Source organism: Lepidochelys olivacea, assembly GCF_965140295.1.
Source record: "Lepidochelys olivacea isolate rLepOli2 genome assembly, chromosome: 8".
Lineage (NCBI taxonomy): Eukaryota > Metazoa > Chordata > Testudines > Cheloniidae > Lepidochelys > Lepidochelys olivacea.
In genome coordinates, this window is record NC_140418.1 from 55,595,872 (window position 1) to 55,838,846 (window position 242,975).

At 41.2% G+C, this 242,975-nt stretch overlaps 1 protein-coding gene and 1 pseudogene across 5 annotated transcripts; one reads left to right on the forward strand and one right to left on the reverse strand.

Moving 5' to 3' along the window:
- Positions 1-10,877: 10,877 nt before the first annotated feature.
- On the reverse strand, positions 10,878-11,287 carry LOC311525621 (large ribosomal subunit protein eL28 pseudogene; annotated as a pseudogene). The gene has a single exon. The product of its transcript is annotated as a large ribosomal subunit protein eL28 pseudogene (transcript).
- A 1,782-nt stretch (positions 11,288-13,069) lies between these two features.
- LOC311525290 (uncharacterized protein C1orf21) lies at positions 13,070-208,503 on the forward strand. Of its 4 annotated transcripts, none has more exons than XM_084637317.1 (7): positions 13,070-13,253; positions 17,670-17,794; positions 84,884-85,088; positions 126,217-126,311; positions 187,091-187,167; positions 195,840-195,900; positions 207,745-208,503. In XM_084637317.1, exons 3-7 carry the CDS (start codon positions 84,995-84,997, stop codon positions 207,781-207,783), a joined length of 366 nt encoding a protein of 121 aa, XP_084493443.1. In that variant the 5' UTR covers positions 13,070-13,253; positions 17,670-17,794; positions 84,884-84,994; the 3' UTR covers positions 207,784-208,503. The 4 variants fall into 4 exon arrangements, with proteins under 4 accessions (XP_084493443.1, XP_084493442.1, XP_084493441.1 ...); XM_084637316.1 differs by lacking the exon at positions 17,670-17,794 and adding an exon at positions 81,527-81,671; XM_084637315.1 differs by lacking the exon at positions 17,670-17,794.
- Positions 208,504-242,975: the final 34,472 nt, after the last annotated feature.

Below are 242,975 nucleotides of genomic sequence, written 5' to 3' on the forward strand. Positions count from 1 at the left end.
GAGCCACTGCCATAGAACAGTGTGTTTCAACCTGTGGTCCATAGACCCCTGGGGAGTCTACAGACTATGTCTAAGATTTCCAAAAGGGTCCATACCTTCATTTGAAATTTTTTAGGGGTCTACCTATGGAAAAAGGTTGAAAACCATTGGATTAGATCTTTAAACTGTGCCTGCCTGTAATCTGTGTGGTATTTTAATATTTCATAGCTATTAATTAGTGCTTTGGGGAAAATGTACAGTCAATTATTCTGTTAATCAAAGCAAATTGATCTATGACTTCTCTCATTCCTCTTGTTTCTGAAATGTGGGCATACATGAGAAAGCAAAGGAAACTGCCAGTATCCCTCACAATATGTATACACTATACATTTGTAGTGGGCCTTTAGGTCTGATCTACACATATATTTTGTTCTGGTATAACTATGTTATAGGGGATTGATTTTTTAAAAAAAACAAATACTGTGACGGGGCAAGGCCAGATGGCTATAGAAAGGTAGTGGGAGATAGATATATTAGCTCCAGGCTAAACAAATCCCTGGTACCAGGTTAAGTGAAATGGAAGCTGCTCCAGGTCAATTAAGACACCTGGGGCCAATTAAGAACTTTCCAGAAGGCAGGGAGAATGCTAGGTTGATTGGGACACCTGAAGCCAATCAGGGGCTGGCTGAAACTAGTTAAAAGCCTCCCAGTCAGTCAGGTGACTGTGGATGTCAGGAGCTGTGGAAGGAAGTTGTGCTGTTGGAGAGGCTAAGTAGTACACACCATATCAGGCACAAGGAAGGAGGCCCTGAGGTAAGGGTGAAGTGGAGTTTGAGGAAGTGAGGGCTGCTGTGGGGGAAGTAGCCCAGGGAATTGTACATGTCATGTTTCTAAAAGGTCAGCTACCATAGCTGATACTATTAGGGTCCCTGGGCTGGAGCCCAGAGTAGAAGGTGGGCCTGGGCTCCCCCCCACCCCACACCTTTGCCCCCTGATTAATCACTGAGACTGGAAGACAACAGAGACTGTGCAAGGAAGGATAACTTCTCCTGACCTCCCTTGCTAGCTTATGATGAAAGTGGCTCAGTAGACTGTGACCCTTGTCCCTAGAGAAAGAAGGGTTACGTGGAGGGTCACAGTGAGCCTCTGAGGCTAGCGAAATCCGCCAGGAAACGCGGGACCCACGGAGGCAAGGACAGAGCTTTGTCACAATACTTATAGTGATAGGGTTGCCAACCTTCTAATTGCAGAAAACCAAACACCCTTGCCCTGCCCAATGCCCCACCCCTTCTCTGAAGCCCCGCTCCCACTCACTGCACACCCCCTACTCCATTGCTCGCTCTTCCTCACCCTTGCTCATTTTCACTGGGCTGGGGCAGGGGGTTGTAGTATGGGAGAGGTGAGGGCTCTGGCTGAGGATGTGGGCTCTGGGGTGGGGCCGGGGATGAGGGGTTTGGAGTGCAGGAGGGGGATCCAGGCTAGGGGGTGGGACCAAGGGGTTTGGATTGTGGTAGGGGGCTTTGGGCTGAGGCAGGGAGTTGGGTGTGGGAGGGGGTACAGGATCTGGGTGGGGGTGGGGCCCCTGGGGTGGGGCCAGAAATGAGTGGTTCAGGATTCAGGAGGGGGCTCAGGGCTGGGGCAGAGGGTTGGGGTGCAGGGGGGGGTGAGGGCTTGGGCTGGGGATGTGGGCTCTGGGGTGGGGCTGAAGCTTGGGGTGTGGGAAAGGGTACAGGCTCTGGCCTGGAGGTGTGGGCTCCGGGGTGGGGCCAGAAATGCTGGAGGGGGCTCAGGGCTGGGGTAGGGGGTTGGGGCATGGGCTCTGGGCAGCACTTACCTCAGGTGGCTCCCAGAAGCAGATGGCATGTCCCTCCGGCTCCTAGGTGAAGAGGTGGCCACATGGCTGTGCATGCTGCCCCTGGCTGCAGGTGCCGTCCCCGCAGCTCCCATTGGATGTGGTTCCCGGCCAATGGGAGCTGCAAAGGTGGTGCTTGGGGCAGAAGCAGCACGCAGAACCCTTGTGGCTGTCCCTCTGCCTAGGAGCTGCAGAAACATGCCAACCTCTTCTGGGAGCTGCATGGAGCTGGGCACAGAGCCTGCCAGTGCTGCCAAGTGGACTTTTAACAGCCTGGTCAGCGAGCCACCAGGGTCCCTTTTCGACCAGATGTTCCTCTATAGTGGTACAAATCTTAGTTTGGATGCAGTTATATCGTTATAAAGGTGCTTTATAGCAGTATAGCTCATTCCTCTTCCTTACAGGAATAAGCTACATCAGAATAAACACCTTTATTCTTATCATTCACACTAAGGATTGTAACAGTATAGCTATATCTGTAAAAATCACACCCCTAATTAAAATAGCTATGCTGGTACACAAACTGTGTTTAGACCAGGCCTAACAATAACTCAAAGCACGATTCCATGGTCCATAAGGTACCAAGTCAGGAAAGCACTTACGTTTAAGCATGTGTTAAGTTTCCTTGAAGTTTAGTCCATACTTCAGTGTTGTGCTGCCTCTGGGCCTAAATGAGCTGAACTCCCACTGATTTCAAGAGGAGTTTTGTTTGATGAGGGCCTCTTGGTCCTGCACCATTAAGAACAATGGCAGATTTCTTCCCATTCACCTCACAAGAGGTAAGATATCACTCTTGCAGCACTTAGAGCCCCTGCAGCTTTACATGGGAGAAATTAAGTCTGGCATTCAACCTAGTCTACTTCCTACAGTACAAGACAGTAGGAAATTGCTTCTCTGCAGTTCCTGGAACAGCCATGCCATAGGTCTCTGTTTAATTATTCTGACCCAGGTCTATTAGCTAAGACTGTAGCGTGATCAGGATAGCGTGTAGCGTGGATAGGATACAGAAGGACCTAGACCAATTGGAAGATTGGGCCAAAAGGAATCTGATGAGGTTCAATAAGGATAAGTGCAGGGTCCTGCACTTAGGACAGAAGAACCCAATGCACAGCTACAGACTAGGGACCGAATGGCTAGGCAGCAGTTCTGCAGAAAAGGACCTAGGGGTGACAGTGGACGAGAAGCTGGATATGAGTCAGCAGTGTGCCCTTGTTGCCAAGAAGGCCAATGGCATTTTGGGATGTATAAGTAGGGGCATAGCGAGCAGATCGAGGGACGTGATCGTTCCCCTCTATTCGACATTGGTGAGGCCTCATCTGGAGTACTGTGTCCAGTTTTGGGCCCCACACTTCAAGAAGGATGTGGATAAATTGGAGAGAGTCCAGCGAAGGGCAACAAAAATGATTAGGGGACTGGAACACATGAGTTATGAGGAGAGGCTGAGGGAGCTGGGATTGTTTAGCCTGCAGAAGAGAAGAATGAGGGGGGATTTGATAGCTGCTTTCAACTACCTGAAAGGGGGTTCCAAAGAGGATGGCTCTAGACTGTTCTCAATGGTAGCAGATGACAGAACGAGGAGTAATGGTCTCAAGTTGCAGTGGGGGAGGTTTAGATTGGATATTAGGAAAAACTTTTTCACTAAGAGGGTGGTGAAACACTGGAATGCGTTACCTAGGGAGGTGGTAGAATCTCCTTCCTTAGAGGTTTTTAAGGTCAGGCTTGACAAAGCCCTGGCTGGGATTATTTAACTGGGAATTGGTCCTGCTTTGAGCAGGGGGTTGGACTAGATGACCTTCTGGGGTCCCTTCCAACCCTGATATTCTATGATTCTATGATTCTATGATCATGTGGCTTACCACTGTTGGAGGACAGAGCATCGCAGTGAATGGCTGGGGGGTAATGTTAGTGTTAAATATGTACATAACGCCATAACTTTGATCCACATTTTATCATTTTCCAATTTCCTCTAAAAGATGCACCAGATTCAGTACCTCAGCTCAGAAGTGACTACGAAAAGCCACCAAAATAGAGGATTAATTCCTTTCTGCTTTTAGAAAGGACAGTGAAGTGGTAATTGTACTAGTCCAGTCAACAAGCATTAAAAAACAAGCATGTGTGGGTGAGAACACTGATTTACATGTACATAATTTGTAGAAAGATTAGCTAGCTGCTCCAATAGCATCAGGATTTAAAAAAAAAGCAGAAGTTTGGTCTCGGAGACTAAACAAAATATGTTCAGTTTATGCTGCTCTTATATGGTCAGTAATATCTGAAACTATGTATAGCTATGTAGCAATCATATCTTATCCACCCTGCAAGTGCAAAATACCATTTAAAAAGGGTTAGTAATATGCACAAGACAGTGTAATCATCACCTTTTTGTAAAATGGAGCCCCCTTGGCTTTAGATTTGTCACTGCAGAGCAGAGAACGTTTGTTCTCTTGGAGTAGCTTCCCTGTTTTTATGTCTGTCCTTCTGAAACAAAGGACTTGTCTACACTTAAAATGCTGCACCGCTGCAGCTGCGCCACTGTAGCACTTCAGCTAAACCACTACCTACTACGCTGATGGGAGGGCTTCTCCTGTCGGCATAGATAATCCATCTCCCTGAGAGGCTGTAGCTATGTTGACCAGAAAATTCTCTGGGCAACCTAGTGCAATCTACATTAGGGGTTAGGTCAGTTGAACTGTGTCATGCAGGGGTGTAGTGACCTAATTTCCTAGTGTAGATCAAGCCTTATTTCCAAAGCAGAGAAAAATAAGGAGGTTGCCAGAAAAAGGAATGAAGAAATAATCTTTAACGGGAAGCTATTAAGGAGCTGAGTCCTAAAATTTTACTTGCCTAAACATTTTTTATAGTTTCATAGGAAAAACTCTGGGGTTTAAGTTTGTGCTTTTGTTATTACAGCAGAGAAATAAGACACAAGCTAACTACTGGCCTGGTCTACACTAGAAAGTTTGGTCAAGCCAGCTACATTGTTCAGGGGTGTGAAAAATTCATACCCCTGAAAGACTTAGTTAACCCGTTGTAAACTCCAGCATAAATAGTGCTAGGTCAATGGAAGAATTCTTCTGTCAACCTAGTTAACACCTTTCAGAGAGGTGGACTTACTACAGCAATGGAAGAACCTCTTCTGTTGCTGTAGTAAGTTTCCACACAAAAACAGTGCAGCTGCAACTGTGCCATTATAGCATTTCTAGTGTAGACATACCCATTGTGTTTCTACAGCCTAAGGTGGCACTGTGGCTTGTATTTATTTTCCTAGCTCTGCAATAGCAGTTCACTAAAGTACTATAGCTAAATTTTTCAAAGGAACCTCAACCCAGCCTCCAAAGTGCTGTGCGAATACCAGCATTTGTACTTGAAGATGACACCCAAGGACGCTTGCCCTGGTGAGAGTGTGCCCTGTGTACATTAAAATGTTTTTCTATGCAGATTTGAAGCATGTCATCAGTTCCACTCAACACCATAGTTCCCCTGGGCATCACGTCATGGCATTGCAGGGGTCTTTGCCTCTAGTGCCCCCTATTGATTATCTCTTTGGCCCTGCACTGGCCTGTTTCTGACCACAACTAAGCCATCTGACTAAGCCATGTCTAGTCCAACAGACCCCCTTTCAGAGTAAAAAAAAGTCCAAATGTCCTAATAAGAGCTCTTTTTCACCCCTCCAAGGCTACTCTTCATCCCTTTTTCTAGGCTCCTCAGCTCCACCCTGGGCTCAACAATCATTGTATTGAGTCTTATGCCTCTTTCTTGGTGCTAGTAGAGGAACTTTAGCCTCACTCTCTGCTCTGGATTTGAGCCCAGGGACCCTGTGTTATGCAGCTAGATTTGCTCCTTCAAACATACTGCTGTTTCCTTGGGTCACTTCCTACCTCCAAGCTCCTTGCGCTGTTTTCTGGTAGCCTATGGTTAATACAGCCTCTCCTTTGGTTCCCAGGCTTCTCCCTTAGTCCTCCCAGCTCCCTGTTCCTCCCCTGGAATACTAGCCCATAGGGCTGGCTGCCTCACCGGGCCAGAGTCTTGCCCTTCCAAGGCCCATCACAGGGACTAACTCTAGCCGTACAGCCTTTCCCAGAGAGAGGGAACTCTATTTCTCCTCTCTTCTAAGTCTCCTTTGTTTGACTGAGTTCACCTGTCTCTCTATGTAGTCCACCCTGAACCTTTCACAGCTGGGGTCCTATTGTAATTAAATCTCCAGATCAAGATCAGCGGGGGGCAGGAGGGGGGATAGCTCCTATGTCACAGGCAAGTCTGAGCCCAACTCCCATTAAAGGGCCAGATAGTCTATGACAGGGCCCTTCTGCAGTAAAACTCGCAGATAGTCTCATGGAGAGTTTTTTCCCTAAGAACTCACCATCTTCACAGAGATCCCCTTTCCCCTCACATTGCCCTGTTGCGTGGGAGTAGGGTTTGCCACCCTTCTGCATAAAAGGCCATGAGGCCTGCCCCCTAATTGCCTGATCAGAATGCAAGGCCATCCACAAGGAAGCTCTGTGCCTCTGTCCAGGTTCTGGCCCCTGGCAGTTCAGTGCCACTGGCTTTGGCTTTCGCTGGGGGATTCTAGAGAAAGATAATACAGCTTGGGCCATGTTTGTCATCTGTTCTGACTAAACTCCATGGGTCTGGAGAAGGAAGAAAGTGCATCCGCATTGGCTCTGTTCACAGGGCTGTCCCCAGGAGAGTGTGGGGCCCAGGACAAATCAGATCCCGACGGCTTGGGGGCCCTGCTCTGCATCGGCAGCTGGGCCAGCAGGGCGGATCTGACTTGGTGCTGAGCTGCCTGCTGCTGCTGGCAGTTGCCGGCGCCTATCGCGGGGCTATTGTTGGCCATAGTGCCATGGCGGCTCAGGGCTCTGGCCGGGGCAGGGGACTCACCACACTGAAATGCAAGTGTCAGAGCCCTGGTTGCGTGGGACAGCAGCCCGGACCCTGGTCGCAGGGAGACAGCAGAGCCCTGGTCATGCAGGACGGCAGCTGGGATCCTGGGCACGAGGCAGCAGCTGGGACCCTGAGCACGGGGCTGTCAGCCGGAAGCCCAGGAGTGCTGCAGCACCCCCCGCACCTCTAGTTCCCGTGCCTATGTCTTCCAGGAACAACCGCACTGGCCAATCGCACCAGCCCGCGGGGCCCCCCAAAGCATGGGGCCTGGAGCAGTCACCCCAATTTGCCCTATCAAGGGATGGCTCTGTCTATCCAGGCCAGCCCACCCCTCACTCCAGCACATTCAGTCCTCCCACCATTCACACACTGTGGACCCTGGATACAGAGAACACCCTCTGCAGGGTCCAGGACTCTGGAGATGGCACTGTAGAAGTGGCTGAGCTTCCTTTCTTCATGGGGGGGGGGGCGGGGGGGAGATCTGCATGTGAAGGGGTTCCGTGAAGTCACAGATCTTGGTGGGACAATCTGGGCCTCTATCTTTTGTGCACAGAATTGCCTTGTAAGTGAGCAAACAGCACACACAGATGCTGGTGCATGCAAAATCAGAGACCAGAGGCCGATGTGATCCCACTGTGGAGCTGCTTTTATCACGAATGCACAAACCTAGCTGCCTTGGCACACTGTAAGACACAGTATGAATGAAGTAGTTAAAAACCAAAGTGCCAATGTTAATTTCAATTTCATTTTAAAAAGTCAAGAGAAGAGGACAAATCAATTAGTGGGAACATATTTTCAGAAGATACTATAAAAACTGCACAATTATTTTACATGATCCTTTTAAATTACTTTGCATGGAACAAAAAAGTAGGAAGGGTGTGTTTTTAGAATCAACTTTACTACTGTTTAATGGATGGTTATTGAGGCTTTTCATTTTTAATTAAGGATCCACTCTTAATTAAATCATCTCTTTCAGCATCCTGTGATGTGACTATTTCAAGATTTCAGTATCTTATAAGCAGAATATACTGTGTAGTCAGTCTGCAGCATTCAGATGCCTCTGGGTTAGAGGTTTCAGAGTGGTAGCCATGTTAGTCTGTATCAGCAAAAAAAACCAAGGAGTACTTGTGACACCTTAGAAACGAACAAATTTATTTGGGCATAAGCTTTCGTGGGCTAAAACTCACTTCATTGGATGCATGCAGTGGAAAATACAGTAGGAAGATATATATACACAGAGAACATGAAAAAATGGGTGTTGCCATACACACTGTAAAGAGACCAATTAATTGAGATGGGCTATTATCAGCAGGAGAAAAAAAAACCTTTTGTAGTGATAATCAGGATGACCCATTTCAAACAGTTGACAGGAAGGTGTGAGTAACGGTGGGGGTGGGGAAATTAGCATGGGGAAATAGTTTTTACTTTGTGTAATGACCTATCCACTGCCAGTCTTTATTCAAGCCTAATTTAATGGTGTCCAGTTTGCAAATTAATTCCAATTCTGCAGTTTCTCATTGGAGTCTGTATTTGAAGTTTTTGTTGGAGAATTGTGACTTTTAGGTCTGAAATTGAGTGACCAGGGAGGTTGAAGTGTTCTCCGACTGGTTTTTGAATGTTATAATTCTTGATGTCTGATTTGTGTCCATTTATTTTTTTGCGTAGAGATTGTCCAGTTTGGCCAATGTACATGGCAGAGGGGCATTGTTGGCACATGATGGCATCAATCACATTGGTAGATGTGCAGGTGAACGAGCCTCTTATGGTGTGGCTGATGTGATTAGGTAAGTAAAAATATATTATTATGCCATCTAACTATTACCTATCACCAGTGATTTATTTGTGAAATTCCTAGAGGGAGGAAGCCGCATAAAAATGTCTCAAAGCTGTGGACCGAGGTAAATAATGTGTCATAATAAATGTAGCAAACAATAATGCAAAGCACAAAATATATGCAGAAAGAAGTGGAGGAAATACAGTCCTCTTGTGGGCTAGAAAGTTACTCAACACCTAGAGCCATGGGATAGATAGTTTAGAGGGGTGGGAGCCTGGAGGAGGATTTTTTTTTTGGCTTCCCCCTCTTACAACTAAAGCACTACCTGTCCCTGTCAAGATGACTCCTTTTCAACACAAGCTTCTCTATGCATAAATGTGGGGATGCATTTATTCCTCAAATAGCAGCCCTGTGCCTCCCTTGCCAATCCTGTCTCAGAAGGAGACAATCTCTCTCTCTCCCTCCCTTCTGGATGATTCATTCACCGTGCAGACAGTGCTGATAGAGAGGAGACAGGCTTGTTTGTAATGCCTGAACTGGGTAGTAGCCAGAGGCAGTTCCATCAGCACAGCTGTGCCTTTGCTGCCTGTTATCCAGGTCAGGCTGCGTGTGCCAGTCAGTCACTCAGTCTGTCTTGTCTCTCCCACCACAAGCAGTGACTAAGCAGAGAAAGGTTCTCTCCCCAGCCCTTTTAGTGTGTGAGTGATTGAGAAACCAATCAGTCTCTTTCCATGACATCCTGAGTGTCTGGCTGAGCAGAGTGATATCCCCTTCCTGTTCTCAGCTGTTCTTCCATTCTAACCCAGGGATGGAAGTGAGCAGGATCAGGTCACGTTGCTGTTCCAGTGCTTCTCTGGTGGTCCCCAGCAGTTTCTGTAGAATTTGTTGTAATTTAAAAATCACTGAATCCGTAGCCCTTCTTGCTGCAAAGAAAACCCTCCAAGTGTGAATCAATGCCATTTAGTCTTGTTGGGCCTGTTTACATTAGGCAAGTGCACCACTGCAGGGACAGTAATTACATTAAATTGCTGGTTGTACTGCTTGTATGTGCAGCAACTCAGGTTTTGGAAAACCCATATTGGCATGTCTGTGCTCAGTGCACTCTATACACCATTATTCTATCAGGGAGTGCAGCACTCTGGAAGGAACCTGGGAGGATTGGTTGTATAGGTGCAACTACAATGCCTGTGACTTCCTGTCCACACTGCAGGGGAAAAACAATACACTGTCGCGGCTGAATATGAGCTAATGATTTTCTCTGTGGTGATGCAACTAATCAATGGTTCTAACATATTTACTGCTCTGTGAGGTATGTTGAAGGTATTACACCCTACATTTGATAGCAATTACTTTTTGCCTATTATAGATGGGCCTATATGTCTATAAAAGTTCTGTTTAAATCTGAGCGTCATGAATTGCCCCTTTCATCTCAATAGAACCTTGATTCTGAAACATAACAGTGCCATTTCCCCATCTAAGCTATTTACAGAGAACCAATCACTGTAGTATATAAGCGCTGAACATAGTCAACTAAGAGAGGGTAAGAACTCTGATTTCCCTTTTCTGACAGGTTTCAGAGTAACAGCCGTGTTAGTCTGTATTCGCAAAAAGAAAAGGAGTACTTGTGGCACCTTAGAGACTAACCAATTTATTAGAGCATAAGCTTTCGTGAGCTACAGCTCACTTCATCAGATGCATATCGTGGAAACTGCAGCAGACTTTATATATACACAGAGAATATGAACCAATACCTCCTCCCACCCCACTGTCCTGCTGGTAATAGCTTATCTAAAGTGATCATCAGGTGGGCCATTTCCAGCACAAATCCAGGTTTTCTCACCCTCCACCCCCCCACACAAATTCACTCTCCTCTATCACCAGCAGGAGAGTGAATTTGTGTGGGGGGGTGGAGGGTGAGAAAACCTGGATTTGTGCTGGAAATGGCCCACCTGATGATCACTTTAGATAAGCTATTACCAGCAGGACAGTGGGGTGGGAGGAGGTATTGGTTCATATTCTCTGTGTATATATAAAGTCTGCTGCAGTTTCCACGATATGCATCTGATGAAGTGAGCTGTAGCTCACGAAAGCTTATGCTCTAATAAATTGGTTAGTCTCTAAGGTGCCACAAGTACTCCTTTCCCTTTTCTGGAGATTCATCATTTGGATTTTGCTTGATGTTTCATGTGTTGTTTTTTTTAATGTAATCTCTATCACCCCTCCTATTGCTGGCTGGCTTTTGCAAATGTAAAAAAGTGGGTTTTGCATTGGACTGTAAAAATGGTTAAATCAGAGTGCACTCGCCAAAAGAGCATTCCACTATGTAGGACCTCCCACCAGATATGCATTGCTTCTAGCTCCTGACAGCCTCCCCCGGTTTGAATCCTTTATTGGGACATGCTAGCCATTCACGCTGTCTTGGTAGCCCAGGTTCTCTTCTTCTTCACCACCACCGGCTTCTGGCTCTGCAGGGCGCTCATGCACAGATGCTTGCGGAAGCTGTTCTTGTGGATGATGTGACGCAGGCTGTTGAGCATAGCCTGGGCGTTCTTGTTAATGGCCGTCTTCTCATAGGACGTGGCTGGCTTGCGCTGGACTGCCCGTTTCTTCAGCTCCACCACAATCCCCTTCCCGTCTGCCATGAGCTTCACGCCGACCGTCTTGCGATGGATCAGCCTGTTGTAGTGGAAGGAGTTTCTGGCCTTCAGGTTGTTCGGCTCGGTGCTGTAGGTTGCTTTGTTCTGCTTGAGGAGGAAGTTGGAGCTGTTGCGAATGATCATCCACTGCAGATGGGCCAACATCGTCCTGCTCTCGCGGCCGCTGCCGGAAATGGATAGTGGGCAAATGGAGTATCTCTGTCCCTGATGATCACAGTTGTCTCAGGGAGGAAAGGTTGCAAATGACAAGGCAGTCATTGAAGTAACCTGGTTCAGGCCCATTATAAGAGCTTTAAAGACTATGACAAGGACTGTGAATTGGTCCTGGTATCTGATGGGGTAGAGGGCACAGCACACTCATGTGTTCCTTAAAGTTTACCCCACTCAGGAAGAGGACAACTGCATGTAGAAATTTCATCACTTTCAGAGAGTTTTGACATCTGAAGATTAAAAGCACTGAGAATTATTAATAGTAATTCACTGCTGATCATTTTAGTAGCAATGTCCAGCTGACATGTTCTCCTTCCTCTAATTTCGTTATTATCCAGTTACAAAGGCGAAGAAGCATTATTTGTCCATTACTGCAATGTTTATATTTCATGATCACCAAAACACCTGCCACAGAGATCAAGGCCTCAGTGTGCTAGGCCAGTGGTTCTCAACCAGGGATACGTGTAGCCCTGAGGGCAAGCAGATGTCTTCCATGAGGTACATCAACTCATCTAGATATTTGCCTAGTTTTACAACAGGCTATAGAAAAAGCACTAGCCAACTCAGTACAAACTACAATTTCATACAGACAATGACTTGTTTATACTGCTCTATATACTATGTATATAATATACATGTAAGTATGATATTTATATCCCAATCAATTTATTTTATAATTATATGGTAAAAATGAGAAAGTAAGCAATTTTTCAATCGTAGTGTTCTGTGACATTTTTGTATTTTTATGTCTGATTTTGTAAGCAAGTCATTTTAAAGTGAGTTGAAACTTCAGGTATGCAAGACAAATCAGACTCCTGAAAGGGGTACAGTAGTCTGGAAAGCTGGAAAGCCACTGTGTTAGGCACTGTACATATATATATATAATAAGAGAGGCCCTCCCTTGAAAAGTTTACAGTTGAAGGAGACAAAACAGACAAAGGGTGAGAAGGAAATCACAGGCACAGAGAGATGAAGTGACTTGCCCAAGGTCACCCAACAGAGCAGGGAATAAATCCCCAGTCTCAGCAGCATTGGAACAATTTTTATAGTGGGGGTACTGAAAGCCATTGAACAAAACTGTAAACCCCATATATGATAGAAACCACTTAAAGTCAGGGGCTGCTACTGCACTCCCAGTGCCCCTCATTCCAGCACCCCATCTCTTGAGTCCTAATTCAGTGCCCTAGTCACTGGACCACACTGCCTTTCAGGTCGTTTAATCTCTTTGCAGCTAGCGTTAAGATTGGTGCTCACTGTATGCTTTCCAGAGTCCCCTCTAGTTTGAAGCATCCCAGACACTGGGGCTCCTTCCATTCCCCTTGGGAGATCATGCCACAGCCTCGTCCATCTGCCCCCGTCGGGACGTTCTTCTGGAACGTTCTCGGCCTTTGTTCCTAGTTCACCCCATTCCCCCTTGGGCTGCCTCAGGGCACAGCCAGGGTCGGAGGCATGAGGAGATACTGGGCGGGAACGGAGGGAGCCAGGGAGAGGGGAAGGAGGCAAAAGGGCAGCAAGCAAGAGAAGAAGGGGGGAGCCAGCACATTTCCCCCCGTTTCGCTCTCCCACTCTGCCCTCCACCTCCCCATCCTCCCTTCTCCTTCAGCCAGGCCTCTGCCTGCCCCTTCCCTCTCCCTCCATCCCTATATCTTAATTCCCTCTCTCTGCCCGCCCCTGCCTGGCCGGGCGGAGCTCGCCCCCTCTATCCCGCCCCTTCCCCGCTCGGTCCCTCCCCCTGCTGCCCGGAGAGGCCGCTCCGCTGCCGCCTCCGGGAGCGCCCCACGGAGCCGTCTCCCGGAGTTGGAGCCGCTCGTCTCCCGGCCCGGCCCTCCCGCTGCCCTGGGACTGGGGGACCTGCTTGAGCCGACCCGGCAGGAGGCGGAGGGGCTTGGCGGCCCCTGAGGTGAGTGTTGCCCCGTCTCCCCATTCCCCTGCGTCGGGAGCTAGTTGCGGCGAAGCCTCCCTCGGGAGCCTGGCGGGGAGGCCCGCCGGGTGGGGAGCGGGAAGGCGCTGGAGCGGCCGCCGGGTGCCGAGCGGTTGGGGAAGGGGGCAGAGATGCTGCCTCCGCCGCCTCCTGCAGCCCCTCGGAGGCCTGGCCATCGCATTTGCCGCTGCCCTTTGCGAGCTGAAGCGGTGGAACCCGCCCACTTCCCCAAGCCGAGTTTCCAGGACAAATCCGCTCCCTGCAGCTGCCTGTGGGTGCGGGAGCTGGGGGATCCCCCTTTGCCTCATCCTCCCCCCAAAGGCTGACCTATTCATGTGCTTATTTGTGTGCCTCAGATTCCTCTTCCTCCCATGTATTATTCATGTCCTTGCTAGGTAGGCTGGCTGGTTATTGTACGTGGAATAGATTTCATTCCTCCTCTGCAGTTCGCAAAGTGCCCCTGCTCCAGAGAGAGGATTCAGGGGTTTGGGTGTTCCCATCCTCTGCATTTTCCTGGTTTTGTGTTCGTTTTTAACCTAGATTGCTTTACAACCCATTCTTAAAGGAGCTAGCTGGCCATAACATATGCAGCAGAAGTGGACATTAATATCTAAAGTAAGACACTAATGTTGTGTGGATTTTTCTCAGATTACAGGAGTTAGACAATATAAATAACTGGCTGGAGATTTCTTATCCTCATAAGGAATGGATGTCCAGGGAGAGGCCCTACATAAAATATCATTTTTAGTGTTTAACAGAATATGCATTGCAATATCCAACGGCTGTAACGTAGCCAGCACTTACACCATCACTGACTTAACTGTAGATGTCAGACTGTGCTTACCCTGATGTGATGTCAGACTCCTAATAATAATATACATTGCAATGGTGAGTTTAGCGCTGGCTAATGATTTTGGAGACAGTTTTCTGTTCATTTGTAGAGTGGGATCAACATGGACAGAAGTAGTGCAGCCTCTCCCTTATTCCCCCCATAGAGTTGGTTCTGCTAGAGAGGCAGAGAAGGCAGTTCCCTTGGGGCAACAAAATATTAGGGGCAGCAGAGTAATCGGTAACTATCTGCATGGGTGACTGCAGGCTGGTAGGAGTGAATATTTGTCAGTTTGCCTGGGGCAGAGCTACAGGTAGCTACCTTTCCTTTGGAGCCCCAACAATAGTTAAACGGATCACCTATACAGGTTAGAGCAGTGGTTCTCAACCCATGGGCTGCTTGTGGCCCAATCAGCATATAGCTGCAGCCTGTGTGACATCCTCTGGGCCACACAGGTAGTATATATATTACGTGGATGCAGCCCACATAACACATAGAGAGCTGCATATGTTGTCCATGATGGTAAATAGGTTGAGAACCACTGGGTTAGAGGGTAGTTTGCTTATGTCTGTCCAGTGCTTTGCTTCTCTGCTGAGGCAGCCAATAAGGGTGTCAGTCATGATGATGGCTTTTGTTATGTGAATGTTTGTGCATTAGAAAGTAGACTGAGTCAAACAGCTGGATTTTTGCGTAGAGACTGTCCAGTTTGGCCAATGTACATGGCAGAGGGGCATTGCTGGAACATGATGGCATATATCACATTGCTAGATGTGCAGGTGAACGAGCCCCTGATGGCGTGGCTAATGTGATTAGGTCCTATGATGGTGTCACTTGAATAAATATGTGGACAGAGTTGGCATCGTGCTTTATTGCAAGGATAGGTTCCTGGGTTGGTGTGAAAAAATAGATTGACAGAGCCAGAAGAGTACCCAGAAGTCACCTACTACAGGACAGGCCCAACAAAGAAAATAACAGAATGCCACTAGCTCTCACCTTCAGCCCCCAACTAAAACCTCTCCAGCGCATCATCAAAGATTTACAACTTATCCTGAAAAATGATCCCTCACTCTCACAGTTCTTGGGAGACAGACCAGTCCTCGCTTACAGACAGCCCCCCAACCTGAAGCAAACCAGCAACCACACAACAAAAACACTAACCCAGGAACCTATCCTTGCAAAAGAATAAATAGACACAAATCTGACATCAGGAATCATAACATTCAAAAACCGGTAGGAGAACACTTCAACCTCTCTGGCCACTCAGTAAAAGACTTAAGGGTGGCAATTTTGCAACAGAAAAGCTTCAAAAACAGACTCCAATGAGCAACTGCTGAGCTTGAATTAATATGCAAACTAGATACCACAAACTTGGGTTTGAATAGAGACTGGGAGTGGCTGGGTTATTACACATATTGAATCTATTTCCCCATATTAAGTATCCTCACACCTTCTTGTCAACTGTCTAAATGGGCCATCTTGATTATCACTACAAAAGTTTTTTTCTCCTGCTGATAATAGCTCATCTTAATTAATTAGCCTCTTATAGTTTGTATGGCAACTTCCACCTTCTCTGTATGTGTATATATATCTTCTTACTATATGTTCCATTCTATGCATCCGATGAAGCGGGCTGTAGCCCACGAAAGCTTATGCTCTAATAAATTTGTTAGTCTCTAAGGTGCCACAAGTACTCCTGTTCTTTTTTGGGGTAACGAGAAGCCCAGAGCACTATAGCCTTGCTATTGCACTTTCTTGTGTTAGGGGACCCCAAATTATGTTTGTTGCTTTCGGTTTTGGTGTTTGTTTTAATTAATACTTCATTATGATATTAAAAAAAACAAAACACCTTTCCACTGCTGTGCCACTGATGGAACAGCATTTAAACATAGAGTATATCTTGGGAGGTATTTACTGTGTCTGTTTATTTCCAAAAGGCACAGACATGGATGAAAAGTGTCAGAAATGGCAGTCATGCTCATTCTGGGGTGAGAAAGCCAAAGGAATTTTGCATTGGTATGGTTAAAGCTGTAATTTACAGCTGTGATGTCAAACACATGAATGATACATTTTTAGCTGACATGATGTGTAAATTATGGATTTTGTTTTTATATGTGCAATCATTTATTTTGAAAATCATTGTTGTATAGTTGACTTCATATTATAGTTGGAACAAGATACAACAGGATGTGCTTTTATTGTGCAATAATGTTCAGTGGTTGAAAACATTCTGCTTTATCTTGTGCCTTACAGTGTATACTGGGTGTGAGGTTATTACACAGGATCTGCACACCGTGTCATATTTTGTACACTACATAGTTATGAAAGCATTTACGTGGTGCTAAGATTTTGCTTTTGTTCTTTGTAATATCACTATGTGTTGCATACTGAATTTAAAATAATGGTGTTACTAAAAGTGAGCAACTTCTATATATCTTTCCTAAAGAGAGAGAGAGAGAGAGCGAGCAGCTTAGTTGTTCAAGTCTAATGTAGTTTGTTGTGCAATCACACTAACAAAGGTTGATGCGATTGTTCAACTTTAGGTAAACAAATTCAGTACAACACAATAGATTAGAATTAATATTAATACACTTGAGGCGTGTGCTGTACTTTATCTTATTGTTGAAAATACTTTACAAAAACATGTTTAAAAGGACATTGTTGCATATTCAAGATCATATTTAGAACAAACTTCTATGCCTTTATCATTCTGTAGTATTACTGATTATATATATTTCAGTAGCACTGAATGTGTTGGCACTGTCCACGCTCCCAGGTAGAGTTAGTGCCCGCTCCAAAGGCCCCAACCGTGTAAGCTATTGCATGTGAGCAGATCCCTGAAATTGTGTAGAGTCTGATTGACTTGAGTGGGGCTCCATGTGGGCACATACTGATCACAGTGCAGGATCAGGGCCTAAGAAGACAAGCATCATACAATCAAAGGTGTGGTTTTGTTTAAAATTAATATACATCAGCTGTATCTGGCAACCCCTCAACATTATGAATTGGCCAGTTTCTTGTAGTTGTTGCAGAAGCAGTGGGGTTGGAGAAGCTATTTGAAGGAGTGGTCTTATGGAACAGTTTAGGGAGGAAGGTCCATACCTGGGAGCAGGGTGAAAGAAGATGTGAAGATGGCTGTGGGAGAAGTGGACAGTCAAACCTGGCATCATTGGTGGAGCAGAGTTTGGGAATTGATAAGAGATAAGAACAGATAAGAAGGGAAGAACAGAAATGTGAAAGGTGGGGCCAAGAAGCTTGAACTTAATGTAATGGAAAAGAGGGGTGCTATAATCATTATTTAGTATGAATTATCTTACGGGCATTGCAGTAGTTTGGAGGAGTGAATGTCTTTTTTTTCCCTTGTGTTTGTACAGTGTCTAGCACAGTGGAGTCATGATCCATGACTGTGGTTTCTAGATGCTAAGTAACATTCAGTTGGGTTTGGGGACCCTGTTGTGTTAAGTGCTGGACAAATTAAAAGGTAAACGTAGTCCTTGTTCCAAAGATCTTATAATCTAAGAATACAAGAACTCTTATTATCCTATGTGATGGTGTCATTTCTTTTTCAGGGAGAATGGGATGATTTTATTGTTGCCAATGCAAGTCATAGTTTCATTTTGATTTTCATCTTGACCTGGGGCCCAGTCTGCTCCCATTGAAGTTAATGGGAGTTTGGCCGTCGACTTCAGTGGAGGTAGGATAGAGCCCATGTTGTCACTGTCTCCATGCCCCTGAACATCCTTTATCATAAGTTAATGGAACAGCATTACATTTTGGACATAAACGCACCAAAGCAACTATGCACTCAAACAAGGCTGACCCCTCATTCTTCCCTGGTTGTGTCTCATCTATGCAACATGTGTGGTCCTACATAAATGAGTGCCACAATATTCATGCAAATATATTATAGCATTATTGGGTCGTCGTGTGTGCAGTTAAGGTTATGTGGTGTACCAGGTGCCCTTTAGAAATAGATTGCAATATAGATGAGGACTGTCTGGATTGGGTGATATTGTCCCGTGATGTGGGGCCCTCTGAGAGGGGACAATGTGTAGTGCAATACCAAAGCCCCATAATACAGATGTAATTTTAAAAGCAAATTTTCTTGCAGGTGTGGATCTGTGTCAACTGTATTATGCTAACGTATTTTTCTTGTTTTGCTGTCTTAAAAATATGTGGTACAACCCCATCTGGAATGCAAAACTCCGTCTTTCTAGTTTAAGTGCCTGTCACTGTGGTATCCGAGGGCTGGGAGAATACTTTCCCTCTTATTTCTATACAGAACAGTAGCATGATCGGTAATACAATACTTAGTGATATATCTCAGACAGAAAATTACAAGCCTTAGCGTTTATGTAAAAAAGCTAACTTAGTCACTTTGATATACAGTACTTGTATTACAGTATTTTCTTCACCACACTTAGTCAAATACCAAAGAAACACTCAATTATGAGCTTTGTACATGGCTTATTTTATTCAGTGAAAATGTACAAATGCTAAAAATAAAGGAGTGCATTTTCTGTAGCAACATGTTTCTCCTGTACATAGATTTCAGTGGGTTTTTACCCAAAACCAGAATATGCAAGAACTGCTGTATGCCAAAGAGGGACTTGTCCAGTTTTTGTTTGAAGTTTCTGCCAAGGTATGTTTTAGTAAGATATCTGGTGTAACATCTTGAGGGATGTATGTGTGAGGAGGGTGGGGAATGGAATTGAAAAGTTGCATTAAGGAGCTTTGTGTTAAGAACCATAGAATCAAATAAGGAGAGCATCCTTCAAATAAAACCAACAGCATGGTGCCTGGAATTATTCTTTGTCTTAGGTTTCAACTTAATGTTCAAATCATACTGAGAAGATGTGTATCTTACCAAGTTTCATTTTACATTCCACATTCCTCTGAAAACAATTCCTTGGAATTGTGGTTTGAAGAATTTCCACTGAAGAGGTTTCCTGTTGATGATCCAGGAGTACTGTGCGAGTCTTAGTGGTCACTTGGGTGACAGAGATCGTTTAAATTAGTCTTTGGAATTGGTGGCAACCGCAGTAGTTGTATAGGGTGACTTAACACCCCTTCTCCTGAAACTTCTGAATGACTGTGGTTTAAAGTACTGCTGCTTCCCAAATGTGTGTGGCAATTCCTTAAAATTACATTTAAAGTGAGAGGCATTTTCCAGGCTTGGGCAAGCATATTCTACTTTGTTATTAAAGCAGGGAAGCTTAATTAATGATGCTAGATGAGACAGTGATACATAAATATTAAAATCTAATGGATTCCAGTAAAACAGAATAATAATCCAACAGCATCTGTTATCATCTCATGTGTGCCTAGTGTAGTTCTTAAGGAAGAGTAATTTTGGAATAAAGATAAGATGCTACAAAATAGTTTCACCTGAATATTGATGGCCTGATGGCCTGACAAGGAGGCAGCATGGTCCAGTGTATGGGACAATGGAGTAGAAGTAAGGAGATGTGAGTTCTAATCCCATTTTGGCTACTGATCTGCTATGTGACCTTGGACAAGTCACTGCACTCTTCTGTGCCTCTTTCCCCTCCCACCCTTGTCTCCCTTCTCTATTTCAATTGTAAGATCTTTGTGGCAGGGATTATCTCCTATTATGTGTTCTCTACAGTACCTAGCACAATGGGGCCCTGTTCTGTAAAACAAATAATATATTTGAAAAAGTCCTCAGAGCGTAGAAGACATCAGGACCTCTGCGTAAGCTTACTTTGAGCAGTCTTAGGTTTGGCTGTCGCTTATCATTTATTCCACCAGTTATAAGAAGTTGTAGATTGAGGTGTAGAGTGCTGAGGCTTATGAAGTATATATTTAATAGGCAAAATGTTGCAGGGTCTGTACATACGAGTGGGCACTTTCCCAAAAGAGTGTGTTAGGAGCCAGAACCACTTTGGTACTAACCAGAATTTTAGCCCTTTAACATATCTGTAAACATGACATAAATGCCATAGCCTCATTCACTTGATTCCAGTAAATAAAGCATAACTATATTCCAACTATGTATCAGAATATAAAAAAATTCTAGACAGCTTATGTGATATAAATAAACGGGGGGAAATTTACCCAAATTTTCCAGATTTATGCACTGAAAATCAATGGAGAGGGCCTTAACTCATGGACTTTTGTTCTTGGGTTTCTACCCTGGCCTCCTCCCAAGTCCCTTATAATAAAATGAAAACAATTTTTGAATTCTTAGTAGTGATGGATGTTTGGCAAACAGGCCTCTGAATTTTAGACTTACTCACTAATCAGGATTTTGGGGGTACGCACAATTAAGGACACTGGGTAGTGCAATTGTTTTAGCAAAGAAGAGGTAGAGCCTGGCTGCCTTTCTCATGGGAGCAACAGCCTTTGCAGTGACTGCAGTGCTTCTAGATGATATGTGAAAGTTGATGTGTAGCCAGTGGGCATTTGGGCCTGTCATGGTTCACTCTTCTATGAGAATTCCTTTTAACTGCTATGAACAGCTAGAAAAAGTTCTAAATATCAGATACTGACTTTTAGGATACCTCTACCTATAAAAGTAATGGAGAAAAGTGCAGATGCGTGAAACTTGGGTAAAATAAGATGAATATAAATGTCCTGAAGGTTTGCTGAACAACCACTCCATCCTTGATATCCATTAGGGGAACAAGCTAGTAAGATCTGGTGTTCACCTGCCTGTTAGAGTAAATACAGGTTCTGTGCAGCATTGATGTGCCAGCAAAGTTTGCCATGACTCAGTCTTATGTTGAAAGTAGATTTGGGTGTATCTACTTCACTTGCTGGACAGCTTCAATTCCATGGAGTCCTGTGAAGTAGGAATGGACAGCGACCCTTAGTTTATGTGTTGTGGTGTTGAGCAGAGGCAAATGGCTCAGGAGTGCTCTCGGTGCTGTTCTTGAGGATGGTGTTCTTTCTCTTCCATTGACACTGCTCTTGGTAGATAGGCACAACTCAGTAGCTGAGGTCTGGTGGATATTGGAGATTTGGCAGAGTCTGGCATCCATAGCAGCAGCTGGGACCAGCTTTCTCTTATGTGATTCTTTATTTTTGTGGCAGTCTAAAATGGCAAATTGGAGCTACTGTGTTTTCCAAAAGAGATCGTGTTGAGAAGATGAAGTGCAGGGCCTTCCTTGTTCAGGCATGAAGCTATGACATTCTCACCCCCTCAGTTATCACGAAAGTACATTAAGGTGCATTCTTTACTGGTAGGCTCAGGACTAGTCTCAGTTTTAGGGGGATTTTTTGTATTATCTGCATTATATTTTTCCTTCAGGCTTTGTTTCCATTCTGGGATCTAACTGTGCATGTTGCCTGTTTCTTATAACATATATTTTTAGTTTATTGCACACTCTGGGTGTGGGTATCTATAAATCAAAGTTGACTCTAGTGATACTGAAACCAACCTGAAAATCCCCTAATGAACAAGCAGTTCAACAGCATTGTTTTTTCAGTATTCAAAAAACCTAACAGCTCAAACTGCATCCCCTCTGTCTCAGTTGTGTAGGAAGAGAGACATCTTCAAGATGAAAAGCTCTTCCTGATTTTTGGATGCTTCCCATCTTTCTTTTGTGTTTCAAATTCTTTAGGGGATAAACTAAGTAACCCTCAAATTGATGTTTGGGGAGCTTTCCTTTCTCACCCTAATTAAAGTGGTTTACTTGGAATGATGTTCATGATAGTCCTTCCCTATTCCCCCACCCCATCCCGCAAGCTGCAGATCCTTGTCTCAAATCGTCATGTTTCAGTCTGCAGAAATATCCTCAGAAAGCTTTTAAAAGCGAAACAGCCAGTCTGAGTGTTCTGGAACAGCTTTCTCTAGCAGAGGACCATGGTACAGCACTGGGCGAAGGTGTCAGCAACAGGGAATGAATCTGTTGCAAATAACGCAAACAGTCATACTCTGTCAGTGTCACAGAGCAATGAAGACTGACGCATGACTGATGGGCAGATTATGATTTTTTTTCTCGATGATAGAAGCTGACTTTTGTGTGTACTTCCTGGAACTGTAACATTTTACATACTCAAAACACTGTCACAAAGGTGTGTGCTGCCCATAGAGGGTAACATTCCTCAAGTTTAAAAACAGCAAGAACTTTAATCCACAGTTAAGGTTGAGAATGTATTCCTCTCCTGTGAAGTTAAATTCACTTGCATGCACATCTGTGAATTTAGGCGAGGTTTTCAAAATTGCCTCAGGGAATTAAGCACCCAATCTCAATTGACTTGCAGTGGGATTTGGGTGCCTAGCTTTCCTAAGCCCCTTTGGAAATCCCAGCCTTCATCACTTAAATGTAAGGAAATTCTCAATTATGGTTCCAAAACCAGTCTTGAGGATCAGCAGGGGCACGGGGTCTATATCAACAGGTGCTCAGATACCCCAGATTAATTTAAATACCTAGATAGAACATATAGGCTATGGACTTGTGCGTGTGTGTGTGTGTGGCTAGTGGGAAGAAGGGGAGTTGTAACTATAAAGGGGGTTGGGAGGCAAGGAGCTTGTCACTCGGTACAGGGAGTGGGTGAAGACAAGTTTGGCACCAAGGCAGACAGACTTAGATATTTGTCGCTAGTGTGATAAAGGGTTGAAGGGCAGATGACTGGGGAAGTGGGCTGCACATCTTATTCTGTGGATGGTTTCACAAAGCAGGAAACTGCGTATTCAGCAGTAGTCCAGGGTGAGGTTGACTTTCCAAGGTTTACATCTTGCCTAGCCTTATTCCATAGAATGTGGCTGGTTATCAATACTCTTTCACTTTGCTTATGGGTAACTGTTGGGAGTATTGTGGACTCGCTCCTTACAACAATGGATGAGGTTCACAGTTTTCAGGAGGTGGCTTGTGATGTTAAATTTCTACTATGTGTAAAGGGTCTTGAGTTTAAGGTAACACAAATAACAGTGCTTTCCAATTATTAATTGACATAATGTGTGTTGTGGTCCATTAAGATTGGGTGTCAGTGCACAGTGATTCTGCTAGTTGCAAATTACTAGCTTCTGTAGAAGTCAGAAAACATTGCATAGGCTATGTAACTCTTGTAGTTAAATAGACTCATCAGTTAATCAAATAATTCAAAGGACAGTTACACTTAGCATAGTTCAGGAACATATACAAACTCTTGTTCAGAGTAAATAAAATACTTCAACCATGAATGACACTGTAGGATTTGGCTCAGACCTTATTGTAGATCTTAGGCATAGCTCTGGGCAAGAAATAGAACGTGCACTGTACCATCCAGGAATAGCGTCAGGAGGCATGATGATTCAGAGACACTCCTCCAATTTCCTCTTTGCTTCTGGGAGCTAGTAATTTACTGCTGGTCTGTAGTAGCAATAAATTATTACCTATGCCATGCTGGCTCATCTGCTCTGACCAGAGTAGCTAAAGGAGTGGAACTAAGGTTTTGCCCATTCTCTGCCCCTCCTAGATGACTCCTCACCCACCTGCTCTATGAAGGGAGTAAACCGGTGAGTAGCCTGGCTCACTTGTGTGTGCCTTGACCTAAAACGAGGTGGTCCATGAAAGGCTATAGGAGAGGATCCTCAGTTCTTTGTACAGGCCAAGGCACACTATAGTCCTCAGGCAAAGCTCTTGTTGAGTCAGTGGGAGTTTTGCCTTAGCAAGGTTTGCAGGATTTGGCCCTTACTGTCTAAAGTAGCCTTGGATCATTTTGGGAGATCCTCAAGACTGGTTTTGGAACCATAATTGAGAATTTCCTTACATTTAAGTGATGAAGGCTGGGATTTCCAAAGGGGCTTAGGAAAGCTAGGTGCCCAAATCCCACTGCAAGTCAATTGAGATTGGGTGCCTAATTCCCTGAGGCAATTTTGAAAACCTCGCCTAAATTCACAGATGTGCATGTAAGTGAATTTAACTTCACAGGAGAGGAATACATTCTCAACCTTAACTGTGGATTAAAGTTCTTGCTGTTTTTAAACTTGAGGAATGTTACCCTCTATGGGCAGCATACACCTTTGTGACAGTGTTTTGAGTATGTAAAATGTTACAGTTCCAGGAAGTACACACAAAAGTCAACATCTATCATAAATTCATGGATTGATAATCTAGAGAAGTGATTGATTACAGTCTATTTGTTCAGCTTGGAGGCTAGGGAGAAGGAACTCTGGGCTCCCCATGATTATTGAAGGTAAATTGGAGAATGATAGATATTTGTTGTACAAATGTGTTATCTCCTCTCCTTCTCTTCCCCCTCTATAAAAAGGTATAGGTATATTATAGGGCACAAATGGGAATTAGCAGTCTGTCTTGACCCTGCAAACACATGTGCTACTCCTGAGGGTATTCTGTGCCAAAAAATAAAAAATTCTGCAAATTTTATTTGTCAAATAAATGTGGAGACTCCAGTATGGCATTGGGGAGCATAGGCCACTGGCTGCACAGAGTTGGGAGATCATTCTGCAGCTCCCCCCAGGACACAGACTCAGCGGTGAGGCTGCACCCAACCCTGACACAGTGCAAGGACTGGTCTTGCCTGAGAAACACCCCAGGGTCCTGCCCTTCTGTGCCAGGTGCACCAGGTGTGGGCAGGCAGGCTCAGCCCAGCAGGATCCAAGTATGGAGGGGCTTAGTGTGGGGGGATCCAGGTATGGGTTCAGAGGATTCGGTGTGGGTTCAGAGGATTCTGTGTGGGGCAATCTGGGTGCGGGCAGCTCAGTGGGGAATCCAGGTGTGAGGGGATCTGGATGCACAAGGGTCCTGATGTTGGTGGAGTGGGGCGCAGTGGGGTGGGGATCCAGGTGAAGCTGGTTGGATCTCAGTGGGGTGGGGAACTGGCTGTGAGTGACTTGTCAGGGTGGTCCAGGTGCAGGGGAGTGGGACTTGGAAGGGGTGGTGGTTCTGGATGCAGGGGGGGGTGAGGCTCAGTGAGAGGGTCTGGGTATGAGGGTGTCTGGATGCACGGGGGTTGGGCGGATGGGGGAGCACCTCCCTGTACAGTGATCCCTCCCCCTGCAGCTGAGGAGCAATGGGTGCGGGGGCAAGGGGGTGGAGTGTGCAGATCTTCCTGAAGCTTTGGGAGAAATCTGGGAGTAGGTCTGTCCTGGCCCTGGATGCTGTGCAGGGGAAGAGGAAGATCCATCCTCCCCAGCCCAGCTGGGACTAGAATCTAAGCCTGGCACAGAGCAGGAGCCACCACCTGGGTCTTCCTCAGTCCTTCCCACTGCCCCACAGTGATTTACCTCTCTGCCAACTGACTTAGGCTCCCAAAACATACTGCTGGGGAGGGTCTCATGACCGCTTTTGTTGCTTCCCTTCGCTTCCCTATCAGAAAATCATTTTTCTGCGGGGAAGCAAAGAAATCTGCAGGGGACATAAATTCTGTGCATGTGCAGTGGCGCAGAATTCCCCCAGGAGTAACAGTGTGCTTAAAATTAAGCATATGTATGTTTACAAAATTGGAGCCCTAACAGGTGCAGTTTTCCTTCCATTTTATCACCGTATTCAATGATGCCAGTCACTGCTGTGATAGAGGAGAATAATTTCTTCCTTTGTTGCTGTAGAATTCTATTACAGTAATGTTAATGGGAGTTATATGAGTGGGTTACAGTGGAGAATAACCCCCACCCAGAGCTGCTGTTAAGACTGACCTAGAATAGTGATATATTTGTGCAAAAAAGGATATATTTGTGTTCCCATATTTATTCCTTAATCTAAATGGAGCAGAAATAGAGGAGGTTTTTTTGGGAGGGGCAGAGGTGCTTCCCTCCCCTAGTGGTGTTTTGATTGAAACAGCCAAAGGAAAGTTTTTATTGGCAATGATCAAACTGTATCCCAGTTCCTGCGAGAAGAGGGAGACGCACAATATGGTCACTTACCAAAAAAAAAAAAAAAAAAAGGATTAGCTCCAGGGTAGTTCCTTTCCCATGCACAAAAGCTTAGGGGGAGGATAAATCAGGGCTGGAGATTGCAGGCAAATCAGGTTCACCAGGAGGAATACAAGACTATCAAAGTAGCTGCTTGGGAGACAGAAGAATGTTTTGTAACGAGGAGGACCAGGCTAGGGATTTCTGGCAATGTAAGGCCAGTTCTATTTTGGTTTCAGTAGAATAGAACACAGAAGACCTGAAAGACTTGGTTTTCTTTTGATGGTTCTACCTAATGAATTACTCTGCCCTGCTTATGTTTGTTTACTAATTCTCTTAGAGTTGATTACCAACCTATTAGCTTTTTCACCTGTGCAGCTGCTTATCCTTTTCCACACTTGCTCTGTAATCTCTCAGTTCCTCCTCTTTCTCTCTTCAGCCACCACTAGACTCTCATGAAGTTGCCTAAAGAAAGTTTTGTATTGCTTGAAAAGCCTGAGGGTAGTTTGTTAAAGTGGGTGTGAGCGTGCTGCTTGGCGCAAACAGAGTCAAAGGCTAGAAGTTACAATTGGTGTCGATAACATATCATGAAGCTGCAAACAGAGCTGGGATGGGAGTGAATGCTTCTTGCATTCTCTCTGGGGGACTATAGTCTCAGAGTCAAGGAAAAAAGTGCAGTAGTTTCTGGAAGGGGCACGTGGGCCTTTGTGATCATAAGGATGTGCCACTGATTTTGTGCCTCTAAATGCGTGCTAAGTAAGAGTGGATGGAAAACAGAGAAGGGGAATTACTTTCATCCTTGAAGTAGTATAAAGTGTTAGGGCTCCTTCAGGTCACATGCCAGGTTACTGACAGAAATTTAGACCTTCCTTGCGGTTGGCCAGTAAGTTCAGTAAATTTGACTGGTGAGGTGCTCAGCAAAGACAAACTAGGTCAAAGTTGGGGGAAAAAAGGAATATGGTGGGCGTCTGGGGTTCTACATTTTCTGTCTCTTCCCTTACTGTTACTTAATCTCCAGTTATGCTGCATGCAGCTATCTTTAACAGTCCTCCTGCTGTTTATCCTGTACACTAACTGACATTGTGTTAGATCTATAACAGAAATACTTAGGAGGAATACAATTTTACAGTTAATTTGGAGGGGAAGGGAGGAGAAAGTAGAGGAGGAAGAGCAAGTGAAAAAGGAAATGAGGCAAGACTGAAACAGCCTAGAAGCATATGGTAGGGAGGGAAATAATAGAAGGAAAAACATGATACTTACAAATATAGCAGAAATCTTTTGGAAAACAATAAGAAAGCTATTGTAAAAATCATTCTACTGTAAAAACATTGTTCTGGTCATCCGTTTAAAAATAACTTTTACAGAGCAGTGTGACTGGTTGCTGAACATAGAAGAGCAAATCTTGAACGGTCTCTAGTGGTACAGCTTGTTGAAAGTTTTTGAATGGAAAATTGGAAAATGGCCTCTTTAAAGTTTTTGCAAAAAATGTAGACTCTTTTAATAGAATTCTTTATGTAATTGGATATAGAAACTTCTTGTCACTCCAAAAACAGTATTTTGGTAAGTAAAGAAGTTTAGTTTACCAAAACTGGGTTTTGAATAAAGAGCCTATCACAGGGATTTACCATACCTTTAAAAGCCTTTTTTAAAAAAACAGTTCTATAACAATATCTTAGAAGGGGGAAAATTATGTTTCTTTACCAAAAATACTTCCCCCTCAGTCTTGTGGGCATGCTGTTCAGGTGGTGTAGGTGTTCACATGGTCCCAGGTGGGCTGTGGCACCTGACATAATGGCTCCAGACCTGCTCTCATACCCCTACCTCATTCCACAGTATGGGCAAGAGCCCACACCACCTGGATTAGGGAGGGAGGGGAGTTTATATGTTTCTCTGCTGCTCCAAGGGAAAAGGGATTCAGAGCAGTGGTTGGGGATGGTAAACCAGCAGGGTGCTCAGCAGAACAAAACATTGTGGACATCAGGCCTCCTGAGAGGCATTCTCCCAGCACTGTCATGTGGACCAGAACAGCTAACTAACTATTCCTCCACCCTTGAGCAAGGATTGACGGAGCAGCAGCTATAGCCACCCCATCTCTACCACAGTAGCCCCAGGGGTTGGCAATGTGCAAAGGAATTTGACAGGTTTCAGAGTAACAGCCATGTTAGTCTGTATTCGCAAAAAGAAAAGGAGTACTTGTGGCACCTTAGAGACTAACCAATTTATTTGCGCATAAGCTTTCGTGAGCTACAGCTCACTTCATCGGATGCATACTGTGGAAACTGCATCCGATGAAGTGAGCTGTAGCTCACGAAAGCTTATGCGCAAATAAATTGGTTAGTCTCTAAGGTGCCACAAGTACTCCTTTTCTTTTAAAGGAATTTGAGAGGCAGGTTGCAGTGTAGTAAGGCAGAGGGTGGGCGTAGCTGGTTGTGAGCTTATTAAATGAGAAGAAAGGAAGGTATCGGGTTAGCTGTTAGTCAGAAATGGACAGTAAAGGGTTAAACAGTTGATAGGTAAGGGGTGCTATGAGGTGGTGAACGAAAGAGAAAATGTGGTGTCAAAAAACAAAACTAGAAAATACTGATAACAAAAATGAAAGGATAAGGTTTGTATATCAGCAGACAGGTGTGGCTTACATGGATATCACAAGACTTAGTCAAGAGTTAATTTAAAGGTGGGGGAGGAAAGGCAGAGATTTAAAATAATAAAGATAAAATGCTTCCTTCTTTTCCTGGAGCTCTCTGGGTCAGGAACTTGTTTTACTCTGTCTGTAAAGCACTTAGCATATTTTTGGTGCTATATAAATACTACTAACAATACTAATTAAATTCGTGCTATCCACTGGCCTTTGCCCTTTTTTTTTTTCTTTCCAAAAGAGAGCATCAAAGTAGCGATCTGCCCAGGAAGTAATGAGGGCAGATCTTATACTCAATTAATGGGCAATATGATTGACTTTGAACCAGGAAGAAGAAAAGGAAAATAGAAAAGTCAGTGTAGGACAGGGGTTTTCCACAATCCCTATATGTTAAGAATCAAAATTAAAAAGATTGTAAATGTTCCAACCGTGAACTGCAATGTTTTTGTTCAACATGTTAGCCTATTGATTCTTGTTCTATCTACTTTTCAAGTCTCTGAAACATTTATATCATGCTGAAGCTGTGTTTCCTCTCTGTTCTCTTGTCTTCATTTGTTCCCCAGTGTTGGTTTTCTCTCTTTCTTCTTCTGTCCGGTATTCATCCCTTAGATGCTCAGAATATTGTTATTTTACAATAGTGCCTGCCTGCTATGTGTGGGTAGCCACTTTCCAAATGCTCATGGAAGATGATTTCCTGCTCCAAGACGGTTGCAATCTAAAGACAGGCAAGTAGACAGGGATTAGAAGGAATGGAACAGGAACAAGAGGCAAATTGTATGCAATGCAAATACAAATCAACTTTATACACTATAAGCAGTTTGGCAGAAATGAGTCTTTAAGAGGGACTTAAATGTGGAGAGGGTAAAGGCTTTTGTGGATCAGCTTAGAAATGTTGAACTATGCTTAGAGGGCTGTGTGAAAGAAGGCCTGCAGGTGATGCAACAGTGATGAATGTGATATAAGAACTTGAGACCTGATCCTGTGAACACTTTACATGTGGGTAATTTTACTGTCATGGCTTCAGTGAGCTACTTGTGAAAAAAGTTACTGATGTGCATGTTAGCAGTATTGCTATCTTGCAGCCTGTCTTGGCACATTTGACTGGAGCAGTGTCTGAACTACTGTCATGGCACCAAAGAACAGGAGCTGTCTTGCAGGCCAGGCAGCTGTGGTGCAGGCAAGTTATTGTGCCTGCTGTAATAGGGCTAGGTACCCTAGACTGTTGTTGAAGCACTTAGGAATTTTTTTTTGAAAGGGGTATATGTGTCTGTGTGAAGTATACATACAGAAGTAGCCAATGCAAGAGGGGGAAAAAAATGTAACATTTTGGATCTGTGAACTTGAGAGTGTAATTTTTAAAGTACTGTTAAATCTAAAGTGCAACAAAATGCAAGAAAACAGTTTTTTTCATGATGTATCCATATGGCACACCATGCTGAATATTAAACTAAGATTGTTGTGTATTTATAAAAACCTTCTTAGATTATCCTTCTTATGACTCAGAATCGCAACTTTCTATATGATAAAACTTGTTATCCCTTTGCCTTGCTTTCCCTGGATTCTCGCCTTTCCCCCCATCCCTCTCTGTATTATTAATTGATATTACAGTAGTGCATGGAAACCCTAACAAAGATCAGAACTCCATTGTGATTGGCTCTCTACCAGTGCCTAGTAAGAAACAATTCCTGCTCTAAAGAGTTTACAATCTAAATAGACAACACAAACAAAGTGTGTGAGGGGAGAGAGGCCCAGAGATGTTTTCTATTGTCTAATTTAAGGCCAAATCCTAATGACCATACTCATGCAAGTGGGCCCATTGATTAAAATAGTATTACTCACATGAGCAAAGTACTTAGTCCATAATTCTGCAAGTTGTTCTGCATGGTTGGGCACCCATTAAAGTCAATGTGATGCGGTTGAGAAAAAAGTCAGTGCAATCCTAGGATGCATCAGATGAGGTATTTCCAGTAAAGATAGGGAAGTGTTATTACCATTATACAAGTCACTGGGAGACCAGTGGACACAGGATCTGCCTTCATGGAACAAATTAAAGGATGAGGACCTCAGACTGCAAACTCTTTGAGATGGGATCTTCTCTTCATTTATCCATCCATTTCCATGTGTTTTAATTATTATTACGAAAATAAATAATACTGACAAAGGAAAATAAGTTAAAAATTACATTTAAAAAAAAAATTTTTTTTTCTTCCCAGCAGAGAACAACACATAATTGGGAATCAAAAGACCCAGGCACCATTCTCAGCTCTACCATTGACATGCTGTGTCACTTAACTTCTCTGCACTTGATTTCCCAGTCTGTGAAATTGCATTAATAATGCATATCCACCTCATAGACTTGCAGACTTTAAGCCCAAAAGGGACTGTCTTCTAGACTGAACTCCTGCACATTGAAGGCCACAGAACCTCACCCACCTACACACCTTAGTAGGCCTATAACCTCTGGATGAGTTACTGAAGTTGATTTGAGGACTTCAAATGGCAGAGAATCCACCATTTACTCTAGTTCAAAGCAGCAAGTGATCAAACAAAGGAATTTTCCTCAGGTCAGATTGGCAGAGCCCCCCTCCCCTCAGGCCTCTGCCAATCTGACCTGGGGAAAATTCTTTTCCAACCCCAAATGTGGCAGTCAGTAAGACCCTGAGCATGTGGATGAGACCCACTAGTCAGACAGTTGGGAAATATTCTCTATAGTAACTCAGAGCCCTCCCCCTCCAGTGTCCCATCTGTGACAGTTGGATATATTTGTTCATAGCAGTTGTGGATGGGCCATATGGCATTGTAGGAGTCTCATCATACCACCCGCTCCATAAACTTATCAAGCTCAGCCTAAAACAAGTTTTTAAGTTATGTTTTTTGCCTCCACTACTTCCCATGGAAGGCTGTTCCAGAACTTCACTCCTCTGAGGGTTAGTAACCTTTGTCTAAGTTCAAGCCTTAACTTATTGATGGCCAATTTATATCCATTTGTTTTGTGCCAACATTGGCCCTTAATTTAAATAACTTCTCTCCTTCTTGGTGTTTATCCATCTGATGTATTTATAGAGAGCAATCATCTCTCTCCTCCTCCTTTTGTTAGACTAAACAAGCCAAGCTCCTTAACTCTCCTCTCATAGGGTAGATTCTCCATTCCTCTGATCATCCTAGTAGCTGTTCTTTCCACACTTTCCAATTTGAATTCATCTTCCTTAAACATGGGAGACCAGAATTGCACACAGTATTCCAGATGAGATCTCACCAGTGCCTTTTATAATGGTAATAACACTTTCCTATCTCTACTGGAAATACCTCGCCTGATGCGTCCTAGGATTGCATTAGTCTTTTTTCTTGACTGCATCACCTTGGCGGTTCAAAGTCATTCTGAGATTTACCAATGTGCCCAGGTCTTGAACCTTCTCTGTTGCTTCCACTGATACTTCTCCAGCTTAGAGCAAAAATTCTTGTTAGTCCCTAGATGCATGACCTTGCACTATTAGATTTCATCCAGTTTCTATTACTCTTCTATTTAAGGTTGTCCAAATCTTCTTGTATGATATTCTGGTCCTCCTTTGTGTGGATCTCCCAACTTCGTGTCATCTGCAGGTTTTATTAGTGCACTCCCACTTTATGTCCCAACGTCATTAATGAAAAAAAATTGTAACATGCTTTGAGATCTACAGGAGATAAAGTGAAGTGTTATTATTTTCTGTTTAATTGTTATATATATTCTAGAATGCTGCATAGGTTTTACCTCTCTTTTGAAACTTCTTGTATTTTTCAGTGTGCCAGTTTCGTAAATGTGAAGGGTGTGTTTATATACTTGCAGTCTCTCAAAAGGACAGGCAAATTTTAATCCTCAGGATGTTGACTGTATCCCTTTTAAAATGTGTCTTGGGCTGTGTGTGTGTTTGTCTGCTCCTTGGATGTTAGTATTCAACTAACATGGCACATGAATGCTCACTAGAGTGAAATGTCATTGTCATGTTTATCCATTTAACACTTAGTTTTTACTGTAAGCCTGAGGAAAAGTTACGAACTTTCCAGATAAATAAATAAATGTTGACTAAAACAATGTGTAAAATAAGGTTATACATTATTTCCTGAAGATTGCAAATAACTTTTTTTAGATTTCCTGCCCCTGTACCCTTCCCCACAAAATGCAGACAGGTGCTCTCCCGCCCTCCCCCCCAAAATTTCATTTTCATGCCAGAAGGATACTTTATTCTTCTCTTTTAATCATCTCAGTACTGTACAGTATACATTTAAAGCCTTTTAAACATAAACGGCTGGTAACATGGGAAACCAGCTAATCCTGCTGAAATGGACTGGAGTGAGCATGTTTATCATTGCCTTCTACTGGATAGAACAGTTACACACCTGCTTATTGTACGTGAATGTCACCCTCTTATAACTTTCACTAAGTTTTAATACTATCACAGCCACTGCAGCTTCCCTTTCAGCTTATGTGACAGAGGCATGTTTTGGAGCTGAAGGTTTTGGGTTCTGTTCCTTATGCTCATGTGTGTCTGAGTGGGCATTACTATAGTGTTTGAATAGAATTGTAGATTTGTAATGAATCTGCCGTTTTATATGCACTTTCCAGATAGTTTCATTTTGACTACATGTTCCATAATTTAAGGAAACTGACTTTGGGGATTTGAATTAAATCTTTCTATTGATTTTTATGATGAATGTAGTCCAAAAATACATAATAAAAGATAAATACAAATATAAGATATGTTGGGGTGATCAAAATTGACACAGAGGAAAGATACAATTTTCCAAATATGGTCATTGTTAAAATATAAGGGAAATATACAGTAATTTTTATGAACATGCAAAAAGACAGTATCACATGTATCTTAAGTATTGATATGCAGTATGTAAACCAAAAAAGTAATACAGTCATATAAAAATGAGTGGTATACCACCATCTTTCCACTCCCCTGAATATCAGACCACCTTTATTTAGGTGCCTACCCGTGGATACACAAGTGTCAATTTTTTGGCTTGTATTCCTGTTGAGATGTCAGTAAATATTTGACACATCCTCTACTGACTGCTGCTGTAGTTAGTTTTGCAGCTATTATTTACAAAGCTGCATCACTTTTAATCATGATGCTGTTGCACAAAGATATACTTTGGCTTTAAATAAAAATGAAACTAATTGAAAGCATCCACTAGAGTTTTTGGGACCAGCAACCCAGATTTCCTCTGCCCTTCCACATGCCTCTTGCTACAAATTCTGAATAGCTTTCAATCGAAATAAATGCGGCAAAGGGTGGAAGGAAGAAAAAGTAATAGTATTTAGCCCTTTTTACAGTTCAGGAAATGAAGATTGAGTGATCTGCCCTAGATCACATGGTCAAAGCCAGAAATTGAACGCAAAGTCTGCTGAGTTCCAATGTAGTGTCTTAACCACAATGCCATCCTTCCTTTCTAGAGTTATCCTCTTCTTTCACTGAGGAGATAACCTGCATGTGGATTGACCTCCTAAACCAGGGATCGGCAACCTTTGGCACGCGGCCCGTCAGGGAAATCCACTGGCAGGCCAGGACGGTTTGTTTTCCTGCAGCGTCCACAGGTTCGGCCGATTGCAGCTCCCACTGGCCGCGGTTCGCTGTTCCAGGCCAATGGAGGCTGCGGGAAGCGGAGGGGGCCAAGGGATGTGCTGGCCACCATTTCCCGCAGCCCCCATTGGCCTGGAACGGTAAACCATGGCCAGTGGGAGCTGCGATCGGCCAAACCCTGCGGACACTGCAGATAAACAAACCGTCCTGGCCCGCCAGCGTATTTCCCTGATGGGCTGCATGCCAAAGATTGCCGATCACTGTTCTAAACCAACAATCTGAGAGAGAGCTCAGATAATGCAACATCCTCTTTCCAAGAATTCAGCCCATTCACACTACTAGTAGTAGTCATTGAAGCATCAGTGGCAGTCAGGGCTACTAACTCTAACCCCTCCTTTTAAAAGGCATCTTTTTAAAAAGTTGAATTCAGATCCTAGTGAGGTAAATAGAAAGGAGCCTGAACACTACCAAATTAAAGGTAAAAATATAATAAGAAAAGCCAAAAAGGAGTTTGAAGAACAGCTAACCAAAAACTCAAAAGGTGATAACAATATGTTTTTTAAGTACATCAGAAGCAGGAAGCCTGCTAAACAAGCAGTGGGGCCCCTGGACGATCCAGATACAAAAGGAGCACTTAAAGACGATAAAGTCATCACAGAGAAACTAAATTAATTCTTTGCTTCAGTCTTCACAGCTGAGGATGTTAGGGAGATTCCCAAACCTGAGCCATCTTTTGTAGGTGACAAATCTGAGGAATTGTCACAGATTGAAGTATCACTAGAGGAGGTTTTGGAATTAATTGAGTAACAAGTCACCGGGACCAGATGGCATTCACCCAAGAGTTCTGAAAGAACTCAAATGTGAAACCTGCGGAACTATTAATTATGGTTTGTAACCTGTCCTTTAAATCAGCTACTGTACCCAGTGACTGGAAGATAGCTAATGTAACGCCAGTATTTAAGAAGGGCTCTGGAGGTGATCCTGGCAATTACAGACCGGTAAGTCTAACGTCAGTACCGGGCAAATTAGTTCGAACAATAGTAAAGAATAAAATTGTCAGACATGTAGAAGAACATAAATTGTTGCGCAAAAGTCAACATGGTTTCTGTAAAGGGAGATCATGTCTTACTAATCTATTAGAGTTCTTTGAGGGGGTCAACAAACATGTGGACAAGGGGGATCCAGTGGACATAGTGTACTTAGATTTCCAGAAAGCTTTTGACAAGGTCCCTCACCAAAGACTCTTATGTAAATGAAGTTGTCATGGGATAAGAGGGAAGATCCTTTCATGGATTGAGAACTGGTTAAAAGACAAAGGACAAAGGGTAAGAATAAATGGTAAATTTTCAGAATGGAGAGGGGTAACTAGTGGTGTTCCCCAAGGGTCAGTCCTAGGATCAATTCTATTCAGCTTATTCATAAATGATCTGGAGAAAGAGGTAAACAGTGAGGTGGCAAAGTTTGCAGATGATACTAAACTGCTCAAGATAGTTAAGACCAAAGCAGACTGTGAAAAACTTCAAAAAGATCTCCCAAAACTGTGATTGGGCAACAAAATGGCAAATGAAATTTAATGGGGATAAATGTAAAGTAATGCATATTGGAAAAAGTAACCCCAACTATACATACAATATGATGGAGGGCTAATTTAGCTTCAGTTAATCAGGAGAAAGATCTTGGAGTCATCGTGGATAGTTCTCTGAAGACGTCCACGCAATGTGCAGCGGCAGTCAAAAAAGCAAATGGGATGTTAGGAATCATTAAAGAAGGGATAGAGAATAAGATGGAGAATATCTTTTTGCCCTTATATAAATCCATGGTATGCCCACATCTTGAACGCTGCGTACAGATGTGGTCCCCTCATCTCAAAAAAGATATACTGGTATTAGAAAAGGTTCAGAAAAGGGAAACTAAAATGATTAGGGGTTTGGAACGTTTTCCATACGAGGAGAGATTAAAGAGGACTTTTCAGCTTGGAAAAGAAGAGACTAAGGGGGGATATGATAGAGGTATATAAAATCATGAGTAGTGTGGAGAAAGTGAATAAGGAAAAGTTATTTACTTATTCCCATAATATAAGAACTAGGGGCTCTTATTAAATGAAAATAATCATAATCAAATGAAATTAATGGGTAGCAGGTTTAAAACAAATGAAAGGAAGTTCTTCTTCACTCAGCGCACAGACGTGTGGAACTCCTTGCCTGAAGAGGTTGTGAAGGCTAGGACTATAACAGGGTTTAAAAAACAACTGGATAAATTCATGGAGGCTAAGTCCATTAATGGCTATTAGCCAGGATGGGTAAGGAGTGGTGTCCCTAGCCTCTGTTTGTCAGAGGGTGGAGATGGATGGCAGGAGAGAGATCACTAGATCATTACCTGTTAGGTTCTCTCCCTCTGGGGCACCTGGCATTGGCCACTGTTGGTAGACAGGATACTGGGCTGGATGGACCTTTGGTCTGACCCAGTATGGCCATTCTTATGTTCTTATGTTGTGTTCTTTTCTGGATGACAGAAGAAAATAGAGAACATTGACACCTCATGGTACCTTCGGCTTTTATCATTTTGATTTAGTAACAGGTTCATATGCAAATTAAATTGGATTTAACTGGTTACTGGAGCATCTTTAAAAAAACAAAAGCAAAAATGTGTAGCACATAAACTACTCCAAAAGAATGTGAGAGAAGCAGATGGACAAGGTACGTGTCGGATCACGACCATTCTGGGCACAAGGCTTTGTCTTTATTTCTATTGGCTTCTTTATATTTGGAATGGGTACTAAACATCTGCTTCTTGCTCACTTAAAAACAAAAAGGAGGGCAGAGGTTCTAAGCGTTATAATTGGCTTTGTGAATTTAGTGAAATCAAAGCAACAGAGGAAAGACTGCTGCCAAGCATTTTAAAATTGGAAACCACTCTAAACTTAGGAACCTGTATCTAGTTAGACAGCATTTTATTTAGGGTCTGGGGTGATCTGTGGAAATGAATAATAGTATTGTCAACATTTCCATCTGTGCGCTCCCCCTTTCTCATGTAATCTGAATGTCTGAAGGTCTCTTTGGTTGTGTTTTAGTGGCAGTAATTGTCTCATTTTAGTCGGTATCCATTTCTGTTTCTCATGTTTGTCTGCGTCGGTGTGAAGGGGGTAGAGGGTTGGAGACTTGAGACAGAATGAAAGGGTAAACTTTGGTTAAACCATAAGTACTTTAATATTTTATGATTTATTTCCTTGTCTAAGAAAATAGCTACTTAATTTATATGGGATTAGGATTTGCTGTGTCTAGCAAGATACCAGAAAAAGGAACCAAAGAATTTTAAGCACTACATTGCATTTTATGAGAGTTTATTTTGTTGTTTCAACACTGAGTCATCTCCATTACGATTATCCATCTGTCTCCTGACTCTGTATCTGTACATAGAAAAAATCTGATCAGATAGGCTGAGACTTCAAAGCCATTTAGGAGATTTGTGTGCCCAATTCCCATGAATGTAAATGGGAATTGGGCACCTAAATCCCTTAGATAGCTTTGAAACTCTCAATTGTAGCACTTGGAGAGTTTTTTAAACTCTTCTATTGTTTATGGCAAAAGTTTGATCCTTTTCTTTTCCAATTCCACATTGCATGTCTTATTTAAAGAGGACAAAACCAGCTTGTTGATGACCCCCCCCCCCCCGTGTCATTCTGTCATCCATTTCACCAAAGACTGTTGACAGGGTCATTAATGCAGAACTTAGGAGTAGTTGTTGTTAAACTTCAGCTTTTGCTTTTCGATGTATCTAGATTTAATGGCTGCCTGACTTGAAATTTAAAGGTCAAACTTTTAGTACATCTGTTAAATATTTTGCTTTCTGAAATAAGCATTCTGAAATGACTCCATCTTCCTTTTCCCCTCACCACAACCCTTCATCCTCAGAAGATAGTGACAAGTACAAAATCAAGGAATGGGAATAACCAAAGCGTGTTTGTAACTTAGAAGTGGTGGGTGGGTGATGATAGAAAAGAAACATTTCTCTGATTGAAGTATTGCTTGCTGTAAATAAGTCAGAGGTGAATGAGACTGAAACCAGTAGTGACGTACTTTTGCTTTAGGTAGTCTCTCTGTTTATGATTTCTGTCTAGAACCTGTTTTCAGAGCCCATAAACCATAATACATTAGACTAGAAAGAGCAGTAGGACTGATGAGTTTGCAAATTGTATAGGCATGATGAGATCAATGAAATTATTAAATAGACTTCTCTAGGAAATGGAGGATGGCAACTCCTTTAAGTTATAAGTATTGCAAAAGACTGGGCAAAACAGTGGCAAATGTGCTCTACAGAACCATTCTGCATTTCATGGTATAGGCTAATGATCTAATAGAGTGTGAAAATATCTGAATTGTATTAAAAAAGATGATGATCAGGATTATCAAAGCTTCCCAAAAGTTTCATGGAAGGAATAATTTCATACAAGATATACTTCTTCAGATGAAAGTTCCTTTCTCTTTCTCCACAAACATTTTTCTGGATATTTCACAGGTTGATGGAGCAATCTTTCTGCATAGTTTTTATAATCAGTATTGCTGGAAAAATGTAGCTGTGTACAGAAATATGGAAAAAGATTAGCCAAATGTGGATTTGGGGGAAAAATGGCATTGAATTACTACCTTCTTGATTTTACAAGCCTCAGCATGGGTTTTATATCATATGTTACCTAATTCATCAACATACTAATGCCCTTCTTCACTGTGTGTGCACTGTAGCCAACACAGCTCTATTTCATGACACTGTAGCATAGCATTGACTCAACACGGTCTGTAACTCCTTCTGCAGTATATTATTTGCAGTTGATACAGTGCTTGTTCTTAAAAGATGGGTTAAAGGGCAGCCTCTGGCTCTTCGTGCTCAGAGAAAACCCAGTTTAAATTCTTCAAGTGACTAAACTACTTGGGCATCTGTTCACTCACCACCACCATACTGTGTGGGTTCATTAAAGGGGGAGTCGGCCAAAGAAGGCAGATGAGGAAGATGCTGCATATTATCAGTGCCTCTTGGGTAACTGAAACAATGGATGGCTTTATAATCTGGCTTCACATTTCCATTAAAAGAAAATGTGGGCAGGGAAAAAGTCAGTTGTGAAGGTGTCTGAGTGTGTTGGTTTGTGCTCCTCATGGGAAGAGAGTGCAATAAGGGAATCCCTCCATGTAAAGGAAATTTCCCAGTAATGCTGCCAAGGTAAGCTGACAGCTATGGGCCTGTTCAGTGTTTGAGAATTAGCATCACTAATGTGGTTAGCCTCTTTGGTTTGTTTCCAGCACAGGAGAGCCCCATGAAAACATGAGTACCTGTGTAGTGGAAGCCTGGGAATTCAGAAATCATTTAGGGAATAATAGGCTATGGTGCTCCCTTGGCTTGTGTGCCAAAAAGCATAGCGACTTACTACAATGCCTCAGAATTGTGTGCTCAAGCTCAGCTGGTTACAAACCTTCAAAATTCTACTCATAAACTGAAACCACTGCTTGGTATGTTTCCGTTCTAACTTGCAACAGGAGACTGGTACTGATCTGCTGAACATCTACAAACTGATACATAGAGTGTTGTCTGAAGCAACATAGGAAGATTCAGGGTAAAGCACAAATTCTGCGCATATTGCCTTGGAAAAAACAATATAGGTGCCCAATCCTGCAAACACTTTTGGCTGTCGGGCTTGCTAAAGAGTGTAGTTTCATTGAAGTAAACGGGAGTATTCGGATTAGTAAGTCCGTTCGCTATCTGGTAAAGCTTGCAGGTCTGAGCCCTAGGTTTCAACAGCAAACTGATTCTTCTCAGAAATTTACACCATAGTTTGAAAAAGTATAACTATTTCATTGGATAGCTAAGCATATATAGGGTCCATGTGAAAATGGAGTGAGTACATGCATTCTAGGAGGAAAGCCAAAGAGTTCAGAAAAGCCTTTTGCACATTTCTGTGGTCCAGAGAGGTAATTATGGTATGGGGATAGGAGACCCACTCTCCCTCACCACCCTGTCCCTTTCAGCCTGAGGGAACAGTAATGCCTTTATTCCTACACCTTCATTTCTTCTTTCCCCCTGCAACTTTCATCATGTTGTGGAGAGGAGGTATGAGGGGCAGTAGAGAGGGGTTAGAGAAAAGTGAGTGCTGTAGGTTCAAGGCAGCTGCAACACATCCTCTTATCACTAAGGATGTCCTGCTGCTGGGCTGGAAGCAGCTGATGCCCTTCTCTTTACCTCCCCCACCACTGTGTCTACAGGTTTGTGTGAAAGAATCTCTTGGGGACCAATCCTTCTCCCACGGAAGACAATGGGAGTCATGCTGTGACCTCAGTGGATATCTGGTTATTTCTAACCATGTCCACTGCTAGTTGTTATGAGCAGTTTTTCTCATGACGGATGTCACAATACATAATAGTTTTTGCAGCATATTTTTGTAGTAGATGTTTAGCTCTTCCTTCACTGCTTTTCTTATTAAAGGAATCCTGTGGCCTAGTGGCAAACACATTTTTTCATGTAGCTTTCACAATAAGTTAAGCTAGTGCTGGGTTAAAACCACTCAAAAAGAAAATACTTCTTAAAAAATTGATTTATGGTATGGAACATGTAAATTTCCCAGAAAAGTATAGTGATGTTTGATTTTGTTTGTTTTTTTTGGCTTCAAAATCAGTCCTGAAAAATGCCTGCCAAATGTAATTATTTTACTGGAAAACTGAAGGTCTAATCATAATTGCCTGGAAAAAACTGTAAGTCTAGAATATGGCATATTATGTTAAATGATGATGATGCCAAACATATTTGAAGGTGACCTGACTTGCTTTTTAATTAAATGAACACACACAACTTCAGTCCTAAATTGTGAGCTGACTACATGGATATGCAGCTGGTGAGCCTGTAGTTTAGGCTGTCTTGGGTTGTCAGTTTGGCCAAATGCAGCAAAGCACTTAACCACATGCTTAACTTTAAGCATTGAAGTCAGTGGGACTTAAGCACATGTTTACGTGCTTTGCTGAATAAGGATGGGCTGCTGAATTGAAGCCTAAGTGATTAAGAGACTGAAAATATTAAAATTGTCTTAAAGTATGATGATCCTTAATGGGATTTAAAAAAAATTCTTTTTTCATTGATGGGAACTGTCAGTAGCATGCAGACGCTTTGCTATCAAAAAATACTCTGCAGTGATTCTAGAATTTTGAAACTGATGTGTTCTATTAGTGTCTTTTTTATCAGCAGAGAAAGGAAAGAGAGGGAGTTTGGAGAGGGGGAAATGGGGTCAAGTATAATAAACCCAAATTCTGAACTCTCCCCACTTTCAAGTGCTGCAAATGAGAAAGTATCCAGTTTCTGTCCAATTCCTGACAATACCTCCCATGATCAGAGCTGCAAACAGTTTGTTTTAACATGGGAGTTTAATTTGATCAGTTAAGCTCGAACCAAAAAGTGTTTGTTTATCTCTGTACCTAATGGGAATGATCTGAGAGGAAGTGTGTCCTAATCCTAGAATTTCAGTTCTATGTATGTATGTGGATAGTGATCAGTACTCTGAAGTTTTTCTGACTATGTTTAGTACAAATTGCATCAGTTTTCAAGGTAATTCAACCAACGGAAGACTGAAACCCTGAATTTCACACCCAGAAGTCTTAGACGTTTTCCCTAGATGCTTTCTACATAACACAAGCTTTCTTGTTTGTTCAGTACATTATTACCCCAAAGGCATGTACACAAATGGACTAATATTGAGGTTATTGATATTTTCCAAGTGTTATTGCAAATAAGGATCAGAGTATACTGAGGTTTCAGACATGCTTTCAGGAGGTGTGTTTACAAAGCGGAGAAATGAAAGACGGTAGCAGAAAATCATGTGTTTTCCTATTTAAGTAAAAATATTTTGAAACTATTAAGGAGGTGTCTTAAATATAAAGGGAAGGATAACCACCTTTCTGTATACAGTGCTGCAAAATCCCCCCTGGCCAGAGGCAAGACCCTTTCACCTGTAAAAGGTTAAGAAGCTAAAGTAACCTTGCTGGCACCTGACCCAAAATGACCAATGAGGGGACAAGATATTTTCAAATCTGGAGTGTGGGGGAACAAAGGGTTCTGTCTGTGTGATGCTTTTGCCGGGAACAGATCAGAAATGCAAGCCTTCCAACTCCTGTTAAGTTAGTAAGTAATCTAGCTAGAAAATGTGTTATATTTTCTTTTGTTTAATGGCTGGTAAAATAAGCTGTGCTGGAGGGAATGTATATTCCTGTTTTTGTGTCTTTTTGTAACTTAAGGTTTTGCCTAGAGGGATTCTCTATGTTTTGAATCTGATTACCCTGTTAGGTATTTACCATCCTGATTTTACAGAGGTGATTCTTTTACGTTTTCTTTAATTAAAATTCTTATTTTAAGAACCTGATTGATTTTTCATTGTTCTTAAGATCCAAGGGTTTGGGTCTGTGTTCACCTGTACCAATTGGTGAGGATGATTATCAAGCCTTCCCCAGGAAAGGGGGTGTATAGGGCTTGGGGGGAAATTTTGGGGGAAAACGTCTCCAAGTGGTCTCTTTCCCTGTTCTTTGTTTAAAACGCTTGGTGGTGGCAGCATACTGTTCAAGGACAAGGCAAAGTTTTACCTTGAGGAAGTTTTTAACCTAAGCTGGTAAGAATAAGCTTAGGGGGGTCTTTCATGCAGGTCCCCACATCTGTACCCTAGAATTCAGAGTGGGGAAGGAACCTGGACAGGAGGGAAACAGTATTTTCACTTAGTTCTTGAAAAATATGTGGAGTTTGTTGATACTATAGTACAGGGTTTCATTTGTGCAGTTTGAAATCAGCGTGTATATGAAGTGAAGTTGTTGTGGGGGTTAACTACTCTCCTCCCTCAAGTATTTTTAGCCATTTAAAATATTCTTGTAAAGGCAAAACGTGTTCTGCAGAAACTTTTTTTATGACCCACAGAGATAAGTCCTTTCTTTCAGGGGTGCTTCAGCTGTATCTATATGGGCAGGTACCATCAGAGGCAGGGAAGTCATTCCAACCTGTCCTTCAATTCTGTGGCAGAATTTTTAATAAGTGGCTCCTGCAAGTCCCCTCTAGAACATTTCACATCATCATATGGTTCACGTTTACCTACAGAAAGCTTGTCTAGATTCTGTTACTAATTCTGTTTATTATATGTGATATCAGTCACTGTGCGTCTCCCCTTGTCGATAAATGTCTGGCATTGCTTTGTGTGCAGTCACTTCTCCTTCCCTTGCCTCCCTGAACTTCTTGCCCTATGCACCTGCATTTACCAGAATTGTGCTCTTGAAGCTGCTCATTTAGTGCGCAAGATTCGTGAGGAGACTATGGTTGTATTTTTGGCTTTGCCACAGATTAGCTTCCTTTTTAATTTTGCGTGCTTCAGTTTGAGATGCCCATGCCAAATTGTTTTCAGAGGTACTGAATGCTCACAACATTTGCTGACTTCACAGAGCTGTTTAAATTATATTTGGTGATGTTTGTAATATAGAAGTGCAAATAGTTATTAAATTGCATAGAACTAACTTCTCCCCTCCCCTCTCCTCCCCTCCCTCACCTCTGACATACACTCTGGTCTACTCTTACGTCTATCTGCTTTTGAGACCCTGTGAATTGTGCTTGGCATTTTTCTTAGCTAATTCGAACTCTTACTGCGGCCTATTTTTTAACAGAGGTGTTACCTTTACTTATATATTGTAAACCAAAACACTTCTGTACATTAAGCAGAAACACCCCTGCACACACAATCTAGAGACTCCAAAAACACATGAATGACAAACAAATATTTTCCCTTTTCAAAATATTACAATACTTATTTTTGGTCTTTAATCTGCCAGAAACATTCTTAGCAGAGCACACATATGGGAAAAAGATACAAATACAAAGTGTTTAGCTAGTGCGGGGGTCGGCAACCTGCGGCATGTGTGCCAAAGGCAGCATGTGAGCTGATTTTTGGCAGCACTCTGCTGCCAGCCGGGGTCCTGGCCGCTGGCCCCGCTCAGCCTGCTGTCTGTCTGGATGAATGGAACCCTGGGCAGGCAGCGGGCTGTTTTCCCCCCATTCCATTGTCTCTCTCGTAGTTTGCCTGCATTCATTACCCAAAGTCTTGTCTACACTAATTGTCCCAGCCATGGCTGTCTTGTACATTTGGTCAGTGTTAGCAGTTTTCTGTTTATACTATAGACAGGACAACATGGGCATAGAACCATGACCCTGGGTTTGAGTGGCAGAATAGAATTTGGATTACCTAGCCTGTGTCACGATTCTCTGCATGGTTCTATAATTGTCTGTGTGTGTTCTGTTCATACATGAAACACAAAAGCCAGTTGTTTTAATAGGGAGGCCCTAACTGTGCCAGACAGCCCTGTGGTGGTTCAAGTGCAGACAAGATTTAATTTTCCCAATGCTACTCTGTTTTATGAGCTACCTATTGCAAGTGAAACTTCCCTGCAGCTAACACAGAACTGATGGATAAGGAATAATCAACCAAGGAATGATAGGGAGCCTAAAGGGACTGGCATGGGAGAGCTCCACAAAGGTAGATAGGAAAAGGAGGCTAAAGATAGTTACAGCTGAGTTAGCTGTCCAGTGGAAGGCAACTTCTCAAAAACTAATGATACACTGTGTGACAGATGTGGAGCTGATATGTTATAATGTAATGAATACTGAGATATAACGATTTTATGAACACTGCATGTGATCTGGTCAGCAAGGGGAAGTTATGGTGTATTAGACTATTAGAATTTCCTGCATGCCTATATTCAGCTAACTTAATAGAGGGGGGTCTATAGGAAGAGCAAACAGGAACGTAACACAATAACTCTATATATGGACATCCCAGCACACACTTGGAAGACAATGGGGCAACCTGTTAGCTTCAGGAATCCTATCTTTCACGCGTTTGTAGCCATATTTTGCCAGAGCTAGGAACCTGGAGATCAAAATACTAAAGAACTAAAAAGTGCTTCTTAGGCCTGGACTACACTAGGGGCGGGGTTTGAACTAAGATACGCTATTCACGTAGCTGAAGTTGAAGTATCTTAGTTCGACTTACCTGGCTGTCCTCACGGCGGCAAGTCGACCACGGTGGCTCCTCCGTCAACTCCACTTATTCCTCCTGCCGAGGTGGAGTACAGGTGTCGATTTGGGGATCAATTTATAGCATCTAGATGCGACATGATAAATCGATATGCAATAAATCGATCCCCAATAGATTGATCACTACCCGCCGATTCGACAGGTAGTGAAGACATACCCTAAGAGGGAGAAGGGGAGGGTCAATTGTCAGAAGCTTTCTCCATCTGTGTCAGGCTGTCTCCCTAGAGACACTGCAGAGGGAGTCTAAGAAGTTGGGCTTTATCAGAGCCAGGGAATGTAAGTGTAGGGAGAAGCTAGCTATGAGTATTGCATGTGTTATTGCTTTTACGGTATGTTTTCTGTGAAATGCTGCTTTTCTTAATAAATGCTTTGCCTTAAGGAGGCTGTTTGGGCACCATGTATCCCTGTAATGGCCCTGAAAGGAGCAGAATTGTAAGGTCTGGACATAGATCAGGCCTGCTGAGGTAAATCACAGCTAATAGACAGGGGACTTCAACCCTGGGCGCAGTCTGAGAGTGGGAGAATCAAGTGATGCCACTCCGAGAGACAGGTGGTGACTTGAGGCCTGAGACCTAAAGGGGTGCACTCAGAGACCAGGAGGGGTCAGAGATGCAGTTAGTCGGTAACTGTGACACCCTGTAAAGTGTGTACTTGCCCAGAGAGGCACCTAGCTATTTGGAATTTCAGGCCTGATGTGATTTTTGTTTTTAAATAGTTTTTCAAAACAGTAAAGTGTGTTTTTACTCTGGAAAGTGACCGTGAGACTAGTACTATAGGTATTCCATGTTTTATTGCATTTCAGTGCCTCCCAGATCAACTATGACTTGTAAACTATTTTGGGATCTGAAAGACAAACTGTTATTTTGGCCATGTGCATCATCACCAATATTGAAGATTCCACAGGTAAATTCTGTCCCTGGTTCTAGCTGTGCAAGCCTATTCACCTCATACTTGGGCTTGTCCAGGTGTAACTGAGGGCAGATTTTGGGCTGGTTAGTGAAACATTATTAGCAACTTTGTGTGATCAAATAGAATCCAGCTGCCTCCCTTGGTTCTGGGGACCTGCAAAGGAAAACAAGGATGTGTTTTTCCCCCTTTTTTTTTATAATAGTAATTCAGGTGGTGTCTGTCCTGTGGCGCTTTTTTTTTTTTTTTTTTTTTTTTTTAAGACTTTACGGGTAACTGGAGACCTATTTTGAATATGACATCATAAGTATCAAGGAAGTGAAACCTGAGCAGTTGGGAAAGTGAAAAGGTTTTTGGTCAGAATATTATTGTGTAGCGTCCCCTCTCCACCCGGTTACCTTCTTTAATGCCAATCTGTTTACAGGTTTTGATGGACAGGTCTGGGTTCTTCCGGATCCCGCCACCCACTCAGCGGGGTGTATCTTCTTTATTTTTTCCTATGAATTTATTTGGCAGTGCCTCCACCCTTCTCGCTCCTTCCTGGCAGGGTCACCAGGGCAGCTTGAGAGGAAAATTCTAACCGCAGGGTAATCCCCACTTACTTGCCAGATAGTTGGAGACTTCCAAGAAATAACACACGCATACAATATATTCAACACAATAATTGTATTAAACAGGAGACAAATATAACATAACAGGGTAAAACACTATTTTTAGGTTCACCGGTGCCCATGCTGCTAATACCTGTGACTTTCCCCAGTCACGTGACTTGACGTAGCAAATGTAAGATTAGTGTCCCATTGGTACGTGTACTTTGTTGCGTCCCTTGATGACCTATGACCACAAAATTCTTCTCTGCAGTGGTTTAGCAGACTGGGTTCAATACAGCCCAAAGGACTCACAAGTGGCAGAAGGTGGTAAATCGCTCCACAGGTCAAAACAAATTCTCTGACTGACTAACTAAAAGATGGTGCACTCACAAACTCCATGAATGATCCTCAGGTCCAGAGATGACTCTGGACTCCTCAGTCACTGCGGAGGGGCTGATCTCTGCTGGCAGGGATCGTCTTCAGGCAGGAATCAGGCTGCTTCGGTCCCAGGATTTCCCCTCACCACAAAGGGGTGCACGGCTCAAGGTGCAGATTACACAACTGTACTAAAATCCAAACTGTAGTCTCCTAGCCCAGCGTCCAGACACACACACAGCAGACAGTAGCCCTGAACTAGCAGACAGAGCAGAGCTGACCATGTGGTGACTGGTCTCACCTAGGGAGCTGGAGGGGTAACTCAGCCTGGCTGGGGAAGTTTCCCAGCAAAACTCTACAAACTGGGAATCATCAGTGGAGAAGGAAGAGCCCAGCTGAGGGATCCTGCTTTCAGATCCCTAGAGGCCAGTTCTCAGGGGGAACCCTGCATGTGGGCCTGGGACTCACCAGCTCCCCATACATCCAGTCCTGCGTTTACCCTAGCTGGTTCCAGACTGACTCAAAAATGGCTTCTCCCCTTTCCTGAATTTCCTGGGAAGGTCATCTCACTCCCTGTCATAAATATAAAGGAAAGGGTAACCACCTTTCTGTATACAGTGCTATAAAATCCCTCCTGGCCAGAGGCAACATCCTGTTACCTGTAAAGCGTTAAGAAGCTCAGCTAACCTGGCTGGCACCTGAACCAAAGGACCAATAAGGGGACAAGATACTTTCAAATCTTGCGGGGTGGAAAGCTTTTGTTTGTGCTCTTTGTTTACGTGTTGTTCTCTCTTGGGACTGAGAGAGGCCAGACAGAAATCCATCTTCTCCAACCCATCCTAATCCAAGTCTCCAACATTGCAACCAATACAGGTAAGCCAGGCAAGGCAGATTAGTTTATCTTTTGTTATATGTGAATTTTCCCTGTGTTAAGAGGGAGGTTTATTCCTGTTTTCTGTAACTTTAAGGTTTTGCCCAGAGGGGGATCCTCTGTGTTTTAAATCTGAAAATTGTATACCTGAATTGAAAACCTGTAAAGTATTTTCCATCCTGATTTTACAGAGATGATTTTTACCTTTTTTTTTTTTTTTTTTAAATAAAATCCTTCTTTTAATAACCGGACTGATTTTTCCATTGTTCCAAGATTTAGGGGTTTGGGTCTTTGATAATTTTGTAACAAATTGGTTAGGATATTATTCTCAAGCCTCCTTAGGAAAGGGGGTGTGTAGGGCATGGGGGGGATATTTTAGGGGAAGATGTCTCCAAGTGATCTTTCCCTGTTCTTTGTTTAAAATGCTTGGTGGTGGCAGCATACTGTTAAAGGACAAAGCAAAGTTTGTACCTTGGGGAAGTTTTTAACCTAAACTGGTAAGAATAAGCTTAGGGGGTCTTTCATGCAGGTCCCCACATCTGTACCCTAGAGTTCAGAGTGGGGAAGGAACCCTGACACTACCTATTGATTGCCTGGCAGACTCTGAGGTTTGCCTTGGCTCCCCCTCCCTACCAGGCACAGTGTGCCTCTCCCTGAGCTGCCAGCAGACAGAGCCCCAGGAATCTAGGTAATCTCCTTGGGGGTTACAATTGTTTTTTGGTTTGTTCATTTTTGTTAACACCTATGTATGGTATGACCTAGTGGATTGAAGACTGAACCCGGGACTCCGGGGACATGGGTTCTATTCCTAGCTCTGCCACTGACCACGGACAAGTCACCTTGCCTCTCTATGCCTCAGTTTTTCATCTGTAAAATGGGGATAATTGTACCCATCTCCTTTGTAAAGTGCTTTGAGATCTACAGATTAAAAGTGTTATATGAAAGGTAGGTGGTACTATCTCAAATCCCTGATAAATAGCTGAGATGAAAGACTGTATAAATTTCAACATCACAACTCCTCTAACTGAAAGTTATTCTGTTCTATACACACTATTCTCTTCTGTGCTGTATAGATTCTTATACAGAGCTCATCACCATAGTATTTGTGCACCTTCCAGTAGTGCACTAAGCAACAGGACTAATATCTGTCATGTGTGGTTTGTTCTTTCTCTCATCCTCTCTGCAGAGAGAGCATCCTCAGTTCCGTGTTTTTTTCCAAAGAGTTGTCCAACCAAAAAAGGAAGATAAGACTTATTACTCCAGATATTTCTAAGATAAGCCAACAAACGGGAGAAAGATCCAGTAGGCCTTCATTAAATATTGTAAATAAAAAAATGTCTTTTTGAGGTTACCATTTCTAACAGGAGTACAATTTAGTAAAACCTGTGTTTTGTTCTTTGTAAATTTTACAGGAAGCAGATTGTTGAATAAGGATGTGTCTTTCCCCCCAGGTACTTTCTACAGTCAAATCATGTTTTAATGATGCTATGTGATAAAGGTGTGGATTTTTAAACATAAACTTTTAGCTTCTTTTCATTAGTGGAACTCTATAGCTGGAGGATATTTGTAAATGTAACATAATTCTTACTGGTATCTTGAGTCTCTTCATTTGCAGTTTTAGTTTATAGAAGTGGTTAGACTTTGTTTTAGAATGCTACTGTTTCTCTGTACCAGCAACGTAATTTGCGTGTATTAGAACATGTGCTCTATAAATATTGAATTATGCCCTGTGTTTTGTAAAAGAAACAAGGTCACGTTAAACAATTGCAGGAGGGTTTTTCTGTTGAGAATAGGTCATTTGACTGTTTTCCTGTGGGAGTGCCATTTCACTGAGCTGATTGTGTGACTTGTAAGAATTAAACACTTCATCTGTTAAAACTAAAGTCCTGATCTCTAGGGGATAATTTTGGAGGATGGTAGGGAAAACGCATACATATCCTAGGATTCTTCCAAATATGATTATGCTACTTCAATAATGTTGCACATGGCAGAAAACCAAGATTATCCTTTGATCAGTTAAATAGAAGTATTTATAGATCTTGTGCAACAATTTTTGAGTTGTTTGTAAACATAAAAGTAATTTTTTCACTTTGTATTTCTCAGTGTTTCCTGTGTTGCAAAATAAACATTTAAGAGACCAATAAAGTGTAGACTAAGAATTTCCAGTTTCTTATCCTACTCTTCTGTTTCCCATAACCTTTGGCATTTCTAAGCAAATCTGGTACATTTCTGAGTAATATTAAGACTGACATTTTGTTGTGAGCACTTTGTTGTGAGCACGTCCAACCAAAAGTGTTGTAGTTGTAGTAATACAAGGCTAGCAAGTCACTTTCTCTTTACTACTTTTAATCTCTTTGCCACCAACCTGTATTGGTGCTTTTGGTAAGCAGCCTCTTTCTTGTGCTAAAAGAAAAGGAGTACTTGTGGCACCTTAGAGACTAACCAATTTATTTGAGCATGAGCTTTCGTGCTCAAATAAATTGGTTAGTCTCTAAAGGGCCACAAGTACTCCTTTTCTTTTTGCGAATACAGACTAACACGGCTGTTACTCTGAAACCTTTCTTGTGCTAAGAATTCTAATTTAATTGTCTCAGTGACTTGTGCATTAGAATTTGAGGACACTTCAGGAATTTGGGGAAGCTCTTGGTTTTATTTTAGGCACTCACCCGTTTTGATTTACAAACTGTTCTTAGCATTCACTCAGAGCTTCTACTGCTTGGTCTGTCTCTGTATATATATCTTTATTTTTCAAAGCTCTTGAATCTTATGGCTATACTATTGGTAATGTGGTTATTTTGTAGTTTAATTGTGTTCAGTGTTTTCTTTAAATACATAACCTATGTATCAGAATAACAGCCGTATTAGTCTGTATTCGCAAAAAGAAAAGGAGTACTTGTGGCACCTTAGAGACTAACTAATTAATTTGAGCATAAGCTTTCGTGAGCTACAGCTCACTTCATCGGATGCATACTGTGGAAAATACAGAAGATGTTTTTATACACACAGACCATGGAAAAAATGGGTGTTTATCACTACAAAAGGTTTTCTCTCCCCCCACCCTACTCTCCTGCTGGTAATAGCTTATCTAAAGTGATCACTCTCCTTACAATGTGTATGATAATCAAGGTGGGCCATTTCCAGCACAAATCCAGGTTTTCTCCCCCCTCCCCCCTCCCCCCTGCAAAACAAACCCACTCTCCTGTTGGTAATAGCTTATCTAAAGTGATCACTTTCCTTACATTGGCCATTTCCAGCACAAATCCAGGGTTTAACAAGAACGTCTGAGGAACAGTTGGGGGGTGAAATCTATAATACATTTATTTAAAAAGTTCTTTTATGCAATTAGAGAATGAGGCTGCTTCTTATATCAGATTTAAAACCATAGCTATTATTTCCTGGGAAAACATTGTTTGACTACATCAAACTGTAATTTGGTGTATAGGTTAGCAGCAGAAACTGGAGTTGTGTACATGGTAACTGTTGATCATATGATCTTACATTTTTGTCTCACACGATGTAATTTATAGAGCACAAAGATATGCTGTGTTATCGTGACACTTATTATGAGAGTAGATATCTTTTTAGCTGATGTTTAAAGGATATGTTTAGGACAATCAGTTAACCTCCATTTTAATTATGATTTAATATTTATGTGACAGTAGAATCCAGAGGTCCTATTTGAGCCCCCTCAGTGCTAGGAGTTTTATAAATACATTTGAAAGACATGATGCCTTCCTAAAAGAGTTCCTACTCCATTGGAGTTTCTGCTACTTGGCAGAAACTCCAGCTGTTACTGGAAAAAATTAAACATCCAAGGTTTTAAAATTTTAGGTTTTTTTTTCTTTGTACAAATACACAATGGGTGAGTGTATTTGTATCATCTAAATGAGTTTCAGATATTAAACAACACAGTATGTTACAAATTTTAATAAAGAATGTAATGTACATTTTGAGGTAAAGTTAGAATTATCAAAGGACAATATCTAAGCATGGTTGAAACTGTCTAATTTACATAGGATACTATAAGGAACTCACTCAAAAGGTGGCCTCATCTCCTAATCCTCTTAAGTCGCTTCCTGATCTAAGGGATTAGTGGAGATTTCAATTTTTGCATGGTTAATTTTTTGGCTGTTAGCGATGCCTGGAGAAATCATGTTTCTGCAGAAGTAGTATTATACACAAGAAATATACAGTAGCTTCTAATCCTGACCTAATCCCCACCAGCACAAGAGACTGTATTGGTCTGTGTTAGAGGATCCCTGTACAGGACCTTTAGTTTAAACTAGGGCTGTCAATCACAGTTAACTCTCATGATTAACGCAAAAAAATTAATCATGATTAAAAAAATTAATCACAGTTTTAATCGCATTGTTAAACAATAGAATACCAATTGAAATGTATTAAATATTTTTGGATGTTCTACATTTTCAAATATATTGAATTCAATTACAACACAGAATACAAAGTTTACACTGCTCACTTTATATAATTATTTTTAATGATAAATATTTGCACTGTAAAAATGATAAAAGAAACTATTTTTCAATTCACCTCATACAAATACTGTAGTGCAATCCCTTTATTGTGAAAGTGCAATTTAAAAAGGTAGATTTTTTTTTGTTTCATAATTGCACTCAAAATCAAAACAGTGCAAAACTTTAGAGCCTACAAGTCCACTCAGTCCTACTTCTCATTCAGCCAATTGTAAGACAAACAAGTTTCTTTACATTTACGGGAGATAATGCTGCCCACTTGTTATTTACAATATCACCAGAAAGTAAGAACAGGCATTCTTATGGGATTTTTGTAGCTGATATTGCAAGGTATTTATGTGCCAGATATGCCAAACATTCATATGGCCCTTCATGCTTCAGCAGTTGTTCCAGAGAACATGCTTCCATGCTGATAATGATCGTTAAAAAAAAATGCATTAATTAAATTTGTGACTGAACTCCTTGTGGGAGAATTGTATGTCTCTGGCTCTATTTTACCTGCATTCTGTCATATATTTCATGTTATAATGGTCTCGGATGATGCCTCAGCACATGTTCGTTTTAAGGACACTTTCACTGCAGATTTGACAAAACACAAAGAAGGTAAACAATGTGAGATTTCTAAAGATAGCTACAGCACTCGACCCAAGGTTTAAGAATCTGAAATGCCTTCCCAAATCTAAGAAGGACAAGGTGTGGAGAATGCTTTCAGATGTCTTAAAAGAGCAACACTCCAATGTGGAAAATACAGAACCCGAGCCACCAAAAAAGAAAATCAACCTTCTGCTGGTGGCATCTGACTCAGATAATTAAAATGAACATGCGTTTGTCTGCACTGATTTGGATTGTTATCAAGCAGAACCCATCATCGGCATGGATGCATGTCCTCTGGAATGGAGGTTGAAGCATGAAGGGACATATGAATCTTTAGCACATCTGGCATGTAAATATCTAGCAACGCTGGCAGCAACAGTGCTATATGAGAATATCTGTTCTCACTTTCAGGTGACTTAAGAAGCTGGAAGTATTATTATCTCCTGCAAATGTAAACGTTTGTCTGAGCAATTGACTGAACAAGAAGTAGGACTGATTGGACTTGTAGGCTCTAAAGATTTATATTTTTTTTTGAGTGCAGTTATTTTTGTACCTATTTCTACATTTGTAAGTTCAACGTTCATGATAAAGATAATTGCACTACAGTACTTGTATTAGGTGAATTGAAAAATACTAGTTCTTTTGTTTTTTACAGGGCAAATATTTGTAATAAAAATAATTATATAAAGTGAGCACTGTGCACTTTGTATTGTGTTATAATTGAAATCAATATATCTGAAAATGTAGAAAACATCAAAAATATTTAAATAAATGGTATCCTATTATTAACAGTGATTAATCACAATTAATTTTTTTTAATCGCTTGACAGCCCTAGTCTAAACATCAGTCCCACTTTATAAATTTACAGAAGGGGTTCTGAGAACATCATCTTTATTTAGTTGATATAGAAGCCAGAAAAAAGCCACTCCCACTTTATCTCAGTCTGATCATTCTCAGTCCAAACTAACAGTTGGAACAAAAAACTTTATTAATGTAGATGACTTATAATACAGCCACATATTGGGGTCTATGCTAATAAAATGGACATTTGTGGGGATATGTCCTTGGTTTGCACAAACAAAAAATTACATATCATATGGCATAGGGTTTAGATTGCAAACTCTCTGAGGAAAGGACTGTTCCTCTCCATCTTCTGTGAAGCACGTAGGACACTTCAGGTAGGGTTTCCAACCCTCCAGGTTTTGCCGGTAGTCTCCCAGTATTGGGCTCTATCTCCTGAAGGCTATTGAAGCCAAACCGGGAGACTTTAGGCTGTTAAAGTCCAGCGGAACAGAGGGGCTAAGACAGGCTCCCTGCTTGCCCTGACTCCGCACTGCTTCCAGAAGCAGCTGGCATGTCCTTGCGGCCCCTGGGGGAGGAGTCTAGGAGGGTTTACACGCACTGCCCCCACCCCAAGAGCTGACTCTGCAGCTTCCATTGGCTGGGAACTGTGGCCAAAGGGAGCTGTGGGGGTGGTGCCTACAGCAGCCGCCTGAGGTAAGCGCATCCCGGCCAGAGCCTATACCCCTTACTCCCTCCTGCACTAGCCCTGAACCACCTCCTGCACCCAAATTCCCTCCCAGAGCCCGCACCCCCTCCTGCACTCCTTCCCCAGCCCAGAGCCACCTCCTGCACCCAGGTTTCAGAGTAACAGCTGTGTTAGTCTGTATTTGCAAAAAGAAAAGGAGTACTTGTGGCACCTTAGAGACTAACCAATTTATTTGAGCATAAGCTTTTGTGAGCTACAGCTCACTTTATCGGATGCATACTGTGGAAAGTGTAGAAGATCTTTTTATACACACAAAGCATGAAAAAATACCTCCCCGCACCCCACTCTCCTGCTGGTAATAGCTTATCTAAAGTGATCACTCTCCTTACAATGTGTATGATAATCAAGTTGGGCCATTTCCAGCACAAATCCAGGTTTTCTCACCCCCCCACCGCCCCCCCCCACACAAACCCACTCTCCTGCTGGTAATAGCTTATCTAAAGTGACCACTCTCCTTACACCCAAACTCCCTCTCGGAGTCTGCACCCCACACCTCCTCCTGCACCCCAGCCCCCTGCCCCAGGCTCAGTCTGGAGCCCCCTCCCACACTCCAAACCTCTTGGCTCCAGCCCAAAGCCTGGACCCCCTCCCGCATCCCCTGCTGCAGCCCAGTGAAAGTTAGTGAGGGTGAGGGAGAGGGGATGGAATGAACGGGGCGGGGCCTCGGAGAAGGGGCAGGGACAGGGACGGTGGGCAGGGCAAGAATGTTTGGGTTTGTGTGATTAGATAGTTGGCAACCCTACCCCCTAGGGTGACACAGAGGAATGTTTGGGGTGGGGGTGGGGTGTGCAGCAGAACCTGGGCCAGCCTCTATAGGGGTTGGGGAGGGAGCGTCCTCCAGCCCCACTCTGCCCCTAGCCACAGCTTCACTCTGCCCTTAGCCACAGCTCGACTGTCATTCCCTCTCCATCCCTAGACCAGCTCCTTTTCATAGACCCAGCTCCTTTCCCATCCCCAGTTCAGCCCCCAGCTCTGCCTTCAGTCCAAGCTCTGTTGAGCCAACCGTACAGTAATGGAGTGGGACACAGATTCAATTACAGGTAAGGGGGGGTACAACAGGTAACGTTTGAGCACCACTGGTTTAGAGGGGCAAGGACATACGGGATGACTGGCAGGTCTCTGACCAATTTTCTGTGGGAGAAGCCATTATAAATAATTGCAGGCTGAATCTCGTGATGAAGTTTGTACTCCCCTACCTGTGATGTTACTGCAAAGGGGAGAAAGGAATTTTAATAGAGGTCTACTTTGTAAGCAAATGTAGAACTGGATTTTATCAAGGTCCTGTTCCCCCTCAATTAATCCCAAAAGAATATGGGGTGATTTTTATACAGTATAATGTTTCACAGAAAAACTGTACCTTTTTTTAATCCTCTTTACCTATAGTATGGAAACTTTGTTGGTTTCTGATGCTGGGCTGTTCCATAATAACAATTTTTAGTTATAATCAAAATATTAATATAAAGGTTCAGGCAAGGGAAGGCATATAAAGTAACAGTGAGAAGGGAACATTCTTTCGTAATGGGAAAAACCTAATGCTAGATGAAAAGGGGAATAATGTCGGTGGTATTTAGAGGGGTGAAAGGTTGACTCTTTCTAAACCAATGACATTTTAGGTCTGCATTTAAGCACAGGATCTATTCATATCATCAGTTTAAGTTAACAATTTAAATTCATATTAGCCAACATAAATATTGTGCTTTTACTGTCTCTTCTGGTAATAATCACAAGAAGCTCAAAAATCAAATTAAACAGAATCACGAATCAGCTGTATGGTGAATCCCTAGAGGGATTCCAAAAAGATTACGCTCAAGCAGGAACTATTTTTAATTTAAAAGAAATAATATCTAGCAAAAGCAAATAGCCAAATAAAGAGAGAAACTGGCAGAGCAGCATGGCATGTCACAAATATCTCAGGCTATTTCTAAGCATCCCTCAAGAGTTTTAGAGCTAGGAATAGCATGGATATAATCTGCAGGAGCTAAGGTAGGTATCCCTAGAACCACCCTAAAAAATTACATCACTTTAATTTGAAATAATTCAATGCAGTAAAATAAATATTTTCCATATCGTTCAGATTTCTGAATATACAGTAAGATTGATTAGAATAATTGAATGTTGTGCACCAATAGCCAGATTGCTGTCACCTAAGCTAAGTGGCTGCAGCATCATGCCCACAGGTAAGGATCAGGGCAGTCCTTGATCAGTACCTCTTCTGTTAGTTAAATGTCTGTGGAAAGAACATCGCTGATAGAAAAGATGATGGGTCAATGCAAAGGAGAGGGGTCCAGAATTGTAAAATACATTTAAAAAAGCCAAGTATTTTAAAGAATATATATGAAGAGAGTACACAAGAACTTCCTATTAAATGCCATTAGTCTTGTGCTGCAAAGAGCAGGAGACGCATTAAAGAGCCACAAGCTTCAGTGTGAGTATCACTGGTCTAAAATAACATGGGAGTCATTCTGTTAAGCAGACATGGGCAACCTTAAAGCAATATTTAAAAATTATTTTTCTTTCTTTTTTTTCTTTTTTTTTTTTTTTACCAGGAACACTTTATGAATTATTTCCAAACATAATTACTCTCACTATTTTCCACATGCAGTTTAATGTTTTGTTTTTTGTGAAGAGCATGGTGGGTAATATTTGTGAAATAGCAAGGGGATTTGTTTGTACTGATGGATCATAAGGTTTTTTTATTTCTTTAATAAGTATAAATCTAAAAAAGCAAAAAAACGCCACCCTATTACAATAAAAATTCTCTAAAGCGATTCCTTGCTTTGGGTTTCCCAGTGTGTTTTCTTTCTACATCTGCCTCCATGCTGTAAGCTCTTTATGGTATGGAATGTGCGAAAGTTTTATACAGCGCAAACATATTGTTATTGAATAACAAATAAATGTTTAACTTGTACTTAGAAAATATTTCCAAGTAGTAATGTTCTAGATATCAAAACAGCAATGTAACCAGCTCCAAGAAAGCAGCATGCTTATTAGCTCTCAAGTTGAGGTTCCTTAAAACCCTAATTTAACTAATTGAAACACATGTGCTGGTTAGATCTTTAGTTGCAACATTGTCGTCTTGGTCCATTTCCAAGAATGTCTTGCCTCTTGAATTTTATGTTGAGTAAGCTATGTGCAGTAGACTGACAACATTTTAGCTGCTGCATGAAAATGGTGTGGAGAGTGCACCCCTGATTATATGAAACCACTCTTTGGTTTGAGGTCCTGAATTTTGCTCTGAGTTTTTTGGGTTTTCATTTACCCAAAATTTAAAACCAAAACTCAGCTGAAGTCAGTGGTTGTCGTCTGGGTCAGGTAGAAACTATGCAAGTCTACTAAATTTTTCATAATTTTAATCAGAAAGCAAATTATACAGATTCACCTAAGTTTAGCTTGGGTTCCCTAAAGTTTCAGCTGCTTTTTCGTTTTGATTTGAAAATTTTCCACAGTTCTAACTGGGATCTTTTTCATGCTCTTTTATGGAACTGCAAACTTTTGTGCACTCTTTCTTCAATGGAAAATTCTAATTACTAACTTTAATTTCAAAACACAGTACATCATTATTAAAAACTGAAAAGATCTTTGCTTGGTCTTAAAAACCAGGTCTTAACTTGATAAAAGATTGATCAAACATACTCACCACCTTAAGAGTCTGACATAGGTTGGGATGTAAGAAATTCTAGCTATTTGAATGCACATGGAATTATTTTCAAAGTCATTTTTAATATATTTTTTTTGTTTTAGTGATAAATTAACAAAAAAAGTTTTTGAAATAATTTGCCGTACAATAACTTTGAAAATCAAGGCCTTTGTTTCCAGTTAGTGAAATGCAGCGCCTGTACCTTAATTTGTCAGCAGAAGTTCTTGTTTGGAGGATCATTAAAATCTGAACCAAGAGAGACTAGCATCATCCAGTTCCAGAAGTAGTGAAGATGGGACAGGTATTTTGAAAAACTGTTTTGGAAAGACAGTGTTCATTTGTGCTAGTAAACATTTTGTTTAGCCATCTGAGGCATTTATATTCACTGCAGTTTACCCTTAAGGGAAAGAGCAAGTATGTATGAAGAAGAACTGTTATATATTCCGAGATGTGTGAAAATGCACTGTACTACCGACAGTGTTACAACCATGCTAGCAGAAAAAGTGCTACAGAGAGGGGTAATCTCTGTAGCATGGCTCCTGTAGTGATTCTTTAAAAAATAAACTTGCCACAGTGCATTCTGAAAGGGTACTAGCTACAACCCTGTTTGGAATACTGCTGCAGCTAGCTAGTTATGCTCCTGTGTTGGCAGAGTGGAGAACCCATTCAGGGAAACCCTGGGTCTGTTCCTTTTCCCACAGCAGGTGACTGTAGGAGGAGGAACTGAGGTTCTGCCTTATCCACCCACAATCAGTGGAAGCAAGATTTGTGGGGGAACCCCAGGGTCCCTCAACACTGGCAGATGCAGCTACTGGATGACAGCTACATCATGTTCGTGGTGGCTCTTGCCCCTCTTCAGGTAGAGCAGGAAGTGGTGGTACTTGAATATGCTTAGATATGTTCCGCACTTGTGGCTGGGTCACATTTGGCGATGCTTACTGGTAAAATTACTGAAGTTTAAAGGTGACCTGCCAAGTTAAAATAAAGATAATGGGGACAATGGTTAGAATCTGTACAGTGGAGTTAATTGTGGTAAATCTTTTTAGGGAGGGATGTGGGAGAACCTGCATAGGCTCATGGGAAGTCTGCACTACAATATGCTGCTCCCTGCAGAGAGTAATTTTAATAAAACTCCATTTTCAGCAAACACTGCTGTGTGGATCGATTTCTCTTGTGTCAGAAATACCAAAATTGGCACCTACCATTACATGACTTATGGAAACCCTGTATGGTAACGCTAGGTATCATAGGTTGTCCTAATTTTGAAAAGTAAAGAGCTTGGAGATGATAAAGGTTTACAATGTGTGTATCCAGGAAACTGAAAGATTGCCTTTTGGTATTTTGCATCAAGAGTCTGGTAGAGTCTGTACCTTCCCCTAGCTGCAGATATATCCCAAAGTAGGGTGGGTTGTTCTGGAACTGAAACCTGAGTTGAATGCATTGGTTTTAAAGCTTTTAAACCTTTCCCTTCCCCCTCCCCCACCCCTAAGTCCTGATGCTACTGAAAAGTTTAATTTTTGATGCTATTCTTTTAGTACAATGGAAATTATTTTCTCTGACACCTTGTCACATTCAGGCTATTTTAAAGCACTCCGCAATAATGAGTTAGTTACTAATAGCACAGCAACTGTGTAGGCAAACGCAGCAACTATTCGTCATTCAGCAATAGGATCACTGTAGTTGGAAATAGGAAAGACCAATTAGAGTATGCTCTCTCATAAGTATGGGACATTAGAGTCTGTTTATGTATTAAGAAGGAATTTAAGCCAAGATGATGAAGTTATCAAGGATTCCAAGCATCAGGATCTGCCTTTACTTGCTGTGTTACTTTGGGCAAGCTACTTTACCAAAAAGTGCCATGATTTCCCTATATGTAAAATGGGGATAAGTTGCTATTTACAGGTGACTTGAGACTTAATCAGTGAATGTTTTTGAAGTGCTCTGTGGTAATGTGAGCTGATTAGGTTCTTTTTGGAAAATATAGAAACCAAATTGTTAACTTTTCTATCAAGTTTTAAGAAATGAATTGGTAAGTGCAGATGGAGTCTGCCATGCCTGGCAGGTCTGGTAGATTGGATACCTTAACATAAACCTGAGACGCTCCAGTTCTTGGAAGATCGATTCGGTAGATACAATTCTTGGCCTTTAATAGTGTACCAAAGCAGCAGTCCTTTGGTAGTAACAAAATTTGAGATGATGGCGTTTTGAAGAACTACCTCATCTTATTGGTATGCCTCAATATATCAGCCCTTCCCAGTGTTGTAGTTAGACTTAAATTGTGCTGTAAAATGATGCTAATCTTTGAAGAGGATCTTTTTGAGAAATAGTTACTCTAGAGAGCAAAATCTGTTTGTAAGATATCTACTCAATAATCACAGAATATCTGGGTCTGAAGCTCTCTGGTAGTAAGGATTTCAGTGGGATTACTCATGTATGTAAGTTAAACGTGTATAAATATTTACAGGAGAGAGTCTTTAGTTACTGTTATGTTTTATGGCAGTAAGTTTCACTAGTTAAATATGCCCTTTAATTATAAAACGGATGCTTTTCATTTCATTGCATTGAGGTTCAGTCTCCTATCTCCTTGGGGGGGGGGGGTGAAAGGACAATGCCATCTTGATTAAAAGTGTCCCATGGTGTGTTCCATCATCATGCTTCCTGCTGCAGTTTTACAATGTAAACCTTTTCTTCCTGCAACCTCCAAATTCATTCCTACAAATGAATAGCCCACTGAATTTGGCTACCCCTGGTTTGAGGTGTTGTCCTCTTTCCTTTGTCTGGAGAAAACCTGTTTATCAGCTCCCCCTGTCATGCCTGGTTTAAACACCTTTAAGTCACAGACTTTAAAGCGTAATATCAGTGAGAATGTATAATTCCACAGAGAGCATTGTCACAATACATTTCACAATGATATTATTGACCAATAATAATTGAGTCACAATAATTGAGTCACATTGTGCCATCTGATTTCATCTGTATTCTGTATATGCTCTTAGCAGCACACAGTGAAAGCAGCAAGAAATGTACTAACTCTAAAGTCCCAAGGGCTCAGAGCTCTGCTGCAGTTAGCTCATCAGGCTGGACTTGTGTTTTACTAAGGGCTCCATTTAAACCACTGAGAAGGCTAATGAGTATTCTAACCAGGAACTTTCACAGTTGCTTCTAGAACTTTTCTGTTTTGTACAGGCTTATGAGTTGTCATTAGCCTTTGATGGTATCTCTTTGATGGTATCTCTCTGTCTGGTGATGATGATAATATTGTTCACCAAAGAATATCGAAACATGTTAAAAGCATTCATTCATTATGTTTCATCAGTCCTGTGGTGTAGCTGTTGTTCCTCTTTTACAGGTACATAAAAGGAGACACATAGCGGTAAAGAGTAACACAGTGAGTCAGTGGTAAACCCAGAGTAGAACCTATAGTGCTGACTTCTATCCAGTAGACACCATGGTTCTTCATATTTGGTTTTGTTTTAATCTTAGCTGCTGTGTCTTTAATTCAAAACTGTCTCCTCCTCTTATGTCATTTAAGATTTTTATTCCTTTAAAACGATGTGCCCTTTGTTGGATAAAGTTCTTCACCACACTGAGTTAAATCCATGTATAAAAAGTGAATTATTTTAGACTGTATGCACATGGACTTCAGGAGGAGTCCATGTCAGTTGTCTTTCTGTTGCCAAAAAGTCTCTTGGAGCCAAGATGATGTATTGCTGCAGCTCATGTTCTAGCTGGCACCTAGGAGAGAGAAGGGAGGTGTTTTGGCATTTAGTTAGTAAAATTCAAATGGGTGCTTTTGTGGCTTCTTTTCCCATTTTCTTTGCTGCTTCATGTCATCACTATCTAACCTATCAGTCCCTGTAGGTTTTAGTCTAGATCCTCAGCTGGCATAGGCTGACCTAACTCCATCAAAGTCACTTGAGCTATGCTGATTTACATCAGCTGAGGGTCTGGCTCTCAATCCCCTCCTCACTGCTCATAAACAAAATGTTTTTCAGTTGAATCCCTCCTCCCCTTCAGTTTTATTTCTCTCTCCCCAACTCAGCTGTCAGAACCATCTAGTTGCTTAGCAACATCTTCCCCCTCTTTTCCTTGCTGCTGTGGTAATTCTTTTTCCATGTTTTGGTACTGATGGAGAGATCCTTCTCCTTGCATGAACTCCTTGCCAGTTAATACTTTATAGAACCTCACTATGTATAGTCATTGTTGTTTGGTGAGATGTGACCATGTTAATTGGATCTGAATGCACGTGGATCTTTCTACCAATACTTAGCAGACTTGCTGTTCAGATTTCTATATTTCTCTAATGAATAGACCTTGCAGATTGTTCCTGGGAAACAAAAAGTGGAATTTCTTTCGTTAGTGTCCATAGTTAAAGTCAGACTAACATTTTTTGGGGTTTCAAACCCCAGAATAGATCTGTAATAAAAACTTCCTTGTGTCTTTCAATTTTTTGCTTAGTTACTGGCAGAAGAAAGCATGCAGGAATAACATAGCCAGGAGGGTTATACTTTGGATATCTGTAAGTTTATTAGTAGAGTTACTTGGCTGAAGAATAGATATAATCATTGTGAATAAGCTTACATTTCAGAAATTAATGGATTCAAGTTTATCCATGAATTTAATACAGTTCTAACTAGTTATACTTGTGCTGTCTGGAGAGCATTCTGTTTTTATAGAGGTAAAATTCAAGGTAAAATCAAATCCCTTATGACAAATCAAAAGGGAAATTACCTTGCAAATGACATGTGCATGATTTCACCTCCTGGTAGTTAGAGAGATTTGAGCTGATCTTCAATATTTTCAGAATGCCCAGCTTGCATGTATAGGACCCTAGTCCTGCCAAGAGCTTTGAATGGGTGAATCCGTGAGTTTGCAGGATCATTGTGACTGAAGCTATTCAATACTTCAGAAGTTAGTCTGTAAAAACTGTGGTGGTTATTTCTTACATAGAAAAGTTTCTACATATGGAAGAATAGACTAATGTAATAAAGGCTATTTATTACAATAGCAGGTACTATATTTTCAGGTAGAAGTATAACTTTAAAAAAAAAAAAAGTATGGTGTCCCTTTGAAGCCTCAACCTGAAGACTTGTTTCTCTTGTGACATCTGGAAAAATTAGCTTACCATCCCAGTAGTTAAACTTCTTTCTAACACTTTGAGAAAATTTTGTCTCAATCACCGAAGAAGTTAAACTTAATTAATGGGATTCTATAAAGTTCTGTCCTTGATGTCCCTTCTTGTCATACTATAGTATGAGAAGGGGGCAGTTGAAAAGCCTGTTGAGGGTTTAAATGTGTTCAGTATTGAATTTTCCCCACATTGTTCCCCAGTCAGCCCTGACAGAGAAATAGAAAGATCATCTCCTTCCTTGCCCTCCTTTTATCCTAAAGTATTAATGTTGGAGGCCCTAGATTTACCCTCCAAAGTTTCTAACATCCCGTAATGAAGTGTTTGATTTATGAGCACAAAAAGTGTGTATTGAACTACTGTATATGGTGAAACAATATTTGTATATTTTGGCTATGTTCATATACATACAACATTTTAACTTTGAAAAATGTGGTTCAAGACATAAGTAGGAAGACACATATCCATGCAGAAAATACCTGTTAGTTTATCTCCTGCATGGTGGTGTTTGCCTAGTTCCAGCCCTGATTACATTTTAATAGTGAAATATACACCTGCGTAACAAGGTGACTAAAATATAAACTCTCTGCTGCTTTACAAGTAATTCAAATGCACAAAATTTATATCGAGTATGTAGTTGAAAAATACAGAATATTGACAACAATATTGACTGAAGAATTAATTGTTGGGGTGGTTTTTTTGTTCTTTAGAGTATACGGATTTCCATTATGCTATATTTATCAGTTGTCTGGAGTTGTGCAATTTATAGCAACTATAAACGATGCCATCCGTTGCAGTTATATTGTTCTGCAGAAACTGACGGAAGTTAAATACCATTGCTGTAAATTGGGCTCAGTTTGTATGTTACTGCTTTATAAATAAAACAGAATTAGCTCACAGGTTATGCTATCCTTATTCAGTCGTAACCATCATCATTTGGCCATTTGTGATGAAGAACACACAATCTTTGTAAGCTATTGTACAGCACTAATTTATACTTGGAGGATTATAGCTGCCCTGTTTAGAAGCCATTTTGTGTTGTGCACTTGCATTTAAAAAAAAAAGTGGTCTTTTTATAGATAAGTAGTCAGTAGCGTGAGCAATTTTTACAAGCAGGAAGGCAGAGAAGCACTTTAGAAGGGCACAAGGTTGCTGATTTAATTGCTTTGCTTCAGTTTTTAGTCAAAAACTATCAAATCATTTTTGTCTGCAGGGAGGATTGCTGTATATCAAGGACAGGTGGGTTGTGTTTTGCTTTGGCAGTTCTTCTCTTGTAAACAAGCAGTCAGGCAGATGGGTGCTTCAGCCTTTTTCTGAGCAGCCTAGTGAAATGTTCCTAACTGCTGAGAAGCACAGGTATCATCTTCTTGAAGAGAGGCTAGAAAAATGGGCTTGAGATCTAGGACCCGAGTTGGTGAAACGTGCTGATTGTGAACTCCACAGCTGGGAGATCCCGGGTGATTGTGAAAATCACTCTAAAAAGGGAACTGAGCTTCTGGTAAAGTACAAATCTTTCTCCTTTTCTAGATTGCACTTAGTGTCAGCCACAAACATACCTTGGAAAAGAGAGATTCATTGTATGTTTCACTTATTGCAGTTTTGTCATCCTGGAAATGTTTTGCTTCTTGTGAGCTTTCTAAGGACTCTTCATTGTTAATGTTTAGAAAAGTGCTGGGGTTAGCAGTTCTCTAACTTCTTTATTTAAACTCTCAGATCTGATTTATTTTAAATCAAGAGTTGGTATTGCTTTACTAATACAATAAAATCTTATCTAAGAGAGACTGTTGCTTAAATTCATAAATTATGTTTTCTGTAACCTTAAAAAAAATCCTTCTCAATCTTGAAATTTAAAGGGGGAGAGAAGTTATAAATACATTGCAGGGCTTGCTCTCAAGAAAACAGCTGCTCTTTTTCACATGTGAAAAGCTAACTGCAGGAGTAAAGGGCCAATATGTCTGACATTTTACAGCTGTTTGCTGGCTACGTTTTAAGGTTGGATGCAGCTGCTTTGAGGTTTCATTGTCACAGAGAATATCAGCCTCCTAGACCCCCATTCCTGCAAGATGTTTCATGTGGCCTGAGCCCATGCAGAGCCCCATTATTAAGGTCAGTGGGACTCCCAGTGGGCACAGGGAACTTGCAGGATTGGGGCCATAGACTATTCAGTCAGAAAAGCTTCAGTAATTAATTCTTGTAGGACATAGCCAGGGAGATCAGCAATAATAATGCACATTGAATTAATGAACAAGGATCAAAGTTTAAATGAAAATCTACCATTTCTGAAAAACCTATCAACATGCCAGGAAATGTACATTTTGAGGTAGACCCCATAAGGAAGATATTGGTGTGACATATAGCACTGTGTAGAGCTTATATTACAATACACACAGCACTGCTGAAGCAACCACTTCTGTGTTGTTTCAGCTACCAATCTGAACAATACTAGTAAAAAGAAAATATTTTGATTTTAGTACCAAAACCAGGTCAGATAATTTTAGTGATTTATTATTGTTTTTACTTCTGTTATGGATAACATGTAGGGGGGGGCCTCATTGTACTTCAGTGCTGTGCAAATATATTAGACATAGATCCTCCCCTGAAGAGCTTACACAGTGGTGGTGGTATTGGAAGAGGGAGAATATTTCAGTATTTGTTGTAATAAAATCATTCTAAGAAAAATTTTTATTACTGGCGGAACGGAACCTGAGGCAAAATAGCTAATATCGGGCCAGATTCACCAGTTTCAACCAGTTAGGATGGGTGATTTGTGTTGCTGGAGTGATACAAAGCAGCTGGAGTACACTAGTGAATCCAGCCCGTTGTTTGGTAGTAAACAGATTTAATTGAAATTTCCACATCCTCACTTTGCAAATATCCCCAGAATTGTTGTGCTGCCTTTCCACTCCTTGCATATATGTGTTCGTTTCATAATATTCTGAGTCTGACAAAGGCAGAAGACTGTCACAGATGATGTATTCAGGGACAGGACAGTTAGGTACCCAGCTGTCATTGAAAGCCAATGGGAGTTGTATATCTTACTTTCATTTGTACCTTTGAAAATCTTCTCAAACTTTTCTTACTCATCTTTTCCCTGGGTTTCAGGGCAGAGGTAGAATTAAGAATTCAGAGCTTGGATATAGATCCAGCATGAAGGTTTTCTCTTCAGTTGACCACAGTATTCTGTTCTTGTGAATTAAACAGTCACACAAATTTTAATGTGCGTCAGTTCTGTCTTTTCTGCCTAGCTGGGGGAATAGTGTTGCATGCAACATACAGTGTATAGGGTTGTTCTCCATCTCCGCATTTAAAATGTTGGAAAACTAGCTGGCTGCAAAGGTTATGTCAGCCAGTCACTCCCAGTCAGGAGGTTCTAGCAGCACTTTTGGTTCTCCGGAAGTTCCCATCTTATTTCAACTGCTTCTTATTGTATTAGCAGTTTGAACATGTTGCAATTATTTAGTACAAATTTCCTGTCTTAGCTGGTGTTTTAGTGGAGTTCATGTGTTTTTTCTGCTTCATATGTCTTTCTGTGCTTTGGTCTCAAATGAATCTGTAGAATTTTTAGATAGTCCATACGTTCTGTTTGTGTTTTTCCTTGTGGCTTCTTGCCAGGGGTGTGCTGATGCAGAGGGCAAACAAAACATGTAAGATTTCAGCTGGGTGCCCCATTAGATTCATGACTTCCTCACAACTGTGGGATCTAAAACTGACAACTCTTGTCTCTGATTTTGGAATTCCTGCATGACATATCCATCCTGGCTGACATTAGCCCACTTCTCTTGTACTACTACACCTCCCCTTAGAGGAGCTGTGCTTGATATTCCTTGATGACACATAGGAACGTTATAACAGGAATATATAGCTCACTAAAAGTTTCTGAACATTTCTTGGCCTTGGGACCCTGTCATTTTCAATTTCATTTTGAATAGTGAACAGCACTGGTTAATAATTTGCCATTCTGAAAGTTGCAGAAGAGTAATTAACAGATTCATTAGAATGCCCACACTCACCCTCTCAGAGGAGAACTTAAATTACCTGAGCTTTTGCACTCACAACATGAGCTATCTGCATGACATCTGGTAGCATATGTACTTAACTAATGAGTTGTCCAAAGGGAGAATTGTGCCAGTTTAACAAAAGAAGTGATTTTAAAATATTTGTGTTTAAACTGGTACAAAAGGCTCTGTGGACCTTCATATATTGGTTTAAGAGTAACTTTCATTGTAGGTTAAGTTGAGCGGGATCAGGTTTGAGCTAAATCAGCATAAGCCACTTCAAAACTGAAAATAAGTTTCCGCACAGGGGTTTGCCCTGATTTAACTAAACCTGTGCAGGTTTGTGAGTAGACAAGACCTAAACAGTGATTTAAAGTGAACTAGTGCTTTGTCAAAGAGACATTGTGAGGTTGTTTAGACTCCAAAATTAAAAAGGTTTCTAAAAATATTTTCACCAAACTTTCTGAATAGAAATTTTCCCACATTTTTTTCTAAAGTCAATGAAAATATATTTCTGGGTTTGAATACATCCCTGCAGTATTATGAGTCAAAGCACAACATTGCTGTGTTAGTGTGTGAGAAGCTGAAAATGAAATTGACTCTATTGTGAACCTGCAGGTTCCTTCTGGAGAGGGAAATTAGACTGAAATGTATAGAATATTATTCTGTTCAGGTCTACATAGGTTTTTGAACTGTGCTTATCACTGTAGTGTATAAGCGCCTTGCAGTAGTGCAACATGATTACACATCTGTTATGTATTGTTTGTTTTCTCATCCTCTACCAAGATGGTGAACTGTGTGCTGTGGAGTTTTCTTGTTCTGGTAAGTGTCTTTTTTTTTTTTTAATATGTATATTCTCTCTCACACACACTCTCACTCTCGCGCACACACAAACAAGTGTTGCGTGCTCTCTCTCACACACACAAAAATGCGTTGCGTGCTCTCACTCTCATTGCTATGTCTTTATATTCGAAATGGCAAGATCAAAAAAATGCCTTGCACTTGGAGTACAAAGTGGTGAGGTTAGTGAGGGTCTTAGTACCTGGGGAAGTTCATTCCACAGTCTAGGACCAGTCCAGTAGAAGGTTCTGTCTCCCACACGGACAAGCTTTACTCTTAGGTTGAGAGTTCTGCTGTGCCAGAGAAGCATAGTTGTCAGCTATGCTCTTTGTCCTGGAGCTTTAGATGATCTTTTAGATATTCTGGGCCCAGCTCGTAGAGTGAAGACAAGGACTTGAGACCTCAAACTTGATTCAGAATTCTGCAGGGAGCCCATGTAGAGAGCAGAGGACAGGTCTGATATGTTCGCAGTAGCCTGTGTTGCGGAAGAGACATACTGCAGTGTTTGGAACTAGTTAAAGTTTCCCAAGTGCTGAAAGCTTCATGCCCAGGTACATTGCATTGCTGTAATCCAGCCAAGTGGTGACAAAGACATGAATAACCAAGGCAAGATGAAGTCCACCAGGATGGAACAGTGTCTCCTAGCCAACCGGATCTGGTAGAAAGCATTACTTGTGACTGTTGTGAAGCGAGAGCTCGGCACCAGTGAGGAATCCAAGAATACTTCTAAACTATGGACTGAACTGTGGCTGTAAACTCCTCAAAATACTTTCCTCTACCCACCAGCATCACCTCTGTTTTGCTCTGGTTCAGCTTCAGCCAGCTGTTCTTCATCTATAAGCTGATCTCATCTAAACAAAGGGCCATCTTTGTGGTAGTGGGGAAGGATAGGTAGAACTTTGTATCATCTGCATATTGCTGGCACGTGAATCCATGTCATCTGGCCATTTCACCTTGTGGTTGCATGTAGATGTTGAAAAGGACCAGAGTGAAAATTGACCCTGGTCAATTGGTCAAGTGGTTGCATGTATATCAGGGGTGGCCAACTGAGTGAGAAGGAGCCAGAATTTACCAACGTACATTGCCAAAGAGCCACAGTAATACGTCAGCAGCCCCCATCAGCTGCCTGCTCCCAGCATGTTCCACCCACTGGCAGCCATACCAATCAGTGCTTCCCCCTCCCTCCCCGCACCTCCTGATCAGCTGTTTCGTGGCATGCAGGAGGCTCTGGGGGCAGAGGGGGAGCGAGGGCATGGCAAGCTGAAGGGAGGGGGTCGGGGTGGGGGCAGGGCCTGTGGCAGAGCTAGGGGTTGAGCAGTGCGTACCCCTCGGCACATTGGAAAGTTGGCGCCTGTAGCACCAGCCCTGGAGTCGGTGCCTATTCAAGGAGCCGCGTCTTAACTTCTGAAGAGCCGCATGTGGCTCTGGAGCCACAGGTTAGCCACCCCTGATGTAGATGTTGAAAAGGACCCTGGTGAAAATTGAACCCCACAAATGAGGGGGCTAGTGGTAGAGATGCAGTTTCCAGCAGTACTCTTTGCGTGCATCCCTCCAGGAAGGACTCAACCATGTTGGTGCATTAACCTGGACTCCTGCCACCCCTCTCAGGTGAGGCAGCAGTATCTCATGGTCAGCAGTGTTGAATGCTGTGGAGACGTTCAGGAGGATGAGAATAGATGTCTGTCCTCTATCCATTGACAGTAGATCATCCATCAGTGCCACTGAAGTGGTTTCCATTCCGTGTCCTGAGTCTAGATTGAGGCAAATCTAGAATTTTAGCTTCTGTTATAAGAGCTTATAGGTTGGCCTTTTGCTAGCTTCTCTATGAGCTTGCTCAGGAGTGGGAGGTTTGTCACTGGTGGTAGTTGGCTTGGACTGAAGTATCCAGGGTTGGTTTTGTCAGGGTTTGTCAGACTATTGCACGTTTGAAGGAGGAAAGGGAGATTCTTTCTCTGAATGACATATTGGCTATTTCAGTCAGGAGTGGTGCCAGCTGTTCATAACTCTCTTTCACACTCCAGGAAGAGCATGGGTCAGATTCACAAGTCTTGGCTCAAAACTCCTTTAGAATGCGTGATGAGTGAGTGTACTGACTGCAGGCAGGCTGTTGCTTGATTGATATAGGCAGAGTGGATCCATGCCGTTTGAGAAGCATTCCCAAATGTGAATGATTGTTCCAACTAAGTAGGATGATAGCTCTTCACAGAGGTTGGTGATATAGGCATTCAGGATGAATGAAGTGGGCAGCCACCCGGGATAACTGCTCATAGAGGTATTTGGCAACCTCAGTAGAGGTGGACAGGAAGGCCCTCTTGGCCTGTAATACAGACTCAGCATAGGCTTTGAGGAATTTATTTTATCCTGTCTGAATCAGCCATTGTTTTCCACTATCAGTGTTCAAGTTTCCATTCCTCTCTATTAATCCAACCTAGGGTATCAGAAAACCGAGGAGATCTGTGTTGGCAGTGGGGAGGAAGGGGCCATTTGGGGGCCAGTGTGTCAATGGGCAAGGCTGGTGTAGAATAATGATGATTCACCAGGTCCTCAACTCCTCATCCTGTGGGTGGATTGCTGTTGTCAGTCATTTAGCAGACTTTGGAACTTGTTGGAGTCCTCGAGGGAGCTGTAGCAAGAGCAGATCTCCTCACAAACTAGGACGAGCCAACATACAATTTTCTGAGTGTCAGCCAGATCCTGTCTCTATAGTCTTAATTTTGTCAGTCCAGAGAGAAGGGTTTTCCGGGTCCCCAGATATTGCACCAAGAAGAGAGCCCCATTAAATTGCTGTCTGCTTGTACCCAGTAGAGCAGCATCGGGGGGGAATATGGCAGGAAAGTGTTGCCTCGCTGAGACATTTACAGCAGGTCGCCTGGTATCCTGCCCCCACTCATCTCTCCTGACTGCTTATGCACGGCTGAATTGTTTTGTTTTAGTTTTAACATTAAGGAGAGCATTATAGCAGTTCTTAGTGTAGCTCTTATTATCACAGATGCATAGGAGGCAGCCTTGGGGCGACTTGCAACTCAATATTGCTGCTCAGCATTGCTGTAGAGAGGTTCAACGCTCCATTTCTATTTGCAGCTGCCACCCCATTCCCATGTTCTGACTGGTTGGTATCTTACATTGTATTGTGACACTCATTAGGGAGCATGAAGCTGTTCCCAGGTGAGTCCTGAAAACAGTTTAACTAAAGAACAGATATACAGGGGCTTGGGTTGCAAAGCCAATGAGAGGGACTGAAGGCCATTCCCAAGACAAGGTGGAATGATGCTGAACAAAGGATGGTGGTGGGGATTCTGTGGGGAGGTTACTTAGTTTTTGTTCTGTTTCTGTAGTCGCTGGGTAAATTGAATATTGGGGTAGCTGGCAAGTCTGTTTCAGTATTCGCTTACTTTGAAAGATTTTTGGGGCACCCAAAGGGCTACATGGGGGTGGGGAGGTGGTGCTGTTTTGTTGTAGAGTAGTAAAAGTCCAAATGGGTAATTGGGGCCAGAGGAAGAAGAGAAACCTGATCCTGGAAATCTGTAATAAAAATAATTCTATTTAGAAACTGTTAAATTTACATTTGAATGCCATTATTTGTCTTTTAAAAAGTCCATAGGAACTATTTTACATGGCACAAGGGTGTTTGGAAACTATTTTAAACTTGCTATAATTTGGTAATGAAAAGGCTCATATTGTGATCACAATGAGATCTTTCAGATGGTGCTGCAGTGTTGATTAATACACACCTTGGGTGCCTTGGAGGCACTCTACTAGAGCCCATGCATCACTACGAACCTGAGGTATTCATTAATCAGTGCTACTGCCCAGCCTGCCATGTCTCAGTGATTGATTAACATATGGGGTATGTTCAGACTGTTGTGGTTAGGAGACATTTAATTTTTCATGGCACCTGAAATCATAGATCAGCTGGTATATATGAGCTATGCAAGTCTGTCTGGCAATTTTTATTTCATTTTATTGATTTGATTTGTTCTGTACACATAGTATCATTGCCAGCAGATCAAGGGATGTGATCGTTCCCCTCTATTCCCCTCTATGAGGTGAGGCCTCATCTGGAGTACTGTGTCCAGTTTTGGGCCCCACACTACAAGAAGGATGTGGAAAAATTGGAAGGAGTCCAGCGGAGGGCAACAAAAATAATTAGGGGACTGGAACACATGAGTTATGAGGAGAGGCTGTGGGAACTGGGATTGTTTAGTCTACGGAAGAGAAGAATGAGGGGGGATTTGATAGCTGCTTTCAACTACCTGAAAGGGGGTTCCAAAGAGGATGGCTCTAGACTGTTCTCAGTGGTAGCAGATGACAGAACAAGGAGTAATGGTCTCAAGTTGCAGTGGGGGAGATTTAGGTTGGATATTAGGAAAAACTTTTTCACTAGGAGGGTGGTAAAACACTGGAATGCGTTACCTAGGGAGGTGGTGGAATCTCCTTCCTTAGAAGTTTTTAAGGTCAGGCTTGACAAAGCCCTGGCCTGGATGATTTAATTGGGGATCGGTCCTGCTTTGAGCAGGGGGTTGGACTAGATGACCTCCTGAGGTCCCTTCCAACCCTGATATTTTATGATTCTATCTAGATGAATGACATAGATTAAATGCAAACAGTTGTTAAATGGAACGATCTGCAATAGGTGCATAAACAACCTTCTTCCTTATACTGCCTGCATCTAACCCTAAGGAGCCCTCTTATGGTCTGTAGTTAAGAAATGGCTGGCCAAAAATATTTCTTGCATTGCTCTTTGATGGTCAATAAAGTCAAACTCTGTCTGTCATCCAGAAGGAAGGTGCCGCCATGGCAAAAAACTCTCCATAGAGCGTGCCCTGCATCTGAGTGCACATCTAAGAACTGTTAGAAAAAGCAATTCATATGGTGATCTCAGCCATCATTGTGGTACATGGAAAAGAGGGTGACCAACTGCATTTCAAGGAAATAAAAAAAACTGTATGGGGGGCAAAATACAGTATAACGATTATTTAAAAAGAACAGACCCCGGTGTCACCGTGTAAAATTGTACCACGTGTATTGGTGTATATGGTGCTTTGCATGATTACTGATGAAATGTATGGAAAAGTGTGCCCTGTTTTGATTTGACAGGGACATGTGATGGTTGGTTTGTCACCCTAATGAAGAGAGAAACAATCCCTCAAGAAATTAGGTCCAAGGCAAAGCAGGGCTTCAGAGGTTAGAACCAACACCTTGAATTGAGTTTGGAAGCAGATGAAAATCTAGCGTGCAGTTTGTAGAGCACAGTTATAATGGAGCCAGATGAGAGAGAAGAGTTGTTCTGTCGCAACCTTGATGTTAATCTTCCCCCCAAATTTGTTTCTATAGTTAATGGACTACTCTTGGTGACGCTGTTGAGGTTACCGCACAGTTCAGTCTTGTTTTAGGGTTAAGCCAACTGAATGACAGACAATGTGATTGGGCATAACACTATTTCTTTTCCTGAATACGCTAATCATTTAGTCTCAAAATAATAATCCACATTATGACTTCACTAAAAAAATCTGAAAGGCTCTGTTTAAGCATTGAGCTGAATTTACACCTTTTTTTCCCTGCTATAGGGTGGAAAGGTTTCTTGTAACTTTGAAATAATGTGAGGAGACACTACATAATGTTTACACAGATAAGCTAAGTACCAGGTAGCAGAGTGATAGCTTAGGAAAATAAGTTCCTCTGAAATGTTGATTTGCATAAAGATGAGTGACCTTCAGAAACATGCCTTAGAAAAAAGTTATCAGCTATAAATGGCTCATGCCCCCTATCTGCTATTAGTATTAGCAAGAGCTTTTTGTGTAACATAATATGTGTGTGTTTTGCTTTATCTTGCTGGCCTAAGCAGGTTACACAAGCTAGTAGCTACTGTAGATACTGCATAATGACAGGTTTCAGAGTAACAGCCGTGTTAGTCTGTATTCGCAAAAAGAAAAGGAGTACTTGTGGCACCTTAGAGACTAACCAATTTATTAGAGCATAAGCTTTCGTGAGCTACAGCTCACTTCATCAGATGCATATCGTGGAAACTGCAGCAGACTTTATATATACACAGAGAATATGAACCAATACCTAGCTAGGACAGTGGGGTGGGAGGAGGTATTGGTTCATATTCTCTGTGTATATATAAAGTCTGCTGCAGTTTCCACGATATGCATCTGATGAAGTGAGCTGTAGCTCACGAAAGCTTATGCTCTAATAAATTGGTTAGTCTCTAAGGTGCCACAAGTACTCCTTTTCTTTTTGTAGATACTGCGTGCTTCCAAAAATCCTTTGGAGTCAAGTAACAAAACAAGAATCTTTCTTTCATGAAACTCTTCTGTGGTGGGGTAGAAGGTGTCTTGGTGTAACCTACTACCTCTGACACAGAAGTTCTCAAATGTTTTTTTCATAGCAGGTGGAGATGTCCCCAAGAGTTTCATGATTCCATAACATCCTGTGATAGCTACAGCAATTGCTTATGTGGACAAGAACTGATAGGAAGGTATTTAATGTACTTTAGCTTCTTTTCATGCAATTTAGATTGACAAAGGTGCCAAATACCCTGATTGAAAGAGAAAAAAAAAGATAGGATAAATGTCCAATCCTTTTGAAAGTCTGGAAGTATAAACACCTCTTACATGATACAGATATACCATACCAAATGCAATAATTGTAAGGAGGAATGGGAAGTACAGATGAAATATACTGTTGTCATATTCTGGTTTCTCTCTGGGTACTGCCAAAGCATCATATTTCCAGTTTGCATAGACCAAACTAAATTTACTGTGTTATCACCAATTCATCATCCTGTAAGATCTTCACCACCTTCCAATTCCTTGATGTATTAATTTTCTGGGAATTAAAAAAAAAAAAAAAAAACTTCCAAGAGAGAATGTGTTGTAAAAGCCATGTCACTTTAAAAAAAAATCTGCTCTGACTTTAGGTAAGCGATTGACTGACTTTCTTGTTGATGATGATCAATTATTTTGTAACATCTCAACACCACCCAGCACTTGGGATATTGTATAAATAGATAAAATAAAACAATAGTAGCTTTTTTTATTCAGTGGTTTTTTTGCAAACTGCCACAGTCATTGGTTTTATAATCTATTTTTCGTGCTCATGAATTTTGAGTTTTTTTGCTTGTGAGTTTTCATTTTCAAATAGTGGGATTATCGTGACATAAGTAGAGGAAGATACTCCTTTCAGTCATATCTCATCATGGACATAATGAAATCTTTATGGAGGGACTCATTAGTACATATGGCATTTAGTGGACTAAATAAGGAAAAAATGTTCCCTTGACATAACATCATAGTTGCAGCCAACATACTTTATATTCAGAAATGATTATTTGCAGCTTAATGGATCAAAAATATGTACTGAGGAAATGTTTATTGTGAAACAAGGATATGAGACGAAACAATGGGACAAATCATTTTGCTCATAAAGACAGTATGATGGGCCTCCATGGCGCAATGGTACTAACTGCATCAAGTAATATAACAAACAACACAGAGGTACTAATTAGAGGCACTAAATCAAGCCAGTTCACTCCCAGCTAGCAAAATCTAGCCAACCTGCTTGTGTATTTTGTTTCTTTTTTCTCCTTAACTTTAAGATCACAATGTTCTTGAGATGTGTTTTGCACTGAGCATAGTTTCGCTGATGGGGTAAATGCAAAGTGTCTTTCCAACAATCTCCCACCATACTGGGGATGATTTTTAATACAATTTTAGCAAAATCCTATTAAACTGTGCTGTACCTCTCCCTGTATTTTCCTTTCACATTATTACTGATAGTATTTGTATAGTAAAGTTTTCTCCTTGTATAATTGGCTAGATCATCCTTCAGGATTCATCTAGCAGGGCTCAATATGGTGTTTGCAATAGGGTAGTGAAATGTGGCAATAAACATGGGAACATAGCATCATGGAAGCAACCAGATTTCATAGAGGAAGAAGATGCTGCATTTCGTGGCTATTAACATAAACGAGTCAAGGCGAGCGTATCATGATTCTGCATTCAAAGGAAAGGAACACCATTATTCACTTTGACTAGTCTTTGTCCCCTTGTGTTGCTGCTTATGTCATAGAATGGATTTTCTTTAAATATATTGCACAGAATACTTGTTTAATGGTTTATTTTAAGAGACTAATTTAAATGCACAACAGATCATAGTGTGTTTTTAAGACACGATGTAGGAAATGGAATAAAGGCCTGCCATCTACGTGATTACATTGTAACATTTTTTCCTGCTTATTTATGTTGCCTGCTAACAGTGTGAGTTTGACTGTTTGCAAAGGGAAGCAGGGAATAAAGTCCAGGTGTTACCCGCCCACCCTAGGGACACCCATCTGTACCCAGTTCCTAGCGCTCAAGGCATAACCCAATTAATTTAGGCACTCTTACCCCATTCCTAGGGCTCAGGGCATAACCTCACACTCTAGGGCACCCACCTTTACCCTGTTCCTCAGGCTCAAGGCATAATCCTGTGAATTTAGGCACCCGCCCTTACCCTTCTGTGAGCTTAAGGCGTAACCTTACACTCTTTGGGTTTGCAGGGTCTTTTACCAGTGAAAGAGCTTTACACAATAATATTCTTAACCTCTATTTATTAACAATCACCAAAATAGAATTGACATGCTAAGCATACAATGCTCCCCACTCTCAATAAGGCAGACAAACTTTTCACTGCTGGCTAGTCAGGATCAGGTCATCCAGAGGCTCCAACTTCTGCACCATAACCAATCATTTTACTAAAGTATCCCAGCCAATGGGAGCTGTGAAGCCAGCGCTCTGGGTACGCCTCCACCTAGCAGCTGAGTGAGGGGGATGTTGCTGCTTCCAGGGAGCCCCCAGGTAAGCACGACCCAGAGCCTGCCTCACCCCATCCCATGCCCCAGCCCCTGCCTCCTCCCACACCCAGACTCTGCTGCAGGGGGGCACAGTGGTCCAATACTGTGACAAACTCACAGCCTTATTGATAAGTGATTCCTTGCCAGACAGAATGCAATCAAAGAAAGTTTTCTTTAAACATCTGAAGATCTGTTTCTTTATCTGGTGGCAGCGGGTACTATTAGCACAGGATCGCCTTCTTAACAAACTGATATTACATTGTTTTAATGTCATTTAGATGGAGAGTGAGGATGTGACTTTCTGTTTCTTGGCTCATGGCTGTTGCTCTCCTAATATGGCTGCAGAAAAAGGCCTCAGACTTTACACAGGTTTTTTTTTTTTTAAAGGCAACATAGGCCATTTGGTGCATTCCAAAGACAAAAATTATGGTTGTCTGCCTCCGACAGAACTTTTAGTCAATTAAAAAAATCTTTCCTGGCACAGACAGTCTAGGGCAATTTAGGAAGGGGGATAGACTTTGATCAAGGATAGGAAAATGGGGCAGATCCCTCATTGTGACTCCCAAGGTCCTTCCTTCATTCAGTGCAAACACAGATATATGTGTTGCTTTATAGTTCTAAAAATATTTTCTTCAAAATTAAAATCAAACTGGTCTGTGTATTGCAGTGAACAAATCTAATTAACAGCAGCAAATGCTTGGGTTTTTCACTGGCTGAACTGTTACAAGAAGCTAATGTGGTCTCTCGTTTTTAAACTTGTTTTTTTCTCCTTGTAAACTTGTTCAGCACTTACTGCTATGTGATCTCTAAAGCGTTGTGAAATTATCACCTGGTTTCCTGAGTGGTCAATATGGGAGGAAACTTAGTGTGTTTGCAACCCCCATAAAATGTAGATCTGTCTATCTCAGTGCAGTAAACAAAGACTAAAACAAATACAGAAGCACTTGCAAATTCTTCTGTTAAGCATTTTCTATTCAGTTTTAGAGTTGCTCCATGAGACCCTAACCCTTATCTAAGTTATGGGAAACAAGATATACCTTGCAAAGTTTTCAACTTTTGGTACAGAATTATGGGAATCTAGTTTACTTGTGGGACTCACCATGGTATTTAAAAAAACTACTCTGCAAGAGAATTCATTGAGGTAGGATAGTGCCTTTTGCTCCCATGCTGCCCTAGTGTTTGCTCAGAAGCTCCAGCAGGAAAAGCAGAATCAAACTGATGATCATGTCAGTTTCATTCTGCTCCTTCCAGCATCTCTGGGATTAGTTGAGTGCTATCATAGGTACTGGTATTAGGAAGAGTCAAATAAATGGAGAGGGAAGGAGAAGAGAGACCGACAAAAGAAGGGGAGGAAAGTAGCAGAGACTAAATATGTTCTAAAATATGTACTACAGTAAAAGCTTTGTTTTTCGGCATGTTGGGGACATGGGGTGTGGGGGGGAATTCCAGTTAACTAAGTTATATTCACCAATGGAATACCAATTTTCAAAGAATTAGAATACAATAAAATGAATAAAGGATAAAATAGCATACAGGTACTCACAAATCCAGTAGCAGTACTGCACTGCAGAGTGGTTGGTTTCTTGAAGCACTTAGGTATATACAGGTGAAGTTTTTTATACAGTAGGTTATCTTATGACACTACATATCACTATGGACAGTGCCCGGCATACACCTAGATCACTAAAAATACACTTAACACTAAAACTATACTGAACATAATTTAATATTTTTTTGATTCAGAAGATACTTCAGGATCTTGCAGTGCCTCAGGGTCATCCTTATCAACATCAATTATCATTGTAGATGTAGAAGGTGTAGGAGATTGGGCTGAATCTGTAATGACCCTATGACTCATCCTAGAAGCTGCTTTTTTGAATAAATCCCTGAGATCAGCTTGCTTACTTGTCTTCTGCCTCTTTTGCATAAAAGTAGAGTGCAGATTGTGCAATTGCATAACCTCCTGGGCAGTATACTAGTCCCGGTTACTAGATTGAAGATTTGTATTGGGAGATATCAGAAATGTCAGTTAATAGAGCTTTCCAGTTGATAAAGTGCCAGATGATACAGCTTTTACTTTATTTCACTCCTTCCCTTTCCTGGGCCACCAGGAACTTGGAGTCTATGGTGATAAGCACTATAGAGAAACCAAAGAAAGATCACTAGAAAAGTCATTTAAGAACATTGTGAAAACAGTCTATCCTCCCCCCCACACCCTTACCCCCACCCCCCGGGAGGGAAGGAATGCCTTGCATTGCTCATCAATGATTCCCTTTGACCAACTGAAGGAGCAGCATTGTGGGCTACAAAGAGAAGTTTGTCCAGCCTTCCTTGACCAGAGGGAAGATCATTTTTATATGCAGGGCTTTTGAGAGGTACTAAAAGAGGAAATCAATTAGAGGAATCCCAGGACACAGACAGAAAAAGACTGAGAAGAAAGATTGCGTTGGGGGGCGAGAAAAGAGAGAAACGCAGGGCCATCCTTAGGCATATGCAGCTGCGTATGGCACCACATAATTTGGGGCACGAAATTTCATGGTGCCCTAAGTAGCCGCATGCTGCATATGCGGCACTGGCTCCAGCCCCCCCGCTCGGCCCCCGCCCCCATTCCACCCCTTCCCTCAAGTGACGCGGCCTGTGGGATTACCGGGGGTACTGGAGCGGGCAGAAGGGTTCGGGCCCGCCCCTGCACTCACCAGCAGCGGCGGCGGCTGGAAGCAGAGTGACCTGGCCCCAGCCAGCTCCGTTCCGCCCCGCCAGCTCCTAGCTGCGTTGCTCCGCTTCCCGCTGCTGCTGCTGGTGAGTGCGGGGGCAGGCCTGACCCCTTCCTCCAAGCCCCCTCCCCCAAGCAACGGGGCTGGGAGCTGGGGGAGCAGAGCGGGCTGGGGCTGGGTCACTTTCCTTCCCGCTGTCACCAGTGATAATGGAGGCAGTATCAAGAAAGCTTGATCATTGCAAGGTGTCATGTATCATGGATTATGTATGTTCTGCAAAATTAATGCTTGGAACAATGCTTGCTATCCTTGTGTTTTCCATACTGCCTCAGTGTCATAGTAGGTATCTGTTTCTCTGAGCCCTTTTACCACTTTGTAATCATGTTAACAGTCCAAGGTTACTAAGGATTTAGGAAATATTCAGTCCTAATAGCAAACTTTTCTTAGGGTACTTATTTATTAACTCACTTTATTGCTTACCAGAGCAGATGGACAGGCAGACCAATGATCATCTATTTGTATTTTTATTTATAGGTACCATTACATTTATTGTCCTTTCCTCTAATCTTAAAAAAAAAAAATGCCGTGTTCTAGTTACTCTGTTTAACTATTGTGTGCTTTGGTTCACAGCCCTTCTCGTTGTTAAGGTTGGTGTATGCTACCTGAGTGTAAAAAGAATAAAACTCTGTTGTGGTTCTCTTCTCCCACGGAAACACTGTGGATATTTCCTGAGATTCTGGGGTTTTCATTGTTTCATCCTAGTCACCCTTGAGGTAGCGGGTTACGTTCACCAACATTCTGGTCATGGATGATAAGACCATTTTCCAGAACTCATGGGAGCTGGCCCTGGACCAGCCAGAGCTATTGTTGCTGATTGACACAGGATATTTTCGGGTGAAGAGCTTTGCCATTTTTCTTATTCCCATAACGTACCAATGCCCAGGGTTGTCAAAAATATTTCCCTGCCTGTGTGTGGGTTACCCCAACCCTGACTTTCATCAACAGTTCATCTAACTCAGACCCTTTAGGGAGTCCATCAGCCCTACTACTGGATCATTACTATTGCCAATTACACCAACCACCTACCTTCATGATTCCTTGATACAGGTCATGCCAGGAAGAAATAGTCAGAGGAAACATCAGTCGGTGCCTATAAAGATGAACCCTTGGTAGCTGCCACATGTCCTCTGCAGTCAGCCACATGGGCCCACGAGAAGCGCCACGACCGTAGCTTCCTACTGATAACATGTTATTTATAGTCAATGAGCCCTTCACTATCCATGATCTTATTGCTGACGAGGCACTTCACCTGATCCGCCTTGCAGCAACTTGGCTGACTAACATCACAGGCCTGGTTCTCCACTTCTCTTTCCCCCCAGGATACTCTAGTAACCACAGGTCCAGAACTAGGGAATCCAGATTTGGAGGCAGGATAGCCATTCTGTTCTCTTACAGGGTCAACTATTGGAAATTCTCACCCTTTGACTCCGTCATAAGAGGGGGGAAAAGGACGTATCCTTTGAGTATGTATCAGTGTGGATCCCACAGTAGATGCATGGGCACTCGTGCGTGAGATTAGTCTTTTGAATAGCTGTGCATCCTCAAGAGACGCATGTGCCCTGTACTGCCTCATGCTTCTGTATGAGGGCATAAAGGATGGGATGGCTACAACTCTCCCTCAATTCCCTCTTATTGCCCATGGCAGTGACATGGGACCCAGTGAGTATCCAGCCCTCTAGCCTTTAGCTCTTGCTAAACTCTTCAGCACTCTTTCTGTTTGCCATAGGAAAATACAACTAACTCAACCCATCTGGACTGATTTCTGACAGTCAGAATGCCTGTACAGGGCAGCTCAACTATTCCTGCCTCATGACAGACTCTAAGACCAAGCCGTTAAAAGTCCTGTCAGCGGTGCTGCCCGGCTATGGCAGGTTAGTTCTATCTGTTCTGACACCACGCTGCGTCCCGGAAGCAGCCAACAGCAGGTCTGGTTCCTAGGCGGGGGGCCCATGGGGCTCCACGCGCTGCCCCCGCCCCGAGCACCGGCTCCGCACTCCCATTGGCCGGGAACCACACAGAGAGCTTGCTCTGCCGAGGCGCAGCACGGTCCACGTTGCCAGGACAGGCAGTAAACCTGCCTTAGCACCCGTGCTGCGCCACTGACCTGGAGCCACCTGAGGTAACCCTGCGCCCCAATCCCCTGCTCCAGCCCTGAGTGCCCCCCAAACCCAGAGCCCCTTCCTGCACCCCAAACCCATCATTCCCAGCCCCAACCCAGAGCCTGCACCCCCAGCCCAACCCCATGTCTTACCCCAGCCCTGAGTCACCCCAAACCTGGAGCCCCTTCCATCCCCCCCCCCCAACTCATCCCCAGTTTCGTTGGGTGGTGGGCATCCAACAATTTTCTTTAACTGGGTTGTCAGAAAAAAAGTTTGAAAACCACTGCTCTAAGTCATCAGACCTGGCAGAGGCTCTGATGCTGTAGATCCTTGACTATGTACTGTACTCGAGCATGCTGGCATGGCATTCAGCTCTCTCAAGGTCCATCTCACAAGAAGATTAGCATTTCACATTCTGGTTCATTCATGCTTGTTTGTCTCACGTCAGCCTTATGCCCTAATGGAGGGGTTTGAAGCTATTCATCTAAAATAACATTCTGACACTTAAGTTATTAGGGCACACTAATGCAGATACACATTGTTATAAGCAATGATTCTCACTCTGTTACAGGAATGTAAGATCAGTTAAGATGATTTAAATAAAATTGCTACATCTTCATTTCTGTGATTGTTCTTATTTAAATACTTACAATGTATATGAATGGAATTAACATGGTGCTTTTTTGCATGCTTACTGGTAATATCTAAATGTTGTGAACACCAGAAAGGACTTCCACCTTAGCCTCGATGCAGTGTTTAATGAGCTGACTGATAAAATCAGGGCTTGAAAAGTTGCCTCAGGCACTTGCCTGAGTAGGAAGCTTTTCCAGGCAATAGCCATCATCTATTACAAAACCTAAACTTTCTTTTAAAAATTAGTAAGTTTCCAGTCCTCATGGGGGCAAAGAATACATTTTGCATAAGGAAGGTTAACTGGGGATGTGCTGTCTTCCTTATTCCACAGACTGACAACTCCAGTGACTCTGCTGCTCAAAGCTTGCCTAGGATACTGCAGAGTGAAAACTTGAATAGTCTTGTCATTTTCACGGCCACTATTTAGCATGGGGATTGGGTTCATTTCATTCTACTGCTGCTTGGGAAAGCTATGAGCTATAGCAAACTTATTAGAGCTTTACTGGAGAGGGAACCCAAAACTGAAAGCTAGGTGATATTGTACAGTAGTGGAAATGATCTTCCTTGTAGCAACTGGAAAATGAGGGAAGGTTAGAGTTGCATTTCTTCTGAACAATTTCTGTCTATAGCTAGTACATTAGTTCTCTGGCTACTAAGAGTCTGGTAAAATTTCCTATCCTATGAGGGGGTGGATGGGAGTAATAGGAGAACAAATTGACTGAGTAAGTTAGAAATCTGTGTGTGGTGGGGGGTATATTGGGGAGGGAGGAGAAAGAATGCAAAAAATATATGGGATTAGGTAGAGGATACCATGAACAGAAAGTGTGTATACGGAGGGGTGGGAAACAGACATTGTTTGGGATGGGATTTCAGTATGTATTTAGATGCTTTGCTGAATCAAGGCCCTTAGTCATTAAATTAGGAGAGAGGGTTGCCTTTGTGTGGGGTTTGATGGCAGAGCTATTTTTCCACCCTGGAAAGTAGGCTCAGTCGTTGGGCATGAAACTAATCTGTTTAGTGGAAAGAGGAGAGTTTTGAATTCAGAATCTTGGCATAGTACTTGTAGATCAGAAAAGTGTCAGTAAAAGTATCAGAATGGTAGCCATTTTAGTCTGTATCAGCAAAAAAAAAAAACCAAGGCGTCTCTAAGGTGCCACAAGTACTCCTCGTTTTTTTTCAGTAAAAGTATTGTGTCAGTAAATTTTTCAAGATGTGGATGAAATTATATAGTTCAGTTTTTGGTGACAAATTATGAACAGTCAAGTGTCAGAAGGAGGCTGGCCAATGCACAGTGTCTAGGTTTTGAACTGTAATGGGATTTGCAGTCTCATTTTGTATTTATATTGGCCCTATCTTTATAGATGAACTTTATCATGATGTATGTGAAATAAACAGGGCTGCAACTATTAACATAAATAGCTGAGAAATACTGGATTGAAAACATAATCCACTAAGTGACATTGAATTGTATAAATAAAATAAAATAAATGAAAATGAAAATGAAATAAATGAAATAATTTTAAATGAAATAAAAGTAATTGGGATGTGTCTACACAGCAATTAAACACCCACAGCTGTCCTGAATCATGAACATCTACACCACAATTTTACATCCATGCAGCCTGAGCCCCAGTCAGCTGATACAGGCCACCCGCCAGTGTTTAATTGCTGTGTAGACATACCCAGAATGTCTGTCCCCCACATTTGGATACTCATATAGGCATTTAAGTGCATATGAGCATTTCTGTGTCTGTATGCAGAGTTGTACTGGTTTAACTAAAGGTGTGATTTTTACATCAATTTAGTTAAATGAGTGCAGCTTTGTGTGTGGACTCTCTTTTATATTGGTTCAAACTTTTTTTTAATTGGTTTAGTTTGAAGAGTACCCATGCAGCAGTTTGTATTGTTTTTTTAAACAGATTTAGGTTTAAATCAGTACAATTCCTGTGTGTATACAAATCCTAAACTTGGGATTTAGACATTCCCTGAACATGCTCCCTACAACTGCTGTCAACCATACAGGGACATAAGATCTTGATGGACTTTTCTTTTTGTCTGACCCAGTGTTTGACACTTGAAAGTATTAGTTCCCAAGCACTAATAAGCTTTCTGAGAAAATTAGCTTGATGGACAGATCGTGAAAAACAGCAAGAGAAGCAAATGTCTCTGATTTCTCATATGTGTTCCAGGGAAAAAAACCCTGTGTGTATATTCTTTCAGATGGTGTTTTTTCCTGCACTCCTCTCCTTGAAATACCATTGTCATATTTTCCTGATCGCCAAAAAGCGGAAACTTCTTAATGATGGCTTTCTGTCAATATGCTTAGAAATATTTTTCTTTTGTATCTGCAGGTAGAAGTGTCTTGACAACCAAGCAAGAAGTGGATTATTTTTCAAACAATGCTTAGGCATCTGTAGAGATGATTTGTGGTTCAGTCCAGCTGGAGCTGACTGAATGAAGCTATGGGCTGTGCGTCAGCCAAGCATGTTTCTACTGTTCAAAATGAAGAGGAAGCTCAGAAGGGGAAGAACTACCAGAACGGAGATGTGTTTGGCGGTGAGTGTTGTGGGATCTTATCTTGCTTACGCATCATTAATGTTTTTGAAATTCTGATTGGGAGTCTCTTCTTACGAACTAAGAATTAAAAAGAAAGTTGAAATGAATCATGACAATACTAGTGGAGTTATCACATCCAAGGGATAGTATCGGAAGAGTGTTGAAATTATGTTGTTGTTGGTATCAGATATGAAATCAGAGAGCTTATTGCAGATCTGTGGAACATTCTGCTTCCGGCGATCTGAAGTATGGTACCGTCTTCAACTCCACACAGTTAAGGGCAACCATTCACTTTGAATTCCCAAATTATACATTTTAATATTTCTGCTATCAGGTGCCAAATGTAAAATTTGCTTTAAAAACCCTACTATGTAAGCAAAATAAATCCCCCAATCCCTTCCATCCTGCTATAATAGGAAAAAAAGGCAACCCCTAAGTCTTCTAGAGAGCAGAATATGAAAGTACTGTAAAACTAGAAATGGGAAGTTATCAACAATATTGAAATTAACCTTCTGTGAAGATTGGGGTGGTAGAGGAAGATTTTGAACATGGCATGGTAACATGAAGCTAATCTGTTTAGTTGGAAAGAAGATTGTTTTGAAATCAGAGTTTTGCCATGGTACTTAAATGCTAAGTATGGTAATGTCAATATTGTGATTTTTTTTTCAAATTCTATTAACATATGTTTAACCATTTTTGTAAATTGATGAGGAGTAGATTATGAAATGTGTGAAGAATGATTACAGAAAAATGTACACAATGTGAGGTTTTCAGGCCTGTCCAGACATTATAAGGAAACTATTTCCTACTAACGAGGTGATCTGATATTGCTTATAAACCCCTTGGATTCAATATTCTTAAAATAGGTGCACTGCTATTTAGAATGCCAAGCTTCTCTTCTGTGGTGGTTGTTATAGCAATTATTTGTGCAGAATTAAGAATGCCATGCTGCAGCAGCAAAGCTATCACTGCTATTGAAGTAAGTAAGGAGAAGGAGCTTCACTTCAGCCTGTCTGTTAAGGGTATGTTTATTCCCAGCAGTAGACACAAAGTAAAACTACTTCAAATTATATCTGTAATCTGAATTGAGGGTCTTCAAAAATTTGAACCGCAGTGATGAGGGTGTTCTGTTTTTTTCTTATTCATGCTCTCCTTTACTATCTTGTAAGATGATGCCTTCGGAATTCTGATTTGAGTATTTGAATTTTTATATAATACAGACTTTATGGACTATCTGAGCAAAATTTTCTCTTTTGTTATGAAAGGAATATTAAGATAGATTTTAACTGATATTTAAGCAGTAAGACTAGTCAGACAGTGCATTTCTGGGAGATTCTTTTCATTGCATGCCTTTACTACAGAGTAACACAAGGCCAAAGACCATAATTTCAGTCACATGAGAACCTGAATTATGTTTAAAAGGTAACAGAAATTTGAGGACACAAGGGATTGTAATGGAATGTAGAATCTTGCCCCTTTATGTTGACCCTTTGCCACCCTGTGCTAGATATGAAGCGACTGAAAGTTATCACCATCAGATATTCAGGGGACTGTTTCAAATTTGTTTCCTTTTCCATCTTCTTATAAAGGGTTTCCCATACCATCCTTGTTGTCAGTCTAGGCAGGCAGTCTATGGTTTGGGGGCCCAATTCAGCAATCCATCCCTTCTCTCCAAAGCACTTCAAATACATACTTAGGTCCCACTGAATTCAGTGGCACTTAAGCATAGGCATAAATGCTTTGCTGGATTGGGGCTGGAATGCACCTAGAAACCAAGCTATCCTCTTACTTTTAGAAGAGGGCCCACCAAATTAGGTTTGAGACATTTTAAATGGCAATATGGGGGGAGCCTTGCCTTGGTGCTGTCCTTGTTGCATCTGTTCTGTGGATCAATGGAACACATTGGTCTCCAGGTCTGGGAATGTGCTGCACTTTCATGTGCAAGGTATATGAACTATGTCCTGCACAGTTTTTAATATAAAAAAGAGAGGGAGAAGTTTACATCTGAGCATAGGGTTTGTACAACCTCATCAACAGCCAATCAGAATTTCCTAGATTTCTAAGTCTGTTTCATAATAGACCAAACCCCTTGCTTCACTCCTCCTTTCGTGGTTTTAAATTATACTGGGCAGTTGCATTGTGTAAGATGAATTGGATCTGACATTGCAAGGTTTTTTTTAATTTCCTATTAAATATTTATGTTGTTAATCCAAAACAAAATTCCATCTGACACATTTGTAGAGTTATTCTTTCAGTAAAGGCAAAAAGAAATACAGTAAGCACTGTATCAGAGAGCAGGCACAACCAATCCACTACAAGCAGAGAGATTAGTAATGCTAGATTTTACTGTAGGATGTCACCTAGGACAATGAATCTTAAACTAAGCTTCAAGGGATGTTGGTGGTCCGTGGTGCCACAGCCACCACTGATTTCCAAAGGTGCTTCATAGCACTCAAGGGAGCCACAGGATTGGTAGTGCTCAGCCTCTCCCTCCTTCTGCCAGCTGCCGAAAAACTGCTCTGTGTTCCCCTGTCAACAGCTAGGAGCGATAAAAGCAGCAATACATCTGATCCAACCAATGACTATGGGCAGGGCATTTCTGCAGACCATTGGGAGCTAAGCTTATCTTCAGGACAAACTAGGCAAAGCAAGACCGGGTTTGGGTGGAGCAGAGAGACTGGGGAGCACATATCTGAAGTGGAATGAGACTCTGAGGGAGAATATTTTAGGTGCAGTTACATGAAGAAGAGTGAGGTGAAAGAGAAACAGAGATAATGAATAGCAGGAAGGAGGGTTGATGCGATGGTGGTAGCATTGATTCTATACGAAGAGAAACCACAGAGATGCAAATGTATTTATAATTAGTGATATCCAAATCTGTGGTCATAATATTGGAGACTAATCTGTCACAAAAGGATCTATTCAAAAACAGGCAGTGGGCTTTGTAGTTGCAAGAAGTCCACATGTACCTTGTTTAATTCTAACTTTGTGTTAATCAGGTCTTATAGAAAAATGCTCTGGCCAGATTTATGAAAGGCCAGGATACTTTTATGACCGGTAATAGCATTTGTAGCTATGCAAGATAAATTAAGGTAATCAAATCTCCTATGTCAGGGGAGATTTGGTTATGTACAGCATTGCACAGTTGCTTCTAAGTGCATTGTTGTTGTTTCACTTTCTTCCAAAAGCATCAGGTTTTGGCTATTGCCAAAGCTGAAGTGTGAAACTGAATAGACAAACAGTCAGATCTGGTTTAATGAATCCTATAGTATGTTTTTGAGTAAGAGTTCCCATCTGCTCTGTTCCCAAATGCAAATTTAGGGAAATACATCATAAATTAAAGCAGAGGTGGGCAAACTACCCTACTTCCCAGCCCCTGAGCTCCTGGCCCGGGAGGCTAGCCACCGGCCCCTCCCCTGCTGTTCCCTCCTCCTCACTGCGCAGCCAGTGCAATGCTCTGGGCGGCGGGGCTGCAGAGCCGCGGCCTGACCCGGTGCTCTGTGCTGTGCAGTGCCATGGCTGGCTCCAGCCAGGTGGCGCGGCTGCCTGTCCTGGTGCTCTGGGTGGCGTGGCTGTAGCGCCATCAGCCACCGGTGCTCCAGGCAGCGCGGTAAGGGAGCAGGGGGCGTTGAACAGAGGGCAAGGGAGTTTGGGGGCTGGTGGTCAGGGGGCGGAGGTGTGGATAGGGGTCGGGGCGGTCAGAGAGTGGGGAACGGGGGGGTTGAATGGGGGCAGGGATCCTGGGGGGGCAGTCAGGTAGGAGAGCGGGGGTCGGATGGAGCAGTGGGGGGGAGTCAGGGGCGGGGCTCCGGGGGTGGTCAGGAATGAGAGGAGGGGTTGGATGTGGTGGCGGGGGGCAGTCAGTGGCAGGGGGTCTGGGGGTAGTCAGGGGACAGGGAGAAAGGGGGGGTTTGGATGGGGCAGGAGTCCGGGGGGTAGGGAGGTGTCAGGGGGCAAGAAGTGGGGAGGCCACACCTGGCTGTTTGGGGAGGCACAGCCTCCCCTAACCAGACCTCCATATAATTTCAGAAACCTGATGTGGCCCTCAGGCCAAAAAGTTTTGCCTGCCCCTGAATTAAAGGGTGAGATGAAGAATAATAAAAATTGCACCCTTTAATTAGACAGCTTTTTTCCTTTACTCAATGCACAGCTTTTGTCTATTAAAGTTCAAATTACTTCTTGAAGCCAGGATTTTGTGTGTTTGTGCCTACACACATCATTAATGCAAATTTAGGGAAATGCTGTATCTTTTGGTGCTGAGATGTCTCAGGAATATCCTCTGGGGAGAGGGGATTTTGAATTTCATTCTGCCGGATGTTCCAAAAAGCTATTCTAGGATACACTTACCTACATCACAGAGGGGTTCTGAGAATCAGATTTTTCAGCACTGGTACAGTGCCTTGAAGATGTAAAAAGCTATATATAAGCTCTAAATACAAAGTTCCCTAGTTTTAAAAAGTTTACTTGCTCAGATCCCTCAGTCATTCTCCTTCCTTTTAGATGCCTTCTGTTTTATTATTATTTGTATGTTCAGTTCCTTCCTCAGACAGGTGAGAGGAGGAAAAATTTGAGAAATCTGTCCCAGATAATGAGCTGTGCTTGATTTCCATTTCAGCTTCTCTGATAGATGCTCCTGAGAGAACTTGAATGGCCATGTTAGGTGGTGATGAGGAAGACAGGCCTAACTCATTGTTAGTGCTATTTTTCTCTTGGTGTTAAGTCTAATTTGAATTCATGTGACATGCAATATTTTGCCCCTTGTTGCTCAGCTGGAGTCTGGAAAGCAGGTGACTTCCCCCTCACACTTTCTTCATAGAGTAGAGTCCCCTGACTGGGGCCCAGTAGTAAGTGGCTTCAATGTTGAGAGCTTGTAGGGTACAACCAGTATGACTGTTTTTACAAAGAATTGTGATGCTGAGTGACCAAGGAGAGGCAGTACAATTTTTCACTTGGCTGTAGCCTACTCAGCTTTACTCAACTCAGCCTGCTTGGTTTAGCCTTAGAGAATTTTTAGAGGGGTTCTGAGCCTTGTCTACATTGGAGCAATTTGGTGATATAAACCCATCACACACCTGTAATGCAATGCCCATCCACAAATGAAAATGATGGCAAAAGTGCACAACATTTCCATGGCTGTTATGGTTGCTCTTGCTCTGAGCTCTGTCTGCACTGAGAATTTTTAGCAATTCTGCCACCTTCAGACTAGCACTAGTACAGCCCCACCAATCGCAACCAGGGAAACACTAGAATAAACTGGGAAGAGCTGTTACCCCCACTATGCCATCTAACCCATAATGCTGTGGTAAAAAAGTATATGCCAGTCTAGACTGGTACCTAAACTATTGCTAGCATTAAGCACTTTGAGATCTACAGATGGAAAACATCATATCAGAGCGAAGTATTCTTGTTATTGTAACTAAAACTGGGCAGGTATCTGTGGTTGGAGTGCTAATGTAAACAAGGTGTCGTTCGTTGCTAGTGTGCTAACAACAAGTCATCTAGACTTGCTGAGAGCAGGTTTAGATAACAGTGGTGGTTTAAAACCATGTGGATGCTCTGCACTAGCTCTATTATCAGTGGTAATTAGGGTGTTGATTAATTGTAGTTAACTCATGTGATTAACTCAAAAATATTAATCGTGATTAATCACAGTTTTAATCGCACTGTTAAACAATAGAATACCAATTGAAATTTATTAAATATTTTGGGATGTTTTTCTACATTTTCAAATATATTGATTTAAATTACAACACAGAATACAAAGTGTACAGTGCTCACTTTACATTATTTTTATTACAAATATTTGCACTGTAAATGATATACTAAAGAAATAGTAATTTTTCAGTTCACCTCATACAAGTACCATAATGCAATCTCTTTATCGTGAAAAATGCAACTTACAAATGTAGATTAATTTTTTTTGTGTTATATAACTGCACTCAAAGCCAAAATAATGTGAAACTTTAGAGCCTACAAGTCCACTCAGTCCTACATCTTGTTCAGCGAAACGCTAAGACAAGGAAGTTTGTTTACATTTATGAGAGATAATGCTTCTGGCTTCTTATTTACAGTGTCACCTGAAAGTGAGAACAGGTGTTCACATGGCACTTCTGAAGCTGACATTGCAAGGTATTTACGTGCCAGATATGCTAAAAATTTGTATGCCCCTTCATGCTTCGGCCACCATTCCAGAAGACATGCTTCCTTGCTGAAGATGCTTGTTAAAAGAAATAATGCATTCATTTTTGACTGAATGCCTTGGAGGAGAATAATATGTCTCCTGCTCTGTTTTACCCACATAGCCATCTCGGATGATGACCCAGCACATGTTGTTCATTTTAAGAACACTTTCGCTGCAGATTTGACAAACCACAAAGAAGGTACCTATGTGAGATTTCTAAAGATAGCTACAGCACTCAGCCAAAGGTTTAAGAATCTGAAGTGCCTTCCAAAATCTGAGAGGGACGAGGTGTGGAGCACGCTTTCAAAAGTCTTAAAAGAGCAACACGCTGATGCAGAAACTAGAGAACCCTAACCACCAAAAAAGAAAATCAACCTTCTGCTGGTGGCATCCAGGGTGGATAAAAATCAATGAATTTTTTTATTTAAATCGGATTTTTTTGATAAAATGCTTTTTGGGGAAAAAACCTATCTAAAGATAGTTTTAATTAAGATACATTATAGCTCAAAGATATCTCATCATGGAATAGGGATTATAAATTCTAATTCTATAGTATGAGACAATATATTCATGTAATGTTTAAGAAAAGTTTTGTAAATGAATTCCAATAATTCATGGATTAGGGACCCAATTTTATGGTGTTCCAGGGGCTTCTGTATAGATTATTTAGGTTAATCTTTCTATCTACCCAGTGGGACTCAGTGTTCAGTCTAGAAGATACCATCAGAGTTGCTTAGTTTTGCAGTTCTCAGTCTGTGGATTTGTGTCTCCAGAGATAACATGCTTGTTAACAGCAAAAACGCTTTAAAATAAATAAATAAAATAAAATATAGAGGTGAGAAATAGCAGACCTCAACCCTGTTGTCCCTCTGCAAATTTGCGTACACAGAGTCAGTCCCTTACCTCTCTCTAAAAGTGCAAAGTTTCAAAAAGTTCAATGAATAGACGATTGTTGGGGGCGGAATAGATCTGGACAAGGAGAAGAAGTCTGGAGATAAATGTGAGAAGGGAGGGACAGACAGTAGAAACAAAAGTGAAACTGTTTGAGCAGCATATTCCAGAAGTCTTGAGGTCTTTCTAGTGTAGCCTTCATTGATTTGAGATCTACCATTCTCTCACTAGAAGGGAAAACCTATAATGGCAGAAGGCCATAAAAGAGATCCAGTTTGGGAATATTTTAATGAAGTTCCTCTACTTGTGGGTAAGAGAGGCATGCATGCAAAATGCAAACAGTGCAACACAGTAATACTTGAATGTTTTAACTAAATTCAAAAATTCATATGCTTGTTTTGTTTAAATATATGTTTGCTGTTGAAGAAGAAAATCCAGAATACATAATCATAGAACATCAGGGTTGGAAGGGACCTCAGAAGGTCATCTAGTCCAACCCCCTGCTCAAAGCAGGACCAATCTCCAAGTAAATTATCGCCCCTCATTCTTCTCTTCTGCAGACTAAACAATCCCAGTTCCCTCAGCCTCTCCTCATAAGTCATGTGTTCCAGTCCCCTAATCATTTTTTATGCCTTCTGCTGGACGCTTCCCAATTTTTCCACATCCTTCTTGTAGTGTGGGGCCCAAAACTGGACACAGTTCTCCAGATGTCGAATAGAGGGGAATGATCACTTCCCGCGATCTGCTGGCAATGCTCCTACTTATAGAGCCCAAAATGCAGTTAATGTTCTTGGCAACAAGGGCACGCTGTTGACTCATATCCAGCTTCTCGTCCACTGTAACCCCTAGATCCTTCTCTGCAGAATTGCTGCCTAGCCATTTGGTCCCTAGTCTGTACCAGTGCATGGGATTCTTCTGTCGTAAGTACAGGACTCTGCACTTGAATTTGTTGAACCTCATCAGATTTCTTTTGGCCCAATCCTCTAATTTGTCTAGGCCCCTCTGTATCCTGTCCCTACCCTCCACCGTATCTACCACTCCTCCCAGTTTAGTGTCATCTGCAAACTTGCTGAGGGTGCAGTCCACACCATCCTGCAGATCATTAATGATCATAATGTTGTTGTTTTAGTTAAATAAAACAATTTAGTTAAATAAAACAAAACCTGTGTGGTGGTGGTCTCCTCCAAATACAGTATGGCAAGAAAATCCTCCAAATATTAATGATTAACCTGTTGAATTGGAGATAGTTCACCTCCTAGTGAGTTCATAAATATCTGCTTCAATTACCTTTGGTAAATGAACTAACCAAACAATCATTCATTTTCTGATATAGCTGTAAAACTAATCTGAAAAGTTTTCAAAATAAATCACTTAAAAATGTCTAGTGTGTACCTTCTAAAAATGAAACCTGCATCTATCTGTGAGTTGTGAAGAATATGTATTAAGGTTATAACAACCAATAAGAATGCACTTTTATGTAGAAATCCATGATTAAATCGAGTCTTCCTGACTAGTGATTTAAATCAATTTAAATCTGATTCAGATGATGAAAGTGAACATGCGTCAGTCTGCACTGCTTTGGATCGTTATCAAGCAGAACCCATCATCAGCATGGACACATGTCCTCTGCAATGGTGATTGAAGAAGAAGGGACATATGAATCTTTAGCACATCTGGCACATAATTATCTTGCTATGCCAGCTACACCGGTGCCATGCGAACGCCTGTTCTCACTTTTAGGTGATGTAAACCAGAAGCGGGCAGCATTATCTTCTGTGAATGTAAAGAAACTTATTTGTCTGAGTGACTGGCTCAACGAGAAGTAGGACTGAGTGGACTTGTAGGCTCTAAAGTTTTATGTTGTTTTATTTTTGAATGCAAGTTTTTTTTTTGTACATAATTCTACATTTGTAAATTCAACTTTCATGATAAAGAGTTTGGACTAGAGTTCTTGTATGAGGTAAATTGAAAAATACTATTTCTTTTGTTTTTTACAGCATAAATCTTTGTAATCAAAAATAAATATAAAGTGAGCATTGTACTCTGTGTTCTGTTTTGTAATTGAAATCAATATATTTGAAAATGTAGAAAACATCAAAAATATTTAAATAAATGGTATTCTATTATTGTTTAACAGTATGATTAATTGCCATTAATTTTTTTAGTTGCTTGACAGCCCTAGTGGTGGTGATAGTGGGAAATTTTAAGGTGTGGTGGGAGTGCAATATAGGCACAGCGCAGGGTAATAAGGTTTCAGATAGAAAAGAGCGGTAACTGGAATGAGTTCAAACAACACACCCACCCTGCCTGGATACAATTAAAAATAGATGCTTGCTGGGGTGGAGGACTTCTCTCCATGAAGCAGAGGAGCTGCATGCAGATTTCTGGGTTGAAGAAGCAGGAGATACCTAAATTTTGCTGGTCCCAGAACTGTAAATGGAGATCTGCCTTCAAGTTTTTGTTTTGGGATGAGTTTAAACCCATGGCACAAGGCTTAATTAATGCATAAAGAGAAAGTAATAAAACTAATTCAAACTGTTTACACTCAGGGCATCAGGAAAATAATTCTGTTCCCCGGCATAACTTCTGTTGGCATGAATAGGTGTTTTCCTGTACTCTGTACAATCAGGATTCAGGAATTTCCATGTCAGGCTCCACCCCCTGCTGAGCTCTGTGCAGGCAGAATCCCCAGTTTCCTCTTACCTCCCATGAGCACACAGCTGCTCCCTAAGGCTGAGATGCCTTTTTGCTCTTTAGGCTGGAGAAGCAGGCAAAGAAGCCATCCAGAAACGACAAGCTTTAGCCCTTTGTTGTGTACCTGTATGCATACAGTGCACCATGTTCCCATCTGTACAGATCCCCTCTTCACCCTCAGCAGGTGACTGTGGATTGATCAGGAGCAGAGGGAAATCAGACCTCTCTGAGGGAGTAGGAAGAAGAAGAAAAGGAAAACAGTTTCCAGGAGTAAGATGTCTGGATGTTTTTGCTTCTCACCCGGTGTAGATCAAGCCCCATTTCTAGGAGAGACATTATGTCTACAGGCCATTGCCTGGATCATCCAGAATTACCCAGCTTTCCTCTGTCCCCCTTCATCACAATTTTCCAATAATTTCCCACACTTACCTTTTGGTAGATGGTCATTTCTCAAGGTAATGTGGTCACTAGTGAGGCCCACCACCTTCCTATGACTTTTAAAATGTTCCAGACATCTTGATGTGTATGTAAGGTTTGCTGGACTTTTAAAATCATTGCAAGTTAATATTCCTCTTAAGTGCCTTATTATTTTAAGCATCTTATCCTCCAGCATATATCTGCAGTCCAAGTTTGATACAAATCTGTTTGACTAAGCTGGCTTCTGGAAGGGTTGAAATACACGTGACTGAGTCCTAACTGTCTCAGCATATATAGAAAACAGGTTTCAACAGAACTTGAAGACAGGAGCTGTTTTCTTGGACGTGACAGCAGCCTACGATACAGTATGGCACACTGGACTTCTGGTAAAACTGTCGATAGCTTTCCCAGCATGGGTGGTGGACATTGTTGAATTTCTACTTCATGACAGGTGTTTTCGCATATATATGGGAAAAAGAACAAGCTAATGGAGGAGACAATCCAGCGGCTTGCATGAGACTTTGTGCTTGTGCCCACCCTGTTCAATCTGTACACAAACGACCTGCCACTGACTCAGTCATGCAAGTTTATCTATGTAGATGACAACTGCTGTGGTACCCAGTCATGCTCTTTCACCAAATTGGAGAACATCTTGAATGTCGACCTGGCCAAGATGGCAGCCTAGTGTAGCAGTTGGTGCCTCCAACCAAGTGTGACTAAGACAGTTTTGAGCACGAAATGTAAGTTAGGTGTCCTCATCGGCATTGCCTTGTGTTTCAGTCATTTTCCATTGGTCTACCTTGGTGTCACGCTGGACCACTCTTTGACTTTCCATGACCATTTTAAAAAGGCTGCTGCCAAAGTCAGGACGAGGAATAATCTAATCAGCAAATTAGCCGGTTCGACATGGGGCACAGGTGCACAGACACTGCACATTGAATCTGGCACTGTGCTACTCTTCAGCAGAATACTGTGCCCCTGTGTGGTGTCGTTCGCCTCACACTAAATTGGTCGAAGTCGAATTGAACTTGACTATTGTATAATCACAGCCACCCTGCACGCCACTCCTATCCCATGGCTACCAGTTCTGAGCAGCATAGCCCCTCCACACATTCATCGCAGAGAGTCTGCAGCCAGACTGGTGGAAAAGCTGTGTGCCAGTCAAGGTGTCCCACTGTACATGGGCATTTTCAGTCACCCCAGAGGATGACTTACATCGAGGTATCCATTGTGGTTTCAACTGCCAGATCAGAATCTGTCAGCAGCAAGCTTGTGGCGCAGTGAGCGGTTGGCTAAAGATGTTCAGAATGGTTTCCTCATCGCTGATCCAACCATTTGACCTCCGGGGTTTGACCTGCCATATTTGGGCTCCACTGAACAGGTTTCCACAGGCCAACGACTATGTGCAGCCAACCTCTACACATGGGGTCTGCGCGATGACCCACTTTGTCAATCTGGCCTCCATCAGTCAATGGCTCATGTTGTTAAGTGTCAACTGGCTAGATTTCATGGTAGCCTTAGGGCCCTTCATTCTGCTGATGAAGCTGCTGTCAGGTGGCTCCGGAATCACTGCAAACACTAGAAGAAGTACCTTGTTAAACCCCATGCTCTTCAGCTTTTGAAGCTGTTTTAAATTATGCAGAGAAACTGAACTGCAAGGTTTACTGTGTACTTGCATCACCGGTTTTCTAAGGATTAGATGAAACCAAGAAAGCAAACCAAAACCTTTGAGTCTGTTTTAGAGAAACTTCAGTGCACAGAATTAGGGAATCCATTCCCTTTAAGCTAAGCTTTTTTCTTAGGTCTCATTGATTTCTACAAACAAGCTGGATTTAACCAATAGAATCATAGAATATCAGGGTTGGAAGGGACCTCAGGAGGTCATCTAGTCCAACCCCCTGCTCAAAGCAGGACCAATCCCCAATTAAATCATCCCAGCCAGGGCTTTGTCAAGCCTGACCTTAAAAACTTCTAAGGAAGGAGATTCTACCACCTCCCTAGGTAATGCATTCCAGTGTTTCACCACCCTCCTAGTGAAGAAATTTTTCCTAATATCCAACCTAAACCTCCCCCACTGCAACTTGAGACCATTACTCCTTGTCCTGTCCTCTTCTACCACTGAGAATAGTCTAGAAACATCCTCTCTGGAACAACCTCTCAGGTAGTTGAAAGCAGCTATCAAATCCCCTCTCATTCTTCTCTTCCGCAGACTAAACAATCCCAGTTCCCTCAACCTCTCCTCATAAGTCGTGTTCCAGACCCCTAATCATTTTTGTTGCCCTTCGCTGGACTCTCTCCAATTTATCCCCATCCTTCTTGTAATGTGGGGCCCAAAACTGGACACAGTACTCCAGATGAGGCCTCACCAATGTCGAATAGAGGGGAACGATCACGTTCCTTGATCTGCTCGCTATGCCCCTACTTATACATCCCAAAATGCCATTGGCCTTCTTGGCAACAAGGGCACACTGTTGACTCATATCCAGCTTCTCGTCCACTGTCACCCCTAGGTCCTTTTCCGCAGAACTGCTGCCTAGCCATTCGGTCCCTAGTCTGTAGCTGTGCATTGGGTTCTTCCGTCCTAAGTGCAGGACCCTGCACTTATTCTTATTGAACCTCATCAGATTTCTTTTGGCCCAATCCTCCAATTTGTCTAGGTCCCTCTGTATCCTATCCCTGCCCTCCAGCGTATCAACCACTCCTCCCAGTTTAGTATCATCCGCAAATTTGCTGAGAGTGCAATCCACACCATCCTCCAGATCATTTATGAAGATATTGAACAAAACTGGCCCCAGGACCGACCCCTGGGGCACTCCACTTGACACCGGCTGCCAACTAGACATGGAGCTGTGTGCGCAAAATTTCTGATAGGAACATCTATTTAAGGTTTTATTGTAGTGCCCATTGCTGTATTATTTAAGCATTAAAATTTAAGGACATGTAAGACAATCATACACAGAACTCAAACATCTGATGGATTTTTCTTAAAATATAAACATGAATAAATAAAGATGTCTCTAGGCAGAGAGTAATCATACAGAGTTCAGCCCATAATTTTGCTTGAGAAATTTATGATAAACTGAAAGAGGGTCATTATGGAATTTACATCTTATCCTTAACTACAGCAGTTCTTCCTGCTCGTGCTGCAATATATATAATTGAAATAATTGAGTTAACAAGCTAATCAAACGGATGTTCTAGACAAGACTGAGTATAATATGATTATGCCTTACTGGACTCTAAAGATTTTAAAATCCCTCTGTTAAGGATAGTAACAAATCTTCCTTTATTCAACATTTTAATTTCCAAGCTTATTGTCATTGCCATACATAAGACCTATAATAATGTAAATAGCGACAAAGAGCAAAATGCTATAGTGGAGACATGAATGTTGTCATGTTCAACATATTGTTTCATTGTGTAACATCTGCCATAAGTGTTGTTTTTTCATACAAGAAATTATGTTCTTCACCTTTGGGGGCATATTGACCTATTAGAGTTATCAAGCCATTTAGTGTGTGTAATAAATAATCATGATTATTACAGAAAGAACAAAGTTAGGAAATGGTCTTAGTGTCTGTTAATCTGTCTAATTTAGGTGTTTATATCAAGCTCTTCTCTGTGCTACCTAGGCACCTAAAATATTAATATTTTTCCATCAAATATGAAAATTTGTGCTATAACATATATGATGTAATTTCTTTGTAAATATCAACTCCAGTTACTAAACCAGTCTCAGTAAAATCAAGCACAAAGCTAATTTCTTAACAAAGTTCTCTCATTTAGAACACTTGAGAGAGTACTAGAACTGGAAATCTTTATAATTATGCTTATAGCTTGTATTTCTGTCAATCTTATATCATCCTCATTAACACAGTATCCTAGTGCCTCACAGTCTCTGGCGTATTCATTTTCACAACACCCCTGAGAGATAGGATAGCATTTATTTTACAGAGGACAACTGAGGCCCAGTGACGATAAGTGACTTGCCCAAGGTAACACACAAAGTCTTTAGCAGAGCAGGGAGTTGAATGTGGATCTCCCATGTTCCACACTAGCACCCTAACCAGTGGCCTATTCTTCCTCTCTTCAGCATTTTTCTCTGTGTTCATCATCTTTACCCTGAACCTTTGTAATGCTGTCTGCGACTCCTGCAGAAAAAACTAGTATTTCCCTCCTCAAATATTGACCTGATTCCATGGTTCCAAACAGTTTGGTACAAATCTGATTGATTTTTATTAACATAATTACCAAACATCTCCCCACAGGGAGGGGCTCACTTTAGCCACCAAATGAAGTCAGTTCAGATTTACCACCAAAAACAAGTCTGCTGATTTGAGACTTTGGTTCAACTAGCGCAGCCACAAAGAAATATTTCTTTGGATCTTGCTCAGCCAAGACATAGAAATGAAAATAAATAAATCTTTTGGATGCAAGTAATTAGCCTTCTCATGGGACTTTCAAAACCAGGATTTCAACCTTCTTCCTTCACGCTCCATTTGTTGAAGGTCATCTGTAAACCAAGCTGTTTGCTCTCCTATCCACCTCAAATGTAGCACCAGGAGCACATGGGTATTTCATTTTGGAGTCTTCTCTGCATCCAGAGATGACTTCATTTCCTCTTATCTCTAGCCAGTATAGTAGAACCACAGAGTTAAGAACACCAGAGTTATGAACTAACCAGTCAACCACACACCTCATTTGGAACCGGAAGTATGCAATCAGGCAGCAGCAGAGACAAAAAGTTCTAAACAAGTATAGTACAGTACTGCGTTAAACATAAACTACTTAAAAAATAAAGGGAAAGCAGCATTTTTCTTCTGTATAGTAAAGTTTCAAAGTTGTATTAAGTCAATGTTCAGTTGTAAACGTTTGAAAGAACAACCATAATGTTTTGTTCAGCGTTATGAACAACCCCCATTCCTGAGGTGTTCTTAACTCTGAGGTTCTACTGTATTTAGCAGAGCACTTAAATTTACCCCATACTTAGGGCCCATTGGAGAGGTTGAGAGGCTCTTTGCAGAGGAGGCAAGTGTGTTGCTGGACGGGACTAAAATATATTGGTAACAGTATGTGGAAGGAGATTGTACAGCACTTTCCAACATTAATGCCAGGCTTTAAAATCCCTCACTTTTCATGAGCACTAAATCATAAAATTTTATGATCACGCAATAAAATGGGGGGAGGGAAACCACAAGAGTCAAAGCAGCGAAAATCTAGAAGAATGATACGGCACTGTGCTCTTATTAAAACAAAATGAGATGTATCAGCCAAACAATTTATACCCTTCTTTTCTCTTTTTGATTAGATTTTCCCTTATTTTCCTCTCAACAAACACAGTTTGATACTGAAGACACATTGTCCAGGAAGAGGAACCTCTCCCCCATATCAATATTGTAATAAAATGGCAGTTGTTATCAAAGTTTATGGTTTATTTGTTTAACCAGGAGAATGCCTTTGACAAATCATTTGTTTACTATGAAGATCTAACAAGGAAGTTCCTGAACTTTAATTAATTTGAAAAAATCAAAACCAATTTAGATATTTACTGGTGATTATTGTAGGCCAAGTAAACACCTTCCTTGTGAATTCAGACGACTTGGCATTTTCCAAATTTTTTTTCTGAAAAATGGCCCAATATAATGCTTCTTTTCAAGTTTAAAACACTCCCAGAATATGTATATATTTCAGTGGATTATTAAATATAAAAAGGTACTTACAGAATAGCAACAAAATGGACTGTTCATGCTACTACAGCAAGTAAATATATAGTAGGAAACAGAGTCAATAAGATCCTTTCATACCAGACATAACAGGCTGATTTCTTTACATTAATCATGACTTTTATATAGTGATAGTAGTAAAACTGGCCTTTCTCTTCCCCTCCGCATTTCTTTTTTCTGCTTACTTCCAAGTAGAGCAGTTTTGAGCTGGTAGTCACTAAAGGCCTGATCCAAAACCCAGTGAAGTCAGTGGAAAGGATCCTGTTGACTTCAGTGGGTTTTGGATTAGACTCCAGAAGACAATAAACATAAGATGCTCCGCCACTTTAACAGCGTCACTTTTCAGTGTGTGGCTTCACTGATACCCCTATGAAGGAAAATTAGTTCCAAGTTAGTGGTAGAATGGTTCTTTACTAGATGGGTTATTGGAATATCAGATGATCTTATTTAGTTCTGAATTTTTCTTACTGTCCTGAGATGCTCCAGCCATGTCAGATCCCCATGTTTGAAGATTAATCCCATCCCTAAACAGGTGCAGTACTCTTTCCCCACCCCACCTCCGGAGTGATCTGAGTAACTAATAGTAATAGGACATACATGCGCATGTCTAGGATTACCATATGTCCTGGTTTTCCTGGACATGACCTCTTTTGTGATCCTCTGCCTGGGCGTATTTTTCAAATAAAGGGCAATGTCCTGGATTTTTGCGGAGTAGACATTGCAGCTCAGAAAAAGCTTTCTCTGTGCCCACCCCTGCAGCGGCCCACCCAGGCACCAGCTCCCATCCCTGGGATGGGAGACAGGCCCCTAGGGAGGCATTGACTGTTGGGCCGGTGCTGCATCCTGGGTTTGCGTAAGCTACCTTGCCACCGGAACAGGGAGCATGACACTGCCCCCCACCTTGAAAGTGAGGCCGCAGGTACCCTCTTTAGCACTCCCAAATACCTGTTCCAGTACACACATACACCCTTCCTGCATCCCCCAAGTACTCCCTCTAGAGTGCCCCGACTACCCCCTCCAGCACTGCCATACAGTAACCACCCCGCCCCCTTCAGCTCCCTCTCCCCTTCCGGCAGTTTCCTCCTTTTGGGAACCTGAAATATGATAACCCTATGCATATCCAGGGCAGATGTAGTAATAATCACTTTCTCCAGTGTGCTTTATATATTAATAATGATAATTTATATTACGGAAGCTCTCAAAGGCCCCGATCAGGGTTGGAGCCCCATTGTGCTAGGAATTGTATAAACACAGATGAAGAGATGACTTCCCTACCCTCTTAATATTTAATTTAGTGGTTGCCAACTTTTTCATAGCATGTCCCCCATGTTAGGACAGGACCACACTTCCACCTAGCCATAAAGAAAGGGGAAGATAATAGCGACTCTCAGAACCTATTCATGTCCACCTTGGTTGAGGGCCCATGTTCTAGTTAGGTTATCTGAGAAGATACAGTGAAACAAATCAGAGCTACTCTGTGTGTTACAGAAATGTTCTTAATTGCTGGCAAGTTGTAGAATCACATCACTACTGTCCAGCTATGTTGTAATGCTCTTCCTGAGAAGTACTTCATTTACTGTATATGAATCAGAGTGGATAATAGCTGGTTCACCTTATCATATCTTCCAGTTTTTGGCCACCAATCCAAAAGGTGATCAGTAAAGAAAAAATGCATACTTGTAGCTAGCTCTCGCCTTGTTGTTTCAAGTCTCCTCATTAAAAAAGACATCAGAGAGAAACCAAATAAGATTCCCTTTCATCAATAGAAAGCAGTGTTTGGCTGTATAAAAGTCATTGTTGATGTTTTTATCTGTAATCTAAGAACAAATTGCCAAATGTGTATGAAATAGGTTTTTTATTTTGTTTTGTGGCTTATTATGTTTATTCCATCAAAAGCACATTGATAAATAGTGTCTGTTCTTCAGCTTCAAATATATCCCTTACAACTCTTAAAAAAAAAAAAATTGGTATCTCGCCAGAGGATTTGAAAGTTAAGTATCTGCTGAAAGTTTTTTTTTCTTTTTCCTTTGGCCTTGGTACAGAGTTTAAAACATTAAAAGTTTAATCTAAAAATGTTTACTTTTAGCTCAGGAGGAGTTTGAAAACGTGTTATGATTAGTTTACAAAGCAGGAAAATTAGTTTTTCCAACATTTTTGAAACCTCACATTTCTAAATTGCTCAGGAGCATGTTTAAAATGTCAAATGTTTTGAAAACAATTGGATATGAAGCAGATCAGGTATCCATATATTAACTGTATAGAGCAAAGACTTATTAATTGCTGCTGCAGGACATCTACTCACTTGCAATGTTTTCATCTTCTCATTGTGATGTTAAATGAGTAAGTGATATTGCAATGTCATAATACATAGAGTAAATAAATGTGTAAATACCTATAAAATGCTTGTAATATAATTATCTGTATTACAATAGTGCATAGACTTCATGTGTGATGTCAAGATCCCATTGTAATGATTATACATTTGTAATAAGAGACAGTCTCTTCTCCAAGCAGCCTACAATCTAAATACAGAAGACAAAGAGTGGGGGGGAGAGGTATTATTATCCCCATTTTACAGATGGGGAGCTAAGGCATGTTGATTAAGTGACTGCCCTTCAAGTTGATAAAGGATATAAACTCAGTCTGCACCTCTCTCTGCTCCAGTACCCCAAAGAGATGTATATGTGGATGAGGACAGGCAGCATTTATTCCCCTTGCAGTTGGGCCAAGGGAGGGCAGCTTTAATTTGCAGTCATGGCTCTGTAGGAGCTCCAGGAGGGAATATATTAGATCAGTGCATTCCTGGTGAAGTCTCTTGTTTAGTTAGGACTACCCCAGATGCAGAGGAGGAGGAGTGCAAACATTCTGAGTCGTTGGAATCCCTCCTCCCAGCAAGCGTCCTAGTCCTATATTTTCAATTGTCTTTGACTGAGCTCTTTAAAGAGCATCCTTTTGTGTGTATGTCAAAAGTATGTTACATTAGTGTGTCTATCAGGGCCAGATCTGTTTGTCCCCGTTTGCTGGGAGAAATCAGGAAATGTTCATGGCATCCTTTATGCCTAAGGGAGTCCTTTTATCTTAAGTTTAAGACAAACTCAGTTTCTCAGGACAGGATGCAAGGTTAAGTCTTTTGAAACTCATTACTGTTCCACTGCTGTAGGTAGTCAGCTCTGAAATGGAGTATGAAGATGAGGAATGTTTATGGGGTAAAGGTGCATCACAGAGGAGCTATTAATCTTTAGGTTGTTTTAGCTCCTATCTGGGGGGTTTTAGTGGCATACAACATGGCCACAAAAATTCACTTGGAGCTGAAAGTTGGCATACAAGGCATGTACAAAGGTGTAAGTTTTTTGGTTCATCGGGTAAGAAATAGTTCTTTTAAAGTTGCCCAAATATGTGTGTATTTCATTAATATCTATTCTAATTTTGTAGTAGAAATATTTATTGATGTTGTATAAATAAAAATATAAGGAAAATATACCCAGCTGATGGACAGTTGCACAAACTGATGTGTGCGCAACCAAAGGAGTCTTTGCAGCCTGTCCACTATATAATGCTTTTTGCTAAAAACCTGCTTTAAATATATATTTATCCTAAATGCCAGGAATCCAGTGGAATATTTGTTTTTTTAATAAACACACAAAAGACCTGCCCAATTACATATTTCTCTAAGACATTGAACCATTCTGTTTTTTTAGGATAAGCAATATGTTATATATTCCAGGGACTGAAAATTACGTTGGTCTGCTGAAGCTCAAGCAGAGCTAGCATGTCTCTGTCTACCCACACTGAGAAGCGCTTTCCCAGCCTCTGTGTAGACATACCTTTATTTATAAACTAGTGGAGTAAGAACAGGATTAAAGAAGAGAAATGGCAAGTGAGCAGTATTTGAAAGGCATAGCAACTAATAAATCAAGGTATAAAACCTGCCCTTCATCAACAATAGGTCTGTGTTTTTACTAATAATTGAATTACACACAACACTTCCTGTTGCACATAAAACGTTGCTTTAAATATATATGTAAATATATTTCAAAATAATTTATAAACAATCAAATCTTCTCAGAATTACTGGGAGGGAGGTATTATTCGTATTTTACAGATGAATTAACTAAATACAGAGCAGTTAAGTGATGAGCCCAAGGTCACACGAAGAGTCTGTGGCAGATGGGAATAAAACCCAGGACACCATTCTAATCACTAGACCACAATGACCCTAAGAAACCATTTTACCTGAAGACAGGTCTCAGAGTAGCAGCTGTGTTAGTCTGTATTCGCAGAAAGAAAAGGAGTACTTGTGGCACCTTAGAGACTAACACATTTAAATAATTTTTTTAGTCTCTAAGGTGTCACAAGTACTCCTTTTCATTTTACCTGAGCAGTCACACAATTTCCTAATGTAAGGTTTTATATACCTATCCTTCTAGGTTTTACTATAATCCTGATGAGTAACTATCCTATTATATCATACAAATTTAGTGAATGTATTCTGATTACATTAAAACCTTCTCAATCAAGTTGGTAGGGCTGGAAGAGAAAAGTGAAGGGTTTGAATATATCTCATGCCTTGTATGGGTGCCATCATCCCTACTTTTCAGACTTCATTTTGAGAACTCTTTTTTGGTACCAAAAAGAAGGGTGCAACTAAAACAATCTAGAGCAGTGCTACTCAAAGTAGTGGTCCGCGGACTGGTGCTGGTGCGCGAGCCATCGGCTGTCGGTCTGCGCGCACAGTGGAAAAAAAGTTGCCGGTCCCCCACATCTGATAGCTTGAGAAGCGCTGATCTAGAGGGCACAGTACAGCTAGAGTGGAAAGGTTATTTCAGTTGCATTTGGCTGCTGAAGCTTCAAATTTTCCTTCAAGAAATTTGGCCTACTAAATTAAGAGAGAGAGGCGTGTATGTGTTTTAAATCCTTATGTGTAAAGAGCTCCAAGTCCCTGTTGGATCTGTGCCATTCTTCCCTTCCCATCCCCCACTAGCCCACTTCAGTATTACATGGCCCTCTCCAGTACTACATTGCAGCATTCATCATTCCATCAGAGAGCTAGACAGGGACTTCTTTCAGACATCAGTTGAAGCCACTTCTTTTTCAGTGCTGCCACTACTGAGCAGCATAAGGGACACACACTAACCTTGTGCATACAGTGACACAGCCCACTGCTTCTGTAGCCCAGCTGGGCAAGGTGTCAAGATAGCAAGATCTCCCATAGTGCTGCAGCCCTACCACTAGCCTATATGAGCTAAGCATTATTAACTCCCACCCTCAAATTTACCTAACAAGATATTCTCTGGTGCTTTGCAAATAAATACCTGATGCCTCTTTATCTGGCAAGTAATTAGGCTGCATTCTTAATGAGACAACTGTTCAACAAGACGGTCAGCCCACAAAATGTGAATTTAAAAATGTACTTTCATATTCTTCCTGTTATAGAGCTTCCTCCTATTAATGTAATATTAATCTATGAGGGCATATTGTTCATGCAGCATGGAAAAGAATACCCCTTCTCACCAGCTATTTAATTTTATTAATTGCAATCTGTTCATTTTAATGGATAGAATAATTAATCATTGATGTCTCATGAGGAGTTGAAGCAGCTCCTTACTGCTAACATTTCTCTTCAGTAAACCAAAGCCAAAAAAGAATAATTGAAACTTATAACACACAGCACAAATCTTCCAGACATAAAAGATATACCAGTTAATAAAATGTCTTTAGTTACGGACCATATAAATAGCTGCAAAGTTAACTCACTTTAGCACACAGCATAACATTTCCCTTCTGTAGGCTAGCAATGACTAGCAACAAAACTGTGAGTTATTGCATTACCTTTGAGAGCCACCTACTCTCTACAGTAGCACCCATTTTACAAATCTTTTTTCAAGGACACTATAGACACAATTATGCCTCCTACAGGGCAGCAGTGCACTGAGAAGCAGGCACACCATCTAAACAACCAATGACACTGAGGAGAACACATAGGCAAGCAGTTCCTGCTATGCATTTTATGCAGTGCTCTCCTACCCCAGCACAGTTCTTAGCTTGCCCTCCCCAGTCTATCCCACCTACAATCCTCTGGAACCTCTAATACTTCTGACAGCTTTGTCTACTGTGTACACTCGGTGTATACTTTCAACCAAATCACAGCTTCCTCTAACCAGGTAGTGAGGGCACAGATGCTAGGTGTCAGGGTTCCCTCCCCGCTCTGAACTCTAGGGTACAGATGTGGGGACCCGCATGAAAGCCCCCTAAGCTTATTTCTACCAGCTTAGGTTAAAAACTTCCCCAAGGCACAAATCCTTTGTCCTTGAACAGTACGCTGCCACCATCAAGTGATTTAGACAAAGAATCAGGGAAAGGACCACTTGGAATTCCTATTCCCCCAAAATATCCCCCCAAGCCCTACACCCCCTTCCTGGGAAGGCTTGAGAATAATATACCGACCAAATAGGTAAACCAGATTCTTTAAAAAAAGAACTTTATTATAAAGGGGAAAAAAAGTAAAAGAAGCACCTCTGTAAAATCAGGATGGAAGGTAACTTTACAGGCTAATCAGATTCAAAACACAGAGGATTCCCCTCTAGGCAAAACTTTAAAGTTACAAAAAACAGGGATAAACCTCCCTCTTAGCACAGGGAAAATTCACAAGTTGAAAACAAAAGGTAATCTAACGTGCCCTGCCTTATTTACTTACTCTTTTTGCAATATTGAGACTCACTTTAGGATGGTTTATATGAGAAGGAGTTTTCTGACTTGGTGCTTCTCTGCTTCCCAAGAGAACACACAAAAAGAGCACAAACCACCACCCCCCCGCCCCCACAGATTTGAAAGTGTTTTCTTTCCCCATTGGTCCTTTTGGTCAGGTGCCAACCAGGTTATTTGAGCTTCTTAACCCCTTACAGGTAAGGAGGAATTCTAGGCTACCCTTAGCTGTATGGTTATGACACTAGGCATATTGATTTCCTCTCCACATTCTTTCCCAAAGAATGCAACATATGAAAGGTGTGGGAGATGGAAAACCCTCAATGTATGTACAGTTTTTATATAATATACATGTGTGCGTGCACACACACATTAATGAAAAAAATGACTGGTCCTGAGAGTATTTACTTTGGTTTGCCAGGTGTTTCTAGTAGGGCTGGCCCAAAAAACAAGTTACATTTAGTGAAAAAATGTTGAGGTTTTGACATTTAGTTTCATTTGGCATCAAAACAAAACAGAGCTTTCAAAATTTTTCACAAAAATGAGAGCGAGAGAGAGAGAGCAAGCAAGCAAGCAAGCAAGCAACCACCCCCATTAGTTCAAGCACTCACCTGGGACATGGTAAAACCCTGCTCAAATCCCTGTTCTGAATATTAATTTAGGTGAATTCTGTGCTATAAAAAGCCTACCTAATTCTTTTCTTCATTTTTTATTTTTTAAATGCCCAGAAGAATTCTGAAACGTTAGCAGCCAGAATCATGAGAAGAACTAGAAACATTTATACCCCATTTGTCAACTGAGATTCCAAGCTCTTTTCTGACAGTGTTGTAATATTGGCTGCTAAAAAGGGGAGGAGGAAGAGATGATTAAAAGTCACCTCATTCTGATTTCTGAGTCCATTGTCTCATGGCTAGAAATGAAAGCTATGTGGCATTGCAAGATCCCTTCCACCCAGCAGTATTTAGCATTTTGTTTTTACAGCCCTGATGGTTCATGAAATATCAGACAGTAAAATTTCACTGGTCCCCAAATGTAGCAATTTTTTGGGAACAGATCCAAGACTGAATATAGCCAGTTCTAAACCTCATCAAACCAGTGTAATTTTCAGTCCTTGTAATGTATAAAATATTGCATATCCTAAAAAAACCAGAATGGTTCAGTGTCTTAGAGAAGTATGTAATTGGGCAGGTCTTTTGTGTGTTTATGAAAAAAACAAACTTTCACAGGACTCCTAGTATATAGGATAAATATATATTTAAAGCAGCTTTTAGGTGCAATAGAAAGTGGTGTGTATGTTTCACTTATTAGTAAAAACTTTGACCTGCTGTTGACGAAGCATAGGTTTTACACCTTGATTAGTTATTTGCTTTGCCTTTCAAGCACTACTCATTTGCCACTTCTCTTCCCCAGTCCTATTCCTATGCCACTAGCTTATAAATAAGGGGACGTCTACACAGCAGCTGGTAGGATGCTTCCCAGAGTGGGCAGACAGGCACATGCTAGCTCTGCTTGAGCTGGTATGCTAAAAATAACAGCGTGGCTGCAGCAGCACACATAGTGGCTTGGCCTAGCTGCCTGAGTCTGTACCCATAGGGTTGGGCAGGATGGTGGTTGGGCAGGATGGTACTTGGGCAGTTAGCCTGAGCTGCCACTTATGCTGCTGCTGCCACACTATTTTTAGCACACTAGCTTAAGCAGAAAAGAACTTGTCTGTTTACCTATGCTGTGAAGCACCCTCCCAGCTACTGTGTAGTCACACCCTACGTAAGAGATTTATCTGTGTAAGGTCTGCTCCTTGTTCTCTGCTTTTATAGCTCCTGAGTGAAGCAAGGTTTTCTTTGGGATAGAGTCACTGTCTTTATTTGTACTTACAAACAACCAGGCACATATGTGATGCTATAAATTTAACAAATGAATGGAAAGGTGTTTCTGAACTTTATGCCGCGCTAGGATCTATTGTAACACCCCTCCATGGACAGTCCAGTACTGAACCACGTGCTATTCTTGAACATATAGGTATAGTAACGCTGGAACGGTGCCCCAATCCCCTCGCCCCAACTTACCTGGATATTACATCTGACTGGCAATATTTTCAAAGACACAGACCATCCCTTCTCTTCTCTCTGTTCCTTTTAATATCTTCTTCTTGTTTCCTCTCCTGTTTTCATTTCTTGACTTGATCTTTTTAGTGGGCTGTAGATAATCATATTTACTGAATATCCTTCCTGCACAGCACCATGTCAGTAATCTCCTCCACCCGAGGAATGGCTTCCTTTGAAAAATGTGGCAGCTGACTCAGAGGTACATGTTAATTAAATGAAAAAAAAAAAAAAGATGGACATTAATGTAATGTTAAGTTTCATGGTTAAGCACTAAAAAGTCAGACTATATGAAAGGTAATTATGAATGAACAGCCTCAACTCTGTGTTCCTTGGCTTCATAAGCATTCCTTGACAGTCTTTAATTATGTGATCACATGACTATTTCTTCAATAATGTAATAAAATGTAATATATAACACAATGTTTCCTTAAACACAAATGTGTATCTAAGAAGCCTGGAGAACTTGTAATTAAAGATTGTACCATGAAAGAGAAGTTTAGTTTAGTAGTTCAATGGTGACCTCCAAAGATTTTTACACATTGTGATTGTGTCTTTTATTGATTCTTTATGCTGTATTAAAATAGTCTTTTGGGTAATTCTTTTTTTTTCTCTATTTTTTCACCCTGTGTTGCTCCTAAAACAGGAAAAGTAGAACTCAATACAGCCAAAGGAATTTTGCTCAAACTTTCCAAATCCAATTTTAGACTGAGATCAAGCATGGAAATTTTTTCCCCAATGGTGAATGTTTCAGAAAGTAGTGCGTATGAAAATGGAGTTGTAATGGAAACTACTTTGCAACCTTAAAAATAGCTGGTCCTACCAGGTGTTCACTTTAATTCATACCAAAAAGGTAGGAATTGCCAAACTGGTCTAGACCATGCTCCTTCTAATCCTGTAACCCTCCTCCATGCTGACTAACCAATGACTGATCTTTTTTCTCTCAAGACTTGCAAAATAAAAATAATAAACCTCCTTAGCATTACTAGTCAAATGTTCAATACAAAGTTCTCCTCAGATCCCTGTCTGAACTTTGTAGAAATCGAAACACCACATAGTAGTCTTCCCAGAAACTTGTTTGTGATGCTGAAATGTATATGTGTTTACAGTTTTCCAAGCAACTTTATCACTGATCGCGTTTTCATTTGTTCGCAATATTTGTATTTTATTTGTGCAACTGTACTCTTAAAAATCTAGCACGGCTCACCGACTTGACTTCAGCAGTACCCTTGGCTCTTGGCAATGAGCGCATTTTAGATTCAGTAAGTAACACACTACTGAAAAAACCCATGTAGTTAGAATAGTCAGTAATAATTGTGATGTAGAATTGCCAAGGGACTAGATGACTCAGTGGAATTGGTCACTGTTCAAATATGGACAAGGTTGGTCATCAGAGGGCTGATTTGTTGGCCTGTGTAATGAGAGTTCATGATCTGGTTAGCTTCCTAGTAGATATTTGACCACATCATGAAATCCACCAACCCAGTTGTTAGTCTCTGCAATGAAGTCAACATTGAACAAGCCATCAGCATTGAATTACTTCACAGGTCAGAGTTGAGATCCGTTGTCATGGTGACCTGTCACACATTTGCTAAAAAATGAGAGGACCATTGTCAGGTTGGCAACATTTTACCTGAAAAACTTTACTTTGTAAATGGGTCTTGGAAAGTGTTTAACTCTTCTGCTGCTGATCTTCTGTGGCATCTACTGTGCTGCTGTCATTCCATTGACATTCACATATTAGACTGACATATTTGGTTTTAGCAGCTGAGAGGCTCATTTTACTGGTAAGTATGTTTAAAGTAGTTAAGATTTGCCAAAAGCTTGCCTGATGTTTGCCATTTATTGTTAGAATGAGCAATATAATCATTTGTCAAATCAGGGCTCTAGCTTTCAAATGTTCTATAGGTGAGAAATTGTGAATCTTTGATCCCTAGTGTGGGCTGAGGAGCTCCATTCCCATGATGGAGTAGCAGACAGAGTTGCTGCCCAGGGAATGTACCAGAGAGGCCAAGGAAGGAAACAGTGCTGCAGCCTGTTGAAACCCAATGAATCTTAAAACATCTGAGGATCCAGTGGTTCGATTCCCCCCCACAGCACTTTTTGATGATCTGGCCACGTTCTGCCTCTGCGGCAGATCGATGACCAGTTACTACTTTAACCAACCCCTATGTGCAGTAAATGTACTGTCTTCCCCATGTCCACAAGTGGTTACTGGAGTTTCTCTTTTAGCTCAAGTGGTAGAGGCTTGTGATTTGGTGTGGAAGGCCTGTGGTACACTGACAAACTGTGGTTGGAGTTGTCACAGTAATTTAGGGTTGAGAGAGGAAGTTTTTCTTCACAGCCAGGAGGGCTAGAAATAAGATTAAAAACTCTAAAAGAAAACCCAAGACTACTGTACAATTGGGCAGCAAATTCACAGCCAAGGAATTATGGAATATCCTGGATTCTCTGATCTGCTCCTGTGCATGTGCTTCTCTGCCACCTCGTTATTCTTTGCCTCTGCATATTCTGCCCAGATGCTTAGTTTCCTGTTTTTCTGGACACTCCTCCTGCACTGGCAGCTCTGGTCCCATTGACAGCTCCTGACTCTTCTATTGCTGCAGATTGCCCACTGGTACCTGGCAGTTCCAGTGTCCAAGAGCAGCTCCTGCCTCCTTTCCAATGACTCTTAGAGGAGGCAGCTAAACTGGCTCCTCCTCCTCCCCTTCTTCAACTCCTTTTACAGGCATCCAGATCTTCATTACAAAGCTTGAATGCTTTGTAGAAGTAGCTGGAAGCAAGGAGAGGATGCCAACACCAATGTAACCTGCCGACTCTTCTTCAGCTACCAGCAAGCACTCTGCAAAGTGCAGTCTCAAATACTGGTCTAGATATTGTCCATAGGCTCCAAATGTCCACAGCAGCAAAAGGGGGGAAGAGAGGATGCCTTTAAAGGGTTTTTGTAAAGGGAAATTATACTTTACTAGTCTACTAGAATTCTTTGAGGGGGTTAACAAGCATGTGGACAAGGGGGATCCAGTGGATATGGTGTACTTAGATTTTCAGAACGCTTTTCACAAGGTCCCTCGCCAAAGGCTCTTAAGCAAAGTAAGCTGTCATGGGATAAGAGGGAAGGTCGTCTCATGGACTGGTAACTGCTTAGAAGATAGGAGACAAAGGGTAGGAATAAATGATCAGTTTTCAGAATGGAAAGAGGTAAATAGTGGTGTCCCCCAGGGAACTGTACTTGGCCCAGTCCTATTTAACATATTCATAAACGATCTGGAAAAAAGGGGTAAACAGTGAGGTGGCAAAATTTGCAGATGCTACAAAACTACTCAAGATAGTTAAGTCCCAAGCAGACTGCAAAGAGCTATAAAAGGATCTCACAAAACTGGGTGCCTGGGCAACAAAATGGCAGAGGAAATTCAGTGTTGATAAATGCAAAGTAATGCACTTTGGAAAACATGATCCCAACTATACATATAAAATGATGGGGGTCTAAATTTGCCGTTAGAACTAAAGAAAAAAATCTTGGAATCATTGTGGATAGTTCTCTGAAAACATCCATTCAGTGTGCAGCAGCAGTTCAAAAAGCAAACAATGTTGGGAATCATTTAAGAAAGGGATAGATAATAAAACAGAAAATATCATATTGCCTCTATATAAATCCATAGTACACCCACATCTTGAATACTATGTGCATATGTGGTCGCCCCATCTCAAAAAAGATATATTGGACTTGAAAAAGGTTCAGAAAGGGGCAACAAAAATGATTAGGGATATGGAACGGCTTCCATATGAGAAGAGATTAATAAGACTGGGACTTTTCAGTTTGGAAAAGAGATGAATAAGGGGTGATATGATAAAGGTTTATAAAATCATGACTGGTGTAGAGAAAGTAAATAAGGAAGTGTTACTTACTTACTTTTCCTAACACAAGAACTAGGGGTCACCAAATCGGCAGCAGGTTTAAAACAAGACAAAAGGAAGTATTTTTTTTCACACAATGCACAGTCAACCTGTGGAACTTCTTGCCAGAGGATATTGTGAAGGCCAAGAGTATAACAGGGTTCAGAAAAGAACTAGATAAGTTCATGGAGGATAGGTCCATCAATGGCTGTTAGCCTCTGTTTGTCAGAAGCTGGGAATGTGCAACCGGGGATGGATCACTTGATTACCTGTTCCGTTCATTCCCTCTGGGGAATGAGGGCATTGGCCTCTGTCAGAAGACAGGATACTGGGTTAGATGGACCTTTGGTCTGACCTGGTATGACCATTCTTATGTTCTTATGTGTGTGTCTTGAACACAGCTGTAGGAATAACTACAGTACAGAGAAATTTGCCTAACAGTGTGTTGGACAAGAGGTTTGTATTTTACAGAGCAGTAATGTGTGTTACGAGGGGTGAAGGATAAACTTAAATGTCATCAGATCTAAATGCAAGACACACTAAGGAAAATTTGAAGCACAGAAAAATCAGGGTGTGGTTGAGAAACTTTCTTCTCAGTGCTGTGACTATAGTACCACTTTCCTTGTGTCTAATGCATAGTACATCACTAAATAAAGAACAAAGGCTTATCTTGACCCATGTCTGTTTTTTTAGGATACAGGCAAACCTGCCATTTTGTACGTCTAAAATGGAAATGCATTGTAGTGTGTGTGTCATATACCAGGATGTAGGCGGGGTTACTTAGTAGTTGGAACAGAAATCTAGCCTAGTTGTTGGAGCAGAATCAGAGGGTAGAACTCGAGTCATGGTCAGGAGACAAGCCAGTGGTCAGAGTCAGGAGTTAGAACAACCATAGATGTAAAGCCAGAGTCATGGTCAGTGTCAAGCCAGTGGTTGGAGCCAGGAGTTCTGTGGAAGGTTGAGACTAGGGGTGGAGCAGAAGCATTTGCAGGTAAGAGCAAGGGCCAGAGCAGGAACCAGGTCTGGCACAGATGCAGATGTGGAACACATTGAGCAGCCACTGTGCTGCTCTTGGTACAAGGCTTAAATGGTGAGCTGTTGGCCCTTTAATCCAATCAGAAAGCACAGTCACTTAATGAGGGTTTATTGGGCTCAGCCAAGCTCATTGGGTTGTGACTGCACCAAGAGCCAGCTGAAATCTTGACAATATGCAGTAGTTCTCACTGCTCTATTTTAGGGCTTAATAAATAAAAGAGACATTCCCGAAAGTCACAGCATGCATAGGTGTGTTTGGGGGGTTAAGGGATTCCTGCCCTTATTGACTGAGCCAGAATGTAGTGTCATCATCACCACTGGAAATATTCTTGTAGCATTATAGTTGTGCTAGTTGTCTCCCTTATGGTCACTAATACAGGAATCTGTGAGTCCTAAAGCAATTCTTCACACTGTTTTCCAATACTTTTTTTCCCCAGTAATAATTGTTTCAATATTATAAGTTGATATGCTCATTTATCATCCTGACCATTATTAATGAGTGCTGTTTTCTTCATTACATTGCCATGGTAACTGTGTGACACATTTGAGCAGAATTATCTGTTTCCAGATGGAGAACTTCATTCAGAGTATTTGCCTTTTGAGAATGCCAACGGCATATTTTCTTTTAAAATGCTTTCTTCCCCACCCCCCCCCCAAAATTGTTTTCTGTTTAGGGTTGTTGCTGCCTTCCTTTTTGTATCACGATGGATTTTGTGGAATTTGTTGTACAAGTAACAATGATTTGTCTAGCTTTTCTTTTCAGCTTGTTTGCTTTTTTACCTCTTTGTATCTAGTTACATTGTGTTTCTTCAGTACGTTTGCAATAGTAGCAAAGTACATCCCACAAATCCCTTCTTCCTTTTTCATTGTTTGTGGCTTTCTCTTCATATAGAATATTTCACACTGTGCATGACAATATCCTATAATTCTGATTCTGTCCAATACTTGATTTTTTGGACCACATCAAAAGAAAAGGTGCTTAAAGATTTATTACTTTTTTCTATTTTTGTCATAAGGGTGTGTGTAAAATATGTTACTATTTAGTGTTAATCTGTATAGAAAAATAAATGTAGATAGAGCTTTAGGTATCACACATGTCCTTTCCCTGACCACCTTATAGCAGGGGTTCCCAAACTGTGGTACACGTACCCCCCTGGGGGTGTGTGAGACATCTCTGAGGGTACACAGGAGATACTGTATTGTTTAATGGTGAATTTTGTTTGTTGTTTTGTTTGTTGTTTTGTCATAATAAGCTACTCAGATGAAGCTTTAAAACTCTATGGGAATTTGATATATAAAATACCGTAGTTAATTTACTTCAAGATGTACAAGTGAGAACATAGATATACAGAGACGCTTACATACAGAGCCCTCACCTTGAGTCATTGTACAGCGTGGGTTCAGTTGCTCCACAACTGTCCAGTCTAACTGAGCTCAGAATGTAGGGGTTTTTTCAGTTGTATACCTCACACTATAACTATATCTGTATGTAACAGTGAAATATGAACAGATGGCTGAAGACAGGTAGTGTTAAAAAGAACACACAAAGTAACAGTGATGAGAAGGGTATAGGTATGCGGGCAGCTGGTAGATCTGGAAAGGGGTATGCAATAAGAAAACTTTGGAAACCTCTGCCTGATAGTTTAAAGGTCTCACCCTAAGAAGTGTAAGTATCATAACTCTTACTGAGGTCAATAGTCGTAGGTGCTGTGCACTTCTTAGGGTGATACCTGTTCTTAGAAAAATACAGCACAGGCCCATCATAACGGACACATCAGTATAGCTTTACTTCGTAAGAGCAGGGAAGATGAAGGGATGCATGGCACACAGGAGATGAAAGAACAGTAGAATAGTGTGTTAGGCTGCATTTTTTCTTAAGCCTTTTGTTTGTGTGGGTTTGTATTGTGCCTGCCAAAAAGTGAGAAAAATGTAGTATTTTAATATGTAGTTTGGATTTTGGATTTACTGGTTTGCAATATTCAGGAACCAGGGAAGGCACCAAATATAAAACTCTTAACTCTAAATATTACCCTCTCTCAGAGTCATAAAGGGCCTGATCCCATGTCCACTGAAGTCAATAAGAGTTGTTTTCTAGAGGCGTCAGTAGTTTCAGAGAGGATATTTCCAGTTATACTTCAAGCTATCCTGCAACTATCTATGCTACTGTGAAGGCTGCAAGGCTCGTAATCAGTCACATATTTTCTTTTCTTACTTCTGATGACACTATAATTACATAGAAAGCTATATTTATATAATTCCATCAGGGAATTATATTCATTTTTACCTACCTCTAGCAAGTGATTCTTCAATATGTTGGCATCACATATCTTTTTTTACTGTATTTTTGTTTATTATTCTAGGAAGAAGTTCTTCATGTATAACAGGAAACCTGGTTACTTACGGCATTTCTCAAAAATTGGTCCTGATATATTCCATTACTGAGCATTAATCTGTGTGTGTAATATATATATTACACATATATATCAATGGGAGTTGCTGCTCAACACTTTTGAAAACCAGGCCATCTGTTCAGGCACCTTCATGTGGATTTTAGGCATCTAGTCCACATCTTGACTGATAGGTTTATATTCCTAACTAGTCATTTTACATTCAAGGTAGATTGTCAACTTTATTTTTTACCAAATATACAATGATTTTTTGAGAGAACAAATATAGATTTTTCTCATGCATGAGCAGATACTGTATTATGGAGCCATGATAGCCATACAAAATTAGGGAGGAAAGACAGTTTCCATTAGATGGTTTATTTGTTTACACTCTCAAACTGTGCAACTTCTAATTCCTTCTATGTGCATTTTTGAATATGTAGTCTTTTGCCCAGGAGAATTTTTTACTTCTCTGAAATCAGGGTGGATTGATTTAAATCATTGACTTAAATCACGATTTAAATCAGCAAGTAGGAAATCTTTATTTAAATCATCTATTTTAATCATGTTTTGCATTTATACTTTTTTAAGTTATTTTCCTAAAGAAATTTTGATTCTTGGTGGTTGGTAACCATTAAAACAGGTTTATCTACAACTAAATATAGGCTTTACACTAAATTTGGTACTACTTTTTGCTAACCAGGAAAATACACTTCCTCTATATGTAGGGCCCTACCAAGTTCATGGTCCATTTTGATCAGTTTCATGGCAAGAAGATTTTAAAATTGGTCCGTTTCACATTTTCAGATGTTTACATCTGAAATTTCATGCTGGTGTAACCATGGGGGTCACAACGCAAAAAGATACCCAGAGGTGGGTCTGATCTCTTCTCCCCACACCCCCGGCCAGAGCAGCCATGCAGAGGAAGGACAAGTCTTGTCTCTCCCTGTCATAAATATAAAGGGAAGGGTAAACACCTTTTAAAATCCCCCCTGGCCAGAGGAAAAACCCTTTCACCTGTAAAGGGTTAAGAAGCTAGGATAACCTCGCTGGCACCTGACCAAAATGACCAATGAGGAGACAAGATACTTTCAAAAGCTGGGGGGAGGGAGAAACAAAGGGTCTCTGTCTGTGTGATGCTTTTGCGGGGAAAATAACAAGAATGGAGTCTTAGAACATAGTAAGTAATCTAGCTAGATATGCGTTAGATTATGATTTCTTTAAATAGCTGAGAAAATAAGCTGTGCTGAAAGGAATGGATATTCCTGTCTTTGTGTCTTTTTGTAACTTAAGGTTTTGCCTAGAGGGATTCTCTATGTTTTGAATCTAATTACCCTGTAAGGTATTTACCATCCTGATTTTACAGAGGTGATTCTTTTTACTTCTATTAAAATTCTTCTTTTAAGAAATGGAATGCTTTTTCATTGTTCTTAAGATCCAAGGGTTTGGGTCTATGGTCACCTATGCAAATTGGTGAGGATTTTTACCAAACCTTCCCCAGGAAGTGGGGTGCAAGGGTTGGGAGGATTTTGGGGGGAAAGACGTTTCCAAACAACTCTTTCCCAGTAACCGGTTAAACGTTTGGTGGTGGCAGCGAAAGTCCAAGGGCAAAGGGTAAAATAGTTTGTACCTTGGGGAAGTTTTAACCTAAGCTGATAAAAGTAAGCTTAGGAGGTTTTCATGCAGGTCCCCACATCTGTACCCTAGAGTTCAGAGTGGGGAAGGAACCTTGACACTCCCCAGGCCGTCTTGGACTCGTAGATAGCCCCCTTCTTCCCCCCAGATTGGGACACTCCCAGCAGCAGAGGGAGATTGGACTCACCTCCACAAGCCACCTCCTGGACTACTGCCAAGCCTCAGAGCTTCCTGCAGCATGGGGAGGCACGGGAGGTGGGTCTGATCTCCCCCCAAGAGTGACTGTGCAGGGGAAGGATAAATCCTGTCCCTCCTGGCCCAGGCCAGGACTCACAGCTAGGAGCCTCCCAGGAGCATGTGGGAGATCAGATTTCACGGGGAAGGGGTTAACTCAAGATCCGTGACATGTTTTTCACTGCCGTGAAATTGGTAGTGACCTATCTATGTACCTTTATTTAACCAATTATATGGCTTAATTTATATTTATTCCTATTGTTAATTTTTACCTTTTATTATGTTAGAAGATGGGTAAATGATGTATTTCTTTTTTACTAGATAATGATAAACATTTGTGTCAAGTTCTATGTAAATGGCAATTAAAATTCAATTAAAAATGCACAAAAACAGAAAAACCCTCTACCTGAATACATAAGGAAAAAAGGTTTATAAAAAAGGTTATCAAAACTAACTGATTTATTAAACAAAGGAAGTACTATCTGTAGTCAGTGAATTGAACTGATTGTTTTTGGTTACCTGGTCCTTTAAAGATGTTAGAGCAAGTACATCTCACTCCCAGTGTTTTTGCATAGATGTGGGACAGTAAAACAAACTTTTCTGCTTTTTCAACTCTGAATTGGTTTCTTAACTTTGAATTAGTCATTGAACTGAAATAGTTGTATAAACTGAAAATGAAGAAAATATTCTATCTGCACCTACAATCAAAGGCTGGTTTAGTCTGTCAGAAAACTGGTTCCAGGTGCTTTAGCCAGTGACTTTCACGAGTTCAGTGATTTGAACTTCTTTAAAACTTGTCAGTTTTAAAGTTTAATATTTTTTATATTTAATTTTAATGATTTTAATAGATTATAATACATTAAGGCCTTAACGTAAGTTGTAAATTTCTGATTTCTTTTTAAATAAATTAATTTATTTAAAAAATAAACCTGTATTGAATTTAAATAAAAAAAATCCAATTTAAATGTTAAAAATCTGTTTATTTTTTAAATTGATTTTTATCCATCCTGTTTGATATTTGACTTCCTGATTGAGATGAATTATTCAACCTGTTTGAGAGATGTGATGTAAAAATGACTGTTTTGTTTTTGGAAAAGTCCTCTAACACTTGGAGATAAGTGCTGTGCATCATTTCAAGGTATGGAGTATTTCTAGGTTCAGTGTCCTAGTTCAAAGTGAATTTAAAACACCTGGTTGAGAAACCTATGTTGCTTATAATCTCTGAGTAGGAGACTCCTGCAGAACTTAAACAAGCAGGAAAAGAGCTGGGAACAGGACTTTTGTGCTGCTTGTAAATTCCATAAAGAGTGAGCAGGAGGAGGGCAGGATTCCTGTGGAGCTTGTAAACTCTATAGACATCCTGGCTCCAACTCTCTGTTCCAACTTGTTGTGTGACTCTTCAGCATCAAGCTCTCACAAATCCAAGATCTATGCAAAATTTACATAACTAAGGGAATTCCCAAATACACAAAATTACTGGAGCAGTTAAGGCTACCAATGCTATAAGTATTAATGCCATAATAATTATTAGAATGTTGTTATAACTATAAACATTTGAAGTTAGGTAACTGGAAGTTTGTAGTTCAAATGTCAGAGGCACTGGGTATCACCTTTACTTAAGGTCCCAACACCATCTTTATCTCTGCTCTCTTACCCCCACCCTACCCTTCCCTTATCAAACCTTTATCAACAAACCATAGCCCACCTATTGTCCCATGGAAAACATTACATACTGGCTTGTGATCTGTAAACTCACTGATAAGGGAGTTCTCCTCATGTTCACATCATCTCTCATGACCCTTTATGTACAGTCCATACAAGTCCCTGCCCTTGTCCACTACCCCAATGTAGGCTGGATATCCACCTCTCCTCGATTTATCCTCACCTTTTTCCCAATATTTGTCAGGTATATTAGGCTCCAGATATAGCCCAGAGATTAATTTTTTCATGTCCACATTGAACATATGGGCCACAAGTACTTGATACCCTACTGGCCCTTAGTCTGGCCTGAGATTCTCTCTGTACTCCATCAATGCGATAGGAATTGTTGCAGGTTATATGAAGCATATAAAATCTTTTCTATTCTATTCTATTTGTTTTCTGCTCTTCTAATTCATATGTGCAAAAGGGAACGTTGAGTTTTTTTCATGTGGAATCTACTGTGGCGCTCTCAAGAGGATTGAGAAAATCACTGAAGGTGAGGGGGGGAAAAAGGAAGGTTGATATTGCAATCTTAACTCAGTATTTCCAGTCTTGATAGTGTTTAGGACTTTTTGAATGGCAATTTTCTGATTTCTCAACTTCCCTTTTTGATGGAATTCAGAAATAGGACTTGGTTTATATTTGCTGGTAGAGTAATACTGCTTTAAATTATCAATACATATCTATTTTCAGTATTAGCTCTGTCTTACTGAAATGCTGCTTTTTGGCATATTTTTACAGCCATCTTAGTTTTATTTACATTGGTTAGAAACACGTATGAACTAGACCAAATACAAAACCACCAAGTAAATTAAAAACCAATTACTGTCAGTTTAAAACTACCCTTTTTAAAAGTGAGCTGTTTTGGGACTGAATTTCTTTTGCTGCCAAATAGTTGCTGGTATAATGAGTAGCTTCATTTCCAGACCTTACTTTCTGTTGCAATAAAACCAGGAAAACTCATTTGTTTTGTTTTGATTGTTAACCCTTAGCAAGGGAAATAGACTGTATGAAAGTCCAATAGTAAAACAGAAGGGTTTGCCCTATTTTACCTGCCTGTTTTGTGCCTTCTTATACCCCAGTGTTTTTTATCCTGTTTCATTCTGTGTTAACATTTTATCTGTGTGTGTGCTGTAAGAGCCTCATCTCTGTCTGCAATTGGGAATGCTGCTGTTCTGCAGCATGCAGGGGTCCAGGAAGAGCAGAGGTAGACTTTCTCTGTAGATGCCCATGGAGGATTTATGCTATATATGGTCAATAAAAATGGATAATTAAAAAAAATTTTTTTTTAATTTGAGTTGGATTTTTGATGTAAATTAAATACAGGGTGGTTGTGTTTTATTTTTAAATAAAGCTATTTAAAATTAAATTACCACCTATGGTGTAAGGCCTAACCATACTGTAATCTATTAAAATCATGTAAATACAAAAAATAAGCGGTACATGTTTGCTGCAAAGTTTTAAAGAATGTCAAACCACTGAACTGGTGGCAGTCGCTGGCTAAGCATCTGGAACCAACGTTTGTAGAAGTGCTAAATCAGCTTTTGACAGCAATAGCCTCTTTTGCAGGTGCAGAGAGAATATTTTCTTCATTTCAGTTTATTCACTCATTTCAGTTCAATGACTGGTTCATAAAAGCTAAGAAACTGATTGGGAGTTGAAAAAGCAGGAAAGCATGTTTTCCTCTGCCAATCTATGAATAAAAACTAGGTGTGAGAGGAGGAGATGTACTAGTTCTAAAATCTTAAAGGACATGAGGATGGGAAACATTCAGTTCATTCACTGACTACAAATAATACTTCCTTTGTTTCACAAATCAATTGGTTTAAACCATAAAACATGTTTTGGTAAAACATTTTTTTTTCCCCAGCACATTTAAGGTAGTTTTATTTAATAAAAAAAATAACGTTTTGGTTTTGTGCACTTTTAACTGAATTTGAATTTCCATACAAATAGACCTTGACACAAATCACAACTAACATATTAATCATCTAGGAAATGAATCAATCAACATTTTCTAGCATTATAAAAAAGAGTAAAAATTAAGAATCTAAACAAATGTAAATTAAGCTATGTAATTACTTAAATGAATATGTATAGATATAGTCTATCCTCCTGGTTAGCAAAAAGGAGCACCAAACTTAGTGTAAAGGCTATATTTAGTTGCAAATCAACATGTTTGAATGGTTACCAACCAATGTGAATCAGTCTGTTTACAAAAATAACTAAAAAGTTCAAATGCAAAGCACAGTCAAAATCGATAATTTAAATGAAGGATTTCTGCTTACTGATTTAAATTGCCTTTTTTTTAAATCAATCTACCCTGATGCTGTGGCTGGGGGATGATCTTTGCAGAGCCCTGGTTTCATCTCCTGTGGATCCACTGGCTACATGCACTACATGGCACAGGGTCAGAGAAGCAACTGAGGAGTTCGGGTACATCTTCACTGGAAAAAACAACACTGCAGCAAGTTTTAGAGCCAGGGTCAACTGACTTGGGCTCACAGGACTCTCAAACGGAGCTAGAAGTAGCAGTATAGATAATCCCACTTTGGCTGGAACTTGGGCTCTGAACCCCAGCGAGGGGGTAGGTCTCAGAGACTGAGCTCCAGCTTGAGTGGGAATGTCTGCACTGCTATTTTTAGCCCCATAGCATGAGCCCCAGGAGCCCAGGTGAGCTGACCTGAGCTCTGAGACTTGCTGTTGCATTTTGTTTTTGTTTTTGTTTCTGTTTTCGCAGTGTTGATGTACCCTCACTGTACAGGTACCCAGGGCACTGCCTCTTAGCTGGGGGAAAAGGCGGAGGATTACATGTGATTATGTTCACATTTCTCACTGTATTATATAGCATGCACATGTAATAGGATGTTGATGAGATGTGAGCTTTGAGTTCTGGATAATTCACTGACACTTGAATAGACATCCATTATTTAAAAATTAGTTCCCCTTGGAAATGTGCAGCTGAAAAGTATTAAACTTATTAAGTAATAGCAGAATATGGGGCTTCTTTTTTCTCAGCCCTGTAGGTCTGTCTGTCTGTCTGTCTTTAAATTTCACTTTCAAGAAAGAACATCCTTTGAAAGGGAAAGGTTTTTTTGTTGCTTTTTCCCCTCAGAGTTCATAGCTGCACTTTGTGTTACCTTTGCTCCAGCCTGTTAAAACATTACAGCAATGGCATTTCAAATTAGTTGTTGGAAAAAACAGCTTGTCTTACTATTTTGTTCAGTGGTGCCATGGAACAAAAAAAGGCTTTTTGTGGTCCAGCAGGGGATATTAGACATGCATCTCAATTATCAGCAGTAGTGGAAAAGGAAATACAGAAAATGTATAAAAGTTCACTGGAATTTCAGTAAATTTGCAACTTTAATTTAACTGTGAATCTGTAACTTTTTTTTCAGTCCAGACAGTATATAGCTAAACTCATATATAATAGCTACTGTGCATCACTTGTTTGCATGCCAAAGATGATACAGAGATGCAAGGACTATAGAACTCATTCATAGTAGGTCACAACATATAGAAAACAAAGGAGACTATGCACTGTAAGTCTTGTTCCTCCACATGTATAATGTCCATTCATACTGCTGTGGTGGCAATGTTGGAAGGAGTAGGTACTGAACCCATTTATAAAGGCCAAATCCTGTGGTCTTTACTTTAGTCTTAGTCAGACTAAACTTCCTTTTGACTTCAGTGGGATTTACACACGTTTAAAGTTAAGCATGCCCTTACATTTGCTTTGCTGAGTTAGGGTCATATGCTGGAACCAGGGGGGCCTAGGGGCCATTCCCCCCCCCCTTTTTTTTTTCAGAAAAGAAACATATGCATCGTGGGGAAAATAGGCTCATACTGCTAAAGGCCAAGATGCACTGTGAGATCGGATCAGATGCATTCCTAGATATCCACTGCAATCCTAGATAATCGCGTGATCAAAATTACATTATTTACATTTTTTGCTTAATAGAGATCGTATTTCTTCTATCTGCTACAGCCTGTTGATGGTGTTTTTTAGGTTTTCTAAAAATATATTTTTGATTTGATTTTTTTAATGAAACACTAGAAAAATCATTTTTATGGTAGCTCTCATATGGGGACATTTTTACCTCCCTTCAAAGTTGTTTGTTATTGTTTATTTGGCTGATGCCTTTTTCCAAGGAGATTTAGAATTTAAGGTTACAATTTTTAAATTATGCATTATACATAAACAAAGATGATTGATTGTAATGTTACAGAATTGCAAGTTACAGTTCAATAATTAGTGCAGTATGAATAGTGGAATGTACATAGTAAAATGTAAATGCAAGTGAAGTACAATAAAAGAAGTGCAAAAATAAAATGCAGTCCTGATGTTTAGAATTAAAGATGTCTTATTTTTTTTTCATTTGTGCATTCTATAATTATACCTTAAATGTTATAATGTGGATTCCTTTTGTATTCTGGTCCCTTATGTTACGTTGTACTCTGTGGGATATTTAAGTAGTATTTTAATTCCCCTGCCACTTTGGCCTTGGCCACCCTCCCCACCCCCTTCTACAAAGGTTCCGACGCCTATGGTCAGGGTTTCTGTAAGGCTCTCAAGATTTGGTCTTACATGAGGATATGTTAGCCTTAGACATGTGAGTGATGCTTACATGAATCATTTCCTCCTTCCCTCAATGCAAGCATAGACTGTACTCCAGTATCACACAAGTCCTCAGTTTTCCTCCCCAATCCCATGAAACACTACCTGCTATAAGATTTTTGTTAGCTGTAAATTCTCTTTAGTTCTTTAATACTAATTTTCTGCTCTGTTTCTGTATTTTAAAATTGCTTCACTTTTTCTTGAACTAGTAATAAGCATTTGGGGGGAGGGATAGCTCAGTGGTTTGAGCATTGGCCTGCTAAACCCAGGGTTGTGAGTTCTATCCTTGAGGGGGCCATTTAGGGATCTGGGGCAAAAATTGGGGATTGGTCCTGCTTTGAGCAGGGGGTTGGACTAGATGACCTCCTGAGGTCCCTTCCAACCCTGATATTCTATGATTCTATGATTTAAGTTACCTTGGGCACACGTTGCATAGGTTAGAACTGTATCAAACAATATCTTCCCACAAATAGGGAGCATGCAGACTTTCAGAGCAGCAGACCCATCTTCCCAGAGAGGATCCATGATGGCAATAGTAGCTTGAAGACTTAGATGATAGAAAATTTTAATGCCTGAAGTTACTGGAAAACCTAAACAAAGAGATGTGCCTTACACATTGCTCTAGATCTGGGTCCAAGATGCACATCTGTTTGGATGAAATTCCAGAGATAACTGAGAATTTTTTGCCTGTGATTCCGCATGAGATTTACTTTTGAGTCACTTTTTTTAAGTTTTCTTTTCTAGACTTGTTTCCATGGTGGGTGTTATCTCAGAGTCTGCTCTCTTCCTTACTAGGGTCTATACCATTTAGGGCTTGGTTGATAATAGGCAGCATGTTTTTTCCAGTCAGCTGTTTTTCCATTTACTGAAGTACACTGGTACAAAACTTTTTTCTTTCTTTTTTTCTTGGTACTCAGATGAGTATAGGATCAAACCAGTGGAAGAGGTCAAATACATGAAAAATGGGGGAGAAGATGATCAGAAAATAGCTGCCAGGAACCAGGAAAATTTGGTAAGGACTGAACTTATCATTTATTTAATAAAATTAATATGAACATGACTCTGCTTTTGTAATGAAATATGCAAAGCGCAGTATGTTTATATTACAACGTAAATGCTGCAAAAGGATTTTCTTGAAAATGCCATAACTATATATAGCTTGCATGGAAGGTGGAAATATTACCTTTTCTTGCTTGTCTTTATGAATTAGCCTGTACTTGATCTTGTGGAGAGTGCTTCAGAGGAACTAGTGTTTGTATTCAACAACTTTGCAAATAGAAATATATGCAGGTCATGATGAATATGTCTGTGTGCAGAGGAGTTCTTAAAAATACTGAAATTCACAGCTGATCAGAAGAAAACTATGTTAGGAACACATCTATAATTTACTCTGTTTCCCTACTGTGAATTTTAAAATTTGCAAAATGAGGTGCTCAGAATAAGTAACGTACCTATAACACGGGATTGCCAAAAATTGGTGTTCAGTAATTTGACTAGAGATCAGTTATTTTCTTGTTTATCATCAAATTAGTATTATCCTCAAGATTTATCCTTATATAAAACTCAAGATTTGTTTCCTTTTGTTGCTCATTGAGCATATCTATTATTTGTTCCACTGTAAGCTGAGAGAATTTCTATCTGAAATCATCATTACTGTTATTACTTCTAAGGGCTTGTCTACCTGGGGGAAAAGTGCAGAGTAGCTGGTACAAAGTAGTTAGTGTGCATTAACTACTCTACACAAGCTCCCGATGTGGACATTTACTCTGCAGTGAGAGTGCCTTTGTGCGCCCTAGCTGAATACACTTCCAAAGTGTATTCAGGTAAAGCACACAAAAAAAGGCACTCTTAGTGCAGACAAAGAGAGAGTTAGTGTGGAGTAGGTAATTTGCTGTAATTTAAATTCACACCCTCGCTAACTCCACACTAACTTCCCTATGTAGGCGAGTTCTAATTATGTTACTACTGTTTATTCTTAGGGGGGGAAAACAGGTTTAGGTGAATCATGTCAGGCTTGACTTTCATGTGGAAGTTTCTTTCTTTCTTTTTTCTTTTTAAGCTCAAAATAGAGGGTCCTGGAGCATTGATCCAGATACTACTTTCAAAGACAGACAAAATACAGCATTTTAAAATATGTAACATTTCAGATTTCTGGGCCTATTTCTTCGACTGAGTTTTTTCATACAGTTTTTTTCCCTTCAGGTATACTGAGGGGAAGATCATCTGCTAACTTCAATGGAGCTATAACCATTAATATCAGCTGGGGAATCTGCCTGTCAGAGTAACTAGATGACTCTTGGGAATGTTACCATTTTAATATTTTTTCATCACTGGTGCTCCAGGCAATCCCACCTACTGTACATTTCTCTCCTAAGTGTGTATTCTGGAGATTGCAGTACAAAACTGCAGTACATTATTATAGGTAAATAGTTTACCACCTTGTGTGCTGTTCCAGCCTGATATTTCAGATTGTGGTTGAAGGCCACTGAACAGCACAGAATATGATTTCTCCTCAGTCTCTACTCTAGATGCATATTTCCAGTTTGCAGTTTTGCATTGGTGATGCTCCATTGGACAGCACAAATTTAGCTTGCAACAGGATGTTTTTAGTGTGCCTAAGAAACATTGCTGAGAACATCACTTTTTCTAGCAGTATCTGCAGTGTCTTCCACCTTATCGCAAATGTAAGTGTGTCTGTTTTTGTTTAACTACTTTTAAGAAATGCTGCTGCAAATATTATCTCTAATTTTGGAGTCAGAGATGCTTTATTGGTGAGTACAATGGAAGAGAAATTGGGAGCTGTTACTAGTTTTCTGATAAATGGAAAGATGCAGATCAGTTTGGTTGAAGATTGCCAGTTTGGTTGCCAGCCTTAAGTGATACAGCATAATTTAGAGAAGAGTAAGATTCCATTTTTAATGACAGCCAGGAAGAATTCAGAAAGGTTTGAGTCACTTTTAGAAGTCTCGGTGACATTTAGAAACTAGATAGATAATCTTGTGTTTTATTAGTGCCTGCTTTCTTGTTGTAACGTTTAATTCTTGTATTGGTTATATTTTTTAAAAGAGATATTTCTGTAGAACAGTTGAATTTTATGTATATAATGTATTGATAGGTTGTTTTTGAGGGGGATCACAGATTTCTTGGGAAAAAATTTTAATATGAGGATTGGGGAGAATACCACTCCCTAATCTAAAGAAATCTACAAAAATAAAGTGAAACCCTTTAATCAGAGAGGATGTTTATACTTGATATAGGTTTTTTAAAAGATAGTGAACATATCTTAGACATCCAGACAATCGGTTTTTCACTTTCTTCTCGTCCTAGTTCCATTATAAGGATACATCATCTCCTTCTGTAAATGTGTACAGTTTGTTAATCCTAGGAATTGACAAATCATTGACATTTTAGATTTTTAAAGCTGAAGGTTCCCTCGAGTAAACTTGTTAAGTTCATAATTTAGACGATAGGTTAAGTCATGTATCACTAAGACTTTAGTTTTCCTAATGATTGTAAAATTGACAGTCATCCGTTACTTAATCTTGACTCTTCATCAGGCACTTCTGGGCAACTGAAGTTTTAGGCTATGGCTACGTTATGCAGCTTTTAGCGACACAGCTGTGCCACTACAACCATGCCACTAAAAGCCACGCAGTGTAGCTGTTGTTTGTCAGCAGGAGAGAGCTCTCCTGCTGACAAAAAACTTCCACCTCCCATGAGTGGCAGCAGCTTTATCGGACAGGAGAGTGCTTTTTTTAAACACCCCGAAAGACAAAAGTTTTGCCGATGAAGTGCCAGTGTAGACATGCCCTTAGGAACAAGAGAAAGGTCTGGGAGAATCATTTAAGCCCACATCCCAACCCTTTTTCTTAATCCCACATTTCTGCCTTGTCACTATGCTCCCTAAACTCCACCTCCTGTGGAAAAGGAGTTAAGATGAGGTGTGTAGCTTGGATTCAGTTGTATTCTTGCTTCAATCACTTTCTAGGGTAACTGACTCTGTGTTACTTTTCTGCTTGAATTTCCTATTTACTCTTAGTTACCTATGAAAGTGGCGGGTGCAGGTGAATTCTTACTGCAACTTATCCAGTCCTCCTTCACTCCACTGTTGTGCTACAACAAAACAAAAGATAGAGCGCCAGCTTTTCAATTTTCAGGTGCAATTGTGTGCATACATTTGTGCGAGCATAATGTATGCAAACACACAGAGCCCTCTTGGTACCAAAAATGGCTATTTGTACTTACATGATTTGCATGTACACAGAAATGCACCATGCAAGGCTGTTGCACCTAACTCTGGCCAATAATTTCAGTCACCTGTCAGTAAATAAATTAGTCTTTTATTAAATTAATTAATTATCTTCACAGGACTAAGGTTTTTATGCCATACCAGCTATAACCCCAAATGGAAATAATTTTTATCCGTTGCTACTTTTAGATTGCTACTCAATAGATCTAGCTAATGGATCTAACTAGAAGCAAAAGCCAGTGGTGCGTAGTCAGCATACATAATGTACCAGTTCATTTGTACTTAAAAATGGCATGGCTAAATAATAAAACTGGGACAAACTAATATTTTAAAAGGCAAACAAAGTCTTGGTTGAAGATATCTCTAGTACATGTGGGTCTGACTGGAATAAATAACAGTTAGCCAGCTTTAAAGACCCATTAATCTTTTCTTTAGAAAGAACTCATTGTTTAGCTTGACAGCATCATATTAGGTATACCAAAGTACCATCATAACAGACTAATTAACATTCATACTAGGACTAAATTAGTTGTCTTCATTTACATACTCATGGAGTGCTAATGGCATTTCATTGTGAAATTACACTACTGGATAAGGTAAAATATCTTAAAATACCTTAAAGGTAAAGTATCTTCTGTTCATGCAGCTTGGCATTCTTTTTCCAAAATGTTATGAGCTATATTGGTTTTAATTTTAAACAATTTGCTACAGTACAGATTCCTCTTTCTATAATCATCTTATGTTTTCAAACATTTCACTTAATAATTCTTGGGGGGCGGAGGGTTATTTCTTAGATTTTTTTGTAACTTCTACTTGTCAAAATCTGTACTTGCTATATATATAGATAGCCTGTAAGGGCTATATGCTAGGATTTGCACACTTTATTAAACAGTTTGACACAATCATGCATCTTGACTTGAGAGAAGCTAAGTACTGAAATAGCAGGGAAGTTACAGGGCGAAGACAAATTCACAGAGGAGTTTGTAAACAATTGAATGAGAATCGCTTATGTACCTGATTGTTGCCGATATCTGAGTCAGTTTCACGAGGGGAAAAAATCACTTATTTTTCTTTCAAGATGTATTAGTTTCCACAGCAGTTACTTGAGAATGTAATTTGTGCCACCCATACCTATGCTGTTACCTTTAGGCTATCTTTTGAACTCAGACCAGATTCTAGTCTCAGTTGGATCCATGCAATCATTTACTTAATTGATACTTAGTATTTCAAAACTTCAGTTTTCACTCTTCTGTAGCTAAATATGGGGAAGACTGCATATGCATCTGCAAAGTCAAAAACCACAGTGCAGTAAATTTTGTCTGTTTGTTTTTTTAACAATGTCCATTGTCTGAAGCGTCCCTTGATTACTATTTTTAGGTATGCATTGAATGGCTATTTATGTTGAATGTATTGCTGCATAGTGTTCATAGTTTCATGTGCTCATACAGTGCATTGGTGATACACACTGCTGTATAAATGTTGGCATTGTATAAATGCTAAATAGAATTATACTAAGAGTTCAGCATGTGTGTTGTTATATAATTTTTTAAAATTTTACAACAATACAGTTCCAGAAGAGCTTATTACAAGATACAATAGAGTGTACACACACAAACACAGGATGTATCTTGGTACCCAGGTGTAACAATGCTGGTTCTGGCAGGACCCAACTGAGAGTGCCAATTCAGACAAATTGCTTAAAGCAGGGCAGTTACAGCCCAAGGCTGGGGTTTTCCCACCTCTAAGGCAAACCAAACCAGCCAAACAGAGCAGTCTTTGGTCTCACCCCACTGACTAATCACAAGTCACACAAGCAATTCCCTTAGACACTCCAGTTTCCCAGTATTTCCACCAGTGCCACTCGTTATGGGGATAAATGGTTATGAAAACCAATACCCCAGTAAAAGGAAAAAGGTTCTCTCGATCCCAAAGGATCAAGCCCCAGACCCAGGTTAATATACAAATCAGATCTTACCCACAAATCACACTATTGCCAATCCTTTAGAAGCTAAAGGTTTATTCATAAAAGGAAAGATATAGATGAGAGCTAGAATTGGTTAAATGGAATCAATTACATAGAGTAATGGCAAAGTTCTTTGTTCAGGCTTGCAGCAGTGATAGAATAAACTGCAGGTTCAAATCAAGTCTCTGGAGTACATCCACAGCTGGGATGGATCTTTCAGTCCTTGGTTCAAAGCTTCAGTGTAGCAAAGTTCCTCCAGAGGTAAGAAGCAGGATTGAAGACAAGATGGAGGAGCTGCAGCAGCTTTTTATATTCTCTTGCCATGTAGTCTTTCTTTCTTTGTTCCAAAGACAAGCTGTCCATCATATGGCCTGGAAAAACCTCGGAGTTCTGTCCATAGGCAGGTCCCTGCATACCTTGCTGAGTCACAAGACGTGTCTGCCTTCTCTCAGTGGGTCACTTGTATAGCTGATGATCCTTAATGGGCCATCAAGCAGGCTAGGCAGAGCTGACACCAACTTGTCTGGGGTGTCACCCAGAAGCATAGCATAAGTTTGGAATATAGACAATATAGAGCCAATACTTATCTTTAAATACAAAAATGATGCATGCAAACAGATAGCATAATCCTAACCAGCAAACCATAACCTTGTCTTAGACGCCTTATTTGACCCCCTTTATACATGATTTGCTGCCACTGCAGGATCTTGGTTGCAACAATGTTCTATACAGTCCCAGTTCAAGTCAATAATGTCACACCAGGAACTTCCACTTCAAAACCACAGTCCTCTACCACTTGAACTAAAGAAAACTCTTCGGCCTTGTCCACCTGGAAGAATTTGGCATGCTTTATGTATCAACCCCCATAGCATGCTGCTTATTCATCATGGGGTGGCCCAATAACAGTCTTCAGCTATTTTAAGGGCTGTTATAAAGAGTTTGTGATCAATTGTTCTCTTTGTTCACCGAAGGTAGGACAAGAAGTAGTGGGCTTAATCTGCAGCAAAGGAGATTTAGAGTAGATGTTAGGAAAAACTTTCTAACTCTAAGGGTCGTTAAGCTCTGGAATAGGCTTCCGAGGGAAGTTGTGGAATCCCCATCATTGGAGGTTTTAAAGAATATGTTAGACAAACACCTGTCAGGGATGATCTAGGTTAACTTGGTCCCGCCTTAGTGCATGGGACTGAGATAGATGACCCCTCAATGTCTGTTCCAGGCCCAGGGCCATCCCTACCCATACACAAACTATGCAGCTGCATAGGGCACCAGGAAATTTGGGGCACCTGGTGCCCTACGCAGTTGTGTGCTGCATCCAGCTCCAGTGGTCAGCCCGATCCCCTGGATGGCTGAGCCGGCCCCTTGTGGGCTGCCCACAGCAGAGCTTAGGAAAGCTGCCTCAGCTCCTGCCCCACCCCTTCTCCTCAGCCCCCGCCCTACTCTGCCCCTGCTCTGCCCCAGCCCCGCCCCCACTCCACCCCTTCCCCCCTCCCAACCCTGTCCCCTGAGCTATGCGTCCCGGGGGACTGCAGCAGGGGTTGGGGTCAGGTCTGCCCTGTACTTACCAGGCAGTGGGAAGTGGAGTGACCCAGACTCAGCCCGCACCGCCTGTGAGTGCTGGGGGAGGTTACCCCCCTTCTCCCAAGCCTGGGAGCTGTGGGAGCAGAGTGGAGCAGGCTTGGACTGGGTCGCTCCACTTCCCAGTGCCCCGTGAGTGCGGGGATGGGCCCAACCCCTGCTGCCTTCTTACACTGGCTGCTCCTGCCTCCCAAAGCCTTTGAGCGCAGCCCCCCCCCCACCCCTCAGAGGCCTGGGATAGCCCCCCCCCAGAGGCTTGGGGCGCGTAGGGCACCTCAATCTCTAGGGATGGCCCTGTCCAGTCCTGCATTTATATGATTCTCTGAAGGTGGCTGCATGCAGATCTTGGCTGCTGTCAGCTAGCTCTGACTGTCACCATCTCTGATTTCCAGATTTTAGACCTCAGTTCATCAAAGCACATGCTTACCTGTCATTGATTTTATTGGGACTTAAGCACATACTTCGGTGCTTGATTGAATTGGTTCCTAAAGGAGGACACAAAAGCATAATCAAAATAAAACTAATAAAAGAGATTTAAAAAAAATAACCTTTTGCTTTGTTCCTCGGGAGTAACAAAAAGGGACAAAATCAGTGTAGACATCTAGACACCCACAGATGCATTCAAACACTCACTAATGTACATACGTTACTGGTGGGCTGCCACAGCTGTCCACCCACTACCTCATCAGCTCTACTGTACTCCTGAGATCTAAAAAAGAGAAGAGAACAGAGTCATTAGCTAACAGACACACAGGAAAATGAATTCCCTCTTTTTCCCCACCAAGTAAAGCCACTTGCCTCTCCTATGTGCTCAGGCACCCATTTGTCCCTGCTGCACAAACCTGTGTCCCCCTGGGTGCTCCAGTGCCGTAGGTAGAAGAAGAAGGATGGAGGGAACTCAGTGAGCTACACAGAGCAGCCTGCAGGGATGTCCTTCCTGTGGACTGCTCCTGTCTTGGGCTTGTAGAAAGAAACCACAAGAAGAATCCTTCGTTCAGCTACAAAATGAGAAAAGGAGAAAAACAGGAATGAACATATAAAATTAAAAAATTGAAGAAATGAATTAAAATAATAAAATCAAGCTTCTCACCCCCTCAAGAACCCTAAGGTGACAGGGCTCGTCCTACTATACAGTAATTCCTCATTTAACGTTGAAGTTATGTTCCTGAAAAATGCAACTTTAAGTGAAACTATGTTAAACTAATCCAATTTTCCCATAATATTTAATGTAAATGTGGGGGGTTTGGTTCCAAGGAAATTTTTTTGGGGCAGACAAAAGGCATTATATACTGTACAGTTCTGTACTGTACTGTGGTTGGGAGGTGCCCCTGGCTTACCCCACACAGGCACAGCCCTCTGCAGGCAAGGATGCCAAAAAGCACCTTGTGCAGCGGCAGCTTCCCCCCAGAACAGGCACCGACTTTTCCAGGGGATGCTCCAGGCCCACCTATTCCCGTCCCTTCTCTACTCCAGGCCCACCTCTTCCGACCCCCACTCCACCTCCTCTCCGGAGCATGCCGCGTCCCCGCTCCTCCCCCTCCCTCCCAGAAAGTCCTAAGCGCCTATGGGGAAGTGCTGGGAGGGAGGGGGAGGAGGCGGAGAAGAGGAACTTGTGCAATGCTCCCTTGTAAAGTAGTTGCTCTTCCACAGAATCTTACAAGTAGTGGACAGAGCAGGTAGCCAAACGACGTTATAAGGGAGCATTGCACAACTTTAAACAAGCATGTTCCCTAATGGAGCAGCGACGTAACTTCGAAACAACGTTAAGCGGGAGTACTTTAAGTGAGAAGTTACTGTATGTACTGGGCCTCCAGGCCTCAGGGCTTGTCTACACTATCTGCCAGATCGGCAGGCAGTGATTGATCCAGCGGGGGGTCGATTTATCGCATCTAGTATAGATGCGATAAATCGACCGCTGAGCGCTTTTCCGTCGACTCCGGTACTCCACCAGAACAAGAAGCACAAGCAGAGTCGACGGGAGACTGTCATCTGTCAACTTACGCAGTGCAGACACTGCGGTAAGTAGATCTGAGTACGTTGACTTCAGCTATGCTATTCATGTAGCTGAAGTTGCGTATGTTAGATCGACCCTGCACGGTAGTGTACAAACTCTTAGAGTCAGTTTGACAGTAGCCACAGTGAGAACTGCTCACTCTCCATCCGTGATATTTGCAAGTGCCAGGTCAGAACCTCTTTAAGGCAGAACCATTTAAAGTATTTGAGAACAGCCCGAACATATCCTAGACATATTGCACATGGACATGGGAGCTGGGCTGAGCAATGTGAGATAGGTGTAGCAATCCACAGGCCCCGGAACATTTAGAGCAGTGGTTCTCAACCAGGGGTATGGAGAGGTCTTCCAGGGGGTACCATCAACTCACTAGATATTTGCCTCGTTTTACAATAGGCTACATAAAAAAGCACCAGGGAAGTCGGTACAAACTAAAATTCCATACAGACAATGACTTGTTCATACTGCTCTATATACTATACACTGACATGTAAGTACAATATTTATATTCCAATTGATTTATTTTGTAATTATATGGTAAAAATGAGAAAGTAAGCAATTTTTCAGTAATAGTGTGCTATGACACTTCTGTATTTTTATGTCTGATTTTGTAAACAAGTAGTTTTAAAGTGAGGTGAAACTTGGGGATATGCAAGACAAATCAATCTCCTGAAAGGGATACAGTAGTCTGGAAAGTCTCAGAGCCACTGATTTAGAGGTACTGCTCTGTATAGCCATGAGTGCATTGCACTTGAAATGGGAAATCCACAGTGAACATATAACACCATTACAGCTTATACCAGTCCAGTCACATCAGTGCAAGTGACAATGGTGCAGTTCACTAATATAGACACATTCTGTTAGGTGTAGTAATATGGCTTGTATCCTCTGTCAAGCAGCCATTAGAAGGCACTGTGTACAAGTGCAGGCATTTGAGGATGGGGACCATTCAGTGCAGCGGGGGGGGGGGGGGGGAAGAGAGAGATATGTATCTGTATATATTGTATATGTATACATATCTACGCTAGATGGTACATGACATAATCCGGCTGAACTCCTCACAGTCAAGCAAAGCTCATCCACAAGTGTCTGGGGCTCATAGGAGTTAAAATCCAAAAATAGGGTGCCATTTTGTAATGATTCAATTGCTGCATAGTCTTCTCATCATCAGCAGGACTGCCATTCGTGATTTATTCATGGAAAGGGACAGATTTCCCCACCATCCTCTGAGATTTTGTTTGTTTGTTTTTAAATCACCTGCTTGGTGAAAAAAAGAAAAAGTCAGAAGCACCGTAAATGAACTTTGCCATTGACTTCTATGGGATTAGGCCAAAGATGTCCTTTTTGGAAGTGCATAAGAACGGCCATACTGGGTCAGACCAATGGTTCATCTAGCCCAGTAACCTGTCTTCTGACAGTGGCCAATGCCAGGTGCTTCAGAGGGAATGAACAGAACAGGTAATCATAAAGTGATCCATCACCTGTTGCCCACAGTACAGCAGATACATTTGCCTGTAGTCTTTATTAGTACACACGCTGGGTTGATGTCCTTCCTTCCCCCAAGTTTGGTCCCCCTCCCCACCCTCTGCATGTTTGGCTTTGAGTTTTCCTCAGGAGATGAAAAACCACGTATCAGATTTTAAGCTCAGTTTGTCTTATTTGGGGTTTAGACACCATTTACAGATGTATCAGATACGCCAGAGGCGTAGCCATTAAAATTAAGGAGCAGTACAATATATCAGATGTTATAAACTATTCTGTTAAGCTTGTGTCTCTGAATGGAAAGAGATGCACTTGGAGTGAAGTAGAAATGCAGGGAAAGGACACTGTTATGAATGTGTGTATTATTTTAAACACATCATGCTATTTCTTATTTTCTTATTTAAATCTATTTTATTTGAGAAGTACTATGATGCTCTTTAAAAGATGATTTCTCCTAATGAGCTTATGTCAGTTTAATTCATTTCAGTTATGGTTCACTGCATATTACTTAAAGATCAAAGCAAATTATTACATTAAGCATTACTATTCTTTTTTTCCTCCCAATTCCTATAAAACAGTTTTAGGTGAGGGAGGTTGATGTGTTCTCTTTAGTGACTAGCATCTGAAGCAAAATAAGTTCATGGTATTACTGGATCTTTTGACAGGGCAGAAAATTATATATGGATATGGGAACAAATGCATGTTTATGACTCCGATATCTTGATTTAAAATTACTATTAATTTAAATCTTTACACTTTATTATGAAAAACCTTGCATTGTATAAAATACTTTTGATTTGTTTACAGCTTAGAATGGTAGTTTTTATTGTGGTCTCAGTGTATACTCATTTTTAAAGTAGGAAGTATTAAAAAATAGTGATATTTCTCTGTGGCCTTGAAAATGCATTTTTGTAGGGACATCCAGCAGCCACATGCAGTTATAGATCTGCCAGCGTTTGTTAGAAAAACCTATTATTCTAGGGTTTTGAAGTAATTAAGGCCATCAAATATGTTTTGGTCAAACTTATGTCTCTACGTGTATATCTGTGTTTTTATGCCATTATTTTCTGCTACTTATGTACTTTGTTTATCTTTAATATTATATGTTAAAAGAATTTAAAATAAACACTTAGGAGTATTTTAATAATTGTTATGCTCTTGGCCCTTGCAGCAGTTTAGCTCTTTCCGTTTCAGATTAACCTTTTATTTAAGAAAAGAAGGAATAATTTTCCAGTAAAGCTTTTAACTGCTTTTTGTTTCTTATACTTCGCTGTTATAAAACACAGTGAATGTTTCTGAAGTGCTCAGTTTCTTTAAATGCAAATACAGTGTGTGTCCAAACTGTCACTTTGATTAGGCAGCTTCTCGAGAGAATGTTACTGCTGTCATGGGAAGTTTGCATTCACTTAAGTCTCATGTAGGGTTTTAGAAAAGGCGCATTTTCAGGGGCAGCTGTATGACAGTATAACAGTTTTTCCGTTTAGACCCTGAATGAAGAGACATCTAGTTTACTTCAGGAAGCTGATCACTTACATGTGGGGTAGATTTTTAACGGTTTTTTTCTTTGTTGAAATGACCTTTCTATGTCTGTATCCATCCACTTTTCACTCTGGAAAAGCTGATGCCTTGGAGAGAAAGAACAAAGATTCATTTGTGAAACAGGAAAATAAACCTCATTTTCAGGGTCACTGTCAATAATGGTTGATAATATATATGATACTATGTACCATTTTTTAATTTCTAACGATTTCTAATCCTTGCCTGCCAGTGCCCTTGACTCTGGGTGTTTTTGATATGATGGGCTAGATACTCCGATAGTGTAAACTCGCATAATTCCATTGAAGACCACTTGAGGATCTGGCCCAATAACGCTTTCTGTGTCAATCATTGATTTAAATTCAGTTGTGATAAATCCCTCCAGAATTTCATTGTTAATTTCTGCAGAGAAAGTCTAGTTTTTCTATAAATCCTACCCAGAGAATAAATTGATGAGCTTAAGCATTGTAGCTCTGACTTAAATGTGACAGATCATTTCAGAATTCTGCATACAATACAATAGAACTTCAGAGTTACAAACACCTTGGGAATGGAACCAAGTATCAGAGGGATAGCCATGTTAGTCTGTATCCACAAAAACAACGAGGAGTCCAGTGGCACCTGAAAGACTACCAGGTTTATATGGGCGTAAGCTTTTGTGGGTAAAAAACCCACTTCTTCAGTTGCATGGAGTGAAAATTACAGATACAGGCATAAATATATATTGGCAAATGAAGAGAAGGGAGTTACCTTACAAGTGGAGAACAATGTTGAAGGTCAATTTAGTCAGGGTGGATGTAATCCACTCCCAATAATTGATGAGGAGGTATCAATACTAAGAGAGGGAAAATTGCTTTTGTAGTGAGACAGCCAATCCCAGTCCTTATTCAAGCCCAAAGTGATGGTGTTATGTTTCCAAATCAATTGTAGCTCAGCAGTTTCTCTTTGAAGTCTGTTTCAGAAGTTTTTTTTGTTGAAGTATGGCTACTTATAAATCTGTTGTTGAGTGTCCAGGGAGAGTGAAGTGTTCTCCTACTGACTTTTGTATGTTACTATTCCTGATGTCTGATTTGTGTCCATTTATCCTTTTCTCTGTGTAAAAGTTTACAACTGAACATTGACTTAATACAGCTTTGAAACTTTACTATGCAGAAGAAAAATGCTGCTTTTAACCATCTTAATTTAAATGAAACAAGCACAGAAATAGTTTCCTTACCTTGTCAAATCTTTTTTAAACTTTCCCTTTATTTTTGTAATAGTTTAGGTTTGACACAGTACTGTACTGTATTTGCTCTTTTTTGGTCTCTGCCAAATGGAAATGGGAGTACTAATTTAGAACTACCAAGAGCAAGTTCTTAATTTCATACCTGATTAGCACAATCTAGTGGATAAACTCCATCTATAATCCTGGTATGTGTTTGTTTTTTTAAAAGTGAAAATATTTATGACATATATTCAGGAATAAGTAGTAATCTCAGAATGAACAGCTACATGTAAAAGTCCAGGTGCCCCTACCTCATCGGCACAAATTCTTTGTACATGCAAGTTGGAGTTGCATGTTTGTGTATACTCTGTGTGTGCGTGTGCAATCTCAGTTTCAATGTGTGCATGATGGATTTACACATCCAACTGGTGTGCATTAAAGTGCACATGTATTTTTTGTATGCAGCTGTTAGAAAATTTGGGTTATCCTGTTAAGGCTGACAGGCTACAAAATTTACTGGTCTCAGTAGCTGTTGGCCCTATTACTTCGGGCCTTTATTCAATAAGGTACTTAAGCTGTGACTATCTATAAGGACATGAGTAGTTCCCATTTACTTCAGTGGGATTAACTATGTATTAGTTAGGCATGTGCTTTTATATACCTATCAGGGCCTGAAGTATTACACATGTATCTTTATGCATATGCCTTTTTAAAAATTGATTTTTGCTGGCAGAGGGGTATACATTCTTCCTGCTCTTCCCCATAAACTTAGTGTGCAGTGTATGTTCCAATGTTGCAACTCTAGGCATTCAAAAATCATGAACCAGGCCCCAAAATCATGAAATTAAAAAAATACTATTTGGGGCTCCTGTTATTTGCATTCTGGTGTTAGAGCCCTATATGTTCTTGTTTTCAAGCTTTCCTCCACAATCAGAAGGGCTAAAATCTTTTAAAAACAAACAAAAAAACAAACAAAACTTGAGTGTCTTACATAATAACATGATTCCAGGAACTGGGGCTTTAATAAATACAACCGATAGTGCAAGACTTGCAATACAATCATGAGGTTTGGCAGCACGTTTTGTCTTCCCTTTCCCGTCACAGTATGCATGCACTACCTTTTCTGTGAGCCATGTGATAAGCATTTGATAGTTAATTCTGCTGGAACAGGAGGCAAGGCAAGAACAGGGAGGACTGAATACATGCAGAAATGCCTAAAACAATGTGAAGTCACCATCAAAAGAATAAGGCTGCAGCTACAGTCTCTGAAGTTACAGTAAGTGTTAGCAACTGTCCCTGTTGCTAGCATGGTATTCCTTGAATAGCGGCACACCTGCTGCTAGCTCTCAGGCTTCTCTCTCTTGATCATCTCCCCTTCCCCTGTGCAGTAAGCCGCGATTCACCCCATCCTCTCTTGTGTAGCTGCAAGATGAGGAGTCCCCTGAATCCTTGACCCTTCCTACCTCATGACGTGGAGAGAAGCCTACTTCTTTCGTAGCACTTAAGCCTGTGCTTAAAGTTTAGCACGGGCTTAAATGCTGTACTAAATAGGGCTGCTTTCCCGATTCAGGGGTTGAGTAGCCTTGACCTCTGTGCAATTTGTAAAGTATTCAGAGACAGACACAAAGAGTATGACTGAGCATTCCTCTCGTGCTTTAGGAGCTCTACAGCTGAGGCCGTTATAGAAGAATGTATATATTATATTGATGAGAAATGATATGTCATCAGTTAAGTAAATACTGTATCCTAATGTATATGCATGTGGGGGCAGTTAAAGTTGCAAGGGCAACTGTCCTTCAGTCCAGTGTTTTGAGTGCTGTAACTGTGCATCCATAACCATCTGTTCATGTTGTTTTTGTATGGAATAGAATACAGTGCTGCACCTGGGGGTGTAAAGTTTGTCAGGGTGCTGACAGAAGGGATATGCCATCTTATAGTTCACAACTGTTGAATTTACTAATGCTGAGAGGATTTTATTTCTTGCTCTGAGGCAAATTCTTCCTGTACAAAGTTCAGTCTTTTGGACATCTCAGTGCACTTTTGTTGTACCTTCGGGAGGGCATTGTCCTCTTTTATTTGCAAAACGGTTTTCCTTGTGAGTTTATATGACTGGTGTTTTCAAAGTTAAACTAAAGGAGATGGCTTTTACCAAGTCAGTAAAATCAACAACTGGTTGGATGTAAACTTTCTTCTTAATGGTCCTGTTAATGATAATATTTCTTTGGTTATGTGTATATTTCTTTGGTTATGTGTAACAGGTCCGCATTAAAGTTATTCACATAGAAGCCTGGTGGCTTCCTGGAGAGGCTCGGAAGTGTCAATTTTCAAGAGACTTTTTGTTATATAGGGAGGGTCCAGTATATAGGGGTGTGTTTGTGTGTTTAACAATATTTACAGAAGCAAATATTATATGTGTAGTGGGTTTCACAGTCTGATTACCAGCTGTGTGAAAAAATATTTTCTTTTATTGGTTTTGAATTTGCCGCTACTTAATATCATTTGAATGTCCCCTTATTCTTGTGTTATGAGACAGGAAGAACAAATACTCCTAATCTACTTTCTCTAGACCATTTATTATTTTCTTTTCTTCTGTATTGTCTTCTTTCTAAGGTAAACAATCCCAACCATGTCGATATGCCTTATTATGAAAGTTTTTTCCATTCCCCATATTGTTCTCATTGCCTTTCTCTGAACCCTCTCTAGTCATTTATTTTAAAAAAAAAATTTATAAAGTGCTAAGTTGTCAGTTATAAGATACTTACAATAGAAATGTTAAAGTAAAGACTACTTGCAGGAGTAAGAGTTGCAGGAGAAAAGCCCAAATTATTCAATAAGCCATCACCAACAGTAATGTGTCTTGCACAGAATGAATACTATGCTGTACTTACCTGCTATAATACTCAGTGTTTTTTTCACTGGGAGACCTATAATGTGTTCTGATGCCCTTTTTGTTTAAAGATATATTTTAAGGACCATTGAGCAGCACAGTATCCCAGCCACAATTAAGAGGTAGAAAAGGACTTCTTCAGAATTTTGTTCTTGCTGGAATTGTTTAGTGAATGTTCTTTAACATAAGGCCATTTTTGTATAAGTATCCTAATTGGAAACTTTCTTTTTAACTTTTGCTGCAGTTGTTTCATATTTCCTTACTGCTGCCAAAAGACTTATAACACTGATGCATAGGTTAACAGTTGAGTCATATTTAAAATCTACATTAGTATTTACTGGGCAGAAAATGAAGACATTTTAAAACAAATTAGTTGAAACCATAGTGTAGGTGGATTTTTTGTGGCCTAGTCAGCAAGCATGGTATTTGTACAAAGGAATGTGTTTACAGGCATTTTATCTCCTTAGGCTTATTGAAACAACACTATAGGTGAAGTGGCATTTATGTTCACATGGGCAAAAACTTCCTCCTGGTTTGATACCTTTTGTCTTCTCAGGAGAGGGTCAGAGAAAGACGGAAATTGCTGCTAGGGAAGCTCGTTGGCTGTATAAACTTAAACTTGCTCATGATAGGCCATAGCTCTGTAGTTTCAATTAATGTACATTTAGAATGCTATGCTTTGCAAGTAGAATTCTCCCTGACACTTGGGGTGAACTCATGATGCATTGTCTTATTTGTGATCATGTGGTAAAACATTTTTTAAGACCACAAGGAAAGTAAAAATATCTCAGAATCTCCACATTGTTAAGAATAGCTAACTGTGTTTGTGCTAAACAGTGCAGGACTATTTCAAGATGATCTGCTGAATAGGAATGAAAGGATGTCAAGGTTCCTCCCCCACTCTGAACTCTAGGGTACAGATGTGGGGACCTGCATGAAAAACCTCCTAAGCTTATCTTTACCAGCTTAGGTCAAAACTTCCTCAAGGTACAAAATATTCCACCCGTTGTCCTTGGATTGGCCGCTACCACCACCAAACTAATACTGGTTACTGGGGAAGAGCTGTTTGGACGCGTCTTTCCCCCCAAAATACTTCCCAAAACCTTGCACCCCACTTCCTGGACAAGGTTTGGTAAAAAGCCTCACCAATTTGCCTAGGTGACTACAGACCCAGACCCTTGGATCTTAAGAACAATGAACAATCCTCCCAACACTTGCACCCCCCCCCTTTCCTGGGAAATGTTGGATAAAAAGCCTCACCAATTTGCATAGGTGACCACAGACCCAAACCCTTGGATCTGAGAACAATGAAAAAGCATTCAGTTTTCTTACAAGAAGACTTTTAATAAAAATAGAAGTAAATAGAAATAAAGAAATCCCCCCTGTAAAATCAGGATGGTAGATATCTTACAGGGTAATTAGATTCAAAAACATAGAGAACCCCTCTAGGCAAAACCTTAAGTTACAAAAAAGATACACAGACAGAAATAGTTATTCTATTCAGCACAATTCTTTTCTCAGCCATTTAAAGAAATCATAATCTAACACATACCTAGCTAGATTACTTACTAAAAGTTCTAAGACTCCATTCCTGGTCTATCCCCAGCAGAAACCAGCATATAGACAGACACACAGACCCTTTGTTTCTCTCCCTCCTCCCAGCTTTTGAAAGTATCTTGTCTCCTCATTGGTCATTTTGGTCAGGTGCCAGCGAGGTTACCTTTAGCTTCTTAACCCTTTACAGGTGAGAGGAGCTTTCCCCTGGCCAGGAGGGATTTCAAAGGGGTTTACCCTTCCCTTTATATTTATGACAAAGGAGCTTGCAGAGTAAGGTAGTAATTACAGTATAGAAACTTGCATTAGCAGGGTACTCTAAAATGAGGACAGGATTGGGAGTCAAGAAGTCCTAAACTTTAACCATGGTTCGGCCACTGACTAGCCGATTGACCTTGGGAAAAACCCTAGCTTCTCTGCTCCTTTTTCCCTATCTGTAATATAGGGATAATCATGGGATCAGTTCACCTACTTCACAGGAATATGGTAATGAATAATTAGTCATGTTTGTCCAGTGTTTAAATGTGTAAAAAGCTATGTAAATGCTAAGTATTACTTTCAGCATTTAGATGCCATAGATAGTGCTGGTTGGAAAACTTTTTGCTGGAAATGTTTTCCTTTTGAAAAATTAGCTTTCAAAAATTTTTGTTTAAAAATGTTAATAATTTCCAAGCAGCTCTAGTAATAGGTACCTTGGAAATATGTAAGCTAAGTAAATAGCAATGATAATACATCTCTTTTGAGAATTGCCATTGCAAATCCCCAGTCCTGGATGTTCCTGCCCACTGAAAAATAGTGACCGTTGGGTAAAATGAATGCCACCCTTGTGAATCCAAATGAATGAAAGGGCATTAGTTTGACTCCTAATAATGGATTGCAGGTGGCAATGGTATAATATGTATCACACGCAAACAGTGTAGACTTCAAAAATTTCTTCCATTTTGAAATATTACTGATTCCATAGAGAGAATATCGTTCAACCTGGCAGAATATATCAAAACTGTAGAATCTTCTGTGTATTTAATTTAATATGTACAAGCAGCTCTTGGGATGTTGAGTGAAATAAAGGGAAGAATTTTTTGATGAGGAGTATTTTGATATAAAGTGTTATCTTTTGTACGCTTTATTAATTATGTTAGGTGCCTAGACCTGTGGCTTGGCACTTGATATATAAAGATAATTTAATTTTGGGGTTCTTCTGCAGTTAGAGATGTTGATTTGAATATTTGAAATGTCTTTGCTTTAAAATTGTTCCAAAGAGAACACCTACTGAGAAGTGGAAAAAGGCTGCGTACACATTTGGAATTCAGGTGATCATAGGCTGAGCTGGTAGCACTGCCTGTAAGTTATGATTGCCTAATACTTCCCATTATAACACGTTGTTTTTCAATTGCATATAACTGTGTAAAACTCCAGCCATTGTGGCTGAAATTTTTCATGTCATGTGTCTGCCTCAGGTTGAAATTGTATATATACTTACAGCAAAAATAGTCCAGCCATTTCCGAGGACAAAATCGGGGGAAAATACATTGGTTTGCCCATGTTAAAAGGAACTCCATATGACTGTTTTGTTGACAAAATTAAGCACCTCCATGTTTTGGAGCAGGAGCTTAAAATTTGACTAGGGGAGGGATTGGCTCTGGTGTCAGGGATGTGCTTTTTGCTGTCTCTGTGGGAAAAAAAAGTCCAAATTTGGCCTAGTTATAAGTCTTTGAAATATCTCAATTTGTACGTCTTCAATAGAGTCTTGTTAGAGTCTGGCAGCTAAATTGTCCCAAGATTCCATCTGCACTGAGCATGATCTAGTTGCTGGGGGCACTTGACAAGGGAGCGGAGAGACTCTCCCTCCTGTGCTCTTAATGCTCCTGCTGCTGGGGTCCTGACAGCATGGATGAATAGGAAAAACAGACTGACTGAAATGCAGAAGAATGAGGGGCTTGGTCCAGAGAGGGTTGAGGAGAGAAAACAGTAGATTGCACAAGGAGCCTGGTGGGGGAGACTGGGAGCTAGGCTTGTGATGGGAGAGCTACTGGGACTGGCTTGATGAGAGATTGGTATGACGAGCATGGGTAAAGAGCCTGGGCATGGGAGCTGGGATGGAAGGAAGACTGGGACTCTGAGGAGGAGCCTGGAAGAGAGACTGGGACTAGCTGGATAAAGAGCTGGGAGTGAGTGGAGACTGGGATGAGGAACTGAGTTGGGTTGGGATAAACAGGACAGTCACAGGGACTGGGGGGAATGGGGTCTGGGACCAATAGACATACTCTCCTCTAGAAGCTGGAATTGAACCCAAGATTGCTAAATCTCAGAATTTCCCTGCTATCAGCAAATATCTGGCAAAGTGTATGTCCTGCCCGTGGTGATTCAGGTAGGGGACAACAACCTACTGACACTATCAATTACTCCATTAGCTCATGTGACAGAGGACTGTGCAGTGAATCTAAAGGTTCCAACCCTGCTGATTAACTATGTAGAAGTCAATATGATTCCACTTGATGAAATTTGTTTCTTCAGATTCCTTTTTAAAAATATTAGGAAGAAAGGCTTGTGGGACTTAACGCATTGTGTGTGTGGGAAGGGGCGGGGGGGGGGGGCGTTGTCAAGGTCTTGGTGAATAGGAAGACATCTGTTTTCCTGGATTCACTGAGTTTCGTGTAATGTTGCAGCAGTTCGGCATATTGGTGGGGGAGCAATGCTAGACAGGACAGGGATGCACCGCATCACTGTATTTAGTTGGGTATCCACTAGTTGTGTGTGGCTGCATCTGCTCCATACGGTGCACAATATTCAGCTACTGAATATACACACGTTATTGCAGATGTTCGCAACACTAATGCTGATGCACCCCAGGTTGTACCTGCTAGTTTCTGGATTATGTTGGCTCTCGTTTTTATTTTTGCAGCTACCTTCTCAAGATGATCATGGAAGGAGAGAGTGCGGTCGAGTCACTCTAAGTTTTGTTGGAGTGTAATCATGTTGCACATTTTTACCACAGAAAGCTACTTCGCATGTTTTTGTCATTCTTATTATCAAGATGAAGTGCGCTTACTATTGTTTTTCCAGGGTTTGGTTTGAGCTTCCATTTCCGGAAATATTGTTCCATATTTTGGAGGTCCTCGGTAAATGCTTTCTCAATGTCATGGAGGTTTGATGCTTGGATTGTCGTGGCAAGATCATCTGCATATCCAAATTTTCGTGATTCAGTTGGAGGCATGTCACTTATGTAAATATTAAAAAGGATTGGCACAAGTACAGAGCTTTGTGGTATCCCATTGTTTGATACAGGGTGAGCTGGTCTTATTACCCAGGTACACTTGTAGGCATCTGTTACTCAGCATGGTCCACACAGAAAGTTCCAGTATCAGGGCCTTAATCCGCACAGTATCAGGGGAATGCCCTGGCTGCCCACTCCATGGCACAATCATGGCACCACCAGCCAGAGGAGCAGCTGCCCCACACTGCCTGGCTCTGGCTTCCTGCCTAGGATCTGGCCAGAGGGTGGGGCCTGAGGGGTGATCAGGGAGAGGAGGAGGGAGGTCTGGAGCTGCCCTCATGACTGCTCCACTCTGAGTAAGGCACTGTAGTTTGGGGTGGGGGCAACACCCTCGTGCCCCCTCAACTCTGCCCATGGGCTCAGTGCGGGGAGCTTGGGGTTTCAGCTCCCTGCTGCTCCGACTTCGGGATGGGGGAGGGGAGCTCAGAGTTTCAGCCCTGCACTGCTCCCGGCTTCAGGGGAGAAAGGGAGAGAGGGAGCTCGGGGTTTCAGCCTCGCACTGCTCCTAGCTTTGGGGGAGAAAGGATCTCAGGATTTCAGACCTGTGCTGCTTCCAGCTTCAGCAGGGGAGAGGGGAGCTTGGGGTTTCAGCCCCGTGCTGCTCCTGGCTTCAGGGCGGGAGGGGGAAGGGGAGCTTGGGGTTTCAGTCCCATGCCGTACACGGCTTCAGCCCCATGGGGCGGGAGGTGCGCCAGGGATGGGGCTTCAGCCCTGCTCCACTCCTGGCTTCAGCCCCTGCAGGGGGGCATCAGGGATGGGGCTTTCAGTCCTGCGCCACTCCCGATTTGAGTCCCATGTATTTGGGGGGAGGCGCCAGGGCCTGGAGTTTCAGTGGTGGAGCCCCCAGGGGGTTCGCACACCCCCAGTTGAGAACCGCTGGCCTAGATCAATTTACAAACACCAGAGGACCAGGAGCAGAAATAAAACCATAAATCCACAAGCTATTTTTGCAACTAAAAATTCTGCATCATGTCAACTCCTTTTAAAAAGTAAAACATGTTCTTGATCTTTAAGATGTAGGACTTTAAGCAACCACTTTGAACCTAGTTACATGAGAGTCCCACAAGTCATCCGAAACACAAAGATCTGAAGACTGGCTACACATAACTCAGGCACTCCAGATGAGTGAGGGAGTGATTCACTACTTGTGTCGTCTTAATCTGAAAGTAGAGAAACTTGGCACATATGCCAGCATTTCACCAGAAGCAACATAACATACTGGCATTTTTTGTATGTTTTTAAATCATGCCTCCATTCCCTTTCATCTTTTGTCTTTATAAGAACACCTCTGAGGCTTGAAAATGAAATCTGTTCCCTTGACACCTTCATCTCTCACTCACCGTAGTTTCTCATTTGCTCATGAAAGCCAAACATATCTACAGTCAAAGGGGAAACGGGAAGCTCTGCAGCATACTCCCTCCATTGCCCAAAGTGTCCCTGATACCCAGAATTGTGGGTCCACATGTTTGGGCGGATGGATAATTGTCTTGCTGTTGCCTTGTGCTGGCCGAATTTATTCCAGTAATGCTGCCTTCATATTTATAAATTGGGCAGTAGGTAGTGACATGTTTGATGGTCTGTCGTGGGGAACAGATTTTCCATTTGTGCATTAGAGATCAGCATCTACCACAGTTGGTTCAAATTTGGTTCAGATGATCATGGAAGGTCAAATCCACCAGGAACCTTCTGCGTGGGATCTGGCACAAGATGACTAATTTTTAAGTCTTGTTTAGTCCAATCTGCTTTCCAAGCTTCCTCCTTATCAGATGCTGATATCCAATGTGCAAATGTAAAATCAAGGACTCCCCACAACAGACCATTGAACATGTCACTACCTACTGCCCAATGGAGGCATTACTGGAATAAATTCTGCTACTCCTGATGTAGCCATTTGGCTTGATCAACTTCAGGTGAAATTGTAGTTACTGCTCTACACCAGCTATACGAAAGAAGAAGAAGCTCCTAGCCCCCTTTGACTGCTCACACAGCCGGTCAGAGCTGCCCAGGCAGGGACCTTGCTCCTGTGTCGGTAGAGCCCTCGGGGAGCAGCCACTGGCACACAGGAGGGTGGCCTTCTGAGGTGAGGGGGTGGAGGTGGTGCTCCCTCCCTGGACCCTACTGTGCAGACCTGGCTCAAGCCCTGCCAGCCCTTACTGCCCCAAAATAGAAGTCAAACTACACCTATGCCCAAGGGTCCCACCCCTGGCCCTGAGTCCCCTCCATCCCTGCTGGGCCCTGGAGTTTTTATAGCATGTTGGGGGGGCCTCAGAAAGAAGAAGGCTAAAAGCCCCTGATCTAGGCTGCATATATTTTTGGAAAATCTTTCCATCATTGGAGCAGTATTCATTGCTTGCTTCATATGGACAGTTAATCTCCTGAACAGCATATCAGTGCTAACGTGTTGGTCCGTGACTGACATGGAGTTCATGGTTCCTGTGCAGTTTAAGACTGCAGGAACGGGGGTATAGTGGTGCATCCTTCCAGGACACACACAATTCATACACTTGAGTATATTTGCCATAACCTTTTTTTGCAAAAAAAACCAAACAAAAACACCTTTTCATGGGGTTTGCACTATAGAACAAACGTTTGATAGCTTTGCTCTGCCATGGAAGGAGGCCTTGCAGCTGAACTCCTCCAGTGCTGGCTGACTTCCAATGCATTTGCAAGCTGTATCCTACATAAGACAACTACTCTAAGAATAAACCCCTTTGCTTACTCTTTTAGATGTTAGAAACATACCCAGTCTCATCTAAAAAGTGGATGTTGCTAGTAACAGGGTGGGCTTTTTGTTTCTAGTGTTATCGCGGTAATGCCTCTTTCATTAACTTACATCTGAAACAAGGTATCGCTATTCTCATAAATGTTTTTGGCTTTAATGCAGTGGTTCAGTACAGAAGCATAACTTGATCATACGATAAAAGGATACATATTTTCTGTTTCTAAGTGTCTAGTATCAGGGAGTCCAGAAACATGGTCAGTTTTTTTTCAATTAATGCTAATTGATTTGAAAGTTTCTTCAGACTTAACTTTGGAATGTTTCTCTAACAGCGTACATTGACACTTCATTTTAAGAATAGCATGAAAGAAGACTCATTTTCAATCACTAAATATGCCATTATATATTTAAAACTGCATTTGTGAATCTGTCAAAATAAACTAAACTATGAAATGATAGATATGTGAATGTCCTTATATCAGTGATTCTCAACTATTTACCATTGTGGGTCACATCCAATACTACCTTTATGGCCCTGAGGATGGCTCATGGGCTGCAGCTGTGTGCTGACTGGGCCGCAGATTGAGAACCACTCATTATACTATCAACAAATTAAAATGTACTCATCAATTGGACTTGAATCTTGTTCCGGGCTTATGCCTCCTGACTTTACCAATTAATGTTGACTGCAGTTATATCTGTAGGTGACAGTACTCAAGCAAATTCAAAGAAGTGCCTCTATAGCCATGTTGATTTGGAAGCCCTACATCACTGTTTTTGACTAATCGCAAAGATTAAAATAAAAAGCAAATGATTAAATTCCCTGTTTTCATTTTTAAAATAAACTGTTACATAAAGGGCCCACATTTGCTCCTCCTGTTATCTACATACACATTCTCTTCCAGGGAGGCAGTGAGGTTTACTAGCAGACTGAGCATGAGACCGGGATCCCAAGTAGTCCTGTGTTCTAATCACATCGCTGCCACTGACTCACTGTGTGGCCTTGTGAAAGTCTATTCGCTTCAGTGCCTGCATCTCCAACTGCAAAATGAGGTCTGCAGCTACTGAATCTGAATATTATTACACCATGGCAAATCTTCCCTTGTGGAGGGAGGAGGGGAGATTGTTTCAGACAATGCCCAAAATTTTCGAACTTGGATACTTAACGTTAACCTTCTAAATCTATATTTGGGAAACTAAATAGAAATGACCTAATTTTCAAAGATGGTAAGAATCTGCAGCTCACATGGGTTTTGGTAAGACTTACAGATGCACAGCACCTTGGAAAATCAGGCTATTCCTGTGTAGGTGCCTAAATATAAGTTTAGGAGCCTAACTTTAGGCATCAGGTTTAGAACATTTGGCCAGTTTTTTATAGTTTCCCCCTTTTTTTTTAGAACTGTTTTTCTTACGATGAACTGACACAATCATATTAAGTTCTCAAATTACACTTCTACAAATGTTTTAAAATAGACAAATCCTGCACATAAGTCAACCAGCAATCTTTTAAATTTATTTTGACCACAAAGCTTGACCATTTCCTTTAAAAAGTATCACATCAGTCTGTCTTCTTCTTAGGCTCATTCATTTTTATGTACAATTGTTGAGGCTTTTTTGCTTGTTATCTGAAGAGGACAAAACTAAGTTTTATTGTATTGTAATGCTTTTAATTAGCTATCTTTGTAGATGTTTCTGGTTTTAGTATTTGTATTTATGGGGTTTGGATTACATATCTTTGTTATTTATTGAATTCATTTTATGATAGTGGGAGAGTCCAAAAAGCTAAATTAAGTTAAAGAAACACATGTAATATAAACACAAAATGTGGCAAATAATCCTGCGTGCTATGTATTGTTTCATTATCAATCAAAGTGGGATTTGTAATTTAGCGTTTCATTTAGACCCATCTTGGTTGGAAAAGCATGATAGGGCTATTGACCATTAAGTCTTAAATGTCTCAGAACTTTGGGACCATGTACCAATGAGATAACATTTGTAAGTTTGCAAATGATGATGGTTTAGCCTGAAAGGACAGATTACATATGTGTATCACAGCCAGTCTGAATTGTATAAAAGTGACATACATCTGCGGAAAATGATAAAAACCTGTATCAAAGGAATAGCTTAAATAACTGCCATTGATTAAAATAGTACAGTATGTGAATTTAATAGCCTGACTTCAAGAGCGGAAAGTGGTTTCTGTATTACTTTGGCATATCTCTCTGGCAATGGTGAGTTACCAAAGGATCTGTGTGATTAATTGAATTCTCTTTTCTTGACTAAAGAATATAGGGTGGGAGTTAGGGCAGTCTACAATTTTACTCTGGATAAGTTTTCTGTTCTTGTTTGAAACTCATTCTAAAACTTCATTGTTAAAGTTGCCAGGAGGGAAGCTGAAGGTTGTGGCAGTCGTGCAGAGACCAGTCGGGACTTTCAGTACCTAGGAGGAGTGGAAGGCAGTCTGAAGTTGTAGAATAAGCACATTAGTTGGATTCTCCTGTTAACTATTTCACTGATCATAATTTTAACAGTACTGACTTTCAAATTGTCATCTTAAGGTTTCAGATTTACCCCACTGAGATGGGGTAGTTCACATTTTTCAGAGTTATTGTTGGGTTGTCTGAAGACAGTTGAATGGTCTACATCAAGGCCGGGTGTATACTTAGGGTATGTGTCTGCACTATTAGCTCTACAGCAGCAGGAGCTACACTGCTGTAGTGTAGACACTAACTATAGTGATGGAAGGGGTTTTTCCATTGCTGTAGATAGTAAATCCACTCCCTGGAGAGGCAGTAGCTAGATCAACAGGAGAGTTCTTCTGTCAACCCACCTGTGTCTACAGTGCAGATTAGATTGGTCTTACTACATTGTGTCCCTGAACGATGTAGCTAGGTTGACTTAGGTTTTAAGTATAGACCAGGCTCAGATACGTGAAGAATTTTGTGTCAGGTCTTCCATCATTCTAACTACCGTCACTCAGAGCTCGATAAACCCCTTCCATCACTGCAGACTGCATCTACGCTATGGAGTTATGCTGGCAGAGCTGTGGCGGTAGTGTGGACACGTCCTCAGGAAATGCATATTGAAGTAAGCTTCACTAGTGTAAGCCCTGCTTTGTGCAGTTGCGATGCTCTTACATTGAGGGTTTGCTGTAGAGTAACTAAACTGATGTAGACAGAGCCTCCAACACCGTTGGTTCACACCGGCTTCGCATTTTTATGGTTTTCTCGGCAAACACTAGGGCTAGGAGTGGAACCTTTCTTTAAAACAAAAGCTTAGATTCTGGAGCATAATTCAGAGCCATGGAGTGGATTCTTCTAGCAAATTCTGTGACCACAGCATTATGGAAATGCAATGCCTTGGTTATACAACTCTATCATAAATAGTGAAGCATATTTTCAGTCTGAATAATTAACCTTGCTGTATGAGTATATTTAGCTTTCAGGAGATTGTTTGTAACATACCAGGGCACAATCCAGACTAGTGGGGGGCTGTATCACCCTTGCCCTGCTACCTTGTGTGCCTTACAATGCCTTGCTGTAGTAGCTCTCACTTGGACAGCTCACAGCCTTTCAGCATGCAAGCCACGCTCTGAGTACCTGCCAGCTACACCCTGATTCTCACCAGCCTTGGTTATACTGCAGAGTGACCCCCAACACACACCCTGACCTGGATCTTCCCCGAGAAATGTATGTCCTGTACTGCCCAGCCCTATACTGGACAATACAAATATATTAAGTCCATGGTTCTTTTAAGCGAGTAATATGCCAATTTATTATTTTAGATAGTTACCCAGACATTTCAACTTAAACACACTGGATTAGATGACACCAAACTCTTCAAATCAAGATCCCTCCCTCAGAGTCCAACAACTGTTTCCTTGTGTCTTCTCAGGTGCATAGAATGAAGTGGGCGACGGGGGTGGAGTGGGGAAAAGAGGTGGAGTGGGGTGTTTGTCCCTCCTTTTTACAGTTTCAGTCCCTTTCTTGACAAACATTTCCAGCTGACTCCCAGGAGACAGAGTCTATGTGGAAGGATGTTCCCTGATGGTTTTTTTCATCTATTTGTCTTCCTTTGTTTTCTCTCCCTGCTTGATGACTCTGTTTACTGCTTAAATTCACATTCAGGCAAGCACACATTCCTTCCTTTGTTTAAGACGGACCTGACTTCTGCCTGGGCAGGGCTATGTGATGTGGAACATGTGTTAATAGCATAATATAGGGGAATCTTATAATTTTTAACAGCATTGCCAAATGTATGCCTTCAGGACAATACTGAGCAGCAAATTATGAGCTTTAACAAGGCATAACTTTACACAAAGATTACTACAGTAGTGTATAGGATGTGAATATATATACACTACTGTATGTCTAATGTCAAAATAAAGTTAAAAAACAAAGGCAATAAATGTTATTTCTTGTTCTTATTTAGAATTATACCAAATCCTACAAGAAGAGTCTCTAAGAAGACCTTCTACAGAAGGAGAATACAGCCCTTCGTCCAGAACCAGAGTCCCATTAGCATCTTACAAATATTTAGGATTTATCTGCATTGTGGATTTGCCCTGATTCCAGCGGTGGGGTAGTCAGCCACAACTGCAGATTTCTAGCGTAGACAAGCATATCTGCCATTTGAACTGGTAGATGTTATTTCTGCTTGAAATTTGGGTAAGATGCACTGGTAAAAGTTGTGACTTTTAGCAGTTTACTTTGTCTGCACTGGAAATCTGTGCTGGTACAGCTATTCCAGTGAGTGAAATTGGGTCAGACACCTAGTTTACACAAGGCTTTAGCATGATTATAATTTAAAAAAATTTCTTAGGTCTGTCCAAAATAGCACAGATTACGAAGTACTGACTTTGGGCCCTTTCTTGCCAAAACCCCACAGCGGGCATAGGATTTTCTACCAGGGGAGTAAGCTCACTGAAAGCAATAGGATTATCTATGGTTGTCAGCACTATAGTCTGTATTAAGTACTTGCAAGGGGATATTTGTGTCAACATAGTACCTGTGATGTATGGACTTCTATTTATTTTACAAGGTTGCCTCTCCAGTCACACCTGGTTGCAGGACAATGTTGTTTTCTGTTTTATGAGTGTTTAGAAATATCAGCGAAAGCTGTTACTATGGCTGAGGGCTGACTCACCTTAAGTTGTCTGATATTGCAGTATGTATGCAGTGGAAACATCAATAGATTCATTCCAAGGTAAAATTATCTAGTCCTGTAAAGTAGAATGCTACCATGTGCCTAGCTGAGTACTGGAAATAATTGCCTCATGTTAATTGGATAATATCCAGTAGTTGCCCAGCTGCAATTCCTAAGCAATGTGTGACTCATAGGGCCACTAAAATCTAAGTGAAGTGTATTTGTCATGCTGCAGTCCTATAGGATTAATAGCACTTGGATTCCTTTGATCTGATGTATTCCAACAATATTAAGTTGCTAGTGTTTGTTTTTATTGTCCTTTGCACATTTTTTCCTGGCTCTGTAAGCCTCGTATCTTATTTTTTGAAAACTGAGCTGAGATATGACATATATTTCTGGCCAGTATTACTAGCTCTGGCACAGTTGAAAAGTTCTTGGCAGCCTTAATAGGTAGGCATCAAGTATAACAAAAAGTATAGTACACAGTATGTAGAACTTTCCCACATTTTTCTTCCTCTCTTGGGAAGAGTAAACATTCTGTTTCCTTTTTGTACTAATAGATGAACTGTGAAGTCTTTCTAAATTTTTGTAAATCACTTGCAATCCCTAGTAAATATGTGTAAACACCCTGGCATTTTAAAACAAAATATTTGAAAGAGATCCTTTTGTCATTTGTCTACATAGTGAAATTTACCATCTCTATCTAACTCACCCTAGGAGTCATTTCATTAGATGACTTTGAGCTGGAACTTGTTCCCGGTTTTATAGTTTCTTTTATGCAACTGTATTTATTTAGCATCTCTAGTATGTATGGCACTTTTCAGACATGGAAGGAGACAAGTTCCCTACCCAAAAGCTTTAGAATCCAAATAGAAAATGAACTGGGGGTGAGAGGAACAAATACAGCATGAATGCAAAACCATTCATTAGTGGTGAGACATACAATTTGTGAATTTTGTTCTTAATTTAATTTTGTGTGAATTGTTCTGTGAGCCATAAACAAAGGATTATGAGGTGAAAATAAGTACAAAGGGTGACAGTTCATGGTGCAAGGCTTGCCTAAGAAGTGAGCTCTCCAATGGGATTAGATAGAGAATATTGAGTATGCTCAGTGTAGGGAGCAGGATGAAGGGCAAGGGGCCTACCAAGAGAATTATGCTTATCTTTGCCTTTCTGTATCTTTCTTTGTTTGTTTTGTTTCTTTCTTTTTTTCTACTTGTTTATTTTCCTGTTATGCTATGAATCTTATTGTATGTTATTAATTATTATTGTTACTTTTGTTGGCTGAGATTTTCAAAGGGAGTTAGGGGCGCAGTTTCAGTGTTTTAACTCTTTTGAAAAGCCATGTTCTGCAGAAGACACAGATATCAAGAGAGTCCTCTTCCTAATAAGTTTATAATCTATAGCATGCTATACATTTTGGAAGAGATTTTAAACCTCATGATTCTGGATTTTAAAACAATCTCTGTTAGGGATTAGGAGGGGATTAGGGGATTAGGATCTAATGGTGGAGTCGGGGGCATTTTACCCTCATCAGCTACTATAGGGTTCTTCCACTTCCATCTGAATCATCTGTTGCTGATAGTTGTCAGAGATGGGATTCTGGACTAGATGGACTTCAGGTCTGATAAAGTCTAGCAATTCGTATGTTCTTCGTACATGTGTATCTATAGCTAAATCATCATCTTTCCCAGATAACGTCTGTAGTATCCTATCTGTTGGGCTTACTCTGTACCCAGTATAGGTACAGAGAGTTGCCTAAACTGTCAACTTCAGAAGCTTAAGTGATGGGAAAAATAGCTATGCAGTCCCATCTCAACTTCAAGAGGGAGGCCAGAAGTTGGCATTATCTGTGAAGTGACTGTCTGAACAAAGGATATGTGAGTAGATAGGCTTGGCAGAAAGGAGGCACAGTGAAGTAGTGTGAACGTGCCTGTTTGTACAGTTGGCACATCTGTATAGCTAATCCTTTTGTAAAGGGACAGGATGGGCATAGCACAGTGGGGACATCTGATATGTGCTGGAAGAAGAGAGCCAACCACGGAAATAGTGAGGGGTGACATGTATATAGTAACAGAAAATCTGTAATAACCATAGAAAAATAGCGTAATGCTATGTTACTGCCAGTTTTTATCTATAGCTTGAAATTTAAGTTGATAATTCTTTACATTTTGTTAGAGGAAAAAAGTGATCAGGAGGTTTTCATCTAAGAACAACTATTGTAGACTGAGTCATTTGGTGATGTTTGAGCAGAGTTTAAATGTCACAAGACCTGCCCATTGTGTTCTCCCCTCTAGCATTCTTCTAGCAATTGTCGTATGAAAATTTAATTATTATCTCCCTGCGCGCAGCCCTGGCATCTCATCCTGGCCTTTTGTTTTGTTCCTTTCCTGTAGCCACCTGTTCCACTACCTTCTGTGTAGACTTTCCTTTAATTATGCAGTGCATACACATTCAGCCCATTTTAAAAATTATTATTTAATGATACAACAATAAACCTAAAACAGTGCTGGATTACAGGCTCACAACATTTAGCTATTAGCATAGATTCATGATTAGTGACAATTATGGCAAAAAGAACGAGGAGTACTTGTGGAACCTTAGAGACTAACAAATTTATTTGGTCATAAGCTTTCGTGGGCTATAAAACCCACTTCATCAGATGCATGGAGTGGAAAATACAGTAGGAAGATATATATAGATATACACACACAGAGAGAACATGAACAGATGGCGGTTGCCATACCAACTCTTAAAGAGGCAAATCAATTAAGGTGGGCTATTATCAGCAGGAGAAAAAAAACTTTTGTAGTGATGATCAGGATGGCCCATTTCAAACAGTTGACAAGAAGGTGTGAGTAACAGTAGGGGGAAAACTTAGCATGGGGAAATAGTTTTTAGTTTGTGTAATGACCCATCCACTCCCAGTCTTTATTCAAGCTTAATTTGATGGTGTCCAGTTCGCAAATTAATTCCAGTTCTGCAGTTTCTCGTTGGAGTCTGTTTTTGAAGTTTTTTTGTTGAAGAATTGCCACTTTTAGGTCTGTAATCGAGTGTCCAGGGAGGTTGAAGTGTTCCCCGACTGGTTTTTGAATGTTATAATTCTTGACGTCTGATTTGTGTCCATTTATTCTTTTGCGTAGAGACTTTCCGGTTTGGCCAATGTACGTGGCAGAGGGGCATTGCTGGCGCATGATGACATATCACATTGGTAGATGTGCAGGTGAATGAGCCCCAGATGGTGTGGCTCATGTGATTAGGTCCTATGATGGTGTACCTTGAATAGATATCTGGACAGAGTTTGCAACGGGGTTTGTTGCAGGATAGGTTCCTGGGTTAGTGTTTTTGTTGTGTGGTGTGTGGTTGCTGGTGAGTATTTGCTTCATGTTGGGGGGCTGTCTGTAAGCAAGGTCTCTTCTGTCTCCCAAGGTCTGTGAGAGTGAGGGATCATCCTTCAGGATAGGTTGTAGATCCTTGATGATGCGCTGGAGAGGTTTTAGTTGGGGGCTGAAGGTAACTGCTAGTGGCTTTCTGTTACTTTCTTTGTTGGGCCTGTCCTATAGTTGGTGACTTCTGGTGACTTTTGCATCTGATGAAGTGGGGTTTAGCCCACGAAAGCTTGAGCTGAAAAAAATTTGTTAGTCTCTAAGGTGCCACAAGTACTCCTCATTCTTTTTGCTGATACAGACTAACACGGCTACCACTCTGAAACCTGTCACAATTATGGCACTTTGTTAGCTGTAAAATTAACCCTCAACAAAACTATTGTCTTACAATGTAACATGCTTTAGGGCCACAATTCAGGAAAGCACTTAAATATTTGCTTGAATTCCATTATGGACCTACGCACATGCTTAAAGTTAAGCAAGTGCTTACGTGCTTTACTGAATCAGTGTTCCAGTCTATATGGATCATTTAATTTAAAGTTTAAACTACTGTGTATTTGCATTTCTCTTCAAATGAGGGGAAAAAAAATATTCCAAGATCTCAGTGGTGCTGCTACTTGGTATATGATTAAAATATTGCATATTTTAAAGCAAATTCTTATCATTTTAGAATATAATAGAAAATTTCACAGATGTAAATCATTATGGTTAGAAGTATTGTAGATTGGACCAGGCATTGTGCTTGATAGCTCTAAGTTAATTAAATCAGTTCTATTGAGAGAAGTATCCACCACGCAGCTGCAGAGGTGAAGGGTTCTAGTAGTAGTTTTCTTCTAAAAAGGGCTTTTTTGAGGGCGGGGGAGGGTTCCCTGCGTTCTCGATTGGGTTTTCAACGCGCATAAAAATGTAAACAAGAAATAGTAATTTGAAGGGATGCAAATGATGTCGTTATTAATCTGTACAATGCGAAGGCAGTCTTTATTTGTATCTCTCTTCTTACATGTATATGCTCTTTCTCAATATGCTCCAGATTTGGGGGTTTACTTCAAATGTTTTTTTGATTATTTTTTTGTTGTTAGATTCGTTAAAATGCTAAAAAGTGCACCTATCCACCTGCTTTATCCATTTTGGCATAAATTCAAAATACATTGCATGGAACAAAAGTGCACCAGTCAATTCAATATAGCCCACCCCCAGCAACTCAAGCTCCTTAGGGTATATCTACACCAGCTTTGGGCAACCTGCTGCTCACGGGCCGCATGCAGCCCATCAGGGTAATCTGATCACGGGCTGCAAGACGTTTGGTTTATGTTGGTCATCCACAGGCATGGCCCCTTACAGCTCCCAGTGGCCGCAGCTCACCATTCCCAGCTACTGGGAGCTGCGGGGAATCATGCCTGCGAACAGTCAACATCAGCAAAATGTCTCATGGCCCGCAATCAGATTACCCTGATGGGCCACAGGTTACTCACCACTGATCTACACTGTAATCACAATGGGAGGGCAGCTCATCTAGACATACCTGAACTAGTTTTAATCTAGCTGGCTATGGTGTTGGTAGCAATGAAGCCTCAGTGGTGTGCGAGTAATTACTCAGTATCCCATGTAGGCTTATTAGTCTTTATAAGAATGTATTTAGGGTTTAGACTCTATGAAATAGTTGTAGGTTCCTGCATGCATTAATCTCACTTGCAATGTCTGTATTCCATGCTATAAGAAAATATGTAAGTTTTGCTTTATAACTTTGACAATGTTTTCTTTGAACTTGTTAACTAAAACATGGGAATTGTCATCTCTCCCTGCCCCAATCCAGAATGACTATCAAAATCAGATGGGCTATAAAGAAATGTTGCAATACAAAGGATTGGTTAATGGCCCTATCAGACCTGGGAAATGAAGCTCATCCTGTGGGCTTGGAAGCTGAATGAAGGAAATAAAACCAAGCCACAGGAAAATTTCCATCTTTTTGGCTATTTGAACTCTGAAGGGCCAGAGATCTCCAGGGGCTGCCTCCTAGGTCAGCCCCGAAAGACACTTTGAATTGACAGATCAGGACAACTCTGTTATTCTTAGGATTTAGATGGCAACTCATTTTTTATGTCTACATTTGCTTGCTTTAACCTGTATATAACTCTGATTCCTTTTTCCTAGTTTATAAACCTTTAGATAGTTTGTTACAGGATTGGTTACGGGCATTGTGTTTGGTGTATGATCTAGAATACCAATTGATCTGTAGTAAGTGTGGCAAAATACCTTGTTCACCTCAGTAGGCTCAGTCCTTTTTAGCCTTCAAGGCTCAGGTTTGGGGCAAGGCGAATCCTTATAGGTGGTACAGGGTCCTGCTACTCCTCTCTTCGGTCAGTCCCTTGTACTTATTTTCCTTCCTTCCTTCCTTCCTTCCTTCCTTCCTACTGGGAAGGTCTGGTGTCTTGCTGCAAACAGCCTACTGGCAGCTTCCCTGCTCCTCTCACTCCTTCACTCTCCCCCTCCTACCACCCTGGGATGGTTTAAAAAGGTCCCAAGTAGTTGGAGTCAGCTGAACCTAATTGTTTCCCTAGCAACCCCTTTTCCAGCTGAACCTTATTGCCCTGTGGTTCTCTCTCCTTAGTGGATAGGGAGGGGCCTTTTAAACCCCTGGGACTAATTACCACCCCCCTTTTGTAGCTGTTTGTCCTGGGTTTACCACATAAGTGACTGGTCTCTTGGGACTAGGAACAATCTGAACGTGGTGTGATTTTGGTATAAGTGACAGTTTATAACTAAGTCCAGTTGGTCTGGGTGGCAAGATAGACTGGAGAGTCAAGAGGACTCTCTGTGACTCAACGGTAAGTCTGTTATAGTGATCCAAGAGTTCATATTTGTTATTGGCATGGTAAAGTCTAATTATAGAACCCACTACCAGTTTGGGGTGTCTGCCCTATTTCTGACAGTCTGCCTTGATATAGGCACTCATAGTTGTGAGCCACTCCAGACAGCATGACAATATCCTTTTTTGACAGAATAACAGACCTTGCGGATGGGGCAAAGCAGTAGATGTCATATACCTTGACTTTTGAAAGGCTTTTGATACTGTCTCACATGACTTTCTCATAAGCAAATTTGGAGAAATGTAGCCTAGACGAACTACTATGTGGTGGGCGCAGAACTGACTGGAAAACCATACTCAGAGAATAGTTATCAATGGCTCACAACCAAGCTGGAAGGGCATGTCGAGTGGGGTCCCTCAGGTATCTGTCCTGGGTTGGGTTGTATTCAATATCTTTATCAATCCACTGGATAATGACAGAGAGAGTACACTTATAAAGTATGTGGATGATAGTGAGCTGGGAGGGGTTGCAAGCGCTTTGGAGGACAGGATTAAAGTTCAAAATGATTATGACAAACTGGAGAAATGGTCTGAATTAAATAGGATGAAATTCAATAAAGACATATGCAAAGCAGTATTCTTAGGAAGGAATAATCAATTGCACAAATAAAAAATAGGAAATTACTTTCTTGGAACGATACTGAAGAAAAGGATCTGGGGGTTATAGTGGATCACAAAGTTAAATATGGGTCAGCAATGTAATACTGTTGTAAAAAAAAAATGAACATCATTAAGGTTCCATTAGCAGGAGTGTTGTAAGCAGGACACAAGAAGTAATTCTTCTGCTCTACTCTGCTCTGATTAGGCCTCAACTGGAGCATTGTGTCCAGTTCTGGGCACTGCACTTCAGGAGAGATGTGGACAAATTGTAGAAAGTCCAGAGAAAAGCTAAACAAATGATTAAAGGTCTAGAAAACATGACCTGTGTGAAAGGATTGAAAAAATTGGGTTTGTTTAGTCTGGAGAAGAGAAGACCTGGGGGAGGGGGGGGAAGGGAGGGGATGGACACATAAGTGTTCAAGTATGTAATAGGTTTTGATAAAGAGGAGGGTGATAAATGTTCTCCTTAGCTACTGAGGACAGGACAAGAAGTAATGTGCTTAAATTATAGCAACAGAGATTTAGGCTATGTCTAGACTATCACTTTTGTCAGTCAGGGTGTGAAAAAAGCACACCCTGACCAACACAAGTTACACTGACAGAATCACCAATGTGGACAGCAACATGTCGGCAGGAGATGCTCTCCCACTAACATAGCTACTGCCACTCGTTGGAGGTGGTTTAATTATGCCAACATGAGAACTCTCTCCCATCGGCATAGAGCAGCTACATGGGAGACCTTATGGCCATGCAGCTGCATTGGTACAGCTGTGCTGCTGTAAGGTCTCTAGGGTAGACATAGCTTGTGTTTAGACTGTAGGAAAAACTTCCTAACTGTAAGGGTAGTTAAGCACTGGAACAAGTTACCTAGGGAAATTGTGGAATCTCTGATACTGAAGGCTGTTAAGAACAGGTTAGACAAACACCTATCAGGGATGATCTAGATAATACTTAGTCCTGCCTCAATGCAGGGGACTGGACTAGATGACATATCGAGGTCCCTTCTAGTCCTATATTTCTATGATTCTATGATTATCAAAATAGTTTTGGATACTAAAATTCCTTAAAAGCAATCAGGAAAAGCTCTTGTCTCTTGCTAGTTCTGATGCTTTTATTTTAGTTTGGATTTTTGTAATAGGGCAGAGGACTGTGATTCATGAACTTGGACATATTTAACAACTTGAACCTACCTTGAGTATTGACATGGTAGATAATGTTTTAGGCAAGGTTTTTATCATATTAAGAATAAACAATGAGCTAATTAAGTTTAAGGGAACAATCAGATTATAGTATTGCAGCACTACAGTTAATACTGAGACAATACTTCCTTTCTTTTAGTTATAAGTGCCCTTCCACTCACACATTCTTCCTAAAAATAAATGAGCCATGCAGAAAAATCTAATGTTGGTCTCTGCCCAGACATCAGTAATGTTAGCATTTAATGAAAGACCAGCCATATTTTGAGAGTTCCTGTTGTGGAGAATTCCATTAAAGTTTACAGATGCTATTCTTTTCACTCAACCAAAAAAAAAAGAGTATGAGTTAAAACTACATAATCATCTGTGTAGGCCTGAAATGAACTGATATCTCTAACACTAAAATATATTTGGTTTAGGAAAAAGCTGCTTGAAAATGACATGTTTTGTTTGTGTGGCATTTTATTTCCTGTCTTCAGAAAGACCCACCCGACTGTGATGCATGGACTGTTTGGAGGTGCAGGTCTTTTATTGCCTGCCCAATTTCATAGCTCAAGTAATTATTTGATTTAGCAATTGGGTGACAGGGGCATGAGGACTGATCTGGGCCTGACAGTCTTTCAGCTCTAGAGAAGGTTCTTGAGTATCATAACCAGAAAAAAAATGTTTTTTCTTCTAAAAAACTTGACCGTTTTACTGACCAACTTTCCTTCACCATTAACTCATCTCATATTTTCAGCCAGTACTGGCAGCTGAACAGATGATGATAATTTTAAATCTTAATGGCATAACAAACCCAAATAATGATTTACGGTAGCAGAATAAGTACATCCTGGGAAGACATTCTCTAGGAGACCCAGATATTTGAAGAGGCAGGAGCTGGGTGATTGAAAGAGTGGGGTTCTGTTGATCTGAATATGCCTGATATGTGTTTTTCAAAATTAAGAATGTTTGGGCTTAGGATAAGTACTTAGATAGGAAAAGTCCAAGTTAAAAAGGAGTCTGTGGAACCACCTGTACTTTCTGTACATCACACATTAGGTTACAAGCCTCAAATGGGACTGCAGCTGACAGGAAAATGCAGTTGTTTGCTCTAACACAATAGGTTAATACTAATGTTTTTGGATCAGAAGTTCCTGGAATTATTTCAGTTTCTCTCAAATGAAGATAGTCCTTCATTTCATGTTTGCTCATGGTGGATACCTTCCTGTGTTCTGCACTGTACCCAGCAGCCATAGCGGGTTTTTTTTTTTTAAATTCTTTCTGAAATACACTTATTTTATTAGTAGTTCTTATTTTTGCTATGCTGAGGAGGCACATTTATTTTATATCTAGGACCTTTGGAAAATCCCAAGAGAGTTAGGTGCTCATCTCCCACTGAAAGTATTTCTAGTTTCAGTGGTTTGTGATGCTTTAAAACCATCAGACAATTGTCTTTCAGTCTAATATTTCTCATGGATATTCTCGGCTCAGAGTAATTTGTTGGGAGAGTAGACAAAATACATGTTTATATGTCTGGGGATTGAAGGTTCAGAAAAAGGCAAATGTGTGTTCTTGGTGCAATACTAATTGATTTTTTTCTGTCTTAAAGAACTCAAATGCAAAATCTGTAGCAAAGCAATGAAATGATTGCACAAAAGACAAATAAATCAGAGTTAAGATTCTCACAGTAACCTTAATTCTGCCCTTTGTGTATAATAGTTATAGTACATATGCAGTACTTCATCTGTTGTAGTTAATAATTGTGTACTTTGCACTTAAATATTACAGCTCTTTCAATCCAAGAATCTCAAGTGCTTTACAAACTTTAATTTAAGCTAGTACCCCTCCCCCTCCCTATTTTCCTATAAAACAAATAGGCTTCACTGTACCTGCTTAAGAGTCCACCCTTACTATACAATACCCTTTCTTTAGAAACCACCCCAAAGTATCCTAACTGTATTGAGAACAATCCCCCATCTTTATTAAAAGCAATGGATGTTTATCAGTACCTTCTTATTATCCCCATTTTCCAGATGAGTAAATTAAAACACAGATTACATTGTGTTTTAGCCACCTTTTGTTGGGCTAGGTGCAGGAATCAGGTAAGGGAAATTCTGTGGCCTGTATTATGTGGAAGTTCAAACTAAATGATTATTATGTTCTTGTCACAGTTCAGCTCAGCTGCACTTGTATATCCACTCCCGGCCCACCAGTGGCACTCATTTTTAGCCTCTCAGCTTCCAGCCATTATTTCTCTTGGACAGAGACCCACATCTGTTACTCTCCTGATCAGGGTTTTTTCAGGATGCACACTTCCCTGCCTACACTGTGATATCCCCAGCAAGCCACACTGCCTGGTGTCTTCACTTTGCTTTCTCTTTGTGGGCAATTATTCTGTTTATAGCCTTCAGTTATAAGTTACCATTCAGCCCTTTCTAAGCAAGCATATTTATTCTTAGATGAAAGCATTACAGAGAAGACATTAAAAACAATGAAAGAACCTATGCACATGCTAATAAGTTTTCCACAGATCACCCCCACCCATCCCCCACGAGGAGTCAGTCCTTCAAATCCCATAAAGGAGTTTTCTGTGGTTAACAAGTCTGCTTCAGAATCAAAACAAGCGTGAGTAGTCCAGTCTTTCTGTTATATAGCTTGGGACTTTTGATCTTGGCCTCATGTACCAGGTGATTAGCAGATAAAGGCCAACTCCTCAGGGTGTAGTTTTAGCATAACCAAAGGTGGAGAATTTGCAAAATCCACTTCACACATATTGTCTCAGAAGTCCATTCTTGTCTGCCACATTGTTCAACATAGTCCTTTGATCATCCATCTAATAATAATACATATAATAACCTTTGCATTTAATACAGTGGACTCCAAAGATACTTTAATTTAATTCAGTAAGGCTTTTCCAGGATACTGTAGGAAATTGCTGAATCTGTCACAGTTCCTTCCTTTAAAATCTATGACTTGCGCATATATATTCACATTGAAGTTTGCAGTACAGCAAAGAGAAGAAGCCAGGTCTCTTGGGCCTAATCGTCCAGCACATCTGTGGGTTGCATGGGGAGAATAAAATAAAAGGTGAGAGGAACAAAACATAGGAATTGAAAAGATACGTTACTGTGATGACATTTGCATAATTTAGTCTTGTGCATGGTACTGCAAGAAGCAGCACTTATTATACGGTAAAACTTGCTTTTTAGAAAGATACATTACTGTGTTTTTCTCTTCCCTGGCTACAAAACACTGCAAGTGGAAAATGTGGGTTACCAACAGTATCTGTTCTGTGTGAACACACAGCAGAGAATACATTATTCTACATGTTCAAAAGCTTCATGTGAAGAAAATATGTGGGTATTGGAAGCACATTGTGGGGATAATTGTTGTCAGTTGCAAGAATATGCATCTGATTATTCGTAATAGATCCACACAATTAGTATTATTATTGACGTTTATGTTATTACTTTATACGTGTGAATGATCCCTGCAGGCAGTGAATGACCAAAATCTTCCAGTTACAGAACTAAATTCATATTTGATGTTTAAAAGGGTTGTCAGTTTTCTCTGTCTACTACCCTCTTGCAGCTGTCATTGTTTTCCTAGGCAAACTGTCATATGTTTTGCTTTGTTTGCATGGTGCTTAGTCATTCATATGGGACATCTTTTCAAGGGTGCTGTGTTTTCTAATTCATGCATAGAGCATACTGTAGGGTTCATACCTGTTAACAAGCTGCCAGCAAGGGCTGCTTGCCTCCCTGGTTTCTCTTATTTTTCTGTCCATTATGGGCCTTAGTCATGAACACAGGGAAAATGAAAGCATTGTGTCCTGTATGAAATATCAGACACTGCATATCCCACTAAAATTGGATTAATAGGCCCTTTACTTAATAAATTAAAAAACAAACAAACCTCTAACCACTTTATGAAACTGCTTTGATGTAACCGAGAAGTGTATGTGAATTTGTGTTATTTTCAGCCCACTTAATCAAACATTTCATTTTGCGATAAATTACTCCAATATAATTGCAGCCCTTAGGAAAGGTGACACCATTGCCATTTTGCAAAAGAAAGAAATTGTGTTCCTCTCACTTCCTCCTTAACATAGCTGCAGCTGAAGAACGCATTCTTGCCAACTGATCCAAGCCACAACATAATGCAAAGTAGAGTAGTAAAACACCAAGTTTAATTAGACGCATTGATCATCAGGATAAGGACTGTGCAAGTGGGGCTATATTTGCGAAGAATTTGCCATGATTTTCAGAGAGCATGTTCTGAAAAATCAGGCACCTTTATACTGTCTCAGATGGGGCATCTGAAAACTGAAGCACCTGAAATCACTAGTCACTTCTGAAAATGTAAGCCTAAGTATTTAAGAAGTGGTGCAACAATATATAGTCCTACAGATTCATGTGTACTGGGCATTTTTGGAGCGTCTAAGTTGCTTGAAAAATAATTAAAACTCAGCAAAAATCTTAGCAGCCATAGCCTGCGTGCCATTCTAGCACAATATGCTCTTGAGAGGAAACTAATGGAGGCAAGTCACTATTATAAATGGGCTGTTTGATATACCAATTTACTTTTAAGACTGTCTGCATAGCTTATGCCTGAATATAAATGTTTTAGGAGTTTCATGTAATAATGTTGTTTCGTGTTTAATGGCAACTTTGAACACATTTCTACATTTAGTGGAACATTGACTTCAGGAGACACACACGAAAAAATGGAGAGCATGAATAAGATATATGTTTATTATAAAATTCTCTCAGTTATCAGTTTGTTGAGAGATGCATAGTAAATGTAACAATGTGGTTTTAGTAAGTGGGTTAATTAGTTTTGAGTTGGGTTTTTTACCCAGAATGTTTATAGCATATGACCACAGAGATGCACACAAATGAAGCCAGATGTGTTGAGCTTTTGCTTCTAATTGCTCTGAACCCTATAAAATTGCCCTGAGAGTCAGTGCAACCTTTTATGACTTGTTAGTGATGCAGTTTTCAGCTTTTGTCCATCTATATTTCATTTGCTAGGTAAAACTGTAACTTTTTTCAGTGTACAAAAAGCCATCTAAGGTCTGGTATATTAATGAGAATTAGATAACACATTCTACTTGATACCACTCAAAATTTCCTTTCAGTCTTGTCTGGGTATTTTTTTACTTCAGAAAACCCTTCTTGAGGTTTTAGTTCCCTGAAGCAACTGTGTGTGTGTAATTATTAGGGACATTTTTCAACTTGGAAAATTAAACCATGGAGACCCATTGAAAAATCATGTTGTATACCAAAGGTTCTCAGACTACTTCATGTTGTGAACTATTGTTTAAGATAGAAATTTCCTAGGCACATCTCCTCCTACCTTCCCAATTCTGATTCTCTTTCCTACATCAGGTGCAGTGGTTGGCTTTGTGAAAAAATAAAATGAGGACAATGTTGAAGAAACACAGTGAAAATAAACTTTGATAAAAAACATGACTACAATTGTTTTGGTTATTGCCCTTCATTTTAGTCTACATTGTTTATTTCCTTACTCGGTGTGTTATTTTTAAGTATTGCAGAAGCCTTGGAAACCAGAAAACCCTGATCCTGAAAACAGTGTGAATCAATATTGTGTAATTTAGGAGGTTTCTGAATCAGATTATTTTCAGTGCTCTATAAGGGACTAGCTGAATTATTAAAATTTGGGAATCTGACTACAGAAAGGAATTTTGAGACAGAAATGGTCCAAAGGCGATAAGCCTCCTAACCTTCCTGGCCCTTGTATCGTACCTACTACAGTAGGTAGAAAAACTAGGAATATAATCACTGGTAAAGAATCAAGGATATGTTTGCGGTTCTTCCAGATACTAAAGAGGAAAGGATAGGTAGGTGCAAATACAAGCTTCCACAGGTGTGTGTCTTTGGCCCTCTCCTCCTTTGGCATTTATATCCCTCTGTGTAAGTTCATCTGCTCACATGGCTTCAGTTACCATCTTCATGCCAATTACTCACAAGTCTACCTCTCTGCTCCAGTCTTGTCCACATTGATTCAATATTACATCTCAACCTGTGTCTCTGACATTTCCTGGATATCTCACCATCAAAATTAAACTCCAGATCTTCCCACTCTTCTCCTACCAATCTCTGTTACAGCTGACAGTTCCACCATCCTGTCCTTCTTGTCACACAGACTTACCTTAAACTCCTTCCTCTTTGTCTTGCCTCATATAACCAGGGTGTCCAAATCATACCACTTCCTCCCCTGTAACACTTCTAAAATCTAACTTATTTGTTCTATCCATTCAGCTAAAATGGCCCTCAATAGTTCCATTACTGCAACTTGCTTCTCCTCTGTAGCTTCTCAGGCACCCTTCTTCAATCTGTACAAAATTCAGCACAAATATTCCTTGCCCATCACTTTGAACACTTCACCTTTTTTTCTATTCCTTATTTGGCTCTCCCTCTTCCACTATTTCAAGCTCAAGCTTCTTGTTCTAATCTTCATTGCCCTTCACAATTCTACCTCTCCCTATTTCTTTTCTCATATCTTATTACATCACGCTCTTCCTCCCCTCTGCAAGAAATGCCAGCCTCAACCACCCACTTATTTCACTCCTTCCACCGCATCTTTGCACTTTCTTCTGTGCCATTCCTTATTCTTGGTCCCTCCTTGATCTGACCTGTTAGGCTTTTGCTATTCTTCTCCTCCTCCTCTCCCAAGATCCTTCTCAAGACCCCACTTGTGTTGTGCAGCCTGTAAGGCATCAGCCACTCATGAGGAATAGGCTGAGGAATAGTTGTGGAAGGTTAGTACTGGATATAATCACAAATGGCGAATCGTAGGACTGGACTTCGAGAGGTCATCCAGTCCAATCCCCTGCACTCATGGCAGGACTAAGTATTATCTCTAGACCATCCCTGGCAGGTGTTTGTCTAATCTCCTCTCAAAAACCTTCAACGATGGAGATTCAACAACCTCCCGAGGCAATTTATTCCAGTTCTTAACTACCCTGACAGTTAGGAAGTTTTTCCGAATGTCAAACCTAAACCACTCTTGCTACAATTTTATCCCATTGCTTCTTGTCCTATCCTCAGAGGTTATGCAGAACAATTTTTCTCCCTTCTCCTTGTAGCAACCTTTTATGTACTTGAAAACTGTTATCATGTCCTTTCTCAGTTCTCTCTTTTCCAGACCAAACAAAATTAACTTTTTCAATCTTCCCTCATAGGTCATGTTTTCTAGACCTTTAATCATTTTGTTGCTCCTGTCTGGACTTTCTCTAATTTGTCCACATCTTTCCTGAAATGTGGCACCCAGAACTGGATGCAGTACTCCAGTTGAGGCCTAATAAGCACGGAGTAGAGTGGAAGAATTACTTCTCGTGTTTTGCTTACAACACTCCTGCTAATACATCCCAGAATGATATTTGCTTTTTTTGCAACAGTGTTACATTGTTGACTCATATTTAGCTTGTGATCCACTATGACCCTCAGATCCCTTTCCGCAGTACTCCTTCCTAGGCAGTTATTTCCCATTTTGTATGTATGCAATTGACTGTTCCTTCCTAAGTGGAGTACTTTGCATTTGTCCTAATTGAATTTCATCCTATTTACTTCAGACCGCTTCTCCAGCTTGTCCAGATCACTTGCAACCCCTCCCAACTTGGTATCGTCCACAAACTTTATACATGTACTCTCTATGCCGTTATCTAAATCACTGCTGAAGATATTGAACAGAACCGGACCCAGAACTGATCCTGCAGGACCCCGCTTGATATGCCCTTCCAGCTTCACTGAACCAGTGATGATTACTCTCTGGGAATGGTTTTCCAACCAGTTATGCACCCACCTTATAGGTAGCTCCACCTAGGTTGTATTTCCCTAGTTTGTTTATGAGACTGTCGTACGAGACAGTATCAAAAGCTTTACTAAAGTCAAGATATACCACATCTACCACTACCCCCTATCCACAAGGCTTGTTACTCTGTCAAAGAAAGCTATTAGGTTGGTTTGACATGATTTGTTCTTGACAAATCCATGCTGACTGTTATTTATCACCTTATTATCTTCTAGGTGTTTTCAAATTGATTGCTTAATTATTTGCTCCATTATCTTTCTGGGTACTGAAGATAAGCTGACTGGTCTGTAATTCCTCGGGTTGTCCTTATTCCCCTTTTTATAGATTGGCACTATATTTGCCCTTTTCCCACCCTCAGGAATCTCTCCTGTCTTTCACAACTTCCATGAATATTAAAAATTTAAAAATCGTGTATACAAGACAATCTCCCTCTCCCCCACTCTGAATGTATTGTTTATTTTTCTTAGACTATAAGCTCTTTGGGGTAGGGACTGTATTTACCTATGTGCTTTCACAGCTGCTAGGCATAAAACTGCACCAATCTTGATTGGGGTTTCTGGGTAGTACAGTAATAACTGAAGGAATATCAGAGAAAGGGAACTTTTGGCACGCGATGCTTGTCCCATTGGTGTTGAAATTGTAAAATGCTCTCCAGAGAGTTTCATGCTATATGGACGCATGAGTTTTTTGCTAAATATTGATTTGGATGTAGGTGTGTGATGGGGAAGGGAAGGAAAGAGGAGTGGGAAAACACAAAATCAGAGAGACAGACAGACAGCCTGAACAAATCCAAGCAGAAGCCTGTAAGCATAGTGTGGCAATGGAAGATGCTAGAAAAAAGCTTTAGGGTCCAAAAGAGGCTTTGGGCAGCAAGTAAAGAAGTTATCCCTTGTTTTTGGTTCCTCCTGCATTTGGAAAAACAGGACTTTGTATGTTCCTTGTAAATAGACAAAATTGCCTCAAAGAAAATAGCAGGTTTCTGTCCCCAACTGGAACATCTCCAAGCCTTATCTGTTATTACATGGCAATAGGGTATTCTCTGGAAACCATAAGTGTGCATTCCAGAGTTATTAGGTATGGATTATGTGCTTGATAGGGAAATTTAAAAAGATTTAGGGTGTTAGTTGTAGTAAGTACACCTTTTACCCCAATATAACGCTGTCCTTGGGAGCCAAAAAATCTTACCGCATTATGGGTGAAACCGCATTATATCGAACTTGCTTTGATCCACCGGAGCACGCAGCCCCGCCTGCCCAGAGCACTGCTTTACCGCATTGTATCCGAATTTGTGTTATATCGGGGTAGAGGTGTATTACTGTCTGTTGAACAAGCTTTTGGGAGTGGTGGGAGGTAGGTTCCTGGAATTTTTAGTTGGTGCAGATACTTCTGCCTTCTTTTATAATTTCCATGTAGCAAATGAGGAAACTGTAACATGGAGATGTTAAAAATTGGTAATTTGAGCATGCAAAAATGCAGTTTGCATGGTCAGAATAGGTGCATAATTGTGTGTTAATTTTAAAAATCAGGTTCTAGTAACCCACCATCCTAACTATGACCGAAACTATCATCTCTGCATAACTCAGGAAGTCTCTTCCCTTTTGACTTAATGGGCTTTGGATCATGCCCTCAAAACACAACAGAAGTGATTCCATGCCTGTTCACAAATAATGGGAGGTCATGTGCATATATTTCTGCTCACTGAAAATATTTCATTTAGTTACTTTTCACCAGGAGCTCGATATTCCTCTAAGAAAGTCTACATACTGCTGCCAGATTCAGAAGTTAGCTGACTGTAAGGATGGACAGTCGCTAAAGAGGAATTGCAGGGGAAGACTGGACAAAAGGAACAAAATTATGGAGTGAGAGGTAGGTGAAGAACTCAGAGTAGGATGCTTGGGCCACACGCTCCTTAACAAAAACAATGATAAAACAGCATCTACATGGTCAGAGCCTTGACACACGTCTCATTCTATGACAATTGGTCAAATACCACTGCTAGGTTCTGTTGGCTCTGTTTAAGTAGACTATACACATACATACATTTTAAAAATTATACATCGGGGTGGCCAAACTTACTGGTCCTCCGAGCCGCATATGACAATCTTCAGAAGTTCGAGAGCCGGGGCACACCTGCCAGGAGCTGGGGCTCGGGGCTTCAGCCCCACTTCTGCTGAAGCCCTGAGCCCCGGCAGGTGCTCAAGAACCCTGAGCCCCAAGAACCCCCTTCCTGCTGGACTGAAGTCCACCACCTCACTGCAAGGCAGAGGTCCTGAGCTGTTCCCCCTGACCAAGTCTGGTAGGTGGAGAATCGGGGAGGACTGGGAGACTTGCGAGTCACACAATAACAATAAAAGAGCCGCATGTGGCTCGCGAGCCAGAGTTTGGCCACCCCTATTATGCATCAAAAACCTGGAGATCAGTAGTGACTGTAGATCAAGGTTTTTCCTTTTTCTAACATTTTAAGTTTCTGTGAGTATGCTGGAGAAGTATTAGGTCTGGCCTATGTTTCAGTTTGGAATGGTGTTTGAAAACAAGATTAATGGTTTAAATACAGTTTGGCTGGCTGTTTATGCATGGGCAAACCAAGCTTACAAACCATACCTCTCACAAGGTCCCACACCAAGTTTTATTTGAGACTCATATAGGGAGTTTTATTTGACTTTTTTTAAAACATACACAGCTTGGCTCTTGTAGCCACAGTAATAAACTTGTTTCATCTGCAGGTTTGGCACCGTGCAGACTGCGACCCTGCTGTCTTCCCTGTATTGATCTTCCAGTGTTCTCTTCAGTGACATCTGATCTGAGGTTATTTAGTTTCTCTTAAGATTACCACCTGGCCAGCTTTCCACTGGCTCAGCTGTTTGTTTTTGCCTGAAAGCAGCAAGCTGAAGCTAAGCAGAAGCTAGTTTTTATTTTCAATTTTTAAAAGACTTCAATAAATAAAAATATAGGGCCTTAATATTAGAAGAGCTGAGTACCTGCTGCTCTCACTGACTGGAATTGGAGCTGTGGGTGCTCAGAATTTCCTAAAAATTATGCTCAGAGGCCTAATGGTTAAAGCACAGGACTCTCCACTGGGAAATCTGGGTTCTGTTTCCAGCTTTTGCACAGACTTGTTGTGTGATCTTGGGTGGCTGGGACGTGATTTTCCAAAAACAACAAAAAACAAAACCCATAGTTGTGCATGGATTTTTACTATGACTTCGCAAGCAAACTGTATGTTTGCGTGCTCAAAAGGCCAGTCTCTTAACATAGAATCATAGAATATCAGAGTTGGAAGGGACCTCAGGAGATTATCTAGTCCAACCCCCTGCTCAAAGCAGGCACAGTCCCCAATTTTTTTTATTTTTTTATTTTTTTTTTGCCCCAGTTCCCTAAATGGCCCCCTCAAGGATTGAACTCACAACCGTGGGTTTAGCAGGCCAATGCTCAAACCACTGAGCTATCCCCTCCTCTGTGATCTCTGTTTCTGTTTCCTCATTTGTGACATGGAAATAATAAAACTTACCTATCTCACAAGGATGTTGTGAGGCTTATTTCATTAACATTTGTAAATTGTTTTGAGACCATCAGAATGTGCAATGGAAGGGCAAAGAATTATGGGACAAATCCTGCTTTCTTTGCTCATGGAAAATTCTCATGGTCCCGCGCACCCTTCCCCCACTTCCCTCTTTAGGACTGAATATGGACTCAAAGATTTGGTTCTACATTGTCATTTATTATTTACCAAAATAGACCAATAATGTTAAGCAGCTTTTATTTTGAAGATGTTTTGAAGATGTTTGAATGAAGCTTGAAGTTACCAAATACTAACTTGTTGTTACTTCCTACCCTTCTCAAGAAGAGTCTGCTTTTATTAACAGTCTGCTTCAGTCTGATTTCCTGGCTCTTTACCAGAGATGTTTCAGTTTTTGTTTTTAATGTGTTTGGCGCATTCTTGTATTTCAGGTAGATAAGACACACAAGACCATAGTCTAACAAACAGTGTCAATCTGTTTCCTGTTTGTTAAATCCGTAGATGGCTCGTTCTTTGCTTGTCATACAAACTTCAACCCAGTACTGTGCATGTGTTTTTAACACACAGTACATGAATATAGGCTGTATTTTTAAAAGTTTTTTTTTAAAGGACCAAGGTGCTCCAGGCAGCAATGTTAAAACATTCAGTGAAATTAATAGGCCAGACACCATTGTTGCTTCAAGTGCCTCAATTATGAGGTACTCTTTAAAATTTAACTCTCGTGGCAGGACGCGAGCCATATTTTCTAGCAGCCTGGGGCAAAATGTGTCAGTAATGGAACAGTGCCAGTCTACTGACTGTCATGGTTGTGTGTACAGGAGTCTACATGACTGAATCCACATTGTAAAATTATCATAGCCTAGTGTGTGTATAAGGGAGGCTGGGGACTTTATAATGTTGTTGACGTTTTTCATTAGCTTTGGCTTTTGATGAAAGGATGCTGAAGTCCTTACTTTAATTTAAAAGAAGTATATAACTGATGGTCTGTGTATCCCAGGGGTCAGTGTGTGTTATATATTCCTCCTCTGCCTGATCCATGGAGGATATGGGTTTGTTACATCTTCTAGCTACAGAGTCTGGTTGTTTAGCTCAAGCTATAGACATACATACTTTCAGTTCTGGAGTTCAGTTTCTGATGTTGGCCAAGATGAAAGCCATCAAATATGCACAGTATAACTTATGTCTCTCAGAGTTGTGAAAAAAACACTCTTCGGCGCAACATAAATTACACTGACAGAAGCATCGGTGTGGACAGTGCTATGCCGGTGGGAGATGGTCTCCCACCAACTTAGTTACTGCCGCTCGTTGGAGGTAGTTTAATTTTGTCGGCGGGAGAGCACTCTCCCATTGGCATAGAGCGGCTACACAAGTGATCTTACAGCAGCACAGCTGCATCTGTACAGCTATGCCCCTGTAAGCTCCCTAGCAGTCATTTATTTTAAGTACTATTGTGCATATAAAAGTGAAAATATTTGACCTTCAATAGTAAATTACTGTTGTTGTATGCTATTAAAAAGCTGCTTCATTTCAGTAGTGAATGAAGTGATCCCAGTATATAATTTGAGAAGTGTTTTGGGATCCTACAAAATGATGAGTGGTATATAAATATTAGTCATTAAAATATTGATAAATATTTAATAGTTTTGAAAGACTTAACTGATATTAAGCTGTAAGGCATTCTGAAGCTACCTTTAAGGTTTATGTTGAAATGAATGTATTTTGGCTCATGTGCTAAGGAGGCACAGTCATCTTAAAAAATCAAACTTCTTTCTGAGAATTTGTTACCTGCTATTGTTACAAATAACATCCAAGGCCTAAGATCATTATAACTAAAAGAGTTAAAAGTGGAAAAAATCCTCTTTTCTCAGTCTGTTCACTTTGTGTAATTTGACAACACTTTGAAGAATTAGCAAAATAGATTTTATGCAGTTGTTCTCCACCAGGAAAAAAAAAATCTTAAAGAATAGGAAAATGTGACTCTAGGTCCACAAAAATTAGCATTTGGTAGTATCTGAAACTGATTTTAACTAATTTTTTAAAAAGCTGACTACAGTTCTTGTGGACCGTGTCCGTTTAAAAAAATTATATACATACAATAATACGTAACTTACCTCGAAGCTATTATCTGCAAATTGGTAACCATTTTAGTACATGCTCTGCTTTGGAAACCATGTCCTTTTAAAAACCAGTCTACCTTATCAATAATTTTAAGTTTTGTTAAAGATGGAATTTGTATCTAGTTACAGGATTGATGTCATGCATGTGTTTAAATTTTTGCAAGATCAGTATCTGCAGACATGCATGTTGAGCACCTTTACTCTCAGGAACAGTCCCATGTTAGTCAATGGAACAACTCACATTAGTAAGCACTATGCTGCTCAGCAGTAAGTGTTAGCAGGATGGACCGTTAGTTAATGCTTCTGAGTTTGAAGTTCAGCTTTCTATTTATTTTTCTTATACATTTCCTAAAAAACATTATGAACCAAAGGAACTTTTACAAACCTTAGTACTGGGGGGGGGGGGGGGGAATAAGAATCTGCTTCTGACCTGAGTCTTTCTATGCCAAGGTTCTGCAGAGAAAGAATATTTAAAATTAAGTTAATAAACCTCTTGGAAATTTGTTTGAATGGAAACACTGACAGACATTTAATTAATGTGGCACTAGTGGTTGCCGCAATGCTAATAGCATCTGGCAGTACAGTCATTGCCATCTGTTAATACCCAGAAATTCTGGTATAGCATATCCTTTTTGGTGGAGCTAACAATAATTAAGAAATCTATCATATGCAATCATCTTAATGTGATGACTGCTTTACCTTGATTGTGATAAAGTGCAACATAATGGGGAGATGATCTTTGAAGTGTAACACAAAATATCCATGGTTGTTATAAGACCTCCTTTTTGTTGTTGAATATCCAATACAAATATTCAGGCATCAAACTCTGCTTTTTTTAAAAAAAAATGTTGTAAGGGGCAGTGTGGAAGTAGATATAATGTTGTGAATTTGCCACATCCTTACAGGGTGTGTGATCTTGGGAGGGGGCGGGGGAGCCAAGGTCCCTTTTAAAGTTTAGTTTAAATTTGTAAAAAGTGTGTTAATTGCTATTGCATTCAAATATGTCATATTAAATCCTTAGTAGTGGAGGAATATTTTAAACCTATGAATAATACAGCTGCATCAGCAGGACATGGAGCACAACAACATGTTTTTTAAATTGTTCACCCACACATCCTACATACCATTTAAAGAAAAATAACTTTTCTGTTTGTACTGATTTTCGAAAACACGTTTATGAAAGAATCTTTTGTAGACAATCCTTAGAGAGCAAGACATCACTGAGACAGGTTGCTTTTTTAATCCAAAGAAAAATGAAAAAGAGTGAACCATACATCTGTATATATTTTTTAAAGCATTTTATGGTGTGGGACAGCTATACATGTTCTGTTGTATTCTCTCTCTATATATTTTTTTATTACCATGCTCATCACCATGGTGTCTGAGCGCCTTCCAATAAATAGTGCGTTGCGAATACACATCTGTCATGTGTTGTTTGTACTCATCCTTCCTCTCGAGGGAGGAGCATGTGGAATGGAACATCTTTGGTAGGGGGATTCTTATTATCTAATAAATAGATCTCTTGCTGTCTGTTTATATTACAGAAGCCAGGGTCAAAGAAATGCACCTTGCACAGAGCAGAAAGTGGTGAGGTTTGTGATGGTCCTTAGTTCCTGGAAAAGTTCATTCCACAGTCTTCACCCCTGGAGAAGCTTCTGTCTCCTGCACAGACAAGTTTTACTATTATTGTTGAGAGTTCCATTGTGCTGGAGGATCATAGTTGTCACTTCAGTCTTCATCACAGAGCTTTAGAATGGCTTTTGGTATCTTGGGGCCAGGCCCTGGAGCATTTTGAACATAGGGTCTGAGATCTTAGACTTGATTCAAAATTCCATAAGAAGTCAGTGTAGAGAGCAGAGGACAGGAGTGATACGTTGCTGAGGAGACGTGCTGCAGTGTTCTGTACTAGTGGAGTTTCCTGAGTGCCCAGGTATATTGCATTGCTGTAATCCAGTCAAGATGTGAGACAGGCATGAATAACTGAGGAAAGGTCTTCATCTCCCATGATGGGATGGAGTCTCCTATCCAATCGGAGATGGTAGAAAGCATTACTTGCTGCTGCTGCAACGTGGAAGCTCAGCATCAGTGAAGAATCTAAGAGTACTCCTAAACTACGGACTGAATTGACCAATTGTGGATGTGAACCTTCAGTAAAAGGAGACTGCACTGTGGTTGCAAACTCCTCAAAATACTTTTCTCTGCGCACCAACATCACCTCTGTTTTGGTTGGGTTCAGCTTCAGCCATCTGTTCTTCAACCATGAGCTGATCTCATCCAAGCACTGGGCCATCTTGGTAGTAGTGGTGTGGTCATATGAGGTGAAGGATAGGTAGAGCTGAGTATCATCCATTTATTGCTGGCACTTGAGTCCATGTCCTCTGACCATTTCACCTAATGCTTGCATGTAGGTATTGAATAAGACTGAAGAGAGAATTGACTCTTGCAAAACCCCACAAGTGCGGGCTGTAGTGGTGGATGTGCAGGTTCCCATCACTACTCTTTGGGTGAGTCTCTCTAGGAAGACTCAAACCATGTTAATACATTACCCTAGACTCCTGCCACCTCTCACAGGTAAGGGTGCAGTATCTCATGATCAACTGTGTTGAACACTGCAGAGTGGTCCAGGAGGATTAGAATGGATGTCTGTTCTCTACCTGTTGTCAGGAGATCATCCATCAGTGCCACTGAAGCAGATTCAGTTCTGTGTCCTGGCCTAATCCAGATTGTGCTGGTTCTAGAATGTTGGCTTTAGTTAGCAGAGCCTGTAGTTGGCCTTTTGCTAGTTTCTCTGTGAGATTTCTCAGGCTTGACATGCTTACATGCTGTTGAGTACTGTTGTTACATTCCTTTCTTCTGCTGTTGCTGTTTTTCATTTTGTGGTAATGCCCAAAGACCCCGATGAGGATAGACCCATTGTGTTAGGCCCTGTACAAACATGTAAAAACAATACACAGTCCCTACCCTAAAGAATTTATAATTTGGGGCTCCAGTTCTGCAAAGCTATAGGCTTGCCTGTATGCAGGGTTGCACTGGTTTAACTTAAGGTTTGATTTTTAAACTGATTTAGTTAAACAATTGCAAGAAGCTGTGTGGAAACTCTTATTTGGTTTAATCCAGACTCATTTTGGTTTAGTTTAATTTGATTAGGCCTGATCTGCACAGGAAAATCGGACCGGTTTACCTTAAATCAGTTTTTAAACCAATATAGCTGAACCAATGGAAACCCATTCTTTTTTCAGTTTAAAAGTAGCTTATTTCAGTTTAGTTTGTTGAGTGTGAACAGGTTTAAGTTAAACTGAAATAAGCAACACTTAAATAATAAGTTTGTATGTAGACAAGACCTCAATTGCTTTAATTCATGCTTGTGAGTAGTCCTGTTGATGTCAGATTAAATTAAAGCAAATGCATATTTGTTATATTATCAGTATGGGCGCCTGAATTAACTCGGCACACAATAAGTATGTGTTTATGGGGGTGGAGAAGAGTAACATAAATAGAACTGCATATTTACATAGGCTCACCAAATACATATCTTGATAGTTCCAAATCATTTTTAAGTTTTGGTTGGTTGGTTTTATTTGTTATAATAATTCAGACAGTTAATTACTACTGAATTAATTTGTCTTCCAAATTATGGGAAATATTTGATTAATTTTGTTTATGCTTTGGAGAACTATTTCTGAAAATCTGTTTTTATCAGAGAAAATATTTGTCCTATGTTACAAAATATTGCTGGTAAATAATAGCTATAAACATAGTGATGAGCCAGCTTAAGACAGTACCTTACAAGAATGAGTTTGGCTCAGTTTTTATTTGTTTTTCTCTGTTTTTTTTATTGTAATTCCTTTTATTCTGCCCATTACTCTAGCTGAGCAACAGATGGAGAATGGAGGGGAGAAAAAACATACTCTGATTAGATAAAATAATTGAAATGTATTAATTATTGATGCCCATTTCGTAGGGTAATAGAAATTGTCACAAAAGCACAGGACTGGGAGTCGAGATGTGGGAATCTGTTCCCAGCTCTACCAAGAATTTTTCCAAAGTGACCTTGGTAATCTTTCTGCACCTGTTTTGTCATCTGTAGTATGGGTATAAAAATATGTCCAGGGCACTGGGGGCTATGTTAATTATTTTTTGTATGCTGTGTGGAGATCTATGGACAGAAGATCTATATAAATGCAAATTATTTTTCTCTGATCTTTTAATTGCTTTTGATTGACAAAAGTTTCTCCTCAGAAGCCAACTAAGGCCTTGTCAATAGTGGGGACTGTCCTGATTCCAGCCACCCATGTAGCTAAACTAGTGCAAACCCCAAAGGTAGACAAGGAAAGTTGTGATTTACACTGATGTAGTTTATCTCTGCTTGAAACCAGTAAGGTGCAAATCACAGCTCTCTCTTGTTTTACTTTGCGCTGGTGATAGGAATTGACAAGAGACATGGTGTGTATCTTCGGGAGGAGTGCAAGAAGTGGTATGAAATGAGGTGTGGCGTATGAGTGAGAAAGTGGGGATCACAGAATTCAACTTCTATTTTCATTACTAGGTGGTGTGCACCTATAGCCACTGAACTTGCATACTTTTGGCTGTATTCTAATTCCAGATATGTGATAAACATCACTGTATGTCTCCAATGTCCGTTATCACATACTGGCTAGCACAGCAGCAGATATTTTAGGATACAACAGCAAGACATGCCATGTATATGAGACTGGAAGTTGATCTTGTACCTCTGTTTCTGTTATGTTCCCAGCCTAGCATCTCTCTTTCCCTCTGATTAGCCTTGAGATCTACTCCTCTTCTTTTTCACTTGACAATTTTATTGGCTTATCCTACATACACACATGCAAAAAAAGTCATCTACAAATAACTGTTGAAGCAAGATTTAAAAATGCTATGAAAGCAAATGAATTCAGAAGGTGGGATGCAGTCTTTATCCTGATGCTTCAGCATTATACCATTGAATAATGGTAAGATAATGACTGGTAAGGTGTAAAGATATGAGTGAAGGCCCAAGTTTAGGCTTGTTTTTTCCTGAATTTTAATAACTCATTTTCAAGTTAGACACCACTTAGTTTGCAGTCCTTTCAGAGAGGTTACAGTAATTTGCACCAGAAAAAGTGTCAAGCATGCATAAGAAGTTGATGCTTCCACTCCTTGTGGAATTATTCATTCAAGTATTAACTGTATAATGGCCTACTTTTAAAATTAAGTAACTCACCAGCCTATTTTTAAAAATAATTTAAAGTGATTGATCCATTCAGATTTTTTAAATTAATTTTTTAGTTTATCTTTTCAAAAATGGTCATAGCAGCAAAGTGCCGAGGAAATTAGATTGATTTATTCAGTTGATAGACTAACATTTGCCTGTTCTGCACCATCTGTACTGTCAGATTTCTCTAATGCAAATCACTTTAATAATATTTAAGTAAAAAATCACCCTATTTTTTTCCAAATGTTGTTACAGTAAGTGATACCTTGTACGCCAAGTTTTGATTCATAGCAAATTTTTGTATTGAAAACAAGGTGTTACCTTGAAATGCTGACTCAAAGCTAAACCAAGGATTTTCTCTTTTTTGCCTTTTTTTGTTTAATTATTCTGTGTACAGGACACAGTTGTGTACCTGCCCGTAAGCATATTGCTTGATTTATTCTTTTGTCCCTTTCTGTCTTATTTTATAGCTGAATAGGTAAAATCTCCCATAACTGCTCCTTTATTAATTTAATAACCACATCTGAATTTTTTATTCTCCATGTTGCTGCCTCTGATCAGCTGCACTCCGACAAATGCATGCCTACAGTTTACTCCTAATATTGAGTTGACTTTAATTTAAAGCTCTAACAGTTCTATGTAAAGAAGTTTCTTCAAAGATACTTCTTTCAATTACCATGCCCCAATAATTTGCTGCTGCTGCTGCTTTACTTATCCACCCACACATGTTTTGAACTACAAAAGAACTGAAGTGTGCATGTGCATGAGAAAGAGAGAGCTTGGCAATTTAGTATGTAAGGCCTGGTCTACAGTACGTGGTTATTTCAGAATTAGCCGAGTTACTTCGAAATAAAACTGATTCCGTCCTCACAACCAAACCAGTTTTTTCAATTTAAAGGGCTCTTTAATTCAATTTCTGTATTGCACCTCGGCAAGTGGAGTAGCGCTAATATCGAGATCACAGTTCTGGGTTACAGGTACTGTGGACCCAATTTGACAATACTGGCCTCCGGGAGCTATCCCAGAAAGCTCCCTTGTCACCGCTCTGGACAACACTCTGAACTCCGATGCACTAGCCAGGTAGGCAGTAAAAGCCCCAGGAACTTTTGAATTTCCTGTTTGGTCACCACCAGCACAGGCGACCATGTGGAGTCCACCATCACAGGCGACCATGTGGAGTCCACCATCACAAGAGACCACACAGTCCCAGATTCGCAGATGAGCTCCAGCATGGTCCGAATGGGAGGTACTGGATCTCATTGCATGTTGGGGAGACAAATCTGTTATGGCAGAACTACATTCCAAAAAAAGAAATGCAAATACATACGCTAAAGTCTCCAGGGCCATGACGGAAAGAGGCTATTCCAGGGACACAGAGCAGTGTTGTATAAAAATCAAGGAGCTCAGGCAAGTGTACCAAAAAGCCAGGGAGGCGAACAGGTGCTCTGGGTCACAGTCCCATACATGCCACTTCTACCGTGAGCTGCATGTAATTATGGGGGGTGACGCCAGCACTACCCAACCACTGTCCATGGACATCTGCAAGGGGGGAGTAGCACGGAGTGAGGAGGATGAGTTTTTGGAGGACGAAGAGGAGGAGGACGGTACACAGGCAGCAAGTGGGGAATCTGTTTTCCCCCCTAGCCAGGAACTATTCTTGACGCTGGAGCCAGTAGCCTCCCCCAACTCCCAAGGCATGTTCCCGGATCATGATCCTGGAGAAGGCACTTCTGGTGAGTGAGAGCTTAATTGGAGCCACGCGGTGGGGGGAAACTCAGCTGCGCTGGGCTGTTCGCGTTTAGTTTAAAGGGCTCATCCCTGCTCAGAGCCTCATCAGAGCCACACGGTGTGTGGGCTGGGGAGGGTGTTGTGTGAAGCGATCATCCCAGAGAGCCCACAGGCCCTCCTTTTATATAGCAAACCCACCAGGCATTGTTTGCTATGGGAAAGGGTGTCCGGCAGTTTGAAAGTACTGAAATGAATGCGGAAGAAGCAGAACCCCACGTGCCCCTAGGGCTTACCATGGCTGCCTGCAAGCTGAATTCTGTTGCCTGGCTGCATGTGATGGCTTATTCACACCAAAGTGGCAGGCAATTCAGTATAAGAAGCAAAATGAGACCTTGTACAGAAAGAACATGTGCTGTGTACTGTGAATTGCCTGTTTCACTGAGAAAGAGTGTCCCCTTTGTTCTCTAAAATGTATCTTTTAAAATACTACCCTCCCTTTTTCTCCTCCTGCAGCAGATACAAATGTTTCAACGTGGACCCTGTCTACTCTGTCCCAGAGGCTGATCCAGATTAGAAGGCAGAGAAAACAAACTCGGGACGACATGTTTGCCGAGCTCATGCAGTCCTCCCGCACTGATAGGGCCCAGTTGAATGCCTGGAGGCAAACAATTGCGGAGTCGCTTAAAGCATTACATGAATACAAAGAGAGGAGGGATGTGAACGATGAGAGCAGGCAGGATGCTATGGACAAGCTCATGGAGGAGCAAACTGACATGCTCCGCTGTATGGTGGATCTAATACGGGAAAGGCAGCAAGACCACAGACTGCCTCTGCAGTCCCTGTATAACCGCCCTCCCTCTTCCCCAAGTTCCATAGCCTCCTTACCAAGATGCCCAAGAACACGGGGGGAGAGGCTATGCGGACCCACACAGTCAACCCCAGAGGATTGCACAAGCAGCAGAAAGCTGGCATATCCTAAATTTTGATTTGGTTTCTGGATTTGTCCTTCCCTCCTCCTACACCCCCCTAATCCAATACCCCCCTCTCTTGTCTATCTTCTGATTTTTCTCAATGTTTTGTGCAACAAATAATAAAGAACGTTTTTTTAAACGATTGTGACTTTATTTCCTTTCATATATAGAGAGGTGCCGGTAAATTTAAGAGAAACAAACACAATTGTCACACCGTACCCTGGCCAGTCATGAAACTGATTTTCAAAGCTTCTCTGATGTGCTGCACTCTTCTAATAGCCCTGTTGTCTGGCTGTGCGAAACTGGACACCAGGCGAGTTGCCTCAACCTCCCAACCTGCCATAAATGTCTCCCCCTTACTCTTACAGATATTATGGAGCACACAACAAGCAGCAATTACAATTGGAATATTGGTTGTGCTGAGATCTAACTGAGTCAGTAAACTGCGCCAGCGCACTTTCAAATATCCAAACGCACATTCTACTACCATTCTGCACTTGCTCAGACTATAGTTGAACTGCTCCTTACTACTGTCTAGGGTGCCTGTGTACGGCTTCATGAGCCACGGCATTAAGGGGTAGGCTGGGTCCCCAAGGATAACTATAGGCATTTCAACATCCCCAACAGTAATTTTCTGGTCTGGGAAGTAAGTTCTTTCCTGCAGCTGGTCAAACAAACCAGAGTTCCTGAAGATGTGAGCATCATGCACCTTTCCTGGCCATCCCACGTTGATGTCAGTGAAACGTCCCTTGTGATCCACCAGTGCTTGCAGCACCGTGGAAAAGTACCCCTTGCAGTTTATGTACTGGCTGCCCCGGTGTTCCGGGGCCAAGATAGGGGTATGCGTTCCGTCTATCGCCCCGCTGCAGTTAGGGAACCTCAGCGCATTAAAGCCATCCACAATGGTCTGCACATTTCCCAAAGTCACTACCCTTGATAGCAGCTGGTCAATGATTGTGTTGGCTACTTGCCGCACAGCAGCCCCCACAGTAGATTTGTCCACTCCAAATTGATTCTCGACTGACCGGTAGCTGTCGGGCATTGCAAGCTTCCACAGGGCTATGGCCACTCGCTTCTCAACTGTGAGGGCTGCTCTCATTTTGACGTCTTTGCGCTTCAGGGCAGGGGACAGCAAGTCACAAAGTTCCATGAAAGTGGCCCTACGCATAAGAAAGTTTTGCAGCCACTGGGAATCATCCCGTACCTGCAACACTATGCGGTCCAACCAGTCTGTGCTTGTTTGCCGGGCCCAGAATCAGCGTTCCACAGCATGAACCTGGCCCAACACCACCACGATCTCCCAATTGCCACATGCTGTGCTTCTAGGAATGTCTGCGTCCATGTCCTCATCATTATCGTAATCGCGCTGTCAACACTTCCTTGCCCTGTTTTGCAGGTACTGCACATACTGCTGGATAATGCGGGAGGTATTTACAGTGGTCAAAACTGCAGCGGAGATCTGATTGGGCTCCATGGCTATGGCGCCTGCACGGGTAATCCTGGAAAAAGGGCGCGAAATGTAGGAGAGCAGAGTGGCAGCAGAAGAGGTGCTGTTCAGTTCACGGTAGCCAAAAAAAGACGGTAAATGGTTGCCTTCTGTAGCTTTCACGGAGGTGGGAGCCCAGGACAGACAACATGGAGAAGCTCAGAAGCGTGGCAATAGTGGGAGAGCAGAGTTGGCGGCGGAAGCTGTGCTGCTTGGTTCACGATGGCTGAGCAGAGTTGGCAGCAGAAGCGTTCGATGAGGAAGAGAAAGAGTAGATGATAGAGATTACAAAGGAAGATGAGAGGAAATGAGAGGTGGATTCATAGTAGCAGGAGAGCAGCGGTGCACCGTCTGCTGAAAGCAGTATGCTGTCTGCATGCCAAAAAGGCGCGAAACGATTGTCTGCCATAGCTTTCACGAAGGAAGGAGTGACTGACGACACACACCCAGAAACTCCCGCGAAAATGTTTTTGCCCCATCATGCACTGGGAGCTTAACCCAGAATTCCAATGGGTGGCGGGGACTGCGGGAACTGTGGGATAGCTACCCACAGTGCACCGCTCCGACAGTCAATGCTAGCCTTGGTACTGTGGACGCACTCAGCCGAATTCACGCACTTTAGTGGACCGAATGTATAAAATAGCTTCCGAAAATTTGATTAGAATAATTTCGAAATAATTTCATACTGTAGACATACCCTTAGAGTGATCTTAGCACTTTCAACAAGGTGCTGAATTGACAGCCTGGGAGACGGAAGTCTTTAACTCCAGCCCTGTTTTGAGAGAGCTAACTCTACAGGTAAAAAAGGTTAGTTCAGTCTCTGCGACCATTCAGTATTTTGCCTCACCACCTCATTAAAGTTGCCAATTAGTGCTACTTTTCATGTAATCACCTGTCTACGAGTAACTAGACTCAGATTTTGCACAGGCCACTAGACAGTCATCTGATAGTAACAACTTTGATCACTACTAGTCTGTGTTAGATTTGAACCAGTGACTGGAGGCCCAAGGTTCTGTGTCCTATTATAAATCCTCTGAGCCTTCAGGTCCCTGTTTGTCATTTTTAACAAGAGTATCTGTAGGCTGCTAGCTGTACTATTACAGAACTGTTCTAGATTTCCTTAAAGATTTTATTTGGTTTCCTTATGGTTAATGTTTTATTTATAATACCTGTATTTTTACAAATCCATTTGCAGAAGCTGGTTTCTCTGTACTGGAGAGTAACATTCTGATGACAAATATAGAGAAAGTATGTTTAATAAATGCTGATTATATTTGTGTGTTTGTGTGTTTCAGGAAAAAAGTGCCAGTTCAAATGTAAGACTTAAATCTAACAAAGAGGTCCCAGGATTAGTACATCAACCCAGAGCAAAGTAAGTTACACTCCATAATTTTAATAGAAATGAATGCTTATTGAATTAAAACAATACCCCCCAAATACCCAAACTTTGCCCAAGTAAAGGCTGCATTGGGAGCTCCCTAACAACCGAAGGGTCACACCTAGCTTAAGTAAAACAGAGAAGAATGCAACCATCCTCACATTTTTGTTACGGATGGGCGGCCTATTGAGAGCTGCTCAGATCAAGCTGGGGCATTGCATGCCAAGATATTTAGTCTCCGTGCATGGCTGTATTAATGATGGAAGTACCTTTGAGACATGCTGTACAATTCCATAGGTATTAGATGAATCAGAGGCTGAACTTTAGCCACCCTTGCAATACCTTTTTCTTGGCTTGATTTTCAAAGATGCAAAACTTTTTTTTCTTGTTGAATAGATTTACCCTTCCACAGCTTACCAGGGTACATAACAACATTATATTTCTCATATGATACATTTGTTTATACACATAAATAAATACACACACCCTAACTAGATGTTATTTACAAAGATTCTGTCCAGTGTTTTGGCTTACTTTGGTAGATAAACAGCATAACAAATTTGGGAATTAAACTACTTCCATTTAAAATGATGATGGTGTTTGTTATATGCTGACAGTGTGCTATGTGGCCGTCAGTTTATACAACCCTTAGATTAAAGTTTTCATGCTATTTCCTTTTGAAATCAGTCAGCATTAAACACAGCACTGCCATGCCATATTTACCTCTTGTGACCGTACTAGTGCCAGTATTAATTACTTGTTTCATATCTAAGTCACCATTACATTTTAATCACCAACTGAATTGAAAATAAGAGCTTTTATGGTAGCATAGATTTGGTACTTCACAGTGAAAAGATAAAGCAGTGTTGTTGCATTCAAAGCAGTAAAGGAGACACTGTTCTTTACTAGAGCTAAGAGCCCTACAGGCACAGTATAAACTTAAACTTGTTGCATACAAAGTACATTGTGCAAATTATCACATCATATACCTTTCAAGAGAGTCCTTGAAATATAGGACAGCTTTTTTTTTTTTAGTCTAGAAAACAGATATAAATGCAAAGAAATTCATTTGGGTGAGAGGGACAACTTGTACCCTTCAACAAGGCAGTACTGCAGAATTTTACTTCACTCAAAGCAGGCTCGTGGATGTAAAGACACGCTTGGGTACAGGAGCACAATGTAGCTCTTCCTCTCTGGCTGCCACTGCTAGCTGGTGGCTATCAGATGGGGTTAAAGGAAAAAAATTACTTTAGTCAGCCATCTGTTCAGCTGCATCTGAGGCAGGAAGAGATTACAGATTTATTTTCTGTGTAATTTGGTTGATCCTTTTTGTTTTCAAGGAGGAGTTTAAAAAGTTCCTACAGAAACCAGACTTACCAAAAGAAGTGTAACTAGATAAGATAATAAACAAGTTCTGTTGTCTTTCTACAAAAATAAATATACTGTTATTTCTTATAACATTAGGCTGTTCTGTAAAACCTGCACTATTTATCCAACATGACCAGATCTTGCCAACACTTACCCACTGACTGGCTTTACTTACAGAATTATTTCCACTGAATTTATGTATACATTTACACAGACATCTTTTCAGGTCTGGGTACCAACATATTAGCTAATCACTTGTTAAATATCAGTTTTTTGTTTTTGTTTTTTTAAATTTATAGATTTAGAAGCAGAAGTAAAACCTTAAAATATCCAACTTTTGATTACAATCGGGTGTTTGTGTATTGGATGGAGAGGGCTGTTCCACTTGAATATTCAAAAATAGTTAAATATTTTGTAAAATGTTTGTTTTTAAAAAAAGCCCAACTTGGACCAAATGTTATAAATTGAAACATAAATTGAAGATTTTTTAAAATTATTTGTTGAATTAAATGTACAAGTACAATCTTGGACATTCCTGCTACATCTAGCAGAACTTGGATTTTACAAGTTAAAGCCCAGATCTTGCGAAGACTTGCTCAGACATTTATCTTCTACATGTGTGATTAATTCCATTAAGTAACTGGAACTTCTCATGTGCATAAATCTCAGGATGGGGACCTTAGGAAGTATAATGAAAGAAATAATCTATTTTGTACTATTGTATCTAGCCATGGAATCCAGATTTTTGTAAAACATTATTTCTCCCTCTATCAACTCATTCCTAACTGGTGGCACACTATGGAATTTATAAAATGCATTCACATCAGGATAGTTTCAGATTTCCCTTGCTGTCTAACACATAAAATATCACAAGAAAAAAGATTATCCAGACATTTCCTTTTGTCAAAAGGATTTTCTTGAAGAGGTTTACCCAAGAGTACCATCTTAGATCCTTGGGTAGTTTTCATTCTCTTCCAGTAGTTCATTCATTCTTTGCTATATATATTCCCAGTATTATTGTAATTTTACACCATTCCAGAGAGTATCTATTATGTCAGCATTTTCTGTATTGCATCTCCAACACGAGGGCAATTTTACTGCCAAGTTATGCACTTCTGAAGATAATGGTTTATTACAGTGACAGTTCATACAGACTTTTAATGATAGAAGTATTCTAATAAACTATTTTGAATGATCTTTTTACCCACATAGCAGTAGATAATTTTTTTCCTGTAATTAAATAGTCGTCCTGAAAATTACATCTTTGGTAGGCCCTGAAAGTCTCTTCTTATTGTGTTGGAAGCTGGCACTCTGAGAGTTGTGGAGGCAGACGTGAATTTCAAATGCTCTTTCCTCCTAAGAAAATGTAGTATAACTAGGCTGTCGTGGGTGTTTGCTCATTCTGGTTGTCTCTATCATACTTTGCACGTCAATTGGGTTATCTGCTGGAGCTAAATTGCTACGTTATCTTATAAATGATGTATCAGAGTTATGTTTCTGTCCACACCAACACACTGTGTGTGCTGTACCTCAAATAGAGAAATTAGTTTGTGACCTATATATGCCCTTACTGAAAACTGGTTGGCAAAGTAGTAAGCCTAATAGTTATAGAAAGCAGATTTGAAGTAATGACATGAACAAACTGTTTTCTTTGGTTCTAAAACTTCGATTATATTCACTTTTTTAAATCCACTCTTTAAAATTCATTCTTGATTGTTTCAGAGTAACAGCCGTGTTAGTCTGTATTTGCAAAAAGAAAAGGAGTACTTGTGGCACCTTAGAGACTAACCAATTTATTTGAGCATGAGCTTTCGTGAGCTACAGCTCACTTCATCGGATGCATACCGTGGAAACTGCAGCAGACTTTATATACACACAGAGAATATGAAACAATACCTCCTCCCACCCCACTGTCCTGCTGGTAGTAGCTTATCTAAAGTGATCATCAAGTTGGGCCATTTCCAGCACAAATCCAGGTTTTCTCACCCTCTACCCCCCCACACACACAAATTCACTCTCCTGCTGGTAATAGCCCATCCAAAGTGACAACTCTCTACACAATGTGCATGATAATCAAGTTGGGCCATTTCCTGCACAAATCCAGGTTCTCTCACCCCCTCACCCCCCTCCAAAAACACACACACACAAACTCACTATCCTGCTGGTAATAGCTCATCCAAAGTGACCACTCTCCCTACAATGTGCATGATAATCAAGGTGGGCCATTTCCAGCACAAATTCAGGTTTTCTCACCCCCCCCCACCCCCATACACACACAGACTCACTCTCCTGCAGGAGATAATGTGCATGATAATCAAGGCCCACCTTGATTATCATGCACATTGTAGGGAGAGCGGTCACTTTGGATGAGCTATTACCAGCAGGATAGTGAGTTTGTGTGTGTCTTTTTTGGAGGGGGGTGAGGGGGTGAGAGAACCTGGATTTGTGCAGGAAATGGCCCAACTTGATTATCATGCACATTGTGTAGAGAGTTGTCACTTTGGATGGGCTATTACCAGCAGGAGAGTGAATTTGTGTGTGTGGAGGGTGAGAAAACCTGGATTTGTGCTGGAAATGGCCCAACTTGATGATCACTTTAGATAAGCTATTACCAGCAGGACAGTGGGGTGGGAGGAGGTATTGTTTCATATTCTCTGTGTGTATATAAAGTCTGCTGCAGTTTCCACGGTATGCGTCCGATGAAGTGAGCTGTAGCTCACAAAAGCTCATGCTCAAATAAATTGGTTAGTCTCTAAGGTGCCACAAGTACTCCTTTTCTTTTTATTCTTGATTAATAAATTGACTTAGATTGTAATTTAACTTCCAGCTTTCCCTCTAAGAACTTCCCTTTGAAACGTATTTTTCATTCAAGGTCCCAGCATGAGCAGAGCACTGTATATGCTCATCCTGATAGCAGATACGGCATACATGCATGGCTTTGTTAGACCATGTCATTGGGATTTGAGTGGGATATTAACTTGTTACAGCTCAAAGGATCATACTGAAAAAGTCAAACCTCGGGACAATCTGGGAGTTGAATTTAACAAGCCGAATCAGCTTTTCATATTATTTAAATAGTGGCATTATCAAACTCCAGTTTCTCTTTAACTGTCTGATACCGTCGTTAAGATCTGCACCCCTTTTCCATTTCTCACTCTTCCTTTATGCTTTGTTCAATACCTGGCATTCCTGCCCTATGCTAATGTGCCAGACACCCCACCAGACCTTCTTTTCATTCAAATCCCACCTGGAAACTCACTTTCCTGTGAGCGCTACAAATAGGCTACCCACATCACTAAAAATGCTCTCATCACCCAATACTTTGTTGTTAAAAGAACAGGAGTACTTGTGGCACCTTAGAGACTAACAAATTTATTAGAGCATAAGCTTTCATGATCCACTTCAAGAAGAAAGATATATACATACAGATAAGTTGGAAGTTGCCACACAAACTGTAGAGGCTAATTAGTTAAGATGAGCTATAATCAGCAGGAGAAAAAAAAACTTTTGTAGTGATAGTCAAGATGGCCCTTCTATGCATCTGATGAAGTGGGCTGTAGCCCACGAAAGCTTATGCTCTAATAAATTTGTTCGTCTCTAAGGTGCCCCAAGTATTCCTGTTCTTTTTGCAGATACAGACTAACACGGCTTCTACTCTGAAACCTGCCATTTAGACAGTTGACAAGAAGGTGTGAGGATACTTAACTTTAGGGAAATAGATTCAATATGTGTAATGACCCAGCCACTCCCAGTCTATATTCAAACCCAAGTTAATGGTATCTAGTTTGCATATTAATTCAAGCTCAGCAGTTTCTCATTGGAGTCTGTTTTTGAAGCTTTTCTTTTACAAAATTGCCACCCTTAAGTCTTTTACTGAGTGGCCAAAGAGATTGAAGTGTTCTCCTACCGGTTTTTGAATGTTATGATTCCTGTTGTCAGATTTGTGTCCATTTATTCTTTTGCGTAAAGACTGTACGGTTTGGCCAATGTACATAGCAGAGGGGCATTTCTGACACATGATGACGTATATCACATTGGTAGATGTGCAGGTGAATGAGGCCCTGATGGCGTGGCTAATGTGATTAGGTCCTGTGATGGTGTCACTTGAATAACTATGTGGACAGAGTTGGCATCGGGCTTTGTTGCAAGGATAGGTTCTTGGGTTAGTGTGTTTGTTGTGTGGTTGCTGGAGAGTATTTGCTTCATGTTGGGGGGCTGTCTGTAAGCAAGGACTGGTCTGTCTCCCAAGATCTGTGAGAGTGAGGGATCATTTTTCAGGATAGGTTTTAAATCTTTGATGATGCACTGGAGAGGATTTAGTTGGGGGCTGAAGGTGACAGCTAGTGGTGTTCTGTTATTTCCTTTGTTGGGCCTGTCCTGTAGTAGGTGACTTCTGGGTACTCTTCTGGCTCTGTCAATCTGTTTTTTCACTTCAGCAGGTGGGTATTGTAGTTTTAAGAGTGCTTGATAGAGATCTTGTAGGTGTTTGTCTCTGTCTGAGGGATTGGAGCAAATGCAGTTGTATCTTAGAGCTTGACTGTAGACAATAGATCATGTGGCGTGTCCTGGATGGAAGCTGGAGGCATGTAGGTAAGTATAGCAGTCAGTAGGTTTCTGGTGTAGGATGGTGTTTATGTGATCATCGCTTATTAGTACAGTAGTGTCCAGGAAATGGACCGCTTTTGTGGATTGGTCTAGGCCGAGGTTGATGGTGGGATGGAAATTGTTGAAATCATGGTGCAATTCCTCAAGGGCTTCTTTTCCATGGGTCCAGATGATGAAAATGTCATCAAAGTAGCGCAAGTAGAGTAAGGGCGTTAGGGGACGAGAGCTAAGGAAGCATTGTTCTAAGTCAGCCATAAAAATGTTGGCATACTGTGGAGCCATGCGGGTACCTATAGCAGTGCTGCTGGTTTGAAGGTATACATTGTCCCCAAATGTGAAATAGTTATGGGTGAGGACAAAGTCACAAAGTTCAGCCACCAGGTTTGCCGTGACATTATCGGGGATACTGTTCCTGATGGCTTGTACGCCATCTTTCTGTGGAATGTTGGTGTAGAGGGCTTCTACATCCATAGCGGCCAGGATGGTGTTTTCCGATGGATTGTAGTTTCCTCAGGAAGTCAGTGGTGTCTCGAAGATAACTGGGAGTGCTGGTAGCGTAGGGCCTGAGGAGAGAGTCCACATAGCCAGACAATCCTGCTGTCAGGGTGCCAATCCCTGAGATGATGGGGCGTCCAGGATTCCCAGGTTTACGGATCTTGGGAAGCAGATAGAATACCCCTGGTCGGGGTTCTAGGCATATGTCTGCACAGATCTGTTCCTGTGCTTTTTCAGGGAGTTTCTTGAGCAGATGGTGCAGTTTCTTTTGGTAATCCTCAGTGGGATCAGAGGATAATGGCCAGTAGAATGTGGAGTTAGAGAGCTGCCTAGCAGCCTCTTGTTCATATTCCAACTTATTCATGATGACGACAACACCTCCTTTGTCAGCCTTTTTGATTATGATATCAGAGTTTTTCCTGAAGCTGTTGATGGCGTTGTGTTTAGCATGGCTGAAGTTATGGGCAAGTGATGCTACTTTTCCACAATTTCAGCCCGTGCACATCGACGGAAGCAATCTATGTAGAAGTCCAGTCTGTTTCGACCTTCAGGAGGAGTCCACGCAGAATCCTTCTTTTTGTAGTGGTGGTAGGAAGGATTCTATGGGTTAGTATGTTGTTCAGAGGTGTGTTGGAAATATTCTTTGAGTCAGAGACGTCGAAAGTAGGATTCTAGGTCACCACAGAACTGTATCATGTTTCTGGGCCTGGAGGGACAAAAGGAGAAGGTCCCAAGATAGGACAGACTCTTCTGCCGGGCTAAGAATATAGCTGGAAGGATTAACAATATCGTTGGGTGGGTTAAGGGAACTACTGTTGTGGCTCCTTGTGGAATGTAGCAGTTTAGATAGTTTAGTGTCCTTTTTCTTTTGTAGAGAAGCAAAGTTTGTGTTGTAAATGGCTTGTCTAGTTTTTGTAAAAACTATCCATGAGGAAGTTTGTGTGGAAGGTTGGTTTTTTGTGAGAGTATCCAGTTTTGAGAGCTCATTCTTAATCTTTCCCTGTTTGCTGTATAGGATGTTGATAAGGTGGTTTTGCAGTTTCTTTGAGAGTGTGTGGCACAATCTCTCAGCATAGTCTGTGTGATATGTAGATTGTAATGGATTTTTTACCTTTAGTCCTGTTGATATGATGTCCATCTGTTTGCATTTGGAAAGGAAGATGATGTTTCTCTGTATCTGTACGAGTTTTTTCATGAAGTTTATGGATTGTTGTTGTTTTTAAAAGACCTTCTAAGCACCATCCTCTGAATGTCCCTGTCCTTTTTTTGTGTCTGACCTTTCTGTATTTTTAGATTGTAAGCTCCCCTTGGGGCAAGACCTGTCTGTTGTCTTTTGTGTCTTGTTCCATACAAGCACGCTGTCAGCGCTTTACAGATAACTAATAATAGTATTTTCCAATGCTGCACACTAATGCAAAACACAGTTTCACTAAAATGTGAGCCTCCTGGTGCTGCAGAGTTAATGGAAGTAAATGATCTGAGTGTCAGAGCAGTGAAACCCCCGTCTCGGGATTAAAAAAAAAAGAGTTGTGCAACAGATTCCTGACTATTTAACATGGAGCTTGACTGTGGTAAGACTGTGCTCTACAAAAGGACCTTTCAGGGTAAGGTTATAAAATGGGCTTTAGTTTCACATTGTAGGCCTCTGATTAGTGTGATGATGCACTCTGCAATCTTAGAAATCTTCAGTTTCAACACAGAGGGGTCTGTCAATACTTGGCTAGCTCAGCCTCCGCCTCTGGAGTATGTAGCTGAATATTAAGTTCCTGCAGTCTGTCTAACAAAAAGAAAAGATGCTGAAGGAGTTAATTCTCCTCTTGATATGCACACAATTCCTAATAGCATTCCTGGGAATAACAGGCATACATTGAGCCAAATCCTCCACTCCTTGGATAGGCAAAACTTGCTATCAGTTAATGGGAGTTTCATCTGATCTAAAGAACTCTCACTCAGTACTCTCACTGGGCCCTTAGACAGCTTCTGACAGAATCATATACAGCTTTGGAGTAGGGAGGTTTCCAGTGTTCTATATGATATTTGATGTTACTGTCATTTTTGGCATAAGCAGAAAGTGCATCTCTTTCCAAGTGGTAATCCTGAGTCTGAGATTGGATCTCTAAATAATTTTGGAATACTGTATTAATTTGAAAATAGATAAATCTGTGCCTACATAGACACTCTTCCCTCATGTCTTTCAGCATGCACATCTCTGAAAGCCAACAGGAATTCTTCAGAATGCTAGATGAGAAAATTGAAAAGGTAAGAATCAAATAAATAAATGTTTTTGTGTGATAACTACAGAGTACAATATATGACTGACATACGGGCATCCTAGCCACATAGAAGGAGGAAATCAGCCACAGTATATTTAATATTCCATGCTTTACCAGTCCTAGATGATACATCAGTTTCAACTTAAAGCAGCCACTTGTTGGCATAAACCAGTATTGGGGGTTAGTTGTCTCAATGACGCTTTTGTGTGCAGGAGAGATGAGAAAGTGGCAGGGCAAGAGGTTACAGAGTGAGAACAGCGTGGGAAGGAAACCTAATTTTGGAAAGGTATCCAAACCCATCATGAATGGCAAATTAAAGTTAGCCCAAGCATTAAGGGAGGGCTTGGATCAATTAATAAACAGAATTGCAAAGCAGGTTTTTAAACCTCCTATGATTTTTATACCCTCTGGTATTGAAGTTTTGTTTCATCTTTTTTTGCAGGGGGGGATTTGAAATTTAATCCTACTGTCAGAATTATCAACCATCATTTACAGATTTTTCTTGAAATAATGCTGATAGTCTCAGTTTATTTATTGACTGGCCTTTTCAAATTAAGCAGCCTTGCAAAAAGCCATGAATACAGACTGCAGATATGAGCATCTCTGCAACAGACCTGCACTGAATAGAGATAACAATACTAGAGATTTTTCAGAGCAGTGTAGGAGATTTAGGCACATTAATCCTCCTAGCCTGTTTTGCAAATCTCAAAGAATATTTTTATAGCAACTTTCATTTGAGAATCTCAGAGCACTTTACACACCTTTATTAACGAAACCTCACCGCATCCCTGTAATGTATTACTACCAGTAGGAAACTGAGGCATTAGAAGCTAAATGACTTATCCAGGACACTCAGCAGGTCAGTGACAAGTTCAGGAGCCAGAAGTCCTCTCTCCCTTTCCCCTGCTATAATCACTAGCTGATACTCTCTCATGAATGCGCATTTTAGGCTTAATTTGGGGTGAGGTGTATCATATAATATAATCTTTCTACTTTCAGAAGCCCGCTGAAACAGAATTAAGTATACTTAAAAATTGTGGTGGTGTGTTAGAGAATGGGAGGGTACTGAATACAGCTCTCCAGACACCAGTTTTTGCTCTGCAACTTTTCATATATGGAAAACAGATTCTGTGAGTTTTTTACAAGAACTGGCATATTGGTTGATTGTGAGCTTCTGCCATTTCTGCCAGTGATCACAGTACTTTTGAAAACTGGCTACATGCCTAACTAAGCAAATCACATATTTGTCTCAGGCAACTAATGTGTTCTTTATTCCATGAAAAATCACATTTTATTTTGGTGAAAGGGAAAATTTAGAGGAACTGCAACTATTTCACTCTATGAGACACCAACAAATAGACCAGGGGTAGGCAACCAATGGCACGTGTGCCAAACGCAGCACATGAGCTGATTTTCAGTGGCACTCACACTGCCCGGGTCCTGGTCACCGGTCCCCAGGGCTCTGCATTTTAATTTAATCTTAAATGAAGCGTCTTAAACATTTTAAAAACCTTATTTACTTTACATACAACAATAGTTTAGTTATATAATCTATAGACTTATAGAAAGAGACCTTCTAAAAACGTTAAAATGTATTACTGGCACGTGAAACCTTAAATTAGAGTAAATAAATGAAGACTCGGCACACCACTTCTGAAAGGTTGCTGATCCCTGAAATAGACATTGTGTATTAAAGAGCCTTTTTTAAATTCTTAGAGCTGAATTGTTAATTTGGAAGGGGAAAAAAAGGTTTGGCCTTGAGAGAAGCAACATAAGGTACTTTCAGCTGAGTAGAATTAACTCTGTGCTCCCTTTACGCCAAATGATTCCACTGTGACAATTCTACACTTTTTTTTTTTTAATTTAGTTGGAGGATTATTTCCTTAAATGCAATAGTCCAGCCTGAAGTCTGGCTCTTTAATCTTCTGATTTGGAAAGATGACAGGTAAAGCGTTACACCAGAAAAGGTGCAATTTTTGTGACTGGACTATTTGACAGAAGAGTTCTCTGAACAAAGTAGTGTTTATAGGTTCATTATAAGTGCTTTATCATCTCAGTACTCTACTGTTTCCTGAATATTTAATCAAACAAGGAGCATGGTTTTATTTTAATCTGTGACATACCCCATCAAGGATTGAAAAATAAACTGTCCTGTTCATCCACATTGCAGCTGCTTCTAGCCCTGATAAGCATGTTGACCTAATAAATATTTAAACACTTATTGCTTGTAGTTTATGATCCTTCATAATATTAAAATTTGGCAGTTAAACAGTAGATACACCTTTTAAAATGTCCTTTACTACAGTATCTTCCCTACAGAGTGAACTCATTCCAATGAATTTGTCTGTGTGTGGGTTCATGTTGTTCTTCATTTGATGGATTTGTTTCAGGAGAACAATAGACACAATTCACCAGACAAAGAACTTAGAAGGGGGTTGTTGACTCTTTGTTCTCTCTGATGGGCAGAATCATCTTCTCATACCTTTATGGATGTCTCCAGTGCTCCTGATAGTAATTTATTATCCCAAGGGCCAGGAAATCATTTATAGGACAGAAGTTACAATTTTATTTGGTAAAACTGAATAAAGAAGATTCTCTCTTGCTTTTCAAACCAGTGACAACTCAAGAAGACTGGCAGGGATTACTGTACAGCGGAACCCTATATTTGTGTTTTTGAGGAGTTCATTGGTCTGAGGAAATGCTCTTTCAATTTTTACTCTTCTTTAAAAGACCTTTTGTTTTTAGTAAATATTTGTCAGAAATGTAGTTTTCTGAGTATCTGCCAACAATGCAAAATGGATGGGAAAATAAGATGATGGAAAAAAAAGATTGGTTTTGTTATATAGCACTTTCAGTCCATTTTAAAGGAAAATACAGGACAATAATAAAACATGCAATTAAAAGAAACTGAAAAAAATGTTATAAATCTGATTTGAAAAATACTGAGTGAATTACTTGACTATGTTTGAAGTGGACCAGCATGCCACGAAATTGAACTGGGAGGAGGCACTGGGATTGGCCCATAGGAGGGTTATGGTGGGCTCTAATAATGGGGGTTGGCTCCCAATCATAGGAATCCCCAGACGCCCCCACCCTTTCACTCCTTCACTGAACACCTCTTTTTAAGTCCTTTTCCAAGCCATTTATCTGGTCACTGTAAACCTTTTCTAGCCTGCTCTGTGCAAAAGGGAGGGCTAAGGCACAGGGCTGCCCCTTTTAAACTTCTCATTCCCAGGGGATGAGTCAGCGAACACGCTGACCCTTTTGCAGTAGCTGACTCCACCCCCACCCCCCTTTTGCAGTAGCTGACTCCACCCCCGCTTAAAGGTGCAGGGCAGTCAGTCTTGTTACAAAATGCAGTGAAAGTTCCATCTCCACTACAAAACTAAGTCATGACGTAACTGCATTCCCGGACACCCTTGTATTTGTAGTGGAGACAGGGATGGAGATTGGAATTATCTAAGACTGCTAATCGAACCTATAAAGTGAATAATTTTAAATAAGATAATACCTCTGAACTTAAATGTAAACCCGTAAGGCTGTTGGTCAGCTAATGCAGTTGAGTAAATAACCCAGATGTTATAATGTGAACACTATGAAGAATGGAGGAAGTTAAACATGTATTTTAAACTGCGTGGGGAGAAGAAAGAAGATGACAACTGAATGAGTAGGAAGACTGGTTAAAACAGTAATGCTGCAATCCAAACATGAAATTACAAGAGCAAGGACTGATGTTTTAACAGCTGAAAGTATGAAATATTTGTCAATCCCTGAGGTCAAACAAATGGCAGTGAGAGATAACTTAGAGAACCAGTATAAGCTGGAATGTGGGAAGAGTCAATGTCAAAAAACCAATACCCAAGATCCTGGGGGAACACTAGGACAATAGAGCTATACTTGGTACTGGGACAGTAGAGCTGAATTAACTTCCACAAAATGTGACCCAAAGGTAGAGCACAGACTGTCATTCCCAACAACAAAAGTGTCTGTTGGAGCTCAGTGTAAAATATATATCTATATAATTTTAAAAAAACCCACCATTGTGAGGCATCCAGATGGAGACATCTGTTATTTCTCTGAGTATCTGTCCTTGGTAGAAAAGACTGAAGAGGAATCATAGAAATGGATATCAGTGTAGTTATGATGATGAAAACCATCTGACTCAGAACACCCGAGGAGTAAGTAAATATTAAATGAAGAAAGCAAAGGACCCAGTACTGAATTCTGAGTTATATCAACACATTTAGAGCATACCATCAAAAGCCTGAGCCATTTGTTGTGGCTGGATCCTGGGTCTCACTAGGTTCAATGGGAGTTATGCCAGTAACTTCAGTGGCACCAGAATTTGGTCCTTGATTCAGAAAAAAATGAAAGGTATACAGTGGAAATCAAACAAGCATTAAGCCATGTGGAAACTTCAGGATGATAAGCACTGAAATAGTGTTGAATGATCCATAGTACTGGAAACAGTTTAACTGACAACAGATCATTAAGCAATTCTAGTGGTGCTTTTTTAGTAGAGCAGCAGAATGAAAAAAATCCCTCAGCTCATGCAGTTGAAGTTAATTTTAACTATTTAGTAAACAGAGTTCAGGGGATTCCGTGACAATGGTTTCCCCTGCTGTGAGCATAGAAATCTAGAGAAAGCAATAGTGCCATGGGACTTGCTCAGCCCTGTGGTACTCTGGTTGGACCACCGTAGAGCAGGTACACCAGATAGTGGCTTCAGTTCCTGCTTGATGCAAATACTAGATACATAAAGTAGCCAGTGAGGAAGAACAGTAAGGGGAATAGGGAGTCGGCAGGTGCAGAAAAGCAAGGCCTGAGAGAAGGTTGGGTCAGAAATACTCCTACTGGCTGCTAGTAGCTGCAGTCCGTGTCTCATGAAATTTTCATGCAGGCATGGAACTACTGTGAATGTAGTCACAGGCTTTAAAATATGACACACACATACAAGGAGTTCAAAAACAAAGGGAAGAAGTGAGAGAGAATGAGAGGCAGATAGTTAACAATAGCTTAATCCAGTGACAGCACTTGTTAAAAGTGCTCACCAAAGCATGCCTGAAATCACATAAAAACTTCCCATTGGAGAGTGAAGAATTTATAATAGCATCAGTTAAGCCTGAGGAAAGAACCCCTGGAGTAAATTAGAGGGAATTGGGTCAGAGGGACAAGTAATTAGCTTGACCTTAGAAATCAAGGCATAAATATTATCTTCAGAAACCCAAGATAGGGAAAGCAACAAAAGAGAAGAGAATAAAAAGAAGAGCAATACTCAGAGTCATTATAGACAGATGATGGTTTTCTGAAGCTGATTAATTTTGTTAGAGAGAGAATACAGCAGAATCAACCAGAGCAATTTTAAACATATGCCTGAAGAGGAGTTGGGGGTGAAATTTAAATGATCTCAAAATTGTCACAGAAATGGGCATTGGCTGCAACATTGTGTTATTGTTGAGATGTTAAATGGCCATTTTTTAAATGGCACCCACTGTAAAACCTCCAAGGAAAATAGAGATATATTCTTGTAGGAGGCAGAGACTCCCTGTACAAACACATAGTTTTGATGCAGAATAATTTTGATGCAATATCCTCAGGTGTCACTCAGTATAATGAAGCAGGTACCTCAGCTCATGCTGTTCTGAGATGAATCAGGGTTGTAAAAATGCATGTGATGGAGCAATGCAAGGAGCAAAATTATATTTGAATTAACAAAGAATTGCTGTGAAGCACAACATGGTAATCAAGATCACTCAGAGCTGGTGATGAAGAAAAAAATTTTCATATTCTGCTTAAAAAATATTCCAATCTGTGCTCCCCCATAATCCAGCATATAACTGAACAGGAAAGAGAAACCCAAAATTTACTTGGGTCCTGTTCCTACAAAGGTTTTAGGACACATGTTTATCTTTACTGAGTAATCCCTTTAGCGCCAGTAGGACTAGTCACAGTACAAAGTTAACCATGTGCCATAAGTCTTTGCACGCTCGGGGCTTTAGATTGCCAATTTTTTGGAACAGGGACTATCTTCTTATTATGGATGTGCATGTGCTTCTAGTACAATGGGGCCTTGATCCCTATCTGGGGTTCATAGGTGCTACCACAGTGCAATTATTATATAATCATAATGATGATTTAAAAAAGGATCGGAAGTGGAATATATTCAGAATTGCCCTAATTAAAGTGTTTGGTGGTAAAAGACAAATCCTGACAAATGGCCATCAAGCATTACTATTTTAACCAGATTCTGAAAAATGATTGTTTTACCCTAGCATCACAAGTATGAAGCATAGAAATTAAAATGAGAAACCAAATTATCTTCATTATAGTCAATATTTTATTTATAAATTATTATTGTTTCTATCTCAATCTGTAGGCACATTTAACATCCTCCTAGAGCAAAAACATCAATGCTATGAGATATAATTACATACCTAACAACTAATGTCTGGTCTGTGCTGGGGATTTTTTTCACCAATTGTAGTTTCATCAATATAAAACCTTAGTGCAGACTAGGGCAAATCACTTCTTATACCAGTGTGAGATACCTACACTACACGTTTGTTATATCAGTGTAACTACTCTCGTTCAGAAAACTTAGAGTGTAAACAATTTCTAGAGCTGACTTTTTCATTGAAGACCTAACATTTTAGAGAGAAGCAGTAGAGGATTTTACAGTTCCACAATATTTTTAAAGCCTTTGTTCCCTCATTTTGGTATATAACTGATTAAATAATGACACATTTTCTGTTGCCACTTGACTTCGGCCCTGCTCCAAAAGGAGTTAACATCCTGTTGTTGAATCTTTTAATATCTTCTGAACACACACTTTTATTTATACATGTGAATCTTTTGTTCCCTTTCCACTTAAATAAATATTTTATAAGTGACTTTGTTGCTCTTAAGAAATGCCAGATTGACAGCCCTAGACATTGAAGACCTCTCTCCACAAAACACACTTACAAGGCAGACTTCTGCACAGTGCTACAGCAATGTGCTTCACCCCAATCTAGAGGAATCACCTTTGGGATTCGAGGGAAGCTAGGTCTCTCTAAGAATTCAATCTTTGTCTTCTCTGCTGAAGACTGCCCACAATGGAACTGTTCTCAACAGTGTTTTTTGATGTTTATACCTGTGCATTGGGAATTGGATTTAAGACCATCAACTTCCATTGGCATAGGCCACCAAACAGTCATTCTATGGTAATGACTCAGTAGATCTCATTAGTAAAACTGTGGGCATAATACCCAATCGGCAACATAAAGCAGTCTCTTGTACGGTGTGTAAAGCGTGCCATTAGAAATAAGGAATTTGCTAACTGAAACATATGTGAGTGCAGGAGTTTTAGACTAAAACTCATTAGTAAAATGGATTGCTCTTAATGCATCCATTGATTTACCTTACACGAATAAGAAATGAAAAAATTAACTCAGTGTACATTTATTTTGTGCCTCCTCTTAGCAATTTCTTCCCACCCTTTCATGAACACTGTAAACAAAAACAGATTGATGAAAAGAGTTCCCACCGTAAGAACCACTTTAATATTTCCCAGCTTTGGGATCTATTCTGAAAGAGGCCACTATGTAGAGCCAGCCCTTTTAGTGATAGCAGAAGAAAGGACTGTTTGGTGCAATTCATTTCACCCCATCAGGCCAGCAGTCCTCTTCCTCCTTCCCCTTTATTTGCTTTGGGTTCAAGCTAAAGGATTCTGGTGCCAAACTTTGGAGTGATAGTGGAAGCAGTGTCTCCTTAGATACCCTTTTTTGTTTTTCTGTGTAGAACTCTGTCAGCTGCACAAAAAGCCGTTTAACTGAGAAGGCTTCAGTATTCCTGCCATGAGAATTTATCAGTCTGTCATCTAGAACAACAGAATGAAGTTTTTTTGTGTATAAAGGATATCATAAAACATACAGAATACTTGCAGTTTCAAGATGCAGCAAAAAGGGGGGGAGGGGAACCCAGCTACTAACTTTTTATTATCCCCTGCATGTGAGCTGTTGAAGAGAGCTGCATGCCATCTCTTTTTTCCCCTTACACTCACAGACTTGTATTAAAGTATTTTTGTGGTGCAGGTGATCCTAGAAAAATAGGAACTGAGAGGCCAAAAAAGTGGTGTATACTGGAAATTACCTGGACTATTTTTTCCCTCCTCTTATATTTTTACTTGATTTGATAATCTTTAGTGGGAGCATTTTAAAACTTCTGCTAATTATATTAAACTGGCTATCATAATTATAGAATGTTACCCCTTTTGACCCAAGCAGTTAGCCAATATTCAGGGTCTTGTGAGTTGTTCCGGTTAGAAAGAGAGATGGATTTCATCCAGTGTATTTACAAATAGTGCACACAAAGTTCTGTTTCCCTGAGTACAGTAGGAATCGAACAGCAGGAGATATTGTGTCAGGAAACTATTCCAAGCCTCCTTTTCTAGCCAATGCTCAGACCAGAAAACTCTGTGTCTCAGTCTATTTGTACACAGCAAATGAAGGTGTGATCGTAGTGTGGGTAGGCAGTGCAGGCTAGTCACCTGAGTACAAGCTTGCTGGAGACCATGGGTATGTAGTCAGGCAGCAAGCCCACCTGTGCTATAATCATACCTTCCTTTGCTGTGTAGATATATCCTTAGCTTTGTCCCAGGGTAACACTGCAGGTGCTTCTCTGGCTGCTCTTGGCTTTCTGTTATCATCTCTGGCTGCTTCTGTGATCTTTCTGTCAGCTTCTCTCACAATCACACACACCCCCATCAAACAATACCTAGCTCTCTGCATTTGCATTCAGACACTAGTGAAATCCCTCTGCCTGTATAGCTCAACTCCTGACCAACCTCGCATGTGGCCTGGCACTTTGGCTGGTGGCTCTTAGTGTTTCATCTATCTTACTCCAAAAGGAGCATAACTGCTTCTTGCATTTGTCCTGAATGAAGGGTGGCTGTCACACACACCAGCTTCAAGGAAGAGTCACCTCTTTCTTTCCAAAAAGAAAAGGAGTACTTGTGGCACCTTAGAGACTAACCAATTTATTAGAGCATAAGCTTTCGTGAGCTACAGCTCACTTCATCAGATGCATATCGTGGAAACTGCAGCAGACTTTATATATACACAGAGAATATGAAACAATACCTCCTCCCACCCCACTGTCCTGCTGGTAATAGCTTATCTAAAGTGATCATCAGGTGGGCCATTTCCAGCACAAATCCAGGTTTTCTCACCCTCCACCCCCCCACACAAATTCACTTTCCTGCTGGTGATAGCCCATCCAAAGTGACAACTCTTTACACAATGTGCATGACAATCAAGTTGGGCTATTTCCTGCACAAATCCAGGTTTTCTCACATCCCCCCAACCCCCATACACACACAAACTCATTTGCGAATACAGACTAACACGGCTGTTACTCTGAAACCTGTCATTATGCAAGGCACTGCATTTAGCCGTATGGAGTGGAAATCTATCAACTGCATGAAAAAACTTGTCTGCTGCAGTTTCCACGATATGCATCTGATGAAGTGAGCTGTAGCTCACGAAAGCTTATGCTCTAATAAATTGGTTAGTCTCTAAGGTGCCACAAGTACTCCTTTTCTTTTTGCGAATACAGACTAACACGGCTGTTACTCTGAAACTCTTTCTTTCCCTCACTCCCCCTCGTCCCGGTATATCTGTCGTTTTTCATTTTAAATGTAACAAGTAACTATCTGACTGTGGACTTGATCTTTGCAAAGCACTGAGCACAGTGGGTCCTTTCTAGGCCCATTAGGACTGCTTACACACTTGCAAATGTACTTAAGCACATGCTAAATTTTAACATGAGTAATACCATTGAGTTAAGTGGGACTACTCACTTGCTTAAAGTTAAGCATGTGTGGAAGTTTTTTGCTGCATCTGCAACAGAGTGCTCAGTGCTTTGCAAGGCTGACCCCTGTGTGGTTTGTACAAGCAAAGAGTCACATTTGAATTGCCTTAAGCCATGTCTATCCTTGGAGCACTCACTATCACGGTGTAGCTATACCGGTATATTGTATTAGTGAAGCACTCCTCGTGTGGATACATCTTATGCTGGCAAAACCATGCTTTTGCTGGTGTGGCTTATTCCAGCCCCCTCAAGCAAAACAAGTTACCAATACAACTGCAACATCTACACTGCTGCCACCCCCAGCCTAATTGGTCATGGATCTCAACTCTTCACACCCCGACCAACAGAATTCTATAGCAGAGACCTGGCCTTAGTCTTAGGCTGTTTCTTCATTAGGGAAAAAAAGTGTGGTGTTAATTCAAGTTGGTGCACTTGAGGTAAAATATTGGCACAGACCAGGCAGTTTTCAGTCTAGTACTGGGTTAAAAACTAGTCTTTAACTGAACCTTCTAACTTGTGTGAAAACTACTAACTGGTTTGTCTTTAGTGGAAACCTTTATTACAAATAATTCAATTTTATCCCACCCTAAAGATATGGGGAGAGGGAGGGAGCCTATTACAAACTTAAGTAAATAAAACTGCTATTTGTCTTCAAACTAGACTGCCCCCTCTTCTTCTTGAGAGCTGGTGGGTCTGTTCAAGGCCATTCCTCCTCACTGCTCTATTTGAAGTTAAACTGAGAAATGAATCCATATTGCAATTTGAAGCTTTTTAATGTGAAAGCACTGGTGTGACGATGCAGTGCAGTGCTGAGATGGCTATTCATATTAATTCAAATAGGGCCTTGTTTTCGCTTTGTAACTCAATTAGTATGTTCGGCTGAAGTCTCCTCCTGCTAGTTGCTTTAAGGGATCATGTGTAAAATATCTACATATCACACTTCAGGGAAATGTGGGAAGTATCCCTGGTATTTAAGCCAGCACTTTCACTCCCTCTCTTTCAAGTGCGTTTGTTCCCTATGCAAGCTAATTGGAATCAGAAAGCTGACAGAATGCTTTAAAAGTAGATCAGGCATCTGAGCCGACTGCCACACCAGGCAATAATTACTTTAAAATGGAGTACTTGTGGCACCTTAGTGGTGAGGGTACTGCATTGCATAGACCTTGCACTAAGGGGAATACATTGTGTCTAACCCCTTCATGGTGGCACCGATTGAGTGAGGTTCTTTGCATCCTCAGTGCACCCATGCAGGGCTTGGCACAGTCTGGCCGTTGATGTAGAGTAGTTTTGTGGCATTAGAAGTGTTATAGCATTTATAAATCTTTCTGTATTTATACGGGTGAGATAGAATGGCAGTCTCTACTATGCAGTGCACTTTGGCCACTTGGAAAGTGTCTGTGTTGCTCAGCAGGCCTTTAGTTACATTGAAGAGTTTAATAAGGATACTAAGCGGAATCCCCTCAAGTATCAGTGATCTTGATGAACAGGGGAACTGTACTACTGGAAGTCTCATATTTCAGATGAGACATGAAATGTAACTCACCTGGTCAGTAAGGATTCTCTGAAACTTTTCACAAGCTTTAGGGTATTAATCTCATTGTCCTGGTTTAATTTCAATATGGATGTATTTTGCTCATATAAAAATCCCTTGTTGCTTTTAATAGATAAAGTATTCCTCTTCATTTTTCTGTTCCCAAAATGGTTGTCTTATTTTGCTTATACTATTATAATGGCTGCTGCCTTGCACTCCATAGGTTGCTGTATTCTAGTGGTGGATCTACATCTCTGCATCTATTTAGATGCATCTATGTGTAAACTATCTTTGTAAATCAGTGAATAGAATCCGCTGCGATATGTGGATGAAAGGTGTGTGTACTTCCCTGTAAACCTCAGTCATCTTACCCAATGTTTCCAATTACTTATTTGCTTTTCATTCTCTCTCTCTTGAATTGTTCATTTGTGTGTGTGTTTCTTTTTAAAGGGTCGTGATTACTGTTCAGAAGAGGAGGATATCACATAGTGCCAATTCTGCCAATCAAAACAGGAATACTACTGTGTAAATAGATTACAACCTGGTCAAAATCTTTTGGAAGTCTTCTAGAGTGAGCAGCACTACATAGCAAAAGAAGATCATTTCCACGTTGTATGCTCCATTCAATTACAGCGTTTTTTAAAACAACAGATAAGGAATATTGCTAAGAACTCGTATGGAACTGTGTTTGTTGCTGCTAGTTAAAACTTGTTGCAACTTTTCACTTATCTGTGTCCAGGTATGCAGGAAATCCTTAAATTTAATCTGAAAGATGCTGTTGATTTTACTAAGGTTGCTGGCCTATTTTCTTTCAGATGAGGTAGTGTTTTACAAAACTTCCATACTGAACATTCAAGCTTCTAAGAAATCCTCAAGCTGTTTGTCAGTCCACAGATGGGCTGGAGTGCTTAGTATTACTGGTGATTTCAGCCTTTGGAGATGGGATGTGTTTTGCCATGACAGGCCTTGTTTCTCTACTGGGAAGAAGTTGAGAAATTATTGTCCGTTAAAAGCATGTTATCACACAAATACTGGAAGTGATGCAGGAGCAGAAATTTGTATTTTAAAGGGGGAAAAGTTTCATTTAATAGGTATCTTAATCAAGGACTAAGCTTACCGTATTGGCTTTTCTGAACACAAATGGAAGTGTGATCACAATCATTTGAATCCCTTTTTTCTAAGAAAATAAACATTTACTGTTTTTATGTATTCTTGTCTTTTAACATTCATACAGTTCCACCCTTTATGAGTCTGGGGGACGTGGGAAGGCAAAGGCAGCCCTCTACAGTTACAACTCCAAGATGCTAACACTTTAAAGCACCTACGTGCCAATTTGGAATGTCTGTTGTGTGTTCTGTAGAGTTTATTTTTCCCTATTATGCAAGGGAGGATATTATCTTCTTACAGACAGATGTAATATTTTTAACAAATATTGTCAAGAGTAAAAATAATCCTAAAGGAGGGAAAAACACGTTTTGTATTTATTCTTTTAAAGTAGTTAGGTAACTGTGCCTGTCTTTATCTTTATATGGCAGTGTGTAACCGCAAAAGATGACCACACCAAGAAGAGATTGTTTTTGTCAATGTGATACCAGGACACAGAGGTTTCTGTATTAAGTTTGTTTCAGTGCTGTTTTGTTAGGTTATATATGTGGAACATACTGTGGATTTTGAGATCTAGTCAAGACAAGATTTTCCAATGACTACTGATTTTAGGTGCTTCCATTTTTGGGTGCCCAATTTGAGGCATCTTAAAGGGCCATTATTTTCAACTATTCATATTTGAAAATCATGTCTAAAGTTATGAACCCTGAGTATTGGCATTTGTGGAGGGTCAATGATTAAAGAGATCTCCAGCAACAGAATGCAGTGATGCTAAGGGTAGAGTTAACAATCAGTATGAAAAGGCTTTGTACTGTTTTGAAATTATGTCATAGTGGAGCAATTGATGCTATACTATTGCTTGAATGGTGTACAACTCGACCCTCAAACTTTTCCCTGCTCTCTCTCCCTCCCTCCCTCTCTCTCTCCCCACTTCCTCATTTTTCACCCAGACTTTTTCCGACTAGAGGGCAGAGATAAAAAGCAATGAGGTAGATTCACGTATTCCACCACATGTGCACTCTTGAATAGTCAACATAGTATATTAATACTTTTTACATTTCATCTTCACACAGGACTGGTTCTAGATGTGTACTGCAAGAGTAATATGTCAGGAGGCTTTAGCAAGACTGCTATATCAATCTGACGTTTTTCTTTTTTCTTTTTTTTAAGTCCTAAATCCTGCCATCTGCTGAAGGCATCTCAGCCTGCTATCAACAGTACTGAGAGTTGAGTGCTCAGTACGTCACAGGATAGGGCACAAAGTTACCAAGAAGCAGCTAATATTTTTCAGGGTAAGATTCCAGGAACAACTGCCCTAACAGACAGGGATTCTACCAGATTGCATGGATTTTTATCTGATTGTGGCTGAAACTTGCAGGAGAATTCCAGTTTCCCAGATCTTCATTCAGTTTTATCAACTGATTTTAACAATTTAATCTTATTTATTTTGTGGCATAGCATATCCCAAGCTGACCAGAAGCTACATTTTCTCATCTGTGGTCCAGGTGTCACATCATTTTTTATCAGGATTGTCCTGGTTTCTCCTGGAGTTGAAGCATGATAGAAACTGGTTTGTGTTCTCCTACACTGTGACTATGCCCCTGTAGTACTGAACTTATTTCATGAGTGGTGTCATCTCTCAGTAAGGTAGCCATCCGAATCAGGAATACTCATTTTAATTCCTTATACAACTCGGGGCCTGGTTTTGCAAGCCGTACTCATGCGAGCAATCCTTACAAGGTTAAATCTCAGTGGCTTCAAGAGAATTATGAAGGGTTGCAGGATTGAGCCCTTTCTTTTCAAATATAGTTAATATTTTCCATGTGATAAATGTTTCTTGCCATGCAAGTTCTGTGTTGAAAAACACATGTACAGCGGTCCTTAAATATATCAGCCTCCGTCAGTATGGAGTTACTTTCAGCATGCTAATACTAAATGTAAATAAAAATGTATAGTTGTTTATAATGCTAAAAACAAAGTTGGTTGCTGTTGTATACTGTTGTAAGTCTTATGAAGGAAGAAAAAACATACCTGACCCTTCTCATGTGTCTAATGTGACTGTACTATTAAGCAGCTAGTGTTTTAAGTCTTTGTGTAAATTATAACCTGACTTCCGTATTGCTGCGTTCAAGTGACAACAGCAACAAATGCTTGGGTGGGCGGTTGTATTGGTGGTTGCAGTAGTGAGGGGAAGGAAGTGTTGGGAGGAGAATTTGGAGGGAAATTAATAGCTGCCAGTTGCTCTTTGTGGAATTCAAGACTGCAGCAGACTGCCAATGGGTGTGGAGGGATTGTCAACAAGATTCATAGTTACTTTACCAATTTTATTGTGTATTTAAGTGTGAATAGAATTGAGAATTTTATTATTCCTGTTGTTGACATCTAGTTAACAAATCCTGGACCATCGCAATATTTGTTATCATTGACAGCCACCATGCAAAAAGCGAAATTTTCCTTGACAGTTTTCTGTGCTCTGACTTTGGCTATTGCCTGGTCATTTAACTAGCTGTCTTATTCTTTTCAACATGAAAAAGCAGAGTTCTGCAGTCGACATAAAAGGAAAGAAACTCTGTTTCCTGAAACAACAAAAAAAAAATAGGAAAAGTCTCTCTCTTTTTCTAATCTCCAGTGTCAGACAGAGTTCTGAGAAATAAGATGGCTTCTGAACATTTAAGGTTCTGTTTTGACATCCTTCTCTCTACACCTGAACCACTGACAGCTGTCTGCTTTGTTTGACAAAGCAAGAGGACTCCATTGGAATGTTTCTTGAAGATTTGATCAGTGAGGTACTGAGAGAACTTCAGCAGAACAAGTGGGGAGAGTGCATACAGCTGGCTGGAAGTAATATTCTGGAAAGTGGGCAATGAACAACTGGACCTCCTTTAAGTTGAAAATGCCTAGGAGTGAGATCTTAACTAAATGCCTGTTCTGTTTTGCCATTGGTGAAAAATAGTATTTAATTTATTTATTGGTGTTCGTAGGAGGAAGAACTTGCAGGTACCAAAAGCAGAAGTGTTAAGCTCTTCAGCTAAATCATATTTTTAATCAGGTTTATTTTATTTCCTTTGACAAAGACCTATCAGATTTTGCTAGAAATCTAAACATATAGTGCCAGTCCTCCTCTGCTAAAGGTCTATAATAATATAAGCATATTACTGTAGATTTAAAATTTCTCTCTTCTCAACTTGTACCTCAAAGATACTTTTACACTGATCAAATACATTTGGGGGTAGGGGGAATTTAACTGTACACACCATATGTGCTGCTGATTATTTTTAAATGGGTTTTTCAAGGCATGTTACGCAAGAAGCATCAAGAAAGTGATTCTAGGTCAAAGTGTACTGTTAATAAGGTGCCTTTACCTTGGAAGCTTAGGGTGAAATTCTGGTTCTCTGTACAGAGCCTGCGTTAAAGGGCTTTGTGTTTGAATCTGCGCCATTTTAATTTTCTTTTCCACCCACAGAGCCCTGATAAATACTCACATAAATTGTCATAATTGATCTTCATTAAGGACCAAATCCTGGCCATAACCCCGCAGGCATCCTGCAGGTTTGTGCAATGTGTGGGATGGGGAAGGAATTTCATAACCTATTAATAGAAAACAATATCACTATGATAAGTGTTTGGGCTGGTCACCATAAAGGCCATTAGCATTTTATAAGGGCATTTATTTCTATACTCTGGATCATTAGGTAAATAAAATATCAAACTTTTGAAGAGCATTAAGAGACACTGAAAAGACAGTCTGGCACCATTGGAGTGTGTTCACTACATAACCCCTGGCAGAACTGTGCTGAGTTCTCTGTGTAGTAGTGTTAGCACAAAGGCAGAGTGCCACTAGTGGATACTGCCAGAGACTACAGAGAACAGGAGGGACTGATGGGACTGGTTTGTCCTTTTCAGAGCCCCCTTTGGTCGTGGTGAGAATTTCACCATTATTGTACTTTATTCAGACACAAAGGGGAGTGTGGGGTGCGGAGAAGAGTTTGGCAAAGGCAAAGCTCAACCTTCAAAGGGTCTAGAAGGGGGATATTTGATATCAGGTGCTGAGAAGTGAAAGGGTTAAATTTCTCTCCATAGGTAAGAGAAGGCCTCCAGCTGTTGGCAGTCACTGAATGAGTGAGGCAGACTGCAGCTGGGGATGATTTCTCATCAAGCAGATAACCTTCTCCAAGGGAGGTTTGGGGAAGCAGCACTTTCCTACTGAGAATGTCTCATGAAGGGGAGGGCTGCTTTGACCACAGACCTCTTTTTATAGTGCTGATTAAAGGGTTTTATTTTTATTTAACCATTGAAGTTGTACTCTCTATCTCTTAAGACTAAGCTATGACCCATTTTTTCCAGCTCTCTTTAGGCCTTCACATGGCAACAACCCCCCACCTGTAGCCTTTTCTCTCATGCAGAATTTTGGGAAATAGGTTTTTATTTGCATCTCCAGAACAGAAGCAACTCTTCAGCGTGCACAAGATGGAACTGTGCTTTGTACAGCAAATATGCCATTGAAGCTGAAGAAATAAATTGCCTGGGGCTGCACTGAGAACATGGACAAGAAGCTGCAAGTCAGGATTTTTATGTATGTATTTCTGTTTAAGTGAAAGATTTTCTTCCAGCAATATCCTCATGTCTTGGTTTAACCAGCATCCTTGTGAAGTAAACACTAATACAATGTGCGTATAAGTTGACCTCTGAAATCAGAGTATCGCTGAATGTTAAACTAAAGGTACATGACTGGCGGGAGAGTATCACACTTGTAAAACCTTAATCTTGGGTATTGTCTTGAATTGGTCATTGAAGGGAATCTTAGATCAGCTCTGTTTTGTGGACATCTGGCACTGGGGTTGCCAATTTTGGTTGGACATATTCCTGGATGTTTCATCACATGACTTAATCTTTAATTCAAGATTAATCTTTAATTCCTGGAGACTCCAGAACAATCCTAGAGGGTTGGCAACCCTAACATATTTTAATATCTTTGCCACTTACATGGGAGAAAAAATAGAGACACGGAGATGCTGCATGTGTGCTTGTCTTGTGAGGCTTTTTCAATCTTAATTTCTGCCAGTGTTCCGTCTCAGTTTCTAGTGCAATATATGCAGGTATATTGAAAGGTAAACTTTGGCCCAGCCTTAGTGTTGCAGCTTTGCACTGCCATGTGGAGAAAATCTGGTTTTAGTATGTAGACTCGTTGCCCAAGCCAGTGAGTTCTAAGAGGCATTGCAGGATCAGCTTTTTCACTCTCTGAGCATCAGGAATGCCACGTATTGGTCTTCACTGACTGCTCAGCCAATTAAAGGAGCTAACAAGATAGTTTCCACAGTTGCTTTCTTAGTAGGATTGTGGCTAAGTGGAAAGGTGGGAAGGCCTCAGTGCTTTCTTACATATGTCTAATAGCTGATGAGGGGATCTGACTGTGTCCTACATTTGTGATGGGGGTGGTCTGATGGGTCTTTTCAGTCGCTAAGTTCCATGATCTCCTTGTCAGAGTACTGCAGTTGGCATTCTTGGGATGGCTGCAGTGTTCTCCTTATGGCTACAGAACCAGGCTTACAAGGGCTACAGAATTAGTGACCCTTGTCAAGTTATAGCACGTGAGTTAGTGGGAGATGGGGAGAAGAAAGCTGACTTCTTAACAGCATCCTGTTAAAAAATAGAATAGACAACTTTGTTCTTTGTATCGCTCATGTTGCCTGATTTTAAAGCCTCTAGATTTTGAATGTTGAGAAAATAACATGAGAAAAAGATTTATTGTCCAGTTGCACTTTGTTTGTTACCTGGATGTATTTCCTAATCACGGCACAATGTCAGATGGCACTGGTTCCTCTCAGCTTATAATAAATTTACCTATGGTGCTCTAAGCCCCTGAAGCAAGAAGTGTTGCATTTGCTCCCACATGCAAAATCATCATGTTAATAATAATACCTTATATATAGTGCTCTTCTATCATGCTTTTCGTCTGTAGATCTCAAAGCACTTTACAAAGTAGGTCAGCGTCATTACCCTTGTTTTACAGATGGGGAAACTGAGGTACTAGGAGGTGAAGTGACTTATCTAAGGTCACCTAGCAGTCCAGTGGCGGAGTCGACAATAGAACACAGGTCTCCTGAGTCCCAATCCAGTGCTAAAGCTTTTAAACAGAATCTTATGATTAACCCTGGTAAGGCCCATAACTGGTCTTTTCAAATGAATGGCATGAGGTTATTTCTGTATGTGTTTGACATCACCAGATCTTTGCAGTGCTGACTACAACAATTCAAAACATGTAGACTGCATGGTGAGGTCACAGCAGGCAAAGCCAACAACCCCAGATGTACGTTTTTGTCCTAACACTTGAATGAAGTCAAGCATCTCATGCTTAAATTTAAATATGCATAGTATTGCTTTGTCATTAAGACTTACTAATGTTCTTCTGTAGTAACTGTTCTATCTCAAGGGAAGCCTGAGTCTTGCATGTGATGTTTTTGTGTTATTCTGTGATACTGACAGTTGAGGGATGCTGAAAATGCCCAAATTTTAATGGGACTTGGAGGAAAATTCTGTTCTAGCCCAGAGTCACAGAAACAAATTCTTCTCTTTCACATTCAAGTAAATTTCAATCTCATTGATTCCAGAGAAGTTACTCGGCTTTTACGTACACTTTAACTTCATATAACTTAGAACAGAATTTGACCAAAGCTCTGTCTCGAGTAATGAAAATCTACTTAGTTTGAAAAATACACTCTAGGTCAGTGCTTTTCTCTTTCTCCTCAGAGGACAGGAGAGCGGGGATCATCCAACTCATTCAAACACTGGGCACCTGGACTAGGTTTCTCTAGAAACCTGGAAGCATAATCCAGTTGCTGGCACAGGTTGTAGTGACTGAGCCTGTCAAAGGTTTTTAAAATCCTGCAAAAACAGATGTCAAATGCCACAGCTCAGCACCCTTGATTACTGTTGTTGTTTCCATTGTGTAGCCTGTTGTCAGTTTCCTTGGTTCTGGGCTGCAGGTCTCATATTTGCTCCAGCCTCCTCCTATGCTTGAGCTGAAAGCTCGTCAAGTTCATTCCCAGGCCTTTGTTTCTCTGTGGTAGTACTCTTCCAGCTGCTCTGAACTGTAGTGCTCTTGAAGGGAGATTGGAAATGACTCTTTAGGTTGTATCTCACCTTGACTGATGGAACACAGTGTTATGGAAGTGTTCCTGTAACTTCAGTGCCATTATATAGAGCTAGTAAACTGGATAGGGTAGTGCCTAACTAGTATGGCAGTGCCTGGATGCTACAATAATGGGCAATGTGTTAAAAATAGATATACAAATTATAGCGACAAGAGTCTGAAGGCAGCAGAGGTAAGAAGATGAGATAACACAAACCTAGGAAAGTACTACTACTAGTAAAGGGACCTAGGCCCATAGCCAGAGACATCCCACATAGCCCTCTTCCCCAAACAGACACCGTCATTGCTGTTGACATCCAGCTGCTTTCAAAACTCAAAGGCGTGGACCAACGGTCCCTGCTTTGGCTGCTGGACTCCATGGCTGGTTTCTCTTTGCAGCTGTCTCCCAAGCCCGCATGTTGGGGCTGAGAGATACCACCCTGGGTCCTAGTGTTCCCAGAGCGGGGGTGGGGAGGAAAAGTGGCCCTATCTGGGCCCCTTTTTCCCCAGGCCCCTCCGGTCCCTACTTTGGCTGTTTCTGGTCATACTGGCTGGCTCCTCCTTGCAGCTAGCTGCCAAGCCGGTATGGCATGGGGAACATGGGAGAAGACACCACCTGGTCCTAGTGCCCCCTAGAGAGTGGGGGAGGGTCTCTTCCCCATAACAGTTCAGAGTATTCCATTTGTGTCATGCAAGAAATACCAGGTAGGGACCCAGCATACCTGGCTTCTCTGTGTTTTATAGTCACACAGGAAACTGAGGAACTGTTAAATGAATATGTCCTACTCTGCTTGCATTTGCTACTTGTTTCCATTAAAAATGTGAACACTTATGGAATATGTATTATTAACTCCGTTGTTTCTGGGGAAGAAATAATTTATACAAGGAGGGAGGATAGACACTTGGCATAGCTATAGAGGTGCAGCTGTGCCGGGGCCCAACCAGACAGAGTGTCCCTCCAGCCCTTCATCTCATGCATGGGGTACCAACACTGCTCACTCAAATTTGGCTTTGCTGGTCCTCTGTCAGATGGAGGAGTGGCTGAATCAAATTTGAGTGGCATTGTGACCAGGCGTGTGGGATTGCAGCGCCACTCAGGTTTGGCCTGGCCACTCCCCTGTCATGAGAGAGGGGGCAGCCAGGCCAAACCAGAGTGGCGCTGTGACCCTATGTGCCAGGCGTGCAATGCTGTTCATCACTCAAATTTGCCCATGCTATGTGAGTGCAGGGTGACCATTGCAGCACTGGGATCAGGAGGAGCCACCCTAACCCAGGACAGGAGTGGTGAGTAACCAGGAGGCCCCAGGACGATAGATGAAAGTCTGCAGGGCGAGTTGTTGGTGGGCTATTGGGTGAGTTGGGGAGTATTGGAAGGCTGTGGGGTGAAAGTTGGGGGCGAGTGAGGGTACTTGTTTAAAGGTGGGGGGAACGTGGGGAGTTGGGGTGAGTGGGGGATGTTGGGAGCTGTGGTTGATAGGGCTAAGGTGTTGGAGGCTGCAGTGAGTGGGATGTGTGTCAGGGCTGCTGGGATGTGTGTGGGAACTGTCGGTATAAGTGGGGGCTGGTGGAGGAAGGGTATATGTGGGGTTGGAGGTTCATTCAGGGGTCTGTGTTTGTGGGGTGGTAGAGGGGGCATTCTGGGATATGTATGGCACTTTGCTGAGTGGCCTCTGGTCAGAATCAATTTCTTCTCTCTGTAAGTAAGCAACATTTTAGATTTGGAAATGGGGAGGGGGGCCCTCACCTATTAATGCACGAGCACCATCTGGGCCCTTGTTACGCCGTGGTAAATGACCCTTTGTGGAACACTGTGGCGTGGGTATGGGTCACAGAATATGGAGTCTCACGTGTAAATCATTAGCTCAAATGCCCCCAAAGTTGTTTCCATCTGATAGCTGTTCGGTGGTGAAAATGAGCTCAATGTCAATTCCAGAGTTCCCTAAGGGAGAGAGGTGCATATCACAAGATCCAGTGCTGTCACTGCTTCTATTTCTCTGTCGTACTTTCAGCAAAGAGGCCATGGACTGAACTAGTGTGAAATACTGATTGAGGCACACTGGATGAGTGGGGTCATGTTTGTGAACCTTGTGTCCATACATACTGCCATGCCAATGCTGTGTACCCATTCTATGTAGTAATCCTCGTTGTCTAGCACTCTCCGTCTAGTACACTCTGCGAGCATTAAAATCAGTAAAATTACACATTTAAATATAGGTTTCAGAGTAGCAGCCATGTTAGTCCGTATTCGCAAAAAGAAAAGGAGTACTTGTGGCACCTTAGAGACTAAATATAGATATTTTCTAAAACAGCTGACGGTTCTCATAACCCCCCATAGAACACCTCCATTTCGTTCAAGGTGTTGAATATAGGATGTGTGTTGTACACAAGTACTAAAATATAACCATGGAACTTTATCTGCAACAAATAATTCTGCAGAGAGACTTCAACAATCTTCCATTTTAGTCAGATCAGCCTTACCCTCCCACAAACTGAACTGGTTACTTGGCTGTGGAACCATCCATAACCGGTATCTTGTGCACCACCATTTATCCTGTACCACCTCCCCACTGAGGCTGATGCCCAAATACATTGTTTTCTAAGAATCCCACTGGGAACTGCCATGGTGTAGAGGTTTATATTGATATATCTGGGCTACCTTTGAAACTCGGTAAAGATTAATGGGAAGCTCTACATTTTGCAGAGGAAGGAGAGGAGGGCAGAAGTACTACGTGCAATCCTGGCTGTTGACAATGTGCTCCCTGTAATGTGGTAGGTTTCCCCAGACTTAAAGGGAATGTTGGCTATTTGGCAAATTTCCTTTCTCCAGACAATCCTGTGTGGATATGAATGGGTAATGCAATGCCATAAGAATCTGTTGGAAGGATTCACTTTTTGCAGTTAGCTTTGAATATTTCACTGCAGGGCAGTCTTGTGCAGTACTTTTGAAACACCTAGGACAGATGGTTGGATGGTGGGTGGACAGATTTTACTGAAAACTGCAAGTAGTTTACAGCTTTTGGCCAGAGCAGCTTGTATTAGAAACCGGATCGTACAATTGGCTAATAGTGGGCTAGTAATATTGCTGCTCTGGTTCCAAATGTACAGAATTAGGGCCAAGGAACTATGAAATGGGAATCGATCTCACATGCCCTCTTCATGTCCCACTGAGTTTATTTACATGGGTGTAAACCTTGCAGGATTAGTCTCTTGGGGCCTGATCCAGTGGGAAGTCTCATTGATTTCACTGGGTTTTGGATCAGGTCCTTTATAAAGAACTTAACTTTAGAAAGGTGACTTGGGAGAACGTCCAGGGATCTAATAATTCTCGGCCATGCAAATAGCATTCTTGATGGGGAATGTTTTGATAGTTTTCACTGCTTGTCATTTCAGTTTGCTAAATATCCCTGCTTTAAAAATCCAGGTTTATATGGAAGAAAAATCTGTTTTTTGCAGGAAGAGAAGAGAATCCATCTGGGTTTGCTTTTAATATATCCTCTGGTCTGTCTTATCCTGTATTCCCCACTGCTCCCCACCTCTGCAAATATTTTCAGTAGTGTTTGAATTTTCAAATCTATCAATATGTGTCTGAGATTTGGCATTAGATGAGGGTGGCAAAGGCTCAATCTAGATACGACCAAGGTGAGGTTGGTTGGTGGGGTGCAACTGGAAAGAATTGGTGAGGATTATATTGACAACCCTAATTAAGGCTAAGAAGCCACCATTTTATGATGCTGGTTTGTAGTTTTGTGGTCTTGTTAGATCCAAGGTAGCTACTTGCTGTTCCAGTAGCAGCTGGAACCTTTTTTATTTTTATCCCCTTTTTCCCCACCTGGCAAGACAAGTGCGACAGTTTCTTTTGGATGTGGTCTCGTTATAATGAGTCATGTCATTGCCACCTTAAGACTAAAATACCACCATGTGGTCAATGTGCAGTTATATCTTGAGACTATCCAGAAACTAAACATGGTTTCTGATTCCTTTCAGAGAAGAAGGATCATCTTATGGTTAAGGCACTTGTAATAGGGTTGGCACCCACCTCTTGTGAAAGTCCCCTTATGGTCGAGTGTGAGCCTGTTGTTTCTTAGCTTTTGGAATGGAGTGGTACCAATCTCTCGCGAGTGCCGCCCTGGTCAATGGCATGTGCCTGCCTGGGCTCAGCCCTGCGCACACTGAGCTATCCATGGTCCTGCTGCTCTTTCAGCCAGCCAGGAATCTGGTCCTCTCTCTTCCAGCTCCAGGCAGCAACTGACTGCTCTGTCTCTGCTGCTTCTTTTTCTATAGCCCTCCTGGCCCCTGATTGGTTGCTCCTGCTCTAGGCCACCTGGAGGACTTCTCCTCTGCTCTTTTCTGGGGTGGGGTGAGGCAGGGCCATGAGGCCTCCAGCAGGGGACCTCGGGACCTCGTCCACCCCACCACAGCACTGGACTGAAATTCAGAAGGTCTGAATCTAATTCCTGTCATAGACTGATTGCGTGTCTTTGAGCCAAAGCCTACTAATCTTCCTATGCCTCAGTTCCCTATCTGCAAAATGGGGATAAAAACACTTCTTTGTTTAGATAATATAAACTCTTTGAGGCAGGGACTGTGTGTGCTGACGAGCACAACTGGCTTCTGATATCATGTGGGGCCAGTAGATACTGCTGTAATACAAAACAATAATTCATTATAAAGGAATGTAGGCAGTCTGTAATATTACACATAATGGGTTGGGGTTTTTTTAGAGTGTGCATTTTAGTCATTGTAAAAGTGCCCAAAGTAATGGATGGGCACTTGTTACAAATGAAAATAAATATTTTAAAATCTGAGTTATAGTCTCCACTATAAATAAGAACGAGCTGAGAAATTGAGCACCAAAAAGGCAAATTTGAGCTCCAAAAGCTGTCGCAGTTATAATATAAAAATTAGTTTTATGATAAACATTCAAATCTCAGCTTATATTTTAATTTTAGCAAGTTTATGAAACAATAATTATCTGTCATTTTGATTTGGAGTTAGAGATGATTCATCTCAATCTGCTTGGTTGACACATTGGGCCTTTACAATAAGGAAAGCTTCCTACTGCTTAATGTACACGGTTACCAAGGAGTAAATTAAATGCAAGTTAAAAAGAAGCCTGATGCTCAAATGCTTTTGAGCTTTTCCTGTCCTACTAACAGCATCAGTTAGCTCTGCTTCTTCACTGATCACGGGGCCCAAAGTGTTATTTTTCCTGCTCTCTTAGAGGACCAATCTATTCTATAGCATCTGTAACATGGACATTTCTTTAAGAGGTTAATAATAATAATAATAATGCTGTGGTCTCACCAGTCAGTGAGGCTTTCATGTAGACTGTGTGCATTTGTGTATTAATGTGCACGTTTTATATGCATAATACACATTTCTATGGTGTGCATCCCCATAATGACTATTTGCCCCACCCCTCTCTAAACCTGAGACTCCCTGGGCATGCAGTTAGTCTTTGCAGAATAATTTGAACAGCAGCAAACCTGAGCTTTGACAGACCAAAGGTGAAGTGGATACAACAATCAAGGCCCCTTCCCTGAAAGTGCCCTGCTTCTGGGCCAAAGATTCCCCAGCTGTGGTATCTGTACTACTGGTAGTGAGTTTGTTGAAAGTGATACACTGTAGCATGGTGGTCTCACTCCTGTAAGAGGTAGTGGACCTGCTCCATGACATGATCTCTTTAAGGAAGCAAGTATTCAAGAGAGCAGCAGACCAGCTGAGGAAGGTAGCTACCTCTTTAAGGTGATAAAACTGCGCTGTTAGGTGACACTTCCAGAAAGATTAAGAGGGAGAGGGCAGACTGCCAGGAAAGCAGAATTATAGGGGAGCATCAAGTCAGGAGAAATGCACCCAGGGATGGGAACCAGAAGGCAGACTGGTGGGCTGAGGAAGCCTGCCTGAATCACAGCCCAGCCCCAAGAAGGAGGCCTATCGGGCCCTGTAATCAAGGGGAAATCCAAGGACCAAGGGAGGATGTGTGGAATGGGGCTGGACCCTAAAAACTAGTGGGCTGGAGAAGCCTGCTTGAGTCATGGCATAGCCCCATAGAGGAAGGCTGCAGAAACTCTTAAGCAAGAGGCAGTTGTGAGACCAGGGCAGGAAGAGGCTTGGGGGAAAGAATCAGCAGAGAGGCCAGGGGCTGCAATGAGGCTGGCAGAACTCCCTGGCTCAGTGGGAATTGGAGGAGAACCTGAAGCCTTGGAACAAGAGTGAATTGAAGCTGAAGCTATCTGATGCCCAGTTAAAGCCCCACACTTCCAGTCAAGACTCTCCCAGCCCTCTGAGCCCTCCCTGTCCCCCTCACTTTCACATCCCACCAGATTCTTCTGTGTCCTTCCTTCTGACCTCTCTCCCACACCACCAGTGCCTTCCCAACTCTTTTTTCCACCCCTCTTAGGGTACGTCTACATTGCAGCTGGGACCTTGCCTCCAAGTCCAGGTAGACAGATTTGCAGTAGCTGCTCGAGCTCATGCACCAAAAATAGCAGTGTAGACATTGCGACAAGACGGCTCAGGCTAGCAACTGGAGTACGGATCCACAGGTCAGGCAGGCTTGTGCTCGGGTGGCTAGCTCATCCGGCAATATCTACACTGCTATTTTTAGCATGTTAGCTTGAGCAGTGCTAGCATGTGTTTGTCTACCCGGGCTTTGGCCTGCATACAGCATGCACCCAGCTGCAGGAGAGATATACCCTCTCCCACTGCCGGAGGCCTTGCTGCCCTTTCCCCCCAGACTTACCCACCACCAGAACCCTCCCTGCCCTTTTTTTCTCTCTCTCTCTCTCTCCCTGTACTTCAGCCAGAATCCCTACCATCAGTCTAATCTGTTAGAGCTTGGCAGGAAATGGTTTTCCTGTCTTGTGAAACTTTTTATGATTTCTAAATTTTTCCCATTCTGCATTGGGATGAACTTGAAATCTTTTGAAGTTTTTTTTTTGTTTTGTTTGTTTTTTGGTGTGTAAGGAAAAAACAGTGAAAGGGACAGACACCCACTAATAGCCTGGTGATCAGGGTACCCATCTGAATCAGGCAGACCTGGTACTTGAGCCTTGGTCTCTCACATCCTAAGTGCCCTGACCACTAGGCAGTGCTGGGGCAGGTCCTTTTTTCTTTGTGGTTTTGACCAGAAATTGTATTCTAGACTTGAGAAACCTTTTCCAATGAAAACTTTCCCACAAAGTTCCCCCAAAAAGTTGTTTTTGACAAATCGGCATTTTCTGACCAAAACTTGTTTAGCTGAAAAATTCCCAACCATATCTAAACCTCATGTCCTCTAATCCTTGCACCCAGATTTCCCACTGCCAAACTCCCTTCCCTTCTAATTTCCCTCAAGCAGCCCTCTGTCAGCCTAATTCAAACTAATTTTACAATGAGTCTCTAAATACTTGAGAGCCTATTTAGGCCTAAAATACGTACAAAAAGAGAAATTTGCATCTAATACTTCAAACATCAAGAAGGTGGTATGTGATCCCATAGAATCGGGGAACCACTGTTTTAGGCTCTTCATAATTAAATCAGGGGGCTGCTAGTCAGTTTGTCAGCTAATCCCCATTGTTTGGGGTCTCGCAAGGAAATAAATGGAGTCTGAGATATTCAGTATCTGACTCAACAGTTTTAAAGATTTAAACCAACACCTTAAATTGCATCTGCATGCCAGAATAGATCTCTGAGCACTGCCACAGCTTGTCTAGTAAGAAATCCCCTTAACAAATGGGTGAAAGTTTGAGTAGCCCCCATGTAGGGAGCACTGCAGTATTTCATCCTGCAGGTGACAGAGGAGCAGATAACTATGGCAAAGTCCATATCTGAAAGAAAAGGTACTAACTTTTCTGGCCAAGGTTAAATGATACAAGGTGCTCTTGGCTGCTGCCATAGCCCAGGCACCCAGAAAGAGCTGAGGCTCCGACATAAGCCCCAGCTTCCTAAGCTAAACTCTCTCAATTGAGGGAGCTGATGTCACTCTTGATGTTTCTTCCAATGTCCCCACGCCAGGCTGCCAGCACAACTTTAGTCTGTTCTAAATTAAATTTGGCTGTTTTGCGTTTATCCAAGTCTCAATCCAGGCAGCAGACTGAGTGAGACCTACTAACCAGCCACCCATGTTTTGGAGATGCCACAGCACTCTGCCTCCCCCAACAGCCTCATACATGTTATACAGGTGACATGACTGAATAGAAGAAGGCCCTTCAAGGAGCAGATGAGCAAATATACTGTATTATCCTCTGGGACTTCTCAGCAAGGATAGAACAGAATCATACAGAGTCCTATATCCTTCCTAGCACAGGTAAACAACACTGCATCAGTAAAATCAAAATCAGCTTGCACACTTGGTTTTCATCCTCAGCTAAAGATCACCATCCAGCCAAACCAAAGTGCTCACACTACCGTTCTCAGGGTTAAACCAAAAGGAGCAAGGTTAAGGAAGTCAGACAACACCACCCTCTCTGCATATACAACCGTTCTATTAAAAAGGAAGATTGGAGGCAGAGTGACAATTGGTGAGATTATCAGTATCAAGGAATGGTTTCTTGAGCAAAGACGAAGCAATCACTTGTTTAAGGAACAGTGCCAATATTCCCTCCTGAAGGGAAGTCACTGGCAGTCCCCTCCAATCATGGACCCATTGTCTCTTCCCTACATTTTACCAGCCAGGAAGGACAAGCGTCCATCTCACTCTTGAATAGTAGCCTGAAGCTCCATCAGAGCCTCATTGAGTGATGCAGACCAAATCTCAGCAAACAGTTCTGCACTTGCTCAGCCTCTATGGAAGCTGAAAGCTCAGTCTGTCAAGCGATCTTATTATGCAATAAAAACACCTACAGTGAGAAACACTCAACTTCACCCCAACGTGGAGAAAACAAGGATCCATCTAGCTGCCTGCTTTCTAGGACAGGCCCATTGATCATAACTAAGGATACAATTTTGTCATGGAGATCGCGGAAGTCACGGAATCCGTGACTTCCAAAGACCTCTGTGACTTCAGCCCCAGCAGCGGTTCCCTTGCCTCCCACAGTGGCAAGGAGCTGTGAGGTACCCCTGCTGCCTGAGGCAGCAGGCCCCCCAAGCTGCCGCAGGCAGGGGGGGTACTCCACAGCTCTCGGCCGCCGCAGGCAGGGGGATCCCCGGCCGCGGTGGCTGGGGGACCCTGGTAGCTCCCCGGCTGCTGACACAGGGCTGGGAGACCCCACAGCTCCCCACCTGCCACGGCAGCAGGGGGACCCTGGCAGCTCCGTGCTGCCAGGGCGCAGGGGGACCTCAACAGCTCCCCTACCGTGTCAAGGCAGGGGGATCCCTGCAGCTCTGCACTCTGGCAGCGGCAGGGGGATTCCTGCATCTCCCCACCACTGGGGAAGGGGCAGGGGGACCCTGCAGCTCTGAGCCCCCACGGTTGATGCGGGCCCTAAAGCTCTCAACCACCCCGCAGCTGCCCAGTCCCTTCCCATTTTATCATAGATATTTGTAGTAAAAGTCAGGGACAGGTCACGGGCTTCTGTGATTTTTTTCATTATTGCCCATGACCTGTCCCTGACTTTTACTACAAATATCAGTGAAAAACCTTAGCCTTAATCATGACTTTAAGGGTGGTTTCCATTAGAGACCCCTGTTCTGAATTGCTGCTAACAATAAAAAAATTATCTTTCTGACTTGGCTGCATTATAGAAGTTTAAAAATCATCTACTTAACACAGGTGAAGGATGCACTGTCCAGGAGAGACATACTAGGTAGTTGGAAGCAACTACAGTGGTCCTCCTTAAACTAGCCAGTTGCCTTGGAAAACTAGGTAACATGAACCTCAGTAGTTGAGGTATTATAGATACTGCCTATGCTAAATCTAGGGAACACAGCAAATGCAATGTAACTTTTGTAAGAAAAAATTAGCTAAATTGTAAAGATGACAACTGTAGTTAAGAGTGACACTCATCCCAGCATACGAGGGCACATGCACCGCTTAAGGAGGGAGCAGGAGGGACTTAAGTGGTACATAGAGTCTTGAGGGAAATATCGGAGGTGAAATGTTACTAAATGCATACTGGTTGGTTCAAGGAGCATACAAGCGCCATTTGCATATTAGCTATATCCAGTTGTCACTGTCTATTTCTGATTTAATGGCAGGTTGCTATGTAACAAGGTAAGAATCCTACTGTCTCTTTACTCTGTCAAATTGACTTGATTCCTCTGTGCCGTTGTATGATATCATTCTGGGCTCGTAGCTCTTTAAAATCCTTGAAATTAACAGTGAAGTAGACACAAGTGAGTTTATTTTAAGATTGATAATAGTGACAGTTTCACCTTAACTGGTCCATTAACATGAGGCATTTTCCTGAATCTGTTTTAATCCACTGTGCTAGGCACTGGTTGAGTGTAATACAAATGAATGTATAACTCTAATAATTAGCATCTTGAATCACTATCAAGCTTTTTTCCTTCAAGGGTTTGAAGGTGAATAGCTCTGTGTTGAATAGAAAATATGTCCTTTCTGTTCAAAACATCTTGAAACAAAAAGGTTTAAAATGAGATTGTGGTTAAAGCCTAGATAAATACATGGAGACTGAACGAAATTCTCAGTTTCTAGCATTCTGTTATTGCATCTATTAATAGCCTGTTTGAGTGAGTCATATGGAGATGTATTTATTCACTGAGCTGGAGAGAGCAGCTACCTAAAATAGCTGCTATGTAATTTTTTATGATGCTGTAATACCAATGACATCATTTTACAGAGATATGTTATTGCCAAACTTAGTATAATTAATGCCAAAACCTACTCTCTGTTATATAAAATATTTATGGAAATATCTCCTGTCCCTTGTAGTGGGACTATATCTCCTTCCACTTTTCCCATAGCTTCTTTTCTATTTTATTTTTTTAACTGGACAAAATGTTTCTTGAAACCTTTTCCCTAATTTTCCAAAACTCAGCTTTACGGTGGAAAAGGATGTATAAAAATCTCCAAAAAACCCCAATATTGTCTATTATGTAGATGCCACCAATGTGAAGAAGAGGGCCACATGAAAAAAATCACAGACCCATGTATTGAACAGTACAGTATCTACCTTTAAACACCTCACCTGCACTCTGCCCACTAATTTATTTTCCCTAGTGTTGCTTCTAGTATTGCAAACCTCTGCAGAGCTTCAAACAGCTGTCATTTAAATAAAAGCCCCAGATGATGATCTTTTTTGTCCCAAAGAAATTCTTAATTTTACCTCAACACACATTACGCAAAATTTAATTGTATCTCAACACACAACCCAAAATACAACAATCGAGGCAGGCAAAATTCAGTCCTAGAGCAGGGACTGGTTCAAGTTCCGATATTCTGTGACCTATTAGGGCTAGAAATGGTTGACTTATGCCATGGAAGAGCTGAGCATTCCTAGCTCCCTAATGAGAGAGACCGCACTTGCTTCTAGCCCTGGAAGGTCCCAAAGTGATTTTTTTTTTTTAAGGTCAACAATCACATTATATATAGAGACAAGCTATTTGTTTTGTTTTTTTTATTATTATTTTAAAACTGTTATTGGTTATAATTTTCTTCTCCTTCTCTGGCCTGTACAGTTTCACTCATGATACACAGAGAACCTGGTTTTCCAGACAGTGGGACATGAAACTCATTACCAAAACTGTTGTTAAACCACTGTAAAACATTTGAAAAGGTCTTTCTGTAAAATGTTGTATTCTGAACATATGAGGATGTGGAGTAAAGGTTGTGTTAGCACTCGTTTGGGATGGCCTGCATAATTCACTCGTGGCTTTGCCATGTGGGTCCGTTCCACTGCTCCAAACTCCCCCTGCTAAAACATGTATGCAATCATCTGTTATACAGAATATTGTTATTGTGTGTGTGTGTGTGGAGTATGTAAATGTACATGTGTGTATGTATGTAGATATGTATGTATGTAGATATATATGTGTGTAAACACATTGTTTAGCCTTTGTTAATCTTCTTAATGTACAGCCTTCCTTGAGCCTTAAGGTCCCAATTCAGCAAAGCACTTAAATACGTGCTTACATGATTTGCTGAACTGAGGCTAGAACGAACCCTTGTGTGTTAGTGCCTTTGTTAGCCTTCCTATTGCATATTTCCCAGCATCCAAAGGTTAATAAAGACAAATTATCCTACATCAGTGTTTAATATCTTGATTGAACCTTTCTGTAACAAACTGTTTTATAGAGGCCATTTGAGCACGACGCATTTATTAACGTTAATTTTTTTTATAGGGCTTAGCATGGCAGTAGGACTCTTGCACCGTCAAAGCCTGGCTAGGTTTCCCCCCCAAAGTTGAGTCTGTTGCAGAGCTAGCTGGCTGGCTTCACAGGAACCAGGATACAATTTTTCATGAGAACACCTCGTTCCACAGGATGTATCCACAGTGAAAGAATTCAGAGTGCCTCTCCCTTCTCTGTGTTGTACTGAAGTAGTCTTTTGTTTCTATTCATAGACAGGGCAAAACCCTGTCTTGTTGTAATATTCCTCTTTTACCCTCAAGAGGTTTCAGTTGTTTGCTGTTGTCTCTGATGGTTTTCCATTGAAAGTTTTGGGACTTAGCAATGCTAAACAGTTGAGCCTTGCATTGCATGGCCAGTTATACAGGACTGATGACAACTCCCTCCTGCTTGAATGTGCCATCAACAAGACATATTATCCTTCTGGTGACTGTTTACTCCAAATCCATACAGGATTCTTTCAGTATAACTAAATTATTCCTTAAATATTACCCACATATGCATCTCACAATGATTATGAATCTTGACAAGTTATGAGCTTTCTATAGATACTTTACATGCTCCTCTTTATGCATAAATATCCCGTAAGTTTGGTGCAGTGAGTTTGTCAGATCTGAGGTGAGAGCTGTTTGCAAAGAACAGGGGACCCTTTCCCTCTGTGTCACAACCTCCCTTCCTGTTTTATCACCCAGCTTCACCTCCCCTTCCATTCATGTAGCAGCCCTGTGGCAGCTACAGCATTTGTTTACATGGCAAACGTAATAGTGGGAATGAATTTGAAAGCAATCTAGTGTCTGAAGTCAGGAAGAGGGCTAGAGTACTGTGAGTAACAAGTGCTCTGTGAAACACCACTGATTAACCTCAGTTACTGACCACAACATTTCTTCCTAAATGAAGTCCCAACGTGACCAGGTTCCCATTTATTTGTAACTTGGTGAACTAATATCCTATAGCAAATCCCTTATCAGTTATCAACTGTACTATATTGATTGATGCATCTTAAAACTGGCTGTTTTGCTATTAAAAACTATTCTCTGTTCTCTTCTATAGCACCTTTCATCTGTGGACCTCAAATCACTTTTCTGGCATTAATTTAAGCTTAAAACACATGATGTAAGTAAATATTATTATTCTCATTTTATGGATCCATACATTGAAGTATAAAGAGTTTAAGTGAGTTACCTGTGACCTCACAGGCAGTCAGTGGCAAAGCTGGGATCCAGAAGTCCTGGCTCCTAGTTCTGTGCTTTAATTACTAGATATACTGCCTTATTAATGTTCTCTTGTCTCTGTGATCAAGTTCAGGGCTTCCTTGAGGACTCAGATGTTTTCCTAGGATTTTGATTGGAAAAGAATTTGCTTTGGTCTTTACAGGCTGATTTCTTATTACTTCAGGAACGGTGTGGTACTTTGGGAAGTAGACAGACAACCCTGTGGCTAAATGGGTGCCACATAAAAAATAATTTGCTACCTTATATTTTCAAGTGTCTGACCTTGTGTGTAGTGATCATCTCAAAACAAAGAATGAAATTACAATCACACACTGGGGGCCAGATTGGGGAGCCTTTATGCGAGAGTCCCACTGTGGGGGGGGTTACAATCTGGCCCTGGAGCCTCTACAATTTCAGTTGTTTTCAGTAGACAGAAATACAGCTGCCTCTTCTACTCTTATAGCAGATCAGGTTATCATTGTAATGGCAGAGAAGGATGGGCAATTTGTGACAGGAGCAGAAACCTCTTAGTTAAATAATATAGACTCCTAGAACTGGAAGGGGCCTCTAGAGATCATCTAGTCCCGTAACCTGCACTCATGGCAGGACTAAGTATATCTAGATATAATGGATAAAGATGTAATAGAGAATTATTTAAAAAACCCCAAAATAAACAAAAAAACACCCTGAAAACACAGAAAGCTAGTTCCTTTTGCAAATCTGAATTCTCAAAGGGCTCAGGGAGGCCATTACTAAGGACAGAACACTCCATATCTCTTACAGGCCTCAGATCTTTGGGGGCTTTTATTACTAATTTTTGTGGGGGCGGGGAGAACTGGAGCTTGCTGCATATTGGCTTAAAGTGCTCTCCGATAACCTAAAGTCCAATTCTCTACTTGCTGCTATTGTTAAATAAACTTTTGTACAGTATCAGAACTGGGGATGCAAAACTGCAACAGAAAGCAATTTGCCATAGGACTTTATACATCATAAATTAAAACTACTGATAAGTTGCTGAACTGCAAGAATGAAGGAAAGAGAGAGGATCACAGAGACAAGGATTGAGGGAAGATGAGGAAAGGAAGAAGATATTTGTAAGGAAGATGAAGTTTAGGAGAGGTGTTGCTCGTGCTGTTCCTAGGACTCCTAGGCCTTGATCCCACACACTCTGAAGTCCAGGAAAAAACTCCGATTGACTTCAGTGGGCTTTAGATCAGGCCCTTTGTCCCAGACATCACCAGTGTATTTATGATGTGTATTATGGTAACACCTAGAGATCGCAGCTGAGATCAGGGCCTTGTTTGGCTAGACACTGTGTGGGACACACAGCAAGAGATGATAACATTGCCTTGGAAAACTTACAATCTCAATAGAGAAGACAAAGGGTAGGAGGGTGAACAGGGCCACAGCGGTGAAGTGACTTGGCTACAGCAGGTTGATGGCAGAGCCAGGAACAGGACTGAATCCCAGTTCACTGCCCTATACGCTAGACCATGCTGCCTCCCTAAGAGTATTCCCTGTATACAGAAAAGGAAACGGAGGTAGGGATTATAAATATTCATACTTAAGGTGACCATACATCCCGTTTTGGCTGGGACAGTCCCTTTTTTAAGCCCTGTCCTGGCTGTCCCAACTTTTTTGGCAAGATGGGCATTTGTCCTGTTTGCTCTTGCCAACTGATCAAAAAGCATACTAGAGGAACGTGGGAGAGGTGAGCGGTGACGCCAGCCTTGCACAGAGGGGGCGGCAGGGCTTGGGCAAGCAGCGACAAAAACCCCAGCCTCGCACGAGATGCAGGCAGGGCTCAGGCGAGCAGCGATGCCAGACCCGCGGGATGGGGGCTTGCGCAAGCTGCTTGGGCCAGCCCCACACGAGTGGGGGCTGGGGGAGTTTGAGTGAGTGACTGGAGCCATCCCCGTGCATGGGGAAGTGGGAGTGGGGCTTGGGCGAGTGACAGGCCATCCCTGCACGCATTGTCCCATTTTCCCTTTGGGAAATATGGTCACCCTATTCATACTCCACCTCCCACTAGAGTTATAATGGAAGGTTTTGTTTGGAGCAGATATTCACTGTGTGTGTGTGTGTGTGTGTTTCCAGCTGAACAACAGCCCCTTTGGGCATTGGTTCATTAGAAAGGCGTCAGGCACTGAGGAGTCGTCACCACCTTTTACGCCACTCTGAGCTTTCCTTTAGTCTCCTGTCCCAATAATGAACAAGATTGGCCCCGCGTAGCTTGTGAGAGTTGACAAAACAGCTTGCGTGGGTGCTCTCAATCTCAGAACGTGAGATACCCTCTCAGCTAGAAGGACTTTGTGGCAGTTTTCAGTATATTAAGATAGATGACTCTTTTGTAATTAAGAAAAGCTACTAAACTTTCCCAGGTGAGCTAGATTCCACACCAGTATGCCCAGGATTGTGTCTGATTGAATTACCAGGGTTTTTAATTTTTCAGATAGGAAAAAATCAGAATAGAGATTAGAATGAAATGTCCATATTCTACATTAGCATTGCTTGTCTCGTGCGATTAGCTCATTCAGCAGGACCTTACATAACTTCAGGGAGATGGAATTGACACATTGCAGCATCTTGCGGGGGAGGAAGGGAGTGAATGGTGCTTTGAGTCAGTCTACAAAGCTGAAGCAGGGCAATGGAGGAGAGTAGGGAATGAGGATGCAGCTGCCTCTGTTTTGCTTTGTATTTCCAGTGGAATTTTTTTTAAATGTTCTGATTCAAGCCTCCGGTCTAGTTTCACCATCTGCTGGCTAGAACCCCCAAGCAGAGCTCTGAAGCTGGCTTCCCAGTGCTACGCTCTCTCCCACGCTGTTCTGACTTCAGCTGCTGGGGAAGGTTTTTTTAGTACACAGAACACTCTTCTTGGAGGGAGTGGATTTAACCCTGTCCCATTCTATAAGCGGTGAACAATCAATCAGAGGAGCCTCAGCATTAAGTGGGGAGGGAGAGGGCAGAGCCAGGAGATCAGTGTCAGGGTCACATATAGCCCAAATCACCAGCTTTTTGGTGGGCAGCTCAGCATGGCTGGGGGTGGGGAGTGAAGCATCTCACCCTATTTTGTGGGCAGGGCTCCTTTCAAGGGTGTCAAACCCCTGGCCTGCATGATGAATTTGTCACCTGCGTGAGACAATCGGATTGTGCACAATCTAAACTATTTTTTTTAAATGCATGTTTCTGGCCCTCACAAGTGCAAAGATAACCTGACAACCATGAGCTGAATGTAACTGAGGGAGTGATGTCTGCCTGAGTCTGCTGACAGCCTGAAAAAATGTCTTTGAGAAGTGGGGACTCCTCCGTCTCTTTCAGTCACACTGGGATGTAAATTGTGATGCCCAACAACAATACTTTAATGTCAACATTTAACTATTGCATTATAGATAATTTTAGAGGATGAAATGGAAAGGAGAATGGGAATTGTTGCAGGGAAAGAAGAGCAGAGGGAAGACTAAAACAATGAAGAGAGAGACAAAGGGCAGAAACAGTGGGACTCCTAAAAGCAAGCATATTTTCCTATTCAGTGACATAAGCCACTGACCAAATAAGTAATAATGGAAAGTTCAGTTATTTCAGCCTTCATCTTTGTGAAAACTTCCCTTTGTTACATCTGCAGGAGAGCCACTGTAGATGCATAGTCCGAAATTTATACCCTGGACCAATGGACCATAATTAGAAATGGAATTCAGTCCTCGGGACAGAATGAGTTTGACACCCCGATCTAAAGTAGCTAGGCAAGCACACTATTCCCATCACAGTTTTATCTGGGTACCTGGGCTAGAATAGCATCAGCTGCCACTCTGCTAGAGTTTCAGGCCACTAGATCTGCCTAAACATGGCTGTTGAACCTACCTTCTGCTCCCAAATAGCCCCTCTACACCAGCCTGATTTGGGGTTCCTGCAGATCCCCATCTCCCAAAGTAATATGCAGAGGGCACAGAGGACCCTTGAATGGATGCTCTGCTAGTGTCCCCCGCTGCAGGTGACTTGTTTAATGTGAACATCCTTGTTTAGCCCCTCTGTGTGGTTATTTCACCCGCACAATCTTCTCTCCTTGTGTAGAGTAGGCTGAGTGTATCTAGTTAACATTCACCCTGAGTGCTCCACTCTTGAGCTGCTGTTTCATCTCTATTCATCCCCCTATTGTTTCATCAAGTTTTGTGGCCAACGCCCTGCCAGCATTTTCATATCTTGATTCCAGAGTGAGACTGAGCAGAAGGCTGTGTGCTTGCCTGTTAGTTCCTCCCTCCATCCCAGTGTAGCATAATGGAATAGTGGCTTGTTGCTATTTCCAGATTATCTGAAAGAAATGTCCTCTTAACACTGGGATTAGTTGTTCTGAAAATGTTATGGACTCCTCATGCTCTGGCTGTTTATCAGACTACAAACTTTTCTGCACTGTTTCTGAGTAAATTTGGGTAAATTTTTTAAACTAATTTTAATCCACCCTCTCTTTCTGAGAGGCATAGGTTTGTGTATGAATCTTGGGCAGATTTCTTAATTTGAGGGCCTCTGAATAATTTTCTTCATATCTTCCTTCGGCATGTTGCTTTATTTCCATTTCTGTCCATCCCTGATAAAATTCTAGGCTGTCCGCCTTTCAAAAAGGCTGTTTCTGTTGAAGCAGCTTCACTGTCTCCTCCACATTGGCGAATTAACTCTCTGTGACTACGTTACTTTGAGCAATTTCTGATTGCCAATTTCTTTACATAATCTTTCTAGTGCAGCAGCCTCTCTTTACTACACATTATCCACATGTGTGTGGTTTACTTTTCTCCCTGCACCAGTTGTTCTAATAAGTTTGATACTACTACTTTAGCTGAAGTCCAGCTTCAGCACCATGAAACCAATGATGTACTTGAGATGCATCACTGATATTTTCATGCTCTGGACAGACGGCTTAAACTCCATCATAGATTTCCATTAAACTCTCTCTGGAACACTCGCACACTAGCATCTACTTCCTGGACACCACAATCAACTTCAACAATGGAATCCTACAGACAACCATATACGAGAAACCCACGGATCACCACACCTTTCTTCACAAATCCAGTAACCATCCCAAACACACCAAGAAATCTGTTATCTACAGTCAGGCGCTCAGATACCAAAGAATATTCTCCAAGGAGAGAGTTTGGGTTACGCACCTTAACACACAAAACCATCTTCACCAAATAAGGACACTCCACCAGAAAAGTAGATCGCATCATGGATCAGGTCATCCAAATACCCCAAGAGAACCTGATTCAATACAGAAATAAACCCCCCTCCTACCTCACACGCCTAGTTGTCCCCTACCACCCCACACTGGAACCCATATGGGTTATCATCCAACAACTGCAACCAGTACTTGATGAGGAGCCCATCCTGAATGAAATCTTTCCTGAATCCCCTCTTCTGGCCTTCAAACAACCCCCAAGCTCATCATCAGAAGCAAGCTCCCCACAGACCGGGACACACCAACTCAAAGCGGCACCAGATGCTGCCAGAACAGCAGATACAAAACTTGCAGACATATCTCCACTGCTACAATGGTCAACACCCCCCACACCTTTTAAGATCCATGGGTCCAACACATGCCTATCACAACATGTGGTATACCTCATCCAGTGCACTAAATACCCCAGTAACAACTATATGGGTGAAACCAGACAATTACTGGGTTCTCAGATGAACTTCCACAGAAAAATGATAAAAGACAAAAACACCACATCACGGTGAACACTTTTCACAGAGCACTCTCTCTGTCTGACCTATCAGTCCTCATCCTCAAAGGAAAGCTGCACAACACTTTCAAAAGATGAGCCTGGGAGCTTAAATTCATAACTCTGCTGGACAGCACAAATCATGGACTGAACAGAGATAATGGATTTATGGCTTATTACAACACTCTGTAACCCACAAACTCCCATTTTTGTCCTATGACTGCCATAAAAACTCCATGGCCCACCTGTGCCAGAATAACTGGTTTTCTGCATATAAAAGCCAGGGCTGGCATTGGGGGTAGCAAGCAGGGCAATTGGCAAGGGCCCCACACAACAGGGGCCCCTGCAAAGCCAAGTTGCTCAGGCTACTGCTTCAGCCTGAGGCGGTGGGACCGAGGACCTTGGGCTTCATTCCCATGCAGTGGGGCTTCGGCTTTCTGCCCTGGGCCTCAGCAAGTCTAACACAGGTCCTGCTTGGCGGATCCCCTGAAACCTGCCTCCGGTCCCCTGGTTCGCAACTACTGCCTCAGAATATGTGCTAGCTACTTATGCTAAACAACCTGTTCTACCTTGCATTTAGCTGAGATGCTGGAAGTACCTTTCCCAGGATCTAAAGAAGAGCTCTGTGTGGCTCAAAAGCTTCTCTCTTTCACCAACAGAAGTTGGTCCAATAAAAGATATCACCTCTCCCATCTTGTCTCTGTAACATCCTGGGACTGACATGGCTACAACCAAACAGTTGAGCTGGTCTGTTGTTGCTGTGTAATAATAGCAGTAAGCCTCCACTGGTCATCTGATGGGTTCTTGGCGGGAGCTCTTATCCCTAAAACCCATATAATGAAATAGGGAGGCATTTTTGAGCTGCCTTTCATTCCGAATAGTACGTTTTTCTCTGCACAAACATCAGGTCACTCTAGATGGAGAATTCTCACTGTGGGTTCAAGCTTGGAAGGCACTGAGCACCCTCCACTTCCACTGAAGTCAAGGAGCATCTGGCAGGGTCGGAATAAAATGCAGTGGCTCTTCCTTGTGTGTGTCTTACCAGGCTAGGTGGGTAGCTATCCTCTGAAGGGGTATTTGGCATTTAGAGAATTTTTTTCTTCTCTCTGTTTCATACCTGATGGGCCTTTAAATAAATGAATTTTATACTTATGTGAAAATCTCCTCTCCAGGAATTGTAGATTGATGGGAAGGATTCCACAATCCTTCTGGTTAGTAATGGGCCACACAGGAGAAAACTCTTCTAGCCAAAAGAGATTCCCTTGGCCCCAGTGAGATGCCTGGACCTTAGTCCTCCGTTTATTGGCATATCTATAGAATGAAGTTAGGGGATAGAATTTATCAGGGATGAGTCTTGCCATATTGATTCTTGGAGAAGTGCTTTTGTGAGGAGTCTAAGCACCAGTGATAGAGTTAATTGTTTCTGCCACAGGCAGATTAAATCAGGCCCATGTAATTGTTGTAAACTCCCTTCCCAATAGGGTGGTGGAATAGGTGAGGTGTTGCTGGCTAGTTGGGAGCTGTGGGGAGTTACAGGCTTGTATACCATCGTGTTTCCTTTGTGGCACCGCCATCCCCAGTAGCATGAAGTCTTTCTCTGGAGCAGGGTGGGGTTGGGGCACAATCTTTACCATAGCATGTATGGATCAGCAGCCAAAATGCGCTGCGGAGAGGAAAGGGGAAGGATTAATTTTCCTCCAACCCTTGTGTAACCCATCTGCACAAAGCTTGTTTAACGTAGGCTTTGTGCAGGGGAGAGGATTTGAGCCTTTGTGCCTAGACTGACTCTCAAATCATCCAGCTGAATCCTTGAGAATGCGCCCCTTGTTTCTTTACAGGATGTTTGGTTTGTTAAACTCCCATGCAAGACTGAACAGACTGTTGAGAATTTGGAACTGATTATTAGAAAAATGCCTTCAATGCAGAATCAAACTAGTGCCACGAATTCCACGTGGCTATGCATTCATGGCTGTTCACTGGCAGTGAAAGCCATCATGTTGTCCTAAGTCTTGTGTAATAATCTCAAAGTTGCAGGTGTTTCAGCCAAGCTTTGGGCAATTGGTTACTGATATGCAAACAACTGTAAGTCTCCTTCAGCACCATTTTGTACCTGTAGTAGAACTAACTGTTTTAAGCTGCACTCTTATACTATCTTCCTAGTATTAGTATTCTAAAATTAAAAAATCACGTCTCCTTTCAGAGGAGAAGTCTGGCTAGTGTTCAAAACAGAGCATGGGGAATTGGGAGGTCTGCTTCCCATTCCCACCACAACATGCTGCATGATATGTGGCCCTAACTCATCTCTGCCAGTATACCCATCTGTTAAATAGGTACTTAAAACTTACAGATCTCAACAGCCTGACTCTTCTAACGACCTGAGATCCAGCAAGCTGCTGGGCACCTTCAACGTGCAATGAAGAAAATGCACGTTGAGGGCCCCTAGCACATTCCGTGAGCTGGCCATACACTGCGTGCTAATGAAGAATTATTTTTTTAGATGGCATTTTATAAGGAATTTTAGAATTAGTCTTTATTTTTGGATTTAAATGTGTGAAAGTTTAGTGCAAGCTAAAGGGTATATTCTAGATCAAATACAGAAAATTATCCCAAAGTAATCTAAACATCTGACTTAAAATGATAAAAGCATAAACTGTTGGAATTGTGGCGGCCACTCTGTTAAAAGAACTAAGAGATGTGAGAGAGACCCTTCTACCAAAACCAACATGCCTGTAAATAGAGCCACTTCATATTTATGAAATACTGGTTTCTATCAATATTGTACACAGATCGTACAGCCCTGAGTTGGGCGAGAAGTCCCACTAAAGTCACTCATGCTCTGCAGGGAATACGGGCTGCAGGACTGGGCCTTTGTAAGTTATCACCCAAATTATGTGCTCAGTATCAAAAGTAATTTGTTTTGTGAAATCAAAAAATGCTCACTGTTCTGTGACTGGCCCCTAATGTTTTCTTTCTCTCTTCTTGTTCTTGTCCAAGTGAGATTTTTGCATTTTTATTATTAAACAATAAAAATAAAGGACCTGAAAATAACTTCCATGGCCATTACCCCCAGTTCACCTACAGAGCCTTGGCAATGAGGACTCCACTGCATTTCACTTGGTAATGAAATGAATGGGTTGGTTTGTGCGGAACACCTGCCCTCTACTGGAGGAAATATCAAATCTGCTGCAGTCGCTGTTGCTTTCACTAGACTAGAGCAGTGGTTCCCAAACTAGGGTTCATGAAATGTTACAGGGGGTTCTTGAAAAAAAATTCCCTTATGGCAGACAGAGCTGTCCCTAGGGATCCTGGGCAGCACAGGGCCAGCAACCGGAGCCCCTGGACTTCCAAGCGCTAAGCAGATCAAAGCAAGCATATCTATCACACTGGGGAGATTTAAATGTCAAGACTCTTTGTAATAAATGGAAAGGGAGGTGGATTTTTTTGCTGTTTTTAAAATTATTATGAAGAACACATTTAAGCTTTGTTGTAATGTGCGTGGTTTGCCAGGACTGCTCAAGACCTGAATGTTCGTGTAGGAGGAACTCTTTGAGTTGGCTTCTTAAAAAACTTGATGCTGTTTCACATCTTAAGGCTCATATGTTTCATCAAGGAGTATGTCTTATAACAGACTTATTCAAAGTGATACAAGCTACGAAAGTGAGATCTTGGAAGAGTGTTGCTGTTTTCATAATGTAATAAAAATACTGTAATGATAAATAATAATAGTGTGTCATAAAAACACATTTCCAAGATCACTGCTTTTATAATTTATACTCAGGTAAAGGAGAAAATCCCTGGAAATATTCATTTTTAGGAGGGGGTTCACGAGACTTGACATTTTAGTGAAAGGGGTTCACAGGTTGTTATGGTTTAGGAACCACTGCACTAAAAGGATTGATTTATTGGGTAAAGCCCCGCATGGTTCTGATATGGCTGTTCAGTACCTCTGGTTGAGGTCTTGCTGTGGCAATGGGTTTTCGCAAAATTAGCCCGTTGTATCTAGTTACACAGAAGAATGACTAGTTTAAAAAGTTACTGTCTCTTTATGCAGTGTTAATATTTATACAATGGGCAATAATTACTCACTTCATGATACAGTTCTGTGGTGACCTAGAATCCTATTTTTGACGTCTCCGACTCAAGGAATATTTCCAACACACCTCTGAACAACATACTAATCCACAGAGACCTCCCTACCAACACTACAAAAAGAAGGATTCTAGGTGGACTCCTCCTGAAGGTCGAGACAGCAGACTGGACTTCTACATAGAGTGCTTCTGCTGACGTGCACGGGCTGAAATTGTGGAAAAGCAGCATCACTTGCCCCCCAACCTCAGCCGTGCAGAACACAATGCCATCCACAGCCTCAGAAACAACTCTGACATCATAATCAAAAAGGCTGACAAAGGAGGTGCTGTTGTCATCATGAATAGGTCGGAATATGAACAACAGGCTGCTCAGCAGCTCTCCAACGTCACTTTCTACAAGCCATTACCCTCTGATCCCACTGAGAGTTACTAAAAGAAACTACAGCATTTGCTCAAGAAACTTCCTGAAAAAGCACAAGATCAAATCCGCACAGACACACCCCTGGAACCCCGACCTGGGATATTCTATCTACTACTGAAGATCCATAAACCTGGAAATCCTGGGCGCCCCATCATCTCAGGCATTGGCACCCTGACAGCAGGATTGTCTGGCTATGTAGACTCCCTCCTCAGGCCCTACGCTACCAGCACTCCCAGCTACCTTCGAGACACCACTGACTTCCTGAGGAAACGACAATCCTTCGGTGATCTTCCTGATAACACCATCCTGGCCACTATGGATGTAGAAGCCCTCTACACCAACATTCCACACAAAGATGGACTACAAGCCGTCAAGAACACTATCCCCGATAATGTCACGGCTAACCTGGTGGCTGAACTTTGTGACTTTGTCCTTACCCATAACTATTTTACATTTGGGGACAATGTATACCTTCAAATCAGCGGCACTGCTACGGGTACCCGCATGGCCCCACAGTATGCCAACATTTTTATGGCTGACTTAGAACAACGCTTCCTCAGTTCTCGTCCCCTAACGCCCCTACTCTACTTGTGCTATATTGATGACATCTTCATCATCTGGACCCATGGAAAAGAAGCCCTTGAGGAATTCCACCATGATTTCAACAATTTCCATCCCACCATCAACCTCAGCCTGGTGCAGTCCACACAAGAGATCCACTTCCTGGACACTACAGTACTAATAAACGATGGTCACATAAACACCACCCTATACCGGAAACCTACTGACCACTATTCCTACCTACATGCCTCCAGCTTTCACCCTGACCACACCACATGATCCATCGTCTACAGCCAAGCTCTGCGATACAACTGCATTTACTCCAACCCCTCAGAGACAAACACCTACAAGATCTCTATCAAGCATTCTTACAACTACGATACCCACCTGTGGAAGTGAAGAAACAGATTGATAGAGCCAGAAGAGTTCCCAAAAGTCACCTACTACAGGACAGGCCCAACAAAGAAAATAACAGAACGCCACTAGCGTCACCTTCAGCCCCCAACTAAAACCCCTCCAACGCATTATTAAGGATCTACAACCTATCCTGAAGGATGACCCAACACTCTCACAAATCTTGGGAGACAGGCCAGTCCTTGCCTACAGACAGCCCCCCAACCTGAAGCAAATACTCACCAGCAACCACATACCACACAACAGAACCACTAACCCAGGAACCTATCCTTGCAACAAAGCCCGTTGCCAACTATGCCCACATATCTATTCAGGGGACACCATCACAGGGCCTAATAACATCAGCCACACTATCAGAGGCTTGTTCACCTGCACATCTACCAATGTGATATATGCCATCATGTGCCAGCAATGCCCCTTTGCCATGTGGATTGGTCAAACTGGACAGTCTCTATGTAAAAGAATAAATGGACACAAATCAGATGTCAAGAATTATAACATTCATAAACCAGTCAGAGAACACTTCAGTCTCTCTGGTCACACGATTACAGACATGAAAGTTGGGATATTACAACAAAAATACTTCAAAACCAGACTCTAGCGAGACTGTTGAATTGGAATTCATTTGCAAATTTGATACAATTAACTTAGGTTACCTTGCATAATGACTTAGTCACTCCCAGTCTCTATTCAAGCCTATTTCCCCTTGTTTTTTCCTACAAACCCCCCCCACCCCCCGAGGTTCTTGTTAAACCCTGGATTTGTGCTGGAAATGGCCCACCTTGATTATCATACACATTGTAAGGAGAGTGATCACTTTAAATAAGCTATTACCAGCAGGAGGGTGGGGGGAGAGAAAACCTTTTGTAATGGTAAACACCCATTTTTTCATGCTTTGTGTGTATAAAAAGATCTTCTACACTTTCCACAGTATGCATCCAATGAAGTGAACTGTAGCTCACGAAAGCTTATGCTCAAATAAATTGGTTAGTCTCTAAGGTGCCACAAGTACTCCTTTTCTTTTTGCGAATACAGACTAACACGGCTGTTACTCTGAAACCTATCACTTCATGTAGATAAGGAACTTCTGGTTATTACCCAGCTTTTTTTTAAAAAAAGCAAACAAACAAAAACACCAATCAGTTAAGTTAGATTAAGATATTGTAGCTGATGAGACATAAAAGATGTTTTAGCTCAGGGGCTCTCAACCTCTCCAGACTATTGTACCCCTTTCAGGAGTCTGATTTGTGTTGTGCACTCCAAGTTTCACCTTACTTAAAAATGACTTTCTGACAAAATCAGATATAAAATACAGAAGTGTCACAGCACACTATCACTGAAATATTGCTTACTTTCTCATTTTTACCATATAATTATAAAAATTAGTTGGGGTGTAAATATTGTACTTACATTTCAGTGTATAGTATTTAGAGCAGTATAAAGTCATTGTCTATGAAATTTTAGTTTGTACTGGACTTGGCTAGTGCTTTTTATGTAGCCTGTTGTAAAACAAGGCAAATATCTAGATGGAAAACCTCTGCATACCTCCAGGGCTATGCATACCCCTGGTTCGGGAACCACTAAGAACATAAGAATGGCCCTACTGGGTCAGACCAAAGGTCCATCTAGCCCAGAATCCTGTCTTCTGACAGTGGCCAGTGCCAGGTGCCCCAGAGGGAATGAACAGAACAGGTAATCATCAAGTGATCCATCCCCATAGCTCATTCTGGCAATCAGAGGCTAGGGACACCATTTCTGCCATCCTGACTAATAGCCATTGATGGACCTATCCTCCATGAATTTATCTAGTTCTTTTTTGAACCCTGTTGTAGTCATGGGCTGCTTTTTAATTCTTTCAATTAAAATTCCATCACTTGAACTTAAAAGAAGTGGGGCTGGGTCATATGGAGCTGTACAGGGAATCAAATTAAAGAACTCGTTACAACAGAGTACATGGTTCACTTTGAGTATTGCCTACATATATAGAGTCACATTCCTGAAAGTTTTATTAGCAATCATCCTTGTGGAAGATCTAATTAAATAAAGACAAACAGCCACATAAAATATCAGATTCTGAAGTTATACCTAGAGAGTAATTGTGTGTGAAAGAAAGCTGTGTAGCAGCTGTGCATTTCAGCTGGGTGATTAGAGCTGGATAAAAAAAATTCAGTCAATAGTACAGTAGATGGAAAATGCATTTTGTGGGGGCTCTGAAACTCAAGTCAGATCAAATTTGACAGTTTGGGCCAAAAAAAAATTTTTGCAAAAGTCTAAGCTGTTTAGTTTGAACATTTGGAAACAACATTTCAATCCTTCACTTCACTTTTCGTTTTGAAAATTAGCTATATTTAAGCAAACATGAACACCCCCCAAAGAGAAACGAAAAACTTAATTTTGTTTCATTTCAGTTTTTTTCCATTTCTGGTGTGTTTTGATCTGAAATGAAATTTTCAGTTCTGAAACCATTTTTTTTTTCTTACCAAAACAAATTTTTTTAGAAGGGATCTTTTGGTTGGTCCCTAAACTGAAAAATTATTTGCTCACGTCTAGTGGCAATTGCTTTGGCTCAGTGGCTTGAGAACTGTCACTTAATCAGCCCCTTAAATTGTAACATGTCTTGATGCAGTGTTACATAACTATGGGTTTATGCCCATAAACTACAAATAAACAAGGGGACTTTTTAATTGAACAAAATCTACTAAGATAATAGCTCAGTGCACTCTTGACATACAAGCTATGTAGTTTAGGGCAGGTCTACACTAACAGCTGCACCAATGCAACGTTTTAAGTGAAGATGCTCCAATGCTGATG

Excerpts from the sequence above, each read along its gene's own strand:
- LOC311525290 (XM_084637317.1), top strand. The coding sequence starts at position 84,995 with ATGGGCTGTGCGTCAGCCAAGCATGTTTCTACTGTTCAAAATGAAGAG. Across the intron at positions 126,312-187,090 it reads CCAGGAACCAGGAAAATTTG|GAAAAAAGTGCCAGTTCAAA; the intron begins GTAAGGACTGAA and ends TGTGTGTTTCAG. Across the intron at positions 195,901-207,744 it reads TAGATGAGAAAATTGAAAAG|GGTCGTGATTACTGTTCAGA; the intron begins GTAAGAATCAAA and ends TTCTTTTTAAAG.